This window comes from Mobula birostris, chromosome 3 (genome assembly GCF_030028105.1).
Source record: "Mobula birostris isolate sMobBir1 chromosome 3, sMobBir1.hap1, whole genome shotgun sequence".
NCBI lineage: Eukaryota > Metazoa > Chordata > Chondrichthyes > Myliobatiformes > Myliobatidae > Mobula > Mobula birostris.
In genome coordinates this window covers 105527086-105778631 of record NC_092372.1, presented here as the reverse complement: position 1 = coordinate 105778631, position 251546 = coordinate 105527086, and the positions used below count along the sequence as shown (strand labels likewise).

The 251546-nt window shown below is 41.3% G+C and overlaps 2 protein-coding genes and 1 non-coding gene across 10 annotated transcripts; all 3 read left to right on the top strand.

Annotated features, from left to right (window-relative positions):
* The first annotated feature begins 7989 nt into the window (after positions 1 to 7989).
* LOC140195213 (synaptopodin-2-like) lies at positions 7990 to 161222 on the top strand. 8 transcript variants are annotated; one of them, XM_072253166.1, is made up of 6 exons: positions 7990 to 8296; positions 116950 to 117101; positions 119699 to 120522; positions 122010 to 122948; positions 124002 to 124183; positions 157829 to 161222. In XM_072253166.1, the coding sequence occupies exons 1-6, from the start codon at positions 8192 to 8194 to the stop codon at positions 158387 to 158389; spliced, it is 2763 nt and encodes a 920-aa protein (XP_072109267.1). In that variant the 5' UTR covers positions 7990 to 8191; the 3' UTR covers positions 158390 to 161222. The 8 variants fall into 8 exon arrangements, with proteins under 8 accessions (XP_072109267.1, XP_072109265.1, XP_072109263.1 ...); XM_072253164.1 differs by having other exon boundaries at positions 122010 to 123053; XM_072253162.1 differs by having other exon boundaries at positions 122010 to 123521.
* On the top strand, positions 58956 to 59028 carry trnav-cac (transfer RNA valine (anticodon CAC)). The gene has a single exon. It is a non-coding gene; the product is annotated as a tRNA-Val (tRNA).
* Positions 161223 to 175619: 14397 nt separating the features above from the next.
* myoz2b (myozenin 2b) lies at positions 175620 to 217391 on the top strand. The gene is made up of 6 exons (XM_072251933.1): positions 175620 to 175789; positions 176434 to 176537; positions 188920 to 189086; positions 191000 to 191153; positions 192315 to 192498; positions 215189 to 217391. Exons 2-6 carry the CDS (start codon positions 176462 to 176464, stop codon positions 215421 to 215423), a joined length of 816 nt encoding a protein of 271 aa, XP_072108034.1. The 5' UTR covers positions 175620 to 175789; positions 176434 to 176461; the 3' UTR covers positions 215424 to 217391.
* Positions 217392 to 251546: the final 34155 nt, after the last annotated feature.

The window sequence follows — 251546 nt, the reverse complement described above, 5'->3', positions numbered from 1 at the left end:
CTACCCTGACAGATTATATAATATTCAGCAGTTCATTTCACTTATTAGATGACTAATGGCTTTTGGTTCATTCAATATTCCATCCTTCCTACATCAAAATTATGGCTCTAAATTAGTTGCTTTCATAACAGCTGGCTTGTACCAATTTTGCATTATTTTTATGATTATGTGTTTAGTGAATCAATAATTTTCAGAGAAGTCACAGACCTCTGAAACACTTCTCCAAGCATTAAAAGCCTGGTTCTCTTTCAAAATCTTAGATCCAGGTCAAAGTCTCCAAAAGCAATAAAAATGACTTCTGTCCATCTACTGTGACAGTTGCCTTAAAAACTTATTCAACTTCTGTCGACCTATTTAGATTCTAGGAAATATAACTATTGTTTCTATTACCATAATTTAAATTTTACTGTTCAAGAATTATCCTGCAATTCCATGCTACATAAATTTAATCTCTCCTTTCTGCACTGTGGGTTCCAGGGGTGGTCCAAACAGACTTTTTTTTTACAATGGAATTCCTGTATATACAAGGTATGAAGAGTAGTATATACCTTTGGTATGTCTCAAATGTATAGAATGCCCTTTAGATTCATTGTCATATAGCATGGAAACAAGACCTTAGATTCAACTAGTCCATGCCAACCAAGATGCATATCCAAGGTAGTCCCGCTTGTCAGCATTTAGTGATAAACTTCAAAGCCTTTCATATCCATGTACATATCCAAGTGTCTTTAAAATGTTGTTGTGTACCTACCTCAACCACTTCCTTGGCAGCTTATTCCACACACTGTATAATACATACCGCCTTCTCTATAAAAACTGTTCCTCAAGTTCCTATAAAAGCTTTTTTCTTTCACCTTAAACTAATGCCCCCGGTTCTTGATTCCCCAACTCTGGGAAAAAGATTGAGTACACTGACGTTATCTATACTCATGATTTTATATATCTCTAAAAGATCACCTCTCAGTCTCCGACGTTCAAAGGAAACAGGTCCTAGCCTATCCACCCTCTCCCTGCAATTCAGTCACTTAAATCCTGGCAACTTTCCTATAAATTTGTTTCTGCACTCTTTCCAATTTAATAGCAGCTTTCTCATAGTAAAAGGATTAAAATCAAACACAATATTCCAAAAGCATCCTCACCAGTATCCTGTACAATTGCACCATGGTCTCCCAACTTTATCCCCAATGCTTTGAATAATGAAAGCTAGCCAAAAGCCTTCTCCAACAACCTGTCTATCTGTGATTCCACTTTCTGGGAACCATATACCTGAACTTCAAGCTACCTCTGTTCTACAACACTTCCCATGACCCTACTATTCACTGTGAAAGTCCTACTTCGATTCTGCTTTCCAAAATGCAACACCTTGCACTTGCCTGAATTAAACCACATATATTCGCCATTGCTTGGCCTACTTACTCAATTGCTCATAATCCTCTGTAGTTTAATATAATTTTCACGGTCCACTATACCAACTATTGAAGTGTTATCTGCAAACTTAATAGCCGTGGCTTGTATGTATATTCTTATCCAGATCATTGATATAGATGGCAAACAACAAGGGACCCAAATTCGAAACTTGAGCCACACAATTCATCATGGGCTTTCAGTCCAAGGAATAATCTTCCATCATCACCTTCTGCCTCCTACCTTCAAGCCAACTATGTATCCAATTAGCCCCTTCTCCCTGTATCCCATGTAATCTAGCCTTTCAGACTGGACTACCATGTGGAGCCCTATCAAAAACCTTTATGAATTCCAAGACGACTATGCCTGTCCTTATTGACTTTCTTGGTCACATCAAAATTCAATCATATTCATGAGACATGATCTCCCACGCACAAAGCTGAGCTGATTACCTCTCATCAAATACCGTCTTTCCAGATGTATGTATATCAGTTGTATGGAAGCAGATTCGCAGGTTTGGGAAGTGAAACAGCAGACACTGATTGCAGGTACAGTAACTGTTTATTCACAAGCAAGCAATGAAACACTTCACTCGCATGTTTTGTCAAAAAAGCACTCATCCAAGTAACCCAAACTATAGAAACTACAACACTCTGCATTCAATACATTTGTTAAATCTGTCCAAGTTGCAAAACAAGATTAAACAAGCAATAAACAACTACTTAACTAGGTGGACACCAGAGAACCAGAAGACAATTGCAGATATCGCGGCACATGGCCTGGGACCAGAAACTGATGCTGTAGGGCACAGGAGCTAACCAATGGGAAGGTGACTACATACTGTACCTCAAGGAAGCCATCATTAACCAGCATGGCGAAGGCAACTTTTGGAACAATTTTCAATCAGTGATTAAGTTAACCTTCCATATTACAATATCTTATCCCTCAGAATCCTCTCCAGTAATTTACCTACCACAGATGTTAAACTTACTACTGACGGAGGAGGCGATAGCAGCGCGCCGTATGCGCGCAGCTCTCCGGTGAAAATGATATCATATCTGTTAAATAGGGGCCGTGGACAATGGAGACAGACGTGAAAGCACAGAGGAACATCTGGAGAAATTTCTGAAATGCCGGTTCGCTGCCGTTGTTACTGCGCGATCGAGAATCTTCTGGAGGGAAGGCCTCAAAATCCCTTGCTTTGCCTGTTGCTGGCAACCGAGACTGAGGTCAAAGCATTCGGATAGAGATGGAATACTGAATGAACCAAAAGCCATTACTCATCTAATAAGTGAGATGAACTGCTGAATATTATATTATCTGTCAGGGTAGGATCACTTGCCAGAGTTGGGCATGGCAGGAAGTGTTTTCTTCCTTCTCCTGTCTGTGTGAGATGTGGGACTTTCAAGAAACTTTGAACTCTTTTACTGTGCCATGGACTGTTCTTCATCAAGTTATGGTATTGTGGCACTGTTGTAACTATATGTTATAATTATGTGGTTTTGTTAGTTTTTTCAGTCTTGGTCTGTCCTGTGTTTTTTGTGATATCACACCAGAGGAATGTTGTATCATTTCTTAATACACGCATTACTAAATGACAATAAAAGAGGACTGTGTGTCCTCATAATCTAATCTAATCTACTACTCTATAATTCAAACAGGAATTCTGCAGATGCTGGAAATTCAAGCAACACACATCAAAGTTGCTGGTGAACGCAGCAGGCCAGGCAGCATCTGTAGGAAGAGGTGCAGTCGACGTTTCAGGCCGAGACCCTTCGTCAGGACTAACTGAAGGAAGAGTGAGTAAGGGATTTGAAAGTTGGAGGGGGAGGGGGAGATCCAAAATGATAGGAGAAGACAGGAGTGGGAGGGATAGAGCCAAGAGCTGGACAGGTGATAGGCAAAAGGGGATACGAGAGGATCATGGGACAGGAGGTCCGGGAAGAAAGACAAGGGGGGGGGACCCAGAGGATGGGCAAGAGGTATATTCAGAGGGACAGAGGGAGAAAAAGGAGAGTGAGAAAAAGAATGTGTGCATAAAAATAAGTAACAGATGGGGTACGAGGGGGAGGTGGGGCCTTAGCGGAAGTTAGAGAAGTCAATGTTCATACCATCAGGTTGGAGGCTACCCAGACGGAATATAAGGTGTTGTTCCTCCAACCTGAGTGTGGCTTCATCTTTACAGTAGAGGAGGCCGTGGACAGACATGTCAGAATGGGAATGGGATGTGGAATTAAAATGTGTGGCCACTGGGAGATCCTGCTTTCTCTGGCAGACAGAGCGTAGATATTCAGCAAAGCGGTCTCCCGGTCTGCGTCGGGTCTCGCCAATATATCAAAGGCCACATCGGGAGCACCGGACGCAGTATATCACCCCAGTCGACTCACAGGTGAAGTGTTGCCTCACCTGGAAGGACTGTTTGGGGCCCTGAATGGTGGTAAGGGAGGAAGTGTAAGGGCATGTGTAGCACTTGTTCCGCTTACACGGATAAGTGCCAGGAGGGAGATCAGTGGGGAGGGATGGGGGGGACGAATGGACAAGGGAGTTGCATAGGGAGCGATCCCTGCAGAATGCAGAGAGAGGGGGGAAGGGAAAGATGTGCTTAGTGGTGGGATCCCGTTGGAGGTGGCGGAAGTTACGGAGAATAATATGTTGGACCCGGAGGCTGGTGGGGTGGTAGGTGAGGACCAGGGGAACCCTATTCCTAGTGGGGTGGCGGGAGGATGGAGTGAGAGCAGATGTACGTGAAATGGGGGAGATGCGTTTAAGAGCAGAGTTGATAGTGGAGGAAGGGAAACCCCTTTCTTTAAAAAAGGAAGACATCTCCCTCGTCCTAGAATGAAAAGCCTCATCCTGAGAGCAGATGCGGCGGAGACGGAGGAATTGCAAGAAGGGGATGGCGTTTTTGAAAGAGACAGGGTGAGAAGAGAAATAGTCCAGATAGCTGTGAGAGTCAGTAGGCTTATAGTAGACATCAGTGGATAAGCTGTCTTCAGAGACAGAGACAGAAAGATCTAGAAAGGGGAGGGAGGTGTCGGAAATGGACCAGGTAAACTTGAGGGCAGGGTGAAAGTTGGAAGCAAAGTTAATAAAGTCAATGAGTTCTGCATGCGTGCAGGAAGCAGCGCCAATGCAGTCGTCGATGTAGCGAAGGAAAAGTGGGGGACAGATACCAGAATAGGCACGGAACATAGATTGTTCCACAAACCCAACAAAAAGGCAGGCATAGCTAAGACCCATATGGGTGCCCATAGCTACACCTTTAGTTTGGAGGAAGTGGGAGGAGCCGAAGGAGAAATTATTAAGAGTAAGGACTAATTCCGCTAGACGGAGCAGAGTGGTGGTAGAAGGGAACTGATTAGGTCTGGAATCCAAAAAGAAGCGTAGAGCTTTGAGACCTTCCTGATGGGGGATGGAAGTATATAAGGACTGGACATCCATGGTGAAAATAAAGCGGTGGGGGCCAGGGAACTTAAAATCATCGAAAAGTTTAAGAGCGTGAGAAGTGTCACGAACATAGGTAGGAAGGGATTGAACAAGGGGTGATAAAACTGTGTCGAGGTATGCAGAAACTCTATAATTCATGTTTTCCTTAGCAGCCCTTATTAAATAAAGGAAAAGCATTTGCTACCCTCCAGTCTACTGGCATCTCATTTATGCAAATATCTAAGCTATGGCTCCTGCAATTTTTTCTCTAGCCTCCCATTGTGTTTTTGGATCTATCTGTTCAGGCCCTAGAGATTTGTCTACCTTCATACATTTTAAAACATCTTACACCTTTTCTACTGTAGTGCAGGCTATCCACACGACCTTCCATTAACTTTCCCAAATTCTTAAGTCTTCACTCATGCATTCTCCTTCATTCAATTATTCATCTATGTTAAAAATAGAGTAGAAATACTCATGAAGGACTTCAACCATCGTCTGCAGCTCCAAATGTAGATGCCATCTTTGGTCTTTGAGGGACCTTATTCTCTCTCTAGTTACTATTTTGTATTTTTTATTAAGTGCAATCGTGAACAATAGCCAGATCAGAAATGCTGATCAAGTCAACTAGTTCTCAAAGAGAACTTTGATAGGCCAGTCAGATCGTTCACTGCTGCTCAGCGATAGAACATAAAAAAAATCATGTGTACAATAAAGAAATATTAAAGAATAGTGAAAATACTGGAGCCATGATAATCATGATGAGGTCTACTGGAGAGAGACATTTATACACGTGCTGTCCTCCATAATTCAAAGAGATTGAAGGATAAGGTTGCAGGGTGACAAAACGTGGCAGGAGCACTTGGAACTAAAAACTAATCCCTACCGGGAGAAAACAGCACCTGTTCTTTCCACACTGTTCTCCAGCAGTTTAAGGACTAAGTCCAGCCAGAACATAACTCACGTGCTCTTGAAAGTAAGGTGTTAACCCTACCTACCAACAACCAATCATTGCCATCCTGGTCCCCTTCATGATAGCTTATGAAGAAGCATGTGACTTCCCTCCCAGAGATGATAGGTGTTTGTGCACTCGACTCTTGAAGGCTTGGGCCCCATCATCACAGATGTTTCCAGCCACAGCATCTGGAAGGCTGTTCCAAATTCTGACAGCACAGTGAAGGAAGCTTCTATCCAGTGTGTAGGTTCTCACATCAGGCATAGAAACAGCATGAGAAGGCATAGATAAACTTGATTGTGTGATGTGCCGTCTCTCATAAGATGAAGGCAGCATAGCGCGAAGGTCTGCAGGGCTGTGGCTGGTTGTGCATTTTGTATAGCACAGTAGCTGCAGCAACCCGTCGTCTGTGGTGTAAACTACTGATGGCTAGCTTCTCATGAGCTGTGGCTTCATCTACACCTATAATCCTGAGAGCCTTTCTTTGAATGGAATCAAGCTGGCTGAGGACACTGTGAGACATTCATCCATGATAAGCAGGAATACTCCATGATACTTCGTACCTGGCCTTTGTAAACTGTGGCTCTGCCCTTTGTCTAGTTTGGATGTTACTTTCCGCAGAGCTCCAAGCCTTTGTCCAGCCTTGTTTGAATTAGTGGAAAGGTGTTTATCCCACACCAACTTCCTGACAATATTAACACTAAAGATTACTAGTTGCTTCTTTAAATCCAGCTTGCAGTTCCCAAAATACAGAACATGGTTAGTTGGATTCCTCTTCCTAGACATCACCATCACCTTCCACTTAGTAGGCTCAAAGGTGACATTCCAGTCGTCTGCCCAGGCTTTCATCCTGTCAAGATCTATATTCAGGCTTGCTGCCACTGTATTCCTCTCTCCTGCTCTAATTGGTGCAAATAGTGTGGAGTCATCAGCGTACAGGTATAACTCGTTACTGCGTGCATCAACCGAGTCATCAATGAAGATGGGAAACAGAAGTGGCCCAAGTACTGAACCCAGTGGTACAGATGCATTGATGCTTGAAGAATCAGAGGCCTGACCAGAGATAACAACTTTGATGGTCCGTCCATGAAGGTAGCTCTGCAGCCATCTAAGCAGCTTTCCAGATATTCTTTTGGATCTCAGCTTAACACAGCGTCCATTTTGCTGGACCTTATCAATGCTCCTTTGACATCCAGGGCTATGACACACACTTTTCCACCTTTGCCTAAAAAGGTGTTCCACGTTTGAGATAAGGTGGTGAGGAGATCAGCTGTACTGTGTTCTTAATATATTTATAAAATCTCCGAATTCTCCTTGATCTTCCCTATCTTATGCCCCCTTTAGCTCTTCTGATTCCCTTTTTGAGAACACTTCGGCATTCCTTATACTCTCCAAGTATCCCAGCCGTGTGTACCTCAAGGAAGCCTCCTGGCCTTGCCTTAATATCTCTTGTCAGCCAGGATTACCTAATCCTACCATCTTTGCCCTTCACTCTAACAGGAACAAGCAGACCTCAAACTCTTACTACCTATCTCACCTTGCCAGAGGTTCCTCTGTTATGACATTTATAGTATAGGTTATAAAAGATGCCGTATATATATCCTGTACAGTAGGGGATATACAGAGTACTCTGGGTGTGAAGGACAATATTCCATTAGGCTTTTTGATTACTTTCTGTAACCGTCCATGATATTTAATTTATCTGTGTACAGGAATCCCTCCCTCCCCATAATCTCTTTCGGCGTCCACTGCATCTAGCATTGGAGAAACACTGCCCTACCCTTTACATCTGAAGTATATAACCTTATTGTTTTCCAGATAAGATTTAACTTAACACATTTTTTCACTCAGTCGGGATATTATTAATGGATTTCAAATTGCCAAATATTTGATAGCAGTGCAGAAGAATACACAATTCGTGGATTTTTTGGTTGTTCTGCTGCTCTGCTAAATCTTCGAATTACTCAACTTTTTGTTGATTATGTTACTTTCTGGATATTTTCCCAAAGGGTTTGAATTGAACTACTTTGTGTGTATTTTTCATGATGTGGGAGGTGTTTCTTTTTGGGTGGGTAGGACTGTCTTATGTTTGAAAATAGCAACTTGCTCTCCCTTTTTCCCCTTACATTTCCTCCTCTTGTTTATCTTGAGCCGGTCACTGGCTGCTCCAGGCTGTCTAGTATGTGCACAGCTTTCTGCCTAACTTTCCTTGGATGGGGCTGAGCTGCAGCTTCTGACGTATGTTGAACTGTGGAGCTGTAACTGGTTGGTGACTGTGTTGAGTGACTGCCCCTCATCAGACATACTGAGCTGTGTCTCCAACCTAGAAAGCAGTTCCAGTCAGACAACGCTCCACTTTAGTAGTTTACAATTTATTGAGAGTAGATTTTACAAGAATTCACCTCCATGGGTGTAGGGGATTATGTATGCATCACAATTGATGGTGGCCCACCCTGGGGATTCAGACTGCAAGGTGGCAAAGAACACAAACAGCCTTTGCAGGTTTCAAAGGTAAGCAGAACCATTTAATCAAGATGTACAATATTCAGTAAAGGTAGGATTATTCCAGAGTAACATTCTCGAGTTAATGAAAGTTACTTTTGGATTTGTTTATAATGTTTATCCAAGTGTAGCCACAAACTATAATTCTGCACTTGGTTACGATCTGATTTTGGATAAAGCATAAATTTCTAAATCCATTTGATAAAGCAATTGATTGCACTTTAAAGCTGAACCCTGATAAAGTGAGTTTTTTCTCCAGGAAGAATTCTGTGTAACAATCAAAGAAGGTTGCTTCAAAAGGTGAAGATGAAAATAATGTTATCAGCTACAATCTTAAAATAGGTTTCCTATTGCTTTGATTTTAAAAGAGATTTGAACCCGGGGCTGTTCTTTTTTGCTGTAGGTGAATGAGTATTGAACCTTTCACTGGACAACTTCACGGATCTGCTTTTGATTAAATCTGACCAGTTAAATAGCATGAAAAGCATTACTGAACATTAATTAACAGCACATTGTTCAGCTTTAGTGGAAAGTACCAGCATTCTTTGGATCAAAGTAGAATTTACTGTATGTTCATCAGCCCATACTTACACATTTGTTTAACAACTACGTCTGTGTTCAAAAGTGATAGCAGAATTACTAATTTTAACCTAAAATGCAATGCTTAGCTGATTAAAAATGCATATTTTTTTCCTGCAGATCAGACTCAAGTTCTACTATATTACTTAATAAGTCATATTTATTGTATTGTACAGTTAACAATTTTACAAACTGCCTTGGCTTTGCTGTGCTTGCAATGATTTCAATAATGCAAATTGTATGGGTTACTGAAATATCTAATCAATTATTTGAAAGATATAATCACTGAAATGGAACTTTGCTTGATTTAAATCCGGGGCAATTATTTTCTACATGTTTCACTCTGCAGTTTTGAATTCAATTAATTATAAAATGCTTCTTTTATAATTAAATAATTAGACACTTGAATTTAATAAAGTTGATGAAGAGGTCATCAGTACTGTTTTTAGGAAATCTGGTTTGATTAGTGATAAAAAAACATTGAAGACAGTTACAAAGCTGTATGACTGAGAAAAGAACAGTTCTAGAAGCCTGACACCTAGTGGATTTGTTCCACAGGTGCAGTGTTTGAATCAATACGTATTTTCAAACAATGAACCAATTAGCAACAAGCCTGAACTTTTAATATAACAGTTAAATAACTTCATAGCAAAAAAAAAGACTATTCATAAAAGCCTTCACTGTATCAGTCTGCAAATCAGGGAAGCAAAAAAAAAAAGAAATTAAGTACCAAATTTATTAGAATATAGTCAGAGCACAGCTCTGAGGTATACTTAGATTAAAAATTACCCACCATACCATTACCTTGATGAAAGTGTCTCTTAACACCTTTGCATCCTCAAATCTAACAACTGTTTTGACAAATACTTTCTCATGAAAACATTTTGCAATCATGTTGAGCATATTCAAAAATTGATTCAGTTGCAAGGGTTAACATACGAACAGTTATTGCAGTTATTAACAAACAAGAGAAAATGTGCAGATGCTGGAAATGTGTGTGTTGCAATTATTAGCAGATTGTGCAGTTCACAATGTAAATTACGCTTTTTGGGCACATGTAAACGCGGTTATTAGAATGTAGTTAGCAAGATCCACTAGGAAATATTTCAAAATTCTCAACAGTCAAGCTGGCATCTGGTAAGAGTGCCTCTAATTCTTGTAGGCCTTATAAGGAATGAAGGAGTTGTCCACCCCATACAAGGCTGGCAGCTTAAAATTATTACCGAGAATTTGTTGACAGTTTTTGAGAAATATCTCCCATGATAATTAATGCATAAAAAAGAGAACTTCCATCATATTGATTAAAAACTAATAATTAATTAATATTGAGCTGTGCAAAGTACAGCTTAATGCATGTATTTTCATACATAGTGTAGAAAATTTGATACTTAATTTAAAAATATCTGCCTGCCTCTGTTAAGGATAGGTTTCTAATCACAGTGTTTGGTGGTGTGGCGTGGGAAGAAGAAATTTATTTTGGCTTTTTTTAGGCAAGGTGTTGCCAGAAATCAAAAGTGTGAGCCTAGACCAAAAATGGGCTTCCCCTGAGTAATTCTGATGAGTTTCAAATACCAGTCACCTATCCACAGGCAAAGCCTGTTCTCTGAGCCCAATTTGGATGCCTAATTTCTTTGTAAAAGGAGTTCAGGAAGTTGTTTGGAATATTGACGGAAGAACAAGAAGAGCAGGAGCACCTGCTCCTTCTGCTCCAGTACGGCAAGTTAAACCCGAAATCTTTCTTTTCATCAATGGCCTCCAGCAATCCCTTTATGAGCTGCTGCTCAGGTGTGTCCTTTGCTTGCTTCTAGATGGGTTCAAGGGGAGATCCACAAATACGCGTTATGTCACACGTTATCATGTCCAGCGTTTCTAGTTAAAGAGAACGTCAACGAATTGCCTGAGGCCAGTATGAAAGTATTTCAGATTTCCTTTGAACAATAATCTCACCTCAAGCAACGTTACTTTTTTTTCATGGCCAAGGAATAAAAATAAAACCAAAATATGATCAGTGTGTGCTTGATGTAATTAGAAATTTAGTAGACAATCATCTTTGAGAAGAATTATTACCTGAATAAAGAACTGAAACTACTTCTCCATGCCTATGGAAGTACTCTCTGTGATCATGTTTGCTAACTTGCCATTGTCATTTTGACAAACCATAGAGGGCTTCTGCTGATTTTCCTGAGTATCTACTGCAAAAGATTGAAAGAGCTCTGTGAAAATTCTACCATAGGAAAATTATAGAGTAATACAAATCTAACTGTTCATGAAATAAGCAAGTTATATGGAAACTATTATTACCATTTTTCTTAACAACTAATACCATTACTTAGCCTAATAGATTAGAATTACCACAGTACATAATTATCTATTTAAGTGTCTAATTTCCTTTTATATCATCTCAATGTGTACTTAAGAATGTATAAATAATTATAGTTTTATACATATAAAAAAATGGAAAAGGTTATATGTGTGAAAAAAGTACATGATATTTGTGAATTCCTTATCCAAATAAAAATAAAATTAAAAAAAAAGAAATAGGCAAGGAACTATAATTCCATGTGACATATATCATCAAGCAGTAAAGAGGGGAATGGCAATCGAGAAGAAAGGCCATCTCTTCTTGTGCCATTTGCAGGCCTACGAGGATGTCTACAGTCTTCACTTAGACAACAGACACAAATAGCTTGGCACAACTATTTATTATATAAGGGATGTTTTTGTTTGTCTTGCCTTCACAGATTATTGGATTGCCCCTTTTCTTTATATCCAGGCTTGACTTTCAGAGCATAAAACTCTACAGCACAGGAACAGGCCCCATGGCCCACAATATCTGCACTGAATACATTGCCAAATTAAACTAAATCCCTTCAGCCAGTACATGATATGCTGTATTTCCTGCCTATTCATGTCTAACTAACAACCTCCTGAATGTCATTATCATATCTGCTTCCACCACTACCCCTAGAAAGCACGAGTTGAACTACTATCACCAGCTACATGCAGAAGATCTCTTATACCCATAGAAAAATCTCAGCAAGCCAGCATAGGAAACAAAGTTTACTTGCTTCAAGGGCTTGGGGGATTCCGCTGCACATGTCCACTAATTAAACTGTTGTGATAGGAGAAAGAAAGGATGCAAAAGGTTGAGAATATTTCTGCACACCATTTTTTGAGGTTAATAAGCTGAAATTTATTACAGCTATAGGTCAAAGAGACCATTGAAAAAGCACTAGAGAATTTCAGAAGCACACCAAGGAAAGAAATATCTGATGCTCTCTTTCTCCTCCTTTTTGATAAACTTCTTAGGCAGAGTGAACAGGAAGATGGAGCTCAAAATTGCATTTTATCAGAGTAAAATTTTCAGCTATTTTTTTAATCAAGCCTGATTATCAGGGCACATATTGCTTGTACAGTATAGAGATGCAAGAAGTGTGCATTAAACGCTAATCCAATGGGGAAAAAAAGGCAGTGACAAGGATCTAAGAGGAATCAGTGCTAAAAGAAAGCAACTCTGTAAACGTAGACACTATAATCTCAGCAGACTTTCAAGAGTCATTAAATGAGTGAGCGAGTTGAGAGAGAAAGAGCTAGCAGAGAATGTATTCCAAGACAGAATAACTATTGTTTAATTTGACCAAATGGTGAAGTAATTTCTTCAACTTAATCTCTGCAGTGTTAAAACTTCCGTAGTCTTCTACAAAAAAAAACAAAGGCTCTTGCCTGGCTTTTCATTTAGTCTGACACTTAATGTCTGTGTTTTGTGTAACCATAAAGCATTAGTCCTTATTGTGATAGATAAAATGTATGTTTTATTTTATATGTATGAGGCATATGTACTAATCTGATGTAAAATGCTTTTAGTGATCTGCTTCTGTGAGCAAGCTTGCTGCTCTGTAGCTGTGATTAGCTTCATCATGTAACAGGAAGCATCACAGTTGTATTGGCTTATTCAGAGGCACATAAATGCATTTTTTTTCTTTTCTTAGTGATTTTGTTTAGAAAACACATAGTTCAACCAGTTCCCTGATGGATGCAACAATTTATTGGAGGAGGCTGTGGAATATCCTGCTTATCAGACTTGCCACCTTTGGTTCCCATCAACATTCTTTGCAGAAATGAAGAGCTGACCCTAACATTCAACAGGCACCTAGCAAGGCAGAGTGAGGTCCAGGTAGTGAGGAGGCCTCAGGATTTTTATTCTGATGCCCTGCTCCTACAATGACCTGAAATAACAAAACAAAAATATGTGTGCTTACACAATAAAATTGTGAATAATAAAAAATGTTCAAATAAAGTAAAATAGAGCAGAATCAAACAGAACAGATAGAGGAAGAAGAGATGGATGTCGGGTTAATAAACGAGAACCCTGCAAATTACAGGAAATACAGAGCTTAAGGAAAATTTAGAGAAGCCAAAGGAAGGGAGGGGCAAGCAGGGGTCGGGGCTGGTGGTGGAGGAGGGAGATTAGAAAAGGCTGTCGGCAAATAATAAGGGGAATTCAAAAATATTCCTTAACTATGTAAACAGGCAAAACATTGAAGGGCTAGAAGTAAGGCTGGAGACCAATAACAAGTTTATCCATGGAGATGGTAGGTTCTGAATGAGGAAGAAGATGCTGCTAGAGTCAAGAAAGGAAAATCTATTTGATATTCTGATTTAGTTAGCAGCTGATAGAGGAATTACTGGAAAAACTACCTGTACTTACGTTTGTAAAATGGATAAATCATTTGGTGCCAATCTAATACATCCTATGTTGTGGGGAGAAGGGAGGGAATTTTAGAGGCGCTCGAGTTATAGTCTTCCAAACATCAACAGCCGTCATTAACAAAGTTATGTTATAAACTTTCTTTTTCTAGAAAGAATAATCTGGCACAGAATTAGCAATCACATGGACAGCTGTGGATTGACAAAAAAGCCAGTATTAATTTGTTAAAGGAAAATTGTGTCTAACTCAATGTCTAACTTGTCTCTCACCAAGGGAATCTAGACAGAATGGTTAATAGGTAGCTGATGAGAATCAACACAGAGAAATGTGAAATGTTACATTGCGCTAGGTAAAACGAGAAGGGCCAATCCAGTGGTGGGGAAGATGCTGGAGTCAATTATAAAAGATGAAATTACGACACATCTGGATAGCAGTAACAGAATCAGTCCGAGTCAGCATGGATTTACGAAGGGGAAATCATGCTCGACTAATCTTCTGGAAATTTTTGAGGATGTAACTATGAAAATGGACAAGGGAGAGCCAGTGGATGTGGTGTACCTGAACTTTCAGAAAGCCTTTGATAAAATCCCACATAGGAGATAAGTGGGCAAAATTAGAGCACATGGTATTGGGGGTAGGGTATTGACATGGATAGAAAATTGGTTGGCAGACTGGAAATAAAGAGTAGGGATTAATGGGTTTCTTTCAGAACGGCAGGTGGTGACTAATGGGGTACCGCAAGGCTTGGTGCTGGGACTGCAGCTATTTACAATATAAATTAATGATTTAGATGAAGGGATTAAAAGTAACATTAGCAAATTTGCAGATGACACAAAGCTAGGTGGCAGTGTGAAATGTGCGGATGATGTTGAGATAATGCAGGATGACTTGGACAGGTTGGGTGAGTGGCCAGATGCATGGCAGATGCAGTTTAATGTGGATAAATGTGAGGTTATTCACATTGGCGGCAAGAACAGGAAGGCAGATTACTATCTGAATGGTGTCAAGTTAGATAAAGGGGAAGTACAACGAGATCTAGGTGTCCTTGTTCATCAGTCACTGAAAGTAAGCATGCAGGTACAGCAGGCAGTGAAGAAAGCTAATGGCATATTGGCCTTCATAACAAGGGGAGTTGAGTACAGGAGCAAAGAGGTCCTTCTCCAGTTGTACAGGGCCCTGGTGAGACCACACCTGGAGTATTGTGTGCAGTTTTGGTCTCCAAATTTGAGGAAGGACGTTCTTGCTATTGAGGGAGTGCAGGAGGTTCACGAGGTTAATTCCCGGGATGGTGAGACTGTCATATGTTGAAAGATTGGAGCGACTGGGCTTGTATATACTGGAATTTAGAAGGATGAGAGGGGATCTGATTAAAACTTATAAGATTGTTAAGGGATTGGACACGCTAGAGGCAGAAAACATGTTCCCGATGTTGGGGGAGTCCAGAACCAAAGGCCACAAATTGAGAATAAGGGTCAGGTCATTTAGAATGGAGAAAATCTTTTTCACCCAGAGAGTTGTGGATCTGTGGAATGCTCTGCCTCAGAAGGCAGTGGAGGCCAATTCTCTGGATGCTTTCAAGAAAGAGTTAGATAGAGCTCTTAATAATAGCGGAGTCAAGGGATACGGGGAAAAGGCAGGAACGGGGTACTGACTGTGGATGATCAGCCATGATCACAGTGAATGGCGGTGCTGGCTGGAAGGGCCGAATTGGCCTACTCCTGCACCTAATGAGATTAGAGGGAACAATTCTTCAAGGGGTACAAATACACAAAGATTACGGTGTGTCGAACTTTGAGCATGGCAGAGTAGGAACAAATAGTTTTAAAAGCACATGGATCCTGGGCTTTAGATCTAAAGTTGTATAGTCCAATAATAAACCTTTCTAAAGTATGGTTATGCCACAAATAGAGTCCAGTTCCGAGGGCCACATTTTAGAAATGATGCTAAGGCTTTGGAGTGGTTGCAAATGAACAATTAAAATAACACAGGAGTTGAGTAATTTATTCACATGGATAAACTAGGGAAGCTGAGGTTGTTCTGCTTGGACATAGGAGGTTGTAAAGAAATCCAGCAGAGATATTCTAAAACAAAAAGGCAGTGGACAGAGATAAATCCTTCATAAATGAGTTTAAGAAGGAGGGGGCACAGAATTAAAGTGATTAGCAAAGGTATAAATGACAAGGGGAATCATTTTAGGTCGTTGATGTCTGGAATGTAATGGCAAGAGTAGTAATAGAGGCCGATTCAGTTGTAATGTTCAAAGGGAAGAAGTGAAGTAAATGAGAGGTAGGAATTTGTAAAGCTATAGGGAATGGACAGGGGAATGACAGTAGCTGAATTCTTCCTTCTAATTCATATGGATTATATCAGCTGAATGGTAATTTACTATCATAACTATGAAGTGATTCTGTACTTCACTTTTCTATTGCGTTGGCAACCCCTTTTACCCACTGCTGCCTCCCTGTGGAATGTATGAGTTTCCTCTGGGTGCTCCGGTTTCCTCCCACAGTTCAAAGACATACTGTTTGGTCGGTTAATTGGTCATTGTAAAGTGTCCCGTGATTAGGCATGGATTAAATTGGGGATTGCTGGGCAGCATGGCTCAAAGGACCAGAAGGACCTATTCCGCAATGTGCCTCAATAAATAAATAAATAAACAAACAATCGAGGATGCTGTTACTTCATAAAAGGGGAGGGCTCTAGGCAGGATGCAGAATGTATCTGAACCCTTCCTTCAGCACCTTAATGTTCACTGGTGATCTCAGTGATGGAGCAGTTGGAAGTCCCAGGTGTTTTGTTTGTACAGTGTGACAGGAGGTATTATTGATATATTTAGTTTGACAGTGGTGTCACTGACACAAAGATCTCTCACAAAGCCATTAAACCAGATCCGTGGAGAAATTAATGAGTATTGTGACATTAATATTTAATTTTATAAAGCTTGAATTCCATTAGACTTTCAATTTAATCCTGCTCATGGGGTAAGGACCATATATATTTTTGCCAAGATATTTGAACTCTTTGTGAACTGCAATGTACACTGTCAATGTACAATATCACTTCTGAAGGTCTTCCAATTGACAGAGCTAGCATTTTCATCCAAATATCCTGAAACATATCAGACTAACAAAAAGGGGATTAAATTGATTTTGCCAGTAACAAATCACCAACAGTAACCCATTTTACACGCTGCCTAATTTTCGTTCATCAGCTTTAGTGGAAAGGAAAATCAGCTGCAGGATTTCAGGAGTTCGTATTTCCCAAAAAGCAAGTTTTGTTCAGGTGGAGATCCCTTAGGCTGGGATAAATTGCATCTGCATTTTTATTAATGGCCCTGTTTTGAAGTATTGTGGCATTTCATTGAACTTATGTGCCTAAGTTTTCACAAGCTGTATAGGCATAAACAAATAATTTTAACTTATTCCAGTGTTACCCTGTATACCTCGGACTTTAGATATATCATTGAGTCATGTCATCTGCAGAAATTCTCTGATGACTCAGCAATAGTTGGGTATAAAAAGGGAGGACGGGAAGATGAATACAGGGCCCTGGTGGAGGACTTCGTCAAATGGTGCAAGCCGAATCATCTGCAGCTCAACATCAGTAAGACAAAGGAGATGGTGATAGATTTTAGGAAGACAAAGCCTCCCTGTTACTACTGATGGTGAGGATGTGGACGTGGTGAGGAACTACAAGTACCCGGGGGTGCACCTAGATGATAGACTTGAGTCGAGTACCAACACAGAGGATGTGTACAAGAAGGGCCAGAGTTGCCTGTACTTCCTGAGGAGACTGAGGTCCTTTGGAGTTTGCAGGCCTCTCCTTCACATGTTCCACAAGTCTATTGTCACCAATACAATCTTGTATGCAGTGCAGTGCTGTGCTGGGCAATGGCATCAACACAGCTGATGCCAACAGGCTCAATAAACTGATTAGAAAGGCTGGCTCTGTTATAGGAGTCAAACTGGACACACTGGAGGCTGCGGTACAGCAAAAGACCCCACAGAAAATCCTGGCAATTCTGGACAATGTTTCTTACCCTTTAAGTGCCTGCTTGGCTGAACAGAGGAGCACCCGTATTAATAGACAACTGCACTGCTCCAATGAGCACTATATGAGATTATTCTTACCCTTAGCCGTTAGGCTCTACGAGTCAGCCTGTAGCCGGGGAAGTGATGACCCCCTCCTGGTAGACTGTTTGAGGTAACTTATTTTTTATTCTTTCTTACTTCTCTTCTAACATTTGTATATCTGTACACTTGTAATGCCACTGTGACACTGTAATTTCCTTTGAGATCAATAAAGTATCTATCTCACTTTCTATCCTGTGTTTTTCACTCATTTTTTGCCATTTGCACAAATTATTCTTTTTATGTGTGTTGGGGGTTTGATGTTTTCTTTTGAACGGATTCCATGGTTTTTCCTTGTTTCGAGGCTGTCTGTGAGAAGACAAATCTCAGGGTTGTATATTGCACACATACACTGATAATAAATGTACTTTGAATCTTTGAATCCTATGTCCTCTGGTGTTTGACAACTAAGAATGGGGAAAAGTTTCCTAATATTAGCCCTGTCCATGCTCTTCATAACTTTGTACACACCAATCATTACAAGGAAAACACACTGAACCTTATGAGTCTCTTTTTCATAAATGAAATGCTTCATCCTGGTGACCTTCCTAGAGTCTGTGTCCAGATCTACACACACAACTCCTGCATTGGTCTAACTTGTGTTTTTTTAAAGCACCCTGCTCCTATGTTCTTGCCCCCCACTAATGAAGGCTAATATTCCATATGCTTTCTGCACAACTTCATCTACTTTCAAAATCCAAACAACAAGCCACTTTTTCCCCTCACTTATATCATCCTCCTACAGCAGGGTGGTAGTTTCATTTTATCATGGGAGCATAAATAAGCAGTAACAGATATTAGGTGGAAAATAATGAGTGCCAGAAAGGAACAGAACATTACTTTATGAGTGTGGGAAAGAAATATAGTACCTTAATCCAGTATGCTTGGAAAAAGTAGATTAACAAAGGCAGCAAATGCTCATGGGGATATTGATGTCTAAATAAAGTAAAACATCTTGTAAAGGCTTTTCCCATTCAGTGAAATCATTATATTTCCATATTCTGCAGATAAATATCTTGGATAATACAGAATTAGAACCAAGTTAAGTTCAGGGTAGAGTAGTAAAACAGATAGCTCCATTAGGTGGGGTAGTTGATGGCTACAAATCCAATATAGGGAAAGTCAAGTCCTTGATTGATTTAGGTCTAAAATTGCTCCATGGCAGTTCATTTCTGATGTTAACATAGTATTGTGTGTCACTCTAACACACAGTGAAAGGGCAATAAAGACAATTGCAAGTTCATAGCACAGAGTCATCTAGTTTTCCTGTGTAATTTCTTGCTGAAACTGACAATGTTCCAATTGATATCTGCAAGTTGTTACAGCTGTTAGCAATTCACCAGCTGGAGTGATCTCTGTGATCAGCCTTTAGAGGGGCATTGAACAATGCAAGAAAATTCTTCCAGTAACAGGAGAGTGAGTGAATTGATTTCACAATGATGACAAAGGGGTGGGATGGTGCTTCCAAGGGGTCATAACTAAAGAACAGAAAATATATTCTTTATGCAAGGGACCTTCTTGGATTGCAGTCAGGCACTCCTGACAGAAGGTTGCCAGAGGAGGTCTTTATATTCACCTCTATATGAACTCTTATTATGATTCTAATAAATGAATATCTGCACTTGAATAAGACTGTAATTGTTGAAAATGCCTCCAGTAAGCTGAAAGAAAAGTAACATTCTTTTCTCCTTGACTGTAGAATTTGAGTAACCTCCCAATAGTGTACTGAGTGGGCACTTTTGAGAGGTGTCAAAATTCAACACTAGTGGCACCTTTAAAAGACTTTGAGAATAGGAGGCAGAGAGTGACCAGAATCCAGACCTCTATCAGTTGCTCACATGCAAAGTTGCAATTGAGCTGTTAAGTGGTTATTGATTGAAGGAAAGGCAAAAAATGCTTTTTGGAAATATTTAAATAGCATTATTTCAAGGGAAACTGGGTCTGTGAAGCCTAATTACTATATATATATATATAAATAAAAAATACATTATTTTCAGATCAATGGGCAAGAAACTCTCTACAAATTAATTTTACTATTTACATTGTTACTGCACTTTGGAGAGGTGCTAGGGAGGGCAAAAATAATGAGAATTACCTCACAGATGAAGAGACATATTTTGTGATGGGTGCTTTCATTCATGGTTAACTATTTTTCAAGTCAACCTTGTAACATTTTCTAGAATTGTGTGAACAGATCTCTAGCTCCAGCTCTTTGGAATAACTCCTGAACCTAATGTGATTAGTGGAAAGAACAGTCATCTTTGTTCACCTGCTGAAGATACAGGCAAGCTTGTACTTGGTAGTAACATTTAAAATTAAGCAAGCCAGTGCAATTATCCCTTTTTAAGTGTAGTGGCAGAACTCCTTACTTGATTGGTTCCAAATTGGATTGTGGAATTAAACCATCCTACATAGTTACGTAAATCATGTAGAGTTTAGACTTTTGTTGAAGACCTTAACAATTCATTAGATAGGAAATGTTTTAAGATACCTCAAAGATGTGATATCAGTGAAAGTTATTTTGTGCTGTCTCTGCTGTAGCAGAAAGTGAAGTGAACTGTGAAATAGGACAAGAAATAGTCCAACACAGGTACAGGCCCTTTGGCCCACAATGTTTGTGCTGACTATGATACCTATCTAAACTATTCCCATCTGTCTGCACATGGCCTATTGTCCTTTACACCTCAAACCTATGGCCCACTAATTTTGACATTTCCATTCAGGGACAATAATCCTGGCTGTCCACTCAATTGATGCCTCTTATACCTTCTATCAGATCAGCCCTTAATCTTCAAAACTTTAACAAAAGCAGTTCAGGTTTGTTTAGCCTTTCATTATTAATAATCTCAAATCCAGGCAGCTTCCTGGTGAACCTCTTCTACACCCTTTCCAAAGCTTGCACATTTTTCCTGCATTCTGGTAACTAGAATTGGTGACAATTTTCCAATTTTTTTTCTAACCAATGTGTTTTTACAGCTCAAAATGACTTACCAACATTTATACTCAATGCCTCAACTTGGGAAGGCCTTCCTTACCACCATATACTCTTGTGTTGACACTTCCAGGGAATTGTAGGCTTACATCTCAAAATTTTTCCATACATCAATGCTTTTGAAAGTTCTGTCATTTACTGCATGCTTCCCCTTGCACTTAACTTCCCAAAATGCACCATCTCATACTTGACCAAATTAAATATCATCAGTTGTTTCTCCATTTATATTTCCAGCTGCTCTATATCCTGCCGTGTCTATTGACAACATTTTTGCGGTTATTTGCAACTCTACCAATTTTTGTGGCTTCACATTAGACTTAGAATTTTTTATTTCTTACATCCATCTCACAACATGTGGGAGTAAAAACCATTATGTTGCATTCTTGTGATAAGCAACAAGGAAGGGAATTCTTGTGATAAGCAACAAGGAAGGGAAATGTGGGAGGATATTGCCCAGACACTAAGATTGTCTACGTAATTGTTTTGTATACATGTATGTACAGTCAGATTCACAATCAGACCAATGTGTATTGATAAATCTGATGGCCTGGTGAAAGAAGCTGTCCTGGAACCTGTTGGTCCGGGCCTTAATGCTGCAGTACTTTGCCAGATGGAAGCAGCTGAAACAATTTGTGGTTGGGGTGGCTGGAGTCCCTGAAGATCCTCTGGGCCCTTTTTACATGCCTGCTGCCGTAAACATCCTTGATAGCTGGAAGTTCACATCCACAAGTCCACACCACTTTCTGTAGTGCCCTGCGATTGAGGCCAGTAGAGTTGACGTACCAGCCAGTCACGATGCTCTCGACGTTGCCCCTGTAAAGAGTCCTGAGGAGTTGGGGACTCACACCAAATTTCTTCAGCCATATGAGGTAAAAGAGGTGCTGTTGTACTTTTATCACCACATTGCCGGTATGTACAGTCTAGGTGAGATCCTCGGTGATGTGTATAACGAGGAACTTGAAACTACTCACCGCCTCAACTATGTTCCCATTGATGTCAAAAGGGGCTAGCCTGTCTCCATTCCTCCTGTAATCTACGGTTAACTCCTTTGTTTTTCGACATTGAGGAAGAGATTGTTTTCTTGGCGCCATTGTGTCGGGGCATAGCCTACAGAAGAGAAGTCAGTCTCATCATTGTTGGAAAAAAGGCCCACCAATGTCATGTTATTTGCAAATTTGATCAGCAGATTGTAGCTGTGTGTGGCAACAGTTGTGGCTGTATAGGGAGTACAGGAGGGGGCTCAGGACACAGCCCTGAGCTCATTCCTACCAACTGCTGGCGACCCAACAGGAAGTCCAAGATCCAGCTGCTCAAGGCGAGTTGCAGGTCCAGGCCTCTAAGCTTCTTGTCGAGCCTGGAGCCTGGACGCATCATTGGGACTTAGCTATCAGACCCAGAGACAGTCTACTACTCTCAATGCCTAAGGTGCGCTCGTAGTATCATTAAAGACCATCCTATCCCATACAGTGTCTATTCGATTTCCTGCCATTTGGTAGGAGATACAGAAAGATCTTTGCCCAGACAGTTAGAGTGAAAAATAGCATCTTCCCGAGGGCTGTTGAGCTGCTGAGTAATGCTACCAATGGCCTTTAACTGTTATGGACCATTGAAGTCACTTGTACATGTAAATATGGGAATACCACATACGTTGTAAATATCTGTTATGCACGGACTAGAAAAGCACCACTACCCCATTGTCTCAATCAATAATAACAATTTTCTAAATATCACAAAGAACAAAGTTCCCAGTTGTTTCTTCCAAAGCAATGGAGGCTAAGGGGTAGTCTTAACTTCAAGTCAGTCTAACAACTAATATCTTAAGAAATCTTCCCCTTGTCTTCTTATGCCTGCAGAGGTCAAATTAAATAGTAATTTTCATAGATAATGAAATTTGTTGTAGGTATAGATTTATCACGTATCCTGTATATAAACAACATCATTGTCATTTGATTCAAACTTGCTGATCACATCCTTTGGTCTGGATACATTACAAATAAACCTTAATAGTATCTTAACAGTTTTTTCTGTTATATACTTTATACTCACAACTTTCCCTTACACTCAGTCAAAGGGAACTTAGCCAAGCTTGTGTTTAGCATGTGACCAAGATCCTTCAACAGCAATGTTTACATTCAAGATATTTGGCAGGTGCTGAAGGATCAAACATACATCTTTGCAGCACAAAATGACATTAAACAAGAGCTTGTTAAAGTAATAAATAAAAGAACAGAAATAAACATATATCAGGTCCAATATCAAAGGAGATTATAGCAAAAAGACACGGGCTCACATGTTAAGTGGGTAGGGAATCTCTGAGTGTGCCTCCTGTGGAGAATCCTATGCTGAGGTGATGATGATTTCTGCCCCGAGAAAATAAATTGTATGTTTTTGATTTCGTTCACTCACAGGCACGATTTTCCACACATTTTTTTTTGCCCCTGCTTCCAGTTGGCCATCTCTTTTGTTACTAACTAGGAACATAATCTAGTTGCACAATATCCATTTTCCAAGCTCTGGAGGGGGGATGGGAAAAAGAAAAAATGCAGCTGTAACAACAGTCAAATTACACTGCAACATCTTGTGGCACACTTACTTAGGAGTGCTACAATTTTTTGGTTACTATCTTTATAAAACATAAAAAAACCTACAGCAGAGTACATGATCTTCGGCCCACAAAGTTGTGTCAAATATGTCCCTACCTTAGAAATTACTAGGCTTACCCTCTATTTTACTAAGCTCCATGTACCTATGCAAAAGTCTCTTAAAAGACCCTATCGTATCTGCCTCCACACCGTTGCCAGCAGCCCATTCCACGCACTCACCACTCTCTGAGTATAAAACTTACCCCTGACATCTCCTCTGTACCTACTCCCAAGCACCTTAAACCTGTGTCCTCTTGTGGCAACCATTTCAGCTCTGGAAAAAAGCCTATGACTATCCACACGATCAATGCCTCTCATCATCTTATACACATCTATCAGGTCACCTCTCATCCTCCGTCGCTCCAAGGAGAAAAGGTCAAGTTCACGCAACCTATTCTCATAAGGCGTGCTCCCCAATCCAGGCAACATCCTTGTAAATCTCCTCTGCACCCTTTCTATGGCTTCCACATCTTTCCTGTAGTGAGGCGACCAGAACTGAGCACAGTACTCCAAGTGGGGTCTGAGCAGGGTCCTATATAGCTGCAACATTACCTCTTGGCTCCTAAATTCAATTCTACGATTGATGAAGTCACTTCACACATATCTGGGTTGAACTCCATTTGCCACTTCTCAGCCCAGTTTTGCATCCTATCAATGTCCCACTGTAACCTCTGACAGCCCTCCACACTATCCACAACACTTCCAACCTTTGTGTCATCAAACTTACTGACCTATCCCTCCACTTATTCATCCAGGTCATCTATAACAATGTGAAAGAGTAAGGGTCTCAGAACAGATCCCTGAGGCACTCCACTGGTGACCGACTTCCATGCAGAATATGACCCGTCTACAACCACTCTTTGCCTTCTGTGTGTAAGCCAGTTCTGGATCCACAAAGCAATGTCCCCTTGCATCCCATGCCTCCTTATTTTCTCAATAATCCTTGCATGGGGTACCTTATCAAATGCCTTGCTGAAATCCATACACACAACATCTACTGCTCTTCCTTCGTTAATGTGTTTAGTCACATCCTCAAAAAATTCAATCAGGCTTGTAAGGCACGACCTGCCCTTGACAAAGCCATGCTGACTATTCCTAATCATTTTCTACCTCTCCAAATATTCATAAATCCTGCCTCTCAGGATCTTCTCCATCAACTTGCCAACCACTGAGGTAAGACTCACTGGTCTATAATTTTCTGGGCTATCCCTATTCCCTTTCTTGAATAAGAGAACAACATCCGCAACCCTCCAATCCTCCAGAACCTCTCCTGTCCCCATTGTTGATGCAAAGATCATCACCAGAGGCTCAGCAATCTCCTCCCTCACCTCCCACAGTAGCCTAGGGTACATCTCATCCAGTCCCGGCAACTTATCCAACCTGATGCTTTCCAAAAGCTCCAACACATCCTCTTTCTCAATATCTACATTCTCAAACTTTTCAGTCTGCTGCAAGTCATCACTACAATCACCAAGATCCTTTTCCATAGCGAAGTCTGAAGTAAAGTATTCATTAAGTACCTCTGCTATTTCCTCTGGTTCCATACACACTTTCCCACTGTCACACTTGATAGGTCCTATTCTTTCACGTCTTATCCTCTTGCTCTTCACTTACTTGTAGAATGCTTTGGGGTTTTCCTTAATCCTGCCCACCAAGGCCTTCTCATAGCCCCTTCTAGCTCTCCTAATTTCCTTCTTAAGCTCCTTCCTATTAGCCTTATAATTTTCTAGATCTCTAACATTACCTAGCTCTCTGATCCTTTTGTAAGCTTTTCTTTCCTTCTTGAGTAGATTTATTACAGCCTTTGTACACCATGGTTCCTGTACTCTACCATAATTTCCCTGTCTCATTGGAATGTACCTATGCAGAACTCCACACAAATATCCCCTGAACATTTGCCACATTTCTTCTGTATTTTTCCCTGAGAACATCTGTTTCCAATTTAAGCCTCCAATTTCCTGCCTGATAGCCTCATAATTCCCCTTACTCCAATTAAATGCTTTTCTAACTTATTTGTTCCTATCTCTCTCCAATGCTATTGTAAAGGAGATAGAGTTATGATCACTATCTCCAAAATGCTCTCCCACGGAGAGATCTGACACCTGACCAGGTTCATTTCCCAATACCAAATCAAGTACAGCATCTCCTCTTGTAGGCTTCTCTACATATTGTGTCAAGAAACCTTCCTGAACACACCTAACAAACTCCATCCCATCTAAGCTCCTTGCTCCAGGAAGATGCCAATCGATATTTGGGAAATTAAAATCTCACATCACGACAACTCTGTTATTATTACCCCTTTCCAGGATCTGTTTCCCTACCTGCTCCTCGATATCCCTGTCACTATTGGGCGGCCTATAAAAAAGCACCCAGTAAAGTTATTGACCGCTTCCTGTTCCTAACCTCCACCCACAGAGACTCCATAGACAATCCCTCCATGGCGTCCACCTTTTCTGCAGCCGTGTCACTATCTCTGATCAACAGAGCCATGCCCCCACCTCTTTTGCCTCCCTCCCTGTCCTTTCTGAAACATCTAAAATCCGGCACTTGAAGTAACCATTCCTGTCCCTGAGCCATCCAAGTCTCTGTAATGGCCACATCATAGCTCCAAGAACTGATCCACACTCTAAGCTCATCTGCTTTGTTCACAACACTCCTTGTGTTAAAATAAACACATCTCAAACCTTCGGTCTGAGTGCGTCCCTTCTCTATCATCTGCCTATCATCCCTCTCTCACTGTCTACAAACTTTCTCTATTTGTGAGCCAACCTCCTCTTCCCCAGTCTCTTCAGTTTGGTTCCCACCCCCCAACAATCCTAGTTTAAACTCTCCCCAGTAGCCTTAGCAAGCCTCCCCGCCAGGGTATTTGTCCCCCTGGAATTCAAGTGCAACCCGTCCTTTTTGTACAGGTCACACCTGCCCCAAAAGAGGTCCCAATGATCTAGAAATCTGAATCCCTGCCCCCCACTGCTCCAATCCCTCAACCACGCATTTATCCTCCACCTCATTCTATTCCTATTCTCACTGTCGCGTGGCACAGGCAGTAATCCCGTGATGACTACCTTTGCAGTCCTGCTTCTCAACTATTGCTACCTCCCTCTGTACTGTTAGATCCCTGACTTTGTATGTAGTGTGCATGGCCTTGCACATATGGTACATACTGCAAGCATGCTATGGTGCTAAACACTACTCTTAAAAATAGCTGCTTCTTTCATTCCATCTCAAACAATGGCACAATACCCCAGCAGCTATAATCATGGTTATTTTCAGGCATTAGCCAAAAACAGCATAGGTATTTTGGCCACCATATTTTTTGGCTGCATAAAATATCTTAAAGTATTTTCAATACAACCTTGATCCCTAACCTAAATGTGTGACCATGGTAAATGGATACATTCTTTTCTCAGCACTTTTGACCCTCCTCCGCCCCCACCACCTTCTTCACTACACCTCATCAGGAGAAACTGAATAAAACTAATGTTTCCCAAACAGCAGCCATAATATCTGTGGTACTCCAATAAACTCTCCCACAACCGGCAATTCTGAAGCTAGTCAGTAACCAAATCAGAAATTGTTGTCAATATCTAGCAGATGCCTCAGTGAAGTTAAAGAGAAGTCAGGTTTATGTTCCACAGTGAGATGCTTTAACTGAAATGGGATGGTGCTCAGACCTTTTAATGGACCAGCGAAACTAAAGAGAGGAGAGAGCAACAGCAGAGAGAGGTCATAGTTTAAATATACCATAGAGGAACCTGGAGGGTTTATGGCCTGTAAGTAGATCTAGCTGTCTGCAAACTTGCATTCTGACTGTCTTGGTTAAAATTCAGCCAAACTTTAGTTGAATCATATTACTAACGGCAAGATGAGTTCAGGGAATGGTCATGATCATTTCCTTAAATTAAAAACTAATTGACCAAACACTGATTGACAAAAATCATCCTGAATATTAAAGTATGTTTGATTGACATTTATTTATCTGCTGTTTCAACAGTTTTGTTAATCTGTGGATTTAATGCTTGAGAGAAAATCAGAGAAACATTACATGAACTTTTTCTCTATTTATTCACGCCTCCAAGCAACTTATGTCAAGTCTTATTTATTTATTTATTGAGACCGACACTGCCCAGCATTCCCCTGATTTTTAATCCTATCCTAATTACGGGACATTTTACAATTAGCCTACTAACCTGTAGGTCTTTGGACTGTGGGAGGAAACCAGAGCACCAGGAAGAAATCCACACAGTCATCCGGAAAAGCATACAAACTCCTTACAAGCAGTGGTGGGAGCGTTTGTACTGTAAAGCATTGTGCTAACCACTATGCTACCATGCCACCCTTCTATCCTATTCAAATCCTCCATGTCTTAAGGGTCAGAGTCATACAGACCCTGAGACCAACCGAGTCCACACTGGCCATTAAGAACCCATTCATGCTAATGCTATATTACTTATTCTCTCCATATTCCTCTCAACATCACTCACCTAGTCCTGAATCTATTCTGGTTCTCCCCTGCTGGTAGGATATCATGTATTCTGGAGCTCCTTGACACTGTCATGAAACTTGTTGTTTTGCAGCAGCAGTCCCGAGCAAGTGGCCAAGTGGTTAAGGCATTGGACTAGCAACCTGAAGGCTGTGAGTTTGAGCCCCAGCCAAGGGAACGTGTTGTGTCCTTGAGCAAGGCACTTATTCACACATTGCTCTGCGACGACACTGGTGCCAAGCTGTATGGGTCCTAATGCCCTTCCCTTGGACACCATTGGTGTCGTGGAGAGGGGAGACTTGCAGCAGGGCAACTGCTTGTCTTCCATACAACCTTACCCAGGCCTGCGCCCTGGAGAGTGAAGACTTTCCAGGCACAGATCCATGGTCTCACAAGACTAACAGATGCCTTTATTACCGAGCAAGACACGAAAATAAGTGAATCATGCAAAAGAGGAATAATTCAATTTCAGAGAACCATTTCTCAATTTTACTTTTTGATCCAATTTTATCTGATTATGTCATTATTTAAAATGTCTTGGGATATTTATCTATTTATTCATTGTTGCCACACCTTGAATTATTTTCTCAATTTTTTTCCAAATTAACTCAGCATTTTTATTTGATTGTATTGACAATTTTTTATATACAGGAACATTTCCCATGTAAAAGCTAAAACCAGAAATAGTAGTGTAGTTCAGTTTCACAAAATGTTGGCGTAAATAATAGCTGCCCTTTGTCTTTTGCTTTTGAAATTCAGTTTATTTCAAGCCAATTGAAGCAGTTTTATATTCACTCTGTTTATATTCACTCTAGATTTATATTCACTCTATTTAAATTTTCTGAATATTCACACCATTTTCTGAGGATGTTGTGTTATCAGAGGTGGCATCTTTTATTTCAGACATTAAATGGAGAATCTCTCAGATAGACATAATGAAGGGTCTCAGCCCGAAATGTCGACTGTTTACTTTTTTCCCTAGATCCTGCCTGGCCTGCTGAGCTGTGTGTGTTGCTTGGATTTCCAGTATCTGTAGATTTTCTCATCTTAGGTAGATATAACTGGTCCCATAGTAAGATTTCAAAGATGAGAGATCTTCTTAATGCTTGAGCCAATACTTTGCTTTAAGACAACATCACTCAACATCACGATATAGATATTGCTGTTTATAGGAGCTTGTGATGCACAAATTAACTGCTACAAAGCCTGCAGCATGATTATTTTTCAAAACTGTTTTGTTGGTTGTAAAGTAGGTCTGAGCATTTTGAGGTTGTGGGAAGTAGTCTGCAGGTGTGAGCGGTTTTTACAGTGATTCCTATCATAGTAGTTATATATTGTGCATATTTTTAAAATGAAAGGTTAAATAAATTTAATCACATAGGGAAGAAACTTACTAAAAATAAAACCGAAGTCATTCTTTGGACTATGCTGCTACTATATAAATCTCAATCATTTCCTGCAAAGGGACAGCAATATCAATTTTATCTACTCCTGGCAGAAGGACTACTGTCAAATAGGAAATCTAATTTGAGATAAGAGAGAACAGTTGATTGTGATATATTGGATATACAGTTGACTGGAAAATGTACCTTTGTATTACATAATCCCATCATCTTTTAGGCTTACTATCTATATATTCCTTCTCAACAATTAACTTAAATCTAGATTAAATAAATTAAAGAACAAACGCTCCAATGCAATGGAGTCAAAACATGAAAATCTGAAATTTGTGTACTGAAAGCTGACAGAGAATACACCGAGACAGTCTGACCTTTTATGCATACTTACACTATTACTGTGACATTTTGCTTTCTGTTTAGCTCACAGGCGGAACAAACTTCTGCGGATGTATTTATTCAGTATTAAGTAATGCAGTTCAGTGGTGCTGCTTAGGTTCGTTGTGTGGTGAGTATTTATAGACTTGAGTATGAGATTAAGTTTACTTCAGCAGCAGAGAATGATTCCTTTTATGGAAGTTGCCCATAACTGCATGTTTCTCCATTGCTGGCCGCAAAATGTGTATTATTATTTTTAGGACTCACATGAAGAGGGACAAAACAATAGTGTAAAACAACATTTTACAGTGTGCTTTGTAATCCCAAAGATCAGCAATTAAAACTTTCCTTAATGCCTTGAGTGAAGTAAGTTTAGTATTAAACATCATATGCGTATTGAACAGCTTACTGCAATTACTTGGTTTACAACTGTGCACAATGGCCTGGGAAGTCGACAATGTAATGGGTGTCTTTAATCTCAGGCTTTACAAATGAATTACAGAGCAAAAGCAATGGTGTGAAGTAAATAGGACTTTGCTAGCATGTATTGATTCAGATTCAGATTCAGATTTATTTATCACATGTACATTGAAGCATAGAGTGAAATGTGTTGTTTGTGCTAACAACCAACACACCAAGGGACATGCTGGGGGCAGCCTGCAAGTATTGACACACATTCCAGCACCAATATAGCATGTCCACAATGCTCGGCAAAACAACACAGAGCACAGCAAGTATCAAAACAACTACAGCAAAATAAACCTCTTTCCTCACCCCCACCCAAACAAATGGAGAGACCTCCAACTTCAAGATGGGCCTCTAGTCTCCTATCTCCAGCCTCCAGTCTCCAGAGTTTGGCCATCAGGCTTCGACTTGCAGACTACTGATCGACCTTCTGACTTTGAACTTGGGTATCTCAGATACGTCAGGCTTGGACTCCAGGCTGACTGGTCCGTGTGCCTCCTGCTTGCATGGATATCTGATCTTGAGACCCACCAACCTAGGACAGCACGACATCGACAGAAGTCCTTCATCACTAACAGATGTCGCTGCCCATCGAGCGTAGAGCAGAGGCCGAAATTGAAGATGTCCTTTGTTTTCCATTCACGTCACTGAACTTCAAACGCAGAATGCTGAGTGGAGGCCTAACCCTATCTCCTCCTCATCCTTGTCCTTAAACCCCAATCTAACCTCTAACTCTCCCACATCCCTGTGTCTAACCTGATTCCTAACTACCCTCGCTGTTCCTAAAAACCATTCCTACAAACTTAAAAAAAACAACTCAAGTCTGAGCTACGATCTCGACGGAGACCACAGCATGGTGCCATCTGGAGCACGGATTGTGCCCTTCCATGCACTCCTTAGTGCTGGAACACAAATTACATCAGCGTGGCAACAGTAACAGCAATTTGTTTTGCAAAATAATCCAGATTTCTGATTATCTAGCACATATGGTTTGGAAGTTTGTACACAATATGTGACCACATGAAGCCACTTACATACATTGCATCAAATCCAATATCTATGAATGAAAATTTCTGCTACGTTTGTTCTAATTTGAACACCTCTATAATCTAGTATAAAAGAAAAAGTATCTGACAGTGCATAAAAATCAATATTTCAGTGGACATTTTATGCATGGAATGATAAAAGGTTTAACATGGTGCTGCTGAAGGTGAGTGACTACTATTGGCAGTTACCAAAAAAGGAATACGAAAATACTTTATTAATAACACTTTTTCTGTAAAAACTATGGTAAATGATCACTGCAAACAATGGAGAAGTAAGTGAAGGTGATGTTGAGTCCAAGGGTCAAAGTGTGCAGGTGCGAGATGAAGTCGAGGTGAGGTCTAAGCATATTCGAGGCAAAGCTGGGGCAAGGAGAGTGGAGGAGAGGCAGATTTGAGATTTGATCAGTCTAAGCACCAGGCCAGTTTGGAAAGGTTGGATATGGTCTGAAACGTGGTGGTGGGGTCCAAGCCCACAGCAAGGAATGACTTGCTGTTAGGACAAGTTAAACGCCGGGCCAGATAGATTGAAAAGGCAGAGTGTTGGGATCAGAGGCAAGGGTCATTACAGTCCTCCATGCTGCTCAGCAACATTTATTCTGCTCTTCGCTGCACTGAGGCAGAGGCTGTGGCATGCCCTGTGTTTGCAGGCTCCACAATGTTTACTCCACTATCTGCTGAGCTGAGGTTGATGCTGTAGCTTGCTCTGGCTATTCCAGGCTTCGTGCCTGAAGACTCACTTCTGCTTTTGTGACGGGGTCCTGAATTACCCCTATGAACTGTGCTTTTGAAGAGAGAGAGAGACAGAGTTATTTAACACCGATATCTTGACTTGAAAAGAGTGTGAGAGAGACAAAAACTAACTTTTGGCCTGTCACTTTAAGGCACGAGAATAACTTTTGGATTTCTGCTGAGTGGGAGAGAGAGAGAGCCGAGCAGCTTGTAAGTCACTACAGTGACCAACGGCAGCGTTATTTGATAGACAATCAATGTTATAGTTTCTCTGGAGAGTGTTTATACTTCCAAGGACATTTGCCTGCTTGTATATTTCTTACACAGTCAAAGGAAGGAGGAGTTATTTGAATGACAGTTGGTATTCAGTACAGTGAGATAAATAGGAAGTCAGATGATATAGACCTCAGACACATGTTTTTGGACACTGAATGAGCTTTATTATGCCCACAGAAAAAGTGGGTTTTGGAGGATCGATCAGTGACTCTTGCAGTGAGAAAAGGGATTGACCAGTGGGGAGTTGTTCATGTGATCACCCTTGCCTGAGTTGATAACTCCACCACAGAAAACCGGTCCTCTTTGTTGTGGTCACAGCCGGTGATTTTCAAAGGATTTCGGAGGACAACGGGAAGATTGACAGCGTCAGCTCACCTGAAGACTCAAATCTCTCCCTCTGTCTCTCTCGATCACTACTCAACTCAATACCACGAACTGAACTGAACTTTACTCATCATCGTAAGATTGTATCTATTTATCCCTAGACTTAAAGAAGCTTGGGTTTTCATATATTTCCACACTTACTGATATACTTAATTATATATAATCATTGCCAACCTGTTTGATTTATCTACATTTATTTTACTGTATTGCGTAGTTACTAAGAAATACCATTAGTTAATAGCAATACTGTACTCCAAAGTGTTTTCCATCTCTGCTGGTTCTTTAACCATCACGGGACGTGACACTCTAAATGTTATTTCCACCTTTATTGCTTGCACAATTTGTTTCTTTTTCTCCCTGGGTGTTTGTCGGTCTTTTTCTATGGGTTCTTTGGGGTTTCCTTGTTTTGTGGCTGCCTGTAAGGAGAGGAATCTCAGAGTTGTATAATGCATACATAGTTGACAACAAAAGTACTTTAAATTTTTAAATGCTTAAAATATGGCACCTGATCATTGAGATTAAATTACATTATCAATGAATTCAAACATAGATCACATACCTTACCATTTTGTTATTTCAAAAGAAATAAAAATTTAAAATTCACTTCCAATGAATTCACTCTTATGTTCAGTGCGGAGAGAAGGTAAAGTCAGTGAACTGTACCCACAGTTGATAGTTGATGGTTGATTCCACTTGCATGGGACCTTTGAGCCAAGCAATCAGTGAATTTCCACCCACTAAGAACAATGGAAGGAAAATCAGGACTGCATGTCCAGTTTCTAGCAATGTGATTCATGCAAACTAAGGCATTGGAAGTGTTGGAGGATGGCAGTAACTTTAATCGAACAAGAAGCTTGATACCATAATTCATTTGTCCATAGATCTGTGTCCTAGAGCAAGTCATACATGAAAATCTTGAGACATTTATGGGATGTGAAAACATTTCCTTTTGCCTTCTTCACAAGTTGAGAGTACCTACTTCTGTTTGTCTTGTAGCCAAACTTGAAGAAACTCGGCTAAGATATATTTAATGATTGTGCAGATACGAGGGGGAAGATCCCATAGTGTATATCTATCTAGTATTCCATAAGACCATAAGATTTAGGAGCAGAATTAGTCCATTTGGTCCATCGAGTCTGCTCTCCCATTCAATCATGGGCTGATCCAATTCTTCCAGTCATCCCCACTCTCCTGCCTTCTCCCCATACCCTCTGATGCCCTGGCTAATCAAGAACCTATCTCTGCCTTAAATGCACCCAATGACTTGGCCTCCACAGCTGCTCGTGGCAACAAATCTCACAGATTTACCACTCTCTGACTAAAACATAACTGTGCCATATCTAATCTGTTCAGGCCTTTTAACATTCGGAAGGTTTCCATGAGATGCCCCTCATTCTCCTGAACTCCAGGGAACACAGCCCAAGAGTGACCAGACTTTCCTCATACAGTAACCCTTTCATTCCTGGAATCATTCTCAAGAATCTTCTCTGAACCCTCTCTAATGTCAGTATATCCTTTCTAAAATAAGGAGCCCAGAACAGCACGCAATACTCCAAGTGTGGTCTCATGTGCCTTATAGAGCCTCAACATCAGATCCCTGCTCTTATACTCTGTACCTCTAGAAATGAATGCCAACATTGCATTTGCCTTCTGCACCACTGACTCAACCTAGAGGTTAACCTTTAGGGTATCCTGCGCAAGGACTCCCAAGTCCCTTTGTATCTCGGCATTTTGAATTCTCTCTCCATCTAAATAATAGTCTGCCCGTTTATTTCCTCCACCAAAGTGTATGATCATACACTTTCCAACATTGTGTTTCATTTGCCACTTCTTTTCCCATTCCACTAAACTATCTAAGTTCTCTCTGCAGGCTCTGTTTTCTCAACACTACCCACTCCTCCACTTATCCTTGTATCATCGGCAAACTTAGCCACAAATCCATTAATATTGTAGCCCAAATCATTGACATACATTGTAAAAAACAGCGGTCTCAACGTCGACCCCTGTGGAACTCCACTGGTAACTGGCAGCCAGCCAGAAAAGGATCCCTTTATTCTCACCTTGTTTTCTGCTGATTAGCCAATGCTCCACCCATGCTAGTAATTTCCCTGAAATTCTATGGACTCTTTTATCTTGAAAAGCAGCCTTATGTGTGGCACTTTGTCAAAGTCCTTCTGAAAATCCAAGGACACCATATCTACTACATCTTTGTCTACCCTGCTTGTAGTTTCCTCAAAGAATTGCAGTAGGTTTGTCAGGCAGGATTTTCCTTTCAGGAAACCATGCTGGCTTTGGCCCATCTTGTCATATGCCACCAGGTACTCTGTAATCTCATCTCTAACAAGCGATTCCAAGAACTTCCCAACCACTGATGTTAGGCTAACAGGTCTAGTTTCCTTTCTCTGCCTCCCACCCTTCTTAAACAGCAGAGTAACATTTGCATTTTCCCAGTCATCCGGTACAATGCCAAAATCTATCGATTCTTGAAAGATTATTGTTAAAACCTCCGCAATCTCTCCAGCTACTTCCTTCAGAACCCGAGAGTGCATTCCATCAAGTCCAGGAGATTTATCCACCCTCAGACCATTAAGCTTCCTGAGCACCTTCTCAGTTGTAATTTTCACTGTACAAACTTCACTTCCCTGACACTCCTGAATGTCTGCTATACTGCAGATGTCTTCCACCGTGAAGACTGATGCAAAATATGCATTCATTTCCTCTGCCATCTCTGCATCTCTCATTACAATATTGCCAGCATCATTTTCTATTGGTCCAATGTCTACCTCAACTCTCTTTTACCCTTTATATACTTGAAAAAGCTTTTAGTATCTTCTTTGATTTTAGTTGACAACTTCCTTTCATAATTCATCTTCTCCTTCCTAATGACCTTCTTAGTTTCCTTCTGAAAGTTTTTAAACGCTTCCCAATCCTCCATCTTCCCACTAGCTTTGGCTTCCTTGTATGCCCTCTCTTTTGCTTTTACTTTGGCTCTGACTTCACTTATCAGCCACGGCAGTATCCTTCTTCCATTCGAAAATTTCTTATTTGGAATATAACTGTCTCGCACTTCCTTCAATTTTGCAGAAACTCCAGCCATTGCCGCTCTGCTGTCCTTCCTGCTAGTGTTCCTTTCCAGTTCCCCTCTCATGCCATTGTAATTTCCTTTATTCCACTGAAATACCAACACATTGGAATTTAGCTTCTCCTTCTCAAATTTCAAAGTGAATTCAATCCTATTCTGATCACTGTTCCAGCAAGGTTCCTTAACCTTAAACTCTTATCACCTCCGGATTGTTGCACAACACCTAATCCAGCACAGCTGATCCCCTAGTGGGCTTAACAACAAGCTGTTCTAAAAAGCCATCCCTTAGACTTTCTACAAATTCCTTTGAGGTCCGGTACTGGCCTGGTTTTCCCAATCCACTTTCATGTTAAAATTCCCAAACATGATCATGACATTGCCCTTCTGACATGCCTTTTCTATCTCCTGCTGTAATTTGTAATCCACATCCCAACTGCATATTGACTGGAACTCCCATGCTGTGAAAGGGTTAGATGGCGTGGAGTTTGTCAAATGTGTTCAGGAAAGTTTTTTAAATCAATGTATAGAGGCACCAACAAGAAAGGATGCAATACTTGATCTCCTATTAGGGAACCAGACAGGTCAGGTGACAGAAGTATGTGTAGGCGAACATTTTGGGTCCAGTGACTATAATGTCATTAGTTTCAAGTTAATTATGGATAAGGATAGGTCTGGTCCTCAAGTTCTTGTTCTAAATTGGAGAAGGGCCAAATTTGATGAAATGAGAAAGGACCTAGGAAGAGTGGATAGGGATAAGTTGTTTTCTGGCAAGGATGTGTTCAGTATGTGGGAGGCATTCAAAGGTGAAATTTTGTGAGTGCAGAGTTTCCATGTTCCTGCCAGGATTAAAGGCAAAGTTAACAGGCATAGGGAACCTTGGTTTTCAAGGGAGATTGGTGATCTGGTTAATAAACAGAGAGAGGTGTATAGCAGGTATAGGCAACAAGGAACGAATGAGGTAATTTAAGAGTATAGAGATGTAAGAAAGTACTAAAGAAAGAAATCAGGAAGGCAGAAAGAAGACTGCATTGGCAGATAATGTGAAGGTAAACCGGAAGGGTTTCTACAAGTATATTAAGAATAAAAGGATAGTAAGAGACAAAACTGCTCCCCTAGGACAGCGGTCCCCAACCACCGGGCCGAGGACCGGTACCGGGCCACGAGGAAACGATATGATTTGGTGATATGAGTCAGCTACATCTTTCCTCATTCCCTGTCACGCCCACTGTTGAACTTGAACGCATGTGAGGTGGTTACACACGCGTCATCCTTGTCAGCGCGGGAAGGAGATCAACTCCTCGAGCTTGCAAATGACGGTGGGCTGAAAAGTATGTTTGACGTAACATCTCTGCCGGCATTCTGGATCAAAGTCAAGGCTAAATATCCTGAGATAGCACTGAAAACATTGCTTCCATTTCCAACATATCTCTGCAATGAATGCAACGAAAACTAAATTGCCGAATAGACTGAGGAATTGCCGAATAAGGAAACCCCTTCGAGTATCGCTGTCTCCCATCACCCCGATAGGACTGTCTTGTTGCGGGAAAACAAGCCCAGGGCTCCCACTGATTCAGTGATATTGGTGTGTTGCAATGATTTTATATGTTCATACGGGGAAAATATGTGCTATGTGTTTAATATCCAAACGTTACTTAAAATGTTATGATGCTATTGAATTATAAGTGACTTATATAACCATATAACAATTACAGCACAGAAACAGGCCATCTCGGCCCTTCTAGTCCATGCCGAACGCTACTCTCACCTAGTCCCACCGGCCTGCACTCAGCCCACAGCCCTTCATTCCCTTCCTGTCCATATACCTATCCAAATTTTCTTTAAATGATAATATCGAACCCGCCTCTACCACTTCTACTGGAAGTTTGTTCAACACTTACTTCAAGCTCCCCTGTCCTCCCCTGATAATTGACTTATCACTATATTCATGTGAGGAAAATATGCACTGTGTTTAACATCAAATTCGTTAGATAAACACTTTTAGAAATGAAATGGAGTGTATTAGCACCTTATCACCTATATTCCGGTCGTGATTAACCCCCCTCCCCAAACAGAATCGCCAAAAACGATTTTAGAAAAAAAATTGGCACATACACGCATTTGCAAGTCACGCATGCGCACTGGTGCCCGCACAAGGCTTCATGCTCATTGTAGTCTTTCTTGGGGTAAGCTCAATGTATTTGACTGCTGCTCCTGTCCATTGGCAAACCTACTCCCCCCCTCCTCCCCCACCCCCCCCCCCCCGATTGGCCGGTCCACAAGAATGTTGTCAATATTAAACTGGGCCGCAGTGCAAAAAAAGGGTTTGGGACCCCTGCCCTAGAAGATCAAAGTGGTCGTCTATGTGTGGAGCTTCATGAGATAGGGAAGATCTTAAACAATATTTTTGCATCAGTATTTACTCAGGAAACTGGCATAGCGTATATGGAAGGAAGGGAAACAAGCAGCAGTGTCATGGAGATTAAGGAGGAGGAGGTGCTTGCTGCCTTACAGCAAATAAAGGTAGATAAATCCCCTGGGCCTGACATGATACTTCCTCAGACCTTGAGGGAGACTCGTGTAGAAATTGCAGGGGCCCTGGCAGAAATATTTAAAATGTCCTTAGCTGCGGGTATGGTGCCGGAGGATTGGAGGGTAGCTCATATTGTTCCGTTGTTTAAAAAAGGCTCCAAAAGTAAACCAGGTAATTACAGGCTGGTGAGCCTGACATCAGTAGTAGGTAAATTATTGGAAGGTGTTCTGAGAGATCGGATGTACAAGTACTTGGACAGCCAAGGGCTGATTAAAGATAGTCAGCATGGCTTTATGCGTGGTAGATTGTGTTTAACTAATCTTGTAGAGTTTTTCGAGGAGGTTACCAAGAAAGTAGACGAAGGAAAGGCTGTGGATGTTGTCTACATGGACTTTAGTAAGGCCTTTGACAAGGTGCCACATAGGAGGTTAGTTCAGAAGGTTCAGACACGAACTATCCATGGAGAGGTTGTAAACTGGATTTGAAATTGGCTGTGTGGGAGAAGACAGAGGGTGGTAGTGGATGATTGCTTATCAGACTGGAGGCCTGTGACTAGTGGTGTGCCTCAAGGATCTGTGCTGGGACCATTGTTGTTTGTTGTCTATATCGATGATCTAGATATAATGTGGTAAATTGGATCAGCAAAATTGCCGATGACAGTAAGATTGGAGGTGTTGTGGACAGTGAAGAAGGCTTTCAGTTTGTGGAGGGATGTGGACCAACTGGTAAAATGGGCCAGAAAATGGCAGATGGAATTTAATCCAGACAAGTGTGAGGTGTTGCATTTTGGAAGGACAAATCAAGGTAGGACATACACAGTAAATGGTAGGGAACTGAGGAGTGTGGAGGAACAAAGATCTGGGGGTTCAGACACATAATTCCCTGAAAGTGGCGCCACAGGTAGACAGGGTTGTAAAGAAGGTTTTTGGCATCCTGGCATTCATAAATCATAGGAGTTGGGATGTTATGGGGAGGTTGTGTAAGACATTGGTGAGGCCAAAGTTGGAGTGTTGTGTACCATTCTGGTCACCTAACTATAGGAAGGATATCAGTAAGGTTGAAAGAGTGCAGAGAAGATTTAGTAGGATGTTGCCAGGTCTTCAGGAGTTGAGTTACAGGGAAAGATTGAACAGGTTAAGACTTTATTCCTTGGAGCGTAGAAGAATGAGGGGAGATTTGATAGAGGTTTACAAAATTATGAGGGGTATAGACAGAGTAAATATGAATAGGCTCTTTCCACTTAGATTTGGAGAGATAAATACGAGAGGACATGGTTTTAGGGTGAAAGGGGAAAGGCTTAGGAGGAACATTAGGGGGAACTTCTTCACTCAGAGAGTGGTGGGAGTGTGGAACGATTTGCCATCTGACATGGCAAATGCAGGCTCACTCTTAAGTTTTAAGAATAAATTGGATAGGTACATGGATGGGAGAGTTCTGGTAGCTTATGGACTGGATGCAGGTCAATGGGACTAGTGGAATAATGTTTCGGCACAGACTAGAAAGGCTGAATGGCCTGTTTTCTGCGCTGTAGTGTTCTATAGTTCTATGCTGTTTGGAGGCCTGTATACAACTGCCATTAGGGTCCTTTAACCCTTGCCATTTCTTAACTCAACCCATAGAGACCCTACAATTTCCGATCCTATGTTATCCCTTTCTAATGATTTAATAGTATTTTTTTATACACAGGGCCATACCACCCCCTCTGCCTATTAACCATCTTTCCTTTTTCTCCTCCCAATCTTTTTTATTAATTTCAGCATCATAAACATTACAGAAAATAGATACAGAGCAATTGAGATTACATTATTGATGATTAATTTATACAAGTATAAACTCGATTGACACATAATTAATGAACCTCTCAAACTCTCGAAGAGTAAAAATATAATATAGGGAAATATAAAAGAAAAAATATAAAAATATCATGAAAAAAGAAAAAATCTAAACCAACTAAAGGAAAACTAAAGAAAAAAAAGAAAAATAATGGGCTATTATGATACCTTAGATAGGAGCATTAGTGTCATTAACTCCGCTCCTCTCCTCATGTATTGAAGTAACAAAATAGAATTGGAAAGGGTCAAATTACATCATGTGAAAGTATTGAATAAATGGTCTCCAGATCTCTTCAAATTTGATAGATGGGTCATAAATGACACTTCTAATTTTTTCTAAATTTAAACAAGACAGTTTGCGAAAACCATTGAAATGTAGTAGGAGGATTAATCTCTTTCCAATTCAATAATATGGATCGTCTAGCCACTAGTGTAACAAAAGCAATCATCCGACAAGCTGAGAAGGTCAGATGATGTTGTTCTATCATTGGTAAACCAAAGATTACAGTAATAGGATGAGGTTGTAGATCAGTATTCAAAACAGTTGAAATAATATCAAAGATGTCATCCCAGTATTTCTTCAGCAAAGGGCATGACCAAAACATATGAGTTAATGAAACTATCTCAGAATTACATCTATCACATACAGGATTTATATGACAGTTATTAATAACGAGCTAATTTATCCTTGGATATATGAGCTCTGTGTACTACTTTAAACTGTATGTTTAGCGGATATAGAGGAAGAATTAACTAATTGTAAAATTTTTTGCCATTTCTCTGTAGGTAAAGTAAGCTTAAGTTCCCTTTCCCAGTCATTTTTAATTCGATACATCTGGATTTATTTTCATAATTATATTATGAATTATTGCAATTGAACCTTTCTGAAAAGGATTTAAATTCAGAATTCTTTCCATTATATCTGATGAATATGAAATCGGAAAGGTAATAAGAACAAAACTTAAGAAGTTTCCAATCTGTAAATATCTAAAGAAATCGGATCCAGGTAAATTATATTTATTTGATAATTGTTCAAAAGACATAAAACAATTATCCAAAAATAAATCAGAAAATCGTATTATACCTTTTGTTTTCCAGACTAGATAGGCTTGATCCAAAAAAGAGGGTTGAAAAAGAATTAACCATCTTTCCAATACACCATATATCCTTGGACATTCAACTCCCAATGGCAGCCATCCTTTAGCCAAGTTTTAGAGATGGCCACAACATCATACTTGCCAATCTGTTCTGAGCTAGCAATATATTCAGAGCTAGCAAATAGATCTCTACTCAGTTTTGTTTGCAATGGGCTCCAGGTCCAACATCTCAAGTTTAGACACAGAGTGATTATCAATGATCAATGGACACTCTGACTGTTCAGTGCCCGGAAAAGGTATTCAGCCCCAATCCTTTGTATACTTATATGAGTACAGAACCAGGGATTTTCATCAATTTAACTAAGAATTTTTATTTGTGAATCATATGTTCCTTCTTTTTTAAACAGTACAGCCCAAAGAACAGGGGAAATTGTAAAGCATGAAAAAACTGAAAATTCAATAACTGAAATGTTTTAGCAGTTCAAAAATGTGTATCCCTCTTTACTCGGTACCTAACTGAAATACATCTCGTAGCTATTACATCCAATAGTCTTTTTGGATAAGTCTCTATTAGCTTTGCACAACATGATAGAGCAAGATTTGCCCATTTCTCCTTGTAAAATTGCTCAAGCTGTGCCAGGTTAGTTGGGGAATGATGGCGAACAGCGATCTTGAGATCTTGCCAGAGCAGTGCTGCCAGGATAATCAAGGACACGACCCACCCAGCCAACAGACTTTTCATCCCTCTTCCCTCCGGGAGAAGGTTCAGGAGCTTGAAGACTCGTGCGGCGAGATTTGGGAACAGCTTCTTTCCAACTGTGATAAGGCTGCTGAACGGATCCTGACCTGGATCTGGGCTGTACCCTCCAAATATCCGGACCTGCCTGTCTGTTTTTTTGCACTACCTTACTTCCCATTTTTCTATTTTCTATTTATGATTTATAATTTAAATTTTTAATATTTACTAATTTTAACTATTTTTAATATCTTTAATATTTAATATTTGTAATCCAGGGAGTGTGAATCACAGAATCAAATATTGCTGTGATGATTGTATATTCTAGTACCAATTGTTTGGCGACAATAAAGTATAAAGTATAAAGATATTCTATTGAGTAAGGGTCAGGACTCTGACTGGGCCACTCAAGGACACCAATTTTCTTCATCTGAAGCCATGGTTGCTCTAGCAGTGTGCTTTGGGTCATTGCACTGCTGAAAGATGAACTTCCTCCCCTGTTTAAGCTTTCTGGCAAAGGTTAGCAAGTTGTTTTGTTTTTAAAAAATCAAAGATCTCTCTGTATTCAGCAGCATTCATCTTCCATTTACTGTAATCCTGACCAGATTTCCAGTCCCTGCTGCTGAAAAGCATTCCCATTGCATGATGCTACCTCCACTATACTTTACAGTAGGGATCATATTACCTGGCTGAAGTGCAGTATTATGCCATAGGTGTTGCTTAGTGTAGAGGCCGAAAGTTCCACTTTAGTGTCATCCAACTACAAGGCCTTCTTCTACATCTTTACAGTATCATATAAGTGACACTTTGCAAAGTCTTTATGGGTAAGGATATGTTTGTTTTAGGCAGTACTCTTTAAAGTGCTGTTGGATAGGGAGTTTCAGGATATTGGCCCAACAGTGATTAACCATCAACCATATTTTTTCAAATCAGGAATGTGTGCAACTGGGGAACCTGCAGATGATGATGTTTCTATGTGTTTGCTGCTCTTTTCTTTCTAGTAGGGTGGGTCATGGGTTTTATGGGGTTCCGATCACACAATTGCTTTGTCTGGGATAGTGCTGAGCTCCTTCAAAGTTGTTGATGCTGCATTGATCCAAGGCAATAAACAGCATGCTATCACCCTTCAGATTTGAAAGTGGCTATATGAGAGGGTTACGGTGACATCATCTTCCAGAATGGCAGCTTAAATCAATAGCTCCTCTGGAAAAAAGCATATTTTGCCCCGTTAATCCATCAAATGTGAGATCCTTCAAAAAGAGAGAGGCACAACGAGCAGCTCTCGTGCACGTGTGCGTGGTGGCGAGGCTGACACGGGGCCTCGTTCAGGCGAAGCGGCAAATATGATAAGGATTTTGGAAGAGATAAGGGATGTCCAAAAAGATATAAAACAGCAACTCAATGATATCAAGTCAGAGCTCGCCAACGTCAATCAGAAAATAGCAGTGGCAGAGACACGAATTGAGAAGGTGGAAGATCGCGTGCAAAACGTGGAACAGATACTAAGTAAGATGATAAAAATATTATATCAACAGGAAAGTAAATTGCTTGACCAGGAGGAAAGATTGCGACAAAAGAATATCAGGATTTACAATGTTCCCAAAGGAGCAGAGGGGTTGTCGATGATGGAGTTTGTAGAAAAGCTGCTGCGGAAAGCGCTGCAGATTCCCCCGACTATGGAGATTGAAATTGAGAGGGCGCATCGTGCGCTCGACCTGAGGCCTCCTGGAGACAGAGAAAGTAAGCCGCGCTCAATAGTACTTAGATTCCTTTGATTCAAGAGCAAGGTGGAGATTCTACGAAGGGCCTGGGGTAAGAAGATGGTGTTTTGGAATGGGAAGTTAATATACTTCAATCAAGATTACCCCCTGGTGGTCCTACAGAAATGGAAGGAATAAGGGGTACAGCTATATCAGACGGTGGAAGAGGCGACTACAGACATGAACAACAGCAAGCTGCCCATTAGCGTGGTCAGACCGAGGGAAAGTCTGGCTGAGCAGTTATCCCGATCTGCTTGGGAAATAGTAAGAGAAACGAGAAAGCATGGGATGGGAGGAGGATGAGAGAAGGATATTAGGAAGAGACTGAGTTCTCTGAAGACAGCCCTCACCTCCTCCAGAAGAGCCATAAGGTTGGGCTAGCTTTAAAAGTGTTGATAAAGTAAACAGAAGTAAAAATAGACGGTGATATATCTATCTCGAGAAATACATATTATAATGTGGATTTTATATTACTCAATTTTTAAAAATTCATTCATTCGCTCCTTTTCCCCCACCTAAATGAGAATATATACATGGGAGTGTTACGTACCCCGTAACTGGGTTGCCAAACCAGCAGAAATGGATCACTCAGTTGGAGTCTGGATTACTAGAACTAAGAAAGTTTTATTAAAGGAACAAGCAACACAGTGCTCTAATCAAAAGGATAATGAATGCAACAGTTCAGCAATGATAAACATACATGTACACAGAATTACGATAACAGGATCAATTGAGCTCTATCATTGTCTAGGGGTAAATGACCAGTTTCAAAGTGACGCCAAGTTCAGTTCAATTTAGTTCAGTTCAGTTCGCAGTAATCGCTGCCGTGGTGATGGACAGTGGGGGGGGGAAGGAGAGAGAGAGCAAAACGAATGAATATTCAAAACGGCTTCCACACAGACCTTCGCAGTCAGCTTTCGGGTGAGTCCTTTGTGATGTCATCTGAGGTCACCGACTGTGACCCCCTCCGTTTCCAGATACGATCGTTTCTCTGCGGTGAACCTGGCACCCAGGCAAGGGTGGACACACACCAGGTTCCCACCGATCGTGCATTTCCACCCTGTGCGTCTACGGCCTGGTCCCACAACCGGCCTTCCAAAACTTCCCACCGACTTGTGAGAGACGCATCGCTTCCAGGGTCTCATTACCTCGGGATGTTGTGTGTGTCCTGCCTTAGCGAACCTGTCCTTTTTTATCCCCCTGCTGGGGTATCGCCTGTCCATCACTTCAAACAGTTCAGGGTTCAAAGGGGGAGCCGATCTTGACAGCTCTCCTTCCGTTACTCTCTCCCGTCCCTTCATTAACATCTCCAAATGCTGCTCCATTGTTTTCCTTATCTCTCTCTCTCCTGAAGATAGGTGGCAGACCAACTGCTGATCCCACTGGTGCCAGCACAGGACAGCTAACATCTTAATCTATGTGTATTCTCGTCACAGGAGGAATACACCGGGAAATCATTTCTGTATAGTGGACATAGATTTTTCTACTTACCTTTATAGGTACTGCAGCAGGGGCCCTCAACTCACAGGAAGGAGGGCCTATCCCCCACGGCTAGATGTTTCTTCTAGCTCAACCCAGGGTCATCTAGAGACCCCAACCTTGGAATCACACCTTCATTACTTTTATTTTTATTATTTGCATTTCTTGGCTCTTATTTGTTCAGGGAGTAGATCAATTAAGTTAGATTCTGCAAATTTCAATGATATACTAACAGATAAATACACATGGCTAAGGACAAGGTAAAATTAATTTCTTTCATTGTCAATGGGCTGTTGAATCCAATCAAATGCAGTAAAATTCTATCAAAAATGAAAAAAGAACAAGCTCATGTACGAAGTAGTATATTTACAGGAAACTCACTTAAGTGATAATGAGCATGGAAATAAAGAGAATGGGCTTCACTAATTTGTTTTTCTCCTCATATAAATCAGCACATAGAAGAGGAGTTGCTATTCTCATCTCAAGCAAGCTAAATTTTGAAAAAGTATTCGACATGGGAGATAAGGAGGGCAGATATATTCTGGTAAGGGGGAATACAGACGGAAATCCAGTTATTTTGCTGAATATATATGCACCCCCAGGAAGTGATTAGTTTCTTCCAGAAAACTACTAATATTATGGTAACAGAAAAAGGTCTCTTGATATGTGGGGGAGACTTAAATTTACAATTACAACCAAAGTCAGACTCTTCCAATAGAAAAACTTATGAAACAAAGTCCTTACATAAGGAAGTTAACACTCTTTTTGAGGATGTTGGTCTAATTGATATATGGAGGGATCTTTTCCCCGACAGAAGGGACTACACTCATTATTCTGCCCCCCATTCCATATATACAAGAATAGGCTATTTCATAACATTTGGAAAAGGTAAAGACAAAATAATCACCTATGGAATTGGGACAATAGATGTAAGTGACCATGCACCTATATATTTATCTGTTGATTTTGACCTGCAACCAAAGAATACTATTTGGAAACTAAATTCAAGTCTACTCAATGATCCCTATTTTAAGGAACAAATTAAAAAAGAAATTGGTCTTTACTTAGAATTCAATGATAATGGAGAGGTTTCACCTCCCATTCTATGGGATACTCCGAAGGCTGTCTTAAGAGGGAAAATTATAGCAATATTTTCATATAAGAAAAAAAAGGAATAAAACATTAGAGGAATTACAAAATAAGCTGAAGGAACTAGAAAAAAAACCCACAAATTGAGTTTGGCACAGGATACACTGGAGGAAATTAAAAAAAATTAGGAATGAAATGAATAGACTCTCTTCAGGAACTCCTGTTGTGGGCATCTGGAGATGACCAGCCTCTAACAAACACAACCATCTTTATTTATGCAAGGTATGACTTGGATGAAATACATTTTGATTGCAATTGGCTTTAGCTTTATCATGGCACTTTAAGGATTAGCCAATCAAATACTGCCTTGCTGTCAAGGGCAGTTACTCTCACCTCACCTCCAGTATTCCACACTTTGTATGGACTCAGGTGGTCCTGGCAAAACCTAAACCTTGCATTGGTGAGTAAGTGCTGTTTAATAGAACCATCAAAGACAACTTCTATCTCATTACTAATGATTGAAAGTAGACAAACTGGATAGTAGTTATTTGGATTTGATTTATCCTGCACTTTGTGAACATGACGTAACTCGGCAATTTTCCAGATTGTTGAGTATACAGTATGTAAAAGTCCATGAGACATAGGAGCAGAATCAGGCCATTTGGCCCATCAATCATGACTGCTTTATTTATCCCCCTCAATCCCATTCTCCTGCCTTCTTCCCGTAACTTTTGATGCTTTTACTAATCAAGATCTACCATCCTCAGGTTTCTACTGTCTGGCTGTGATACCAAGACATTCTTGGCGATAAATTTTGGTCTCTTGATCCATTCCATGCCTTTGCTACTTTCTTCTAAGTTTTTTTTCAACATGCAGGAACGCCAATTCCTGCTGAAGGAGGACTGTAGGCACTAATAAGAATGAAGTCTTCTTGTTTGACCTGATAGAAACATAGAAACATAGAAAATAGGTGCAGGAGTAGGCCATTCGGCCCTTCGACCCTGCACAGCCATTTATTATGATCATGGCTGATCATCCAACTCTTCTGAGAACCCTGCACCAGCCTTCCCTCCATACCCCCTGATCCCCATAGCCACAAGGGCCATATCTAACTCCCTCTTAAATATAGCCAATGAACTGGCCCCAACTGTTTCCTGTGGCAGAGAATTCCACAGATTCACCACTCTCTGTGTGAAGAAGTTTTTCCTAATCTCGGTCCTAAAAGGCTTCCCCTTTATCCTCAAACTGTGACCCCTCATTCTGGACTTCCCCAACATCAGGAACAATCTTCCTGCACCTAGCCTATCCAATCCCTTTAGAATTTTATACGTTTCAATCAGATCCCCCGTCAATCTTCTAAATTCCAATGAGTATAAGCCTAGTTCATCCAGTCTTTCATCATATGAAAGTCCTGCCATCCCAGGAATCAATCTGGTGAACCTTCTTTGTACTCCCTGTATGGCAAGGATGTCTTTCCTCAGATTAGGGGACCAAAACTGCACACAGTACTCCAGGTGTGGTCTCACCAAGGCCTTGTACAACTGCGGTAGTACCTCCCTGCTACTGTACTAGAATCTTCTTGCTATAAATGCCAGCATACCATTTGCCTTTTTCACCGCCTGCTGTACCTGCATGCCCACTTTCAATGACTGGTGTATAATGACACCCAGGTCTTGTTGCACCTCCCCTTTTCCTAATCGGCCACTATTCAGATAATAATCCTTTTTCCTGTTTTTGCCACCAAAGTGGATAACTTCACATTTATCCACATTAAATTGCACCTGCCATGAATTTGCCCACTCACCTAACCTATCCAAGTCACCCTGCATCCTCTTAGCATCCTCCTCACAGCTAACACTGATGCCCAGCTTCGTGTCATCTGCAAACTTGGAGATGCTGCATTTAATTCCCTCATCCAAGTCATTAATATATATTGTAAACAACTGGGGTCCCAGCACTGAGCCTTGCGGTACCCCACTAGTCACTGTCTGCCATTCTGAAAAGGTCCCGTTCATTCCCACTCTTTGCTTCCTGTCTGCTAACCAATTCTCTATCCACATCAATACCTTACCCCCAATACCGTGTGCTGTAAGTTTGCACACTAATCTCCCGTGTGGGACCTTGTCAAAAGCCTTTTGAAAATCCAAATATACCACATCCACTGGTTCTCCCCTATCCACTCTACTAGTTACATCCTCAAAAAATTCTATGAGATTCGTCAGACATGATTTTCCTTTCACAAATCCATGCTGACTTTGTCCGATGATTTCACCGCTTTCCAAATGTGCTGTTATCACATCTTTGATAAATGACTCTAGCAGTTTCCCCACCACCGATGTTAGGCTAACCGGTCATTAATTCCCTAGTTTCTCTCTCCCTCCTTTTTTAAAAAGTGGAGTTACATTAGCCACCCTCCAATCCTCAGGAACTAGACCAGAATCTAACGAGTTTTGAAAAATTATCACTAATGCATCCACTATTTCTTGGGCTACTTCCTTAAGCACTCTGGGATGCAGACCATCTGGCCCTGGGGATTTATCTGCCTTTAATCCCTTCAATTTACCTAACACCACTTCCCTACTAACATGTATTTCCCTCAGTTCCTCCATCTCACTGGACCCTCTGTCCCCTCCTATTTCTGGAAGATTATTTATGTCCTCCTTAGTGAAGACAGAACAGTAATTATTCAATTGGTCTGCCATGTCCTTGCTCCCCATAATCAATTCACCTGTTTCTGATGCCATGAGACTTCTTAGAATGTAGAATTAATGTTGAGGATTGCCAGTGCAACTCTCTCCTGCCCACATACCAGTGTGTTGCAATCTCTTGTATCTGTCCTGCTGGTGGACAAGGCATCCATGATGCCCAGAAGTCCAGCTTCTTTTCTTTCAAGTGAGATTCTGTGAGTACAGCTATCTTTGGTTATTGTATGTCTTATCTGTAGGACAGCTCTCCCAATACAACACCAGACCAAAATGACTGTGAGGAGGGTTCTGCAAGATCAACTTGATGTGTCAGAAATTAATATCTGGTAAATGCTCAGTGATCCATCTGGTTTTATTCCTTTTCTTCTTAACTGTAGTTATAATTGCAGAACTGAGTAGATTGTGTGACAAGAATACACATAGATTAAGATGTAGCTGTCCTGTGCTGGCACCAGTGGAATCAGCAGTTGATCTGCCACCTGTCTTCAGGAGAGAGAGAGATAAGAAAAACAATGGAGCAGCATTTGGGGATGTTAATGAAGGGACAGGAGAGAGTAACGGAAGGAGAGCTGTCAAGATCGGCTCCCCCTTTGAACCCTGAACTGTTTGAATTGATGGACAGGCGATACCCCAGCAGGGGGATAAAATGGGACAGGTTTGCTAAGGCAGGACACACACACGACACCCGAGGTAACAAGACCCTGGAAGTGGTGCGTCTCTCACAAGTCGGTGGGAAGTACCGGGCCATAGACGCACAGGGTGGAAAGGCACGATCGGCGGGAACCTGGTGTGTGTCCACCCTTGCCTGGGTGCCAGGTTCACCGCAGGGAAACGATTCGTATCTGGAAACAGAGGGGTCACAGTCAGTGACCTCAGATGACATCACAAAGGATTCGCCTGATAGCTGACTGCGAAGGTCTGTGTGGAAGTCGTTTTGAATATTCATTCGTTTTGCTCTCTCTCTCCTTTCCCCCACTGTCCATCGCCACGGCAGCGATTACTGCAAACTGAACTGAACCAAATTGAACTGAACTTTGCGTCACTTTGAAACTGGTCATTTACCCCTAGACAACGATAGAGCTGGATTGATCCTGTTATCTTAATTCTGTGTACATGTGTGTTTATCATTGCTGAACTGTTGCATTTATTATCCTTTTGATTAGAGTACTGTGTTGCTTGTTTCTTTAATAAAACTTTCTTAGTTCTAGTAATCCAGACTCCAACTGAGTGATCCATTTCTGCTGGTTTGGCAACCAAGTTACGGGGTACGTAACATAAGTGGGATTCTCGTCCGGGATTTTGAATGCTAAATTTGGGACGGAGTAAATTGATTTGGTCAAAAATTCCCGAAAGAAAGAAAAGACAAACAGCAGAAATGGAGGCTGAGGAAATTATAAAGGTGCCGACCTTGGAGGCATTAGAGGATGCCAGGAAATCGGAATTGGTAGCTGTGGCCAAACGGTTGAATCTTGCTAAGGGGAAGTCGACAATGAGGAGTGAGGAGATACACAGAGCTATCGTAGAGCGCTATGTATCTAAAGGTGTGTTTCCCCAAGTCGAGCTGGAGGTGGTGTCTATTGAAAAACCTGCCGGAGACGCGGTACAGGTGCAGCTTGAAAAACTGAGACTCGAGCACGAGTTCCGGGTACGGCAGTTGGAGCGAGAAGAGAAAGAGAGAGAGTTAGAAAGGCAAGAGAAAGAGAGAGAGTTAGAAAGGCAGGAGAGAGAGTTAGAAAGGCAGGAGAAAGAGAGAGAGAGGCAGTTGGAGCGAGAAGAGAGGCAGTTGGAGAAACAGAGGGAAAGGGAATTCGAGCTGGAGAAGTTAAGGATAAGAGCAGAGCAGGGGCCCGTGTCGAACCAAGGTGGAGGGTTCCGGGCGACCCAAGAGGTTAGGTTGGTTCCCCCATTTGACGATACCGACGTGGATCGGTACTTTCTCCATTTCGAAAAAGTGGCTATAAGTCAGGACTGGCCGAGGGATAAGTGGGCTGTTTTGCTTCAGAGTGTACTGAAAGGGAAAGCCCAACAAGCTTACTCAGCTTTGTCCGCGGAGGATGCCCAGAGGTATGAGGTGGTGGAAGAGGCCATCCTCAGGATTTATGAGTTGGACCCGGAAGCATACCGGCAGAGGTTCCGGAATGCGAGGAAGCAGTGGGACCGCACGTATTTAGAGTTTGCCCGTGAGATGCAGACATATTGTGAGCGTGGTGCACCTCGAAGGGGGTAGAGGGGGTTTATGACAGATTGCTACAGCTGATCCTGATTGAGCAGTTTAAAGGTTGTGTCCCTGAGGGTATGAGACCCTACCCAGATGAGAAAGAGGCAGCCACGTTAGCTGCAACTGCTAAGTTAGCGGATGACTATGCGTTGACGCATAAAATGAAGTTTGCCCCGAGTAAAGGCTACCAGAAGGGTAGTCAGGACGGTGGGGAGAGTCCGCCAGAAAAGGCAGAAAGGAAGCCGGGGACTAGTGAGAAGGATAAGGTAGACCGGGAGCAGTCTGGTAGGAAGTCTGCTGGGGTCGTCTATTATAATTGTGGGAGAGTCGGACACTTTGCGTCCAGGTGCTTTGCCCCAAAGAAGGAGACGGGAAAAGGAAAAATGGCGATTTTGACTGGCTGTATCGCGCTGGTAAACGAACCGCTAGGACAGGACAGGTCTGCCAAAGTTCAGGAAGGGCGCGAGAGGTTTATCTCGGCTGGATTGGTGTCAGTGAAGGAGGGGTTAAAACCAGTTCCAGTGCGGATCTGGAGAGACACGAGAGTGTGTCAGTCACTAATACTGAAGAGTGTATTAGAGTTTAGCTCAGAGACCCAGACTGGGGAGGTCAAGGTCAAAGGTGTTGGGGAAGGGACGGAAGCCGTGCCTTTGCACCAGATACACTTACAAAGCAACATGGTCTCTGGACTAGTCACGATCGGGGTGAGGCCCGAATTACCGATGAAAGGCGTGGAAGTCTTGCTCGGTAATGACCTCGCCGGGGGAATCGTGTTCCCAGCAGTGAGATTGACAGGTCAGCCTGCCAGCATTGAGGTCCCGCCCATGGACTCACAGGTTCATCATGGGACCGCGGTAGTAAATTTAGCTGAGACGTTTCTGCCAGCCTTGTACGAGAAGGGGGTAGAAAGTGAAAAGAAGGAGTGTAGTGAAACAAGAGGTAGTGAGGGAGCTGAGACAGACTTCGCATTAGCCAGGAAGGAGTTTGTGCAGACGCAGGAGCGAGATGAGGGGCTGATGGTTTTGGTGGAGGAGGAAGTGCTAAGGAAGAAAGGGAGACCAATTACCGTGCCCACAGATGAGGAATGGGGGGTGGTGCAAAACAGTTATGGGGATGAGGTTTTTAACCTGGCCCACAAGGTACCCCCCGGTGGACATTTTGCAGTGCTGGAGGAAACAGTTGGTGGAATCATGAAAGAGGTTTACTGGCTGCCCAGGGGGAAGGATGTTATTGATTATGACCAACGCGAACTGAGACGGTCACAGGCTTTTGATATGCTAACAAACCTAGTCGGTGTTAGCGCAGAAATCAATAAAGCTAGGGTCCCCTGATAAGAGAAAAAAACCATTTTGAAAAGATGAGTATGGTATCGACCAGGTGGGAGAAGGCTATTGTTTTGGCCAGCTCTGCTGATAAGGTTTCTCCCTTGATCCCCGAACAAAGCGACTCTTTAGGAGAAGTAATTAAACGACTCGCACACGTGTGTTTGATTGTCCCGAGGTGATGCAAAGAACTGGGACGTTGGGTGGTGTCTGTTACACTAGGGTAGCCTAGCGAGCAACAACTGTATAGAATGAGTAATTCAGTGACTAAAGGGCTGACGAACACAGAGGTGTGTATTGGCGATGTAATACGGCTGTCTGAAGCCAGCTTGATAGTGAACCTTGAGAAAAATGAGTTCGGCCACACGAAGGTCACTTATCTGGGAATTGTGGTGACACAGGGGCAGCTGGCAGCGATGCAAGCTAAAGTGCGGGCTATCTCTGACATCCCAACCCTGACAGACAAGAGGGCCCTCAGAAGGCTCTTGGAGATGGTGGGATACTGTAGAAAGTTTTGCAATAACTCTGTGGTCACTACCCCTTCCCCTACTACTAAGCCCTTGCGAGAGAAAACTAAGTCGGAATGGGACGACCCTTGTTACTGTGGTCCGGGACAAAACCAAATGAAAGGTTACATTGATCGCAATTCATCAGTGTTTTTGGCCACTATGAAGTTTGCTAAATTGGAGCCTGGTCTAAGGGATTATTAATAGCACATATAAAAGGAACAGAAAATGTGATGGCTGACTGTCTGTCAGGTGTTGACAACTTCAAACTCGCTGTATTAGCCAAATAGCTGATAAAGATGTATATTTGTGTGTGTATCAAATAATGTATTCATGTTTGTAATTTTTACCCCCCGGTAAAAATCCTTAAAGGGGGGAAGTGTGACAAGAATACACATAGATTACGATGTAGCTGTCCTGTGCTGGCACCAGTGGAATCAGCAGTTGGTCTGCCACCTGTCTTCAGGATAGAGAGAGATAAGGAAAACAATGGAGCAGCATTTGGAGATGTTAATGAAGGAAGGAGAGCTGTCAAGAGCGGCTCCCCCTTTGAACCCTGAACTGTTTGAAGTGATGGACAGGCGATACCCCAGCAGGAGGATAAAAAGGGACAGGTTTACTAAGGCAGGACACACACACGACACCCGAGGTAACAAGATCCTGGAAGCGGTGCGTCTCTCACAAGTCGGTGGGAAGTACCGGGCCATGGACGCACAGGGTAGAAAGGCACGATCGGCGGGAACCTGGTGTGTGCCCACCATTGCCTGGGTGCCAGGTTCACCGCAGGGAAACGATTTGTATCTGGAAACGGAGGGGTCACAGTTGGTGACCTCAGATGACATCACAAAGGACTCGCCCAAAAACTGACTGTGAAGGTCTGTGTGGAAGTCGTTTTGAATATTCATTCGTTTTGCTCTCTCTCTCTCCTTCCCCCCACTGTCCATCGCCACGGCAGTGATTACTGCAAACTGAACTGAACTAAATTGAACTGAACTTTGCGTCATTTTGAAACTGGTCATTTACCCCTAGACAATGATAGAGCTGGATTGATCCTGTTATCTTAGTTCTGTGTACATGTATGTTTATCATTGCTGAACTGTTGCATTTATTATCCTTTTGATTAGAGTACTGTGTTGCTTGTTTCTTTAATAAAACTTTCTTAGTTCTAGTAATCCAGACTCCAACTGAGTGATCCATTTCTGCTGGTTTGGCAACCCAGTTACGGGGTACGTAACAATTGCGAGGACATTAAAGAGTTAATGATATATTGGCTGAGAACCGTGTATAGGCTTGACCAGGAAAGGATGTCAGATTGCTTCCATGGAACGTATTAGTGGACAAGATTGTATCACGGGCTCGTGAATACTATAAACAGTACATTTCTAATGAGGCTGCTAACAATCAGCAGCATTTGATTTTAATCAGTTTACTGAAGTCCCTGTTGTTCAGTTTTATTATTTCAATAATAGTGCAGGAGGATTACAAATCAAATCAATAAGAACCCAATGACAAAGGAAGAATTTTAGTAAGATAATTCCATTTAGCACACAAAAGATTGCTTTTTGTTATATCGATGTGAAATACCTGCAATCAATGAAAAAAGAGCTGAATACCACAGGCAGTACAATTGCAAAGCATTTGGCCTGGTATACATATATGTGGGTATGTTAGGGGGTATTCTAGAGTTATGTGAATATAGCAGATATTAGCTTAAGAACTAGTTTTCAATTCTTTAGTAAAGAACTTTTCATGAATTGCAATAACTGTAAAAGGTCTTTCAGTAGATTGCAAGCAGTAAATTGAAATTAAGCTGGTCCATAGGCTGAGAGATTGTATATGCATCAGCCAAACTTTAAGACAATGGAGTATGTTAATTGCCCTGCATCAATGATGGGTTTAAGGAATTTGCACCATTAGGGAAGTGCCCCAGCCAAGGTATTTGAACATTCAGAGGTATCTCCTGTTATGATTTGCAACTCCAAAACAAACAACTAACTGAAAGGAAAGCAAGGAAGTCTAAAAGATGTGTCCAAGTTTCATTTTTTTACTTTAGTGTGGTGCATACGTAAGAAATGGTGGTGTAATGACATGTGCCATTCATGTACTTTTACATACAACCTATAATGAATTATTTAAACAAAGAATGCTTAATCAAACTTATTTACAATATTACTCACATATACTGAAATATTAAATACACATCTCCCACTATAGATATGAAATTCAAAGGAAGCATTAACAACCCAAAATATCGAGGTAAACAATGTCATTGTAACTATGGAAATGGTTTTTAAGGCTATAAAAATGTGATGTACTTTTGGATTTGTGAGGCTCTACCGTGAGAATCTCTAGCAGAATGCCTGCTTGTTGTGTGAATCAAAACTTCTATATCACCAGCTTCAGAGTCTCTCTAGTAACTTAGTTATGCAGTGAGAGATTGGTTAGTTTGTGGAATCTTACATGAAAGCATTCAGAAACATCTCCTAACTGAAGCATAACTCTCATTTAAAAAAAGCAGTTGAAATTGCTGTATCAATGGAAACAGCAACAATCTATTAAAGCATACTTATGATTTTCCCTTTTTTTTACTTTAATAAGTTTGACAATTGACTACATTAATATCTCTCCACTCCTGTGTGAGTGAATAAGGTTGCACCTTGTCTGATGTCACCTTTTCAGTTACAGCCAGGAAAGCACCAAATAATTTCTTCCCACAGCCATTCCAATATTCTCAGTATTCTTCCTATGGCTACATTCAAAAACAGAAGAATTAGTTACATCTACATTTTGACCTCTCCATCATCCTAAATTATCTTTAACTAATTACACACTGAATTTTCCCCTACTCCTTATAACATATAATCCCAAACTACCAAGTCTTCCCTGTTTCTGGCAATTGATGATTGAGAACCAGAATGTTCTTGGCATTAATTTAATTTTTAACCATTGGTTGAGTTTCAGATCTCATATCCATAACTTCAACAAGACCATCTATAATTTCATCTGTATTAGCTCAAACTTCCACTCTACATTAACACATTTGCTGAGCATTTCCTACATCTCTACATTTCATAGCCTTTGTTTTTCTCGCTCATGTTCCTTTATTCTTCCTTTTATTATTGATCTTCTCATTAGCATCACTCAGCTGACTTCATCTGTGCTCATGTTCAGAACAACACTCACCACACCTTCTCAGGGTGATATTACCTTTGTCCTAACTACCTTTAATCATTCCTGAAACTAAAAACAAACTTGCTTTCTCACTTTCCAGTTTTGTCAAAGGTTCTTCAACCTGAAATGTTAACTCTGTTTCTCATTCCCCAGATATAGCTTTGTCTGCCGAGTGGTTTTAATGTTTTATATTTTCATTTCACTTTTTCAGAATCTGCAGATTTTTGTTATTTTTATGTAATTCATTTCCACAGTATTGCATGATCCTTCTCTAGGCTGAAATAATCCATGCACATGTCATCCCTACACCAGACAACTCTAACAGAGCACTACATTGTATAACTCATTGCAATTTCTGCATAGTTGAGGTCATCCAACACTGTACTGCTTACATCATAGTTAAATCTGGATTCATTCAATATATAAATATGGACTATAGTAACATATGTAACTTGAACTCTGCTTCTAGAATCCTGTTCTATCAACTTCAATGGAACTGAAGTTCAGAAGTCGAGTTTGGCATAAAACTCATGATAAGCTCAGAATATACAAGAGAATAATTTTCTGTTCAAGACCTTTCTCTGGATTTTATTCGTTCTTAAAACATATGTCTCATCCATAATATTAAAACAAATCAATCTCTGAAAGTAATTCCCTCGCCATAACAAACCATCTAAAGTATTACCATTTTTACATGGTATTTTGAATTCATTTCTTTGGAATGCGGGTTTCATTGACATTTATTACTCATCAGTCATATGATAATCAGTTTACTGAAGTTCCTGTTGTGCATTTTCTGTGATGTTTCTGGGCCTGTCTCTTGAGCCTCACAGTGGAATTGTGTTTCATACTTATAATTGAGCCAAGGCTATAATTAGTTCTGAAAACAAATGGTTTGGGTGTAACCAAACCGAACATTAAAGATCATGTTATTGGTAAGTGCAACTTGATTCCATTGTCAATGATGCCTTCCATCACTTTGTAATTAACTTGTTTCGGCATTCTGTAACAGGGTTGTATTTTTTGACTTGGAGATATTATTCTTTGTTTATTTTTCACTTTATTGGATCAGTATCAGACATATTCTTGCAGTGCTTTAGTGAAAGGTTGTCATTAGTTTTAGGGCAGAGTTCTTCAGCATTCCATTCAGGATTCCATTAGGGGCTGTCGTCTTTTCAGCCTTTTTAAGGAGTGAGTCATGAATAACTGGCTTATGGGATGATGGGATCGTTAAATGGAAACTTTTAAAAAATCCACTCAAGACTTTTGTCTTTAGAAGTTTGAAAATCCAGCAATTTTACTTTGTGCATTCACTTATTTGGCTCCAAATCCACTGAGAAAGCACCTTATCCTGTTAGTAGTATAAGTGTTTGGTGTCATTTTGAATTGGGTGTGGTCAGTTTATCGAGTAATAATCACAGCTGTTGAATGTAGAATGCCTATAAAAAGTATTCATCCTCTTCAAAGTTTTCATGTTTTATAACATTCAATCACAGTGGATTTAATTTGGCATTTTTGACACCGATTGTCATGAAAGATCTTTTTCTATTGATCAATGTAAAAAAGCCAATTTAAATCCATTGTGAAAACATATTTCTACAAAGCGATCACCCCATTTAATATGACGCACGACAAATCATCACTCCTGCAGCCAACTGGTTTTAGAAGTCACATTATTAGTTAAAAGTAGATCACCTGTGTGCAGTCAAGGTGTTTCAACTGTTTGTAGTAAAAATATCTGGAAGGTCCAATTGCTGGCGAGTCAGTATTCTAGCAAACACTACACCATAAAGACAAATGACCACTCCAAGGAACTCTGCAAAAAGGTTATTGAAAAGCACAATTCAGGAGATAGGTACAGGAAAATTTCATACACTGAATATCTCTTGGAGTACAGTTAAGTCAATCATCAAGAAATGGAAAGAATATGGAACAGTTGTAAATCTGCCTAGAGCAGGCCGTCCTCAAAAACTGAGTAACCGTGCAAGAAGGGACTAGTGAGGGAGGCCACTAAGGGACTTATGACAACAAGCTTCAGTAGCGGAGATGGGAGAGACTATGCATACAACAACTGCTGCCCGGGTGCTAAAGTCGTAGCTTTATGGGAGATTGGCAAAGGGAAAACCCCTGTTGAAAAATAACTCACATGAAATCTCAGCTAGAGTTTGCCAGAAGGGATGTGGGAAGACTCTGAAGTCAGCTAGAAGAAGTCTATGGCCTGATGAAACCAAAATTGAGCTTTTGGCCTTCAGGTTAAATGCTATGTTTGGCACCGCACATCAGAGGCCAGGCAGTATCTATGGAAGAGAGTACAGTCGACGTCTCGGACCATCCCTACCGGGAAGCATGGTGATGGCTGAATCACGCATCCCGTCGCAATTCTGACATTTCTAGTAGATGGTGGAAAGACCTTTAGGATGTCAGAAGTTGAGCGCGTAGACTTTCGCAAATAAAACAAAGCATGTTTAATGACACCCTTAACATATTTTATTGAACGCCAAACCCTACACCCAAAAGCGCGCTAAAACGCTATGTAAAACATCATCACGTCAGACCAGCCTCTTAAAGCGAAACCCCAACTCAATGTCTCCCAAACTCTCCCAATTTTGTCACCTTGCCAGTGATTGGGCATAGGTCACACAGATACTCACTTGGTTCTATGGGTCCAGTGAGTTTTGTTGTCAATGGGGAGACAAAGAAGTCTATTAGCCGGGTCACTCTGCAAGTAACCAAGTACGTAAGTCATATCTGTGATTTCAAAATATGGTGGCCAATTTAAAGTCACAATCACAAGAAAAAATGATGTATTAAACCTATCGCCTTAAATTTCAGCTTTGAATCACAGAAGCAGTGTAATTACTGTCTAAGCGAACCTTCAAAATATTGAAGTAAATTCATTTTACTCCACTCATTCTGGTGAGTGGTAGTTCTTGTGGTTTCTGTAGTGTAGTGGTTATCACGTTCGCCTCACACGCGAAAGGTCCCCAGTTCGATCCTGGGCAGGAACACAATTTTGGTTTGGCATGGTAGTTTAATGTAATTGTTGTATATCAACCTGTTGTGACATTGGGTTTCTATTCTCGCACTGTGTTTAATAAGTTTGTACATTCTCCCGTGACTGAGTGGGTTTCCTCCCACATTCCAAGTCCTACATTTACCAGCAGGCTGCTCAGCCTAATCCTCGCTGATTTAATTTGATGCAAACACATTTCACTGTGTGTTTCAATGTACGAGTAACCTAACAGTTGAACTTCGAGCAACACACATCAAAGTTGCTGGTGAACGCAGCAGGCCAGGCAGCATCTCTAGGAAGAGGTGCAGTCGACGTTTCAGGCCGAGACCCTTCGTCAGGACTAACTGAAGGAAGAGTGAGTAAGTACTCACTCTTCCTTCAGTTAGTCCTGACACGACTGCACCCCTTCCTAGTAGAAGGGTCTCGTCCTGAAACGTCGACTGCACCTCTTCTTAGAGATGCTGCCTGGCCTGCTGCGTTCACCAGCAACTTTGATGTGTGTTGCTTGAATTTCCAGCATCTGCAGAATTCCTGTTGTTTGCATTTTTAAGTTGAACTTTGAAGTAAATTTGTTAATTATTAATCGTAATTACTACTTTTCAAAACTGTTTAGTCATTTAGAGGCCTGTTATTTGGAGCTTAAGAAATGCTGCTTTGAGCCAACAAGTCCTGGTTGTAACTCAGATTTGGGGGTAATATGCATTATATGCAGAGTTAAATTTATTCTGGCTCACTGGTTAGTTGCGTTAGTTTATTAAGAATGTACAATCGGATGTTAACTCCTTTGGCTTAATTTCCAATCTCTCTTCCCCCGCCCCCCACCCCCAGACTCTGGCTATGACCCAAATTCATTGAAAGAGCATTAATGGTCAAATAACCCTGAAGCACCCTCATCCCTCTAGCTTAACAAAATGCAGAAAAAAATATAACCTTTGAGTTTCCTTTTCTGTAGCTGTCAGATCACGAAGTCTTTATTTTCTTTTCGTTGTTAATGAAGTCCCAGGCATATCAGACTCTTCAACCATTTTTTTCTATTTCTAGTAAAATATTAATTCCCTCCTTTTCTTACTGACCAGTATCAGAAACAGATGTAGTATCATTGACATTTGTCCTGAAGCTTGTTTTATGGTAGCAGTACAGTGCAAGATGTAACAAAAGAATCTGTAAATTTCAGAAAGATATGTAATTAAAGTAGGGCAAAAAGAAAAAAATAGTGAGATAGTGTTCATTGGAGAAAGAAGCTGTTCCTAAAATGTTGATCGTATGTCTTCAGGCTCCTTAAAGGGAGCAATGAGAACAGGGCATGTCCTGGGTGAGGGGGGTCCTTAATGATGGATGCTACCTCATCAATGCAGGCGACGCAAGTGCCAATGATGGAGCCTACTGACTTGCAACTTTCTGCAGCTTTTCCAATCCTGTGCAGTGGCCCCTCTTTACCAGGTAGAAACGGATTTCACTGGGAGGATTTCAGTTTCATCCCCTCAGTGCTGATTTCTCCCTACTGTTTCCTCAATGATGTTGTAGACCCTTGGTCTGAATACTTCCTAAACTTCCTCTGGGCTACCATGCAGCAACAGGATAAATGGATATTGTTTACAGGGCCTTATTATCTATGCTACATTGCATTCCTCAGATGCAAAACTATCACTGATCAATACTAAACAAATGGCGTTGAAGGAAGAAAACAAGCAAAAACTTGCTGCAAACAGACTCTTTCACAGAATCCGGTTTGTTCAGCATGTTTTAAGCTAATGAAGTCCTTTTGAACAGATGACTCTTGTGAAATGGAAAACAGCACTGAGTTTCTACACAGCAAAGATACAGTAGCGGTAAATTGAATATGACCAGCTAATATATTTAAAGGATTTTTATGTAAAGTTTAAGGTAAATTTATTATCAAAGTAGTTTTGTTACCATATTCTACTTTGAGATTCATTTTCTTGCAGGCATTTGCATGGAAAAAAGAGAATACAATAGAATTTTATGAAAACTATACATAGACAAAGAGTTGCAAACAGCCAATGTGCTAAAGGCAAACTGAAAATAATAATACGGAGAAAATAAGAAGTGGGCAGGTCCTGGATTGTGAAATCAAAACTGTTATTAGTCTGTGCCTGGTGATGGGAAAACATGAATAGCCATCAGACTAATCTCTGAGTGAGTGTGATTTTACTTGGAAGTAGCTGATGGTGTGATTTTTACCTGCTATTTGTGTAAAATTGATTTTTATTTGACATTTTCATATAATTGTCTCAAATAACTTCAGAATTATTTATTTGGCTCCATAAGCTTTCTTGAGAATGATGATGCTTGGATTTCAGCTACCAGATGGTCTTATGGGGACTTCACACATTTGGCCATTATTCAAGATTCTGGAGGCAATTATCCTGTACCTTTCAACTTGCCATCTCTTACATGAATACAAGGAAACCTCTGCTTAACATCTCAATTAGATGATAGTTTCTTCCAGCATAACATTTCTGCACAATTGTGCTTAAGGGGCAGCCGAGAATTTGTTTTCAAATTGACTTGCCAAAACAAATCTGACTTTGAAAATTAGCAGCCAGTATTGCTCAGCAGTCTCTCAGGTGAATTCTTGCTGGATACATTAAATCTGCTAATAAGGTGCAATAATGAGATATCTGTAGTTTGATAATGCAGGTTTCCCCTGCCATCCGAAGGTAGAGCGTTCCTATGAAACAGTTTGTAAGCCAAAATGTCGTAAAGCGAAGAAGCAATTACCATTTATTTATATGGGAAAATTTTGTGAGCGTTCGCAGCCCCAAAAATAACCCACCAAATCATGCCAAATAACACATAAAACCTAAAATAACAGTAACATATAGTAAAAGCAGGAATAATATGATAAATACACAGCCTATATAAAGTAGAAATACTTCTCTACAACGATTGCCTGTACAGATCTCTGTAGCGAAAATCTCACGCAAGCGCTGTTGGCAAAAACACAGCGCAAGCGCTCTCCAGTAACCTTTAAACTATGAAGCTGCCAAATCTACCAAATAACACGTAAAAATACACAGCCTATATAAAGTAGAAATAATGTATGTACAGTGTAGTATCACTTACCGGAATTGGGAAAACAGCGCCTAGCACACTGATGATGGTGTGTTAGACTGAGTCGTCGCAGGCTGGGTGGTGCGTTGGCCCCTACCCACCGGGCCGTCTACCTGATACATTGTCGTGAAGAACAGAGCGGTAACCGGGAGGCACACAGCACATCGTTAAGAAAAATGCCGAAATAAACATGCTAATTAATTAGGTGCTGCCCAGCACGTAAATGTCGGTGCAGATCAGAGACGATTGCCGATTGCATCACCTCTGATCAAGGCCGACAATTACATGCTAGGCGACATCTAATTAATTAGCATGTTTATTTGGGCTTTTTTCTTAAAGATGTGCTGTGTGCCTCCTGGCTACCGCTGCATTCTTCGCGAATTGGTACAGTATCTGTCCGGGGCCCGGGTGTTGGGGTGGTTGGGCACGGGGGTGTCATCTCATCATCGATCAGGGCAGGCAGCTCATCTTCTCCTATGACTGCCCGCCTCGATGTCAAAGGTCGAGGTTCATCGTCTGCTGTGGCTGATGTGGAAGGCTTGCTTGACTGCTGCGCCTCGTGCATTTTTCTGTCATACAGTTGTTTGTAAGCATTCAAACCATCCTGCAAATATCCCCTAAACCTACGTACCCTTTCAAAATGAAAGTCGTACTTTATCATTGCAGCGAAAATCTCACGCAGCTGCTTCACTTTTTGCATTCGGTTTCGATTGTTATCCTTTCCTCTTCCAATTGCATCAGCTCTTCATCTATCAGTTCTTCGTCATGGGATGCCAAAACCTCTTCAACATCATCTTTGTCAACTTCTACAAGCCAAACTCACTTTGTCTTTGCTTCGTTCACCACGATCGAAACGCTTAATTATGTCTAGTTTTACGCTAAGTGTAACACCCTTACTTTTTCAGGCTTTTCCGACACCTTGGAACTCATCTTGCTAATGGCTGCTCAATGCAACGTGATAAAGCAATGCCGTTCCGAATCCGGGGGAGAGCGGCTGCTCGGGGAGCATGCTGCCTTTTATTGCACGTTGATTTTTTATCGCGCGCTGCCTTTCTTCGTAACAGTGAAAACACCTTCTGAAAGCGAAAACAGGGTACTAATGTAGGTTTTTCGTAACAGTGAGGTTTCGTAAAGTGCACGTTCGAAAAGCGGGGAACACCTGTACTGATCTATAATGATTATGTAACTGAGTAGTTGGAGAAATGCTAAGGAAAGAAAATGCATATCAAATTTTGATTTCATAAAATGACAAACATAATATTATAGAAAACCTACAGCACAATACAGGCCCTTCGGTACAGAGTTGTACTGAGCATGTCTCTACCTTAGAAGTTACTAGGCTTACCTATAGCCCTCTATTTTACTAAGTTCCATGTACTTATCTAAAAGTCTCTTAAAAGACCCTATCATATCTGCCTCCGCTACCGTTGCCGGCAGCCCATTCCACGCACTCACTACTCTCAGTAAAAAAAAACTTACCTCTGACATCTCCTCTGTACCTACTCCCCAGCATCTTAAACCTGTGTCCTCTTGTGGCAACCATTTCAGCCCTGGGAAAAAGCCACACGATCAATGCCTTATACACCTCTATCAGGTCACCTCTCATCCTCCATCGCTCCAAGGAGAAAAGGCCGAGTTCACTCAACCTATTCTCATAAGGCATGTTCCCTAAACCAGGCAACATCCTTGTAAATCTCCTCTGCACCCTTTTTATGGCTTCCACATCCTTCCTGTAGTGAGGTGACCAGAACTGAGCACAGTACTCCAAGTGGGGTCTGACCAGGGTCCTATATAGCTGCAACAGTACCTCTTGGGTCCTAAATTCAATCCACGACTGATGAAGCCCAAGACACCGTACACCTTCTTAACCACAGAGTCAACCTGCGCAGCTGCTTTGAGTGTCTTATGGACTCGGACCCCAAGATCCCTCCGATCCTCCACACTGCCAAGAGTCTTACCATTAATACTATATTCTGCCGTCATATTTGACCTACCAAAATGAACCACTTCACATTTAACATAGAAACATAGAAAATAGGCGCAGGAGTAGGCCATTCGGCCCTTCGAGCCTGCACCGCCATTTATTATGATCATGGCTGATCATCCAACTCAGAACCCTGCCCCAGCCTTCCCTCCATACCCCCGATCCCCGTAGCCACAAGGGCCATATCTAACTCCCTCTTAAATATAGCCAATGAACTGGCCCCAACTGTTTCCTGTGGCAGAGAATTCCACAGATTCACCACTCTCTGTGTGAAGAAGTTTTTCCTAATCTGGGTCCTAAAAGGCTTCCCCTTTATCCTGAAACTGTGACCCCTCGTTCTGGACTTCCCCAACATCAGGAACAATCTTCCTGCATCTAGCCTGTCCAATCCCTTTAGGATTTTATACGTTTCAATCAGATCCTCCCCTCAATCTTCTAAATTCCAACGAGTACAAGCCCAGTTCATCCAGTCTTTCTTCATATGAAAGTCCTGCCATCCCAGGAATCAATCTGGTGAACCTTCTTTGTACTCCCTGTATGGCAAGGATGTCTTTCCTCAGATTACGGGACCAAAACTGCACACAGTACTCCAGGTGTGGTCTCACCAAGGCCTTGTACAACTGCAGTAGTACCTCCCTGCTCCTGTACTCGAATCCTCTCGCTATAAATGCCAGCATACCATTCGCCTTTTTCACCGCCTGCTGTACCTGTATGCCCACTTTCAATGACTGGTGTATAATGACACCCAGGTCTCGTTGCACCTCCCCTTTTCCTAATCGGCCACCATTCTTGTCAGCCACGGGTGCACTACCTTCCTTGATTTATTCTTTTGCCAAACTGGGACGAACAATTGTTGTAGTTCATCCATGCAACCTTTAAATGCTTGCCATTGCATATCCACCGTCAATCCTTTAAGTGTCATTTGCCAGTCTATCTTAGCTAATTCACATCTCATACCTTCAAAGTTACCCCTCTTTAAGTTCAGAACCTTTGTTTCTGAATTAACTATGTCACTCACCACCTTAATGAAGAATTCCACCATATTATGGTCACTCTTACCCAAGGGGCCTCTCACGACAAGATTGCTAATTAACCCTTCCTCATTGCTCAAAACCCAGTCCAGAATAGCCTGCTCTCTAGTTGGTTCCTCGACATGTTGGTTCAAAAAACCATCCCGCATACATTCCAGGAAATCCTCTTCCTCAGCACCTTTACCAATTTGGTTCACCCAATCTACATGTAGATTGAAGTCACCCATTATAACTGCTGTTCCTTTATTGCACACATTTCTAATTTCCTGTTTAATATCATCTCTGACCTCACTACTACTGTTAGGTGGCCTGTACACAACTCCCAGCAGCGTTTTCTGCCCCTTAGTGTTAAGTAGCTCTACCCATATCGATTCCACTTCTTCCCAGCTTATGTCCTTCCTTTCTATTGCGTTAATCTCCTCTTTAACCAGCAACGCCACCCCACCTCCTTTTCTTTCATGTCTATCCCTCCTGAATATTGAATATCCCTGAATGTTGAACTCCCATCCTTGGTCACCCTGGAGCCATGTCTCTGTGATCCCAACTATATCTGGGTTGAACTTCATCTGCCACTTCTCAACCCAGTTTTGCATCCTATCAATGTCCCGCTGTAACTTCTGACAGCCCTCCACACTATCCACAACACCTCCAACCTTTGTGTCATCAGCAAACTTCCAAACCCATTCCTCCACTTCCTCATCCAGATCATTTATAAAAATCACGAAGAGTAAGGGTTCCAGAACAGATCCCTGAGGCACTCCACCGGTGACTGACCTCCATGCAGAATATGACCCGTATACAATCACTCTTTGCCTTCTGTGGGCAAGCCAGTTCTGGATCCACAAGCATTGTCCCCTTGGATCCCATGCCTCCTTACTTTCTCAATAAGCCTTGCATGGGGTACCTTATCAAATGCCTTGCTGAAATCCATATACACTACATCTACTACTCTTCCTTCATCAATGTGTTTAGTCACATCCTCAAAAAATTCAATCAGGCTCGTAAGGCGTGACCTGCCCTTGACAAAGCCGTGTTGACTATTCCTAATCATATTATACCTCTTCAAATGTTCATAAATACTGCCTCCCAGGATCTTCAACAACTTATCAACCACTGAGGTAAGACTCACTGGTCTATAATTTCCTGGGCTATCTCTACTCCCTTTCTTGAACAAAGGAACAACATCTGCAACCCTCCAATCCTCAGGAACCTCTCCCATCCCCATTGATGATGCAAAGATCATCGCCAGAAGTTCAGCAATCTCCTTCCTGTCCTCCCACAGTAGCCTGGGGTACATCTCATCTGGTGCTGGCAACTTGTCCAACTTGATGATTTCCAAAAGCTCCAGCACATCCTCTTTCTCAATATCTACATGCTCACGCTTTTCAGTCTGCTGCAAGCCATCACTACAATCAGCAAATCCTTTTCCATGGTGAATACTGAAGTAAAGTATTCATTAAGTATCTCTGCTATTTCCCCTGTTGGAGGTGTTGGAAGTACACAGTGGCAAGTTAAAATTTACCAGTGAATTTGTGTGTGTGTGTGTGTGTGTGTGTTACTATGCATAAGTCGGGTGTGTGTGTGTGTGTGCGTTACTATACATAAGTCAGGTGTGTGTGTGTGTGTGTGTGTGTGTGTGTGTGTGTGTGTGTGTGTGTTAGTTTGCGGTGCTCAAGACTTGTGCACAGAACTGTAGTAATTTTATGTATTGCACAATAATGCTGCAGCAGGAAAAAAACAAATTTCATGGCATGTGTGAGTGATTCTGATATGGGTCTCTATTGTGGACTGACAGTGGAAAGGGAGCAGGGAGAGGGGAAAAGGGGAGGGAGTGGGAAGCAGCAGAGAGACATTCTGTAATGATCAATAAACTGATTGTTTTTAATCAAATCACCTTGCCTGGTGTCTCAGGACTGGGTGTTTTGGCACCCGTGCCACCTCCCCCAGTACTCCTCTGATACCTGTCCACATCCTTCCCACAGCACTCCATCCTTGCCAATCCTTTGCTCCTGCCAGATTTACAATCTTGCTCTCTGCTCCATACTAGCAAGTACAGTACTGAGCTATATGTGCCAAAGACTTTCACACAGTACTGTAAATACAGTGGATTCTGGTTAATTGAGACACATTGGGACCAGCACACTTTTGCCCAATTAAGCAGCTGCTCCAATTAGCTGATGTCTTATGGAAATAGTTAAGATATAAAAAAAAGACAAATTACTGCTAAACTGAATATAAAATTTATGTATTTGAACAAATTAGAAACTATCAATACTACTACAATACTATAAAATACTATTAGTTCCTGATAGTTATCAGCAGAGGAATTGCTGTGGTATTCTTTGACTGTAAATTAACAAAATCAGCCAGGCACCTAGTATAGATAATGGACTGCCTTAATACAGTGCTATCAATGATTGCATCCTCTAAGTCTTTGTTTTCATTGTAACATTCAAGATGTTTGCCAATGCCTTCAAATTCTTTGTAGTTAGTAATTTAAAGTAGTGAAATTTGGTTATTTTTCACTCATGGCCATTTCTGGCATCTCCAAGCTTGAATGCCTGAAACCCCAGTGAGCAAAAGTTCTGTTTTGTCTTGCTGTTTATTTCTCGCCGATTATCAGTGACTAAGCTCACTGGTTTTGAACACAAGTGCACACACAACTGATGCTATTTTAGAAACTCTTTGTTCTAAGCATGGCGTGGTGTCTAACGGCCACACTAGTGCATGTATCTGATGCTAGTTAGAATCTGTTTGGCAACAGTCTTCTGCTGCAGTCAAAGGGAATCCTGGCTATTTTCTTGAATAGTTTTTGATCTTTAAGAGTTGTCCCAAATAAACGGTTGCTCCGGTTAACTGATTGCCCACTGATTGCCCAGATAATATAAGTACAGTGGATTCAGAATCCGCTATATTTATATTATCTGTTTCTTTATTATTTTCTGAATGGGCAAGAAAATGTAGTAATCTAATAAACCATTGTATTTCATTTACTGTGAACCTTAATAAAAACATTAATTATAAATATCCCAAAAAAGTGTCCAGAATATATTTTCATGCCATATAAATTACTTTACCCTGGCAATGGCATATAATATAAGGGTCATGGGGATTTGAGAAGTCTTATAATAAAATAATATCAGAGTTAATGGAGAATTGTGAAGTTTTGATATGAACAGAAATGCAACATGCACAATAATTGCATCATGACAAGGATTTGATGTGATTTTCTGAAATAAAACACTGAAAAGAATTATAGAATCGGTAAATATTAAATAAAACAAAAAAGGATAGATTCAGTATATTGAAACTTTATTATTAGAAAATATGATCAACTTCTTGCATTAATCTTACTTTGACCATCAAACAGAAAATGCACAGTGATCAGCCTAAAACTGAACCTTATTTAACTGAAACACTAATTTTTAACTTTCTGAAATCTTGACTTTTGCTTTCTAAAATAAAGACATGGGTATAGTTCCAAAGGTGCTGGTAAAGCTCTGGTATCCCATCTATTCTTCATGGGTGGATTTAGCCTAGGAAGCTGACTTTGACCCTTGTATCTCCTAATGTCCATTCATATTAACTTTCTAGCACAAAATGGTCATATCATGACTGATAGTTGGTTTGTCTAACAAGAGTTCTTGAGCATGGACCACACTATCTAGCAGATAATGGTCATATCATGACTGATAGTTTTCCTGTCTAACAACAGTTCATGAACATGGACCAGTTCAAAGATTCAAAATGTATTTATTATCAAATATGTAATAGTAGTGGTAGTAGTAGGCAGCCATCAATCCCAGGGGATCATGGGTTTGTACCTCTGGTGGACAGTGTCCTCTACAGGGTGCAAGCCTGGGCGGGAAGATTTGAAGGACTGGCTATTGCCCATGCAGCAGGTTCTTCCTCTCCACATCACTGATGTAGTCCAAGGGATGGGCAAATGCCGATACAGCTTGGCACCAGTGTCATTGCAGAGGTTACCAGAGTGACGTTGTAAACAATATCAAACTTCCGTAGGGACCTCGGTTCCAGATTTCTTCCTCGGGGTTTACTCCCGAAGCCTCTCCCATGGGGTGGGTATGGCTGCAAGGCAGCAGAAGTTTAAAATCAGAGGTTTCCTTCTCCTTGATGGGCTGCTCTCGAGGGCTGACGGGCCCCACCTGCTCGAATCAAACTATGTATGCAGTATACAATCCTGAGATTTGTCTTTCCATAGGTAGCCTCAAAACAAAGAAAACCATGGAACCCTTTCAAAGATAAACATCAAACCCCCAACACAAAGAACAAAACGTACAAAAGAAAGCAAGAAACACAGAATATAAAACATGAAACCCGAAGTCACCGAAACAGTCCAGAAGTATTCTGTTCAGTATCCAGTGCGGTGTTGTTCATTGACTGCAGGCTGCAGAGGCAGTCTGCTGCAACCAACATCACACAAAATAGCAACTAAAAAGGAACAACCAAAAGGCACAAACATGAACTACAGAGTCCAATCCATAAGCCAAGTTGATTAAACCTTGCCCAGACCCAAAACTGCAGCACATCCTCTGGCAGCATCAAGTGAGGGGGAGGAGAGAGAGAGAGAGAGAGAGAGAGAGAGAGGGAGACCAATTGAACACAGGCACCTTTCTCTGGGAGCAGTGAGTGAGAGCAAGAGAGAGATCGGTCACTCGCAGCAGAGGGTGCTGAACACCCACTTGCCTTCTGCTCTTGTCGATTTCAATCTTCCACTAAATCGGTGGGAGCAGTAAGAAATAGAGTCGCTCGTGGGTTCACATCCCAACTCCAGGCTTCTTGGCCTCGTGGCTGCATGCTTTGCTTGAAATTTCACTGAACACCACCCCGCCCCCCCCCCCCCCCCCAGGAGTTCAGCAAAACATCAGATTGCTCAATCAACCTGAAAGCACACCATCAAAGTGTAGATACAACTGCATGGCACTCTAGGCCTGGCTGATGTAGTAATTGAAATGTAGCATACCGATCCAGAGGGGTTTTTATCTGCTGTAGGTTTTCTCATTTAGGTTATTGAGCAAGGTTCTTCAGCTTCAGACGTGTGCAGTGTACTGCAAGTTGAAGAGAGGATAACTGCTTCCTGCACAATAAGTGACAATGCACAAAACAATCCCACATTATGAATGCCAACCCTTTCTGTTGAAGTCCCTGAATCCATACAAGTGCAGTGTACAGCACCATGCACTAAAAGAAACACTGAAATTGAGAAAAAGCTAATGACACTCTTATTAATTGTCTTTTAGTCACCCAGTCGCCTGAGATTTTGTTTGGAGCTTTGCAATATTGAGGCTTCCAATTATGGCATGCAACTTAAATGAGGGTATCGGTATGAGCAGGTTTCAACCCAAAACATCCTCCCACAGATGCTGCATATCCCACTGAGTTCCTTCAGCATATTGTTTGTTGCTCCAGATTCCGGCATCTGCAATCTCATGCGAGTCTCCTTACCAGAGATTGTGGTTTAATGAAAGGGTACGACATTTATTTATTTCCATGTTTTTCTTCTGGTATGCTCATCAACATTTTATTGCAAAAACAAAATGAATAACATCACATAATGCAGGATCTTGTAATCCTGTGGGATATCAGTGCTATGTTCCACATTGTGTGATGATGAATCAGTGCCACTTTTTGTAAATCTCCCGTGGTCAATGGGAATAAAATCAGTTTATAACCCTGTATTCCATGCCAGTAGGAAGTTACACAAAATTAACAACAGAACTCCAGCTAAGCTGGCATTTTGCCTCGAGCGAGATCACTGGCGGGGGGGGGGGGAACTTCTCTGCAATATCAACTTTAGTTTTAAATCTTGTAGAAAAGAACCAGCTGGACTGTTTTGAAGTTTCCAAAATTAAACACTTGAGTTGGAGTGCTTATTGAGAAAACGTCTGAACTTATCAATTATTTGACATTAAATGACCAGGATGTCCTGCACTCCTTGCATTCCCACAGTACAGAAAAAAAGGGATGCTGTTTAATCATGGCAATCAAACCCCATCCATTAGCCCAGAATGAATGCAGACATGTTGCAAAGATGTTTGCATTCGTTACTCCTGAGATGTTAGTGGTGGCCTACTTTCTTGAACCTGGTACATTCACCATAATATATTGGAAGGGATTTAAGGACTTGTACCCAGCATTGATAATAGAATGGAAAAAATTCCAAATTAGGGTGCAGTATAACTGAGTGGTGGGTTGTGTAACTGTTGGTCCCAGAGGCATGATCTTGACACCTCAGTGGTACAGGTTGCAAATTTGAGGTGAGTGACCGCAGTGTATTTTTGCAGATAGTACACAGCACATGCACAGTGCACAGGGAGTGGAAGAAGTAAATGTTTAGCAGGGCAGTTTTGGTGTCAGTTAAGTGGAATGCTCCATTCTGGAGCTGTAAACTGTTTTGTATGTTGTTAGAGCTAAAGCCACTCAGGCAAGTGGAGAGTATTCCATCACACTCCTGACTTGTGAGTAGTGATGAACAGGCTTTGTGTGTCAGATGGTGAGTCATGTCACAGGTTATTCACTTGCACAACTCACAAAGCCACAGTACTAATCGGGCTAGTTCAGCGAAGTTTCTGTTTCAAAATGCTAGTGATGGAGTAATGTTAATGAATTGGTTAGGCTTTGTTGGAAGTGGTCAATAACTGACACGCATGTAATATTACTAATTTCAATGCTGAATATTTTCTCAGTATCCCTGAGCTGCTTCAGTTGCTGAGGTGTTGCAACTGGAGTTGTGAATTGAGCTACCACCAGTTAATATCCCAATTTCTTACCAAATGATGGGAAGGAGGTAACCGATGTAGTGGCTGAAGATGTTTAGATTTTGGAGATTTCCCTGAGAGAGTCCTTCAGTGACATCCCGGGCTAATATAATTCATCTTCAATTATGATAATATACAATTAAGTATCAGTATTAAAGCTGGGAAATATTCCTGGAAAAATGCGCATGTGCTCACTTCCCGAGGTTTGCCTATTTCCAGTTATTATTTGTAATGAGGGTGAGGGCCTCCGTCAGTCAGAGGTGACCATGGATATTGCATCCTACCTGTCTAGATACACAAGCTTGGGCAGTATAATACGGAGACCGTGCTGTTGCCCATGTAGCAAGCTCCCCCTCTCCACGCAACTGATGAACCCAGAGGAACGGCAGAGACTGATACAGTTTGGTACCAGTAATGTCACAAGAGTTGCCAGTCAGCACTGTACTCAATGTAGGACTGCCTCAGGAACTCCAGCTCCAGATTTTTCCCTCGGGGTTTACTCCCAAAGCCTTCCCCATGAGTGGTTATAGCTGCAAGGCAGTGGAGGCTTGAGATCAGAGTTTTCCTTTTAGATGAGCTGCCAACCACGGCTAACGAACCCCATCTGCATGACGTGACTAGTTTTAAGGTGCCAGTAACTTGTCTTTTCCCCTTCTCCTGTCAGCAGAAATGGTTCTACCAGGCTTAGTAGCTAAGCCTCACGTGAAGACCAGGAGCGGGATATGGTTGTCAGAGGCAGATGCCACTGGGAGCACTTAATAGGTCATGGGAGCTTGTCCCCATTGCAAGCCTGATTATAATAATCTTAAGGAACCTTAGGATTGTTTGTAAGGTGTAAGAGAAAAAAGAATTGGAGATGTAGACAAAATTAGATGCTAACAGAATTGTGGCTGGTGATCATAAAGGGCAGGGTAACAGGTAATAGGTTAGCCATAATTCTAATTTATGGGAGAGTAAACACAAAAGGATGAAGAATTGATCATTTGTAACACTTCTAATAATGGGACCTCATTGTGTGCATTTTTTAAAAAAGGCTGCTGGGTTTGTCACATTCTCGTAGTCATTTCAAGGTGACGCAATGCTTTGCTACACCCTAGGAATTGTAAATGCAATTCCCGATCTTCTTAATGTGGTTCTTCATGTGTAAAAATATTATTAGCAGTCAAACATTGAGAACAACAGCTCAGCATCAATGCTGCTTACCACTGCTGTCCCATAACCTGTACTGAAGTGAGTGTAGGTAAATATTGCACTGTTTCTCATCGACTGGGTAGTCCTGTCTGTTTACAGTACTGGTAAATCAATACCAACTTGTAGGGTAAAGTATCCCACAGCACTTCACAGAATCACAAAATAAAACTTGCACTGAATCACATAACAAGGCAATGCGGCAAAACTTGTTCAGAAGTAGAATTTGAAGAAGGGAGCAAGAACGAGAGAAGCAAGATAATTTGGAAAATTCTGGGGGCAATGCCTCAGCAAGTGAAAATAGTGCCAACGATAAGGGAGTAATTAAATTCATGACAATATCACAGGTCAGGATGGAGAAGCATGGATACCTGGAAGTTGGTAGGGTCGCAGGAGCTGCCAATTGATCAACAAGAATGAGCATTTCAAAATTAATGTATTGCCCAGCTGGGAGGTGATGTGGGCCAACAAGAACAGAGCTGATGGGAAACAACTTTGAAGGCAATAGGCAAGATTGAATGGGACTGACTGGACAATTCTACTTAAAACAATGAAAACAAGTGGGAGGCTTTTAAAAAGGTCATATCAAAAATCCAGGGTGAAGCGTAGACTTGTCAAGTTCAGTGAACCCTAACTGATGAGAGATATTGAGGGTCAGGCTAAAAGAAGACACTGTACATTGGTTTTAGGCAACCGGGTGCAAATGTATTTCTTGATAACTATAAAAAGGTTTAAGAGCAGGGTGAAGAGGGAAATCAGGAGAGCAAATTGACAGTACGAGATGGACTTGGCCACCAGGATGAAAGATGATCCCAAAAGTTTCTTCAGTTATATTAGCAATAAAGACTAGGTCCTCTTGATGTAAATTAAGATACCCTATGTGTGGAGCCACAGGAGCTGGCTGAGATGTTTAACATCTATTTCTCCTTGGTGTTCATTAAGGAGAATATCATGGAAGCCAAGGAGATGAGGGTAATATCTAGCGAGATGCATATTATGAAGAAAGAGATATTTGCAGCCTTGTAGTGCATAATGGTGAAAAAATCTCCAGACCCTGATCAAATGCACCATTGGACCTAGTAGGAGGTGATGGAAGAAATTGTGGAGACCCTTGTAGAGATATTTGCTTTGTTGTTAGCCACTAATGATTTTCCAGAAGACTCTAGGGCAGCTAATGTTGTTCCATTGTTCAAGAAGGGTAGCAGGAATAGGCCAGGGAACCATAGACTTGTGAGCCTGACTTTAATGTAGGGAGGTCAGGCTCATCAGTCTGGAGGGAACTCTGAGGGATAAGATCTATCATCGCTTGAAGGGTCAAGGAGTAGTCAGCATTGTTTTGTGTGTGGGTGGTCATGTCTGAAAAATCCTTTGGAGTTCCTCAAAGAGGTAACTAAGTGGATAGATGATGGTAGGTCAATGGATATTGTCTGTGTGGACTTTAGTAAAGCTGTTGACAAGGTCCCGCCTGGCAGGCTGATTTGGAAGATTAGGTTGCATGGGGTTCTGAGAGAGCCAGCGAGATGGATTGGGAATGGGTTCGATGATAGGATGGTTAAAAGGTGATTCTCCATCTGGGTTCCTGTGAAGGATGCAGTGCCCCAGGAGTCAGAGCTGCAAACTCTATTGTTCATTATTTTTAAAAAATGTTTTGGATGTGCTCATCTAATGTTGCTGTGAATCCTCATGGCACAATTATAAAGTTTGCTGATGATACTGAATTAGCAGGTCAGGTTGATAATGAAACTGGGTACAATGAATTGACAAGAAATTTTGATTGATTACGGTGATAGGCTGAGGAATGACAAATTTGAGAGGGAGAAGGGAAAATCAGAAGTGTCAGTATTGCAGTTGAACAAAGGGGACTATGGAGCCATGAGGGAAGAGCTGGCCAAAGTTGACTGGAAAGATACCTTAGCAGGGATGACTGTGGAACAACAATGGCAGGTATTTCTGGGAATAATACAGAAGGTGCAGGATCAGTTCATTCCAAAGAGGAAGAAAGCCTCTAAGGGGAGTAAGGGGCGACCGTGGATGACAAGGGAAGTCAAGGACAGTATAAAAATAAAAGAGAGCAAGTATAACATAGCAAGGATGAGCGGGAAGCCAGAGGATTGGGAGACTTTTAAAGAGCAACAGAGGATAACTAAAAAGGCAATACGGGGAGAAAAGATGAGATACGAAGGCAAGCTAGCCAAAAATATAAAGGAGGATAGTAAAAGCTTCTTTAGGTATGTGAAGAGGAAAAAATTAGTTAAGACCAAAGTTGGGCCCTTGAAGACAGAAACGGGTGAATTTATTATGGGGAACAAGGAAATGGCAGATGAGTTGAACAGGTACTTTAGATCTGTCTACACTAGGGAAGACATAAACAATCTCCCAGATGTAACAGTGGCCAGAGGACCTAGGGTAACGGAGGAACTGAAGGAAATTCACATTAGACAGAAAATGGTGTTGCATAGACTGATGGGACTGAAGGCTGATAAATCCCCGGGGCCTGATGGTCTGCATCCAAGGGTACTTAAGGAGGTGGCTCTAGAAATCATGGACACATTGGTAATTATTTTCCAATGTTCTATAGATTCAGGATCAGTTCCTGAGGACTGGGGGGTAGCTAATGTTATCCTACTTTTTAAGAAAGGAGGGAGACAGAAGACAGGGAATTATAGACAAGATAGCTTGACATCAGTGGTGGGGAAGATGCTGGAGTCAATTATAAAGGATGAAATAACGGCACCTTTGGATAGCAGTAACAGGATCAGTTTGAGTCAGCATGGATTTACGAAGGGGAAATCATGCTTGACTAATCTTCTGGAATTTTTTTGAGGATGTAACTATGAAAATGGACAAGGGAGAGCCAGTGGATGTAGTGTACCTGGACTTTCAGAAAGTCTTTGATAAGGTCCCACATAGGAGATTAGTGGGCAAAATTAGAGCACTTGGTATTGGGGGTAAGGTACTGACATGGATCGTAAATTGGTTGACAGACAGGAAACAAAGAGTAGGGATTAATGGGTCCCTTTCAGAATTGCAGGTGGTGACTAGTGGGGTACCGCAAGGCTCGGTGCTGGGACCACAGCTATTTACAATAAACATTAATGATTTAGATGAAGGGATTAAAAGTAATATTAGCAAATTTTCAGATGACACAACGCTGGGTGGCAGTGTGAAATATGAGGAGGATGTTGAGATAATGCAGGATGACTTGGGCAGGGTGGGTGAGTGGGCAGCTGCATGGCAGATGCAGTTTAATGTGGATAAATGTGAGGTTATCCACTTTGGTGGCAAGAACAGGAAGGCAGATTACTATTTGAATGGTGTCAGGTTGGGAAAAGGGGAAATACAATGAGATCTAGGTGTCCTTGTTTATCAGTCACTGAAAATAAGCATGCAGGTACAGCAGGCAGTGAAGAAAGCTAATGGTATGTTGGCCTTCATAACAAGGGAAATTGAGTATAGGAGCAAAGAGGTCCTTCTGCAGTTGTACAGGGCTCTGGAGAGACCACACCTGGAGTATTGTGTACAGTTTTGGTCTCCAAATTTGAGGAAGGACATTCTCGCTATTGAGGGAGTGCAGCGGAGGTTTATGAGGTTAATTCCCGGGATGGTGGGACTGTTGATATGTTGAAAGATTGGAGTGACTGAGCTTGTATACACTGGAATTTAGAAGGATGAGAGGGGATCTGATTGAAACATTAAGATTTTTAAGGGATTGGACACGCTAGAGGCAGGAAACATGTTCCTGATGTTGAGGGAGTCCAGAACCAGAGGCCACAATTTGAGAATAAGGGGTAGGCCATTTAGAATGAAGTTGAGGAAAATCTTTTTCACCCAGAGAGTTGTGGATCTGTGGAATGCTCTGCCTCAGAAGGCAGTGGAGGCCAATTCTCTGGATACTTTCAAGAAAGAGTTAGATAGAGCTCTTAATGATAGCGGCGTCAAGGGATATGGGGAGAAGGCAGGAACAGGGTACTGATTGTGGATGATCAGCCATGATCACAGTGAATGGCAGTGCTGGCTGGAAGGGCTGAATGGCCTACTCCTGCACCTATTGTCTATTGTCTATTGTCTATTGTCTAAATAGATTTCAACTTTGATAAGTGTGAGGTGATACAATTTTGGTCAGTTAAAGCAGGGAGGGACTTGTACAGTGAATGACAGGGCACTGAGGAGTGTCATGTTTAGCATCCTGGCTTTCATCAGTCAGGTCATTAAGCTTGAGAGCAGGGAGATTACATTGCAGTTACATAAATCATTGGTGAGGTCATTCTTGCAATATTGTTACCCTGTTATAGGAAAGACATTGCAAGCTGGAGAAGTTGCAGAAGAGAGTTACAAGGATGCTCCATGGATTAGAGAGTATGAGTTATAGGAAATGGTTGGCCATGCTCGAGCTTTATTTCTTGGAGGGTAGGAGAATGAGGGGTCACCTCATAGGAGTTTATAAAATCATGATCTGTATGGATAATATGAACGATCATAGTCTTTTTCCCAGGATTGGGAAGTCCAAAACAAGAGGGTACAAGGCAAGAGGAGAGAATTAAAAGACAACTGAGAGGTAAGTTGTGCTTTTTTAAACACAGAGGGTAGTGAGTACTTGGAATGAGCTGGCAAAGAAAGTGATAGAAATGCATACAATTGCAATATTTAAGAGATGTTTACAAAGGTACATGAAAGAGAAGGGCTGAGAGGATTAATGACCAAATGCAGGCACTAGAACTAACAATGAAGATGCTGTTGTTGGCATGAACCAGTTGGGTCAAAGAGCCTGTTTCTGTGCTGCATTACTCTGAGACCCTGCAATTGAATTAGGTCTGTGCTAACATCTCAGCAACTAACTGCATGGCCAAGCTGACTCAAGAGGATGACATGCCTAATGGAGCTCCTCCTTCATAAGTTCTTAATATATTTATGCATGTGAGGAAGGCATCTCAGCAGCTTTGAAGGGGATGACTGAGATTAGAAGGTGGAGGAGCAGTAAGGGATTGTAAACAAAGTTGAGATGTACTGCCAAATGGAAACCATTAGGTCAGCACACACGTTTACAGAGAATGGTAGGTGGGAAGACAGGGTAACGTTGGAAAAGACTAGTCTAAAAGTAATGAAAGTAGGGTAAGATTTCAGCAGCATACAAATTGAAACTAGCCTTGAAGGTGGTACCATTGATATTTAATATGTATTTTGGAATTAGATTTGGAGACTTGCTGTCCCTCTGGGGCATATTCCAGCATTAAGCAACACATGTATAACCCTTCTCTAGCCATGAAATGCCCCAATCAAAGTCACAAATTCTCAGAGATTTAGACAACAGTGCATATCCCTCTTGCTTCTGCCTACTTCTATTAGAACACAAAATCCCCCTCCACATCCCTCTGACCTAGGTGTTGTCTCATCTTGTATCTCCGGTTATGAAATCAATTCTACCTAAGAACTGAATTTGGAATATTTCTCCAATGTAACAGGTACTATGCAACTTAAAATTATGATTATTCCCTTATTAAAGTAAAACACCCTGGTTTCCTTGGATGTGTAGGTCTAGGGAAGACACCTCTGGCCCTGCCAAACTCATGAGATTGAGATGCGCTTAATCCCATCCCAAACCCCAGACTGTGTGGTTGCTGTGTCATTTGCTACCCTGTTACAAATTAATGCCATGAAATAACAGATAATACATTGCAGACAATAAAGGAATTAAATTTATGAATCTTAACTAAACGGTTAGTGAAGAATAACAAAAAGAAAAGGGCTCATTCTAATTAAACAGTCAAATGTGCACAAGTTGAAGCTGATCTTGAACTTCTTTGTCACTCACACACTGGGCCTTCGGTCAACGTGAAAGCACACAGCACCTTCCAAACATCGCTCACAATCCTTCTCGAACAAACGGGTCTCCCACCAGATTGTATGCTACAACCGCTTCTCCCCAGAGTCTTCTCACTTCATCTCCTCTTGAACAAAAGCCCCAAGCCCAACCTTAGTGTCCTTCACCAGGAGAAACCTCCTCTTCAATTCAACCATCTTAATTGGACCAACAATGACCTAAACATAAACTGAAATCAAGCAGCTCGTACAGAACTGCCAAATTGAAATACATACATAACAGTAAAAATATGAACCAGGGCATTACAAAAGTTATTTAGATACCATTGTATTCTTCTTTTCAGGAAGGTGCTTGTGGTCTTGATGCCACATCAGTTCTGTGTGCTCTAGGATTACTGATCCAGCCCATACACAGTTTTGTAGAGTGCAAAAGGTGTGGATGAATGGGTTGTATATAGGTCGTTTTTCTTTCTGCCATTTCTGTTTAGCCTTCCCTTGCTCCCTCCCACTGAAAAGACTTAAAATTCACATTGCCTTCACTCATGCTTCTTTGCTATTTTGAGCTGTCACATTTTCAGGGTTTTCCACAGATTAATGTTCCATTATTTTCAAGGGTGCAGAATAGTCTTGAACTGCATGCTGGAAAGCTCTTGCTATGGTAGCATTTGGTGTAGAATGCCTTTTTCAGGAATCTGTTGTTGGCCAGAAAGGTCATGTATCCTGCCCATGAAAGTCAGCCAAGTGTCATTAGACCTGCCAAAATTGGGGATGTTGACCTGTAATGGGATAGTGTCAAATACTGGCCGAATGTTGTGGAGGAACTTTCTAGAATTTTGAGATGGAAACAATAGATGGTCAAGAGCCTTTTGAATTTCACTGTAATTTCACTAAGCTGCAGGAGATGGCTGTAGATAAAAAAAAGTCAGAGGAAGGTGGGGAGGGTACTTCAGTTTCCTTCAACATTCAAAAGACCTGCTTGTTGGTAGGCTCATTGGCCTCTGCCAATTGTTCCAAGAAGAATCAGAGTGGAGATGATTGAAAGAGAATAATTTGAGGGAAATGAGGAAGGAATGGAAATCCACCGAAAGCTGGCATACTCTTGTTTGGTGGAACAGTTTCCTTGTATGTCATATGAAAATATGTAAGTAATATAGTCATAGTCATACTTTATTGATCCTGGGAGAAATTGGTTTTTGTTACAGTTGCACCATAAATTATAAATAGTAATAGAACCATAAATAGTTAAATAGTAATATGTAAATTATGCCAGTAAATTCTGAAATGTCCAGGACCAGCCTATTGGCTCAGGGTGTCTGACTCTCCAAGGAAGGAGTTGTAAAGTTTGATGGCCACAGGCAGGAATGACTTCCTATGATGCTCTGTGTTGCATCTCGGTGGAATGAGTCTCTGGCTGAATGTACTCCTGTACCCACCCAGTACATTATGTAGTGGATGGGAGACATTGACCAAGATGGCATGCAACTTAGACAGCATCCTCTTTTCAGACACCGCCGTCAGAGAGTCCAGTTCCATCCCTACAACATCACTGGCCTTACAAACGAGTTTGTTGATTCTGTTGGTGTCTGCTACCCTCAGCCTGTTTCCCCAGCACACAACAGCAAACATGATAGCACTGGTCACCACATCCTCGTAGAGCATCCTCAGCATTGTCTGGCAGATGTTAAAGGACCTCAGTCTCCTCAGGAAATAGAGACGGCTCTGACCCTTCTTGTAGACAGCCTCAGTGTTCTTTGACCAGTCCAGTTCATTGTCAATTTGTATCCCCAGGTATTTCTAATCCTCCACCATGTCCACACTGACCCCCTGGATGGAAACAGGGGTTACCGGTACCTTAGCTCTCCTCAGGTCTACCACCAGCTCCTTAGCCTTTTTCACATTAAGCTGCAGATAATTCTGCTCACACCATGTGACAAAGTTTCCTACCATAGCCCTGTACTCAGCCTCATCTCCCTTGCTGATGCATCCAACTATGGCAGAGTCATCTGAAAACTTCTGAAGATGACAAGACTCTGTGCAGTAGTTGAAGTCCGAGGTGAAGAGAAAGGGAGACAAGACAGTCCCCTGTGGAGCCCCAGTGCTGCTGATCACTCTGTCGGACACACAGTGTTGCAAGCACACGTATTGTGGTCTGCCAGTCAGGTAATCAAAAATCCATGATACCAGGGAAGCATCCACCTGCATCGCTGTCAGCTTCTTCCCCAGCAGAGCAGGGCAGATGGTGTTGAACGCACTGGAGAAGTCAAAAAGCATGACTCTCACAGTGCTCGCTGGCTTGTCCAGGTGGGCGTAGACACGGTTCAGCAGGTAGTTGATGGCATCCTCAACTCCTAGTCGGGGCTGGTAGGCGAACTGGAGGAGATCTAAGTGTAGCCTGACCATAGGCCGGAGCAGCTCCAGAACAAGTCTGTCCGGGGTCTTCATGATGTGCGAGGTCAATGCCACCGGTCTGTAGTCATTAAGGCCGCTGGGGTGCGGCGTCTTCGGCACAGGGACGAGGCAGGACGTCTTCCAGAGCACAGGAACCCTCCGGAGCCTCAGGCTCAGGTTGAATACATGGTGAAGTACTCCACATAGCTGAGGGGCACAGGCTTTGAGCACCCTTTGTGAGAGCTGGGGAAATTATGGTAGCTTGTAATATTGTGAGAGCTGGGGAAGTTATGGTACTTTGCTTCCACGTCTGGGAACTGCGATCAAAGGCTCCTCAGTGTGTTCAATGTAAAGGTCATCCATGCTGACGTGAATGAAATACAGGAATGAAACTCCTCCTGCCACTGTGTCTCCCCTCACCCAGTCAACATTTTATGGGATATACGTAACTCAGTCAAAACTAAATCATTCCCAACATCTATAGTTACTGAAGGGATGCTTCATAAAGCCCATGTGTATCTCTCAAGCAGGTGTAACAGCACTGCTTGAAATGTTGGCAGCAGGGATCATTTGAGTTGGGGCTATTTCTGGCCTATTGAGCCCTGTTGTTGGGGGGGTGGTGGGATGAGGGAAATCCATGGCCAGGCATGGTGTGACATATCAGCAGATTACACAGCTCAAACTAGGTTCTGGTGGCCATTTAAACATCTTCCAGTCAGAAAATGGAAAACATACTAACAATTCTGACAATCCAGCCCATAACTACACATCATACAAGAACACTTCAGTAACATAGCTTTCAGAGCAAACTATTTCTGACTGTCTGAAAAATTACCAAAATAGGTAATGTCTCCTGTAAGGTTTGACCTTTTTATCTTATCAGATTTATGGACTTGTCTATCAGCCAGTGTTCAACTGGTGCTTCACATATTATTTCAAATGAGAGAGGGTTTTATGACCTCGCTGTTTGTTATTAATAGAAACTGAGATACAATGCAAGAAAAATATACCTTCTAAAGTCACATAGGGAAACATGTTGAAGTAAGTGTATGTCAAATGAAACAACATCTAGTCTAAAATAAAAACGTGCAGTACTATTGGTGTTTTCTTCAAAAAGCAGCAGACAATTGGATTTAAGTTGTTAAATAGTTACTAGTGGGTTGACTTTGGATGATTCTCCAACCTAATAAGTTAACTTGAAGTTTTCACTGACTTCATCATCTGAGTATGAAAAGACATTGCATGTTGTTTAAATGGCTGTAACCATATTTGGGTTCCAGGAGCTACTTTTGGCAAATAAACGAGAAAGGATCACATTACAAAAAATCTACATTAGGTCCCAGATAGATATCATAGTACCAAATCAACAGGGCAAAAAATATCAAGCCCGTATTTCCTGGGATGGAAAATCTCGTGGTGTGCTGAATTACTTCATTTTTCTTTGTTGGCAATCTTTAGCTCAAAACGATTGTTCACTTTGTTGTTGGAAGGGCAAATCTACTTCAAACTTTGGTGAACATAAGGCCCAACAGATTATTTCTTCAAGCATTGAAATTTGAGAAATAGACAGGCAGGGGATGAGGAAGAGGGTGAGATAAAGAGGCTGAATTCAAAGCCATGAGGCAGAGAAGGAAAGCTAAACAATAGGGCAGAAGAAAATAACATTCAGAGAGGAAAAAAAAGAAGCCAAAAAAAAGTAGAAAATGAAAGCATCTTAAAATGAAACTTTTGAGATATTGAAAGTGACAATAATTTGCAGCGTGAATAGATGAGACCCTAATCATTCACTTTCTGGCCCTGATCAGTTGATTCACTTCCAGTTATAATTACCATGTTGTTAAAGTGTGTGGACACTATTAGTTACAAGACTCAAATTTCTTTGGTTTTTAATAGCAAATCACATATAAATGCAAAAGTTTCATGAAATCCTGGTAGAGATGCAAGATAAAATTACATTTCCTTGGAACTAGCCTATTTGACGGCAGTAATCATTTGGTAGTTAAACATAGAATTAGTGTTCTGCCTCGTGAGTGTTTTTATATACTTTTTATAAGATATTTGTTGAATTAATGCAAGACTAAAATCATAGTTTTACACAGTTTTTTTGGACATGATTTTACTTTTAACTATTTGTATCTTTAACAAACTCTTATTTTTCACAGAATGTGGAGCTTTGTCCCCACTTACTGGCAGAAGGCAGTATAGCATTTACATATACCTTTTCATTTGCTAAGTATCAGCACGTTACACATGTTATAGTTGTTTTAATTATATAATCTTTTGGATTGTGTGACCTAAGAAATTTTGTCATCTTATATAAAGGTGATAAATTTTTCAATGGCACCATCTTCTTCTTAACAACACACACAAAATCTGGAGGAACTCAGCAGGCCTGGCAGCTTCTATGGAAAAGAGTATAGTCAGTGTTTTGGGCCGAGACTCTTCAGCAGGACTGGAGGAAAAAAGATAGATGCTGCCTGGCCTTCTGAGTTCCTCCAGTATTTTGTGTGTGTTACTTGGATTTCCAGCATCTGTAGATTTTCTCGTTTGTGGTCTTCTTTTCACTGAATCTGTGTTTTGCTTCTCCATTCCTCAATTAGTTTCAAATGCTCTGAATCGTTGTTTAAACTTTAAAATAAATAATCATGAAGAGTCAATGAATCAAAGTTTCCTGTCATTCTTGAACTCCTAAAAGAACCCAGGGATCGAAAGTGCATGAGATTCAGCACAATCTAGACTTATTTCCCAGCACTCTTGCAATAACCCTGTAAATTCCTTCCTTCTGGGTACTTATATAGATTCCTTTTGATTGCTTCATTTGAATTTGCTTCTTTCACTGACCTTTGCCATGTAAAAAAAAGATTCTTTGGCTCTTTTCCTAATCATCTTCAATCAAAGTATGATGCTTCATTCCGTGTCCATTGGTTTTTAACCCCTTCTGCCACTATGAAAGGTTTCCTTCTATATGTATATCCTTCTTTATCTTAAATACCTCTTGATTTCAATGCAACCTAGTCTATTCCATGAGAAATAACGTCAGTTTCTCCAGCTTTTCCACATAAATAAAACTCTCATTCATGAAATTATTTTAGTAAATCTGTTCTGCACCTAGTCTGAAGCCTAACATTATTTTGAAAATATGAACTAGACATTGTATTCCAGTTGTGGCTAAACAAACCATCAAGTGAACACGTGTTACTTGGTAGCAAATAAATACTTCAGATTAGGTGTTTTGTCTTGTGACAAAATGCAGAGAAGATTTCTTGGAAGACTGTACAGATGCAGCTGATAAATTTGTTCACACTCCTATCTGGTACTGAGAGATCATTTTGTGCAAGCTCAGAATATGGCTGTAGACAGTTTGCCTAATTGTGTTATTAATAATAAAATGAAGAATCCCAAGGTACCGTATGTCAACGCTATAAGTAAATTTATTATGTATGTATAGGCATATACTGCTTTGAAATACAATAGAATCAATGAAAAGCTGCACAATGACTGACAATCAACTAATGTGCAAACAAATAAATAATAAATAGTACAGAGAGCATGAGTTATAGAGTCCTTGAAAGTGTTGCCGATTGCATTACCTCTGATCTGGGCCGACATTTACGTGCCAGGTGGCACCTAATTAATTAGCTTGTTTATTTCGGCTTTTTTCTTAAAGATGCGCTGGGTGCTTCCCGGCTACCGCTACACCACTGCATGCTTCGCAGATCGGAATTGGTCCGCGACCTGGAGGTTGGGGACCACTGAGCTAATTGACACAGATATTCTGAAACTTCTGAAGACAGAGAGCCAGAAACCCAAGTTTAGTGTCTACGCAAGCTGACTCTCTGAGTACACAATAGATCAGCTATTGATTGCAACTATACCTGTGACCATGTTTGATATGCTATCTCCCAGCTTGAATTCAAGTCACAATGGTGCAGATATCTTAGCCAAGTTGACTGGTTTGATGCAAGTCAATTAACATGACCCCATTGTCTTAACGTTTGTCTGATGGATAATCGAATGTCTCATGGTCACCATTTTGCAAACCATACCTTTTAGTCTATGGGCTAGCTTGGGTCCATCACCGAATGAGGGCTATTTCTAACTGTCCCCAAGTTTGTTTAATGGAAGGAAAATGTTTTACATTTATATTTTAAATTAAATTGTGGTCAACTGTTTTATAATTCCATGTTTACATATCTGTAGTGGTTGACATGTTTGATAAGGTTGACCATATATCTCACAATGCATTATTGCACTGTAAAAAGCTTTCTGCTGTATGCTTTGAGAATTATCAGCTTGCAGGACATTGAACTAAGGGCAATCTCAATATGCATATATCTCAAGGGACCTAATTTGATTCAGTGAACACCTCAAGCCAATGACAATGATCTAGACAAGGATGCTCAGTTCCAATGAGAGGGAAAAAATGCATTTTTCTACATGATTCAAGTTGAAGATTTCGTGTGCTTAGTATGTTTGTATTCTCTATATATCGCAAAATGGAGAATTGCATATATATTAATCTTTGAAAAAATGTAAATCTATAAAAATGATCTGAAATTATTTCTGCGTTAAAAATATGAATCTTAATGATCTGGTCCTGATGGCAATAACATGTGGATTTGTGTTGAGGGAGAGTCAAATCTGTGATTTAATGTGATAATACGCAATAAAACAGATTTTGATGTCTGATCCACTGGGTTTCCAGGTGAGTTACCAGTCCAAAGTTTAAAGCAGAGATGGAGGGGAGGGATTCTACTGTATATTGTGACTGATACATTTGCACAGGCAAAAGTAAAGATGTTACTGTACCTCATTGACTATGAGGGGGAATTGCATCATACTACAAAGTAATTGAAATGAGATCCTGCAGAATGTAATCAATGCATTACATTGTAACCCACTTGCTGAGGAAACAAGTTGACTTACTGATTCTTTACACAGAAGGAGAAGAAGGGAGAATTCTTTGCTATCCTCTTACTGGAACTAACATAGAAATAAGTTTTGCAGTTTTGAAGAAAACGCTCGTCAGAGTGATTTATTTTTGGAATCTGGGATTGCAGTCTGAGGGAATGGTTACTGCTTAAGACCAGACACAACTCTAGCAAAGTCTATACAGTCATAGAATTTTCCAAATGTAGAAATGTTGAATGACCATTAGCAGGAAATGCAATGAAGTATGACCACAATAGGCAAAACTTAAAATTACCAATAAGATCGCCCGGTTGCTTCAGATATTGTGAATAACAGCTTGAATGGGTGAAAGTGAGATCCTGTATGAATGATGGAATTTGTGAAAAATGTGGATTTTAGGATCATTTCTACAGACAGTGTACAATGAAGAAAATATCTTGACCATGAAGTAGATTTAACAAGCAGGGCTGAGACAAAGACAGAATCAGAGCGCCATTTAAATATTACACTTGGTGACAAAGTGATTCAGATCTATTGAAGAAATGCCGGCTAGATACATACAAGCTAAGATGTTTGTGAAATGACAATAAAAGAAATGCAGTTTAACGCAGAAGCAAAATGTAATGTCCGACTGATGCACGTCATTAGTTGTAGCTGATTCACTGTGGCAGTCTATAGTACTGTACAAAAGTGTTAGGAGCATGTATATAGCTAAGGTGCCTCAGTACTTTTGCCCACTACCGTAGTAATTTTTATATATTTCACTGTACTACTCCCGCAAAAATACAAATTTCATGACGTGCGAGTGATGATAAACCTGATTCTAATATGGGTCTTTACTGTGGAGTAGGAGCTGGAAGGGGGCAGGGAGAGGAGAATCACAGTTGGGAAAAGGGGAAGGGAGAGGGGAGGGAGTGGGAAGCACCAGAGAGACATTTTGTAATGATCAGTAAACCAGTTGTTTGGAATCAAATGACCTTGTCTGGTGTCTCAGGGCTGGATGTTTCTGCACCCTTGCCACCCCCCTGTCACTGACACACTTTCTCTGCCAACTGTCCCACAACCCTCCCAAGGCACTCCACCCTCGCCATTGCCAGCATCCTTTGCTCCCACCAGATTTACAAACACGCTCTCTGCTCCATGTTGACAAATACAGTACTGTGGCAGCTGGGACACTGAATGCAACGAACTTGAAGAATCAAGGAAGTTATGATGTTGCATAGATTAAAAATTTGAATAGGAGATGCTAATAACAAGGTACATCATGAAGTTGCATTAATTCAGGTACTCACCTGAGCATTGCGACTTGTACATGACTTGCAATTCTCTGTCACTGAAGAGGGAAGCTATAAGGCAGATACCATCTGGTGATGGAGAGGGGACTCAATGGCGTCTCAATGATGAACAGGCTGAATTGCAGAAACTGACTGACTGAGACATGACTACCCTTCTGAGAATCCAGTTCAGTGTGTTTTTGAGATCTGACTTGACAGAAATGATTTTATTTGACCTCTGAAGATGAGCCACTTCTCTTAGAAAAGAGGGAAAAACTCTTATTTCAAACTTGTGCAAAAATGTCCGTTGCTCTGGATGCAGTAGACAGACTCTGGAATGCACATTTTAAGCAGGTGAGCTCACAGTTTTTCATCTTATTATTCAGTAGTTTCTGCAGGTGAGGAATCTACACAATAGCCGAGAAATTTCTGTGAAGAGCAGCTGCAGCATTTGCAGCAGAAGACAATATTGGTGTATGGAGAAGGAGAAATAGTAATAGTAGGCAGAGTCAGACCACAAATGAAGAAAGAGAACAAATATTTTATAGAGAACAAGCACTTAAGCTGAAAGAAGTGTCCTTCATGGGAGGCTTGATGGAACGTTGCAGGAACTCACTCAGACTATCAATGAATGCCTCAAGGTGTGCTGACAATGCTTGTGACGGCCCATACATGCAATTTAAAGGTTTGAATCTCTCCAGTAAAGGCATGCATTGAGCCTACATTTTAAGGACATAGGAGATGCTGAGTTACTTGAATCTGAGAAAATCAACAGGATGAAAAATTTCCAATCTTTCTCATCTATGTAGAGGGTAAAGATTCCATCTGGTAAGATGATATGAGCCTCAAACAAGTAATTTGAACATGTTGAAAACTGTGTGGGATGCAATCTGTTCTCAGTTCATACTTTAAAGTGAGCTAGGAAGGAGTAACATGGCTAGGCTCAACAGTGAGATCAGAGGCCATGAATAGATATGTCAGTGTTGTGACTGTGATCAAAGTCACCAGAGAGAAACGGAAACTGGTGATATAGAAGTATTTATTCATTACAATAAGCAGTCATTCTTGTATACACCCTCGTGGTAGAGTCTCACAAACCCAAAAGTACATCATATTTTAATACTCTTAAGATCAAATGTAGCAGTAGATGATTCAATACAATTTCAATAGTTACAATGACATTTTCACTTCAATATTTTTGGTTCACGATGCCTCCTTTGAATTGTATATCTACAACAGGAAACACCTCTGAATGTTCAAACACCCCAGTTGATAGATACTCTAAAACCTTCTGAAGGCAGAGAGCCACACACCAGAATACACAATAGACCAGCTATTTATTGCAACTATACCGTGACCATGTTTGATGTGCTAAGTAACTACATCAGTCTGGTCTGCCTGCTTGAATTCAGTCACAGTGGTGCAAATAACTGGGCCATGTTGCCTGGTTTGATGCAGGCCAATTAACACAACCCCAATGGTCTTACCAATTAGCTGATGCCTATGCAAATATTTCACGGTATTTATTTTGTAAACCATATCTCTTAGTCTGCGGGCCAGCCTGTGCTCCACAGACAATGCAAAGCTGTGCTTCTAACTTCCAATTTACTGCTTGCAATTTACAATCTGCACAAGAACTGAAGACTGGTATAATCTCATAACTCCAGAAAACTCCCTAACATTCTCTTTGCCCCTAAACAGGACTCATTAAATAAGTAGGGCAACATAAATGCCCTTCACTTCGGGTCCCTTCTCCAGTTACTATGTCTACCTATATCTACACTATCTATCATCCCTATCTGGATATCTGCAAGACTAAGCACAGATGGCAATAAAACATCAAAGAAATTTGATCACCTTCTTTTCTGTTCACTCCTATTCTAGGCTGTCTGTGGAGACTGTGTTGCGATTTCTTCTCTTTCTCTGTCTGCCTTGCCATCAAGGTTGTAGAGCTTGATGCTTCTGTCTTATCTCAGATCGCTTCCCATCTATTTTCCCCAATATCTTTGTATTCTGATCTATACAATTAATAGATCTCCCAGAACCAACCTTCATTACAAAATATACAGTAGTTAGTTATACTTTAACACTTTATTTACGGTTTCTTGACACGCTGTCTGTCTTCTGCATTTGTATTCCTATTCCTTTTCATCTGCAGGTCTGCTTGCATCAGGAGTGGTTAGATGTGAAGCAGCAGGCTGCTGTTCATCACTTGGTTTCTCTGTAATTACACCATTACTGGGTAGACTTGATCCCTTGACCTGTCTGCAAGGATGACAAGATGAGTCATACAGTTTAATCTGAGTCCATTGGAGTCCTCGCTGATTCTGCACACAGACACTGATGTCATTTTTCAGGAGCACCTCCCGTGGTCCTATCCACCTGGGGGCAAGCCCTGCCTTTTCAGGCAGCTTCCATACCATGACCTGGTCTCCCAGCTGTGTGAGGACCATCTTCTCTCCGTCTGGCCCTCTTTGATCAGCAACATGTTGTGGCAGTTTTGCTCTGTCCCTCAATATATTAACCTGGTTACAGTGGCTCTTCACACTCCCATATGATCTTACTAATTTGGCTCTAGCAGTTTCTTTCTCTACACCTATAATTTCTATCATCTCATGTTCATATGTTGCCACCTTTGCCCCCTCAGCACAATCATTTCCTTTCTGCTGTGTCTTATTCTAATTACCGCAACCTCTGCAGGACGCTGCACTGCTAACAGTTCTTGTCTACATTGGGCTCCTCTCCTGGGACTTCCTGATATGATTCTTACACATCGTACCATGCCCTGTACTTGCTTGGGGCTGCTGTCTGTTTGTGGGTCATTTTAGTTGGTTTGTGGGTCACACATGTTTGCTGTTCCTGTCATTCCTCCTCTTCCTGAGTCTGTGGTAGCATGTGCCTTATTCAGTGTGTCTGTCCCCAGGACAGGACCTTCATTGTTTGGGCACACCCAAGAATCCACAGGAAGCTGCACTCCCTCAATCTCAAGTACCTGGGGCTGAATTCTCTCCACCCACATTGTTTCACCTTCTGCACTGGTAATGTAAATGGCCTCTCCAGTCATGGGCAAATATAGACCAATTATAAACACTAATGGCCCTGACCCCTCCAACATGTCACATTGCTATCCCCCTAATAACCTCTTGTGTACATCTGTGGGTAACCAATACTGGCAATAAATACTGCACTAGCTGTTTATCTGACCTGGATACTGTCCTCACTCGCTCTATGATCTGGTTGGCAGTCAGATCGGATAGGGCACAGTGGCCATTTCTGCCCTCTTTGCTGAGTCACTCTCACTTTCCTCCATCAATGGCCCGACAGGCCACAGCTGTAATATATCCTCTCCTTTACCCTTCCATGCTAGGTGCCCCAGTTGCTGGCACACAAAGCCAGTCCTCCGTGTCTTCACAACAGCTACATCCACTACAGCTACTTTGACTTCTCTTCCCCCTCCTCTGTTCTATCTCCTTGGCCCATAATACTATCGTGTAGTAGGTTGATCCCACAGTTATGACCAAATATAAAATTTCCTAGTGGGCTGAGCTCAGACATTCCTTCAGCATTTTCAGGAAGACTGGATCATCTCTCCTAGGGTGGTCCAACCCTGAATAGTCTACATATGCTGGATAGTTACATTCTGCATAATCCATAGTTGGCTATAAGCTCTATGAACCACCGACATTATCATTCCCCAGATTCTCTCCATTCCCCTCAGTTGCTGCCTCACTTCCCCCTTAAAGCAATGATATCTCTCCTCATTACTGGCAATCCCACAAGGTTCCCATGTACCATTGCTACACTTCCCGGGCCATACTGTCCAACATATTCCTCAGGGGTTTTGATGTGACCAATACCTGTATATCCTTTGGGTGCATCTGGTAAATTTCAATCATTTCCTTGAGTCTGCGGCAGAACTCTGAATTGTAACAAGCAACTTTAAGTGAGGGTAGCTCTGACAAAGGACTTTGCTTCTCCCCAGGGATGAACAGCTTGTGAATGGTAGTAAGAAAGGATGTCTTACCTGAGAAAAAATGAGCTGACATTACAGAGAGTTCAAAAGAAGTTACGAAAATGATTCTGGAAATGAAAGATTTATCACATGAGGAGCATTTGATGGCTCTGGGTCTACACTCACTGGAATTCAGAAGAATGGGGGGGGTGGGATTCTTACTGAAACTTATCAAATGTTGAAAGGTCTGGATGGAGTGGATGTGGAGAGGATCTTTCCTACAGCGGGAGAGTGGGGGAACCAGAGGGCACCACTTCAGAGATTTAGAACAGAGATGAGGCTAAAGTTCCTGAGCTATAGTGTGATGACTCTGTGGAATTCATTGCAACATGTAGCTGTGGAGGTCAGGATATCAGGTGTATTTAAGGCAGAGGTTGATAGGTTCTTGATTAGTCAGGGTGTGAAAGGTTATAGTGAAAAGGCAGGAGAATATGGTTGAGGGAGAAGTGGATCAGCCATAATGAAATGATGGAGCAGACCCGATAGGCTAAATGGCCTAATTCTGCTCCTGTGTCTTATGGTCTGTGGTCTAATCAGCATCAGGACCTGCTGTTATCTAACATCAATGGGTGCCATCCCAACTGATAGACCTGGGTATAACCCCTCCCTCAAATATTTCCACACTAATTCCCATATTAAGCAAAATATAGGGGATGGATTAAGAATTAAACAGTACATACTTAAAAGGCTGAAGGATGGTTGTAGTTGGGAGCTGAATGTCCAAGATTACACCATATATTGGGATAGGAAGTTAGGCAGAGGGGATGGTGTGGTGCTACTGGTAAAGAATGGCATCAAATCAGTAGAAAGATGTGACATAGGATCAGAAGATGTTGAATCCTCATGGGTTGAGTTAAGAAACTGCCAGGGTAAAAGGATATTGTTGGCAGTTATATACAGGCCTCCCAACAGTGGTTGGGAGGTGGACCACAGATTACAACAGGAAATAGAAAAGATGAGTCAAATGGGCAATGTCATGGTAGTCATGGGAGATTTTAACATGCAGGTCAACTGGGAAAAATCAGAATGGTAATGGATTTCAAGAAAGTGAGTTTCTTTTTAGCAACACTCACAATACGCTGGAGGAACTCAGCAGGTCAGGCAGCATCCGTGGAAAAGATCGGTCGACGTTTCGGGCCGGAACCCTTCGTCAGGTCCTGCTGCCCGACCTGCTGAGTTCCTCCAGCATGTTGTGAGTGTTGCTTTGACCCTAGTATCTGCAGATTATCTTGTGTTGAGTTTCTTTTTAGAACAGTTTGTCGTTGAGCCTACTATGGGATCAGCTATACTGGATTGGGTGTTATGTAGGGAACCGGAGGTAATTAGGGAGCTTAAGGTAAAAGAACCCTTAAGAACCAGTGATCACAATATGACTGAGTTCAACTTGAAATTTGATAGGGAGAAAGTGAAGTCTGATGTAGCAGTATTTCAGTGGAGTTAGGGAAATTACAGTGGTGTGAGAGAAGAGTTGTTGAAAGTAAATTGAAAGGAGCTGCTGGCAGGGATGTTAGCAGCATGCAATGGTGTGCATTTCTGGGAAAAATGAAGAAGGTGCAGGACATATGTATCCAAAAATGAAGAAATACTCAAATGGTAAAATAGTACAACTGTGGCTGACAAGGGAAGTCAAAGCTATCGTAAAAGTAAAAGAAAAGGCATACAACAAAGCAAAAATTAGTGGGAAGATAGAGGATTGGGAAATTATAAACACAAGAAATTCTGCAGATGCTTGATATCCAAAGCAACACTCACAAGATGCCGCGGAACCCAGCAGGTCAGTCAGGATATATGGAACTGAATAAAACTTATTCCACATATTCCACGAAGAGGACTTGCGGACTCCTTACGGAGCAGCGCTGAAATTGAACTGTGAACTCTAATGCCCTGAGCTGTAATAGTGTCGCACTGTGTTGTGCTGTTTGGCTTTGTGTATCAAACTGGCTTACAGTATAAGAGATCGTTTTTGTTTTGGTAAAGTAATGGATGTAATAGTCATAATCATTGACAATGGAACATTGGAAGGCACGCAAAGAAGATATTTCCATGCCAAACAATATACAGCGTCTGACTGATAATTCCTCACATGTCATTAATCAGCCTGGCTGCTGTTCTTTCAAGCCAACCTCTAACCGGTAATGGCACTCTTCTCTTCCACCCAAGAATGCCATGAACTGTGAACTCTGCTGTATAATTTCATTATTTTGTAGAAATCCTGGTTTATTTTGTGGAACTGGTCCACAATCTGCTTTTTTGTATGAACACTGAATCTGTTTTGCTGTGAAGTCATGAGCAAGCACAATCTGGCACAAGGCATAAAAATGAAAGCCACAAGTTATTTGAAGGGAAAAGGAGAACTTTGCAACTGCCATTGGCTGTAACATGTTGTACTCATTTAAAAAAAACTAACAAAAACTATACTTTCTGTTTTCAAGTAGAAATATTATAAACAGACATTTCAAGGGATCCTGCTCTTGGTAAAAAATTATCTGCTCTCAAATTAGTTCACTCCAGAGCCAAACTCAGAAGTAGCACATGTGGCAGGAATGATGGGTTTAGCTTCTTTTATTGGTAATTTTTGAAGATGCTGCATTGAATCTCAGTACTGGCGCGTTGCATTGTAGATCTAGTCCCAGACATAGGTGTACAAACTTGACGTGGGGCTTCATATTGCTACTTAGGTCCTTGTCTTCACATGTCTGTCAGTTCTGATGTACCTGTTGAAGTAGCATTTCAATTGGGAAAGTAAAGAGACTTGGTAATGGATAAGGTTACTTCCATTGTCTGGCCTATCACCAAGCTTCAAGATTACCAGGGCTCTGGAAAACAAAATGAAATCAAATCCCGAGGGTTAGCATTTCAGGGAGAGATCAAATAGGATGACTTCAACCCTGCCAGTGCTGAGTTCCAAAATATTTCTCTGCACCCTGAGGAGTGGAAGACACCTGCAGCATGCAAGTCAGCATACATGCAGAACAATGCAACATGGTGCAACATTTAGTCAATGGATAAAACACAACTCTGCAGAGCACTGGAAACAAATTGAAAGTTTGGTAGAAGAAATTATTATAGAAGATATGTTGGTATAAGAGAGAAATGATACATGAAGAGGATAATAACTTGAAGGAGATTCAATGGAGTTGATTGAGAATTACTTCAAAATATGCAGTAACATTTTGAGATGACATATGTCTGTGAGCATGTTGTCTAGATGGAACTTGGATGCTCAAGGTGAGAGGGGGAGCAAAATCCAAGTTGAATGAATTCAAAGAGGAATTCAAGGAACTGAAAAGTACTTGAATGTAAACTGGATCCATACAGAACAATGAAGTATTGAGAAGATGATTATGGAATGCAACCATAGAAATGGGATGATTATAGCAGCTTTGAAATGGGGAAAAATTGCTTGAGGAAAGCAAAAATTAATGAAGCTAACATTGAATGACTGGGTGTTTGGATTAGTGTCAAGAGAGCTGGTCATCTGTATCACTGAAATGCAGTTTTTTAAGATTTGCATGAATTAGTGTGTATTAACTGTATATTTTATGATTATGGTAAACAATATTATGTGTTTATATTAATGCTATTTAATGAAAAAAAAACTCCCCATGATGCTTTCAAGAGAGTGTGTAGTTAATTATCTTAACACACGTTTACCACAAATAATGGGGTAAAATTCCTGATCACATGTGGTGCATATCATATTCCAGCATTGATGCAGAATAAGGAGAGATTTTAAGTGGATTAGTAGGTGGGAGAATAAGATGAACACCAAAGCCGGGCATTGTTTTTAACATACTTGGTCGTTTAAAGAAAATTGCCACATCCATTGGATTTAAACATTCAGACATACTGTATTTATAAATTACACTATATTCAAAAATAGTTAGTTCTTTTACTTGGACTATTTTAGCTAATTTTTGGCATTTCGTTTTGAAAGTCATAATCTTCCTGCATTTCTTTCTCTTTATGTGTCTCCTCAGTTTTTAATTTAACTCCTTATAAATTCTTTACAATGAATGAAATCTCTCAAACATAAGTAATAGTAAGAATTGTCTTAAAACATTATTTTCAAAGGATTGGCATGGATACTATTAATGGAATTTTCTTGAAATAACTAAGTTCCAAATATTTGTGTAGATCAAATGTTTATTTTATTATCAAAGTATGTATGCAGAATACAACTCTGAAGTTTATCTTCTCCAGATAGCCGCAAAATACAGAAAACCAAAGAAGTAGTGGAAAGAAAAACATCAATCACCCCCCCCCACCCCAGCACAAAAGAAAAAGAAGCAAAAACTTGCAAACCCCAAATCCCCAGAAACCCTCCCTCGCACAAAAACTAACAGGGTGACTTATAGATGTTCTATAGATGTTGTTGTTAACAACAAGAATATCAAACCCCAAACCCCCAGCCTGCTGATTGACAACAAGAAAGAATGGGCAAGAACATGAAAAAAATAGAATTGAAAGAGACCAATATTTTTGTTTGAACTACAATGCAATAAATTCAGAATTTTGATAACATCTCCGAGGGCAGCGACTTGAACCAGCCCAAAGGCAGGGACTGATTGGTATTTGGAAAAGATAATTTTCATTTTCTATTTAGAAAATCAAAATTGGTGAAAATAGCAGCTTCAGATGTTAGAAGTAGAGTCTAAGAACCATATGGTGTGAATAAATAATTTGACTCATTGAGGCAACCAGTGGTGATCTGCCCCTAGTGCACTTTGTGTATATATAGCCAATTTGTTGAAGTTTAGGCAATTAGCTGAGCAATTACGACCACTGCTCAGCAGTGATGGTATAAAGCAGTATCAATGAGCGATTTCTGCATAATGCAATGGGTGATTGATAAGTTTGTGGCTTAAGGTAGAAGGAGATGTTATTAACTTCAAACTTTCTGCATAATCACTCAGAGTTGAACTGCACGTGCATGTAACGAGAACTGTATAACTCACCTCCTTCTACCTTAGGTCACAAGCTTATCAATCACCCATGCTGTGGACCACTTGCTGGAGGTCCAAGACGCCGACTTCTACAAAGAAGGGATCCGTATGCTCCACGACTACTGGACTAAGTGTGCAAATGTAGGAGTGGACTATGTTGAAAAATAAATGTGCTAGATTTTCTAAAATTGACTCCTTCTACCTTAGGCCACGAACTTATCAATCACCCCTCGTATGTACATAGTGGTTTTGAAAATGCCTCAGTTTTGAAGAGAAAGTAAGAATCATCTTTTAAGAAAACTTGACTAATTTAAAGCAGTAATTCTCACTGATCAATATCCAAGGAATAAATTGTTGAATACAATTAAGCAAGGAGGGATGGAAAAGGGGAACCTCTGACCTGGATAAGTTGTTGGATTCTGAAACGAAGGGTGTAATAGCAGAAAACCTTGAAAACAAGTTTAGAATTGAACCGATGTGGATTGATGAAAGGGAGATCATGTTTGACTAATTTGTTGGCTTTTGAGGAGATTTGGTATGCCAGCAAAAATGCTTACGAAGTTCTACAGATGTACAGTACCTTGGAGATCATTGTAACTGGCTCCATCACCGTCAGGTGGTTGGGGGGGGGGGCGGAATCTATTGCGCAGGATTGAAGTAAGCTGCAGAGAGATGTAAACTAAGTCAGATCCATCATGACCACTAGCCTCCATAGTATCCAGGACATCTTCAAGTAGCGATGCCTCAAAAAGACCGCCACCGCCCAGGACATGCCCTCATCACATTGCTACCATTAGGAAGGAATTACAGAAGCCTGAAGGCACACATTCAACAATATTCAGGAACAGCTTCTTCCCCTCTGCCATCTGATTTCTGAACCTATGAACACTACCAGACTACTTTTTTATTTCTAGTTTTTGCCCTACTTATTTAATTTTATTTATATTAGATTATGAGGACGTGCAGTCTCCTTTTATTTTCATTTAGTAATGTATGCGTTAAGGAATGATGCAATGTTTTTCCAGAATGATATCACGAAAACACATGACAAACCGACTTAAAAACTAACAAAAACCACATAATTATAACATATAGTTACAACAGTGCAAGCAATACCGTAATTTGAGAAGAACAGACCATGGCATGGTAATAGTCTCAAAGTCTCTCGAAAGTTCCATCATCTCACGCAGACGGTGAACCTCCAGCACCGCCAACTTGCCGATGCAGCATACTGGAAGCACCCGACCACAGTCTGACTCCGAGTCCGTCCAAAAACTCCGAGCCTCCGACCACCCCTCCAACACCGAGCACCGAGCACCATATCTGGCGGGTGTTCCGACTCCGGCCCCGGCAACAGGCAGTAGACAAAGCCAAGGGTTATTGGGGCCTTGGTTTCCAGAGATTCTCGATCGCGCAGTAGCAACAGCAGCGAAGCAGGCATTTCAGAAGTTACTCCAGGTGTTCCTCCGCGCTTCTCATGGCTGTCTCCATCAAATCCGGATTGTGCATGGCCCCCAGTTACATATAATCGATATTCATTCGGAACAGCCGTGCGCGCTGCATCACGCCACCATCTTCTCCTCATCCACATCAGTTTTTTCTCTCTATTATTATGTATCGCATTGTATTCCTGCTGCAAATTTAACAAATTTCAAGACATATTTTGATGATGTTAAACCTGATTCTGATTCTTTGAATCTGTAAAGATAAGAGGGAACCCATGGATGTGAATTTTCAGAAAGCTTTTGGTGAAGTCTCAGAGAAGTCAAAGTACATTCATTATCAAAGAATGTATAAATTATACTACTGTGAGGTGTGTTTGCTTACATGCAACCACAAAGTAAGAAACCCAAAAGAACCCAATTTAAAAAAAATAAAGACCAACACCTGAGAAGGAAAAAAAAACGCAAATCATCCAAATAGTAGAAGCAAGCAACAACATTCCAGACCAAAATGAGTCCTTGGATTCAAACTCCTGAGCAGCCCAGAGTAGGCCCAAAGCCTGGGTATCAGTTTATTACCGGGTATGGAGCACAGCAGCCAGGACAGTTTTCATAACTTCCGTGTCAAGGAGAGAGGAGTAAACATCGTGGGAGAGCGAGTGAAATTGGCCCTTGCATCTGATCCCTGTGGTGATATGACGTGTCAGAACGTAATTGGAGAGAGTTCTGAGCATGCGCAGAAATGATAGAATGATCGAGAACATGGTACTATAAGAGACGTGGTTTGGTTGTTGCTGTAAGTAAAAGTTTTATGTCTTCCAGAATATGATTCTTTATTAGTAACCCACAGTATGTATTAATATAAAGGACACAACAATCCCGACACCCTGTTTTTCCGGTCTATTTGGTCTGGTGTTTAAATTGTCCAAACAACATACCGTACCTCTCACTAGGACCTGGGCAGCGCTGCAGCAAAAGACTCTGGGCCAGCCAGTGACTTGTTCCGGGCCCAGATTTCACCACCCCAGCCTGAAGCTGCCCTCGATTTCTCCAAATCAGCTCAGCACCCAGACAGATCGAAGCTCGCACCCACACTAATTGTACGGGCATTGAAACTGCTCTGCCTTGACTTCTCCTCTACAAATGGCTGACTCCATCTGCATCCATTCTGCAACATAACAGCACAGTTCATCCCTTCAATTCACTTCACCTTCACTTGCCTCTTCATTGTCTGTAGTGATAATTTACTTCAGAAAAGTTGTTAGGGTTAATATCTTTAGTTGAATTTCTTGTCTTTTGAACTACCAGTGAGCTGTCGCGTGTATTCGGTAGCGCCATCCTAAACAGGAAGTTAGTCAACAAGATTAAAACACACGAAGCAGGGAGTGCTGATATGGATAACATCTAATAATTAGATAAAGATTGAGAGGCAATCAAGTAATATTTCTCAGTGTAGCAGCAATGGCTATTGGGATACTTGAGGGAGTGCTACCCAGGCCCCAGTTTTTCACAGTTTATCTGAATGATTTTCCTGAGAGGATCACATCTCCACATTTGCTGATGATACAAAACTAGGTGGGATTGTAAACAGGAAGGAGGCTGTAGTAAGGCTGAGTAGACAAAATACAGCAGATGTACAGTAATAGAACATGTAAACATCCAAAAATGTGTACTTAATTGAATTGAATTGACTTTACATACACAGGGAGTAAAAATCTTTATGTTACATCGCTGCCTAAATATGCAATGTGCAAATTATCATAATTTGCAATAAAATAGTGTGTTCAACAGGACAGTCAATATAGCATAGAAGTACAGCTGCGTTAGCATGAATTAATCAATCTGATGGCCTGGTGGAAGGAACTGTCTAGAGCCTGTTGGTCCTGGGTTTTATGCTGCAGTACCGTTTCCCCGATGGTAGCAGCTAGAACAGTTTGTGGTTGGAGTGACTCAGGTTCCCAATGATCCTTCAGGCCCTTTTTACACACCTGTCTCTATAAATGTCCTGAATAGTGGGAAGTTCACATCTACAGATGCACAAAACAGAATAATAGAGTGATTGTTAAATGGTGAGAGACTGCATGATGTTGATATTCAAAGAAATCTGGGTATTAGTAGGGCTGCAGGATCCAGTGATGCATTGTGGGAACTGGTGGACCCCGTTGTGGTTCCTGGTGACCACATCTATAGCAAGTAGTGGTTGGTCAAGGAACTCGGGCTCGAAGTTGATGACCTGAAATCTGAACTTTAAACATTGTGATACATCTGGGAAAGGGAGAGTTACCATGATACTGTTTCAGAAGGAAGTTACACTTATTAGATTAATGACTTCAAATTTGGTCTGTGGTCAGGGACTGCGAATGAAGCAGGTAGGGGGATCCAAGCGGTAGTGCTGGAGGAGCTTGTCCAACAGGTCTGAAATTATCGCTCCCTGTGGGGATGGATGTGTGGGTTGTATGGAGCATGAGCAACCAAACCGGGCACTGTGGTTCAGAAGGCTACTCGAGGGAGGAAAGAAGAGAAATGTTGTTGTAATTGGGAATTGTACAATCAGGGGAATAGATACAATTTTCTGCTACAAGGACAGAGAGCCTCCTAGACTGCATTGTCTGCCTGGGTTTGGGACATCTCAATCGACCTGCAGAGGAATTTGGAGTGAGAGGGGAAAATATCCGGTTGTCATGATGCATATGGATACTAACAATTGGGAAAGATAAGGAATAAAGTTCAGCTGAGGGAATTTGAGCAACTAGGGATAATGGTGAAACAGACAACCAAAAAAAGTAGTAGTATTACTATTTACTAATAGTAATATTACTATTACTACTTCTATTACTATTTATTATTTATGGTGCAACTGTAACAAAAACCAATTTCCCCCGGGATCAATAAAGTATGACTATGACTATAATGTCTGGGTTGTTAACTGGGCTGCCTGCCAATTGGCTCAGGGTTAGTGAAATCAGAGAGTTCAATGTGTGGCTCAAAGACTGGTGTGGGATAAGTGGGACATCGGTACCATAGTTGACGAAGTAGGGAACTGTTCCGATGCGGCTGGCTCATCTGAACTACGCTGCAACCAGGGTGCTGGTAAATCGCAAAACTAGCTCTGTGGATAAGGCTTTAAGCCTAATAGTAGAGTTGGGGGCAGGTTCAACAGCTTGGAAAAGTATGGAGAGAGTAAAGGGAAGGAGATGCAGGAAAGGTTACGTAAGTCTCCGGAATAAAGGCTAAGCAAGAACATTTAGAAAGGGATAAGTTTATGACTGCATGCAATGTGCAGACAAAATTGAGAAGAAGGTGGTGAATACAAGACTGGAGCTGTTATATTTGAATGCATGCAGTATATCAAATGAAGTAGATGATCTTGTAGTGTAGTTAGAAATTGACAGTTATGACATTGTGGGCAATACAGAGTCATAGCTGAAAGAAGATTACAGCTGGGAGATAAACTTCCAAGGATTATCATCATCATAATATGCCATGCTTATGACGTAGGTGATTATAGTCTTTCCATTACCACGAATGTTCTTGGCAAATTTTTCAACAGAGCATCCAAGGAGACACATTCTATTCAAAAGGCAGGCAGCTGGGCAAAGGGGGTGGAGCAAATCTCTTTGTAAAAATTGAAATAAAATCCTTAGAAAGAAATGACATAAGCTCAGAAGATATAGAATCCTTATGGGTAGAGGTAAGAAACTGTAAAGGTAAATGAACCTGATTGGAGTTAAAAACAGGCCTCTGATTAGTACCCAGGATGTGAAGTAAAAATTACAATGGGAGATAGAAAAGGCGTGTTAAAAAATAATGTGATTGTTGTGGGGATTTCAATATCCAGGAAGACTGGAAAGATCAGGTTGGTGCCAGATCCCAAGGGAAGGAATTTCTGGAATGTCTTTGAGATGGGCTTTTGGAGCAGCTATGGTCGAGCCCACTTGGGAAAAGGCAATTCTGGATTTGGTGCTGTGCAATGAATCAGATGTGATTACGGAGCTAAAGGTGAGGAACCCAAGGAGGTTCATACTATGAGACAATGAACTCTGCAGCTTAAGAGGGAGAATCTAATATCAAATGTGTGGATATTACAGTTGAGGAAAGGTAACTACAGAGGCATGAGAGAGCAGCTGGCCAAAATTAATTGGAAGTGGGCATTTGCAGGGATGATGGTAGAGCAGCCATGGTGGGAGTTTCTGAGGGCAATTTGGAAGATGTGGGATCAGTTTGTAACAAAGAAGAAGCATCACAAAAGGAGGATGAGACAACACACAAAAAATGCTGGAGGAACTTAGCAGGCCAGGTAGCATCTATGGAAGAAAGGTCAGTTGATGTTTTCAGGTTTGTCGACTGTACTCTTTTTCATTGATGCCGCCTGACCTGCTGAGTTCCTCCAGCATTTCGTGTGTTGCTCAGATTTCCAGCATCTGCAGATTTTCTCTTGTAGGAGACAACCATGTCTGACAAGGGAAATCAAAGACATAGAAGGCAACTAGAAACACAGTATGGATTGAAAAGATGAAATATGAAGGTAAGAAACAAATAACATAAGAGAGGACAGCAAATTTTTTTCAGATATATAAAGAGTAAAAGAATGGACATTGGGCCATTGGAAAATGATGCTGGAGAAGTAGTAATGGGGGAAAATAAATGCAGATTATCTGCATAACTATCTTGTGTCAGTCTTCACTATAGAAGATCATAAGCCATCGGAGCAGAATTAGGCCATTCAGCCCATCGAGTCTGCTTCGCCATTCCCTCATGGCTGATCCCGGATCCCATTCAACCCCATACACCTGCCTTCTCGCCATGTCCTTTGATGCCCTGACTGATCAGGAAATGATCAACTTCCACCTTAAATATACACACGGACTTGGCCTCTACTGCACTCTATGGCAGAGCATTCCATAGATTCACTACTCTCTAGCTAAAGGAAATTCCTCCTTACCTCTGTTCTAAAGGGTCACCCCTCAATTTTGAGGCTGTGCCCTCTAGTTCTGGATACCCCCACCATAGGAAACACCCTCTCCACATCCACCCTGTCTAGTCCTTTCAACATTCGGTAGGTTTCAATGAGATTCCCCTGCATTCTTCTAAATTCCATTGTGTACAGGTCCAAAACTGCCAAACGTTCCTCATATGTTAACCCCTTCATTCTTGGAATCATCCTTGTGAACCTACTCTGGACTTCTTCCAGTCACAACACATCCTTTCTGAGATATAGGGCCCAAAACTGTTGACAATACTCTTAAGTACAGCCTGACTAGTGTCTTATAAAGGCTCAGCATTATCTCCTTGCTTTTATATTCTATTCCCCTTGAAGTAAATGCCAACATTGCATTTGCCTTCTTCACCACAAACTCAACCTGTAAATTAACCTTCTGGAAGTCTTGCACAAGGATGCCTAAGTCTGTCTGCACCTCTGCTGTTTCAGCTTTCTTCCCATTTAGATAATAGTTCACACTGTTGTTCCTTTTACCAAAATGTATAATCATACATTTCCCAGCAGTATTCTATCTGACACTCTTTTCCCTATTCTTCCAATTTGTCTAAGTCCTGCTGCAATCACATTACCTAACCCTCCACCTATCTTTGTTTCATCCACAAACTTTGCCACAAAGCCTTCAATTCCAAATCATTGACAAACAATGTGAAAAGCAGCGGTCCACTGAGGAACACCATAGTCACCGGCAGCCAATCAGAAAAGACCCCTTTTATTCCCACTCGCTGTCTCCTGCCTGTCAGCCATTCTGCTATCCATGCCAATATATTTCTTGTAACACCATAGGATTTTATCTTGTTAAACAGCCTCATGTGTGGCACCTTATCAAACACCTTCTGAAAATCCAAGTAAATGACATCCACTGCCTCTCCTTTGTCCACCCTGCTTGTTACTTCCTCGAAGAACTCTAACAGATTTGTCAGGCAAGATTTCCCTTGACAGAAACCATTCTGACTTTGATTTATCATATGTCTCCAGGTACCTCAAAGCCTCATCCTTAATAATAGACTCCAACACTTTCCCAACCACTGAGGTTAGGCTAACTGTCCTACAATTTCCTTTCTTTTGCCTTCCTCCCTTCTTAAAGAGCGGAGTGACATTTGCAATCTTCCAGTCCTTTGGGACCATGCCAGAATCAAGTGATTCTTGAAAGATCATGATCAATATATGCACTATCTCTTCAGCAACCTCTCTCAGGACTCTGGGATGGAGTTCTTCTGGTTCAGGTGACTTATCCACCTTCAGACCTTTGAGTTTGCCTGGCACATTTTCCTTTGTAATAGCAATGGCACTCACTCCTGCTCCCTGACACTCATGGACCTCTGGCATACTGCTAGTGTCTTCCATAGTGAAGACAGATACAAAGCACCCATTAAGTTCATCTGTCATTTCTTTGCCCCCATTACTAACTCACCAGCATCATTTCCCAGTGGTCTAATATCAACTCTCTCATCCCTCTTACTCTCTATGTAACTGAACAAAACTTTTGGTATCCTGCTTTATCTTATTGGCTAGTTTGCCCTTATATTTCATCTTTTCCCTTCTTATAATGTTGTTAGTTGCCTTTTATTGGATTTTAAAAACTTCCCAATCATCCATCTTCCCACTCACTTTTGATACCTTAATGGCCCTTTCCTTGGCTTTTATGCAGTCCTTAACTTACCTTGTCAGCTACGGTTGCCTACCCCTATCATTTGAAAACTTCTTCCTCTGTGGGACATATCTATCCTATGCTTTGTGAACTATTCCCAAAAATTTCAGCCACCTCTGCTCTGCTGTCATACACGCCAGTATCCCCCTCCAATCCACCCAGGCAAGCTCCTCTCTCATGCCTCTGTAATTCCCTTTATTCCATTGCGATACTGATAAATGGAGGTATGCTTCTCCCTCTCAAATTGCAATATGAATTCAATCATGTTATGATCACTGTCTCCTAAGGGTTCCTTCACATTAAGCTCCCGAATAAAATCTGGGTTATTACACAACACCCAATTGAAGATGGCCTTTCTCTGAGTAGGCTCAAGCACAAGTTGCTCTAAAAAAGACATCTCGTAGGCATTCAACAAATGACCTCTCTTGTGATCTGACACCAAACTTGATTTTCACAATCCCGTTGCATATTGAAGTCCCCAATTACAATTGTGTCATTACCCTTATTACATGCCTTTTCCAGCTCCCTTTGCAATCTTAACCCCACATCTTGGCCTCTTTTTGGAGGTCTATATATGATTCTCATAATGGTTTTTTTACCCTTGCAATTTCTTAACTCTACCCACAAAAATTCAACATTCTCTGACCCTATGTCACCTCTTTCTAAAGACGTAATTCCATCTCTTACCAACAGAGCCACACGATCACCTATGCCTTCCTACCTGTCCTTTCGATACAAAGTATACCCTTTGATACTAAGCTCCTAACTGTGGCCTTCTTTCAGCCACGACTCAGTGATGCCCAAATGTCACACCGACCAATCTCTAATTGTGCCATGAATTTGCCCGCCTTATTCCGAATGCTAGGTGCATTTAAGTATAGCATCTTCAGTCATGCATTCTTCTGCCTTTTGAATTTTGCCTCTGTGATACAACTTAACTCTTTGCTCTGCCTGCATTTATACCCAGTCATTGGCTTGCATTCATGGTACATCCATCATCTACTTGTAAACCTGCCTGCTCATCCTCAGCTCTATCATACTGGTTCCCATCGCCCTGCCATACTAGTTTAAACCACTCCCAACAGCTGTAACAAACTTGCCCACAAGGATATTGGTCCCCCATAGATTGAAGTGAAACCCATCCCTTTTGTACAGATCCCACCTGCCCCAGAAGAGGTCCCAATTATCTAGTAATCAGAATCCCTGCCCCCTGCTCCGATTCTTCAGCCATGCATTTATCTGCCACCTCATTCTTTTCCTATCCTCATTGTCACAAGGCACAAGCAGCAATCTCGAGATTACTACCTTTTGAGGTCCTGCTTCGCAGCTTCCTTCCTAACTCCCTATATTCTTTTTTCAGGACCTCCTCCCTTTTCTATCTATGTTGTTGGTACCAATATGTATCACGAGTTCTGACTGCTCACTCTCCCTTTTCAAGATATTGTGGACGTATTCAGAAACATCTTAAACCCTGGCACCTGGGAAGCAAACTACCACTTGTGTTTTCTTTTTTGCATCCACAGAATAGCCTATGTTCCCCCAAACTAGAGAATCCCCTATTACTGCTACCATCCTCTTTAGTTCCCTACTCTTCTGAGCCAGACACAGTGCTAGAGGCATGGCCACTGTTGCTTCGCCCCAGGTAGGTCATCTCTACCTCCCCCCCACCCAACAGTACTCAAAATGGAGTACTTATTGTTGAGGGGTTGGCCATAGGGGATGCTCTCCATTATCTGACATTCTCCCTTCCCTCACCTGACTATCACCCATTTATCTATCTCCTGGAGCTTTGGGGTGACTACCTCCCTGTAGCTCCTGTCTATCACCTCTTCACTTTCCCTAACAAGCTGAAGGTCATCAAGCTGCAGCTCCAGTTTTCTAACAGCATCTCTACAGAGCTGCGTTGATGCACCTGGCTCAGATGTGGCCATCGAGGAGAGTGGGAGTCTCCCAAAAATCCCACATCTGACACTCAGAAAAGAACACTGGCTCTGTAGATATACCCCTGTTCTCTCAAGATTTATGCAAGAAATAAGGAATGAACTTGCCTATTTACCTTGGCCTGTTCTTGCCAAAGCCCTGTTAAGTCAAAGCCTTGCTGCTCTGCCTCAGACAGCTTCGACAGCCCCAATAGGCAGTACCTCTCTTTTATGGATACTGGGTTTCCCGTCAAAAATATTTGTCAGTCCTTTGCGTGAGTACTCCTGTTGCATCTGCGCTGTACTCCAATCAATGACCCCCATCGAGAAAGACACCAGGAAATGCCAGAAATTCAAGGAAGTTCGGAGATGGAAATGAGGGTTGTCACTACACTAAGGAGAAGATTAAAGGTCTAAAAATAGATAGGTCACCTAGACCGGATGGACTACACCCCGGGGTGCTGAAAGAGATAGTTGAACAGATTGGGGAGGTACAGTATAAATGGTCTTTCAAGAATCACTAAATTCTGGAATGGTTCTGGAGAGTCTTAAAATTGGCAATGTTACTCCACTCTTCAAGAAGGGAGGGCAGGCAAAAGATGGGAAATTATAGGATAGTCTTCGGGCCTTTGTCTCGGCCCAAAACGTTGACTGTACCTCTTCCTATAGATGCTACCTGGCCTGCTGTGTTTTACCAGCATTTTGTATGTATTAGTTGAATTTCCAACATCTGCAGATTTTCTCGTGTTTGCGAAATGATAGGATAGTTAGCCTGATTTCAATGTTAAGATGTTGGAGTCCATTACTAAGGATGAGACTTCAGGGTTCTTGGAGGCGCACGATAAAATAGGCCAAAGTCAACATGGTTTCCTTCAGGGGAAATCATGCCTGACAAATCAGTTGCAATTTTTTGAGGAAATAACAGGGAGTCATTTCAGAAATTGGAGGTGCACAAAGACTTGCGTATCCTAGTGCTGGATTCCCTAACAGTTAACTTGCAGATTGAGCCTGTGGTAAGGAAAGCAAATGCAATGTTAGCATTCATTTTGAGGGGACTGGAATATAACAGTAAGGATATAATGCTGGGGCTTTAGAAGGTGTTGGTGAAACTACTCTTGGAGTATTGTGACCAGTTCTGAGTCCCATTTCTCAAAGAGGATATGTTGACGTTGGAGAGGGTCCAAAGGAGGTTTACAGGAATGATCCTGGAATGAAAGAGTTAATGAATGAGGGGTGTTTGGTGGCTCTGGGCCTGTACTTGCTAGAGTTTAAAATAATGAGGATCTCATTGAAACCTATGAATATTAACAATGGGAAAGTCTGCTGTTGCTGGAAATCCAAAGCAACACATACAAAATGCTGGAGGAACTCAGCAAGGTCAGGTGGCATCTACGGAAATGAATTAACATTCAGTGTTTTGGGCCAATACCTTTCTTCCAGACTTAAAAGGAAAGGGGGATGATGCCAGAATAACAGGGGTGGTGGGGGCGGGGGAAGGAGGCTAGCTGGAAGATGATAGAGAAGCTGGATGGGTGGGAAAGATAAAGGGCTGGAGAAGAAGGAATCTGATAGGAAAGGGTAGTGGAAAAGGGGAAGGAGAAGAGGGTGGGGGGGGGAGAGTGATAGGCAGATGAGTAGAGGTAAATGGCTAGAGTGGGGAATAGATGAGATGGCAGGAGGAAGGAATTTTTTTTACCGGAAGGAGAAATCTATATTTATGCTACGAGGTTGGAGGCTAACTAGACGCTACACAAGGTGTTGCTCCTCCACCTGAGGGCGGCCTCATCTTAACACAAGACGAGACCATGGACCGACATGTCAAAGTGGGAATGGAAAGTGGAATTAAAATGTTTGGCTACCAGGAAGTTCCGCTTTCGGTGCAAGGAGCAGAGGTGCTCAATGAAGTGGTCCTCCAATTTACGATGGGTTTCACCAGTGTGGAGGAGGCCACATTGGGAGCACTAGACGCGATAGACATTACCAGCAAATTGGCAGGTGGAGTGTTGCCTCTTCTGGAGGGACTGCTTGAGGCCCTGATTACAGGTGAGGGAGGAGGTGTATAGGCAGGTGTAGCACTTACCCTGCTTGCAGTGATAAACGCTGGGAGGATATTAATGGGGAGGGGCAAATGGACAAGGGAATTGCAGAGGTAAAGATCCCTGTGGAAAGAGTGGGGGGGAGGTAAAGATATGTTTAGTGGTATAATCTCTTTGGAGATGGTGGAAGTTGTGGAGAATGATGTGTTGGATGCAGGGGCAGATGGGGTGGTACGTAAGGACAAGAGGAACCTATCAGTATTATGGTGCAGGAAGATGGGGTGAGCATATTCTATGAATATTAAAAGGTCTTGATGGAGTGGGCATAGAGAAGACATTTCCAGTAGTGGGAGAGTCTAAGACCAGAAGGTACAGCCTCAGAACAAAGATGAGGAGAAATTTCTTTAGCTAGAGTGTGGTGAATCTATGGTATTTATTGTCACAGATAGCTGTTGAGGTTAAGTTATTGAGTACGTTTAACATGGAGGCTGATAGGTTCTTGATTTGTAAGGATATCAAAGGTTACACCCTTAATAATCAAGAAAGTAAGAGAATGGTGTTGATTGCAAAAATAAATCAGCCATGATCCAATGGCAAAACAGACTCAATGGGCCAAATGGCTTTATTCTGCTCTTATGTCTATGTCTTATGTCCTATGATTTTTGCACGCAGTTCACTGAAAAACCCACAGAGAGGTTCAGCTAGTTATTAAGAAGGCGAGTGTTAGGTTGCTTTTATTACAATAGCAATGGTGTCTTACTGAGATTATACAGGGGCTTGATGATCTAGAGGATTGTACAGTTTCACAGGGGGTAGAGAGATCTGGCATAAAGTTGCATAAATCACTAGATTAGTGCAACTGCCTATCAGCTTGTGCTTTCATGTGTGAACCTGATCTTGTGTGCTGTCCTTGTGGAGTTTGCATATGCTCTCTATGACCCTGTGTGCTTCCCCTAGTGCCCCTTGACCTTCTGTATTCTAAAGGCGTGCTGTTAATTTAATTGGTTACTCCAGGTAAGTGGTGAAAGAATCTAAATCAAGTTGATAGGTATGCAAACAACAGGAATTCTGCAGGTGCTGGAAATTCAAGCAACACACATCAAAGTTGCTGGTGAACACAGCAGGCCAGGCAGCATCTCTAGGAAGAGGTGCAGTCGACGTTTCAGGCCGAGATCCTTCGTCAGGACTAACTGAAGGAAGAGTGAGTAAGGGATTTGAAAGTTGGAGGGGGAGGGGGAGATCCAAAATGATAGGAGAAGACAGGAGGGGGAGGGATAGAGCCAAGAGCTGGACAGGTGATAGGCAAAAGAGATACGAGAGGATCATGGGACAGGAGGGTCCGGGAAGAAAGACGGGGGGGGGAACGCAGAGGATGGGCAAGGGGTATATTCAGAGGGACAGAGGGAGAAAAAGGAGAGTGAGAGAAAGAATGTGTGTATAAAAATAAGTAACAAATGGGGTACGAGGGGGAGGTGGGGCATTAGCGGAAGTTAGAGAAGCCGATGTTCATGCCATCAGGTTGGAGGCTACCCAGATGGAATATAAGGTGTTGTTCCTCCAACCTGAGTGTGGCTTCATCTTTACAGTAGAGGAGGCCGTGGATAGACATGTCAGAATGGGAATGGGATGCAAGATGATAGGTATGCAAGATGGGAGAGGTTACAAGGAAATAAGGAACTGGACACATTGGACTTTTTTAGCTGGGAACTGGAATGATCTCTAGACTGAGTGCCTTTTCTGTTCATAATATGTAAACAGAGGTTTAGGATGATTAAGGCCATGGAAAGATGAATATAAATACAGGATTTTGATCATTTCCAAGAGGAGATGTGGATTCCTTAATATTCCTTCAAATTCCAACATCCTCTTTTCATTTATTATTTGCCCAACTCCTCCCTTATCTGCATAAATCCTACCTTACCATCTGATCACAAGTTTTGAATGTGTCCACAGCTAGCTTTCCAGTAAACACAGCCCACTAAAACTTGCATTGAGAAACTCATCATCAAAACAGCTACTGTTACCTTATTATCACACCTGCCTAACTCCCATTTGATTGCACCAGAATTTCCAAATAATTGTCAAAATATATAGTAGGAGTTTTAATGTGAAAAAAATAACAATTTGCAGATAAAATAAATCTGAGTTTTTGTTGGGAGTTAAAAAGAAGTGGTGAAATATTTGGTCATAAGATGGATTTTTAAATAGGCTTCTGTTGGCAGAGAACAGTAAGTTTATATAATAGAGGAGAACATGAAAAGGACAGTGAGAACTATATATACACACAAATAAATTAAAAACTTAAATTAACTAAGTAGTGCAAAAAAGTAGTGAGGTAGTGTTCATGGGTTGAATGTCCATTCAGAAATCTGATGACGGGGGAAAGAAGCTGTTCCTGAATCATTGAGTATCTCCCCCCTGATGGTAGCAACAAGAAGAGGGCATGTCCTGGGTGATGGGGTCCTTAATGATGGATGCTGCCTTTTGAGGCATCACTCCTTGATGTCGTAGAAGCCGGGGAGGCTAGTTGAGTTCATAACTTTCTGCAGTTTATTTCAACCCCACCCATACCATGAGTTCATAACTTTCTGCAGTTTATTTCAACCCCCCTCCCCCCATACCATGAGTTCATAATTTTCTGCAGTTTATTTCAACCCCCCTCCCCCCATACCATGAGTTCATAATTTTCTGCAGTTTATTTCAACCCCCCTCCCCCCATACCAGATGGTGATGCAAACAGTTAGGATGCTCTCCACGGTACATCTGTAGAAATTTGCAAGTGTCTTTGGTGATGTACCAAATCAACTCAAACTCCTTGTAAAATATAGCCGCTGTTGTGCCTTTTTTGTAACTGCATCGATATATAGATCCTTAGAAATGTTGATACCCAGGAACTTGAAGCTGCTCAGCCTTTCCAGTTCTGATCCCTCAATGAGGACTGGTGTGTGTTCCCTTGTCTTACCCTTTCTGAAATACACAATCAGTTCTTTGGTCTCTCTGAGGTTGACTGCAAGGTTGCTGCTGCGACGCTACTCAACTAGCTGGTATATCTCATTCCTGTGTGCCCTCTCATCACCATCAGAAACTCTGCCAACAATAGATGTGTCATTAACAAATTTATAGATGGTGTTTGAGCTGTGCCTAGCCTCAGAATTCTGGGTGTAAAGAGGTTAGAGCAGCGGGCTGAGCACACATCCTTGAGGTGTGCCAGTGTTGATTATCAGTGAGATGGAGATGTTATTTCTGATCTGCACAGACTATGGTCTTCAATGAGGAAGTTGAGGATCTAGTTGCAGAGGTCCAGGTTTTGGAGGATTTCCTGTAGGAGTGATTGTGTTGGAAACACTGAGCTCAGGCAATAAACAGCAGCCTGACATAAGTGTTAGTAGTATCGCCCAGATGATTCAAGGCCACATGAGGAGCCAGTGAGATGGCATGTAGACCTATTGTGCCACTAGGAAAATTGCAGAGGTTCAGGTCCTTGCTGAAGCAGGAGTTGATTCCAGACATAACCAACCTCTCGAAGCAGTTCATCCCTGTAGGTGTGAGTGTTACTGGATGATAGTTGTTAAGGCAGTTCACGCTGCTCTTCTTGGGCACTGGTATAATCCTTGCAAATCCTATAGAATATAAGTCCCCAGATAAAAAAGTTTGTCAAAAAGCCAAAGAAGAATGGTTAAAGCTGGAATGTGAGCAAATAGAAAGAATCCCTATTACTGATCCAAAAAGGTTACATCAACAAATCAAGAATATCACTGGTTCTTCAGCTCCTCTGTTCTTCAGGTGGATGTTTGAAAGCAAAGGACGGTACCATTATCATGGAAAAAGATGGGATTATGAACAGATGGACTGAGTATATTCAGGAATTGTTTGAAGACGATTGAGGTGAAAAACCAGAAATTAAGAAAAACATTGAAGGTATTTTAAAATCTGAAGTTCGTAATGCAATAAATAAGATGAAGAAAGGAAAGGCAGCAGGTCCTGATGAATTAGTAATAGAACAAATTATCACCCTTGAAGATTATGGAATTGAAATACTTACTGATTTAATCAATGACATTTATGAGACTGGAATAATACCAGAAGAGATGAAAAAATCAGTATTTATCACTCTTCCTAAGAAACCTGGAGCAATAGAATGTGAATTACACAGGACCATAAGTTTAATGAGTCATATCACCAAGATACTTCTAAGAATTTTGATGACAAGAGCTAAAAGTAAGATACAAGCTGAAATAGCAATGAAGATGTCTTTGGTTTGCACAGGAATGGGAATGGGAAATGATGGCAGAAGATAATGGATAGGAAAAGGTTCCAGCAAAAGTGGATGAGGTATTGCTTCGGAAGCATTTACATTTTGTGATTAAATATTTTAAATTCATTTTGCTGGGGAAAATGGGGTGGGTTTTGGTAACATGGAAATGAGAGATGGATAGGAATCTAAGCAACAGAGGATGGAGCAGTACACTACCAGGATCATATTATCACACCTGCTGTATGGAAGGTCAAAATAAGAAAAATATGAATACACTTGTGAAACAAAAATAGGCTGGATGCAATATAGAATTTCACATTGCCTTTCCTTGCCCCCTCCTTGCTTTCATATGAAGATGGCTGGTGCCAAATTAGAGCTGATGATTTTGTGATTGTTATCCTCGTTATGAATGGAGAAAACTTGTAAGACCACAAGACATAGGAACAGAATTAGGCCACTTGGCCCATTGAATCTGCTCCGCCATTCCATCACAGTGGATTTATTATCCCTGTCAGCCCATTTCCGCTGCCTTCTCCCCATAACCTTTGACGTCCTGACTAAGTGAGGACCTATCGACCACCACTTGAAATACAGGTTTCCCCCGCTATCTGAAGGTTGAGCTTTCCTATGAAACCGTTCGTAATCCGAAATGGTGTAAAGCAAAGAAGCAATTACCATTAGTTTATACGGGAAAAATTTTTGAGTGTTCCCAGACCCAAAAAATAACCTACCAAATCATACCAAATAGCACATAAAACCTAAAATAACACTAACATATAGTAAAATCCAGGGGCCGTGGCCGGGTGGTCGGTGACTTGGCCAGTTCCCCCACTGGACTTAGTCTGGTGAGGAGGGTGTGAGGACACCCAGCAGGACTGAAAAGCAAGACCAGACAAAGGGCAGATGAGCTCCTTGTGAGCCAACGGCCATCTTCCGTGGAAGAGATTAAGGCCTCACCATGTATCTACGAATCGTATGCTATGCACCTAGTTACAAGAGACATGATGAGCTTGGGTGCTGCACCGTGAACCTGGACCTGCCCAAGGCCTCTGCCTAAGGAAGGGCCGAGCTCAAAGAAGCGGCCGCGGCTGGAAGCTAACATGGCCTCGGGCTCGAGTTCGGCGGGGTGGTGCCAAGGCAGCCAGCGAGAACAAGCTGGAGGAGAGGCTGCACTCGGTGCAAGGATCGAAGAAGATGGAGGTGCATAGCCGCCAACCCCAGATTTGGGATGGCACCCACTGACTGATAGTAAAAGCAGGAATGATATGATAAATACACAACCTATATAAAGTACAAATAACGTATGTACAGTGTAGTTTCACTTAACAGAATCGGAAAGATTTAGCCAAAACCGATTTGTAGAAAAAAATTGGCACGTACACGCATGTGCACACATCCGCCCGCATGAGGCTTCACGGTCATGGTAGTCTTTCTAGGGTAAACACAAGTTTAAAGTGGGTGTCTTTTTTCGTAAAAGTGAAAATCCTCTTTCGGTTAGCAAAAGCAGGTACTAATGTAGGCCTTTCGTAAAAGCGAAGTGGCGTAAAGCGAACGTTCATAAAGTGAGGGGAACCTGTATACCCAGTGACTTGACCTCAGCAGACATCTGTGGCAATGAATTCCACAGATTCACCACCCTCTGGCTAAAGAAATTCATCCTCATCTCTGTTCTTACTGGTTGTCCCTCTATTCTGAGACGTTGCCCGCTGGTCCTAGACTCACCCACTGTAGGAAACATCTTCTCCACATCCACTCTGCCTAGGCCTTTCAATATTAGATAGGTTTCAATGAGATTCCTCACCCTCCTCATCCTTCTAACAACTCTATCAAGTGCAGGCCCATGGCCATCAAACACTCCTCATACATTAACCCTTTCATTCACAGAATCATTTTCGTGAACCTCCTCTGGATTTTCTCCAAGGACAGCACCTTTTTTTCTTTGATAAGGGGCCCAAAACTGCTCACAAGACTCCAAGTGCATTCTGACCAATGCCCTTTAAAGCCTCAGCATCACATCCTTGCTCTTGTACTCTAGTCCTCCCAAAATGAGTGCTAACATTGCACTTGCTTTCCTAACCACTGACTCAACCTGCAGTTAACCTTTAAGGAATCCTGCTCAAGGACTCTCAAGTCCCTTTGTACCTCTGATTTTTTAAAATTTTCTCCCTGTTTGGAAAATAGTCTTCACTTTTATTCCTTCTATCAAAGTGCATGACCATGCATTTCCCTGCACTATATTCCGTCTGCCACTTCTTTTTCCGTTCTTCCAATCTGCCCAAGCCCTTCTGCGGATCCTCTGCTTCCTCAACAGAATCAGAATCAGGTTTAATATTACTGGCATGTTTTGTGAAATTTGTTAACTTTGCAGTGGTACAGTGCAATACATGATGATAATATAGGGAAAAAGACTGTGAGTTCAGTAAGTATATGAAAAGGTTAAATTAAACAAGTAATGCAAAAACAGAAATAAAAAAAAGTAGTGAGGTAGTGTGCATGGTTTCAATGTCCATTCAGAAATTGGATGGCAGAGGGGAAGTTTTACTGAGTCGCTGAGTGTGCCTCCAGGCTTCAGTACCTTCTTCCTGATGGTAATAGTGAGAAAAGGGCATGTCCTGGGTGCTGGGGGTTCTTAATGATGGGCACCACCTTTTTGAGGCAACGCTCCTCAAAGATGTCTAGAATACCACGGAAGCTACTACGTATGATGGAGCTGACAAATTTTCACTTGATTTCACTTTGTAAGAGCATACAAGCCCAGACACAGTTGCATGCTTCCTTGGTTCAGGTTTAGTCTGGAATTGCCACTTTGCTTGTGTGATGCCTTTCTGGAGATCTCTCCTGGAACCCTTCTACCTTACTTGTCACCAGGCCTGAATGATTCTGATCTGGCTCTTAGCAGATTGTGGATCTCCTAGTTCATCCACGCCTTCTGGTTGGAGAAGACTCTGAATGACAATATATTAATAAAATGCGAATGCCAAGGAAAGATAAACTAATTGTGCAAAAAAAGTGGCGAATATAGCAATAGCATCATTAAAGACTTTCTAAAGTAATTAGCTATCATGTATGAGAAACCATGGTTCTTCAATAACCTTTAATACTTTGATATAATTCCTGTAATTCTGATCTCACAATAAACTCTCAGAATCAACATCTGTGATGAAGAAATGATAATTAGATCGATTTTTGGGGTTTGTCATCATCTACTAAAGTTACTATGAAGTTGAGAAGTCAGAAGAGCTCCTGTGGAAATTTCAGCTGTATGATCATAGAAACAGAGAAACATAGAAAATAGGTGCAGGAGTAGGCCATTCGGCCCTTCGAGCCTGCACCGCCATTTATTATGATCATGGCTGATCATTCAACTCAGAACCCCGACCCAGCCTTCCCTCCATACCCCCTGATCCCCGTAGCCACAAGGGCCATATCTAACTCATGTACTTTCTTTTCTGATGTCAAATTATAAGTAACAAAGTTAAGCAAATGCTGCATATTTTCCATGTGACTGATGGGAACCTAAGAAATGAGTATATTATTTAATGTGCTGTGACATTCTAAGGCCTAGAAAGTGCATTCTGACCATCTCTTAAAAATGATGGAACTAGTTTTCTTTCTTTTTCTTTCTTTCTCTTTCTTTTTCCCTCTCCCCTTTCAGTAATTCTTCTTTCTTGTTGGTCCTTGTGCTTCTGATATTGTTCATTACTATACAAAGAAGGCATTGTTTCCATATTAAGTGACTGTAGTTTCTGACTTTGGGCAAAATCAGATGATGGATGTCTGTGAAAACAGAACCTGCTTGTTATCTTGGGTGCCCTGCAGAAAAAAACTATGCTAACAGAAGACTAGAGGTGAATGGGATGAACAGATACCAGTGTTTGATGGCTGGTTTCGAGATGATAGTTGAAAGGCCTGTGTCAATGCTGTATTACTTTAGGACTCTCGTATGATTATACCTGTGATTTGAGCACAGAGTTTGGGGCAGTGCCAAATTACATGGTATCCTATAAAGTGATAATCCTTAAAATCTATGACTTACTGTGAGTCATTAAAACAAATTTATTATACAAATGACATTTAAAAAATTAATTAAGTTTGACTGCAACTGTGAAGAGTTATCTTTAATGGGTATTCAGAGCTTTGATTCCAAGATGACATTAACATGGAAGGTTTTCCAATTAGATTTAGCTTTGTGTGTATCTGTCCTGCCTCCAGGTGCGGAAAAAGAGCAAAGCCTGCAAAGCTGGATTGTGTGAAGGAGATGAACTCATTTCAATCAACAGTAGGCCTTGTTCAGAATTAACCCATTCAGAGGTCATGCAGCTGATTGATGGGTCCAGTGATACCCTGCAAATACTCATTAAAAGGTAGAGTTACTTTTTTATATAAATGAATGCATCTTGTTAGCATTTTATTATTCATATTTTGCAGTACCAGGACAAGACTTTAAATTACAGCAAACAGCAAACAGAACATGGTGTTAGTAACCTAACTGGCCCATGAGCAAAGCACTGGTTGGATTAGATTTGAATGTCATTAACATCATTATGCACTTTCCTTAAGGAAAGTATCCATGCTTTACCCTTCAATCTAACATTGAAAAGGTTATTTATAGACTCACAGAGTCATAGAACACAGAAGAGCTCTGTTGGCCCACTGATCTCACACTGGACAAACACCCATTTACACTAATCTCATATTCTCTTTTTTTTACAAACTCTTCTAAATAACAGGCAAAAGATGGAGATAAAATCTATGTTCCCAAACAGAAGCATAGGAATATAATGTATCTCAATCTATGAATCACTTTTTGCAGGATTATGTCAACTTCTCACTATATATCTAGGCCACTAGGTGGAGAACCAAGTTGATCCTAAACATTCCATTCCTGGACGGGGAAGAAATAGCATCATTCAGCTTATCTGGCTCAGATTACACTTCTTGGCAGCCTTTTATAAGGTTGCATTTACAGTGGTGAAATAATTTGTGGGGAAGATCATTCTACCTTCTTGGCTCGAGACAGCCACATGGCAGTTTGTGAGCCATGACGTACATCTAACAAGGAGGCTGAGCAAAATGGATACATCCATATTGCAATTTTGAGATGTGCTTGTAGAGATAAAAGTTGTCAATATTGGGAGAGCTCTCATTGCTGTAGAAATACTGAATTAAATATTTCAGGGTGTATTTGAAGTTCTGCTTGTGCTACCTCCATAAAATTAGTTTATTGGCATATTGGAGGCTAATGCAGAACATAGTTCCTATTTATGTGGCATGTAGAGTGTTGTGACTGATCGAAGTCACCGAAGAAACACTGAAGCTGGTGAGATAGAAGTCTTTATTCAGCACAACTAATAGGCATAATTCTGGAGACATTCTTGGTAGAGGCTCCCAAACTCAAAAATTACATCACATTCTTATACCCTTAAGATCAAAGGCAATAGCAAGTGGTTCAATACAATTTCTATAGTTGCAATGACATTCAGTATTCTGGGTTGACAAATGATTCATTGAGATATGTAGTGGAAGCGCGTTGTAACTAATAAGACACCTCTGAAGGTCCGAACACCTTTGGGAGAAACTAATTAACACAAATATTCTATAACCTCTTGATGACAGAGAGCCACAGACACCCAAAATCAATGTTGTCAGGACTGCTCTGACTACACAAAGACTGTTGATTGCCTATACCTGTGACCATGTTTGAAATGCTAAGTGACAACATCCATCTGGTCTGCTAGTTTCCACGCGATTCACAATGATGCTAATATCCAGCCATGTTGCCTGGTGTGATACAAGCCAATTAAGACAGACCCATTGTCTTAACGTTTAGGTCTTCAATATGCAAACTCTTGGTCTGTGAAGCAGCCTGTACTTTTAACTGTAAGTTGCAAGCAGCAGTTTGGAAAAAAAACTGAAGGCTAATTGCAAGCTTCCTGAACTTATTTATATTTACAATAAGAACTGAGGCCTGGTTCTTGTTTAAATTAATTCTGCTATATTCACATAACTCCATAAAGCTCCCCAACAGACAGTAAATAGAAGGCAACAGTGCCTACATGCAATCAAAATATCTACAAAAAATAAATTGCAGTTATACTACTATGTGAGCGATATAGCTTTGACCTTTTGATTTGCAATTTAACTGACTTGTTGATTGCTTTCATTTTCTTTAAAGTTTAATTAACTTCATCTGGGCTGACAAAAATGGCTCTAAATCTGAATGACAATTTCTAGAGCCTTTCATCATTTTGAATGCCTGACTCACTAGTGCTTCATTGCTGCAATTTTAACCCCTAGTTTCTATATTGTCTATGTATATTTAGGTAATTAGATTAGAGTCCTGTTACTTGATAGTTTGTACAGACATCTGCTGATTGGTGCTCTTACTTTCTGTGTCATTGGTCTAAATGCAATCCCTTATGATTACATGATACATTCTCAGCTAAAAACATTATACACGTTGACCATACATTGCTGCGAAGTGTAAAGTTCAACTATGACCTAATTGTGAATTTCCAAAGTGAAGAGAGATTCCAAAACTTTAAAAGTTCAGGTTTGATTTTGGTTTAGTCACAAAGAATTTGAGAATTCACTAATGATGAAAGCAAAGACACAGTAGCTCAAAAATCAGCATGTTTAAACATTCGTATCAAAAAATGACCAGAAATGTTGTCAATGGTCTCATGGTACAGGACATTTCAACTTGCAACTGGGCTGTAAAGATTGTAATTCCTTCTCAGTGTGCATTTTAGAAATTACCGATCGAATTCAAATTGCCACTCCACCCCAAAGTTTATTTCTGATACAATATTTGTTCCATCTATTGCATGTAAAAATAGAAGCAACAAAGGGTAATGATAAACATGAAGCTACTATAGATAATAAATCCTAGAATCTTGGTGAAAGAATAAAGACTTTTATGTTTCTAATTGTTGTGGGGTTTTTATGGAAATCCCTTTAGATCCATCAGTGAGAAAGCTGATCAACCAGAGTACACAGTTAATAAAGAAACAGGAAGTGGAGAAACAGTAGAAACTATACTACAAATCACCAGCAGCCAACCATCATGCAAGCAGGGCCTTCCTTTTGAACTCTACATCTCTGAGTCTCAGGATGAGGCTTATTATGGAGAGACAGAAAGTGACACAGACATTTCAGGGAAGAAAGAAGAAAAAGCGAAGCAGAGTAGCTCGAGATTGTTTTTGAAAGAATGTGACAACTCTGGAGAATTATTGCTGCAAGATACTGGCTATACAGAGCAGAGAGGAACTCAACCATCAGCCATGGTGGAATTCCAGTTGTCCCTTAATCAAGGTAAGCTTGGTGGCCCAGAGACAGCTGCTATCACTGTGAGTGGAGCGGAGAAAATCAAATCTACAACCGTGGATCAAACTGTGCTCCAAAAGAGTATCAAGAGCATTGAATTAGCAGCGTCAGAATCAGATGAAAATGCAGCAGTCCAGCAAGCCTCTGCTACCACAACACTCCAGAGCAAGACTGATAAAAAGGTCAAGCTGGTTGCTAGTGAGCTGCAAGGGGATTCCTATCAGTCCAGGGTGGAGCTGTTTCTGGATTCCTCTGACAGAGAGCATAGTGGAAGAGAGGCCACCACCTCTGAAGTTGGCAGTGGTTGTGCTGACTCCCAGGCTGAAGAGGCATGGTCAAAAACCCATAGCACGCCTCCCTTCATCATTGGAATTTCATCAGAGGGAACAGAGCACGGATCAGAGACGCACTCTGGAAAGGATTTGGCAAGAACCCACAAGCACCGAGCCAGGCAAGCCAGTGAGTACAATTGTCCTAGTAAATTTGTACAAAAGGGAATTTTGTTCTGATAATCATATTTCCCTAATAAGTTCTAAGAAGACGATGTACTATGTGTTCCTTGTGGCATTAAATAGCAACAGATCCAAGCTGCAGACTGATGATGCTTGCAGAACTGAGTTTGACAGACACAAGCAGTTGCAATCTAGGGAGTTATCTGATCCCTTGAAATAGCAAATCTTCGCTCAGTGAAAAGTGAACTCAGATTTTTGTCTGTCTTGTATTCAGGAGGCTAACCTTCGATGCTGTAAGGATATTAAGATTTTTTTAACTTAGTTTCATTTGGGTTAGTTTTAATGATTACTAAGTGATGCTTTCAGTATTTCTTATTGAGTACAAATATAGCCACACTAGCCATAATTTATAATTCAAGGATTCTTATCGCTGATAGGTACTACATATTCACAGTAGTTTCATTTGTAAAAGTTCCAGGACTCACTTGGTAAGTGCATGGGACAGGTTAAAAAGGTAACTGTTTTTGTTGACAGCCTATTAAGGTATTGTATGGCTCCTGTAACGGTTTGCTTAGGAATTTGGAACACTTTCAAGTCATTCTGAATAAGATTTTGTATGATGTTTAGGCTTATGATCTAGAGTTAACTGACCAGTGGTTTATTATGTTTAATTATTTTCCACTTGAGCTTTAGTGCATTAGTTAGGCATTTCTGGATTAGTCTTCTGTTGAGAAGCAAAAGATTATAGGCACTTTAAGTGAATCCACCCATGGTTTAAAGTATTAACAAGTGAAACTAAAAGTAGCCCTTTGAAGTAATTGCCAAGTTTTATAATTTTCTAATTTATTTGTGGTACAATGCGGTTTGTAACGCATTTAAAAATGGGATGATCTCAAATAGCTTCAAGGAGTAAGCAGTAAAAGTATTTTTGATGAAATTCAAACAATGTATAGTACACTTATCTATATGCATAACTATATATATATACTATAAACACAACAAATTCTTTCTTAATTTTACAGATTGACCACCCTTTAAAAGGAAATGTTTTCACGCAGCCATTTTTTATACTTAATACCTATATTTAAAGCATATTATAAATTGATGCAATGTAAGTCTTGCTATAATTTAGGTTTAATGTATATTTCCATGTATTAATATTCCATATTATGCTACCCACTAGAAACAATTAAAATTCAGATTTATATGTATAATTAACAGTATTCTCTGAGGTATTCAAGAGGTACAAACTATTTTTTAGATCTCTGCATGATTATAATTCAAAATCCTTTAAAATGATGATATATGATTTTGCTAAGAAATTAACTTGTACCAGAATATTTACTTTCCTCTTAAGATCCACAGTTACACTGTCCTCACTTTTCTGTAGCTCTAACAGACAAAAAAGAAATTTAAATGGTGGAGTAGTGTTTCTTTATTTCAGGTGTTATTCATAACATAATTTTGAAAACGTGTTTGATTTGTTTCCAACAGAAATTCGTCGAAGTGAAAGCCTGTCAGAAAAACAGGTTAAGGAAGCTAAATCAAAGTGTAAAAGCATTGCCTTGCTCTTGACAGCAACTCCAACTCCCAGCTCCAAGGGGGCGTTAATGTTTAAGAAGCGTCGCCAGAGGGCAAAAAAGTACACTTTGGTCAGCTACGGTACTGGGGAGTTTGATCCAGACGACGATCAAGAGGACTCCATAGAATTCACTTTGGTATCAACCAGTGACTCTGATCTTGATGAAGACTTTTGTGCTGATGTCAACTCAGCACAGGTTGTGACATTCGATTGGGACACAGGTCTCGTGGAAGTTGAGAAGAAGGAGAAGATTGTGGAGGAAATGCAGAGGCTGCCAGAGAGCAAGGGCAAAGGAGCCTTACTGTTTGCCAAGAGAAGGCAGAGGATTGATCAGTACACAGCTGAGCAAGAAGAAATGAGGAGAGCAGGTGCATCTGAAGTTGCCTCTGCTCAATCTGTTAAAGCAGAAAATTATTACCAGCCCACTAAAAGCAGTCTTAACTCATCAATAGCAATTCAAAATCATACCACTGAAAATTATATTGATATAAACAAGTTACATGGAATTGATAATGTTAAAGGAATCAGAGGGAGATCGGAAATGGTTGTCCAGAATTTGAAGGCCCGTGAAGATAACAGAGTCGGGGCGACAAATAGAACAGCTACTCCATTCCCTGGTGTGTCCAACCGAGCTGCAGCTCCTTTCTCTCCCACAATGAAGGTGACAAGCTCCCTGTCAGATGTACCGCCACCACTGGCATACTCTTCGGCATCAGCTGACAACATATATCGCGTGGCTTCTCCTCCTTTGGCTACCAGTGCTCAACCAGCTATATGGTCTCCAACAGGAATTGCAGGCGAGCAAATAGCCTCAAGGGATGAGAGGATCTGTGTGCCTGCCATAAGAACAGGTATTCTACAAGATGCAAGGAAGCGGAACACCACAAAACCAATGTTCACATTTATTGACCGCCCTAAGGTAGCTCCAAATCCAGAACTGGTTTCCATGGTCAAAGGTAAGACAGACAGACGTAGAGGAATAGATCAGCCTGGTGGAGGTTTTGAGTCAGGACCTGAAGAAGATTATCTCAGTTTAGGTGCAGAAGCCTCAAATTTTTTACAGACCCCTACTGTAAAGCAGAAGACACCTCCACCAGTTGCACCAAAGCCATCTGTTAAGAGCCCTCCCTCTGGGGCAACCCCAATGTTATCTCCGTTATCATCTGCAGAAGTAACCCATGTTCAAGCTCCAGTCAAACCTTCTGAAAGTACTAATCATTCGCCAGTAAAGTCACAATCATTTCAACCTGGTAATACATGGCACCAACCCCAAGGTGTTGCTAACCAGTTCACTTCTTCTGCAAGATCCCGATCAGTAACATCAGCGCATTCCCATGCTTCGAAAACACCTCCCACAACTCCCATAGCAAACTCTGCACCAGCTGGTGGTATGGGTCCAGCTTATGAAATGCCAGCTTTGAAAGGTAAAGGAGCACAATTATTTGCAAGAAGGCAGTCTCGAATGGAGAAGTTCATAGTAGATTCATCAACAGTCAAGGCCAGACAAGCACGAGCTTCATCCCCTACCCCTTCTTTGCCAGCATCTTGGAAATATTCATCTAATATAAGAGCACCTCCCCCTTTGGCTTACAATCCTATCCACACTCCATCTTATCCTCCTGGTATTTTGAAAGCACAAGCACAATCTGCATCTTCATCTAAGTTAAATAAAGGTGCTAAAGGTAAACCTGCAAAAAAACCTCTCAATTCTCTGGATGTCATGAAGCACCAGCCATATCAAATTAGTGCATCTTTGTTCACTTTTTCCTCCACTGCTGATGCTATGACACCTCTAACCACCAGCTCACCACCTTCTGTGCAGCCTTTAAAGTCTGATACTGTCCCACTTCAACCAATTAATGCTACTTATCCTGTCTCTAAGAGTGTCTCATCTGTGCCAACAGGACCATCTTTCAACCGAGCTAGTACAGCTTCTGCTGATGAAGAGCATACCCATTCTTCTGGAAGGAATGTCTTTGTGCTTCCCAGTTACACGTCATACACAAAGCAAGAATCTTCAGCTCTCTCAGTTGCTATGGCACCAAGACCCAAGTTTTCGGCAAGGAAAACTGGAGTTACAGCACAGGTGTGGAAACCCCCCACGATAGTTGAGTGATCTGATTGTTGCAAGACAACATTAGTTTTTCTTTGTGGTATTTATATTTTATTTTGCTCTAAGGTAGAACTGAAGCTATTGGCAGTTTAAAGAACTACTACATTCTTTTCTGCCACCTAATAGATAATTTACTAAAACTTGTTTTAATTCCTGCTGTTCTGGGGGCAGTCTAAGCAGTAGGATGCTTAAAATATTCCTTTTTTTTTCTTCTAAACTGAATATAAGTAATCCTAACTCCTTTTGTTGGTAACTATCTTCCTTTCAAGTGAAGAGGTAGAGAGAAAATACCTGTAATTCCAGTCCAGAAATAGAATGCCTTAAAAGCAATGGCGGCATAATGTAAAAGGAGAGATGAGTGACGAAGTGAAGTTTCCACATAATAGGTCTTGGGCAAGTCTATGTACCTAATGAAAAATCTTCAGAGTCAAGTGAAAGAATAAGAAAGGAAGAATGAAATGAAGCATGTGGATCAATTTTGATGAAGAAACTTTTAACTACATGAGTTGATTATTTCTATGGCAATCGGTAGGGAACAAAATGCATTTGGGAAAGTGGACATTTGTTGGTGATAGGATACTGGGACAGTATTGCTGGTCTCCTTTGCATATGCTGGGGTTCCCACTGCAACAACTGAAACTTTCTTGAAAATAACTAAAGAGCTGTTTCAGCCAGTTTCAGGTGTAACTTTTGACAAGGTATTTTTCTTAGTATGCACAATGTGTAAGGATTGAATGAATTCCGCTTAGTACTAATCTGATTAGATCGCTTGTCATATCATGAATGCTTTAGAACATTAGTTCAATTAATGCACCTCACTTTTCTGCTCTAAGATTTCATTTTGGTTTCAATGTGCATTTCCCTATAATCTTTTGTCTTATTTTATCTGTGTTCAGTTCTGCTGTTTTTATAAGTTACAAATTAAAAGGTTATGGTATAATCTAAGTAAATATTAGTGTAAATTGTGAAGCTCGATTAAAAGTCTTTCCTTTATCTTGGCAAAGAAAAACATCATATATTTTGGTTTTAATTCCATAGCAATTTATACATCCAATTACTTATCGAATTTTCTTATCGATGAACAGTACCTATAACCTCATGTCTTGTGACTTTAATTTCTCAGTATTATTTCCTTCTGTCATGTGCTTGTATTCTTCTCTACCTTACTATTAAAATGCCTATTTTGTGTTTATAAGTTCATTTACTTTCAATTCTTTTTTTCTCTTTGCACTCACTGGCAAGCCTTTGGCTTCACGGAAAGAAACACAAACATAAGCAACCACACAACGGGAGGAAGAGATAGCAAATTATGATGACCACTGAGCAGGACTTTATAAATAATCCCAGATGCTGGCATGGAGATTGCAATGGGAATTATAAACTGGCTGCAGCATATCCTTTCGCATTCTCCTGCTGATGAATTGTCAGCACGGCCAACTACTGATATCAGTTGACAGCTGGGTCTTGTCAAAGTCACTCAAAATGAATTCAGTATCTAGTTACAATTGATCTCTGTGTATGGAAAAACAGGAAGCCTTATTAATGCTGTCAAGAGAAATAAATCACATCTCTGTGATCAAAATCTATTCAAAAAGTGATTACAGACCATTATATCTCTCCATTAATTTGAAAAGATTTCTGTAATTAATTGTAGAAGGAACTTTTGATCTGTGATTTAATTTCTATTTACTAATTATTTGAGAGAGCTTTACTTCTAAAGCAGTCCTAGGACAGGAGGGTCCAGAACTAGGGATAGATTTAGCATGATTGGAGGAAAGATTCAAAAGAGATCTTGGGGCAATTTTTTCACGGAAGATAGTGAGTATATGGAACAACCTGCCAGAGGAAGAGTTTGAGGCAGGTATGACACTCAATTAAGAAGCTCCTGGATAAGTACATAGAAGACTGTCCGCAAAAAATTGTGAGAAGATGAGTGGTCACCATGGTTGGCATAAACTGGTTGGATTAAAGAGCCTGTATCTGTGTTGTGTTGCACTGTGACTCTCTGAGTTGTGGTTGCCATGTTGTAGAAAAGATGTGGTTGCAGTGGAGAAAGTGCAGACAGGTTTCACTAGGATGTTGTTTGGGTTGGAAGACCTTAGATATGTGGAGATATTGGATAGGCTGGGTTTGTTTCACTGGAATGACGAGCACTGATAGAGGATGCTGACGTAAAACTACAAGAAGCAAAGAGAGCATAGTTAGTCTTAATCGTTTTCTCATGGTAAGGGTATCAAAAACAAGAAGGCATAGGTTTAAGGCAAGAAGAAAGAGATTTAAAGGAAATCCAGCACAATATCAATGTCACATTTACAACAAATGCATGAAAATAGGTTGGTGTAGATGAGGGGAAAAAAGGTTGGCATGGATGTGGTGGGTTGGGCAGACCATTTCTAAGTTCTACAACTTCATGACTCTATACTGTATCTTATGCAAGTATAATTAAGCTCTATTTCTCTTAATATTATGAACTGGAAAGATTATACTAGCCCTCGGTAAAGATTAAAGATTAGCTGTATTTGTCACATGTACATCAAAACATCAAAACATACAGTGAGAGGTGTTGTTTGCATCAATGATCAACACAGTCTGAGAATTGTGCTGGGGGCAGGCTGCAAGTGTCTCCACACTTCTGGTGCTAACACATCCACAACTCTCTAACTCTAACCCTAACCACGTATCTTTGGAATATGGGAGGAAACCATGGCACCTGGAAGAAACCCACATGGTCACAACTCCTTCAAGACAGCAGCTGCAATTGAACCCTGTTTGGTGATTGCTGGTGCTGATATTCCTCATATGTATCTACAGTATATGTTAGGAACTACCGTTAGCTAACATGAATGCAGAATGTATCAAAATAGCCATTTGGGATTAAAACAGAAAAACTTTCAATCAATTTATTTTTCTTTTCAAAAAAGTAGTCACTGACTTCATTGCGGAATGATGGGGAAATAAACTGTGACTAGGAAAACATTGCTTTTGTGACAAATATTGAACAAGAAATTTTCATTCAAGTAGCTCCTACACACACATCTACAGCAGTACAGCTGTAAAGCATGAAAGTTAAATATTTCACATGTCAAGAGTTTGCATAAAACCAAAAATCTCAATATGATTAGAAAGAACAAGGAATGATATGATGAGTTACTTGAAACAAACAATTACTGCTTATACACTAACTTCCTCCTTCTGTGACTGTATTCATCTTGTATTTTTAACATATTCATTTTTACTCTCCTCATGTTGCAGTGTGACTGTGGTCCATTTTATTTGATATCTGTTTCCTTCTGTAGCACTCCCATACAATCTACCAATGGCTAAGCCAGGAAACCGGGTGCAATTAAATGCTTTTAATGGCAGTGGACTGTTCTGAAATGCAAATCCAATGATGTCATGTGAACTATTTACTGCCAGGATTATTCTAGGACCTGGGAACCCTACTGAGGTCTAAATAGCTTGAGTCACCCAAGCGTACAGAGTGACTTTAATATGGATCTGCGGTATGTTTTCAAAGAGAACTCTTGTGATTTTTTTTTAATGTTCAATTATATAGAAACCAGGAAATGACACAGGACACAAACACTTCAAAATACTGCTTCAGCATACAAGTCGTTGAAGCTCAATTTTAACTTTGTACAATTGTGTACAAAGTGATAACAATTTAAGCATCCCTTTTCATCTCACCTAATGTCAGTTCCTTTCATGTCAATGATGATGAGGAGCAATATAAATCATCCTGTTATTGTCTAATGCAGATTTCATGACCGATCCATAGTGTAAAGCTGCTGTAGAATATAATCATTATAAAACGTGCAATGACAGTCTGGTCACAGCAAACCCTTTCTTATTTTTATTCAAGTTTTATTAATTTTTACTCATTTTGCACTGGTAAATTTCATATCTTAACCTACTCCCAGGCATGTGCTGAATACTAGCGTTTTAAAAGGAGGGCGGGCAGCAGACTTGTTCACGTTCAATTGCAAATGCAGCATTTCCCTTCTCCCCTGTGTGCTTATCTGACTTCAATTTCAGATGTAGCACAAATAGCATGAAAACCGGGCAGATTTACCCCAGATCTTAACTGACCTGACATATTTCAGTCCCTCAGATCTTCCTTCCAGTATTTAACACACAAAGAAAGTAGTTCTTGTGGAAGTTTAAACTAACTCAAATTTTCTTCTATGACCATTTTGAATATATGTGTCCTTTAAATAACATTAATAAACTTTTCTTGGAATTTCCCACAGTCCACTGATATTTATGAGTATAAAAAGAATTTGACATTGATGAGAATAAAAGTCAGGAAGTGTGTAATATACAGTAGGCTGGCAACTTATTGTCATATGTTTTAACCTATAACAGGTTTAAAATTAACCTAATAATCCATTGACTCCCTTCTTAGCCAGTCAATATCTCATGATAGTCATTTGAACTGGAATACTTAGGACAAGAATGAAAGGTATAAAGAGTAAAATTTAAGGCTCCAAAAAGAGTAAAGAAATGGAGAGATTTGATCTTCAGATACACATAACTTAGGAGAGAAAATGTATATAAATAGGACTACAATTATGGAACTGGGTTTAGCATTCATAAAATGGGTACAACGTACAAAACGAAGAGGTAATAATAATAAAAAGAACATAGGTTATTTGTCTAGCAGTTACCTTTCTAACGTAATCATTTCTTTGGGCAGAATTGTTGATGTGCACAACTTCTAAATGTAGAATGGTCTGCGTCCAATTTTTGCAGGAACTGGATCTACTGTTATTTTCACCAACCCGGTTTCTCATTCTCCTAGACAGCTGAATTGAACAGGCTTCAAGCTCTTCGAAATACTAAAGAAAGGCCTGATACCTGGTAAAGGAACCTTGGGAATAATTAATACATGAACACATGAACACTGAATGGGAGGGGTACACTTGACAAGTGGACCCACAAGCAGCAGCAATACAACACTCCACATCTGGACAAGACCCCCACGTAGTAGCATCTCCATTCTATCATAGGGGAATAGTGGTGATGTTATTGGATGAGTAATCCAAAGAACTGGAACAAACACAAATCACATGTTAAGTAATGACATAAAACTGAAAAGCTAGTGCAGTAACAGAAATAGTGCTGATGAAATTATTAGATTGTAGTAAAATCCCATCTGGCTCTTAGAGAAGAAGATACCCAATGAATGGCTGTGTGGTCTGATTCCTAACATACAATATATCACAGAATGTCGCTCAAATTTTATTAAAAATATTACAGATTGTTGAATAGTGCTTTTCACCACATGGACGGCAATTGTTTAAAATAAATTACCCACCAATGAGTACAAATAAATAATGATCATGCTACTGTGGTGTAAAAAATAAAATTCCCAGCCAAATCTTAGTTTCACTGGCCACTTAAGCACCTCCTGTACATAATGAAGTGGTCACTGAGTATGTGGTTGTGGTCTTCTGCTGCTGTTACCCATCCTCTTCAAGGCTTGACATGTTGTGCAGTCAGAGATGCTCTTCTGCACACCACTGTTGTAATCTGAGTTACTGTCACCTTCCTGTCAGCTTGAACAGGTCTGTCCACTCTCCTCAGACCTCTCTCATAAACAATGCATTTTTGCCCCCCACAGAACTGACACTCACTTGATATATTTTTTGTTTATCGCACCATTCTCTGTAAACTCTAGAGCCTATTGTGCATGCGAACTCAAGGAAAAAAGTAGTTTCTGACATACTATTCAAACCATCCTGTCTGGCACCAATAATCATTCCAAAATCACTTAGATCACATCTCTTCCCCATTCTGATGTTTGGTCTGAACAACAACTGAACCTCTTGACCATGTCTGCAGATTTTTTTTATAAAATGAGTTGCTGTCACATGATTGGCTGATTAGATATTTGTATTAACAAGGAGGTGTACAGATTTGCCTAATAAAGTGATCATTGAGTGTGTATGAAAGCTTCGATAGGTGATGAGAGGAGAAAATGCGGGTGAAGAACGTAGTAGACACGGGCAGCTAGAATTGTGGCACCGTCTAATGTGACAAGCAGTAGTCATAGAAATATTCATTATCAAGGTATGTATATGTTATCATATACCACTTTGATATTCATTTTCTTACATGAAAATAAATACAATAGAATTTATGAAATACCTTAATAACCAAAGACTGACAAACAACCAATTTGTAAAAGACCAATTGTGCAATAAAAAATATTGAGAATACGAGATGTAAAAAGTCCTTGAAAATGAAACATCGACTACTTTTTTCCCTAGATGCTGCCTGGCCTGCAGAGTTCCTCCAGCATTTAATGTGTGTCGCTTGGATTTCCAGCATCTGCAGATTTTATCTTATTTGAAAATGAATTGAAATAGGTTGAATTGTGGTGAGTTAAGTTGTCCATGCCAGTTCAGGAGCCTGATAACAGTTTCTGAAGTTAGTGGTGTGGAACCTAAAGTTTCTGTACCACCTACCTCATGGTTGTAGTGAGAAGAGAGCGTAGCCTGGATGATCATTGACCATGAACGCTACTTTCTTGTGCAGTGCTCCATGCAATTGTGCTCAGTGGGGAGGGGGGCTTTGCGTGTGATGGACTGGGCTGTATCTCGGACTTTCTGTAGACATTTCTGATCCTGGGCATTGCAGTTTCCATACCAGGACACGACTCGTTCAGTTCAGATACTCTCGACTGTGCTTCTATAGATGTTTGTCAAAGCTTTTGGTGACATGCCAAATCAATGCAAACTTCTAAGAAAGGAGAGCTGCCATCTTTGTGTCCCAGGACAGATCCTCTGATATATTAGTGCCTAGGAATTTAAAACTACTGCTCCTCTCTACCTCTGACCTACTAATGAGGACCTTCTCAAGGACTTCTTGTAGTCTGCGATGTTGCTGACGTTCAGTGACAGTTGTTTTTGTGGCACCATTCAACCAGATTTTCAATCTGACTCCTAAATACCAATTTGTCACCACCTTTGATTTGGCTAATAACATTGTTGTCATCGGCAAGTTTAAATACAATGTTGGAGCTGTACAGAGAGAGAACCATACACTCAATGGCTATTTAATTAGGTACCTCTTGAACCAAATGAAGTGTCAAATGAGTGCATGCTTGTGATCTTCTGCTGCTGCAGTCCATCCACTTCAAGTTTGACTTGTTGTGTATTCACAGGTGCTCTTCTGTCCACTGCTGTTGTAATGTTTGATTATTTGAGGTACTGTCACCTTCCTTTCAGCTTGAACCAGTCTGGCCATTCTCCTCTGACCTCTCTCAATCACCAGGTGTTTTTGCCCACAGAACTGCAGTTCACTAGTTAAACACAGAATCGCTTATGTTTATCTACTACAGTATACACTACAATGCTTCTGCATGCTGAGCAATTGAACCTTACCAAAATCATTGAGTAAAACTGATTTGGACATTAGTGATGTATTTTGGAGCTTTTATACTGGCTCCTATATCTGTATGACAGACAAAGATTCTTGGACTTGAGCAGTGATATTAAATGGCATATGTAGCATGAAATGAAATTAGTTAAGTAAGATTGTTCTGTGCATAGGATAGTATGGCCTTTGAACTGAATGGTGAGGCCAGATTCAGCGTTATTTACCCTTCTGTACTTGGGAAGCTCAGCTTGCCTGATAGTCTGCTTGTTCAATTATTTTCTTCTTACTCAATCCCTGAACAGCCAAGAGGACTCCAACTTGAATTGTTAATTCTGTTTCTTTGTGAGCTCTAGAATGTGCAAACATATTTAAAAAAACTGACCATTTAAGAGTACTTAGTGCAGTCCATGAAGCTCAACACAATGGGTCAACAGCATAACATGTCTGGAATGCCTTACTGAAAATGTTTTGCACCACACTACTTTAATGTTTCTTTCTAAGGTCTACCTGTGTAAAGTAGTTGAGTAGAATTAAAATGATATTGATGTGATTAATAAGGAATTTAGAACAAAGAGTAAAATAAACTTCATTATGCAAAGGTTTAAATGGATATAGAATGGCCTACTGGAGTAAGTGATTGAAGTGAGACAAGAATGACTTGGATGTCTGAGTGGAAGGGAGTCATAACTATATAGGAGCAGAGTTTAAATTGCTACTGTAGTAAAAGATAAAAGCCCCAGGAAGTTTTGTTGGACCTATGTGATCTGCTTGTACATTGTAATCAAATTTCGACTTAAATTAGCTGAACTTAATTATTCGCAAGTATTCAATTCTTCATTTTCTTTGTATGGAATTACTAATTATTGTGAAGTTACTTTGCTCAACTCAAGTTAATTGTCAAATATACAGCTTTTTCAATTTCAATGAATGTTCTCAGAATTGAAAGATTATCTGTTTCTCTTTCCACAGATGCTGCCTGACCCATTAATATCTCCAATCATTTTCCTTTTTTACTTCAGATATATATTTTTTTTGAGTTCATTCAGCTAAATATGGGATGATTTGAGGGGTGATGATGATATTGCTCATACACAATGTTGTTAAATGTCCCTTGCCTTCTATACTGGACCTTAGCAGGTTACATACTGTCAGTTTATTCAGCAATACTTCAACATCTTTTTGCATTATTTTGACTGAGCTGAAACCCATTCTGATATGTTGATGTTCAGTATTTATCTATTTAAAGTAGACAGTTTAATACTAATTAAAATAAGGGCATAAGGAACTTTCAAACGAAAACAATAGTTGCTAATTAGCCGTCTTTCAGCTGGAAACCCTTTGTTTAAATGTAGGTGATGGTTAGGTGGCTTTTATTGTTGATGTAGGAGAAGGTTATAAATTTCCTTGCTGATGCTGTCAAAGTTTATTTTATCTTCAATGATCTCATGTTGAGTTTGTGTTAAAGTACAGTTGCTGTTTTCATTTCTCTTGCGTTAAGAATATTTAGTCCATGATAGTACTTTAACTTCATGGCATCCAGTAATAAAGGTGGCACAAATTATTTCCATACCTTTCAACACAGAAGAAATAATTTTTAAACACAGTCACACCAATGATTTTTTTAATCCCCCTGCCTTTTTAAATTACCTTCTGTAATCATAATTCAGACTTTAAAAGATCAAATAATCTGGGTGTAACAAACGAAGATAAAAGATTCTTAATGTGAACTCTGAAATAAATACTTAGTTGTAAAAGGTTAATTAAAAATATTAGTAACTTTGGCTAGAATGATAATAGAGTTTAAATAATAGCAGTTTCATAGTCCAATCAGTCTAAAATCTCAGGATCAAGTCATTTTATATCTGACATTTACTATTAATATGAATTTTGTGTTAGGAAGGAAAGCAGGATGTTTTGCAAAAGCACAACATTTCATTTCAGGGTGAGGTAAAAGCTGGCTTTACCAGTTTTATTCCATGGTAACTGCATTCTTTTGTTATTTTAAATGTCCACTGAATGCTTAAGGGTACATTTGCAAAGCATAGTTAATAGCCAGTACTGATTAGTTCATACTCATTTTAATTTGTAGCCCTCCTCATGATTTATCCTGTTAATGCAAACCAGCATGCCAATTTGCTCACAATTCACTGATGCAGCTTCCATCAATTGTCATAATTTCTGGACCAAATACAGTACCTTCGTTGTATTTCTGGTTCAGTTTTTTTTGGGGAGAAAATCACCAATCAGGTCATATGGGGAACTCTGTCAGGAATCATCAAACAATTACAATGCTCACAATTTGGTAGAAAGATTAAATTGTACTTAATGGCCTCATCCAAGAAATAACATGCAAACAAAAACACCAGATTTAAAATATCTATACATACAGGAAAGGCAACCATTATGTTAAATCAAAGATTTTTTTTGTCAAAACATGACAACCGAGTACATTTAATAAGTAATCTGCAGCACTTATCTGCATCCACAAGGTTAATACAGGCTCACCACCAACTGGTGGCAGCAGATATTCACTGAACACCTGCTTGTCTCCAGATGGCAATGGAAACAGCAGAAGATCCATTTTCTGAAAATCCATGAAAATATGTGAGTGAGTAATATCTGAATATTTAACATAATATCACAGTTTTAATGTATATTGTTTCAATTTTTCATGGAAATTTAACTGTGACAGAAAGTAATAGTTGACCATTAACAATATTATTTACACGTGTAAGAGCGGTATGGTTAGCATGGTGCTATCACAGCACCAGCGTTCCAGGTTCAGTTCCACTGCTTTGTTTAAAGAGTTTATACATTCTCCCTGAGGCCATTTCAGTTTCTTCTGGGTGCTCTAGCTTCCTCCTACATTCCAAAGGTGTATGAATGAGTATGATCACATAGGTGTAATGAAATACTCCACACATTGCAAATTAAATGACAATTCGTCATTGCAATTACAGATTTTTCTCTATCTCATATATTCTTGGTACTCCGCACATATGAACTTGACTGGCAACTTTTTGCTCAAAAGATGGTACTTATGTGCAATGAACTACTAGAGAAAGTGGATGAGGTAGGTACAGCAACCGTTAAAGATGCTTGGATTAGAAAGGCTTGGGAAGTTAAGGGCCAAGTGCTGGCAAATTGGACTAGCTTGGATGGGGCATCCTGGTTGACGTGGACTAGATTGCCTGAAGGCCTTATTTTCATGCTGGGTAGAAGTATATGATTCTAATATTTCTTCGTACTTCTGATTTGAGCCTTGTAAATGGTAGACAGGCTTTGTAGAGATAGGAGATGAATTATTCCTAATCTTTGATATGTTCTTGCAGCTATATTGTATATGGCCACTCAGTTTCTGGCCAATGGTAACCTTCCCAGGTAATGGGAAGGTGTTGTCTGAGGCAAAGCCATTGAATATCAAGAGGTTGTAGCTGGACGTTGTCTCTGACTAGCACTTGTGTGAATGTGAATTGCCTCCTATCAGCTCAAGCTTAGATATTGTCTAGGTCTTGCTGAATTTGTTTATGGACTGCATCATTATCTGCTGAACATTTTGCAATAGAGAACATCCCTGATTCTGATCTTACTTTTGTAGGTGGGTCATTGATGAAGTATCTAAAGATGGTTGGGTTTAGAACAGTACCTAAGGAATTCCTGAAGAAAAAACCAGTGCTGGGATAATTGATGTCCAACCATCTTAACTATCTACCTTTGTGCTAAGTATGATTCCATCTGGAGATTTCCCCTGATTCCCACTGACTCCAGTTTAGCCAGTGCTCCTTGGTGCCATACTTGGAGTTCAGATTGTTTTCTCCATATTTGGGCAATGGCTGTAATGAACTCAGAAGATGAATGACTTTATCAGAACCAAAACTGAGAATCTGTGAGAAGACTGTTGCTAAGTAAGTGTAGCTTGATGGCACTATCCCAATGATCCCAGGGAACTGTAACATTGACATTCCTTCCCTCCCACAGATACAGCTTGACCTACTGAGTTCCACCAGTAGATTGTTGCTCCAGATTCCAGCATCTACAGTCTCTTCTGTATCGCTACCAGAAATTTACTGGTGACTGAGAGGGACTAATGGGCTTATAATTGTCTGGGTTGGATTCAAATAGACCTGAGCAATTTTTCACTTCGTTAGGTAGATACCCATGTTATAATTAAAGTTGCCATCTGATTCAAAAAGGCATCTATTGTACCAGTGCCAAGACGAGTGTGGTGACCTGCCTCAATGACTATCATCTGATTGTGCTTACATCTACCATAATGAAGTTCTTCAAGAACTTGGTTTTTGTGCGAGTCAATTTCTTTCTCAGATGATTGCCTATCACCACAACAGGTAAACAGTGGATGCAGTTTCTCTGGCACTTCACTCTACTCTGGCATCTGGAAAATAGGAGCTTGTATGTCAGGCTGCTGTTCATTGACTACAACTCAACATTTGACATAATCGTCCTATTCAAATTTATCAGCAACCCTCAAGCCTCTGCATTTCTTGGGCAATTTGATATTTGAGATCCTCATTAGCAGACCCCAATCAGTGAGTATTGGTAGCAACATCTCCTCTCTGATCTTCAATACAGGTGCACCCTAAGTCTGCGTGCTTAGCCCCCTGCTTTACTCTCTATACACTCATAACCTTGTAGCTAAGCACAGCTCCATTGCCAGATACAAATTCACCAATGATACTACCTTTGAACGAATCACAGGTATTGATGAGGCAGTTTACTGGAACACAATTGGTGCCACAACAACAGCCTCTCATCGTGACCTAGTACAGCAATTCAAATGTGCAGTGCAGTAAGAAGCTCAGTGAGTAATGGACTCTGCCAAGTAATCCTGGGCCCATCCCTCCCCACGTTTAGATTAGATTAGATTAGATTATGAGGACACGCAGTCCTCTTTTATTGTCATTTAGTAATGCATGCATTAAGAAATGATACAATTTGTTCCTCCAGAATAATATCACTAAAAAATACTGACAAAAACCACATAATTATAACATATAGTTACAACAGTGCAAAGCAGTACCGTAATTTGATGAAGGACAGACTATGGGCACGGTAAAAACAAAGTCTCAAAGTCTCTCCAAAGTCCCATCATCTCACGCAGACGGTTGAAGGGAGAAACTCTCCCTGCCATGAGCTTCCAGCGCCGCAAACTTGCCGATGCAGCATCCTGGAAGCATCTGACCACAGTCCGACTCCGAGTCCATCCGAAAACTTCGAGCCTCCGACCAGCCCTCCGACACTGAGCACCATCTCTGCCAAATGCTTCAACCCAAGCCCCAGCAACAGGCAACAGGCAAAGCTGAGGATTTGGGGCCTTCCCCTCTGGAGATTTTCAATCACACAGTAGCAGTGGCAGCGAAGCAGGCATTTCAGAAGTTTCTACAGATGTTCCTCCGTGATTCTCATGGCTGTCTCCATCAAATCAGGATTGTGCAGAGCCCCTATTTAACAAATACGATATCATTTCAGAGCAGCCGCGTGCACTGCATTGCGCCTCCACCTTCTCCTCCCCTCCTTTTCTTTCCAAATTTTGGCACAAGCCCTCAAAAGTCAATATGTGTTGATAGATGTTGGACTTTACAGGGTTAACCAGGCTATTTTTGTCAACTTTTCCAATGCCTCAGTTAATTCTAGCTTTATTTTCTTGTGGCTTTCTAATTGATTCTTATAGCTACTTGGCCACCTCTGAAGCAGATAAGAGTCAACCACGTTCTTGTAGGTCTGGAGTCATGTGTAAGCCAGGCCGGGTAAGAATGGCAGTCTTCCTCCACAAGAACTCTGCAGTGGTCACTTTTACCAGTGGTATTGTGGATAGATGTTACAGCCACAGGTAGGCTGGTAAGGACAATATGTGTGTTCCTCATCATGTTGTTCATACTTGTTGCTGATGTGGCCAGCAACATTGTCCTTCAAGACTTGGTCACCTTGATGAGTGATGAGATTATTATGCCATTTTTAGTGATGGACACTGAAGTTCCACACCTAGCATGCATCCTGGGCCATTGCAACTTTCAGTGCTTCTTTCAAATGTTGTTGAACATGAAGGAACACTGATCACCAGCTGAAGAAGACAGTAAGTGGTAATCAGCGGAAGCTTTCCTTGCCCATATTTGACATGATGCCAGACTTTGTGGTCTGGAGTCGACATTGAGGACTCCCCAGGCTTCTCATTTCTGCCTGTATACTATTGAGCCATTTCATCTGGTAAGCCTGTCCTTCTGGTGGGACAGGATGTACTGATGCATTGTGATAGAGGAGTCGGATGCATTGACTAGGAGTACGATTCAGTGAATTCCTAACTGAGGACTTGAAAGTAATGCAAGATTTTGAGAGAATGGATACAGGAGCAAATGTTTCTACTTAGGGGGTAGAGTGTAAATAAGCCATCATGGATTTATATTTCTATCCAAAATATCTAACAGAGACTTCAGAAAAAATTTCTTCACCCAAAGAGTGGTAAGAATGTGGAATTTTCTACAACGGAGAGGGGTTAAGGTGAAATGTATTGATATCAGGAAACCAGACCAGCTCATAATAAACCTAGAGGGTTACATTGACCTATTTATCGGAGGAAACATAGGAAGAGATTTGATTGGAGCTTGAACATTGACATAGACTGGCTGGGTTAAATGGCTGTTTCTGTATTACGTATCCTCTGGAATCCCATGGAGAAGGTAATTAACATGTCTTGTGTTATAAATAGCAAAATCCATCAATCATCATTAATAATAATACCATAATCTAAGATAGTAATATCTGCTTTGATTCATTTATAGTCTCAATAAAAGTTAGGGAAGATGTTAGGGAAATTATCCAGTATTTCACTTTACTCATTAGTTTGTTGAATCCAGAAAGGCTTAAAATGTAGGCTAAACTTCCCACCGTGTGTGGCAGTAAAATGAAAGAAACATTAATCATCGCAATGAGCTGTGAATTTGCTTTTTAAAAAGTTGAATGCTTGGGATAATATGGCCAGATGTTTTCCAACAAAGTTACTGTGCAATTTTTAAAAGTGAGAAACATCTGTTCAACAAGCCAAAAACAAAATAGGCCCCTTCCAATGTGGCTGAAATCATGTGTAACTAGTTAGTTAACTGCTTATTATCACACAGCAAGGGCGCACAAAAGCAATGCAATACACGCTCCAAGGAAATTCATTTGCTGCGTCAGTGAAACACTACAGACAGCCAATGCACTTCATCATTGCACAAGTGAACCACTTTGGGATAGATTAGAGCTCATGAATCTCACAAAGCTGAAACAATGTGAATTACCTAAGGTTTGTCATCCATAGTGCCAACTCAAGGTGGCAACATTGACCTGCTCCACAACAGAAGAAGCAAATTCCTTATGCATGATTCAAACATTCTCCCTTGGTTTAATAAGCAGTGGTTTATCCTAATGTTTCAACAGTTAATTAAGGGGTGGAGAAACGTGTGGGACGAAGGCAGGCAAGAAAAGGCTACTTGCCAACAAAATAATGGAATGCAGAAAACTAAAGTTTCAGAGGTCAGACAAAACTTCTGCTTTGAAATACTGTGTAATATCTTTAAGGAAAAAGCTGGTTGGATTAAGGTGCATGTATTTGACCTAACTGAAAAGAGAAAAGAGCTGAGATTGAACAGAGTTTCTGTTTGATACAATAGAATTTAAAAGTAATGAATTAATATGGATAACAACTGATTATCTACCTCAATGCCATATCCCTGCACTTTCCCTATCATCTTTGATACATTTTGCGACTAGAAGTTTATTTATTATCTATTTAACTATATCCACCATTTGGAAGAACAGACCTAAGTGAGGAATAAATAGATATTTATTACTGCATGGTGCTCTCAATGTAGCCTCTTTTATATCAGTGAGACCAAATACAGACAAGGTGACTGCTTTGCCAGACACCTGTGCTTTTCCCATATGGTTGGCTGCAACTCTCGGTTACAAGCCATTTTAGTTCCCTCCACATTCCCACACTGACCTGTTTGTCCTTGGCCTCTTCCACCACTAGGCTGCGGCCAAGTGCAAATTGAAGGAAGAGAGCCTTGCTCTACCTGGGTGGTCTAGAACTCAATGACATGAACATTGGATTCTCCATCTACATACAGGTTGCTCCCTTCCTCTTTCCTTATAGTCTAGTCAGGACCACGTCTTGCACAATCCCCTCCCCCAAGTCTCCCTTGTTTGATTCCTTGCTTCACTTTCCTCTCTGCCTTTTGTTGCCTCCAATTGTCACCTTCCATCTTACCACTCTTCTTTCCTCCTTCACACCCTCCTCATCTGGATCCACCATTTGTGGATCCCCTTTCTCCTCACCTCTTTATACTTGCTGCCTCCCCTCTATTCTTTCCATTTAGATGAAGGATCTTTATCCGAAATGTTGGCTGTCCACTTCCCTCTACAAATGCTGTATGGCCCATTAAGCTCCCTCAGGACGTGTTCTCATAAGATACTTTTAGTCGTGGGTCAGCAGAATGTTTTGATGTGTTATGACACTACAGAACAAGTAATATTTTTATGCTTACCGTCTCTCGGTGTAAGCCTTAATTTTCTTGTTTCTGAGGCTACTTGAGAGACTTCAAACTGGCAGTGCAGCATTGCAAGAATGCTTCTTTGTCGGAGCCTTGCCTCGTAAGATGTTAAGCTGAAGCTGTGTGCTCCCTCCTGGCATGGTACTATTTCACAGAAAAGCAGGTGTGTTAGTCCTGGCTTCCCATACAACAGTTACCATTCAGTCACTATCGATTAAAATAAAACAATTATCCTGTCATTGTTTGTGGAAACGTGCGGGCAAATTGGGTACTGTGTTTTCCACATTACCACGGTAACTGTATTTCACATATTTCATTGGTAGCAAAGCATTTTAATGCATAAAATCTCAAAGGGTACTAGATAATGGTAGATGTATTTCCTTTTTTTTATATAGTCCTCTAACAGAAAGATAGCACAGATGAACGAGTGGCTGGGGAGATGGTGCAGGGGCAGGGTTTCAAGTTCCTGGATCATTGACACCTTTTCTGGGGAAGGGGTGCACCTGAACTGGAGGGGAACCAATATCCTGGGAGGGAGGTTTGCTAATGCTACTGGGGAGGGTTTGTTTGTCACATGCACAAGTACATTGAGGTACAGGTACAGTGGAAAAACTTGCAGCAGCATCACAGGCATGTAGTTTCAGTTAACACACAAAACATAACTTGTATGACAATGAAGAGAAAAAAAAGATTGTGCAAAGCAGGACAGTAGTGCCAAAAAAAAACTCCCTCGGCAACAAGTCAATAGCAGTGCAAGAGGTGGCCCATGAATTTCTGTTGCTGAGGTAAGATTAGGCTGATGCAGATTGCTTCAGAGCCTGATGGTTGTCGGAAAGTAGAGGTTCCTGAATATAGTAGTGTGGGACTTTAGTCTTCTGTATCTCCCGCTATCTACCGAGGCAAAGAAAAAAAGTGGTAACACCAACGTTGTCTCTGCAAAGTATTCTAAATCCAGCAGCAAGATTAGCAAATCAATGCCAGTGTCCTTTCCCAGGATGTCCCCAACACAGTGGGTCTAATTATCCAACTAAAATGGGCAGGCAACTTTGTTAGCACACCAGGCACTGGGCTCCTGAAACACGAACACTGCTCTTAGCTCCGTCTTCATAAGAGATTGCCAGGGAGAAATTTTAAAAAATCTTCAAGTATGTTCTCAGGGCCTCTTTGAAAGATTTGATATACAATGAAAAAAGATTTGTAACTTCTCATCTCTTTTTTTCCCAGTCCTAATGAAGGGTGTCAGCCTGAAACATCAAATGTTTACTCTTTTCCAGAGATGCTGCCGGGCCTGCTGAGTTCCTAGAGCATTTTTTGTGTATTTGATTTCCAGCATCTGCAGATTTTCTCTTTGTCAAGATTTATGAGTGTTGAGAATTATGAGTCTTTTCATCAGAAGCACATTGAAACCCAGAGTAAATGGCTGAATGAATGCATCACTTATACTGCCACAGTCTATGAATCTCACATGACATCAGTCACAATAGAACTAGAAGCAAGACATCCTCAACAAGGGACTATCTAAGATGACAGGAAGAAATCCACTGAACGAATGTAATTCCTTGCTAATTGCAACACCCTCTGAACTTCAGAAGGAGCTAAACAAGTGTGTAGTGAGCTGTGTAGTATTCAGTCAACTCTCCCTACGTTAGCAGCTTGCCCCTCTGAATGGAAATTTGATATACCTCCAGCTGATTTCTGCTTAATCAACTGAGTTTGTAGGTTGCACCAATGTCTTCAGTTTATGTCTGTAAGAGCGGAAGGATGATTAGTGATTTCATTCAGTGTGTGACTATGCTGGAAAATATCAGATATTCTGGGTGAACCACAGATGGAAATGTTCAGCCCATTTTTCCCAATGGGCACAATTTTGTCTAGAAATGAATGCTTATACAATTTACCCCTTAGAAAACAGGCACTGATTGATCCAAAGCACCACACACAAAATGCTGGAGGAACTCAGCAGGCCAGACAACATCTATGGAAAAGAGTAAACAATCAATGTTTTGGACTGAGACCCTTCATTGGACTGGAAAGGAAGAGAAGACAGAATAAGGATGTGTTGGGGGGGATGGTGGAGAAGAAGTACAAGATGGTAGGTGATAAGTGAAACCAGGAGAGAGGGGAGAGGGGTGAAGCAACAAGCTGGGAAGTTGATTGGTGAAAGTGATAAAGGGCTGGAGAAGGGATAATCTGATAGAAGAGGACAAAAGTCCATGGAAGAAAAGGAAGGGGGAGGAGCACCAGGCAACATGATAGGCAGGTAAGGAGATAAAGTAAGAGAGGGAAACAAGAATGAGGAATGGTGAGATGGGTGGAGGCATTACTGGAAGTTCAATCAAACAATGTTCATGCCATCAGATTGGAGGCTACTCAGATGGAATACAAGGTGTTGCACCTCCAATCTGAGTGTGGCTTCATCCCCGCAGTAGAGAAGGCCATGGATTGACATGTCGGAATGAGAATGGGAAGTAGAATTGAAATGTGTGGCCACTGGGAGATTCTGCTTTTAGTGGTGGATGGAGCGTAGGTGCTCGGTGAAGCAGTTTCCCAATATACGTCGGGTCTTGCTAATATACAATAGGCCTCTCCAGGAGCCTCAGATACAGTAGGTGATCCCAGTAGACTCACAGGTGAAGTGTCGTCTCACTTGGAAAGACTGTTTGTGGCCCTGAATGGTAGGGAGGGAGAAGGGTTAGGTGCTCCAATTTCTGGGCATCAGTAATTTGTAAATGTTTTAAGGCCCCAAGCAATTATCCCATTTTTTCTTTCTGCTATTGACATTATAGTTTTAACTAATCCAGTGTTGATCCTCTTTGTTCATTTTCCAATCAGCCTAGACTATTTTGCCCTGTTTTGCTGCCGATTTTTCCTTTCATTCGTTCTGTCTTTCCCCATTTGTCTTATGCCATTCCATTGTAGACATAATTTACTATCTTTAATGTAGCTTTAACTTGGCTTTTGGTTAAGATCTCTCCCTTCTTTCTGTGTAACGATTTTACAGTTATTTACCTGCCTATCTGTAGTGGCTATCTAGGCCTTCAATAATTCTTGCTGATGCCAGCTAAGACTACACTGTTCCATAGAGATAAGTTTGTAGACTGGTTCATTTTCATCTATCATCCCTATTTAGAATGCGGTCTCATAGACATGAACATAACAACTTAAGGACAGGAGCAGGAATAATCCATTTGTGCCTTTCATCAAGGTCATGGTAATCTTCTATCAGATTTTCCTGTGCTATCCCCAAATTATTTGATTCCTTAAATTTCCATGAATCTATCCATTTTCATATTCAATCTCAAAGACTGAGCTTCAATAGCCTCCTGGAATAGAGAGTGAAAAAATAAATTCTTCTCGTTTTAGTCCTAAACCACCCTTCTTTTACTTTTGACTCCTCAGCTAGAGGAAACATCTTATTTGCAATCAGCATCTCAAGCCTTGCAGAAATTGTGTGCATTTCAATGATATTTCCTCCCATTCTTCAAAATTTCATTGAGAAGTCAAGCATAGTCTACTCGATCTCTCCTCAATTGGCATACGCAATATCCCTGCAACAAGTCTAGAAAATCCTCACTGCTCTTGTTGTGTGGCACATACATTCTTTCTCAGCAAAGGAGACAAATATTGTACAGAATATTCCAGGTGTGATCTGACTCAGGCCCTATACAGTTGCACTAAGACCTCTCCAGTCCTCTACTCAAATACATTAGTAATAAGAGCTACCCTACCATTCACATTTCAAGTCACATGATTCACCTGCAAATTGGCTTTCAGTGCCATTTAAAAGAGCACCTGATCCCATTGAACATAAACCTTATGCATACTTCCCTGAAGGTGGAATCTCATGTGGATAGGGTGGTGAAGAAAGCTTTTGATATGCTGGCCTTTATAAATCAGAGCATTGAGTATAGGAGTTGGGATGTAATGTTGAAATTGTATAAGGCATTGGTAAGGCCAAACTTGGAGTATTGTGTACAGTTCTGGTCACCAAATTATAGGAAAGATGTCAATAAAATTGAGGGAGTACAGAGGAGGTTTACTAAAATGTTGCCTGGGTTTCATCTCCTAAGTTACAGAGAAAGGTTGAACAAGTTAGATCTTTATTCTTTGGAGTGTAGAAGGTTGCGAACGGACTTGATCGAGATGTTTAAAATTATGAGGGGGATTGATAGAGTTGACGTGGATAGGCTTTTTCCATTGAGAGTGGGGGAGATTCAAACAAGAGGACGTGAGTTGAGAGTTAAAGGGCAAAAGTTTAGGGGTAACATGAGGGGGAACTTCTTTACTCAGAGAGTGGTGGCTGTGTGGAATGAGCTTCCAGCAGAAGTGGTTGATGCAGGTTCAATGTTGTCGTTTAAAGTTAAATTGGATAGATATATGGACAGGAAGGGAATGGAGGGTTATGGACCGAGTGCAGATCGGTGGGACTAGGTGAGAGTAGGAGTTCGGCACAGACTAGAAGGGCTGACATGGACTGTTTCCGTACTGTTATTGTTATATATGGTTGTTATATACAAATGTTTGTGTGTGTATGCGTGTGTGTATATATATATATATATATATATATATATATATATATATATAGTTGTTACCTCTCACCATTTATAATCACCTCTGCTTTTCTGTGTTTCTCCCCCACAAATACATAGATGACCTCACATTTTTCTAAATTATGGTGCTTCTGCCACATTCTCTCCCATTCACTTAGCTTAGGCTAAAAGACCATAGATATAGGAGAAGAATTGAGCAATGTGGCTCATCGAGTCTGCTCTGCCATTCGATTGCACTGATATTTTTAAACCCACCCTCCTGCCTTCTCTCTGTAACTTAAAAACCTTACTAAACAAAAACCTATCATTCTCTTTCTTAAATACACCCGGCAACATGGTTTCCATAGCACTCTGTGGCAAAAGATTCCACAGGTTCAAGTCAAGTCGCTTTTTATTGTCATTTTCACCAGAAACTGCTGGGACAGTACACAGTAAAAATGAAACAAAATTCCTCCAGGACCATGGTGCTACATGAAACAACACAAAACTACACTAGACTAAATGAGACAACACAAGGCTACACTAGACTACGTAAGACAACACAAAAACTACACTAGACTACAGACGTACACAGGACTACATAAAGTGCACAAAACAGTGCAGGGCAGTACAATAAATAATAAACAAGACAATAGGCACAGTAGAGGAGAAATTACAATATAATAGTAAATGACATAGATGTCAGTACAGTCTGAAGAGAGTTTAGCACACTGGCTGGAAAAAAACTCCTCATTTCAGTTTTAAAGGGATGTAATTTTATTCTAAAGCTGTGCCCTTGGATCTTAGCCTTCCTACAAATGGAAACAAATGTCCTCCACTCTTATAGTATCCAGTACAGAGACCACCCCTCATCCTGCTGAACTCCAGTGAATGCAGGCCCAGAAACATCAAATGTGCCTCATATGTTAATGTGCATATCCTCTGGGAGCCCTCTCCCACTCAGCACGCTTTTCATCAGCAAACTTGCAAATATGACACCTTATCCCCTCAGCCAAATTCTTCTTGCAAATAGCTGGGATCTAATAACCAATCTCTCTGATAGCCCATTAATTGGAGCCTTCTAAACTGAGAAGAATTATTTAATATTTGCCTACTTCTAATTTGTAAGCACAATTGCCAGCAGCCAAGTCACTGCTCCGAGCCAAGTCATTAGTTCTAGTTGTAAATCCTTCCTACAAGAATTGTTCAGATATCATTTATCTCCTTTGACCTCAAAGGCAATATCTTTTCCCTCAGGAAGGGTGAAGTGGAAGTGCAATTATGATTTACATTTCCTTTTCCACCATCATTGCCAATAACTTAATCATTTCTAAACAAGAAATACTGGACTAACCACTGGAGAATGATTCCCACCCATGCCAGCATGCAAAAAAATTAGAATTAATTGGTTGCTTTGAAAATTTTAAACAGTATTACTATTGCCTTTCAGATGCCATTGTGATACTTAAACAATGTAAAACTCAGCTTGCTACAAACTGAAGCTTAACCATTGCAATGCCATGAGTCGGATGTCTCAGCATTTGGTTCTTTCCCAAAGTTGTAGGAATTAAATATTGTGCATTACTAGTAAAAAAAAAACTATTTATTAAGAATGATATATTTTGAAGTAAAATAGATGTGCAAATTAATTTATAAAAGTTAGTCTTCAGTTAATTAATGTATAATTATCAAATTTTCATATGCTTCTTTTAATGAGCTACAAAATTTAGTTGTGTGACACTGTTTTTGCTTGTTTAAATGCTTTTTGGTTAAATTATCGATATAATCTGTCCAAGTACCTTTTTAACATCAATTGAACAGGAAAAAAAAACTGACATAATGTGATCACCAATAAGATCACCCTGAGAGGGGAAGAGTGATGAAATCTGCAGAGGCATTGTCATTATCCTGTAGAAACACCTCAGCAATCCTTGTAATTTGTTGGAACATAGGTTACTGAGGAAATCTGCAGTTGCTGACTATCCAAGCAATACACAAAATGCTGGATGAAGGGTCTCGGCCCGAAACATTGACTATTTTTACTCTTTTTCCATAGATGGCCTGGCCTGCTGAGTTAACTGAGATAACTGAGACATTTTGAGACATGATGGTGCAATGCCCTCTGCAAGCTTGATTGTAGGCATCTTCATAATTCAAAACAATGTGGGCTTCTTGAATTTGTGTATGCACCAAACAATTACTTTAATTATGTCTATCACCTTTCCTCCATATGTTGCCCACTATTTATTCCTACGAATTTGAGTTTCATGCTTTCACTGTAAGTGTCTGTTGCTTAGATATAGAAACCATAGAAACCATAGAAACTACAGCACAGAAACAGGCTTTTTGGCCTTTCTTGGCTGTGCCGAACCATTTTCTACCTAGTCCCACTGACCTGCACACGTACCATATCCTTCCATACACCTCCCATCCATGTATCTGTCCAATTTATTCTTAAATGTTAATAAAGAACCTGCATTTACCACCTCGTCTGGCAGCTCATTCCATACTCCCACCACACTCTGTGTGAAGAAGCCCCCCCTAATGTTCCCTTTAAACTTTTCCCCCCTCACCCTTAACCCATGTCCTCTGGTTTTTTCCTCCCCCGCCTCAGTGGAAAAAGCCTGCTTGCATTCACTCTATCTACACCCATTATAATTTTATATACCGCTATCAAATCTCCCCTCAATCTTCTACGCGCCAGGGAATAAAGTCCTAACCTAGTCAACCTTTCTCTGTAACTGAGTTTCTCAAGTCCCAGCAACATCCTTGTAAACCTTCTCTGCACTCTTTCAAGCAACACACATCAAAGTTGCTGGTGAACGCAGCAGGCCAGGCAGCATCTCTAGGAAGAGGTGCAGTCGGCGTTTCAGGCCGAGACCCTTCGCCTGCTGCGTTCACCAGCAACTTTGATGTGTGTTGCTTGAATTTCCAGCATCTGCAGAATTCTTGTTGTCTGCACTCTTTCAACCTTATTTATATCCTTCCTGTAATTTGGTGACCAAAACTGAACACAATACTCCAGATTCAGCCTCACCAATGCCTTATACAACCTCATCATAACATTCCAGCTCTTATACTCAATACTTTGATTAATAAAGGCCAATGTACCAAAAGCTCTCTTTACGACCCTATCTACCTGTGACGCTACTTTTAGGGAATTTTGTATCTGTATTCCCAGATCCCTCTGTTCCACTGCACTCTTCAGTGCCTTACCATTAACCCTGTATGTTCTACCTTGGTTTGTCCTTCCAATGTGCAATACCTCACACTTGTCTGTATTAAACTGCATCTGCCATTTTTCAGCCCATTTTTCCAGCTGGTCCAAGTCCCTCTGCAGGCTCTGAAAACCTTCCTCACTGTCTACTACACCTCCAATCTTTGTATCATCAGCAAATTTGCTGATCCAATTTACCATTATCATCCAGACCATTGATATAGATGACAAATAACAATGGACCCAGCACTGATCCCTGTGGCACACCACTAGTCACAGGCCTCCACTCGGAGAAGCAATTCTCTACTACCACTCTTTGGCTTCTTCTATTGAGCCAATGTCTAATCCAATTTACCACCTCTCCATGTATACCTAGCGACTGAATTTTCCTAACTAACCTCTCATGCGGAACCTTGTCAAAGGCCTTACTGAAGTCCATGTAGACAATATCCACTGCCTTCCCTTCATCCACTTTCCTGGTAACCTCCTCGAAAAACTCCAATAAATTGGTCAAACATGACCTACCACACACAAAGCCGTGTTGACTCTCCCTAATAATTCCCTGTCTATCCAAATGCTTATAGATTCTGCCTCTTAGTACTGCCTCCAATAACTTACCTACTACCGACGTTAAATTTACTGGCCTATAATTTCCCGGATTACTTTTCGATCCTTTTTTAAACAACAGAACAACATGAGCCACTCTCCAATCCTCCGGCACCTCACCTGTAGACAGCGATATTTTAAATATTTCTGCCAGGGCCCCTGCAATTTCAACACTAGACTCCTTCAAGGTCCGAGGGAACACCCTGTCAGGTCCCAGGGATTTATCCACTTTAATTTTCCTCAAGACAGCAAGGACCTCCTCCTTTTCGATCTGTACAGTTTCCATGATCTCACTACTTGTTTCCCTTAATCCCATAGACTTTATGGCAGTTTCCTTAGTAAATACAGATGCAAAAAACCTATTTAAGATCTCCCCCATTTCCTTTGGTTCTGCACATAGCCGACCACTCTGATCTTCAAGAGGACCAATTTTATCCCTTACAATCCATTTGCTCTTAATATACCTGTAAAAGCTCTTTGGATTATCCTTCACTTTGACTGCCAAGGCAACCTCATGTCTTCTTTTAGCCCTCCTGATTTCTTTCTTAAGTATTTTCTTGCACTTCTTATACTCCTCAAGCACCTTATTTATTCCCTTTTTCCTGTACATGTCATACAACTCCCTCTTCTTCTTTATCAGAGTTGCAATATCCTGTGAGAACCAAGGTTCCTTATTCCTATTCACTTTGTCTTTAATCCTGACAGGAACATACAAATTCTGCACTCTCAAAATTTCTCCTTTGAAGGCTTCCCACCTACCAATCACATCCTTGCCAGAGAACAACCTGTCCCAATCCACGCTTTTTAGATCCTTTCTCATTTCTTCAAATTTGGCCTTCTTCCAGTTAAGAACCTCAACCCTAGGACCAGATCTATCCTTGTCCATGTTCAAGTTGAAACTAATGGTGTTATGATCACTGGAACCAAAGTGCTCCCCTACACAGACTTCTGTCACTTGTCCTAACTCGTTTCCTAACAGGAGATCCAATACTGCATCTCCTCTAGTTGGTCCCTCTATATATTGATATAGAAAACTTTCCTGAACACATTTTACAAACTCTAAACCATCTAGACCCCTAACAGTATGGGAGTCCCAATCAATATATGGAAAATTAAAATCCCCTACCACCACAACTTTATGTTTCCTGCAGTTGCTTGCTATCTCTCTGCAGATTTGCTCTTCCAATTCTCATTGACTACTGGGTGGTCTGTAATACAATCCCACTAATGTGGCCATAACTTTCCTGTTTCTCAGCTCCACCCATAAGGACTCAGTAGACAAGCCCTCTAATCTGTCCTGCCTGAGCACTGCTCTAATATTTTCCCTAACAAGCAATGCTACTCCCCCACCTTTCATTCCTCTGCCTTGATCACATCTGAAACATCGGAACCTTGGAATATTAAGCTGCCAGTCCTGCCCCTCCTGTAGCCAAGTTTCACTAATTGCTATAACGTCATAATTCCACGTGTCAATCCATGCCTTCAACTCGTCCGCCTTCCCCGCAATACTCCTAGCATTGAAATATATACACCTCAGAAGATTTTTACCACCACTCACAACCTTTCTATTAGCGGATTTGCTTGAACTTTTAACATCATTTATTTTCATCCCAGCCACACTGTCAGCTCTGGCACTCTGATTCCCATCCCCCTGCAAATCTAGTTTAAAGCCTCCCCAATAGCACTAACAAACCTCCCTGAAAGGATATTGGTCCCCCTGTAGTTCAAGTGTAACCCGTCTCTCTTGTACAGGTCCCACCTGCCCCAGAAGAGGTCCCAATTATCCTGAAATCTGAAACCCTGCTCCCTACACCAGTTCCTCAGCCACTTGTTCATCCTCCAGAGCATCCTATTCCTACCCTCACTGGCACCTAGCACAGGTAGCAATCCTGAGATTACCACCCTCGAGGTCCTGCTTTTCAATTTTCTACCAAGCTGTCTATACTCACTCTCCAGGACCTCCTCACTGTTCCTTGCTATGTCATTGGTACTGATGTGCACCACGACATCTGTCTGATCACACTCCCACTTCAGAATGTCATGCAATCGATCAGAGACATCCTTGACCCTGGCACCCGGGAGGCAACAAACCATCCTGGTTTCTCTGTCACGACCACAGAACCTTCTATCTGCACCTCTAACTATCGAGTCCCCTATCATTACCGCTCTCCTTTTTCTCCACCCTCCCTTCTGCACTGCAGAACCAGACTCAGTGCCAGAGATCCGGCTACTGCAGCTTGTCCCAGGTAAGTCATCCCCCCCAACAGTATCCAATGTGGTATACTTGTTGTTGAGGGGAATGGCCACAGGGGAATCCTGCTCTGCCTGCCCTTTCCTCTTCCCTCGCCTGACAGTGACCCAATTTCCTGTCCTCTGCTCCTTTGGCGTAACTACCTCCCTGTAGCTACGATCTATAATCTCCTCATTCTCCCGAATGATCTGCAGGTCATCCAGCTCCTGCTCCAGTTCCCTAACGCGGTTTGTCAGGAGCTGCAGCTGGATGCACTTCTTGCAGGTGGCGTTGCCAGGGACACCGGAGGGCTCCCTGACTTCCCACGTCCTGCAAGAGGAGCATTCCAACATCCTGCCTGGCATTCTCTCGACCCTAGACAATCTGAACAAAAAACTTACCGGAACCTACCCTGACCTCTGCCTGTTCTCGCCGAAGCCTGTTGAGCCAAAGCCGTCCCACTCTGACTCAGTCCACTCCGACGATGGCTGCTACAACAATGCCCGCTGTATATGGTGGTCTGCTTTTAAACCTTGGCGCGCTACGTCACGTGCCTGCACAGTGCAGATCCTTCTCCCCGAGCAGTGTTTTAAAAAAAAGACTTTTTCTACCCGATTTCTTCCACTCCCTTCTTCAGCTGCTTGCTTCGAATGAAAACTATTTAGCAATAAGACTTTTCATTCAGTTCACTAAGAAATGTGAATCTTCACATGTTTTCCAGAATTCACAGCACTCTCAATTTGCTTGTGTGGTGTGCACTTTGGGAGATTAAATGTTGTTGGAATGTTCAAAGTTAAATCCAGGATCCTTACCAGCATTGATCTTATACAGGGGGATCCAAGTCCATAGCTCCCTGACAATGTCTGCATCGGGTAATAAGCTGGTAAAGAAAGGGTATACCATGCTTTGTAAGATAAAGATAAGCCACATCTGGAGCATTGCATTCAGCTCTGGTTGCCCCATTATAGGAAGGATATGAATGTTACGTGGGTGCGAAGAACATAGAGTACGTGCTAAAAGGAAAGGCCGGACAAACCAGAGTTGATGTTTTTCTGGGATGACAGAGGTTTAGGTGAGACTTAACAGAAGTTTATAAGATTATGAGAGTCCTTGAGAGAGCAGACATCTTCTAATACTAGAGAGTATGCATTTAAAGTGGGAGGGGAAGGGAGTTCAAAGGAGATGAGCAGGGCAGAATTTTTTTACATGGAAGGTGGTGGGTGTCAGGATGCACAGTCAGGGGTGGTAGTGGAAGCAGATATGAAAGAGGCATTTAAGAAGCTGTTAGATAGGCACATGATTATGCAGAAAATGGAGGGCTATGGACCATGTGCAGACAGAAGGGATAGTGATACACACAAAATGCCGGAGGAACTCAGCAGGCCAGGCAGCATCTACCGAAAAAAGCACAGCCAATGTTTCAGGTTGAGACCCTTCGGCAGGACTCGGGTCTCAGCCCATAAAGTCAACTGTATATTTTTCCATAGGTGCTGCCTGGCCTGCTGAATTCCTTCAGTACTTTGTGTGTGCTGCTTTGATTTTCAGCATCTGCAGATTTTCTCTTGTTTGTGAAGAGATTAGGTGATATTAGCTTAATTAGTTCAGCATGTTCCTTTGCTGTACTGTTCTACTGGACTAAGGACCAGAGGGCAACTAGTCACAACAGGATTTATGATTTAGTGATTATTATCATTGAAGGGTGGTTAGGGAGTTGCCAAGTGGGAGATTGGGATCATGCAGGCAAGTTTTGCATTATAAATTTCACTCTGCAGTCTTACCATGGGTGGCATCCAAATGAGTTAAGTCAAGTCAAGTTTACTGTCATTTCAACTATAAACTGCTGGTACAGTACACAGTAAAAACAAAACAACATTCCTCCAGGACCCCAGTGCTACAACACTAGAAACAACACAACACTAGAAACAACACGAAACTACACTAGACTATGTGAGACAGCACAAGGCTACACTAGACTACGTAAAACAACATTAAAAACTGCACTAGACTACAAACCTGCACAAGAGTAGTAATGGAAACTTCATAAACCACATGAAAATTCCCCTGCAAGCACAATAGCTAAATTAGGAATTGTTCTATTACTAAACTCTCTGAACCTGGTATGTTTGGGATTGGTGAGAGAAGTAGGTGTAGATTGTAATTCCATGTGGCAATGATGAGTGGATAATTAAAAAGCCTAATGTGGTTTATTCTGATTTCTTAACTGTTCCTGACATTCCTGTTTTGTAATCTGTTCCTCCAAATGAGAATGCTTAAGCACCTATTCAAGATAATGAGATATTTCTTCAGATTGTGGATCAGGAGTTAATAGTCATGCTGCAATTTTAACTGAAATCTGATTGAGAAAACCTTTGCTATAATCCTGCCAGGTTACGATGAGTCAGTGACTATCAAAATAAGAGATTTTAAGAGCTAAATTTTTACTTTGTCCTTTGGAACCAGGAAGTTCAGAAGGACTCTTCCAGGGCCATCTACTTAGGCTTCTATGCCTCAAATCTCACCACTATTTTTTCTTGTGAGGCTTTGCTAGAACCCCAGTGGTGAGAACTTTCACCACATATCTGTGATGCCATGATTGATTAACATTTGCAAGACTAGCAGGCTCAGATCAGACTTAGACTTTAAATGGAGAGGTAACTCAGCAGCCATAGGTTCATACTGACAGAGACAGGATGTCACTTCATTCTTGTGGTATGTATGGTTGGCACAATGTGCTTGGAGTTTTCTGTATTTAAACCAAGTTCAAAGATGCCTAAGAAGTGACTATATTACCAGGTTTTAAATAAATCTACTCAATGGATATTTACTTACATTTTATGTTAACTAAATCCTCTCCATAGCACCTGAAACATTTTATCCCAAATTCTGACTGGCCACAAAATGACATTATACCCATTAATATAGTACCTGCAGAACAAGGGTTTCTATTTCAATGAAATTATGATAAGAAAACCAGGTTAACTGGTTATGATCATTATGTTAGTCCTGACGAAGGGTCTTGGCCTGAAACGTCGACTTCACCTCTTCCTACAGATGCTGCCTGGCCTGCTGCGTTCACCAGCAACTTTGATGTGTGTTGCTTGAATTTCCAGCATCTGCAAAATTCCTGTTGTTTGCTTATGATCATTATCATTTTAATATGCAGGGATGTTTCAGGCTTCTGCAGTATGTACCAAAGTAATGCAAAATTTTCAAATCATTAGAACTTTGAGAAATACATAGTTGCCAATGTCAATGTACAAAACTACAAGTGAAATTGGGAAATTGTACTGCATAATAATCATGCATTCTGTATGCTTAGCTTGTTTATTTCTTGTATCTCAGGGGTTCCCAACCTGGCATCCATGTACTCCTTTGCTTAATGGTATTGATCCATGGCATAACAAAGGTTGGGAATCCCAGATCTCTCTATAGTTAGTATTAATAAATTTACCAGAGGTAGGAAATATGATGGGGACTTAACATCAGTGATGTAACCTGGGGTCATTGGGTGTTTTGGCTCTTTTAACATCAGACACTTTTGCCCAGCCAGGATTGATCAGGCCCTAGCTTGCGGCCCAGCTGCATTGGTCCAGCTCTTGATCCATAGTCATCTGGAGGCTCACCCAGCAGCCCCTGTGATGGTCCTGATGGCTCTTTTCTTTGCAGTCTCCTTAATGCCAAGGAGAGACTAGGTTCTACACAGCGATCAGTCAGCAATAACTCTATTGGACTGCATCATGCCCTCCACCCCTGTTTCTGATACTGTTCTACCAGCTCCAGTTCAAACATCTCCTCAAGCCGGTCTTCCCAAGGAACTGTCAGTTCTACCACGACTACCTGCTTCAAGGTTTCTGACAGAATGACCATGTTAGGCCTCAGGGAAGAAGATGAGATATAGGAAAATGTGTGAAGGGAGTAATTGCTAATCTATCTGGACACAAACTTATAAATTTGAAACAAAAGAAATATTGGATCAATTTTCCAATACGTTCCTTTCTATATATTTAACTTCACTTTAAATAGTTTCTTTGATACAAAATAGGGTAATTATCTTAATTTTGTTTGCATTTATTGACCTAACTTTTATGACCAGCTCATGAGTACTGAATCAATAAAGACTGGTTCTAGTCTTAAAGACACACAGAAAAAGCTGAAATTACTCAGCAGGTCAGGCTGCACCTGTGGGAAGAAAAACAGTCAGTGTTTCAGGTCAGAACTGCAAAGAAGACAAAAGAAACTGGAAAAGACACAGGGTGGGGGATCCCTCTGATAGGGTGAAATAGGGGTGACCATGGGGATAAAATGTGAGAATACAGACACAAGGACGTGGGAGTTAGGAAATGCAGAGCAAGAGGACATGCCTGGCAAGTCGAGCTGGGAATTTTCTCCACTCTCGGAGAAAGGAGAAAACAAACTGAGCTGATGTTACAGATGGATTACTGATACTGACCAAGAAATGAAATTACCTGAAGCTGTAGGATTCATTGTTGAGTCTAGTAAGCTGCTGTCTGCCCCAGATGGAAGACTGGGTGCCCTTCCTCGAGATTGTGTTGGTCTCCACTGTGTCAGTGCGGGAAGCAAAAGGCCAATAGGTCAGAGGGGGAGTAGAAGGAGGAACTAAAGTGCCAGGCAAGGGGAAGCTCAGGCTCGCACTTATAGACTGAACTCAGGTACTCTGCAAAATGATCATCTAATCTGCAGAGGAGGCAACATTGTAAACAACAAATGCAGTACAGTACACTGGATTGGAAGAAGTGCAAATGAATGGTTACTTCACCTGGAAGCATTGTTTGACTCCCTGGACAGTGGAGAGGGAAGAGGTGAAAGGTCAGGTATTGCAACAGCAGCATTGCAAAGGAAGGCGGAATAAGAAACAGGGTGCTTGGTGGGAACCAGGGAATCACAGTCCAGCAGAAGTGGTAGCTGCAGGTTCAGCTGGAACATTTAAAATAAAATTGGATAGGTATGTGGATGAAAGGGATCTGGAGGGCTATGGTCCAGGTGAGGGTAGATGGGAATAAACAGAAAAAAAACAAACTGGCACTTGTAAACACAAGTTTGCAGGGTGGGTAGGGTCCTCAATGATTATTCCTGCCTGTTTCTTTGACCTGGACCCCTACAGGTCCTGCAGTGACAGTCGACTGCAGCCAATGACATATTCTGCTGACCCAACAATTTGCTGTAGATGACGTATACTGTGAGAGGATGCCGCACCACACCAGGTAGTAATGGCTGATGCGCAATGCTCTGGCAGTGTAGAATGGCACCAGTCTGCTGTGGCAAGGATTGAATTTTGCCAACTGCCACAGGATGTACATCCTCTGCTGAGCCTATTTGTTAATGAAGGAGATACAGTTCTCCCACATAAGGTCTTGCAAAATAATGGTGCCCAGGAACATGAATGTTGAAGTGGTACTAACCGTAGAGTTGTTGATGAGTGGGAGGTGAGAAGACACAGTTCTCCTGAAGACAATATGGTTTTGAGTGCATTCAACTCCAAACTGCAGTGACTGCACCAGGACACTAGTTTGTATATATGAGAATCAGGGTTAATATCACTGGAATATGTTATGAAATTTGTTGTTATGCAACATCTGTACATTACAATTATGGTAAGAAGTGTGTGTGTGTGTGTGTGCGTGCGTGCGTGCATATATTAAATTAATAAGTAGTGCAAAAAAAGGAAAAAAGTAGAGAAGTAGTGTTCATGGGTTTCAATATTCTTTCAGAAATTGGATGGCAGAGGGAAAGAAGCTGTTCCTGAATCACTGAGTGTGTACCTTCGGGCTCCTGTACCCCCTCCTGATGGTAGCAACGAGGAGAGGGCATGTCCTGGGTAAAGGACATCTTTAATGATGGATGTTGCCTTTTTGAGGCATCACTCCTTGAAGATGTCCTGAATGCTGGGGAAGGTGGTGCCCTTGATGCAGCTGACTAAGTTTACAACTTTCTGCAGCTTATTTCGATCCTGTGCAACGCCTCCCACTCCATACCAGATGGTGATGCAGCCAGTTAGAATGCTCTCCACAGTACATCTGTTGAAATTTGGGAGTGTCTTTGGTGACATATCAAATCTCCTCAAACTCCTATTGAAATATCATCACTGTCATGCCTTCTTTGCAACTACATCAATACGTTGTGCCCAGGATAGATCCTGAGAGATGCCTGCACCCAGTACTTGGTACTTGGACGTGTTGCCTCTGGTGGTTAGTGCAATGTCAGTGGTGTCATAAGAATGGTAATCTAGACATAAATTGGCCATGATTAGGGAGGGTATAGGGAAGTGAGTGCTATGGAAAACGTTGGGCATGAGGGGTTGGGAAGCGTGGGAGGACATCTAAACCAGGCAATTGCCCCAGTATAGGGCTACTCTGTGATTGACCGTGTTGTCCAGTGGGATTCCAATGGACCAACATGGTTTGAGCTCCCCATTATTTTCCGAAGGAAACATTGTATCAGGAATGACATCATGATGGCTGCCTTCGTACTGAAGCAACAAATGCATAAATGTGCCAGGATGAACAGACTTAAAATGACTCCAGAAAGATGTTCATTTTCTTTTGCCCTAGATATAAAAAGAATTATTTCAGTTGTGTAATGCAGGAAAAATCAATAAACCATTGTATTTCTGGGCATGTTACTTTGTTTACTCATATTTAGTGTACTTTAAATTTGTTCTCTTAAAAAGTAGGCAGTTCAGTTCATCACAAGGTGCATGACTTTTAGCTTGATAAGTAATTCACACTACATGCAGATAATTCATCTTGGTAAGTTATTCATAAATTACTCATTATTTATATCATACTGTTCATACTAGATACCATTTGAAGCCTGTTGGAAATGAGATAGTGGTCTGCCAAGCAATGAAAGATATGTTCTTATCTTGCATTGTCAATGGCTGGAGTACTGGCTACATTCAGCATGGGTTCTTCAATTTGAGTACATTTCAGCACAACTAGCTGGTCTATATATAGTATGCAGTCATTTGCTGTTTTTATTTATCACAGTTGCAGGGAACAAGTAGCTGATTACATTATTAAGGTTTCCCATGTGTTGTTTTCTTATCCTTGCCAATTTAATTTAGTATATATTACCTCTTATTTACAGATGCAGGCAAAAGATTTCAGACCTATAAAAGCTCCAGAAAATCTACTGTCATATGGGCTTACTGGACCACAAGCAACAAGACAGCCAGCAGAAAAATTAGCACCTCTGTCAAATAAAACCTCATGGAAAAAACTGACTCCATGGGATGCTGCATCACAGTCTGCTGTTGGTTCAGTGGAGGAAGCATTTTCCAAAAGAAATATCCAGTCATCAATAGCGAAGAGTATTGTTTCAGCAGCACGTCAGAAAACGTTACCTGAACCTCCAGAGGAATGGAAAGCCCGGGTGGCATATGTCCCCCCACTTCCAAGTAGTTACTCTTCCATGGCCACTTTCAATGTTAGAAGGCCCTCTAGCATAACATCGTCTCTTAAATCTTCTTCCTCTCCAGTACCTAGCATTCATGGCAGTTTAATGTACCAACAGCCATTAAGATACCAGCACTCCCTTACTGACTCTGAGCTGTCTACTGGGGCATACTCTGATTATGAAAGTTCAGGAAAGCCAGTAGCAGGTTCAAATTATAATCCTTATCCACGGGGCTGGAAAAAACAAAGATAAAGTAGGTGGTTTCTCATGATGAAGATTATTGCATGACAAGGAGAGCAAACTCAAGATTAAGAAGCAGAATCAGATGAGAAAAGTATCTGTGAAGTTTTGTTAGAAAAGCATTTTCTGGCAGATATTACTTTAAGTATTGGTTTCCATTGTGATCAGCAGAATGTAAGGTATTTTAGCACATTCATTTCAGCAAGTTGCCCATATGTACTGTATGTTTATGAAGAATGTTGTACAACATCCACTCAAAAATAATGTTGTACTAAACAGTGTATTTTCAGAAAAGGAGTATGTGATTGATTGATCAGTGTACTGTAACATAAATTTTGTAATTTTTCATTAAGAAAAATTACTGCCTTGATCCGACAGACAAAAATAAAGAAACTTCAAATATTAATACGATAAATTTAAACAATTCTAAATAAGTCTATTAGACAATCCTAGTTCCTAATGAAAAAATTCAGAGGATTAGGGAATTATGCAGGGAACAAGGAATTATTTGGGATGAGGGAACATTTGTGGTCATTTTCATGGCTTTGTACATGAGCTGGCAAGATATACTTTCACATGCAAATAGTTGGTCCTTTGTTTCCATCCCTTGGGTATGGACCTTTAACCATTGCAAAAATAGAAAGGAAAACAAGTGATGTTTTGTCCTCTCAGACAGGCTGCATGATGTGAGAAGAAAGCAATGCACAACAAAACATCATTTTTAGTCTTGGGAAATGCATGCATTTATGTAGACACGTTGTGGATGCAAAAATTTGTAAATCACAATTTTGTGTGAGCACTTTTCTGGAGAATGGGTATACAGAACACCATGCCAATTTATCATCATGATGTGCCATGTTGTATGATGTAGGCAATCGTGGTCTTTGGCCGTGATTGTTCTTGGCAAAATTTCTACAGAAGTGGTTTGCCATTGCCTGCTTCTGAATAGTGTCTTTACAAGACAGGTGAATCCTGCCATTATCAATAATCTTCAGAGATTGTCTGCTTGGCATCAGTCGTCACATAGACAGGACTCATGATATGCACCAGCTGCTCAAACAACCATCCGCCACCTACTCCCATGGTTTTATGTGACCCTAATTGGGGGGTCCAAGGTGACCTGCAGGCTAGTGGAGGGAAGGAGCGCCTTGTACCTCCTTTGGTACAGATGTATGTCCACCCCACCACCCTATTAATTTGTATAAATTCATGAAAGTTAATCCACTGAGCAGATAGAAATGTTCATTTTATCTGTTTTAGATATTAATTAATCATTAGAAGCAAGTTTGTTAAATAAGCTTACTATGCTGGACACAAACTACATTATCATGGTATTGGCTATGAGAATTTTAAATTACAGAATATATTTGCAATTATCTGGTATCAAACTTCTTAACTACAGTATGCAAAACAAAAGAGCATTGTAGAGTTTTTATATTAAAGTCCTATGGCAATAATCATGTTCAACTACAAGTAAACATTTCATCTTAAATCCTACAAATGCATTTTCTTTAACATTAGCTAACTCTATTTTGAAACAGATCTAAAAAGGAATATGTGTATCTGACAGGACTTTTGCAAATTATACACATAGTGTGTATTGTTAGGAAGTCTAAGAATTATGTGGCAAGCATTTTCAGCATTTAGATTCAGAACATCTTTGGAAGTGGATGATCAGTATGTGTAATGTGGTTTGAGATGGGAGGTGAGAGTTAAGTAACAATAGAGAATTACTTTGCTAGAATGTAGAAAAAAGTGATTGAGTTATGAAAATTAAATAAAACAATGCTTAAGGTTATGCAAATCAAAAATATACCATTGGTTTATAAACCTACAGTAAAAGAAAGATTCATGCATTTCTGCTTCTTGAGAAGTCAAACACATTTTAGTTCACTTTATCAACTAATGTCTCTTCTTTGAAATAATGACAAACATACTGAGTATTCAAGGTATTCACTGCTTTCATTTAACATAAATATAAATAACTGCATTCACTTAAAAGATCAATTAATGTATATTGCTTTAAACCATTAACATTCATCTTCCTTGTTTAATGTCTGAAAACATTACATTATGTTAAGCAAAATACTTCAAGATTAAGTGTTTTCAAGCATTTTTCAAAGTAACTTGAAAAAAATACAAAAATAAATTTAAATGACTGCAATGCTCTCTATTTTCCTGTCATTTAAAACAATGGGAATAATGACATGAACTTTCACAACATTCACACTGTGTTCAACATAGAAACATTGTAGTGCAAAGGCACAATCCGTCGGGTAAATAGTAAAAAAAATGAATAGTTCTGGTGTCATTATGTTGACTATAATTTGTGCACTTATTTTGTTATCCTTGAATTACCTATATATCATAGTTTAAATTCAAAATTAAAATTCCAGTTACATTATAATGCTTAACTTACTGCATAAGGGAGAACTATAGAACTCAGAACTAGTTGCACACTGAAAACTTATAATATGTCACTTTTTAAAAAGCAAGTGGGTATAATTTTCTGTCTTTTATTGTGATCTGTGTCTGTGTCTGAGGCCTCTTGTCGGTCAGAGTCGACCATGAATATTGCGTCCTAGCTGTCTAGATTTGTAAGCCTGGGCAGTAAGATATGGAGAGCAAGCAGTTGCTCGTGTAGCAATCTCTCCCTCTCCACACAACTGATGAACCCAAAGGTATGGCAGAGACTGATACAGTTTGGTACCAGCAATATTTGTCAATTATTATGCTCATTCAAAAAATGTACAATATGTTATACAACATTTATTTGATTTGTACAATTGACTTACAGAATCTTTTCTACTACAGAAGGGATTCAAAATAAAGCTGCGTGGTGTCATGTCATTGTTGAAAGAATTCTTTTTTTTACAAAAAAAAATATGCTAGTTTATCAAAGTCACAAAATTTCAAACATTGATATAAAATTCACATACATTCACTTTACAAAAGCAATTTTCTTTTCAATTAAAAGTAAGTTTAAGTCATTAAAATACTAAAAATTAAAAACTATATGTTTTTGAATCAGTACCTGATCAATTAGATATGATTTTGAGCTTTTTGTACAAAAAAAGTGCTCTTTGATACAATCCCATCGTGAAATTACTCCGCTTTGTAAAGTTCAATAATTAGTTAGGGCCTAAACTTTACTTAAAACCAACTGAGTTGTTCTGGAATATACATTAGGATAAACCACAAGATAAGCCAGAATTGTTTCCTGCCACCAAATAGTCTTTCCGCTCATATGATTAAGGCACAGACATTACGAATGAATACTTGGTATCATATGAAACAGTGGTGAACAGTGGCACTTGTTGAAAGATAACATGGCATGAGCCAATATTATAAGGGGGAAAATCTAGAAAATATATAAACAAGAGTAAAGTACACAATTCATAGATAAAGCCAACTTCTTTTCATTTTAGCCTGACTCAATTTTGAGCAAATGTGCAAGTCCACTGATACACAGCAGAGTAGTTTGCCTGGACATCGTTTTCTCTAGTAAAGCTATGTGCTGGGAAGTTAATCCCCATACTAGAGATTCAAAGGTGAGTTTGAGACATAATGCATTATACAATCACAGGGAGATAAGGAGAGATGGAAAGGGATTAATGGGACATATAGGTGGACATATAGTCTCTTTCTGTATTTTTATGAGAATAAAATAATAGGAAGTAAAGCCTAAGGTCTTGAAGATGGAAACATAAGAACAAAATATAAAGTTGTGGGACTAGGGTCTAAAAGGTAGTGTAGACTGTTGTGATGGAACTTGGTCCTGAGAAATATGATACTGGAAATGATATATTAATGTTTATAGGAACTGACATAACTGAATCTAGAGGTGACACTTTTAAGTTGAAGATGTAATCAACAGATAGGTATAGAGATGGAAACTGAGGAGATTATGAAGTGAAAGAAGATCGTAAGCTAAATGGCATACTATTTTAGAGGTAAGATTAATATGCTTGCTTACAGTCGGCAATTTTTCTCCAAAGATAATTTTGTTACTATAAACAAGTAAATAATGACGGTGTTACACATAGCGCATGGTAAGCTCATCCTTAAATAGACCTTAGATAATAAATTGACCTAATTGGCCTTGGATAATAAATCATCACAAGTATGGAGTCTATATATCATAAAGTCAATCAATTGTGACAACTCTTGTGAACTCCTTGATCATGGATTTATTCCTTTACCAGGGAGCAGGCTACTTACCTGTCCTCTTGCATAGGGAAGGTGGGGCAGGAGAGCACAGGACAGGTAGAGGAAATATAAATGAGGAGTCAGAGAGTTATTCAGCATGGGAACAGGCCCCTAATCTTCACTTGTCCATACTGACTAAACTAATCCCATATGCCTGCCTTTGGCCTAGAAACTTCTACACCTTTCCTATCACAAACACAAGAAAATCCGCAGATGCTGGAAATTCAGAGCAACACTCACAGAATGTTGGAGGAAAACAGCAGGTCAAGCAGCATCTATGGAAATGGACAAAGAATTGATGTTTCAGGCTAAGACCCTTTATCAGAACTGGAAAGGAAGGGAGAACGTGCCAGAATAAGAAGGTGGGGGGATGGGAAGGAGTACCATCTAAAAGGTGATAGGTGAAGCCAGGTGGGTGGGAGCGGGGGTAAAGGTGGGTTTGAAGTAAGAAGCTGGGAGTTGATAGTTAGAAAGGGATGGAGAAGAAGGAATCTGATAGGAGACGAGAGTGGACCCTGGGAGAAAGTAAAGGAGGAGGCAAGGTGATAGATAGGTCAGAAGAAGAGGTAAAAGGCCAGAGAGGGAATAGTAAAAGAGGGAAGGGAGCAGGGAAAAATTACCAGAAGGAGAAATTGATATTCATGCCATCAGGTTGGAGGCTACCTGGATGGGATATGAGGTGTTGCTCCTCCAACCTAGAAGAGGAGGCCATGGATGTGCATATGTCAGAACAGGAATGGGCATAAGAACTGAAATGGTTGGCCACCATGAAATTGCACTTTTTGTGGACAGAGTGGAGGTTCTCAAAAAAGCAGCCCTCTAATTTTCAACAGGTCTCACCAGTGTTGAGTATAGGCCACATTGGGGCACTGGAAACAGTAGACAATCCCAACAGACTGACAAATGATTGTTGCCTCACCTGGAACGACTGGTTGAGACCCTGAATGGAGGTGGAGGAGAAGGTGAATATGTTTCTGTTGCACACAGGGATACATGCAGGGAGGGAGATTAGTGGGAAGGTACAAATGGACAAAGGAAACGTGAAGAGAAGAGAGTGGGCAAGAGGTTGGTGGTAGGGTCCCATTGAAAATGATCGAAGTTGCAGGAGAATGATGTGTTAGATATGGAGGTTCATGGGGTCTTAGATGAGGTCAAAAGGATATCTATTCCTGTTAGACAGTGGGAAGATGGGGTGAGCGCAGATGTCCAGGAAATGGAGGAGATGCAGGTGAATGCAGCGCCAATGATGGAGAAAGGAAAATGCCATTCTTTGAAAAAGACATCTCTGATATTCTAGAAAAGAAAGCCTCATCCTGGGAACAGATGTGACAGAGATGAAAGAACTGAGAAAAGGTAATAGCATTTTTACAGGAGATCGAGGTGGAAAGAAGTATACTCAAGTTAGCCATGGGAATCAGCAGATTTGTAAAAGATATTGGTAAAACATTTGTCTCCAGAAATGGAGACAGAAAGATTGAGAAAGGGGAGGGCGATGTCAGAAATGGACCAAGTAAATTTAAGGACAGAGTGGAAGTTGGAGGCAAGGTTAGATGAAATTAACAAGAATGAATGCAGTCATCAATAAATTGCAGGAAGAGTTGGGAAGTATTACCAGGGATGGCTTGGAACAAGGACTATTCCACGTAGCCAACAAAAAGGCAGGCATAATTCATGGGGGTGCTTATGGCTACAGCTTGAGGTTGGAGAAAGTGAGAGGAGCCAAAAGAGAAATCGTTGAGCGTGAGAACCAGTTCCTCTAGACCAGGGGTGGCCAACCTTTTACATTCCATGCGTCAATTTTTTCACTCACGAGCTCAGATGCACCATACATCTCTTGTACCCCCATTCAATTCTTGTAAAAATATGTTATTATAGAACTCGTGCGTGAAAAAATTGCATCTGAACTCGTGCGTGAAAAAACCACATCTGAACTCATGCGTGAAAAAATTGATGCATGGAATGTAAAAGGTTAGCCACCCTTGCTCTAGACGGAAGATGGTGGTGGTGGAAGGGAACTCATCATGTCTGTTGTTGAGAAAGAAGAGGAGACATTTAAGGCATTCATGATGGGGCATAGAAGTGTTTAGGGGCATACCTAGATGACCGGTATATAGCTCCTCTAATACTTTAGCTCTCTGCTTAGAATGAACAACAACTCTCAATTCCCACATAAGGTAACCTCCATCAAGGGAAAGTTCATCTTGGCACTGGTAAAACTGGGGGAACTGGAATTTCTGCTGCACACTCCAGCCATTTTAGAAGCCAAGTTATGACAGCTCTAAATACTTTTCTTTTAGATGTATTGTCATCCTGAACAGTGCATGGCAAGCTGCTCGAACTTGCTGATCTATCCTAGGCCAGCAGACAGATCTTCGAGCCAACTCTTTCATTTTGACCATGCCTCATTGACTGGTATGTAGCTCTTCGAATACTTTAGCTCTCAGGTTGGATGGTACAACAACTCCCAATCCCCACATAAAGCAAACTCCACCAAGGGCAAGTTCATCCTGGCACTGGTAAAAACTGGAGTTTCTGTTGCACATTCCAGCCACTCTCCATGGCCATGTATATCTGAGACAGTATGGGGTCTATTTTGGTTTCCCCTTGGATCATCTCTACCATAATAGGGAGACTTCCAATTTGCATTAAGGAGACTTTGACAAGGGGAGTGTCCTCTTTTGTAAATGTTTCAGGTATTTCCTTTTCCAAGGGACCATCCATCAACATTTTCATGATTAGTTGTCCTATTGAATTCCATCTTGTAATTGTATCCTCCAAAGAAACAGAGCCCGTCTCTGCATTTGTACAGCTGCTGTCAGTGGAACACACTTCTGTAGCTTGAAAATGGACATTAGTGGTTGATGGCCAGTTATGAGGGTGAACTCTTTCCCATACAGGTACTGGTTGAAATGTTTTACGCCCCACACCAGACTCAAGGCCTCTCTGTCAATCTGTGCATAATTTTTCTCTGCAGCGGTCAGGGAAGATGATGCAAAGGCTGTGGGGCATTCACTTCCATCACGCACAGCATGTGACATGACTGCACATATTCCATAAGGTGACGCGTCACAGCCAAGCTTCACTGGACAATGTGGGTCATGATGTGTGAGTACAGTGTCTGACATCACCATTTCCTTTACCTTTTGAAAGCCACCTACTTTGTCCATTGCCATTTCTTCCCGATCTGCGGTAATGAGCTCAAGGGGTGCAGCGCAGTAGCCAAGGCTGGCAGGAATCTGTCATAGTAATCGACAAATCCTTAAAGGAACTGCAACCTTGACATATCCTTTGGCCTTGGAACATCAACCGCTGCTTGAATTTTCTCAGCACACTTGTGTAAATTTGCGTTTATGGTGTGACCACAGAAAGTGATGCTTGGTTTAATGTATTCACATATATTGAATCGTGCTCTGAGCACATATTCTTCTCATCTTTTTAACAGTGTCCTGAGATTTTGGAGATGTTCCTTGTTCTTACTGGTAACAATGATGTCATCCAGGTGACGCTGAGTGTCTGGGCAGCTTTGCTGGTCCACAGCTTTCAGCCAGAGTGCAGGTGCAGGTGCTACTCCAAACATAAGCTTTTTTCTCAACAATATTTTTATTTTTTTTTAAATAAAGAGAGCATATTATAAAGGAGATTTGTGCAGTGCGTAACAAATGTATCAAATGCACAATTCACATTTATGAAAGAGATGCACCCATAGTAGAATCATGCTTTGATTATCTCCTCACCCCTCCCAGTCCCCAACTCCAAGCCATCATTGCATTAGCAAATAGGGTTAAACAGAATCTTTATCCCCACAGAGCTGCATTGGTATAGAGAAGGTGTATTTTCCTAATACATAGACTGTTGTATGTTTACAAGTCTGAGTCCATAGAATTTTACCGGAAAATGCTGGAGGTCAGGGATTTATGTACTGAGGAAAGGAAGAAAAGATGGACCTTTAGTTTGGCGGGGAATTCTGAAAATATTCAAGAAAGGGTCCCCACACCTTTTGGAACATTATGTCCAAGTTGAGAATTGAATAATTGATCTTCTCAAGGTGTAGACTGGACATGATGTCCCTGAGCCACTGAGCGTGGGTGGGCGGGGCAGCATCCCTCCACCTGAACAAGACTGCACGCCTGGCCAACAGAGAGGCAAAGGACAGTGTGCGACACTTAGTCCGACTTAGGTGCATGTCCCCCTCTCCGGAGGTGCTGGAAAGAGCAACCAAATTGTAATTAAGTATTTGGGATAGAGTTTAGAAAACATCTTTCCAGTATTTTTCCAAGCTAGGGCATGTCCAGTACATATGAATAAGGGAAGCCTCGCCCCTTTTGCATTTGTCGCAACAGGGATTAACATCTGGGTAAATGTGAGATAATTTAGTTTTCGACATATGGGCCCCGTGTACGACCTTGAACTGTAACAGGCAGTGGCGGGAACATAAAGACGTTGAGTTAACTAACTTGAGAACTGCATCTGACAGTGAGGAATTTAAACCTTGCTCCCAGGCAGTTTTAATTTTCTCAAGGAGGTTCACCTCAGGACCGCTGGCTTGTCACAAATAGTAGATATTAAACCTTTGCACACTGGATTCATGCAGAGAAACATATCAACGATGTTTGCGTCGGGTGTTTCAGGGAAGTTTGATATCAGAGGGCTGATTGAATGTCTAATTTGCAAATATCTGAAGAAATGAGTGTTGGGTAGGTTAAACTTTGCAGACAGCTGTTCAAATGATACAAAGCAGTTGTCTATAAAAAGATCTTTAAAGCACCTGATGCCCTTTCTATACCAGTTTTGAAATGTTAGATCATGTGTAGAAGGCTGGAAGAGATGATTATATAGAATAGGACTTGTAAGAGAGAAGCCATAGAGACCACTATGCTTTCTGAACTGAGCCCATACTCTCAGGGTGTGCCTGATAACAGGATTAGCAATTAGTTTAGGCATAAGAAAAGGGAGTGCGGATCCAAGAAGTGCGGAGTGGAGACATTCTTAATAGAGTTCAGCTCCATTGTCACCCATATTGGGCAGTCAGATTGGTTGTAAAAATGAGACCAAAAGATGAGACAGTATATGTTAACTGCCCAGTAATATAAGCAGAAATTGGGCAGACCCATGCCTCCATCTCTTTTAGATTTTTGAAGATGGGCTTTATTCAGTCGGGGACGCTTGCTCTTCCATAAGTAGGATGATATGACTGAGTCTAGCGAGTCAAAGAAGGTTTTAGGAATGAAAATTTGTATGGATTGAAAAAGGTATAAGAAATTAGGAACGATAATCATTTTGACAACATTGATTCGGCCCATCAGGGACATGGACAGGGGTGACCACTGTGCTAGGCTCTGGTTTGTATGATTTAATAAATCAATGAAATTTTCTCCGAAAGATGCTTATATTTCCTTGTTACTATGAGGCCAAGGTAAGTAAATTGGTTATTCACTACCTTAAAAGGGGGGTTATGGAACTCTGATGCTTGTGCTTCTCTATTTATTGGAAAAAGTTTCCTATTGTGTTAAGTTAAGCTTGTATCCTGAAAACTGGCTAAATTTGTTAAAGAGTGAGAACATGGGGGGGGTAAGGAGGTGATTGGGTTTGATATAAAAAGTAAAAGATCGTCAGCATAAAGGGAGACTTTGTGCTCAACTCCCTCTCTCCAAATCCCCGTCAGAACTGCACAACTGCGGAACGCAATCGCCAGTGGCTTTATGCCCAGATCGAAAAGTAAAGGGCTTAAAGGGCACCCTTGGCGGGTTCCACGTTTGAGGTAGAAAGGTTGGGATTGCTGAGAGCTGGTCAAAACAGAAGTGACGGGACGCCAATATAACATTTCAATCCACGTGATAAAACTTGGTCTCTGCGACTAAAGAAGTGACAGATTCAGAGATTCCAACTGAAGGTGAGTATAAAATATTTAAGAGGCAACGTATGTTAAAAAAGGGGAGGCGGTTTTTGACAAAGCCGGTTTGGTCTTCAGAAATAATTGAGGGTAAGATGTTCTCCAGTCTACGGGCCAAAACTTCAGTTAAAATTTTGACATCAACATTTAGCAGAGAGATTGGCCTGTATGAGGAGCACTCTGTTGGATCTTTGCCTCCTTTTGCTAAAAGAATGATGCATGCCTCATTAAATGATGCTGGCAATTTACCTTGTTTAAACGAATCAGATAGGACCATGGTTAGTTGAGGTAAGAGCAGTGATGAAAATGATTTAAAGAATTCTACAGGGAACCTGATGGGTCCTGGAGATTTACCAGTCTGCTGTAATGAGGTGACTGAGGATATTTCCTCTAATGATATTGGCTCATTCAGTCTCATTTTGAGATCAGGAGAGAGCGTGGGGATATATAAGCTGTTTAAAAAATTCTCGACCAAAATGTTATCACTCGGGGATTCAGAAGTGTAAAGTCGGGAGTAAAAATTCCTGAATGTGTCGTTGATTTGAGAATAATTCGAGGTGAAGCTTCCGTTTTCCATTTGAATTTTTGTGGTGTGTTGTTTGGCTTTGAGGACCCTTAAATGGTTGGCTAAAAATTTGCCAGTTTTGTCACCATGGATATAGAACCGTCTCTTGCTCTTCAAAAGTTGGTGTTCAATTGGTTGAGTGGAAATAAGGTCAAATTTAGTTTGGAGTTCCACTCATTTTTTTGTACAGCTCCAGATTTTTAATTTGAGCATATTATTATCCTATTTCTTTAATTTGATTCCCCAAATCTATTCATTCTTTATGGGTCTTTCTTTTCATATTCGCAGTGTAGGAAATTATTTGACCCCTGAGGTATGATTGCATAGCGTCCAAAACAACTAGGCTTGAGGTTTCAGGTGATGTATTGGTATTAAGGAAAAAAATTATCTGGTCCTCTATAATTTTTACAAAATCATTATCTGACAGTAAGGTCGAATTAAAATGCCAATGCTTATTTATTTGAGGAAAGCCAGGAAGAATTATAGACGAGACAACTGGAGCGTGGTCTGATATCACTATGCTCTGATAAACACAGGAATCAGCTGATTATTGATTAAAAAGTAGTCAATTCTAGAAAAGGTGTGATGGATCTGTGAGAAGAAAGAATATTCTCTCTTATTTGGGTGGAGAAGACGCTATACATCGGAGATGCCATAGCTGGAGAGGAAGGACTGAATTAATGAGGCAGATTTGCTTAGTTCTCTGGGCGTAGGAGATGATCGATCCAGCACTGGAGGTAACCAACAGTTGAAGTCTCCATCTAGTATGAGAGAGTATGAACTCTAATCAGGCAGCGCAGAAAAATAACATTCGAAGAAGCCCACATCATCCGAGTTTGGAGCAAATATGTTAGCCAACACTACCAATGTATTATATAATTTCCCTAAGACAATGACAAAATGGCCGTTTGTGTCTGATATTGTGTTGTGGAGCTCAAAGTGAATGTTTTGGTTTATGAGAATTGAGGACCACCCCCCACTCCCCCCGGCTTTAGCCTGAAAAGTGGAGTGGAAATGCTGCTCCGCCCATCATGACATAAAACAGGAATTATCAGAACTGCAAATGTGTGTTTCTTGTAGAAATGCAATTGCTGTATTAAACTGTTTGAGATGTGAGAATACCTTCCTTCTTTTAACAGGATGATTCAGCTCCTTGACATTCCAGCTCACAAAATTTAATGGACTAACCATTCTCCTTTAAAAAAGTTACAGATTGGTAGGTGTAAGTGTGTCAAGGTTTCGGGTATCAGCTCTGGGGCAAAAGTGTAAAACAAAGAGAAACAGGGCAGAAATAATCCTGTATAACAAGGACTTCTAAGGATTCTTAAAACAGTACAGGCATTGAAGTACCCTCCCCCCACTCCCCCCAACCCACAACAAGACAGCTGCCAGAGAGCATAGCAGCAAGCTCTTAAGAACAATAGTCATCCAACAGTACAACTTCCTGTCACTCGTAGTGTCATCTTCAACTCCGTTATTGTTATTAAAGGAAACAGTAAGCACTTAACACTCCTAAACTGACATTGTACTTAGTGAGAGATAAACAATTCCCCCAAGGTTTGTTAAACATGGTTCTGGAAAATGAACCATAAAACAGAAATATAAACTTATATTTGAAAAAAGTAAAAAGTAAAAAATAAGCAGACTTTACCCAGTGTTCTTCCCACGAAAGGTTGTAGAGTTCATTGAATTGGAGGTAAAAGAAAATACTCCCAAGACAGAGCAGCCAGAGTGAATATTATTCCACCTATTGGAGTAGTCAGTTCCTAACCCGGTCAAGTCAGACCAGACCTCATTATTCAAGCACTGCTAACGTTACCTGCAGAGGGTATTGGGGAAAAGTATGTTATGAAGAGTTCAATGTAGTGGGGAGACTATCGATGCATGCATTTCTGTGCTTCATCTACCGAACGTAGCCACTTCTTGTCACCACTGGGAAGTGTGATATGGAGCCGTGCAGGGTGTAGTAGAGAAGACCTGAGCCCTTGGTTGTATAGCTCCATCATTACTTCTCTGTACTCAAACCTTTGGGAGAGTAGTCCTCCACAACCCGAATCTGCTGGCCACGGTATTCTAGCTTCCCTCTCCACCAAGCCTCTCTAACCAGAAGATCTTTAACCTGGTAGTGGTGCAGGTGAAGAATGACCGGTCGCGGTCTCTGCCCTGGGGCTGGTTTAGCTGCTAGTGAATAGTGGGCTCTATCAATCTCCGGCGGGGATGGAAGCATCTCCCTCCTGAAGATCTCACAAAGCAGACTGGAAAAAAATTCAGTAGGATGCCTGCCTTCAATAGATTCTGGCAGGCCCAGGATGCGTAGGTTCTGCCATCTGCTCTGGCCTTCCAGGTCAGTAATTTTAGCCATTAGCTTGATACTGTTTTCACATAAGCTGGAGCAGATACTTTCCAGTTCACTAACGCGCTGGCTCAGGTCATTCATAGCGAGCTCGAGAGAAGGTAAGCGTTGGCCATGGTCCTCCACTTTGCATTGTATTTGGTCGAGTTTCGTTTCCAGCAGACTGAAAGAGGATTTAAATTCGGTCGCTAATGCTGCACGGTGTCAGTCTAGCAGTGTGGAGATAGCTTCTACTGTCAGGCCAGCTGCTGAATCATCTTTTTTCCCGGATTTAGTACTCCTTGATTTCATTGTGAAGCGAGCATAATCGCAGGCAGGGGGAAGAGCAAAAAGTCTAACAGTTTGGTATGAGAGAAGAGGGAAGAAGGAGTGTGGAGATAGAAAATAGGACGGAGCACTCGTTCTCTGTGACTACTCCATGTGGCTGCCGACCGGAAGTTCCAAACAAACATAAGCTTTTTATAGTGACAGAGCCCTTTGTGAGTGCTTATGGTGAGGAACACTTTGCAATCTTCTTCCATCTCCATCTGCAGGTAGACCTCATCTAAGTCTACTTTACTGAAGTGTCCTCTATCCTAGGCTGAGGATATTGACCTACTCTCAGCACTGAATTAATGGTGATATTAAAATCACCACAGATCCTGACAGACCTATTCTTCTTAACTACTACGACTACTGGCATTGGCCATGAGCTCCACTCAAACTTGGAAAGAGTTCCTTCAACCTCTGTGTGATCTATTTCACTGGCTACTTCATCATGAATGGTGTAAGGAGATGGATGGGGTTTGTAAAACTTGGATGTGGCATTCTCATTTAATATTATTTTACTCTAGATGTATTTGAGTTTTCCCATGCCATCCTTGAACACTGCTGCAGCATTATCCAGTACCTTCCTTAATTCTCTTTCAGTTGATTCTATTACAGAGCATGGCATGTAAATTGGGGATGGATTTCCAATCAAGCTGTAGTTATCTCAGCCAATCACAGCTCCACAATGCTGCCACATACAAGCACAATGTAGGAAAAGAAACAGCTGAGCTCGTGTCCAATTCCATTCTAATTTATTTGCCTTTCACTTCTGGTGTAAGGCATATTGATTGCCTGTTGTCTGTTTTCACATGGTAAATCTGTAGGCTACTCAGTCCCACGTCACTCTCATCATTACCAGATTTTCATCAGCATCATGCAGATCAGAGCCTTTTATGAAACTGCAACTTTATTTTTTATCTTTTTTCTCTTCCCTGTGCAGTCTATTTATTTTTGTGTGGCCGACATGCTCTTTGTATGTGCCCTACTTTGTTGTATTTTCTAAAAGTTTCACCTTGAAACCTGCATTGGTTTGGTGTATATGAGCCCCTGCCACAATGGTACCAAAATGTGTTTGGCCAGGCAGGATTTTGTTTAGATGGTGCAATTTTGGTCGCACTTGCTTTCATTCCTGAGTGAAACTCTATTACATCTCTGGCTGATGATTCCATTGATATAATGATTTCAACTGTTCTTCTAAATGTGAGTTGTGCTTCAGTTAGGAGCCATTTTTGAATGCTTTCTTGTAAGCTTCCACAAACTAAATTATCTCTCACTGCAGTGACAATGGTCGAACAATCACTTCAATTCAGCCAAATGCTGAAATGGACTCTCCTTCCTTTTGACTATGCTCATGAAACCTAAAGCATTCTGCAGTCAACAACGGCTTCAGTTTGAATCACTATCACAATTACAGCAAAGCTCATTTCAGCCGGTTTGGCTTGGAGCAGTTAAACTACTAAGCAAACTATATGCTCTAAAACCTATTACACTCAGCAAAACTGGCACTCATTTCTCATTGGATTTTCCATTTGCTTTATAGTACTGCCTCAATTCACTCAATATTCATCAGCCAGCTACCTTTAGTGTAATCAAACACATCTATCTTTCAGATGTAGTCAGCTATTTCCACTTTTTTTAATATATGATGATTATCACCCAGTTTTCACTGTTTATGAACTCATGAATTCATTTATTTTCTGTCTTTTTAAAAACTTGATCATTTCTGTCTCTTCCTGAAGAAGTACATGCTGCACTTTGTTTTTACTCGACCATTTCTCACTGTACTTTGTTTTAATTCAAATATCTCATTGCACTTTAACAGGTAGGTAATTGTCTCAGGTTTGCTTAAAACTTCCTCATTGCCACTGTTTTGTGTTGTAACTCCAAAACATAAAACTAATTGAAAGAAAAACATGGGAGAGCCATGGAAATCTTGTGTACGTTTAGTTTTGTTTGTACTTTAGAGAGGTGCACACTTATAACTTGGCACCATAATGATGCATACCATTCATTTACTTTTATGTATAACTCATAATGAATTATGTCAACAACAAATAAGGCTTAGCCAAACAATATCTTTACAATATTCTTCAAATATTACTGAAATATTAAATACAGAAGTCTTCTGCTGCTGTAACCCATTCACATTAAGGTTTGATATGCTGTGCATTTAGAGATACTCTTCTGCACAAGGCTGTTGTAATGTGTGGCTATCTGAGTTACTTTTGTCTTCCTGTCAGATTGGATCAACCTGATCATTCTACTCTGACCTCATTCATGAACAAGGCATTTTTTCCCCACAGAACTGCTGTTCACCTTTTCTTTTTGTTTTTCACATCATTCTCTGTAAACTCTAGAGACTCTGTATGAAAATCCAGGAGAACAGCAGTTTCTGAGATACTCAAACCACCCCATCTGGCACCAAAAATCATTCTACAGTCAAAGTCACTTAGATCACATTTCTTCTCCATTCTGATGATCGATCTTATCAAGAATTGAATTTCTTGACCATGACTGCATGCTTTTATGCATTGTGTTGCTCCACATGATTGGTTGTTTAGATATATGCATTAATGAGCAGGTACACAGGTGTATCTAATAAGTAGACATTGAGTGTAAGTTTTAGCTTCCACCATTCATATAAATACAATGTTCTTGTTCAAAGGGGCCTTGATGTTGTGGCAACACAATAATTAGTCTCCCAACAGAGTCTCCAAGAAGCACAAATTGACCGTATCTATCCAGATGGCAGCCTTCCTGATTCAATCACTGTCACTCCACCAGTGTTTTTGCTGTGACCTGTTAGCTTGTTATCCCAGGCTGCTACAGCTCATGACAATCGCAGGGTCATTCAGCAAAAAAACAGGCTCTTTTGCCCATCTAGTCAGTGCCAAACAAGGTGGCCATCTAAACTAGTTCCATTTGCCCCTTTTTGGCCCACATCTGTCTAAACCTTTCTTATCCAGGTATGTGTTAATGTACCTCCCTCAAGCACTTCCTCTGGCATCTCATTCCATATATGGACAACAGTCATGCTCCGCTAATGTCTTTGATCTGCAAAGTTACATCCATTCTGTTTACTTTGGGAAGCAAGAATATGTTAAACTATTTAAGGAATATGCAGAATGCCCTCCCTCCCCAAAATCTACATTGTTATTTTTAAATGTTTTCCTTATTGTTTCTGTGTTTCTGCTGCCATCCATGAAGCACATCAGTTGATGGGCAATATTACTTTAGGAGTAGGTTAGAAATTTTAACTTTTCACTTTAAAAGTGTAAAACAAACTAAATTATTTGATCCTGGAATATAACTTCCATATGTATTTCTTTATGGATTCCAATTCTGACACATTGCTTTCAATTTAAGGAAACAGAAGACAGTGCAAGTTTTTAAAGGGTTTCAAGACAATTTAGGAATGCAGTGATAAGGTTTGGTTGGTTAAAGTTCCTTGGTATCATTATAAAGAAGCAAAATAACTGATGAGACCATGAAATCCTGCAGAGGTCTTTGACAAAAGTGCTATGGTGATTCTGGATGATGATTTGCTAAAAATCAATCAGAAGCTTAATTAAAAGGCTAAGCACAAAATAAAGTCTAAAAGAATAGTTTTTGATTTGTTGTCACAGTATACAGTATACTGTACTTTAATCTGAAGTTTCTGAATTCAAAATTTGAAGAACACTGTCTAAGTTTTAGGTATACTTCCTGTTTACATGAATTGATTAATTTAGTCATCCTGTTAATGACTGTTTTAATCTTGTTTTTATATAGTTCTTGTAAAATTTGCATTAGACATTGCTCCAAATCATTTCTGTTGTCAATGCCCTCTACCTTCAACGTTTTAATTGAAGAGAATGGAGTGGCTGAATTGCTAGCACTAAATATAGCTGTTTGATGTAAAGTTGATGCCAGTCCTTGAGACCAGTTAATCTCCACATTGGGGGCTGTGCAGACCACGGCAGATGTGATCCTGGAAATACTTGTAACTTACTGAGCAAAAAGAACACCTCCATCCATTTCACCGGAAAATTGTTAGGAGGAGACTATATTTAAGACTTCATCAAGGATCTGCGCTTTTTATCACAGGTAATATTATTTGTTCATGGAAATGTTTCGGAGGCTTATTGTTTAATGATGAAGTCCACAAGAAAGTTTTGTTATGTCCCTTGAAAAGATGCCAAAGCAAGAATTAATTTTTTTATTCAAAGTATAATTTGTAATCATATAAAATAATCAAAAATATTCAATATCAGACTTTTCTGACTATTATAAATCTATGGTTGGCTGATAACATATAAAGATTGTGATATTCATACAATTGCTTACATGTAAGAAACAACAAATCAAGAAATTCTTTAAGTTATAAATTAGATCCAAAAGAGGAAGACAAAATTCTTCAAAAGCGTTATGTTACGGGTAAAATGCATATCATTCCCTTGGATATATTTCATTGCAAAGTATTATGAATGGAATAAGTAACAGACACATTCTGGTGAAGAACTATTATCTAATATCTGGTTGCACACTGAGCTAAAATAACTTCCAGTTATCATGTGATTATATGTTAAAGCACGAATTGTATGACTTTACATTTTTAAGGTACAGATTATACAAGTTTATAATTGAGTAATTAAGAGAATATTAATTACATAAGTTGGCATTACTAGTTGAAATAATTTAGCACTTTTGACACTGAGGAATTAATAATTTGTGTATTGTATTCATTATAGCTGTCAACAGTAAAGTAAAATATACACTATGCAGTCGCACAACACCCTCACAAAAGAACTGAAGCAGCAAGCATCAGCCATTGTAAAAGAAATCCAAGGAAAAGGTAGGGTGCTATGGAAATCCTATCTTTAAAATTATACCAGTAACTGAAATGCTTTATCGCGCATTGCAGACCGATCTCAAACGTTAGCTAGAGTATACTTTAACAAAACAAATAGAATATCTTTCTGCCTATGGTAAGTAAGCTTTTGTCATTTACCACTGTCCTTCAAAAGTTATTTTTATCTTGAACAACTGTGTGGAGCTGTTGTTGAGTACTGAGATCTTTGACAGCTGATGCACATTCCTAACTCACGTCCTTCTGACCTACGTTCAGAATTAGATTAGCCACAACCTCCTTTATGAAAGTCAATTATTTTGTGGAAAGGGTGGAACTCATAATAGATGTTTATATTTATATGTGTATGTCATATAGGAATGCTTACCTCATTTCACATCAATGTACATTCATTCCAAATCGTATCATAAATATACAGTTTAATGTCACCAACACTGAACCAAAATCTGAACAATCCTCAAACAAGGTGACATAGTGAATACAAAATCTTGTTGTGTACTGAACCACCAATATTCATCAGTATTCAGGTGGTGAGTACAAAGGTTTGGTGTTCTTTTGCAATCCTTGGTCTGGACAATTATGACAGGAGCAAGTGGAAGTTAGATTTTTTTCTCTAGAGAACAGGCAAAAAAAAAGTCACATGGAACACCCAATTTAAAGCTCTGCATCAAGAGCATTGACAAGCAAAAGTCAAGAATTAGGAAAACTTTCTTTGAACTTTTGAACTTTGAACAGTTAAATTATATTGCTTTCAAATTTAGAGTAGTTCAAAAATTCCTCTACCTTTGCCTTAATCTTGAGTTTACCATAAGATACAGGGAAATTTATGGGTTAGGCAGTTTCTAGACTTTCTGCTGTACATGATGATGTTCAAACAATAATAAGAATTCTCTGTCCTCTGACAAAGAGTGATGCAATTAATCTGATTTCTCAAGTGTACAATGTTTAAATCCAAACAAAATTGTATCTTAACTTGGCCTTAACATGTTTGCAGTTTTAATTTGAATCCAGTTTGGATAGATACAGTCTTCCGATGACCTATGATAAAACAAAAAAATAGCTTAGACAATCTCAATTAGCGCTTAGCTGTTGGATGTTCACAACACAAAAGTTCCCTCTTTGGTATTGGTTTATTATTGTCACATGTACCAAGATATAACGAAAAGCTTGTCTTGCCTACCGTTTATTCACGGATTGATTAGTTATCTTTTTCACAACCATTACAGTGTATTGCATGAGAAAGCTAAGGTCAAAAAGATAATAATGCAGAATAAAGTGTAAAAACTACTAAAAATGTGCACTGCAGGTAAACAATAAAGTACAAGATCATAATGAGATAGAGTGTGAGATTGAGAATCCATCTTATCAGTTAGGAGGTTCAACAGTCTGATAGAAGTAGGATAGAGGGTGTCCTTGAGCCTGGGGCTATGTGGTTTCAAGCTTTTGTTTCTTCTGCCTAATGAGAGAGGTGAGAAGGGAGATGTCCAGGATGGCCATGGATTTTAATCATGCTGGCTGCTTTACTGGGGCAGCAAGAAGTATAGACAGAGTCCATTGAGGAGAGGCTGGTTCCTCTGACGTGTTGAGCTGCATTCACAACTCTGCAGTTTCTTGCAGTCACATAAACAACAGTTTCAATACAAAGCCATTATGCACCTAGACAGAATGGTTTCTATGATGAATAGATAAAAATTGGTAAGAGTTGATGGTGACATGCCAAATTTCTTTAGCCTCCTGAGGAAGAAGAGACATTGGTGGGCTTTCTTGGCCGTGACATAGGCATGGTTGGATCAGTTCAGTTTGTTGTTGATGTTCACTCCTAGGAACTTGAAGTGTTTAACCCTCTCAACCTCAACACCATTGACGTAGACAGGAGTATGTGCTCCAGCTCACCCCCACCCCCTTGAAGTCAATGACTAGCACTTCACTTTTGTTGACATTGAGGGAAAGGTTGTTGTCATGACACCATGTCACCAAGTTCTCTGCCTCCTTCTTGCACTGTGACTAATCGTTATTTGACATGCGGCCCACTATAGTGGTATCAGCTACAAACTTGTAGACGATTTGGAGTGGAATCTGGCCGTGTAGTCATGAGTATACAGGGAGAAGATTAGGGAGCTGAGGATGCAGTCTTGTGGAGCACCAGTGTTTAAAATATATTGGGCAATTATCGAAATAATTCTGCATCTATACAAAAAATTATAAATGTTGACAAAATATAAAAAAGAATTATAATCTTGGTAAGATACACCTCTCACCCTACCTACAACGGGATTTTCCGGAATCTATAGAGAATTTATTATTTCCTTTAATGTATAAATTCATGAAAATTCAGCACACATCACTCATTTTCCAAAGAAAAACAAGGTTTGTGTGTCTCTATACGTACACTTAGGCATGATGCCACTGTTGCAGTTGAATTAATCATTATAGAAATTACTTAATTTTCATTTATATTCATATTATTTTCTCAAAAATATTACAAATTTTGCAATAAACAAAAAAAACAATTGAAATGCTTATGAACTTGTTTTTAATTTTTTATAGGTTTCTGGTTGTCAGGATCATATAAAAATATATTTGTACAAAATATATTAAAAATAGATGGCTTCTTTAATAAAATGAAAATTCTGTTAATACATAGCATGTCAAACAGCATTTGTTGAAAGAGAAACCAAATTATTGACCCAGACTCTTTATAAATTATCTTCTTTATCTGAATTATTCTCACAATTCCTCTCATGGCCTGCTTGTATTTTCCATTTATTTCCCCTCTTGACTTGTTATAGTCAGCCTGCTCTCACTTGAGTTATTCATCAGGAAACTGTTACATACCAAGCGTTTCATCCTCATCGCTGGGTACTGTTTGGGGAGATGACCCAGCAGAGGGAAGTGACAGTGGTCAGGTCCCTAGCACTGAGTCTGGCTTTGTGACTCAGAATGGGTGGGAAGCGGGGGATGAAGTAGAGGTGAGCTGTAGTGATGGGGGATTGGGGTTAGTTAGGGAAACAGAAAAGAGCTTCTGTGGATGAGAATGAGATTCTCAAATGGTATGTTGCCTTTCAGGTGCCAGGGTCCTGGACATCCCAGATCGAGTCCTCAGCATCCTTAAGTGGGAGGGTGAATGGTCAGAGGTCATAGTCCATGTTGTCCATGACATAGGGAGGAAGAGTGACAGGGTTCTGGGAGTTAGAACATAGAATATAGAATAGTACAGCACAGTACAGGCCCTTCAGCCCACAATGTCGTGCCGACCCTTAAACCCTACCTCCCATATAACCCCTCACCTTAGATTCCTCCATATACCTGTCTAGTAGTCTCTTAAATTTCACTAGTGTATCTGCCTCCACCACTGACTCAGGTAGTGCATTCCATGCACCAACCACTCTCTGAGTGAAGAACCTTCCTCTAATATTTCCGTTAAACTTCCCACCCCTTACATCAAAGCCATGTCCTCTTGTACTGAGCAGTGGTGCCCTGGGGAAGAGGCACTGGCTGCTCACAGGAGTACAGGAGATGGCACGTTATATTGAATTTGTGTGTAAGGGGTTTCTTCTTTTATGTTACTGTGTATGGTAATTAAAATGGCTTCTTTGTTACGTTAAGTGCTGAGAAAGCCTCTAGCTAGCACTTTGCTTGGGTTATAACAGATAGCAGAGAACTATGAACCAATGGGTGTCCATGTTATTCTTTCTTGGGGTGATATGCTGTTTCATATGGCTGGGAACCAGGGGCTTTTGGCGGGGAGTCGGAGGAGAGACCATGAGGACAGCGGACGTGCGGGGAAATCTCAGGTCAATCACTCCGGGTGGTCCTGAGCCACCAGTCGACGGGGTCAGGGTGGTCCCGAAGAGGTCCCGAGCTCCAACGTGCGCACGAAGAAATTGAACTTCGATAATTCTGGCACCTTTTCCATTCCTTTTTTGTATTGAACTTCTGTTAATCTCATAGACTTAGTAATAACTATAAAGAGTAATTGGTAAAACGTACATTGTGTGCTGGCTGATGATTGATGTTTGAAGCTGAATCCGGTGGCAGTTGTACAGCAACCGACATCACCCGGAGACAAGATGGGCGGTGGATGGGGTTTCCCCTAGAGAAATAGAGAAATATAGCTGAGCGTTACATGTATAAGACATTGTTTAGGCCTAATTTGGAGTATTGTGTGCAGCTTTAGTCACCTACCTATAGGAAAGATGTAAATAAGGTTGAAAGAGTGCAGAGAAAATTTACAATGATGTTGTCAGGTCTGAAGGACCTGAGTTATAAAGAAAGATTGAATAGGTTAGGACTTTATTCCTCGGAACCTAGAAGACTGAGAGGAGATTTGATAGAGATACATGAAATTATGAAGGGTACAGATAGGGTAAATGCAAGCAAGCTTTTTCCACTGAGGTTGGGCGGGACTACAAGTAGAGATCATGTGTAAAAGGTGAAAGGTGAGAAGTTTAAGGGGAATATGAGGGGAAACTTCTTCACTCATGAATGAGCTGCCAGCACAAGTGGTGCATGCAAGCTCGATTTCAACAATAAGAGAAGCTTGGATGGTAGGAGTACAGAGAGTTATGGTCCCATTTGATGGGAGTAGACAGATGAAATGGAATGGCATGGACTAGATGGGCCGCAGAGCCTGTTTCTGTGATGTACTTCTCTGTGACTCTATGACTCTATCTCTATTTCCTTGGTTATTTCAGGCGGTTTTGCTTTGATTCCTTTGCTTTTCCTATTATGTCTATTTACTTGCATGCATCTGAGATACCTTCTCTTTTAAGGTCACCATTTATTCCACTACAGTTTTACCTAACAATATTTGGTTCCACGTTATCTTGCTCAGAACTTTTCTCAAACCACTGTCATCAGTCTTCTTTTAGTAAGTTTTTCTTTAGCTATTTCCGTACCACTATCTATTTTTTTATCTAATCTTAATGATCATTTGATCACTATTCACCAAATATTTTACATTCACAACTTCATACTTCAGAATCAGTTCTGATAATCCTTACTTAGTCATTGGGGCAAAGTGCATTGAGCAAGGAAATTTTCCTGAGCACATTTCTAAAATTCCTCCCTTTTCTTGCCAAATTTTCTGTTAAATGCATCCTCTATTTGAAATACATCAGACTTGGGGGGTAAATTTGCTGCTTGTAAAAGCAGCTATCTATTCGAAGGAAGCTGCACGCCTTTAATGTTCATGTGAATAACTAACCAATCTATCTGTAAGTCTTGGCTTTATCTGTGTTGACCACCTCATCATAACAGGTCAAGTATGGGATTTTGTTCAGACCAAGATGCTATCAACATTGCCTAGTAACTCTTAGATCAGCCTTACGTAACCATGATGTAAATAAAAGTTACAATAAACTAGAACAACACTCATCTTGCTTAACTTTCGAACCTGATTTGACTAAGAATGATCTTAGACTGCATAGTCTCTTATAAAAGAAGATTAAATGTTAGTGCCCAAAACAGCATCATCCAAAAGCTTGCAAATTCAAAAAGAGAGGCTCATCTATTCACAATTGGTACCTTCACTCTTTAGCTGTTGACTCTATTCCCAAGTATTGTAGCTGGATATGGGAACAACATTTAGTTCCTTGAAAAAGATGACCTAATAATACTGCAAACTCTTAACTGACAACCCTGAATATTGACATCATGTACATCCTTTCTGGAATAATCTGTGGACAACCAAGGACAAAGGAAGCATCAACCAGTGGATACCAGGCACTGTCTGCATCATTTTACTACATATATAAACCTAAGGTAATGCAGAAGCTTCTTGTTATATTTCGTAACTCCATAAACTAATTGAAAGAAAAACAAGAGAGCCTGGAAAACTTGTCTACTTTGTTTTACTAGAGCGAGGCGCTCACATGTGACTTGGTGTTGTAATGGCATATGCCATTCACGTACTTCAAATGTTTCAAAGGTACATTTAATATCAGAGATACATACACAATATACATCCTGAAATGCTTTTTCTTTGTAAACATCTACGAAAACAGAAGAGTGCCCCAAAGAATGAATGACAGTTAAATGTTAGAACCTCAAAGCCCCCCCCAGCTCCCCCCCTCCCATGCGTAAGCAGCAGCAAAGGAACAATCCCCCCCCACCAGCAAAAAAAAGCATTGGCACCCACCACTGAGCACTCAAGCATGCAGCAAAGCAACGGCAAAGACACAAGTTTGCAATACCCCAAAGACTACTCGTTCACCCAGTATTCAACATACCACAGGCTCTCTCTCTCTCCTTAATAAGGGAGAAAGAGGTGTTTCCATTTCACCGCGAAAGGGGAGACATAACAAACAATCACTGATTTACGATGTTAAAAGTCAGTTGCATTGCTTCTTCCGAGCTCTGTACCAAAGATCTTGGGTCTCTGGGCACACAATCAAAGATCTTCCGTCTCCCACGACACACCAGATTCCTGCTGGGACACCGACCTTCGGTCTGCCCGTCTCCAGGGCCACGAGATCCCAGACCTTTGTAGGTGAGCTAAGCTCTTAGGCCATACCCTTGGCAAATCGAATAACTGCCAGTCGTGAAACCCCGAGAGTGGGTCCCATTCCCACAAAGAACTGAAGTCAGCATGTAACTCCAGGTCTTCAAAAGAACCCTGAAAGGGAAAAAGAGAGATATTAAAGATGGAAATAGAGCTGTTTCCGAAGATGCAAGCAAAGGAGTTGCCGTTAGGCGCCATTGTCTCCTCCTCCTCCTTACATATAGTCCAAAATGAATTATGTAAATAAACAAAGAATGCTTAATCAAACAGTATCTTTACAATATCACTCAAATGTTAAATACATTGCAGTCCTCCCTTATTAACTATAAATGCCATCTCAATATTGAATGTATTTCAACTCAAATATGTAATGTATTCCTCCCTAATCATCTTACAAACACAGTACACTATATAATACAATTACTGTATAGACCTCCACACCACAGTCAATTTTACGTTGTGTCATTCAAGCCTAGAGATTTAATTGCTACGGAGGATTTTTTTACTCTTGTGGGATAACGTCTATCCTGACAAGGGGTGGGGGTGTTACTCTGCTTGTCAGGTGAGATTTGTGGCTATGAAGCTACCTCAGGTTCTGATGTCTCCTCCATGATGATTGTAGGAATTGACTCTGGGATTGCAGGAAGTGCTTCTGACAGCTCTGGAAACCCAAGTACTCACCTTTTATCATTTCTGCAGTCCCTCACCATGACTGCTTGTCCAGGAGTGAAACATTGAACCTCCTTATTTGAGGAGCCCTCAGGTTGTCTCAACTGTTTGTCCTGCATACTCCTATTGAGATTGGATTTGAGGAGATCCAAGCATAAACACTAGAGACGACCCAGGAACAGCATAGCGGGTGAGTTGTTGGTTGTGGAGTATGCCACATTGCGATTTGCAAGGAGGAAATTGGCGAGCTTCTGATTCAGTATAGTGTAGTGTGTTCTGCTGACTTTGCTCGCAGTGAATTCTTTAGACCCTGGACAAACCTTTCCACCAAGCCATTTGTAGCTGGGTGGTACAGTGCAGAGGTAATATGTCTTATTCCATTCATTTTCAGGAATGACTGAAACTGCCACAGTAAGCTGTGGCCCATTGTCACTGACTTAGCGTTCTGCAAACACCAGTCCTGGAGAATAGGCTTCATGATACATCAACAGAGTGCGAGTCTGGAGTGGATGGTATTGGGAACACCTCTGGTCACTTTGAAGGTGCACCCACTACTACCAACATACACATGAGTCTTCTGTCAGGGCAATACAGGCCATGCCCAGGATGGAAAGCCGCTGCTCCTGGCATCCTCTGGACGTGTTGGTGTTCCAAATAGTGCATGACAAGCTGCTCGATTTGCTGATCTATCCCAGGCCACCAGAAAAAACTTCAAACCCCTGGTTTAATTTTGAACACACCTGGACAATCAATATGTAGCTCCTTTGATAGCTTAGCTCTCAGCTTGGATGATATAACACCTCTCAATCCCTGCATAAGGGAGACTGGCTCTGGTAAAAATGGAGAAACTATAATCTTTGCTGCACATTCCACCATTTGGGGTAGCCATGTGCCATGTAGACCTGAGACAGTGCAGGATTTTTTTTTTTTTGATTTCCCTTTGGGTCATCTCTGCCATAGAAAGGAGAATTCCAATTTCTGTTTGGGAGAATACATAAAAAGGAGAGTCCTCTCTTGTAAATTTTTCAGGTATTTCCTTTCCCAACTGTAAACCAGACAATCCATCAGCATTTCCATGATTTTTAATTTTCTTAAGTTTGATCTTGTAATTGTGTTTGTCAAGAAACAGAGCCGATTTCTGCATTTGTGCTGCTGCTGGTACTAGTTGAAATGCTTTACATCCCAAACTACACTCAAGGCTTCCCTGCCAATCTATGCATAAATTCCTCGGCAATGGTAAGGGAACGTAATGCAAAGGCTATAGAGCATTCACTTTCATCACTCAAAGCATGTGACATAACTGCACCTATACCATAAGGCGAGGTGTCACAGGCTGATGTGGATCATAGTGTGTGAGTACAGTGTCTGATGTCACCATTTCCTTTGTCTTTTGGAAAGCCGCCTCACATTGCCTTTTCTCCTCAATCTGTAGTAATGAGTTTAAGGGGTAGAGGACAATAGCCAGGATTGGCAGAAATCTGTTACAGTAATTAACAGGTCCTAAATAGGACCAGATCTATGACACATCATTTGGACTTGGGGCATCCACCATGCTTGTATTTTCTCAGCACACTTGTGAAATACTTATGCATCAATGGTGTGATCACAGTAAGTGATTCTTGTTTTAAAGAATTCAACTTCTTGCATGGTGCTCTGAGCCCATAATCTTCTAATCTTTTTAATTCAGTCTTTTTAATACAATCCAATTGTATTTGTCTCAGCCAAACACAGCCCCACAATACTGGCCATCTTGTTCTTACCATATACTAGTCCAAAGTGCCTTGTTGGTTGTTGTACTTTACTGTTATGAATGCCATTCCCACAAAAATTTTCTTTTCCCCAGTACAGTTTCTGAGTTGGATATCTGCAGGCTTCCGTTCAGTATATTTGAAATATCATTTTTGTGGAATGCCTGTAAGAGCTGCGCCAGTGTCCAATCCCATTTTAATTGATTTGTTATTCACTTCTGGTGCAAGCCATATTGCTTGTCCCCTGTTAGTTTTCACAATGTAAATCTCAAGGCTACTCAGTCCTGTGTAACTCTCAATATTATCACACTCTTCATCAATAGCAAACAGATTAGTGCTCTTTTTGAAACTGCAATTTGACTTTTATCTTCTTCTCTTCCCTGAGCAGTCCATTTATTTTGTCTGTGTCCTACTTTGCTCCTGTATTGGTCTGGTATATGTGAACACGTGCCAAAGTGGTAATACAGTTTGTTTGGTCAGACAGGTTTCTATTTAGATGGTGCAATTTTGTTCACGCTTACTTTCATTCCTGACTTCAACTCACTTGTGTTTCTTTCTGCTGTTTCCTTTGATACAGCAATGTCAAGGGTTATTTTAAATGTGAGTTGTGCTTCAGCTAGGAAACATTTTTAAATGCTTTCTTCTAAGATTCCACAAACTACACAATCTTTCATAGAAGCATAGAAAATAGGTGCAGGAGTAGGCCATTTGGCCCTTCGAGCCTGCACTGCCATTTATTATGATCATGGCTGATCATCCAACTCGGAACCCCGCCCCAGCCTTCCCTCCATACCCCCTGACCCCCGTAGCCACAAGGGCCATATCTAACTCCCTCTTAAATATAGCCAATGAACTGGCCTCAACTGTTTCCTGTGGCAGAGAATTCCACAGATTCACCACTCTCTGTGTGAAGAAGTTTTTCCTAATCTCGGTCCTAAAAGGCTTCCCCTCTATCCTCAAACTGTGGCCCCTCATTCTGGACTTCCCCAACATCGGGAACATTGCATCATAAGGACTATCACTGAACTGACAATGTTCAGTCAATTTCTTCAGATCAGCTATGTAAGCTGAAGTGGACTCCCCTTCCTTTTGATATCCCTTATGAAACTTAAAGCATTCTGCAATCAACAATGGTTTCAGTTTTAAATGTTTCTGGATTACATTCACAATATCAGCAAAGCTCTTTTCTGCTAGTTTGGTTGGAGTAGTTAAATTTCTAAGCAAATTGTATGTTTTTCTGCTGAACGCACTCAGTGATACTGGCACTTGCATTTCACTTGCTTCGAAGTACTGCTTAAATTGTTCAACATATATCATCCAGTTATCTGTTGTGCAATTGAATGTGTCTATCTTTCTGACGCAGCCTGCAATTTCTGCTTTTTTAAAAGATATGATTATTATCACCCAGTACTTACAGTTCATGAACACGTGAACATTGTCCATTTTCTGCTATTTTTTAAATGCGACCATTACTGCCCCCTTCTGAAGAAAAAATGTTCTGCAGTTCAACTGATAGGTAGTTGTCTTGGTTTCATTTTAAAACTATCTTGTCACCACTGTTATGTTTTGTAACTCCAGAAATTAATCAAAAGAAAAACATGGAAGCCCAGGAAAACCAACCTACTTCATTTTACTTTAATGAGGTGCTCACGTATGATACAGTGATGTGATGACATATACCAATCACTTACTTCTTACATATAACCCATAATGAATTATGTAAACAAACAAAGAATGCTTCATCAAACAATATATTTACAATATTAAATACCGAAATATTAAATACACTTAGGAGAACACAAGTTGTCACTGATCTGAGGAGTTGTAGTAGATACCTCCTGTAGCCTCCACATCTGGACAAGACCCCCACACAGTAGCACCTCCATTCTATCATGCGGGAATAGTGATGATGTTATTGGACGAGTAATCCAAAGATCTGGAACAAACACAAATCACATCAGTTAATTAATGACATAAAACTGAAAAGCTAGTATCAGAAATAGCAACAACAAAATTATTAGACTGTAGTAAAATCCCATCTGGGACTTAGAGAAGAAAATCTCCAATGAATGGCTGTGTGGTCTGATTCCCGACACACAATATGTTGCAGAAATTCACTCAAGTTTTATTAAAAGTATTACAGATTGTTGAATAGTGTTTTTCACTACATGGACTGCAACTGTTTAAAATAAATCACTCACCATTGAGTACAAATAAATAATGATCATGTCACTGTGGTGTAAAAAATAAAATTCCCAGCCAAATCTTAGTTTCACTGGCCACTTAAGCACCTCCTGTACATAATGAAGTGGTCACTGAGTATGTGGTTGTGGTCTTCTGCTGCTGTTACCCATCCTCTTCAAGGCTTGACATGTTGTGCAGTCAGAGATGCTCTTCTGCACACCACTGTTGTAATCTGAGTTACTGTCACCTTCCTGTCAGCTTGAACAAGTCTGCTGGCCACTGTTGATAACAGAGTGCTTTTGCCCACTAGATGTTTTTTATTTATTTTTCACATCATTCTCTGTAAATTCTAGAGACTGCTGTGTGTTAAGATGCCAGGAGATCAGCAGTTACTGAGATACTCAAACCACTCCATCTGGCACCAACTATCATTGCACAGTTAGAGTCACTTAGATCATGTTTCTTCCCCATTCTGTGTTTGGTGTGAACAACAACTGAATCCTTTGACCATGTTTGCATGCTTTCATGTGTCATGTTGCTGCCACATGATTGACTGATGAAATATTTGCATTAACGAGCAGGTATACCTAATAAAGTAGTCAGTGAGTGTAGAAAAGACCAAGCGTACATACCTTCATTATATCTTACGTGAAAATTCTTAGATTTATTTTCATCTATTGGCAGCAGGTTACTGAAATTTCAAACTTATAGTTCATTAAAATACTTACATTAAAATCTGATTTACAAATCCTGAAACATTCATATAGCAGTTTTGTTATTGACAAATGCAAACAGCATGTTGTTTATATTATTCATTTATCTGTTATGGCATTGAGCATTCTATCAGTGACCAGGCTTGTAAGTTACATTATGGGAGCTGCTGCAACAACAAGCCTCTGTTATTATAAGTCTCATAATAAGGTAATTAGAAAACATTCTATGTGAGAATGGTTCGTAAATTTAGAACACTTCTGGTACAGTAGAGAGCTGTCAGCTTTGACTATAATAATGTGGTCTACTACTAAATGTTGTCATTGTTAATTTGTCATTGTATGGTTTTAAACCCAAATGATGATCTCCTTACCAATCCTCTAAGTGAATGAAGCATTGTGGATTCTATTACTTTACTAAGTTTTTCTTCACTGAAAGAGAAGATTGGACACAGATATGCAATAGGTATCATGAAAAAAAGAATATTAGAATGTTTGAAGGAATTAAAAATAGAAAAATTGCATTTTAGTGATTGTTTGTGGTTATCTTTCAGAGATAGAGATGGACTTTGGGAAAAAGATCAGTGTTCCTAAAGACATAATGCTGGAAGAGCTTTCCCTCCTTTCCAACAGAGGGGCCAGATTGTTTAAAAAAAGACAACGTAGATCTGAAAAATACACTTTTGAAGGATTCCAGAACTCTGCCAATTCACAGATGAATGTATGTTCTTAACCAAAGTCGATAGTTTTCTTGTTAATAATGGGTGAATGACAATCAAGCACTTGTGTTTTCACTATACTCTGCTTTGCATGATATTTTGAATTCTAGTCATTCATGAGTCAAGCGTAATTGGTGAAGGATTGTGATGTTTTATTCTGATACTGCTGGTGAAACAAGTGACAATGTTGTTTATTCTATCGTTTTTATCCCGTAGCTAATTGGACCCATCTGACAAACCTACTCACTAATTCATGCTGAATTAAATTGCTGTACCTCTAAATACATCACAACTGTATATAGCCTGTGTCAAAACAAAATTCTTTTTAGAACAAGCTTTCTGTTTAAGAGCTGGCAGATTCACTCTATACAAGATTATGAGGGGTATAGGTAGTTAAGTGTAAGTAGACTTTTTCCTACTGAGGTTGAGTGGGTTAGAATTTGAGGTCATGGGTTATGGGTGTAAGGTGAAATATTAAAGGGGAACCTGAGGGCAACTTCTTCACTCAGAAGGTATTGTGAGTCTGCAGGAGCTGCCAGCAGAAGTGGTAGATGAGAGTTTGATTTCACTGCTTGGGTATAGAGACAGATGGGAGTGGTATGGCAAGTTGTGGTCCAGGTGCGAGTTGATGGGACTAGTCATAGACTAGATGGGTCCTATTTCTGCACTGTAGAGCTCTCTGATTCTATAAATCAAAGTAATTGAAATGCCAGCTAGTGGAGCCATGAATGGGAGGCCAGGACTTCTTGTTTGGGAAATCTGGCCACTAAATCTAACCAGTTTAAATACAGTGGTCCCATTGAAATGAATGGAAAGAAATGGTTGACAAAAAGTTATGAAGCAATCATTTGTATCCGATTTAAATTTTCTGAGTACCTAATTGTTTTTGAGTATTTATGAATAATAAAAACCTTCACATACATTCAATCCTCACGCCAATTTTGATTATCAGTAAGCCTGACAGGAGGTCTCATTCTCTGTCAAAGCTGTTCATGGAGACCACCTAGCCACTTGTGATCAGACAGGCTTTGTGCTAATTTGGGACTTACCCATTAGCTTCCAAAGGAAGACCTCATCTAGAAATGAGTGAGACCCATTGCAGGTGGCTGCTGGGCTTGTAGCACTTGTTGGTTGGCAGAAGCTTCACCCCATGAATAGAAACTGGTAGCTACCTAGACTCCAGTTACAACACTTAGACTGTTGGATTTAGAAAATGTTGATAGTAGTGTAATCTCCTCCCCTCTCAAATTTCAGATAACCCACCCCGGTGTTCTCCTCCAAAGCACAGTCATATGTCCTTCTAAGTTCTTTCTCTCTTTGTTTACCTTTCTCATTCAGTCCATCTCTTCCTTCCCCATTGGTTCCATTTGCCCATCATACCACCCATCCATCATCTAGTTATACCTATCATTACGTAGCAGCCTTTGTCCCACCCCTCACTGATAATCTACCCTCTTTCCATTCGGTCCTGATGCAAGATAGTGCACTTTTGCCTGTACCCATACAGCTTGTCCTGCTGAGTTCTTCCAGCATTCCATTTTTCATTCCAAACTCCAGCATCTGCAATCTCTTTTCTCAAGTCTGTAGCGATGTCGTTCAAAAAGTAATTTAAATTTCTCTTAATTTTATTATAAATTTCAAAAGATGGATATAATTAAATCAATACATCAATTGTTAATTTTGGTAACTTTTTGAGAAGTAGTGCTAAACAGTGAAAATAAAAATATTTTACTCAAATTCTTTACATCTAAATTCGCCAAGCAAAAATTAGTTTACTAAAATTTGGCAGGAAAATCTTTGAATTTTTTGGGAAAAGAAATAACTTAAGATATTGCTTAAAATATGTGTTCAATAAAATAGCTCATACTGAATGCACGATAACAAATGTACCCTAACATTGCTGAAAAATTTCCAGAACTATATTCCATCAATAACGCAGAGTGATGATGCAGCAGAGAACAGCAAAGGAATGGGAAATGGAGTGCAGAGTGGGCAGCAAAACACCCCTCAAACACCACCAAATACTCCTGATCCAAGGACTCCACCAAACCCAGATACAATTGCTCCAGGTAAGAAACTTGCAGGGTTAAATTACTCAATGAATACTGGAGAATTGAACACTACTTCAGTGATCCCAAGAACTAAAGATTCTTTCATTTGTCATCATTAATAACTACTGAAGAAGAAAACTTAACACTGATCAATGTCTTTAACAATGAAAATCTTGTGTTTTTATTAGTCCTTATTTTGATAATAAAAATGTAGTTTTCAGTATTTTATTTGATCAGAATCCATCAGTGATCATAGTTTAATAATTATCTTACAGCATAGATTTCTGACGTAACTGGCCACCGGGCAATCCATTGAGATTAATATTTAAAAAAAGAAGTAATTAAAATATGAATCATGTCTCTGCTGCACTTTCCTTTTCATAGCAATTACTTTTAAAATGGAAGGATAAGAATCATCATGTATCTACTGTAAACAACAGCTGTTGCCAACTTTCCTTTGAGTTTTCATGCAGTACAGTACAGTATATCCAGGTTTTTCCTAATTCAAGTTAACCTTTTGATATTTCAGTTGTGTGGCCTCTCTGCCGTCTGTTTTGCCTTTAACTATTTTCCCTTTCTGATTTAATTTTTATTTTCCTGCCACTGTCATAGGTTTCCTTTCTTTGTTTGGTTTTCATCCTTGCTGCCTGTATTACATTTTCTAAAATTTCATTCAATTTGAGAGAGACAGTACAAAGTAGGCCCTTCTGGCACTTTGAGCATGGTGTTCTAGCAACACCCAATCAGCTGAATTAACCCGAAGCTAATCAGGGAACAATTTACAATGACCAATCAGCCTGCCTGCTACATCTTTGGACTGTGGGAGGAAGTTGGAGCACTTGGGGAAACCCATGCATTCCAAAGGGAGGATGTTCAGATGCTCCTTATGACACCGGAATTGAACTTTGAACTCCAGAATGTCCCCGGCTGTAAGAGCATTTTGCGAACCACTAGGCTACCGTGTGCCCATTATCAATTTATCTTCGATTTTGAACATTAATTTAATCACTTGTCCAGTTACAAACTTCTCACAGCAAAACATATTTTCAACGACTGATTCACTACCCATCCTAGTACTTCAAAAGATATTATGCTAATAACTTGCTGATCTACTCTGCATGGTTACACCAATCATGTCAAGGTTCATGAATATAGTATTTACTTTGCCCATCTATATAGGATACACAGGGCCACTGAAGGAAATTCCACCTGAAAAATTTAATGCAACATCTGTACCAAAATCATATCAAACACCATGGGAGGAAGCTATTGCTGATGATCCAGAACTTCTCTCAGCTTTACATCCCAGAATGCCAGAGCTCGAGCCAAGGGCAGAACTGACAGAATACAAGACTTTTAACAGGTAAATCACATTCATTCAAAGAGCAATCTGCTTCCACAAAGGTTACTATTTCAAATAATAATACTTAACAATCTGTTGGTTCTTGTGTTAAAAACCTGTCTGTATACATTACTATCTACTATAATTAGCTGAAAGATTCAAGACTCAAGACTGTCCATTGTCATTCTTCAGTACCCAAGTGTAAAAGAAAGCAAAATGATTGTCAGTTCAGATCCGATGCAGCATAAAAAAACCACACAAGTGGAAAGAACACAATAAAAATCACAAAAATATAAATACATAAGATTAGCTTAAATACATACACTCATTGTCTGTACATGAAGTGACATTAGGTACAAGAGTATCTGTACATAAGGTGACTCTGACAGAAAATGATAAAGTAGTGGTGGTGATCAGCCTGACAACTTGAAGGAAGTTCATTGTTTTTGAGTCTAGTGCTCCTGGCGTGAATGCTATGTAGCCACCTCCCTGATGGGAGTGGAACAAACAGCGCATGAGTAGGGTGGGTGGGATCCTTCATGATATCACTGACCTTTTAAAAGGATGTCAACAGCTTTTAAAATGAAGTGTCTGCAGAGAAGTAACGATCCATTCATTAATTCATCTGCTCTTTCAGTTATGGGTCTGTCACTTGAAAATTCAGTGGCTCCCAAAGACTAGCTGAATTCTACTGAATTCTTTATTACACTTGCTGCATCGGTAGAGAGTATTCAAAAACACCAGGCAAGTCTGGATCTGAAGGCAGCTCTGGGGGTTGTGGAGGAGGGAGGCCTGAGGAATCAGAGGATTGGGGATCAGAAGAGGGATAACACTTGACTGTTGGCAATTGTTGAGACTGTGACTTATTAAATTCAGGACAATAAGAGAGATAACACTGAGTTAGGCAGAAATTGGCTGTTCAGGAAGTGGAATAGCCAGTGAACCTAGGGGTTGTTAAGTCAGGAAACTGTTGTTAGATGAAGATCACTGAGTTAGATGACAGAACAGGTTTGACGGGTTGGGGTTCAGTACCGTGCTGGTGTACTGATCTAGGTAGCATAAAAAGAGTCTGTAAGCATTATATGGATGTGTGGAGCTGAGTGTAGCTTAGGACCCTATCCAGCTTCCTTCATTTACCACAGTTGACAAAGATGAATGTAGTGGGAATATGGAAAGGATATGGAAGTGGGGGTGAGTGGGATGGAGAAGGCAGGAGGACTGAGTTACAGGAGAAATAATGGATACCTCATTCTAAATAAGATCACACACACACACACACACACACACACACACACACACGTGCAGAACATGGAATTATTCTAAGCACAATCCCAAAGCTGCTGAAGTTCAAACTGCTTTAACCCTTCAGATGTATTGCAGGAACTGCACTCATCCAGCACCAGTGGAATTCTCTGTTAATAGCAGGTTCCACTTGCAATGGCAGTCAATATTGCAAAAGTAATTAATCATGAGATACTTTGATTTCCAACTTACATTTTTGTGATTTTGGTGCTAAAAGTAAAAATAAAATGCCAAGACTTCTAGGTATATATATAAAGTTCAGGAATATGCATTCATGTTGTGTTAGCTGATACACTTATTAATTGTCCTTGTCTCTTGAAATGTTTTTAAATTCAGTCTAAATCTGGTTAAAAGAGACAAAATAATATTGAGTTTTAAGTCTCCATTGAAATAATTGGCAAACTACAGACACCATAGGGATAAAATATTGCTTCTATGCTGTTTCTTTGGACACCATATTGGCACTAATTCCTGAAGAAAAATGAGGCTCTGTTTTTGAGCTGTCTGCAGGTGTCTCATTGAGTATCACTGTCTGGATTACTCAGCTCCTCAATTCATTTGTACTTAGTGTGTTACAACTGTAATTAGACTGTGATTTATACATTTAAGCTGCCTTTCAACTGTATGATTGTTGGATAACTATTTAAAAGACTGCTTCGAAATTGAATAACACATCAAAGTGGCAACCAAAATATTATCTTATCTTCCTCCGCTAGTTATGATTCTGCAGGAGAGAAATGGAGGAGGATGTTGAAAATTGCATGCTGCGCGGCATCATTATCCTTCTTAAGTTTCTTCTTCTTCTCTCTCTTTCCTGCATGGTCAGACCTACAGTGCTTTCACTCTTGTGATTCAGCAGACCTATTCCTTAGTGAGGTCAGTAGACTAATATATAACCAAAGGCAGAGATTTATTTGCAACATGATTTAAATCTACAGATATTAAGATAAAGAAATTGCTCTTACTCACCAATGGATTGTTTTCTTTGATGGTTAGAATAGTTACATACTTCATGGAACTTTCTGTTACTTAAACAAGAAAGAAATACAGAAAATCTGGTAATATTTTCCACTTGGGATAAAGGTACTTTCTGTCTCCAAGGCAGTCAACCGTGCTTGAGGATGACTCCAATTCTTTTGGTTCCGAGATGATTGCTGAAGCCAAACATGAGACTCTCAGATACTACAGTAGGTGCCTAATGCACCCAGTGGGTGGGTAGTTTTAGAGGTGGGACATTGGTGCACTCCGTCCACTTCTTACATTGGATTTCAGTGTATGGCTTATGAATGACCTTGAGGTTCACAATGCCATGCCAAACATCACTTTTCCATTTTGAACAATCATGTGCCAGGGATTTCTGTGAATCCGTGAAAATGTTTCATATTTCAGAGGCATCTTAAGAATATCATTGACAATCATTTGTCAATCAATGACAATCATTTGCTTCTATGACAATCATTTGCTATAAGGTAATTTGGAACAGGGTGCCTGTTTTGAGAGTTGGTTATCAGACATGTAAATTGTATGGCTGACCAATCAGAGTCAACTGAAATCAATCATGGGGTGCTGGCCTGGAAGAGAACACTGCAGTTGATTTGACTTTTTTTAGCCCTAGAAGAGGATGAGGCCAGTCATCCCATCCAGTCTGCTCTGCCATTTAATCATGGCTGATTTATTATTCCTTACATCTCCATTCTTCTACCTTCTCCCCATGACATTTTCCTGCCAGAAGACTGAAGGTTTTGAGGCAGCAGAATTGGTGGCATTTCTTTAGTGATCTGATGTTCCTGTTGTAAGTTGTCCAAGTTTCTGAAGTATTGCAGGGCACAGGGATCAAGGTGGAGGCTGTAATCTTTCAACATCCTTTTTCTCAGATGATCAAAGGCTATGCTGTAACGTTAGAGCCTATGATGGATTTCATCACCTGTGCCTGTATTCATTCACAGATGGGTCCCATAATAGGGGAAATAATTCACATTTTCTTGTGATTGGTCTCTATTCTTGTTGGTGACATTGTGAAGCAGAGATAGATTGGTACAGGATCTTTGTTTCAGGAATGCAATATGTAAGGAACTTTCTCTCCTATGCTGTTGTGAGCTCAAACTCTAAATATGCAGGATATGAATGTCATCTGTGTATTATTGTGCAGTTTGTACAATGGGATGACTTTGGTTCTGAACAAAGTCAACACAGGTTGAATTGCTTTCACTTTGCTTTGTTGATTAGTTGTATTTCAGTGAGAAGTTGGGTTGAGAAATGTGTCAGTGTGATGATGAAATGCTCCTTGAGGCTAGTTGATACTATTATTAATTCTGTTTTGGATCTGTTGAGTAAAACTGTAGTTCTTAAGGCATTGTGTTGTAAACTTAAGATGGAGACAAGGTTCTGTGAACAGACACATTTAATAGGGAAGTTCAAAAGTCAGTATTGACTGAAGATATTGAAGGCTTTTTTGAGGTCAAAACAACCCATGTATGGGTATTGGTGCTGTTGCCTTCATTTCTCTAACAGTTGGAAAACAATAAGGATCATGTCCATTGTGTCTCCAGATGGTTGGAATCCTCAGAGCAACTTGGAGAGGAACTCTTTGGCCACTACAGCAGGACACTTAAGCCAATTACTGGCCTCTACATATCCTATGCCAGACAACAAGAGATTCCTCTGTACTTACCAAAATTGGATTAGTCTCTTTTCTTAAAGATTATCAGATTGTGACACATCTGAGGGATTCCGTCATAGCTCCTTTCCCCAGACAAGGGAAATACTATTTTGAAATTGAGAAAAATTTCCAAATGTTGGAAATTTGAAATAGTTTATATTATTTTAATATGACAAAGGATCTTCAACTTGTAACAATGAAGATCCTTTGTCTTCCCTCAGATGCAGCTTGACCTGCTGAGTGTTTTCAGTGCTGAACCAGATAGTTTGGATTCAAGTGAGAAGGATAGTCTTGGCTGAGGAGCCCTTCAAAGTATTCCTTCCAGTAGCTCAAGTTCTTTTTCTGTCCTTTGGAAGCTGATGTTCATTTGTGTCTCAGCAGGGAAGACCCTTGGGTGTCTGGGCCTAAGATGATTTTGACAGAGCTGAAGAATGAAAACATGTCATGATTATTTATGAGTTATGGGACCTTCTACATATTTTCCGCTTATCATTAGTTCATTAGGTCACTGTTTCCTGTTGGACTCAATCTTCGTTAATTTCATTCCCCCTGAGGTGTATCTGAACTTTCAATCCAAGAACTTTGTGCATCTGCAATTAATCACTCCCTGCAATTCTTGTCCAAGTGTTTTCTGGTAGAGAAGAAAAGAATCTCCACCCAGGTGCAAATCATGGTGCTTGCCAGGAAACTCCAGGAATCATCTTCAGCGATTGTGGATTCTGGAAGCACTGACTTGGAAGAGTTATCTTGGTAGGGTCTTTAAGACATTCAATATTAAATTCCTTGCAGCATGTTTTCTACTTATGACATTATTTTTGTTGCCAGGTAATGGACATCACAGAATAGATTAGGCAGTGGTCAGGCCAACACCTATGATACTTATTATGGTGCCAGTGATATGAACATCCTTGTGGTTGGAAATTACATAATTTACCAGTCCCTTAATCCATGATTTTTTTTGTGGTGGTTGCTCTGATGAAACATGGTGCTGACTGTAACAGTACTGTGTTCCAAGCATTTTGTCAAGAGGAGGATGCTATTGAAGTTTAACTTTCCCTACTCCCTGTCAATAATCATACCTTGCTAGTGGTTTGAATCATCCAACTCTGATACAGATGTATCAGTTTGTCTCACTCTGGGATGTGCTCCAGGGATTTTCAAGGCCACATCCACACTTCCATGGTTGGGATATATTTGCTAAAAAGCACATTGCCAGTTCTGTGTTAGTGAGAACAGGACAGTAATGAAGCAATCACTGATCTCACTCTGTGATCCTAAATAAGGTTATGCTTGATGACAAAGCTCTGCCCATGAAAACTGTGTCCCTCTTCTGATTTACTATTCCACAAGAATGTTCCTGAACTGGCTATCTCCTGCACTCAGGATGGTGATGTCATTTTCAAACAGCCTGATCTCCTTGGATTTTATAGTGGAGTGTCATGATGTTGCTGTCCAATGAGGGTCCTAATGTTCCGCATTCTGTCTTCAGGTTAAGGATAGAACATTGTGTCTTCATGACATCTTTACTTGTGGGAAGGGTATTCTACACCAGCTGCAGCACAGCTTTGACAGTGACATGCGATTAGATGCCAAAAATGTCCAAGATGACAGGACACTAAACTCATTAGTGGACAGGCATAACCACACATACACACACACACACACACACACACAAACCACCTATTTCAGTATATTCCTCTACTCTTTGCTCCCTTCATCCCTCCTCAGAATTCCTCCCTCAAAACCTCCCACCTTCCACCTCTCCATCTCACCCTAATAATCAGTACCCTCCTTTCTTCCAGTTCTCCATGCTCCATCCTTCAGAATGTCTCTCCATTCGATTCTCCTTGCCCTCCCAAGGGCCTCAGGTTCTTGCTTGCTCTCCAACCCGAAGTAAAGTGCAATTCCCTTGACGAAATGTTGGGCTGAGTGAGGTGGATGATGTCTGCAGACATCAGCAGGTGCTGTGTTAGGGTGTCGGAACAGGGGAGTGAGCCCAAAGAGGAGGCCAGCCTGGGACTCCATTAAATCTTAGTTATTCCCCTTCATCCATCCCCTTCCTTTTAGACTGTACCTTCTTCATTTTCCTCTTAGATTTCCATGTCTCTCCTCAATTTAGACCTTTTCCACTTTCCCCCAGCCCAGTGCCTTGAAGCACGTCAGGACGTAATATGCCTTGTGCTATCTTGGTACCAAGATAGCTTCCCATAATAATTTACAGAAAATGAGAGTGTAATTTTGTTTGATGTTGTCTGAAACCAAGAAGTTTTACTTTGCCCTAACATTCAAGTATGTTGGCCAGTATGAAATAAAGTGGTTATCTTCTCAGTCATAGACATGCTATAATAATAAAGATGTATTTAAGTAATCTTGGATCTCAAAGTCCACCAGCTTTAAAGTTTATCCTTTGTTTACTACCTTAAGGATGTTGCTCTGAGCTTACCAATGCATAACACTCAAACTATTTTTGACTTCTTAAGGAATAGATTTTAGTAATTTTATTAAATAGCCTCACCCAGTATGCATACCTGCTCTTTATCAGTTAAGCTTTAAGTAGTAAAGATGTAGTATCAGCAATAAAGGTACCTCTTTCCAAAGATATATCTTTATAACAGGCTTAAAAATGTTTAGCTTTTACTTAATAGTTTAAAATATTTTTACATTTTTGCAATGATTCAGAATATACATTCCATATTAGTACAATATCACTCAAATAATTATGGCATTAACAAGATACCTTGCCTCATGTACTTCAGTATAAAATTAAAATGCTTAGATGAAACCCATTTTAAGTTATTGCTATTTTAACAACATAATCAAGCAAATATAACTTTTATCTGAGAACATTCATGTGAGCTACTTTTGCAACATCTGAAGTGTAATTACTTTTGGTTGGTTTCAAATCCAAAAGAGATAAACTTCTTGATAAACTTGGGAACTTGGCTTCCCTTGTAAAATCAGAAGTAACAAGTCTGGGTGTTGACCTTGATTTAGATTTGAATTTTACATCCCATGTAAAGAAAGTGACCAGAGCAGCATTTCTACACTTACAAAATATTGCAAAATTCTACTGGTTTCTGTTACATAATGACGCTGAAAAAACTAATTCAGGCCTTTATATCGAATAGATTAAGTTACTGCAATGGGCTTTATGCTGGTCTTCCGAAGCAATCTATTGACAAACTTCAACTCATTCAGAATGCCACTGCTAGTCTTTTAACTAAATCCAGAGCGAGGGAGCATTTTACTGCATCCTGACTACTCTGTATTAGCTTCCTGTATCTTTTAGAATTGATTTTAAAGATCTCTTAATTTCTTTTAAAGCTCTCAAAGGTCTGGGATCAGAGTACATCACAGAATCATTTTTGTTTTATAATCCTCTTAAGCAGGGTTTGCAGGCTACTACTTCCTACAAAGCAACACCTAACATCATGAGTGGCTGCGATGCTTCACTCCCTCGTGAGCTCAATGCACTTCATGCACGCTTTGAAAGGGACAATAAAACTACATTTATGTGAATCCCTGCATCATCTGGTGACGTGTGATCTCTGTCTCAAAGGCTGATGTCAGAACATCTTTCAAGGGGGTGAACCCTCATAGGGCATCAAGCTCTGATGGTGTACCTGATAGGGCTCTGAAAATCTGTGCCAACAACCTGGTGGAGTGTTCAAGGACAACATCAATCTCTCTCTCAGTGCTGTAGTTGGCGGTTCCCACCTGCTTCAAAAGTGCAACGATCGTACAAGTGTCCAAGAAGAGCAGGTGAGCTGCCTGAATGACTATCAGCCAGTGGCTTTCACATCTACCATGATGAAGTGCTTTGAGAGCTTGGTCATGGCTAGAATCAACACCTGCCTAAGCAAGGACCTGGACCCACTGCAATTCGCCTGTCGCCACAATAGATCTACAGCTGATGCAATCTCTCTGGCTCTCCACTTGCCCTTGGATCACCTGGACAATAGCAATGCGTACATCAAGCGGCTGTTTATTGACTACAGCTTAGTATTCAACGCCATCATGCCCTCAGGTCTAATCAAAAAGCTCCAAAACCTGGGCCTCTGTACCTCCATCTGCACCTGTATACGTGATTTCCTCACCAGGAGACTGCAGTCGGTGTCGATTGGAAAGAACCTCCTCCTCACTGACCATAACCACTAGCATACCTCAAGGATGTGGTTTAGCCCATTGCTCTGCTCTCTCTATAGACACACAATCTATAAACTTGACGATGGCACAACTACTGTTGGTAGAGTTTCTGATAGCGATGACCGGCCATACAGGGGTGAGATAGATCAGCTGGTTGAGTGGTGTCACAGCAACAACCTTGCACTCAACATCAGTAAGAACAAGGAACTGATTGTGGTCTTCAGGAAGGGGAATTCAAGGGAACACACACCAGTCCTGATCGAGGGATCAGAAGTGGAAAGGGTAAGCAGTTTAATGTTCCTGGGTGTCAGCAACTCTGAGGATTTATCCGGCACCCTGAGGATCCATTACAGAGAAGGCATGACAACAATCATACCGCATTAGGAGTTTGAGGAGAATAGGATATGTCACCAAGCTACTTGCAAATTTCTGCAGATGTAACATGGAGAGTATCATCATCTGGTAAGGAGCGGCCACTGCACTGGATCAGATAAAGCTGCAGAAAGTTGTAAACTCAGCCAGCTCCATCACAGACTCCCCAGCATCCAGCACATCTTCAAAGTGCAATGCCTCAAAAGGGCAGCATTCACCATTAAGGGGCCAAATCACCCAGGGTATCCCCTCTTCTCATTACTACTGTAGGTTTTAGTAAATAAAATGGCAAAAGCGTTTTACATAAGGGAAATTGTAACAATAACAATTTGTCAACTAGGCATGGAACATAAAGCACGTTAAAAAAATTCACATCAGACCAGCCTCTTAAAGTGAAACCTGACTCCATGTTCGTGGCTGTGAATTATGCATATGTTTCTACCCCTTGTATTAACGGACACAGGTCCCCCCTGGAATTTACTAAAACTGGCACTGTGAGCCTGTTCGGAGCTTGGATGGGTTGCCTAGCCCAGGTCCGATGTTGCATAGCTGAAGTAACAGCAGGTACCTCCGGCTTGTCCAGAGGTGTGCTGACACACTCGTGGTCATGTTGTGATGCCAGGGGCATGGTAGTGGAATCCTCCAACTCTTGGTGGGCTGGTTTAAGGTGACTTCTGAAATACATTCGGGTTCACCCCTCTGATCCATGGTTAAAGTCTTTTCTCTCCATTCCAAAAGGCGGATGGGCCATCAAAGGGAAGCCTAAGAGGGTGTTGGTGTGCATAATGGCCGACAAAAATGAACAAGGCGGAGTGTAGGTCAACAGGAACACAAGAATGCTGTTCGCCATGATGGGAGGTAGGAATAGATGAAAAGCAATTGAATTTACCAAGGAAGTCGGAACTAGGCGATCATGGCATTAGGAATAAAATCACCTGACACTCGTAATGGCTGCCCTTTTACCAACTCAGCTGTGGACTGCAGAGCCATTTTTGGAGCCATTTTGGAGCCCAGTAGGACCCATGAGAGACAATCATGCCAACACTCAACCATCAGAGAAGCTCTCAGAGCAGCCCTTAAAGGGTGGTAAAACACTTGCACAGACCATCGGACTATGGGTAATACATCATTGCATGATGTATCCTAACACTCACAGCCCAGGGGTCTGAAATAATTTGGGGACTGCGACCAAAGGAAATATCAGGTGGGGTGCCAAACCGAGCAACCCAGGACCTAATGAATGCTCGAGCCACATCTGTGGCCATCATCGATGCTAGAGGAACAACCTCTGGCCACCTGGTGGTATGATCCATCATGGAAAGAGGGTGCGTGAAACTGCAGGAGGGGGCAAGGGGACCAACCAGGTCCACATTGACATGGTCAAACCGTCATTCAGGGACCTCAAGAGGTGCCAATGGCACCTGGATATGTTGGTTAATTTTTGCCTGCTTGCACCCCACACAGGCTGCAGTCCAACCCCCCACGTCCTTTCTAAGGCCGTGCTCCACAAACTTCAATGCAACCAGTTTCTGTAAGGCCTTCCAGCCCAGATCTGAGAGGCCGTGAATGGAGTTAAAAGAAGAATGCCTCCACTTTGTGGGCACTACGGGGTGAGATTGACCAGTGGGACATCACACAGGAGAGAAACCTCAGCCTCCCCAAACTTAAAGACAGCCAGCTACAGCCCTGTGACTGCTGTTCGGTGAGCCTAGACCTCTTGGTCAGTAGCTTGGTTAGCTGCCATAGTCAGCCCTGACATGTGTGGCCTCAGCAGTTGGCCATGAGAGGCAATTGGCCACGGTGTTATTTTTCCCCTTGATATGTTGTATACTAGCTGTGAGCTCTGAGATATAGACCAGCTGACATCGTTGCCGTACAGACCAAGGGACTGATATTTTGGCCACTGCATGCACGAGTGGTTTGTGGTCAACGAACACTATGAAATGGAAACCCTCTAGTAGAAAATAAAAATGGCAGACAGGTGGAGACTGAGAAGCTTGCAGCAAATTCGCTGTACTTTCTTTTGGGGGTTGGAGTTGCTGGCTTAAGAAGGCAAGCAGCCGCCACACAGCTCTGATCGACTGTGCGTGCACAGCACCCACAGCATAGTCTGACGCGTCAGTAGTAACACCTGTAGGTGCCCCAGCCAGCAGGTGTGCCACTAGCATCATGTTGGGAAGAGCTCATTTGGTGTCATCAAGTGCTCTTGTCACCTCTGCTGACCAATCAAGCTTGTGAATAGGGACACTGACTTTATACTTCATACTTTATACTTTATTGTTGCCAAACAATTGATACTAGAACGTACAATCATCACAGCGATATTTGATTCTGCGCTTCCCACTCCCTGGAGTACAAATCAATAGTAAATATTAAAAATTTAAATTATAAATCATAAGTAGAAAATAGAAAATGGAAACTAAGGTAGTGCAAAAAAATTGAGAGGCAGGTCCGGATATTTGGAGCATACGGCCCAGATCCGGGTCAGGATCCGTTCAGCAGTCTTATCACAGCTGGAAAGAAGCTGTTCCCAAATCTGGACATATGAGTCTTCAAGCTCCTGAGCCTTCTCCCGGAGGGAAGAGGGATGAAAAGTGTGTTGGCTGGGTGGGTCATGTCCTTGATTATCCTGGCAGCACTGCTCCGACAGCGTGCGATGTAAAGTGAGTCCAAGGATGGAAGATTGGTTTCTGTGATGTGCTGGGCTGTGTACACGATCTTCTGCAGCTTCTTCCAGTCTTGGACAGGACAACTTCTGTACCAGGTTGTGATGCACCCTAGAAGAATGCTTTCTACGGTGCATCTATAAAAATTAGTGAGGGTTTTAGGAGACAGGCCAAATTTCTTTAGCTTTCTCAGGAAGTAAAGGCGCTGGTGGGCCTTCTCGGCAGTAGACTCTGCTTGGTTGAACCAAGTCAGATCATTTGTGATATTGACCCTGAGGAACTTAAAGCTTTTGACCTGTTTCACTTGCGCACCACCGATGCAAATTGGGCCGTGCGGTCCGCTACTCCTTCTGAAGTCAACAACCAAATCCTTCGTCTTAAGGGCACTATACAAGAGGAGCATAATTTCAGTAGCACGTGGAATGAAGAAATTCACCATACCTACAACCTCTTGTGGTTTTATTGTAGTGGGGATGGTGGGAAAACCATCATAGATCATAGTGGTGACTTTGGATGGGAGGGGTTTTGCACCTTCTGCAGATATGCCATGGCTGAGAAAGTCAATGTTGACAGCCCCAACTGGCACTTAGCAGAATTGATAATCAGCCTGCGGTGGCTTAAGTGCTCAAAAAGACAAAATAACAAGTAGGATAGACAAAGGAGAATCGGTGGATGATGTGCACTTGGATTTTCAGAAGGACTTTGACAAGGTGCCACATGAGGCTGCTTAGTAATATAAGAGCCCATGATAGTAAAGGAAAGATACTAGCAAGGACAGAGCATTGGCCGATTAGCAGGATGCAAAGAGTGAGAATAAAGGAGTCTTTACTGATTGGCTGCCAGTGACTAATTGTGTTCTGCAGGGTCGATATTGGGACTGCTTCTTTTTACATTATATCAATGATTTGGACATAAATCATTCATGTAATTAATGGCATTGTGGCCAAATTTGTGGACAATACATAGATAGTTGGTGGGCAAGTAGTGTTGAGGAAGCAGGGTGTCTGCAGAAAGACTTAGATTAGGAGAATGGGCAAAGAAGTGACAGAGGGAATACAGTATCAGGAAGTGAATGGTCATGTACATCGGCAGAAGGAATAAAGGTAGAGACTATTTTCTAAACAGGGAGAAGATTCAAAAATCCAAGGTTCAAGGGACTTGGGAGTCCTTGCGCAAGATTCTCTACAGGTTAACTTGCAGGTTGAATCTGTGGTGAGGAAGGCAAATGCAATGCCATTACTCATTTCGAAAGGACTGGAATATAAAAACAAGGATGTAATGCTGAGGCTTTACATTGGTGTAAAGACATTGGTGAGGCCTCACAGAGTATTGTGTGCAGTTTTGGGCCTCTTATCTAAGGAAGGATATGTTGACATTGGAGAGGGTTCAAAGGAGGTTTACGAATATGGTTCCAGAATAAAAGTCTAATCATATGAGGAGTGTTTGATGGTTCTGTGCCTGTTCTCACTGGAATTTAGAAGAATGGGAAAACTTCATTAAAACCTATCAAATGTTGAAAGGCCTAGATAGAGTGGATGTTTCGAATGGTAGAGAAACCTAGGACTGGAGGGCACAACCTCAGAATACAAGGACATCTCTTTAGAACAGAGTTGAGGAGGAATTTCTTTAGCCATAGGGTGGTGAATCTGTGGAATTCATTGGCACAGCTGGCTGTCATTGAGTGTTTTTAAGGCGGAGTTTGATAGATTATTGATAAATCAGGGTGTGAAATGTTATGGGGAGAACTAGGTTAAGAGGGAAAAATGGCTTAATTCTGCTCCAATGTCTTATGGTCTTAAAACGTAATTTTCATATTTTTACACATATTCTTGCTAAAATTTCCATTTTTGTCTTCTCCAGGTTTTCTGCCAGGTGTTTTAACAAATGTTTAAGAGTTAAAGAACAAAAGGAAGTGTGGGACAGTCAGTAATTATTGAGATGGGAAGGACAAGGCTTTGAAGAAGCGTGACTATAAATATGAAGATTTAGATTTCAAATCTTTTACTACCATGAGGTTATCAAAAAAGTGTTCAGAGATTTCAGAGCTTTGATGAAGGGTAGCAAACAGGATCTAATCAGTAGAGCATGGGAAAGGTCAGATCAGCATCTAGAGTGAAGGTTTTAGCAGCAGCTGGGTATGGGTAAGATCAGGGGTAACTAATGTAAACGATCACTTGTTGGCAATTGTGAAGGCACAGGCTGTGAATATTTTGTTTGTGGATGTGCCACTGGGAAACACAGGGGAGCAAAAGACACACAGAATCATGCACTGCTGAACTGGTCTTTGCCCTCAAATTTAGCAATGGTAAGGTTAAAGACATGGGATCACAGGTGAATGAATTCTGGATTGGGGTGGAGATTCAATGATACAAGAATGGTACAAGGGATAGGAGAGGTAGAATCAGAAGTCAGGAAGTATGATTGTTAGTGAGGTACTTGGTCCAGGTACTAATGGTGTTCAGCAGATGTCGGGATTGAAAAAATAAACGTGTGAGGATATTTTGATGGCCCTGGGGTTTAGAAGACTGAGGCTGTGGGGCGGGGGTTGGGTGGGTTCTCATTGAAATTTTTTGAATATTGAGTGGCCTAGATAGAGTGCACATCAAAAGGATATTTCCAATAGCGGGGAAGTCTAGGACCAGAAAGCACAGCCTCAGAATACAGGACAGAGGTGAGGAGGAATTCAGAGAGGATGAATCTGTGGAATTCATTACCACAAGCAGCTGTGGAAGTTAATCATTGGGTATAGTTAAAGTAGAGGTTGATAGATTCTTGATTAGTTAGGGTGCCAAAGGTTACAGGAAGGAAGCAGGAGAATGGGGTTGAGCGGGATAATAAGTCAGACATGATCAAATGGCAGAGCAGATTTGATGGGCTGAATGGCCTAATTCTGCCGCAATATCTTATGGTGAAAAAGTCTTGTTAACATTTAAGTGGTGTTTGGGGGAAATGGTAGTCAGGGCACCTGTTTAGTGATCGTAGATAAAACATGAGGTAAGTTTGAGTCAAGTCAGCAGATTGACAGTCATTGTGGTGTGGGATCAAGCTGACAGATCAATGTTGAATGCTAGAGAATAAATGTGAGTCAGTCAGGTAACAAACAAACAGTGGTAGGATTCACAAGACAGAGCTGGGTAAAGATTTATTTTGAAGTGGACCTACTGGTCAAAAGAGGTGGTGGGGTGGATATACACCTCTACCAGAGGAGATGTAAGGTGTTCCATCTCGCAGGTCAATCTCAGGCAAGGTGTAATACCTGCATAGTCCCCCAGTCAGGGTCACATGAAGCCATTGGACCAGGTGGTCGATGGTCGTATGAGCAGCTGTTGCAGATCACAAGTCCTGGTTATGCAACCACTGATGCCAGGCAGACAATCTCTGAAGAGTATTGATAATGGCTGGGGTCATCCATTTTGTAAAGACACTGCCCAGAAGAATGGAATGGTAAACCACTTCTGTAGAAAAATTTGCCAAGAACGATCATGATCATGGATAGAGGAAGGAATACGAAGAGCTTCAGATGGAAGACCATGATTGTCCTTGTCATGCGTCACAGCACATAATGATGACTGGTCAAAGTCATATCACTAGTTTGAACCTGATCCTTCATGAGCAGCTTGTGGATGTGCAGTGCGAACCTTTGTCATGAAGGGAACATGTGAACAGGATTTTTTCTTGAAGGCCAGATTGGATGGCAAGCTTGTGAGCAGTGTTTCAATGTGATACAATAGCTAAGGGGATGATAGGAAGAAAAACATAGAAAACTGACAGCACAATACAGGTTCTTCAGCCCACAATGCCGTGCCGAATATGTACTTACTTTAGAAATTACCCAGGGTTACCTATAGCCCTCTATTTTTCTAAGCTCTAAGCTATCCAGGAGTCTCTGAAAAGATCCCATTGCATCCACCTCCACCACCGTTGCCAGCAGCCCATTCCACGCACTCACCACTCTGCCTTTATATTAAAAAAACACAACAGCAACAACTTACCCCTGACATCTCCTCTGTACCTACTTCCAAGCACCCTGTGCCCTCTCGTGTTAGACGTTATAGCCCTGGGGGAAAAAAAACTATCCACACGATCAAGATGGAGGAAAGTGAGAGGGCATGAGGGGCAATGAAGTTGAAATTAGTGGGAAAGACACAAGCTTAATGACATGTGGCATTTCTTTTCTGAGGCCATTGTTTAGCTGCAGGGGATTTTTGTACAGGCAAGAATGGTTTTCATGGAGACTGAACAGATTCGAGATGCTGGAATTCCAGAGCTGTAAAAGAAAGCTGGAGAGATGAGGCAGCATCTGAGAAGAAAGAGGGATAGTTGGCATTTTGGGTCAGGATGCTGCATCAAGACTGAGAAGATACAGTAAAGGTAGCTGGCATAAAGAGGAGCGAAGGAGGGGTGAGGTAGGGCTGGCAGATGATAGGCAGAACCGTGTGTGGAAGGGCATGATGGGCAGGTGGGAACGTAGGGTGAGGTAGAAGGTGATGAGGAGATAAGAAAGGGGAGCAAAGCTGGAATCTGGTAAGTATGGAAGGCAAAAAGTGGAACCACCACAGGAGAGATGATGGTCAGATAGAGGAGGGCATAAAATACACCGTGGGTTAAGGGTGTAAGCTAGGAAAGGTTTGGAAGGAAGTGGGGTGATGGGCCTGGGTGGATCAGAAGGAGAAAACTCAAAGTTTATACCATTGAGTTCCAGACTACCCAGAGAGAATATGAATTAATTTTTACATTTGGTCTCACCTGGCATGAAGAATGTCAAAAACAGACATGCCAGTGTGAGAATGGGAAGAAGAGTTGAAATGGCAAGCAACCAGTAGTTCAAGATAGTCATTACGGACCAAGAGCCATAACTCGGCAGAGTATTTACCTAATCTTACTTCGGCTCTTGCCAATGTAGATGCTGCATTGCAAGAAGGTGCTTATATCCCCTTATGGTGATGAGGAAGGAGGTGTAGGGTCAGGTGTTGCATTTCCTATGGTTGTAGGAGAAAGTGCCAGAGAATGGGGAGAATATGTGTCTGAAGTCGGGATTGTGTTGCAACCTGAGAAAATGTCAAAGAATGATGTGCTGGATGTGGAGGCTGTTGGGATGAAGGTAGGACAAATGAAACTTTATCCCTGCTCTACCTGGGGGAGGTCAGATGAATGCAGAAGTGCAGGAGAAGGAACTGTATTAACCACTTTTTCAGAAAAGGGAGGACATTTCAGAAGTTTTGGAACAGGAAGCTTCATCACAAAAAGAGATGCAGCAGGGGTGGAGAAACAAAGAGAAAGAAATGGTGTCTTTGCAAGAAACAGGGTGGGAAAATAAGCATTCTAGGTAGCTGGAGGAGTCAATGGTTTTATAGTAAATGTAAGTAGATTGTCTCTTGAATGGAGACGCAGAGATCCAGAAAGGGGAGGGGCGTATCAGAATTAGACCAAGCGAATTTGAAGGCAAGGTGGTGGTTTGCAGTGGAGTTGATAAAATTGACAAGTTCTACATGAGAGCAAGAGGTAGCACCACAGCAGATGTCGATGTGGCAGAGAGAAGTTTGGACTTTTATTTTTAATCCTTCTGCTTTCTGCAAATGAAAGCTGTAGCCATGGACACTTGCATAGCTACCCCAGCCTTTTCACTGTCAACATGGAACTGTCCTTGTTCTACACCTACTCTGGCACCACTCCACCTACATTTCCCTCTACTGTTTTTGATGGAGTCTTCTCCACATCTCCTCCATTTCCTGCATTTCTGACCTTACCCTGCCTTCCCAAGAGAGAAGAAAGCTGGGTTTCTCTTCATCCTTGCATTTCAACCAACAGCCTTTGCGTCTAGCATATTATTCCTTGTCATTTCTGTCAGGTGCAACACGATCCCACTACCAGTCACACTTTCTCCTCCCCACCCCTTTCTGTTTTTCACAGGGACCACTCTATGATTCTCTGGTGTGCTTATCATCTCCACCCACTCCTCCCTGCCCTCCGTTGCAACCGTAAGAGATATAGCAACTGTCCTTACACCTCCTTGCTCAGTAGGGACTAAAGCAGTCCTTCCAGATCAGATAAGATTTACATGAAGCTTCTCCAAATATTGCATTTGGTGCTCTGACTTCCTTGGAGAGACCAAGTGCATACTGGCTAACTCCTTTACCAAGCATTTGTGCTTTGTCCACAATAGCCATCTTGAGCTCCAAGGTTGTATGCCATTTTAACTTCCTTTCATATTCAATATGGACATGTCCTTCTTCAGTCTTCTCAACTGCCAGAGTGAGGTCAAACACAAGCTAGAAGAGCAGCACCTCATATTTTGCTTGTTCATGCAATCAAACACTTAATTTTCCAATTTCATATAATCTAGGCTTTGTATGCTTCTTTCTTTCCCCTTCTGGTACACTCAGCTTCTCTCACCCCCTTCTTCCAAACCCTTCTCCCCATCCCTGCCCACCTTTGGCCAGTTTCTTTCCTATCCCCCATTTTGTGCTATTTGCACATTACCCACACAAGAAGCCATTTTGTTTCCAAATGGTTCCATCTGACAATGATCCTCCTTTCTCTGAGTCCTTCCTTACTTATGATTCCAGAACCTTCAGACATTTGTCATCTACACATATCACCTTCCAGCCTCTTGTCTCTATCTCCAACTCCCTTCCCCCATCTGCCTCCGTCTGTCCATAGTCTGCCATCTCACCTGGCTCTACCTATTGCCTGCCAGCTCCTTCCCCAACTCTCCTCTTCACTGCTTCACAATGGCTCTCTCTCCTGTTCACTTTCAGTTCTGAAACATCAACTAACTCTTTGCTTCCACCAATGTTGCTGAACAGTTCTTCCGACAGTTTGTTTTTATCCCAAGAAAACGTTTCTTATCAACCAACTGATAATATAAAAGCAAACAAGCTGTCAAATGTTTTTTTTAAATTTATGCCAAAGCGCTATATAGGTCTAGTCATTATTATTTTGGAAAAGTAACCATTGTTCCAGTTTAGTTTTTCTATCAGCCCATCTGGATTACCAACTACTTGATGTGTAATATTGAGATTAATCTTAATTTCTCATTTGTTCACGGGCAAATCTGTAACTGTCTTTATTGAAATCTGATTTAGAGGTTAACATCTCACTAGATAAAACACACTGTACAGAAAGTATGTTCGACATGGGCAGTAGTTGGGTGGCTTGTAAAAAATAAACTATACGACACACCCTAGTGACTAACAACCTAAAAATGACCCCAGTTTTTACATAGCTGTTGGCCCTGTCCATATGAGGTCAACTTCAAAATTATGCTGTTTTGTAAATTTGTTCACTGGGTTGAATAGTATTAGCTTCATGTATTAAAAGCTAAAAATTCTCTTTACCTACTTTCTCCATAAAAACATTGCAGTGAGGAGCTAAATTTAGGAAGTCTTTTGTGAAATAACTATGTTCTTCAGCAATTAAAGCACTATGCTATGTATTAACCAATGGAAATAGTTCTATCACAATGCAGTAGTTACCAATATCACCTTGCAGTTGCGTTTGCAACTTGCGGATCATTACAACATGAAATTATCAATATCTGTCAATGAATCATTAAAAATCCTTTTATATATTTGATAGAAACCAACTTCAAATGATACAGCTGAGAAAAGTATCACATATTTTCATCAACTACTCGGATCAACTTAAATGCAAATTTGGTAGTTTAAATAATCATGTGATGAGGCAGTATCTTATAAGAAATTAATTAAAGAATGATCTTGGCCAAAACGTCAACTTTAGTCTTTTCCATAGATGCTGAGTTTCTCCAATATTTTGTTTATTTTGCTTGGATTTCCAGCATCTGCAGATTTTATACTAGAAGTTTTAATAGCTGTTAGTTCCTATTAAAGCAGAGCTGAAATCTTCTCAAAGACACTGTAGAATATTAGGCTTTCCAAATAACTTCTGCTGATTCATACTTAGATCAATATTCTAGAAAGATTAGTTACTGAACAAAGAAAACACAAAACGGACATTTGGACATGACCAACAATAAGCACAACCTATCCAGACCAGATTACTTGATAAAGAGTGTCAGGGGGCTGGGGTGAGTGTAGTTGTCATTACGAATGAGAATGTGCTTGGGAGGCTGAAAGGTAGATAAGTCACCTGGAATGGATGGATATGTCTCAGGGTTCTAAAAGAGGTAGCTGAAGAGCCCTTCGTAATGAACTTTCAAGAATCACTAGATGCTGGAATGGTTCTGGAGGACTGGAAAATTGCAAATGACATTCCACCCTTTAAGAAGGGAGGGAAGCAAAAGTCAGGATATTACAGACCAATAAGCCTATCTTCAGCGGTTGGGCAGATATTGGAGTCCATTATTAAGGATGAGGATTTGGGTTAGTTAGAAGCATATGAATAAACTAGATTGAAGAAAATTAAAAACAAGTGTATTACAAGTGTAAACAAAATTACAGCCCATGATATTACAGGAATTTCTATCATGGATAGAAGATTGGCTCACTGGAAGGGGGTAAAGAGTTGGAAATAAAGGAGGCCTTTTCTGGTTGGCTACCGGTGACTGGTAGTGTTCCGCAGGGTTTTATGTTGAGACACTTCTTCTCACATTGTTTCCCAGATTTGGATGGTGGAAGTGTGTAATGCTGAGGCTTATAAGGCAAAATAGCTTGCAGTATTGTGAGCAATTTTGGGCCCCTATTTAAGAGAAATGTGCTGGCATTGGAGAGGCTCCAGAGGAGGTGCATGAGAATGATCCTGGGAATGAGTGTTGTTATATGAGGGGCGCTTGATGGCTTTGGGACTGTACTGCTGGAGCTTAGAAGAATGAAAGGGATCTTCTTAAAACCTATTGAATATTGGAAGTCCTAGATAGAGTGGACATGGAAAGGATATTTCCTACAGTGGGGGGGGGGGGGCGGGCTAGAACCAGAGGGCACAGACTCAATATAGAAGGACATTGATATAGAATAGAGATAAGAAGGAATTTCTTTAGCTAGAAGATGGTGAATCTGCAGAAATCATTACTACAGACATCTGGGGAGGCCAAGTCAGTGGGTATATTTAAAGTGGAGGTTGACCAGTACTTAATTAGTAAGGGTATCAAAGATTACAGGGAGAAGGTCAGGAGAATGGGTTTGAGAGGTATCATAAATCAGCCATGATGGAATGGCGGAGCAGACTTAATGGGTCAAATGCTCTAATGTGCCATAGGGTCTTCTATTACCTCTTCTTCATTAAATTGTTCTCTCCAGTACCTTAACTACTATATCTCCCTTTTACTATCTTCATCCCTGATAAAGACAATTACAAGCTACTTATGTGATGCATTCTGCATCTATACTTATATCCTAATACCTCATAGTACTCATATAATTTATAGACTTACAGAAGACAATTTAATTCTCTTTAGTTGCCATTTCAGTCTGTTTTCTTTCTTATTTCCCTTTTCACTTTCTCTCTTATTCTTCTACATTGGGCATATTCTCAGCTAGCACCAATTTTACATCAATGAATTAATCCCTCTTTCTGCGTCTTATTTTTCTGTTTGGTTTTGACTTTGTTTTCTCTCTCCCACTCTTGGCTATGTACACAAGCAGTTTTCTCTTGGCGTGCTACCCACTATTCAATTAGTTTTATTTACAAGTCTTTGACTGCAATTTATCTCAGATAGATCTATTTCCAACCCACCCAAATTAGCCTTCTTCACATAAATATTTTTGTACTGTGGATTTCTCCTTTTCTTTGCTAATCTAAAGCTTGGTCACCACTTTCTAAGTATTCCTATGCTGACAATTATCTGACTTCATTTCTTGGAACAAAACCCAATAATGTTCCTTTCTTACTGGACTAGAAACAAATTGATCTAGAAAGTTCTCCGTATATACTTCAGAATATGTTTCTTGAAATCTTCAAGAATTATTCCTTAGTGACATTATCTGCTTACCATGTGTACCCTGACAACGATTTTGTTACTCAACCAAGCCTGTTTCAATGTTACACACATCAAAGTTGCTGGTGAACGCAGCAGGCCAGGCAGCATCTGTAGGAAGAGGTGCAGTCGACGTTTCAGGCCGAGACCCTTCGTCAAGACTAACTGAAGGAAGAGTGAGTAAGGGATTTGAAAGTTAGAGGGGGAGGGGGAGATCCAAAATGATAGGAGAAGACAGGAGGGGGAGGGATGGAGCCAAGAGCTGGACAGGTGATAGGCAAAAGGGTATACGAGAGGATCATGGGAAAGGAGGTCCGGGAAGAAAGACAAGGGGGGGGGACCCAGAGGATGGGCAAGAGGTATATTCAGAGGGACAGAGGGAGAAAAAGGAGAGTGAGAGAAAGAATGTGTGCATAAAAATGAGTAACACCTGTCCCATGATCCTCTCGTATCCCCTTTTGCCTATCACCTGTCCAGCTCTTGGCTCCATCCCTCCCCCTCCTGTCTTCTCCTATCATTTTGGATCTCCCCCTCCCCCTCCAACTTTCAAATCCCTTACTCACTCTTCCTTCAGTTAGTCCTGACGAAGGGTCTCGGCCTGAAACGTCGACTGCACCTCTTCCTACAGATGCTGCCTGGCCTGCTGCGTTCACCAGCAACTTTGATGTGTGTTGCTTGAATTTCCAGCATCTGCAGAATTCCTGTTGTTTGCTGTTTCAATGTTAATAAGTTTCATAGCCAGTCATGATGGAGCCACAACTTCCTCATTAAACTCTGGGAAAAACAAAACCATCGTTTTTGGGCCCCAGTTAAAAATACTGTATACTTGAAACTAGACAAGGTTGAAGGCAATTGTTTGCAACCACAATGTACTAACTGACACAGAGCCAAGCTTCCATCACATATCCTTTCCATTATTAAGATGAATTACTTCCAATTCAGTAATCTTGCCTAGCAACATCACTGCTTCAGCTACAACAACACTGAAACCTTTATTCAAGCCTTTGCAACTTCCAGACTTAATAATTCTAATGTTGTTTTCACTAGTGTTCCTTTATCCATCTTCCATAAACTTTAAGTCATCTAAAGCTTTGTTGCTCATCATTTGTCCAAATATGTAATACTCATTAAAACCACAAAATACTGTAGTGCAAAGTTGGGATCAGAAAAAGTTCTCAAGTGGTACTTTAGAATCTACTGATCACTGAGTGCTTTTGGAAAACGTCAGGACTGAAAATGTGAAAGTCAGCTTTCAGACTTGGGGCAAGCTAACAGCTTTCAAATGATATTTCTCACAGGCAGCCTGTGAAAGGAAGGAAAGACTCAACAATTAAATGGCATTTTTATGATTTCGGGATGTCCTAAAGCAATTTATAAACCATGAAGTAGTTGTGAAGTGTATTTATTGTTATGACATAGTCTAGAGTCTGAAACATATATCTATAATTTTTAATAATGCAATAACAAGGCAACTGTGGAGAAAATAAGGAATAAATTTTAAATTAAAATCAATGAATCTATAAAGGTTTGTTCTGGAAAAAAGGCCCAGTTATGTATTTTTTCATCTTTAATATCACGAACCAGCATGCTCCAAAGGATCTAATTGGGGGGCAGCTAAAGTGGTTGAATGTTACCAGTTTATCAAATTCTCATTTTTCACTTCTACACCCACAGAGTTGCAACTCCTTATGGTGGTTTTGAAAGAGCTTCCAAACTTGTAGGTTTCAAGCTACCGAAGCTGGATTTTGCATTACTGGAACCAGAGCTCAGATTGCCTGTTTTCCAAGATGGGACAGCTGGTCGGCCAAGCTTCAACAGAACTGCCCAAGGATGGACATCTAATAATGTTCCCATTACATTTAAAGATCTGTCTTTGGAAGTAACCATTCCTGAAACAGATGACCTCTAGAATATTAGTGTGCATTTAATTCTATCAATAACACATTTTCCTTTATTATACATATATAGTGATGCAATCAACTTGAGTTGATATTTCCTAGCAAACAGAAAATAATCCAAATAAATATAAGTATTCACATTTAGTATACATAAAAGCCTATACCAGTGTCTAATGTTGTACAAATTTTCAACCAGACCCTGAATATTCTCAGATTGTCTGCTCCTGCACTCCCAAGACATTTTTATAGTGCAATAGAACCTTGATAAATGCATATAAATAACATTTCCATGGGCCACTTTTATGAAAATTGTCCAAATTTTGGGTCTAATTTTTATATGGCTATATAAGAATTTTTAAATGCCATTACATATTGAATGTTTCCTGTAGAAAAAGAAATCAAAACGTTAATTTTGTAGCATTAGTAAAATTTCCTCATTGCAATTACACTTCTATTGAATGTACTTGTAGGATAGCCATGAGGCTCACAGTATTTCATTCTGACCAATTGACCACTGGCCTCAGTTTTTACATTAAGCAGTGAACTTAGCTGTCAGTAATAATGAACAGATCATTTTATCAGAAGCTAGAATGTATACTTCTCCTTCAGCTTTCAGTTGTTTTCATTTTATCTTCTCTACTTCCTCTCCTTTTCCTTTCTTTCTCTTGAAGCAATGAGAAACACAGGGACCTTTCAATATTTAATAATTGGCAATCAAGCTTTGATTAATTATTAGTATTTTGAAAGGTAATAACTGGGAAACGTTAGGCTAAGTAAACTAACATTCACAGACATACATCAGAAGCCACCACCTACATATAGAGAAAATATGACCTACAGTACATCTGATTTTTCTCTTCCTCACTCCAAGCTGGCATATGGTCCCTTTCCCTACTGTTCTTCCAAATATTTTGTGTTCATTTTTAAGATTATTTTTGATTGTGTCATGCAAGACCTCATCAGACAATGGATTAACAAGTAATCCTAACTTTAATTCTTTTGGTAAATCCGTTGCATGTTAATTCATAACATACTTATGATGATGTTAATGAGCTGATTTCATGAGCAACTGCTAACAATGCCACTTGGAAATTTCCTCACTGTTATGGATCTGTGCAGATTAGAACAGTCTACTAACTGAAATTAAGGTGAGAGAAGAAACCAATTACAATTCCAAGAGAAAACATTCATCCAAATACCAGGTTTTTAACATTTTCACTCATTTAAAGTTTGCATAAATGTTATTCAATGGAGTGTTTTAAAGTGCCGGTGAATAGAAAGTCTCATGTAAAATTATATTGTAGTGTGATCAGCATGTTAGACCATAACAAATCACTTGCTGTAAACGTCTTTTAATTAGTATAATAGCAACCAAACAAGAAGCTGAATAATACGGTATAACAATATAATAACAGAACTTGTTGATTTGTAATGGCACAGAAAATATTTATTACAATAGCCGATAACTCTGAGCTTTCAATGGTAGATATTACAGATGTAGTTTCAGTTAAAGGAGACTTTGTTTTATGTTATTGAAACTGTAATATAAACTAGATTTATACTGCATCACTTTAGTAGCAATGTGAGTGAGAATTGCTTCGGTGAGCACTGAATTGAAGTTTGAACATCTTTAATGTAAATTAGTCATTTCACTCAATTTTGCCAAGAAAGATTTGAAGATTTCCCAATGAATCTTCCTAATTAATTTCAGAAAACAATTGATACACTCCTGACTGCTGGTACATTCTCCTACTTTCCATGAAAATGTTCAAATCATCCAGGTTTTACACAATAATTCCTCAGAAATTTTGAGTGGCTAAGGAAATACACCTCTGATTAATTTTAATTAGGCCCCTACCTACTACAGACAGTGTTGTGATGTGTTAACTGTTTTACTGAAATAAGACTGTATTTAGCAATTTATCACAATTCTTAAATGGTTGATGTGCTTCTTGTACAATAAATTATTCTGAGGTGCACCATCTGTTCTGTTTGAAAATATAGCAATCATTGTGTTTGCAGTATCACCACAATCAGGTTTAATGTCACTGGCATGTGTTGTTTCGCAGCAGCAGTACATTGCAACACATGAAAAAAACTATAAACTACAATAATATAAATATTAAAATAAATTACATATGTAGTGCAAAAAAGAGCAAAAAAAAAGTGAGGTAGTGTACATTCAGAAATCTGATAGTGGTGGGGAAGAAGCTGTTCGTAAAACATTGGGTGTGGGTCTTCAGGCTCCTGTATCTCCTCCTTGATGGTAGCAATGAGAAGAGGGCATGTTTTGGGTGATGGGGGTCCTTAATGATGGATACTGCCTTCTAGAGGCATCAGCTTTTGACGGTATCCTTATTGTGGTGGAGGCTAGTGCCCATGATGGAGCTGGATGAAACTGCAGCTTTCTCCAATCCTGTGCCCCTCCATACCAGATGATGATTCAACCAGTTAGAATGCTAGCCATGGTACATTTATAGAAATTGACGAGACTCTTTGGTGACATGCCAGGTCTCCTCAAGCTCCGAATATTGTGCCTTCTTTATAATTACATCAATATGTTGGATCCAGGATAGATCTCTTCAGAGATATTGACACATTGGAATTTGAAACTGCTCACCCTTTCCACTTCTGATTCCACAATGAGGACTGATGTATGTTCCCGTAAATTCCCCTTCCAGAAGTCCACAATCAACCCCTTGGCCTCAATGACATGGAGTACAATGCAATTGTTGCAACACCTCGCAACCAGCCGATCTAGCTCACTCCTCTCCGCCTTCTCGTCACCATCTGAAATTCTGCTTGCAATAGTTGTGTCATCAGCAAATTTATCGATGGTGTTTGAACTGTGCCTAGACACACAATCATTGGAGTAGGGAGAGTAGGGCAGTGGGCTAAACATGCATCTTTGATGGTGCGTCAGTGCTGATTGTCAGCGTGGAGATGTTATTTTCGATCTGCACTGACTGTGGTCTCCTGATAAGGAAGTCAAGGATCCAGCTGCAGAAAGAGGTACATAGCCCGAGTTTAGAAACATAGAAACATTGAAAACCTACAGCGCAATACAGGCCCTTCAGCCCATGAAGCTGTGCCAAACATATCCTTACCTTAGAAATTACCTAGGCTTACCCATAGCCCTCTATTTTCCTGAGCTCCCTGTACCTATCTAGGAGTCTCTTAAAAGACCCTATTGTATCAGCCTCCACCACCATCGCCGGCAGCCCATTCCACGCACTCACCACTGTCTGCTTAAAACCTTCCCCGACATCTCCTCTGTACCTACTACTAAGCACCTTAAAACTGTTCCCTCTCGTGCTAGCCATTCCAGCCCTGGGAAAAAGCCTCTCACTATCCACACGAGCAATGCCTCTCATCATCTTATACACCTCTATCAGGTCACCTCTCATCCTCTGTCGCTCCAAGGAAAAAAGGCAAAGTTTGTATCTTGTTGATTAGTACTGATGGGAAAATTGTGTTAAATGTTGAACTGTAATCAATAAGTGGTAGCCTGAAGTAGGCATTGCTATTGTCTATGTGACCCACAGCTGAGTGGAGAGTGAATGAGATTGCATCCATTGCAAACCTATTGCGGCCATAGGCAAATTGCAGCAGGTCCAGGTCCGATTGAATCTGGCTATGACAACCTCTCAAAACACTTCATCACAGTAGATGTGAGTGCAACTGGGTGATAGTCATTGAAGCAGCTCAGTCTGCTCTTCTTGGCACTGGTATGATACATAGAAACATAGAAAATAGGTGCAGGAGTAGGCCATCCGGCCCTTCGAGCCTGCACCGCCATTCAGTATGATCATGGCTGATCATCCAACTCAGAACCCTGTACCAGCCTTCCCCGCATACCCCCTGATCCCTTTAGCCACAAGGGCCATATCTAACTCCCTCTTAAATATAGCCAATGAACTGGCCTCAACTGTTTCCTGTGGCAGAGAATTCCACAGATTCACCACTCTCTGTGTGAAGAAGTTTTTCCTCATCTCGGTCCTAAAAGCCTTCCCCTTTATCCTCAAACTGTGACCCCTTGTTCTGGATTTCCCCAACATCGGGAACAATCTTCCTGCATCTAGCCTGTCCGATCCCTTTAGGATCTTATACATTTCAATAAGATCCCCCCTCAATCTTCTAAATTCCAGTGAGTATAAGCCCAGTTCATCCAGTCTTTCATCATATGAAAGCCCTGCCATCCCAGGAATCAATCTAGTGAACCTTCTTTGTACTCCCTCTATGGCAAGGATGTCTTTCCTCAGATTAGGGGACCAAAACTGCACACAATACTCCAGGTGTGGTCTCACCAAGGCCTTGTACAACTGCAGTAGTACCTCCCTGCTCCTGTACTGGAATCCTCTTGCTATAAATGCCAGCATACCATTTGCCTTTTTCACCGCCTGCTGTACGTGCATGCCCACTTTCAATGACTGGTGTATAATGACACCCAGGTCTCGTTGCACCTTCCCTTTTCCTAATCGGCCACCATTCAGATAATAATCTGTTTTCCTGTTTTTGCCTCCAAAGTGGATAACCTCACATTTATCCACATTAAATTGCATCTGTCATGAATTTGCCCACTCACCCAACCTATCCAAGTCACCCTGCATCCTCTTAGCATCCTCCTCACAGCTAACACTGCCGCCCAGCTTCGTGTCATCCGCAAACTTGGAGAGGCTGCATTTAATTCCCTCATCCAAGTCATTAATATATATTGTAAACAACTGGGGTCCCAGCACTGAGCCTTGCGGTACCCCACGAGTCACTGCCTGCCATTCTGAAAAGGTCCCGTTTATTCCCACTCTTTGCTTCCTGTCTGCCAACCAATTCTCTATCCACATCAATACCTTACCCCCAATACCGTGTGCTTTAAGTTTGCACACTAATCTCCTGTGTGGGACCTTGTCAAAAGCCTTTTGAAAATCCAAATATACCACATCCACTGGTTCTCCCCTATCCACTCTACTAGTTACATCTTCAAAAAATTCTATGAGATTCATCAGACATGCTTTTCCTTTCACAAATCCATGCTGACTTTGTTCGATGATTTCACCGCTTTCCAAATGTGCTGTTATGACATCTTTGATAACTGACTCTAGCAGTTTCCCCACCACCGATGTTAGGCTAACCGGACTATAATTTCCCGGTTTCTCTCTCCCTCCTTTTTTAAAAAGTGAGGTTACATTAGCCAACCTGCAATCCTCAGGAACTAGTCCAGAATCTAAAGAGTTTTGAAAAATTATCACTAATGCATCCACTATTTCTTGGGCTACTTCCTTAAGCACTCTGGGATGCAGACCATCTGGCCCTGGGGATTTATCTGCCCTTAATCCCTTCAATTTACCTAACACCACTTCCCTACTAACATGTATTTCGCTCAGTTCCTCCATCTCACTGGACCCTCTGCCCCTACTATTTCCGGAAGATTATTTATGTCCTCCTTAGTGAAGACAGAACCAAGGTAGTTATTCAATTGGTCTGCCATGTCCTTGCTCCCCATAATCAAATCACCTGTTTCTGTCTGTAGGGGACCTACATTTGTCTTAACCAATCTTTTTCTTTTCACATATCTATAAAAGCTTTTACAGTCAGTTTTTATGTTCCCTGCCAGTTTTTTCTCATAATCTTTTTTCCCCTTCCTAATTAAGCCCTTTGTCCTCCTCTGCTGAACTCTGAATTTCTCCCAGTCCTCAGGTGAGCTACTTTTTCTGGCTAATTTGTATGCTTCTTCTTTGGAATTGATACTATCCCTAATTTCCCTTGTCAGCCACGGGTGCACTACCTTCCTTGATTTATTCTTTTGCCAAACTGGGATGAACAATTGTTGTAGTTCATCCATGCGATCCTTAAATGCTTGCCATTGTACATCCACCGTCAACCCTTTAAGTGTCATTTGCCAGTCTATCTTAGCTAATTCACGTCTCATACCTTCAAAGTTACCCTTCTTTAAGTTCAGAACCTTTGTTTCTGAATTAACTATGTCACTCTCCATCTTAATGAAGAATTCCACCATATTATGGTCACTCTTACCCAAGGGGCCTCTCACAACAAGATTGCTAATTAACCCTTCCTCATTGCTCAATACCCAGTCTAGAATAGCCTGCTCTCTAGTTGCGTTCCTCGACATGTTGGTTCAAAAAATCATCCCGCATACATTCCAAGAAATCCTCTTTGTCAGCACCTTTACCAATTTGGTTCACCCAATCTATATGTAGATTGAAGTCACTCATTATAACTGCTGTTCCTTTATTGCACACATTTCTAATTTCCTGTTTAATACCATCTCCAACCTCACTACTACTGTTAGGTGGCCTGTACACAACTCCCACCAGCGTTTTCTGCCCCTTAGTGTTATGCAGCTCTACCCATATCGATTCCACATCCTCCCCGCTAATGTCCTTCCTTTCTATTGCATTAATCTCCTCTCTAACCAGCAATGCTACCCCACCTCTTTTTCTTTCCTGTCTATCCGTCCTGAATATTGAATATCCCTGAATGTTGAGCTCCCATCCTTGGTCACCCTGGAGCCATGCCTCTGTGATCCCAACTATATCATATTCATTAGTAACAATCTGCACTTTTAATTCATCCACCTTGTTACGAATGCTCCTTGCATTGACACACAAAGCCCTCAGGCACTCTTTTACAACTCTCTTAGCCCTTATATAATTATGCTGAAAAGTGGCCCTTTTTGATTTTTGATTGTGGATTTGCCAGCCTGCCACTTTTACTTTTCACCTTACTACTTTTTGCTTCTACCCTCATTTTACACCCCTCTGTCTCTCTGCACTGGTTCCCATCCCCCTGCTGTGAACTAACCTCCTCTGTCCTAGTCTCTTTAATTTGATTCCCACCCCCCAACCATTCCAGTTTAAAGTCACCTCAGTAGCCCTCGCAAATCTCTCTGCCAGGATATTGGTCCCCCTAGGATTCAAGTGTAACCCGTCCTTTTTGTACAGGTCACACCTGCGCCAACAGAGGTCCCAATGATCCAAAAACTTGAATCCCTGCCCCCTGCTCCAATCCCTCAGCCACGCATTTGTCCTCCACCTCATTGCATTCCTACTCTCACTGTTGCATGGCACATGATTGTTACCCTTTTGAAGCAGGTGAGAACCTTTCCATTTCCAGCCGAGACCCTTCTTCAGGACTAGAAAGGAAGGCAGAAGATGCCAGAATAAAAAGGTGGGGGGAGGGAAAAGAGGACTAGGTAAAAGGAGATAAGTAAAGCCAGGTGGGCAGGAAAGATAAAGGCTGGTGAAATGGTAGGAGGAGGGTACCGAGGGGGAGGTGATAGGCAGGTGAGAAAAGGTTAGAGGCCAGAGTGGGGTATAGAAGAGGGGAGGGGAAAGGAAACTTATACCAGAATGAGAAATCGATATTTATGCCATTAGGTTGGAGGTTATCCAGACAGAATATAAGGTGTTGCTCCTCCACTGAGGGTGGCCTCTTCTTGGCACAAGATGAGGCCATGGACTGACATATTGGAACTGGAATGGGAATTGGAATTAAGATGTTTGGCCACCGGGAAGTTCCGCTTTTAGCAGATGAAGCAGAGATGTTTGATGGCATAGCCCCCCAGTTTATGCTAGGTCTCACCAATGTGGAGTAGGGAACATTGGGAGCACTAACTCTCTTGGAAGGACTGTTTGGGGCCCTGAATAGAGGTGAGGGAGGAGGTGTATGAGCAGGGATAGCACTTAGGCTGCCTGCTGAGATATTGCCAGGAGGGAGATCAGTGGGGAGGGTGAAACGGACAAAGGAATCACGGAGGAAACAATTCCTGTAGAAAATGGGGGGAGAGGGGGAGAGGGGGAGAGGGGGAGAGGGGGAGAGGGGGAGAGGGGGAGAGGGGGAGAGGGGGAGAGGGGGAGAGGGGGAGAGGGGGAGAGGGGGAGAGGGGGAGAGGGGGAGAGAGATAAAGATAAGTTTAGTGGTAAGATCTCTTTGGAGATGACAGAAGCTGCAAAGAATTATGTGTAAGATGAGGAGGCTCATGGGTGGTAGGTAAGGTCAAGAAGAACTATCACTGTTAGGGCGGAGGGAAGATGGGTTGAGCGTAGATGTTTGGGAAATGGAGAAGATGTGAGTGAGAGCAGCCTCAATGGTGGAGGAAGCCCCATTCTTTGAAGGAGGATTTCTCTGATTCCTGGAAAGGAAAGCTGCAGGCTGGGAATAGATGTGGCAGAAATGAAGAAACTTGGAAAAGGTTATAGTGTTTTACAGGAGCCAGTGCTGGAAGAGGTATAGTCAAGATAAGAATGGGAATCAGTAGGTTTATAAAACAGGTCGGTCGACAGTTCGTCTCTAGTGATGGAGACAGAGATTGAGAAAGGGGAAGGAGGCATCAAAAATGCACCGTGAAGTGGAAATTGGAGGCAAAGTTGAAGAAATTGACGAGTTCAATGTGAGCACGTGAAGCAGCACCAACGTTGTCGTCAATGTACCAGAGGAAGAGTTAGCATTACCGGGAAGGCTTGGACCATGGACCTCTCTACCTTCCCAATGAAAAGGCAGGCATAGACTGGGGCACATGTGGGTGCCCATGGTACCTCTCGAGTCTGGAGAAAGTGGGAGGAACTGAAGGAAACATTTTTGAGGGTGAGGACCAGTTCTGCCAGATGGAGGAACGTGGTGGTGGAGGGGAACTGATTGGTTCTTTCATTGAGAAAGAAGCAGAGAGCTTTAAGGCCTTCTAGATGGAGGATAGAAGTGTATAGGGACTGGACATCCTTGGTGAAAATGAGGGGGACAGGGCCAGGGAATTGGATGTAGGTGGAAGGGACTGACCCAATGAGGATAGAATGGAATCGCAGTTGAGGACACAAGTTCAGCGGGGCAGGAGCAGGCAGAGATTATAGGCCTACCTGGACAGTCCAGTTTGGATCTTGGGTAGGAGGTAGAAGTGAGGAATGTGGGGTAAGGTAACTACGAGTTTGCTGGCAGTGGATGAGAGTTCTCCAGATTTGATAAGATCTGTGATGGTGTTGATGACATTTTTCTGATGGTCTGGAATGGGGTCCTCTTCGAGGGGTAGGTAAGAGGAGGTGTCAAATATTTGCTGGCTGGCCTCCGTAAAGTAGATGTCAGTCCGCCACAGCACAGCAGCGACCCCTTTTCTGGGGGTTTGATGGTAAGGTTGGGATTGGTGTGGAGGGCAGTGCATTCAGAGGAGTAAGATTCAAGGAGGAGAGAGGAGTGCTGAGGTCGAGGCAGTTGATGCCTCATCAGCAATTTGAAATGAAAAGATCTAGACCAGGCAGGGAACCGGAGTGGGGTGTCCAAGAAGGGGAGGAGGGTTGGAGACAGGAGGAGGGATCATTGGTGCAGGGTGTGGATGGAATTCTTGTCAATGGAGTGAGCTCAGAGATGGAGGCAATGGAGGAAGAGCTTGGCACAAGGCAGGCATGGAACTCCCTGAGGTACGGGAGAAAAGGGACAAAGGTAGGCCTTTGCTGAGGACAAAATGTTCTGCCTCAGAGAGTGGAGGGAACGGTGAAGATAGGGCAAGGATTGGAGATGGATCAGAGGGTGGAACAGAGTTGCTGGTGCCAGAGGAGAGGGAAGGGTTGGGGTGATCAGGGAAGATGGAGGCTCCTAGGACCCATCTTATATGTTCATCATCATTATCAGCAATTTGCAATTTAACATCTTACCTGAGAATTACACACAATAATACAAAATGAAGCAGCTCTGCTAGATCCTGTAGTACAGTCACATTTATCTGTTTCAAACTATCTGAAATATATTCCATTTCCAGAATTTTCCAATCACAACGAAAATTTTTACTTTTTTACTCATTGTACTCCATGTTCTAATTTATTGTCCATTCAGTGTACTTGCACACATTTTGTGTTTTCTCCATAGCTCCCTCTGCACACAAGGTTAAATTTTCAACCAACTTGGATACTTTAATTTCATCTTAGTCGTCAGCAGGGTCTGTAAAAATGAAAACTGAATAATAGTCTCTGTGGGACATAACTGTTGCATGGGGCGACTGAGGAGAACCCAAGTACAGGACACCGGCACATTGACTGAGTTGGGGATGCTGGCGTAGACGCGAACATAGAACAGCAAACTGGAGAAATCTTGACAAGGAGACGGGATCTACAGGGACTATCTTGAAACTAGAGCAGAACTTGGAACTAAACTTAGAACTAACGGTTCTAAGCGGACGAGAGAATGAAGTATCGCACAAGAATAGACCAACAAACTGGCGACCTGTGTCTGTCTGTCTGTCTGTCTGTATCTTGTTTTACAGCGGTTGGCATCCAGCTTAATGGTGCATTACCGCCACCCTCTGCTCCAGAATGTGCACTAGACATACATTCTAAATCCCTTCACCCAATCACACACACACACCTACACTTCACCCTCCCATCTTTGACCATCTTAGTATCCTATTCCTGTTTATTCGTCATATTCTATAAAAAACCCCTGTACCTCTTAAAAATGCTAAAAATACCCGGACTTGTGCTCTCTCACCCATGCCCAGCAACCCTTTTAATGTGAATTCCTGCCCAACTCCCTTAATTTATTTCTCATCATCTCTCTCTGTATCCCATACTTCCTGCAACACAAAACTACATGTTCTACTGACTCCTCTTCCTGACATTCCTCACACAATCCTGTCTGGTGTTTCCCTATCATTTTCAATGTTTTGTTTAATGCACAATGCCCCAGCCTTAACCTAGTCCACACAATTTCCTCTCTTCTGTTTCCATTACCTACCCTAGTAACCGCAACACTCTTTTGTATTTGATATAAATGCCTCCCTTTCCCCTCCCTGTCCCAACTTTCTTGCCACATTCGGTTGACTTTTTCCCAGATTACACACTTAACCTCTGCTTTACTGATACTAATGTGCATTTCCACATTTTCTTTCTTTAACACCCTCTTTGTCAACTCATCCACCCTCTCATTCCCCTTCACCCCTACATGTGCTGGAACCCATAGAAATTTTACCTGACCTCCCTGATTTGCAATCCTTGTAACTAACTGAAGGACTTCATAAAGTACATCTTGCCGACTGTTTGTGTGAAAAGACCTTAAACTTGCTAGAACGGAGGATGAATCTGAACATATCAATGCTTTGACTTGTCTGGCTTTCTGCACCCATTGCAACGCAACCAACACTGCCAGCATCTCCACTGTAAACACTCCTAACTTATTAGATGTTCTTCTGCTGATTCCAATTTCTTTTGCTGGTATGACCACCCCAAACCCTGTCACTCCTGTTGCAGGTTCCTTCGCACCATCCATATAAATGTGAGTATAATCACTATACTTTTCCATCACATGACAGTTAAATGCATTTACCAAATCTGTTTTATATCTTTCTTTCCTTTTCACCTCTAACAAATGCCAGTCTACGTCAGGCCATACAAGCTTCCATGGAGCTACAACCGGATAAACTACTGAAGGACTTATCTTCAGATCAAATACTCCACATTCTTTCCTGATATCATTCCCTACCCGACTAAAGGTATCCCTCTGAAACCTCCCATTTTCCCAGCACTCCTGCAACACTCCTTTAGTAGGGTGAGAATCATTGTGCCCCTGCAAGTTAGCCCAGTAGTTTGCCATCAGTTGCATCCTTCTTAGTTCCAAAGGCATTATTCCCATTTCTACCTGTAGGTCTGACACTGGTGATGTTTTAAAAGCCCCACTGCACACTCTCAAGGCCTGAGCCTGAATCACATCCAGTTTCCTTATAAGAGACCTAGCTGCTGATCCATATACTATATTTCCATAATCCAATACAGATCTTACTAAAGTCACATACATTCTCTTCAAAGCTGAACAACTTGCTCCCCATTCCCTACCAGTCAAACATCTCATCACATTTATTACTTTTTTACATTTCTCCTCAACTTTCCTGATATGGTCTGCCCATGTTAATCATGAATCAAATATAACTCCCAGAAATTTAAATGATGCAACCCTTTCTAATTCAACCCCATACATCCTTAACTTCTTCACTACCTCAACCCTTTTCCTGGTAAAAAATACAGTCTGAGTTTTGTCTACTGAAAATCTACATCCCCAATCATAACCCCACTCCACCACTTCATCAATTGCTTCTTGTAGTTTCCTGATTATATGGTCTATGTTCCTGCCTCTTTTCCACAAGGCCCCATCATCCGCAAACAGTGACCTACCTATATCCACTGGTACCTTTGTGAAGACATCATTGATCATAATCATGAAAAGTAATGGGCTAATCACACTACCTTGAGGTGTGCCATTTTCCACTATGTACTGTTTTGATAATTCTGATCCAATCCGAACTTGAATTTTTCTACCAAACAAAAAATCTTTAATCCAATTAAAAACTCTCCCACCAACCCCCATCTTGTGCAGTTTAATTAATAATCCTTCCTTCCACATCATATCATAGGCTTTTTCAATGTCAAAGAACACTGCCACTACTGACTCTCTATTTGCCTGGGCCTTCCTTATTTCAGTCTCTAACATAATCACTAAGTCCATGGAATTCCTTCCCTTTCTAAAACCACTCTGATAACTTGCCAGCATTCCCCTTTTCTCAAGCTCATATGATAACCTTTCTGTTATCATCCTTTCCATTATCTTACATATACTTGATGTTAATGCAATTGGTCTGTAGCTAGTGGGTTTTGACAGATCCTTGCCAGGCTTCCTTATTGGAATTACTACTGCTTCTTTCCATGCACTTGGTAATCTTTCCTCCTCCCACACTCTGTTATAAAAATGCAGCAACTTCAAGAGCGTTCCTTCTCCTAGATTTTTTAAGCATCACAGAGCATATCAGATCTTTCCCTAGGGAGGTTAGTCTCGATCTCTTTATTGCTCTCACCATTTCTGTTAATGTAAATGGATCATCAATTATATCATCTGTTCTTTCCCTCCTGCTTAACACACCTGGGTGTTGGTTCATTATTCTTTCCCTTCTTCTTCTCCCTTCTTCAGATAAATTTTCTGAACTGTGTATCAGTACGAATGACTTGGCCATGATCTCAGCCTTATCCCTACTGGAGACTGCAGTTTCCTCCTCAGATATCATTACTGGATATTCCCATTCCCTTCTATCTCCTCCCATCCTCTTAATCATTCCCCATATCTCTCCCACAGGTGTTGTTCTTCCTACCTTGTCGCAAATACTCCTCCAACTTGCCCTTTTAGCTTGACGTATAGTTCTTCTCACCACTGCCTGTGCTTTCTTATATTGAACCAAATGCTGCATATTATGGGTTCTTTTAACTAGCCTGAATGCTCTATTTCTGTTTTTTACAGCCTGACAACATTTCTCTGTCCACCATGGTACCAGTTTTCTATTCATCCTATTTTTACTCCTAGGTATAGATCCTTCTGCTGCCATGATAATTGCTGAAGTCACCTGACTGTTTAATTCATCTACATTTCCAGAAATATCAATCATTGTCAATCCTTCTTCACTCAACTTCTGGAACTTACCCCAATCAGCTTTTTCAAACACCCACTTTGGGGTTCCGCCACCTGGTCTTACTTCAACTCTTTCACCCATTGAACACAAAACTGGGTAGTGATCACTGCCTACTGTTGAAGCAGTCCAAACTCCCCAGTTACTAATGCCAGCCAAGGTATTAGACACTAACGTAATATCTAACACTGACTCAGTTCCTGTTGTTATATCTATCCTTGTGCCACTACCATCATTCATACACACCAAATCCCTTTCTTCCATCAAATCTTCAATTACCTTTCCATTTGGATCTGTAATCTGATCCCCCCATATTGTGCTATGAGCATTGAAATCTGCGCACCACACTACTTTATGTCTGTTTTGTCCTTGTATCTTTAATAGGCTGTCCAAATCCAACCTTTTACATGGATTGTAGTAGTTAATTATAACCACTCCCTCCCCTCTCTCCCACACTTCCACCACTATGTATTCCTGATCATCTCCTTTTTCTAGTACCCTGTATGGTATACCTTGCTTGATTAACATAGCACAACCCCCTCCTCCCCCTAGATTTCTATCTTTCCTTATCATTGTATACCCATATACCACAAAGTCTAAAGTTGGTTTCAACCAAATTTCCTGAATACACACTACATCCGGTTTTACAACCATTTCTTTAATAAAGTGCTTGAATTCCTGGCTATTGGCCAGTAAGCTCCTTGCATTCCATTGTAAAAGAATCACCATAATTAGTATTAACCAACACATGACACTTCCTGGCTTGACTGATTACTGAGGTTCTCCCTCACTTCCTCCCATGTCAGTCCTACTAACCCTAAATGGTTTACTGCTGCTTTTACCACCAGCTGAATTTTGTCACTTTTTGACTTTACCTCAGCAGTACTATTAATCACTCCTGCAATGAATGTTACTAGAGCCTTTTTGTCTACATAAATCCTGTCATTTGTTCTTTGTTGCATCTCTCATATTCCTATTGCTCCCTGTTCATTAGGAACATTATTCTGTTCTCTTGACATTCTTACAGCTTCTGCTTAAGTGATCTTTCTTTTCACTCTTATTTCTTGAATTTTAGTCTCCCGTCTCACAACCACACACCCACTATATGCAACATTATGAGCTCCTCCACAATTGCAGCATTTTGGTTGAACTCCTGTTCCGCACTTTCCATATTCATGATCACCCCCACATCTAGCACATCTCCTCTGTCTTTTACAGTTTTTAGCCACGTGTCCAAACCTTTGACAATTATAGCACCTCAGTGGCTTTGGCACATACACCCTTACTGGGTAACTCATGAAACCCAGGAACACCTTCCTTGGCACTCTTTCTTCTTCAAATTCAATCAATACTGATTCACTTTCCTTTTTCCCTCCTTTGTTGTTTTCAGTCTTTGAACATTCATTACTTTCCCTCCTTTGATATTCCTCTTTAACTCCTCCATATTTATGCTCATTGGTATCCCCGTGATCACCCTTTACAACCACTGTTTTGTGCTCCCACCCTCCCAGTGTATTCCACCTTGCATTTTCCTATCTCTTTTAGCTTGAGTGCTTTCTCAAGTTGTTCCTCATTCACACATCTTACCAATAAGTTGCCATCATTAAGGACTTTTGCAAATACTATTTCCCCTATCTTATTTGTCAGAGTTGTTGTTAGCACAAACAGGTTAATTTTCTCCATATGTCCCTGAGCCTTCTCATTAAACCTAATTATGACAACATCTCCTCTCTGAGCTTGTTCATCTTCCTCACTTTCAGAGCTTTCTCCACTATCATTTCTTATTCTTTTATTCCCTTTGTCTTGGTTTTTATTCATCCAACCCCTCACTACCTCCTCATTCCCTTTATTTCTCCCTTCACAATAATCCACCTCTCCCCAGCTGCCTACCTCTGGTCCCAAGTCTCTATCCCTCTCCTTCTCCACTTTCTTTCCCTCAACCCCACCTCTTATCTTGTCCACCATTACCAGACCCACACAACCCCCTCCCAGCAATTTCCATTCCTTCCCCACTCTCTTTCCCTCAACAGGTTCCAAAACACACTCACACATCAAGCAAAACACAGCCAGCTTCCAGTCCAACCACTCTAGCCCTCTCCTGGCTACCTGTGTAGTGACGCCATCGTACTTATTTCACAGTCTCTGATGCAAACCAGGTGTACTGTAATAAAGTAAACTGGCAGCAATTGGAAATCTAATGGCTGTAATTAGGGCATAACCAGGGAGAAAGGGGCGTTAAAGGGGAACAACCAAATGGAACCATGATAGTACCCCTCCCTCAACGGGAGCCTCCTGGAGATCCCCCAGGCTTGTCTGGATGGTCCTGATGGAAATCCCGGATGAGAGAAGGGTCCAGAATGTAGGAGGGGGGAATCCACGATGGTTCCTCCGGGCCTTACCCCTCCCAGTCAACCAGGTACTGGAGACCCGTGCCCCGACGGCAGACATCCAATAGCCGCCAGACAGTGTACTCCGGATGGTTGTAAGTGATCTGGGGGGGAGGGGAGGGGGGGAGGGGAGGGGGGAGGGGGTTCGGTCGGAGGGCACAAGGGACTGACAGAAACTGGTTTTAACTGGGAGATGTGAAATGTAGGATGGAACCGTATGCACGTAGGTAGTTTGAGCCGGACTGCCATGGGGTTGACAATGCTCTCAACCTCGAAAGGTCCCAGGAAGCGGGGGTGGCGAGCTTCTTGGGCTAGTTCTTCAGAGGAATATCTCTAGACGAGAGCCACACCACCTGCCCAGGTCGATACTCAGGAGCAGGGCTACGATGGTGGTTGGCATTTTTCCGGTTATGGTTGGCTGAGCGAAGCAGGGCCGTGCGTGTGTCTTCCCAGATTTTTTGGCACCTGTGTATGGACTGATGGCAACGCAATCCCTTCTTCCTGGGCGGGAAACAGCGGGGGGTCAATAACCAAGAGAGCATTCAAAAGGAGATTTTCCGGTCGCGGTGCTGACCAGAGAAATGTGGGCGTATTCTACCCATGCGAGATGGTTGCTCCAGGTAGACGGGTTGTTGGCTGTTATACAACGTAATGCCGCCTCCAACTCCTGGTTGACCCGCTTTGTTTGCCCGTTGGTCTGTGGGTGAAACCCGGACGATAGGCTAACTGAGGCACCAAGGGCTCGACAGAAAGATCTCTAATTGAGGTCCCAAGTCGGAGACAATATCCGAAGGGATTCCGTGAAGTCGGAAAACGTGGGTGACGAGAAGGTCTGCGGTCTCCTGCGCGGAAGGGAGTTTAGGGAGGGCTACAAAATGCACCGACTTGGAGAAACGGTCCACCACAGTGAGTACGGCAGTGTTTCCACGTGAAGGGGGTAGCCTGGTGACAAAATCCAGAGTGATTTGTGACCAGGGACAGGCAGGGGATGAAGTGGCCAATGGGAGGCTATTCCCCGGGCGCAGACGGAACATGCAGAGACATAGGAACGGGTGTCGGCGTCCACGGAGGGCCACCAGAAATGTCTCTCCAGAAGAGTCAGAGTCCGAACGATTCCAGGGTGGCAGGCGAAACGAGAAGTGTGCCCCCACTGGAGAACCTGCGATCAGACAGAATCAGGTACAAAGAGGCGATTGGGAGGTCCGATGCCTGGGTCAGGTTGAATCCGTTGGACCTCTTTGACTCTGGATTCGATCTCCCAGGTGAGGGCAGCCACTACACAGGATGATGGAAGGATGGTCTCGGGGTTGGAAAGGTCCTCCTCGGAAACATATTGACAGGAGAGAGCATCGGGCTTCCCGTTCTTGGACCCCGGACGATAGGTGAGGGTAAACCTGAACCGGCCAAAAAATAATGCCCAACGGGCCTGGCGAGAATTCAGGCGTTTGGCGGTCTGGATATATTCAAGGTTCTTATGGTCTGTCCAGATGATGAACGGGTGTTCTGCCACCTCCAACCAGTGTCTCCATTCTTCCAACGCCAGTTTGACCACCAGTAGCTCCCGGTTCCCCACGTCATAATTTCATTCAGTGGGAGACAGTCGGCGAGAAAAGGAGGCACAGGGATGTAGTTTCTGATCCGGGCCCGAACGTTGGGACAATACCGCTCCCACCCTGGAGTCGGAGGCGTCAACCTCCACAATGAATTGACAGGAGGGGTCCGGTTGAATCAGAACGGGAGCAGACGTGAAGCGCCTCTTTAGTTCCGCGAATGCTGAGTCCGCCTCGGAGTTCCAAAGGAAAGGTGTGGCAGGTGAGGTAAGTCGGGTCAGAGGAGCCGCCACCTGACTGTAGTTTCTGATGAACCGGCGATAGAAGTTCACAAACCCCAGGAACCATTGGAGTTGCTTGCGGTCAGTGGGTTTGGGCCACTCCGCCACAGCCTGGATCTTCTCGGGATCATCTCACCTGTCCGCTCTCGATGGTATAACCTAGGAAGCTGACCGAGGGGACATGGAATTCGCACTTCTCCGCCTTTACGAATAATTTATTCTCCCTCAGTCTCTGCAGTACTTGACGGACAAGATGAACGTGTTGCTGGGGACTGCTGGAAAAGATTAGGATGTCATCCAGATAGACAAACACAAAGCGGTTAGTCCTGATGAAGGGTCTCGGCCTGAAACGTCGACTGCACCTCTTCCTACAGATGCTGCCTGGCCTGCTGCGTTCACCAGCAACTTTGATGTGTGTTGCTTGAATTTCCAGCATCTGCAGAATTCCTGTTGTTTGCGGTTAGTAAAGTCTCTTAGTACATCGTTAATCAAGGCTTGAAAAACTGCGGGGGCATTGGTGAGGCCAAAAGGCATGACCAAGTACTCGAAGTGGCCTAAGAGGGTATTGAATGCCGTCTTCCACTCGTCCCCCTCCCTTATTCGGACCAGATGGTAGGCGCTTCGGGTCCAACTTCGAGAAGATAGTGGCTCCGTGAAGTGGTTCGAACGCAGAACTTATCAGAGACAGTGGGTACTTGTTCTTTATGGTTATATGATTTAGGCCTTGGTAGTCGATGCAGGGACGTAGGGAACCATCCTTCTTCCCCACGAAGAAGAACCATGTGCCCACCAGGGAGGATGAGGGTCGGATGATGCCCGCCATGAGAGATTCGCTGATCTAACCCTCCATTGCTCCCCTCTCTGGCCGGGACAAGTTATACAGGCGACTGGTGGACAGAGGAGCTCTGGGGAGAAGGTCAATAGCACAATCATATGGTCGGTGTGGAGGCAGGGAAAGAGCCCGTTGCTTACTAAACACTTGTCCCAGGTCGTGGTATTCCACTGGAACCCTGGGCAAGTCAGGGGGTTCAACGGCAGGTGAGGTCGATGTGGTTTTTACAGTGGAAAGGGCCGACTGCAGACAGGTGGCATGACAAAACGGACTCCAGTTGGCTATCTTCTCGGTGGACCAATCAATGCAAGGGTTATGGCGGCTTAACCAGGGGTACCCAAGAACTATTGGAGCTTGAGGAGAGGAGATCAAGTTAAATTGTACCTGTTCCCGATGGTTCCCTGAGAGAATCAAAGACAGTGGTGGGGTACGGTGAGTGATTCAGGCCAGAAGTCTTCCGTCCAGTGCCCAGGCTTCCAGAGGGGTACTGAACGGCTCCTGAGGAATTCCAGCCTGGGAAGCTATCTCTTCATCCAACAGATTCCCCTCAGCACCAGAGTCTATCAAGGCAGACAAGGACGGATTGTTGGTTGTAGCTTACAGTGGCTTGGACTTGCATCCGGGATTGGGGGACAGAAGGGAATGTGGTCTGACTCACCAGGGTCCCCCTTTCTACTGGTGAGCCCTCCCTTTTGGCCAAAAGGAACAGGTGTCGCGTAAATGGCCAGACTGACCGCAATAGAAACAATCCCTGCTCTTAATCTCCAGAGTTGCTCGGAGGGAGGAAGACGGCTCCGTTCCAGCTGCATTGGTTCCTCTCCTGGGGTGGCAGAAACAGCCGGGCCGGATGCTATTCTAGGAGTGGGAGGAGGAGCGAGGTTAGGGCTGGGAGTAGATGGTAAAGCATGCCGTGGGGTGGCCAAAGGACGACCGGTTCTCTCCCCCTGTCGTTCTCGGAGTCGGTTGTCCAGCCTAGTGGCTAGAGAGATCAATGAATCCAGGCTGTTAGTGTCATCCCTAGCTGCCAACTCGTCCTTCACCTTGTCACAGAGGCCTTGCCAGAATAACTCCTGGAGTGCCTCATCATTCCAGCCCGAGTTGGCCGCTAGTATGATAACATGATAAGTTTTAATCTACAATTTGAGAGGGAGAAGGGAAACACGGAAGTGTCAGTATTACAGTTGAACAAAGGGAACTATGGTGCTATGAGGGAGAACTGGCCAAAGTTCGATGGAACAATACCCTAGCAGGGATGACAGTGGAACAGCAATGGCAAGTGTTTCCGGGAATAATGCAGAAGGTGCAGGATCAGTTCGTTCCAAAGAGGAAGAAAGATCCTAAGGGGAGTAAGGAGAGACCGTGGCTGACAATGGAAGTAATGGACAGTATAAAAATAAAAGAGAAGTATAACATAGTAAAGACGAGTGGAAAGCCAGAGGATTGGGAAACTTTTAAAGAGCAACAGAAGGTAACTAAAAAGGCAATACGCGGAGAAAAAATGAGGTACGAAGGTAAACTAGCCAAGAATATAAAGGAGGGTAGTAAAAGCTTCTTTAGGTATTTGAAAAGGAAAAAAAATAGTTAAGACCAAAATTGGGCCCTTGAAGACAGAAACGGGTGAATTTATTATGGGGAACAAGGAAATGGCAGACGAGTTGAACAGGTACTTTGGATCTGTCTTCACTAGGGAAGACACAAACAATCTCCCAGATATAATAGTGGCCAAAGGACCTAGGGTAATGGATGAACTGAAGGAAATTTATATTAGGCAGGAAATAGTGTTGGATAGGCTGTTGGGTCTGAAGGCTGATAAATCCCTGGGACCTGATGGTCTGCATCCCAGGGTACTTAAGGAGGCGGCTTTAGAAATTATGGGCACATTGGTAATCATTTTCTAATGTTCTATAGATTCAGGATCAGTTCCTGCGGATTGGAGGGTGGCTAATGTTGTCCCCCTCTTCAAGAAGGGAAGAAAAGAGAAAACAGGGAATTATAGATCGGTTAGCCTGACGTTGGTAGTGGGAAAGATGCTGGAATCAATTGTAAAAGATGAAATTAGGACACATCTGGATGGCAGTAACAGGATCAATCCAAGTCAGCATGGATTTACGAAGAGGAAATCGTGCTTGACTAATCTTCTGGAATTTTTTGAGGATGTAACTATGAAAATGGACAAGGAAGAGCCAGTGGATGTAGTGTACCTGGACTTTCAGAAAGCCTTTGATAATAGGAGATTAGTGGGCAAAATTAGGGCACATGGTATTGGAGGCAGAGTACTGACGTGGATTGAAAATTGGCTGGTTGACAGAAAACAAAGAGTAGAGATTAATGGGTCCCTTTCAGAATAGCAGGCGGTGACCAGTGGGGTACCGCAGGGTTCAGTGCTGGGACTGCAGCTGTTTACAATATATATTAATGATTTAGATGAGGGAATTAAAAGTAACATTAACAAATTTGCCAATGACACAAAGCTGGGTGGCACTGCGAAATGTGAGGAGGATGTTATGAGAATGCAGGGTGACTTGGACAGGCTGGGTGAGTGGGCAGATGCATGGCAGATGCAGCTTAATGTGGATAAATGTGAGGTTATCCACTTTGGTGGTAAGAACAGGAAGGCAGATTATTATCTAAATGGAGTCAAGTTAGGAAAAGGGGAAGCACAACGAGAACTAGGTGTTCTTGTACATCAGTCACTGAAAGCAAGCACGCAAGTACAGCAGGCTGTGAAGAACGTTAATGGCATGCTGGCCTTCATAACAAGAGGAATTGAGTATAAGAGCAAAGTGGTCCTTCTGCAGCTGTACAGGGCCCTGGTGAGACCACAGCTGGAGTACTGTGTGCAGTTTTTGTCTCCAAATTTGAGGAAGGACATTCTTGCTATGGAGGGAGTGCAGTGTAGGTTCACAAGGTTAATTCCCGGGATGGTGGGACTGTCATATGTCGAAAGATTGGAGTGACTGGGCTTGTATGCTCTGGAATTTAGAAGGCTGAGAGAGGATCTTATTGAAGCATAAGATTATTAAGGGATTGGACATGCTGGAGGCAGGAAGCACGTTCCCGCTGATGGGTGAGTCCAGAACCAGAGGCCACAGTTTAAGAATAAGGGGTAGGCCATTTAGAATGGAGTTGAGGGAAAATCTTTTTCACCCAGAGAGTGGTGGATATATGGGATGCTCTGCCCCAGAAGGCTGTGGAGGCCAAGTCTCTGGATGCTTTCAAGAAAGAGATGGATAGAGCTCTTAAAGATAGCGGAATCAAAGGTAATAAGGATAAGGCAGGAACTGGATACTGATTGTGGATGATCAGCCATGATCGCAGTGATTGGCCGTGCTGTCTCAAAGGGCCGAATGGCCTACTCCTGCACCTACTGTCTATTGTCTATAGTGTCCGGAACTCCACGGAGTATTCTGCAACACTATGTGAGCTTTGATGGAGGGTGCATCTTTACCGCGGACAGGATGGTCAAAGATCTTCCCTGTTTCTGAGATGAAGGTGGGGAAGGAAGAGCAGGTCTCTGGCTGATTATCCCAAATCGCAGTGGCCCACGCTAGGGCATTTCCTCGTAACAACCCCATAATGTAAGCTATTTTAGATCTGTCCGTGGCGTACGTGGATGGCTGCTGCTCGAACACCAGGGAGCATTGCAGCAGAAAAGCCCGGCACTTCCCCAGATCTCCGGCGTAGGGTTCTGGTTCAGGGACGCGCGGCTCCCTTAGCAGACGTGTTGTTGACGCCTCGGGTGTCGCCACCACAGGCTGTCTGGGCTGGTCAGACGGAGTTCCCAGAGTCGACGGGGTAAGATGGGTGGATACTCGGTCGACCTGTTCACTGACCTTTCTTACATCAACTGACAGGAAACGGAGGTTTTCCATGACTTCCTGGAGCAGCCGATTGTGCAAACCTAGCAGGGAGCCCTGGCTGGCGAGGGCTTGTTGCAGAGATTTGTGTCTGCTGGGTTCATGTTGGCCAGTTTGTTCTGTTGCATGGGGCGACTGAGGAGAACCCAAGTACAGGACACCGGCACATTGACTGATTTGGGGATGCTGGCGTAGACGTGAACATAGAACAGCAAACCGGAGGAATCTTGACAAGGAGACGGGATCTACAGGGACTATCTTGAAACTAGAGCAGAACTTGGAACTAAACTTAGAACTAACGGTTCTAAGCGGACGAGAGGACGAAGTATCACACAAGAATAGACCAACAAACTGGCGACCTGTGTAGTGACGCCATCGTACTTATTTCACAGTCTCTGATGCAAACCAGGTGTACCGTAATAAAGTAAACTAGCAGCAATTGGAAATCTAATGGCTGTAATTAGGGCATAACCAGGGAGAAAGGGGCGTTAAAGAGGAACAACCAAACGGAACCATGACAGCAACTACTGTTTGCTTGTCTATTTTAAATATTCACTTATCCCCACTCTCTGTTTTCTCTCCTTTAACCAATTGTGTATGAATATTAATACATCACAATCAACCCTATGAGTCTTCACTTTGTTTAACAATCTTTACTGTGTTCGTTTATTATACACCTTTAAAATGGACTACATTCACTGATTCTCACTTATTCTCAGTTATTTACGTCATTAAGTCTAAAAGGTCTGTCACTATTTTATTTTCATAAATCACATTGACTCTTCCTAATCGAAAACTCAAAATTTTCTAGTCCTGTCCTGAAGAAGGATCTTGGTCCAAAACATTGACACCTTATTCTGTACCATACATCCAGCATTTTGTGTGTGTTGTTTTGCATTTCCAGCACCTGCAGACTTTCTCCTGTTTATATTTTCTCTTCTCATGTTCGTAACAATGGACTGTATTATTTTACTAACAACTGATGCCTGACCACATGATCTGCTGCTTCCTATTTATCTTATTTCTTCTTTCTTAACTAGTAGTGTTAAATTTTCTGCTTTCTAATCTGCTGGGACTGTTGTGGAATCTACGGCATTGTTTAAGACCATCAGTAAAACCTCCATTTCTAAAGGGGATTCATGGACCTGAAATATTAACTCTGATTCTCTCTCCACTGATGCTGCTGATTTCCTGAACATTCCCAGAATTTATCAAACTTAAAGAAAAATATAATTGCTGAAGCTGCTGATTGGAAGTTTGGGTAGAAAATTAAAAACAAATGAATGACTAAAAATTAATAAGGCAAGAAAAATGAGATATAAAAACACAAACTAAGACTTCCTGCACATACCTGAATAAAGTTAACTAAGTCACTAAAATCAAAAAGAAAAATTAGGTACTGGAAATCTGAGGGAAACATGCCAGAAACACTCAGATGGTTAGACAGCATCAGTGGAATGAGAGGCAGAGTTAATATATCCGATGAAAGACTTCGGTAAGATGGAGGCGCGTTCAGATGCAGCAGCCTTTTTGGGTTCAAACAAATGTGAGATTGTGCGTCCTTGATATCTGTTTTACAATGACAAGAAGCTGCTGGATACTAAGAATATCAGTATGGCAGGTTGACCCCATCAGCGAGTGGTGGAGCTGGACTTGTGCTCCTTGTTGCTTCAGCCACCTGGGGAAGAAGGCATAACAGGCGGTGCACTATCCAAAGGAAATAATTAGCTTGGATGTTTTTCTTGTGATCACGAGTCCCTGTTGGACATTGGTGATGTGAAATACTGTGAGTCCGATTCACTGGTTCATTGCTGGGACTGATGGATGGGGAGCTGCAGCATTTGCCTTATTTGCTGAATGGACAGGACCTCCTTGCTTTGGGGTCATCTGTTGTGGTCGTTGGTGAAGTAGATGCTGCAGCAGGCTGTGTGCCGCTGGATTCCATACTGCGTTGGGGCTGACTCTTGCCTTTCATGCTGCCCTCCAGTGTTTGCTCCCAGGGACACAAGCTGGATTGTATTCATCTGCATCAGCATTTGCACAAGATGAGGAACTGCTATGGGCTGTTCTTGCAGAAACATGGCTCCAGGAGAACATCCATTCACTATCAATCCATGGGCCATGACACTCAGAGACCTGAACTATATTACTTTGTTTTTATGTTAGTTTTTTGTTGCTGTATGTTTTCCTCCTAAAATAATTCTATGTGCTGTGTGTGTGACTGTTAGTACAATGCTTTGCACCTTGGCCCCAGAGGAACACTGCTTTGTTTCATCTCTAGGAAGAGGTACTGTCGATGTTTTGGGCCGAGTCCCTTCATCAGGACTAACTGAAAGAAGCGCTAGTAAGAGATTTGAAAGTGGGAGGGAGAGGGGGAGATCTGAAATGATAGGAGACGACAGGAGGGGAAGGGATGGAGCCAAGAGCTGGACAGTTGATTGGCAAAAGGGATATGAGAGGATCATGGGACAGGAGGCCCAGGGAGAAAGAAAAGTGGGGGAGAAGCCCAGAGGATGGGCAAGGGGTATAGTGAGAGGGACAGAGGGAGAAAAAGGAGAGAGAGAAAAAGAATGTGTATGTGTGTATATATAATAAGTAATGGATGGGGTATGTGGGGGAGTAGGGGCATTAACGGAAGTTAGAGAAGTCAATATTCACGCCATCAGGTTGGAGGCTACCCAGACGGAATATAAGTCCAACCTGAGTGTGGCTCCAGCTCTTCTTTCAGTTAGTCCTGACGAAGGGTCTCGGCCCAAAACATCGACTGTACCTCTTCCCATAGATGCTGCCTGGCCTGCTGCGTTCACCAGCAACTTTGATGTGTGTTGCTTGAAATTCCAGCATCTGCTGATTTCCTCGTGTCTGCTTCGTTTCGCTGTATTCCTGTGTATGGTTGAATGATAATTAACCTTGAACTTGAAGACCCTGTCAGCAGACCTGGGAATGTGACAATATAGTTTTAAGTTACAAAGTGTGCAGATAGGAGATAGAATAAACAGAATATCTCTGTTCTGCCATGGGCACACCAATACATTTTAGGCAAACTAAATGGCTGCCCCAGTTAGCTGAAGTTCCATGGGAATAGTTAAAAAGGTCCAAAAAAAATACAAACCATCATTTAACTGAGTAACAAATAATGTATTTAAATGAAATACAGAACAAATTGGGAACCTATCAATACTACTACAGTACAATAAAGTTGTGTATTTGTTCCTAATAGTTATTAGTGGAGGAATTCACCTGCTGCATTCTTTTGATTGACTGTAAATGAACAAAATCAGTACAGGCACCTAGAGCAGATAATGGATTGTTTTGGAGCAATACTATTCACAGTTTCGTCCTCCAAATTTTCATTTTCATTGTAACATTCAAGATTATTATTGATACCTTCAAATTTAAAGTTCAAAGTAAATTTATTATCAAAGTATATATACGTATGTCACCATATACAACCCAGTGATTCATTTTCTTGCAGGCATACTTAATAAATCTAATAACCGTAATAGAATCAATGAAAGGCCACGCTAACAGGGCAAGCAACCATTATGCAAAAGACAACAAATTGTGCAAATACAAAAAGAAAATAATAACAGTAGTAATAATAACAATAATAATAAATTTCAATAAATATGGGACATGAAATGAATAGTCCCTGAAAGTGAGTTCAGTTCAGTGGGAACCCTTCAGGGCATCATTTGCTTTGTGATCCTCTTCATTTTCTACCTTCACGAGGACCCACTGCTTTCTCAAACTTCCTTTTCTTGCAACCACGGGGAATACAACACCTGTCTTGTCAACTATGGTAGAGAGTGGCCATGGTTAACGAAAAAGGAAGATGTTTTGGAAGTGTTTGTGTGGAAGCTGAAGGTCATTTGTATGGATCTGATAGAGGTGGAGAAAATTGTATTTTTGTATGCATAAGGCAAAGTGAAAATAGTCCTTACCAAGGCTTTTGATATAAATGCTTGAAAATTTCTATTGTCATATGTACAGTACTCCCTTGTAGCAAAGGTGAAGCAGGAAAAGACGGAAGCATTTTCTGATCTGCATCAATGATTTATTTGTATGCACCAACATCTCTTGCATCTCATTGTCATTACTTAGTTTAGGCATGAAAAGACACTTTTGTCCATCGATCATCAGCTTTTGAATTGCGACTTTGTACTCCTTTTGAATAACTGACTCCAAAACCCCACTGCCATTCCTCCCAGGCCACAAGGATGAAGCAATGGGCTGGGTTGAGTTGGATCTTGTATAGTGACATATATGTACTTTGATGATAAAATCAATTTATCATCAAAGTACATATATGTCACTATACACAACTCTGAGACTTATTTTCTTGTGTGCATTCACAATAAATACAAGAATCAATGAAAGACCAAAGATCAATCAATAGGACAGGCAAAAAATCAATGTGCAAAAGACAACAAACTGTGCAAAGAATAAAAGAATAATAAATAAACAATAAATATTAAGAACATGAGATAAATCCTTGAAAGTGAGTCCATTGGTTCAGTGATGGGAGGGGGAGTGAAGATGAGATAAGTTCTACCCCTCTGGTTCAAGAGTCTGATGGCTGAGGGGTAATGACTGAATCTGGAGGTATTGGTCCTGTAGCTCCTGTACCTCCTTTCCAGCAAGAAGAGAGCATGGCCTGGATGGTGGGAGTCCCTGATGATTGATACTGCATTAGAAAAACATAGAAAACCTACAGCGCATTAAAGGCCTTTCGGAACACAATGCTATGCTGAACATGTACTTACTTTAGAAATTACCTAGCCCTCTATTTTTCTGAGCTCTATGTACCTATCCAGGAGTCTCTTAAAAAACCCCATTGTATCCATCTCCACCACCATCACTGGTAGCCCATTCCACGCACTCACCATTCTCTGCTTAAAAAACTTACCCCTGACATCTCCTCTGTACCTAATCCCAAACACCTAAAAACTATGCCCTCTCATGTTAGCTATTTCAGCCTTGGGAAAAAGCTTCTGACTACCCACACAATGAATGCCTCTCATCATCTTATACATCTGAGACAATGCTCCGTGTAGATGTGCTCAAAGGTGGAAAGGGCTTTACCCGTGATGGACTGGGCCATATCCACTATGTTTTGTAGGATTTTCAGTTCAAGGCACTGGTGTTTCCATACCAGGCTGTGATGCAATCAGTGAATATACTCTCCAGCATACATCTGTAGAAGTTTGTCATAGTGTTACATGTCATGTCAAACCTTCACCAACTCCTCAGGAAGTGGAGGCACTGCTGTGCTTTCTTCATAATGGCACTTACATGCTGGGCCCAGGACACCAAGGAATTTAAAGTTACTGATCCTCTGATGAGAACTGGCTCATGGACTTCCAGTTTCCTTCTCCTGAGGTCAATAATCAGCTCCTTAATCTTGCCTACATTGAGTAAAAGGTTGTTGTTAGAGCACAACTCAGCCAGATTTACAATTTCCCTCCTATTTTTCACCACCTTTGATTCGGCCTACAACAGTGGTGCCATCAGCAGACTTAAATATGGCATTGGAGCTTAGCCAAACAGTCATAACTATAAAGCAAATAGAACAGGGGGCTAAGTACACAGCCTTGTCATGTTTCTGTGCTGATGGAGACTGCGAAGGAGATGTTGTTACCAATCTAAACTGACTAGGGTCTGCAAGTGAGGAGATTGAGAATCTAATTGCATAAGAAGGTATTCAGGCCAAGGTTTTGAAGTTTGTTGATTAGCTCTGAAGGATGATGGCATTGAATGCCGAGCTGCAATTGATAGAAATCATACTGATGTATGCATCTTTGCTGTCCAGATGTTCCAGGGTTGAGTGAAGATGCAATGAGATGCCATCTGCTGTGGATCTGCTCTGCAAATTGGATTGGATCTAAGTCACTTCTCAGACAGGAGTTGATATGTTTCAACAGCAACATCTGAAAGCATTTTATCACAGTGGATGTAAGATGATGCACTATCAATTACTCCAAAAGACTGGAAGTAGAGTAAATACTGAAAGGCTTTTATTAGCAGTAAAATGTGACCTCCACCATGCTGAGTATCTGCCCTGGACTGAGAGGAGGAGCAGTGACACAATCGCCTTTATTCAGGCGTCTGTGGGAGGAGCCACAGGGGCAGTCAGCAGAGGGGTGTGTCCAGACAGTTAATCCAGTTACAACATATATATATGGTTTACCACATTCACCCCTGCTTTTTTTAAAAAGAGTCCCGCGGGGTGAAGTGACTGACAATATTTAAAACAAGTATATTTACAGGTTAAGTCTATCAGGCGGTCGAGTCCGTCGCTGTGATCTACGTAGCACCGATGGTGATTGCACCTGCGACGGCGGTTGTGCTGGCTCCAGCCTGACTTGAGGTGTCAGCACGTTAGGCATCAGTAATCCTTTGTGCATGTGCGTCGCGCCCGGTATGGGAGTGTCGTGTGGTGTATGTGTAGGGCTTGGAGTGCGCAGTGTTTCATGGGTATATATATCGGTGGGTACGGGGTTAATAGTCACCACAGCGTGTTCAGGGTAGGGGCTCGCTGCTCCTGCGGGGAAGGGCAAATTATGAGGCTATAAGGCTAGAACTTGTGGGTGTGAATTGGGATGATGTTTTTGCAGGGAAATGTACTATGGACATGTGGTCAATGTTTAGAGATCTCTTGCAGGATAAATTTGTCCCGGTGAGGAAGATAAAGAATGGTAGGGTGAAGGAACCATGGGTGACAAGTGAGGTGGAAAATCTAGTCAGGTGGAAGAAGGCAGCATACATGAGGTTTAGGAAGCAAAGAACAGATGGGTCTATTGAGGAATATAGGGAAGCGAGAAAGAAGCTTAAGAAGGGGCTGAGAAGAGCAAGAAGGAGGCATGAGAAGGCCTTGGCGAGTAGGGTAAAGGAAAACCCCAAGGCATTCTTCAGTTATGTGAAGAAAAAAAGGATGACAGGAGTGGAGGTAGGACTGATTAGAGATAAAGGTGGGAAGATGTGCCTGGAGGCTATGGAAGTGAGCGAGGGCCTCAGTAAATACTTCTCTTCGGTATTCACCAATGAGAGGGAACTTGATGATGGTGAGGACAATATGAGTGAGGTTGATGTTCTGGAGCATGTTGATATTAAGGGAGAGGAGGTGTTGGAGTTGTTAAAATACGTTAGGACGGCTAAGTCCCCAGGGCCTGACGGAATATTCCCCAGGCTACTCCACGAGGCAGGGGAAGAGATTGCTGAGCCTCTGGCTAGGATCTTTGTGTCCTCATTGTCCACAGGAATGGTACTAGAGGATTGGAGGGAGGCGAATGTTGTCCCCTTGTTCAAAAAAGGTAGTAGGGATAGTCCGGGTAATTATAGACCAGTGAGCTTTACGTCTGTGGTGGGAAAGCTGTTGGGAAAGATTCTTAGAGATCGGATCTCTGGGCATTTAGAGAATCATGGTCTGATCAGGAACAGTCAGCATGGCTTTGTGAAGGGCAGAATGTGTCTAACAAGCCTGATAGAGTTCTTTGAGGAGGTGACCAGGCATATAGATGAGGGTAGTGCAGTGGATGTGATCTATATGGATTTTATTAAGGCATTTGACAAGGTTCCACACGGTAGGCCTATTCAGAAAGTCAGAAGGCATGGGATCCAGGGAAGTTTGGCCAGGTGGATTCAGAATTGGCTTGCCTGCAGAAGGCAGAGTGTCATAGTGGAGGGAGTACATTCAGATTGGAGGATTGTGACTAGTGGTGTACCACAAGGATCTGTTCTGGGACCTCTACTTTTCGTGATTTTTATTAACGACCTGGATGTGGGGGTAGAAGGGTGGGTTGGCAAGTTTGCAGACGACACAAAGGTTGGTGGTGTTGTAGATAGTGTAGAGGATTGTCAAAGATTGCAAAGAGACATTGATAAGATGCAGAAGTGGGCTGAGAAGTGGCAGATGGAGTTCAATCCAGAGAAGTGTGAGGTGGTACACTTTGGAAGGACAAACTCCAAGGCAGAGTACAAAGTAAATGGCAGGATACTTGGTAGTGTGGAGGAGCAGAGGGATCTGGGGGTACATGTCCACAGATCCCTGAAAGTTGCCTCACAGGTGGATAGGGTAGTTAAGAAAGCTTATGGGGTGTTAGCTTTTATAAGTAGAGGGATAGAGTTTAAGAGTCACGATGTAATGATGCAGTTCTATAAAACTCTGGTTAGGCCACACTTGGAGTACTGTGTCCAGTTCTGGTCGCCTCACTATAGGAAGGATGTGGAAGCATTGGAAAGGGTACAGAAGAGATTTATCAGGATGCTTCCTGGTTTAGAGAGTATGCATTATGATCAGAGTTTAAGGGAGGTAGGGCTTTACTCTTTGGAGAAAAGGAGGATGAGAGGAGACATGATAGAGGTGTACAAGATTCTAAGAGGAATAGATAGGGTGGATAGCCAGCGCCTCTTCCCCAGGCCACCACTGCTCAATACAAGAGGACATGGCTTTAAGGTAAAGAGTGGGAAGTTCAAGGGGGATATTAGAGGAAGGTTTTTTACTCAGAGAGTGGTTGGTGTGTGGAATGCACTGCCTGAGTCAGTGGTGGAGGCAGATACACTAGTGAAATTTAAGAGACTACTAGACAGGTATTTGGAGGAATTTAAGGTGGGGGTTTATATGGGAGGCAGGGTTTGAGGGTCAGCAAAACATTGTGGGCCGAAGGGCCTGTACTGTGCTGTACTATTTTATGTTCTATGAGTCGCTCATGAGGGGTGGCATTGGTGGACGTGCATAACAGGGAGCGGATGGAGTGGAGTGCCTCGGGAAGGACCTCCTGCCAGCGGGAGACTGACAGTTCCTTTGACCTGAGGGCTAAGAGTGTGGCTTTCCACACTGTGCCATTCTCCTTCTCCACCTGTCCATTCCCCTGGGGATTATAGCTCGTGGTCCTACTAGTTGCAATTCCCCTAACCAGCAGGTATTGACGCAGCTCGACACTCATAAACGAGGACCCTCTGTCACTATGGATATAGCATGGGTATCCGAACAGAGTGAAGAGCTTGCGCAGGGCTTTTATAACTGATGTGGTAGTGGTGTCGGGGCAGGGGATGGCGAAGGGAAATCGCGAGTACTCGTTGATAATGTTAAGAAAGTACATATTGCGGTCTGTGGAGGGAAGGGAGCCCTTATATTTGACACTCACTTGCTCAAAGGGGCGGGTGGCCTTGATGAGTTGTGCCTTTTTGGGTCGGTAGAAGTGCGGTTTGCGCTCTGCGCAGACTTGGCAGTCCCTGGTCGTCATCCTGATCTCCTCAAGGGAGTAAGGCAGGTTCCGGATTTTCACGAAGTGGAAAAGCTGGGTGACCCCCGGGTGGCAAAGATCTACCTGTAGGGCATATAGCCGGTCAATCTGTGCACTGGCGCACATTCCCCGGGTAGGGCATCGGAGGGCTCGTTGAGCTTCCCAGGCCTGTACATGATGTCATAGTTGATGATGGAGAGTTTGATTCTCCACCTCAGAATTTTATCATTTTCGATTTTGCCCCGCTGTTGGTTACTAAACAAGAAAGCGACTAAGCGCTGGGCAGTCAGCAGGGTGAATTTTTTGCGGCGAGATAGTGCCTTCAGTGCCTAATAGCTTCCACCATGGCCACAATGCTGCACCGTGTCCGGGTGGATAAAACTCTCCGTGCTGCCGTGTCAAATAGACAGCTTGTCCTGCGCCCCTCCACCAGGATGTCCATCATTGACCTTTCCAACTGGTGGGGAGTGCTTTGGTCGAGGGTCACAGGGGCCAGAGTTGAGTCGCTGTCTTGGTCCAGCGCAATAGAATGCCTCGTGAGCACCCGTGGGTCGTAGGCGGTGCGAGGTGGCGCCGACCAAGATGGCGACCCCCATGCCTTGCACACGGCACTGCTCAATCCCACTCACGATTTGGACTTACAGGCCTTGGCGAAGTGGTCCTTCTTTCCATAGTTGGAGCAGGTAGCTTTTCGGGCCAGGCAGTGTTTCCGGGGGTGCTTTTCGAGCCCACAGAAGTAGCACTCCGTGGACTCGTGACTGGCAGCAGCCATGGTCGATTCGCCGGCGGGTTGCGGGGTCTGCGGCGTCCATGAGGCTGTTGGGAGATTGCGTGCCTGAAGAGCGTCAGAGTTGTGCAGAGTGGCCTCCAGCGTGTTGACCAGCTCAATCGCCGAACTTAAGGTAAGATCGGCGTGTTCCAGCAGCTGCTGGCGCATATTCACTGACCTGGTCCCCATGACGAAGGCACCTCTTACTAGGAGCTTCGCATGCTGTTCAGCCGTCAGTTTTCGGCAGTCGCATGTCCGCACGAGTGTCTGTAGGGCCCGGACAAACTCAGCGCTTGACTCCCTGGGCCGCTGCAGCTGCGTCGCTAAGCAATGTCGCACATTGACGGTGTTTACCAGCCACAGGTATTGTCTTTTGAGGGCGCTCATCGCACCGTCGTAGCTTGGCTGGTCTCTGATCACCGAGTAGACCAGTGGACTGACCCCGGAGAGGAGAAATCTGCGCTTTGCAGTGGGCTCGGTCACTTCAATCTCCACCAGGTATGATTCAATGCAGGCCAGCCAGAGTTCGAAAGAGTTTCCAGCTTCAGGTGTTTGCAGGTCGACGTCTACCTTGTCGGGTCTCCGGATGTGTTCTATGCTTCAGAATTACTGCTACTAAAATTGATGCGCTATCAATTACTCCAAAAGACTGGAAGTAGAGTAAATACTGAAAGGCTTTTATTAGCAGTAAAATGTGACCTCCACCATGCTGAGTATCTGTCCTGGACTGAGGGAGGAGCAATGGCACAATCGCCTTTATTCAGGGGTCTGTGGGAGGAGCCACAGGAGCAGTCAGCAGAGGAGCGTGTCCAGACAGGTAACCCAGTTACAACATATATAAATGGTTTACCACATAGGAGCTACTGCACTTTAGTCAATGAGGCCTTCTTAGGTATTGGTGTGATTGAAGCCTGCAGGTGAGTATCTCAGACTGCCATAGTTCCTAACCTTTGTTCAAAGGATGGTGAAATCAGAGTCTTTGACTATCTTAGCCATTTCTATATTAAACAGTACAGTACACTTCCAGTTTCATCTTGGGAAACCACCAGGGCTCCAATCATTTTCCTCTTCTGATAATAATCTCATGAAGTATTTTATCAAAGGCAGAAAATTTAAACAAAATGAATCAGCATAAAATAACCCCAGAGTTAGCAAAAACTATAAAAAATCAAAGCCTAGCTTTCTTTATATGAATACATGTAACATTTTAATATGGTAAATGATTTAACAGCGGAAATAGCAAGACGTGATCTCATAGTTACTAAGGAGACAGGGTTGCTGGTGAGCAGGGATGGGTGCATAATATTCCTGGTTATTCCATTTTAGAAAGATCAAATGAAAAGGAAATGTTGGCAGGGTAGCATTGCTGATCATGAAGGTTTCAGAGTGTTGAGCAATCATGATATAGAGGCAGATAAGAGTGATGTAGAATCAATTTGGGTTGAAACCATAAATGGCAGGGCAAAGAAGGGGGAGTAATCTTTTGATCTGCTAGAACGTAGATAGAGAGGCATCAAGATATTTAAAGGGAATTGCAATTGTTTTGGAAGCTTTTAAGCTACGTATTCATTGGCATGGATATCATTAAAGAAAAAATTGTGGGAAGTATCAGGCATTGCTGTTGTGTATTTAATACTTCAGTAATATTTTATTAATGTGGGAAGCAGTCCTGGTGAGGGACTACAGGGGTGATCAAAAAGGGTACTTGGAAAGATTAAGGAAAGAACTGGATCACTCTTCGACACAGTGGAGATAGCGTCTGATGTCACTTGGACACGACACATCAATCAGTTGAGGACAGCACAGTCAATTGTTGGAGAAGAATGGTGTCCAGAGCTGTCAGAACCATTCCCTGCAGTCCCAGAATACACTCCTGCCACCAACATGAAGGAGGCCCTAGACCTGAGATTGTTTCACCTGCCAAGCAGAGTCTCCGCCGCCCCCCCCCCACCACCACCCTTTCTCAGGAAAGACATTATCCTACAAGAGTAAAAAATCTTCCACAGTGATTAAATCTTTAGGCCTGAATACAACAATTTAAAATTTACTATGCTGTGGATGTCTGTGTAATTGTTCTATTATATAGTATACTGTGTCTATAGTTGAGACGCATTCTCTATTGAGTTGGAGTTTATAGCTCTGCAGGGAGGAGTGTTGTGTATTCAATATTTCAACCATATTTGAATTATATTCTATATATATTACTTGGTTCAGCATTCTTTGTTGTTTGCATAATTCATTGTGGGTTATATGCAAAAGTACATGAATGGCGTATATCAGCACGGAACTACGGTATAAATACAGGTTTCACTAAAGCAAAAACGATGCAGGCTCCCTGGCTCCCCATGTTTTTCTTTCAATTCCTTTTATGTTTTGGAGTTACAAAATATAACAGTTGCTGCTTAGAGCTGAATGTTATGGAGCCCAACTATTTTTGACTTGGCATGTATAATGAGGAGGGATTGAATGGTCCAACAAGTAATTTCAAAGGCAAACAACAATATAGCCTTCATTGCAAAGGGATTGGAGCTTAAAAATAGGGAGGCTTAGTTGCAATTATATAGGGTTTTGGTCCTTTTACCTTAAAAAAAGTATCATAGAAAGCAATACCAAAAACCTGCTTCATTAGGTTAATTTCTGGGATGCGAGGGTGACCTTGACAAGTTTGTGCCTCTATTCCCTGGAGTTTAGAAGAATCAGAGGTGACCTTATTGAAATATAAAGAACTTAAAGGGCTTCACAGGCTAGTTTTCAGTTTGAACAAGGGGACATAACTACAGCTCTTTTAACCAAAGGTATGTAGAAATGTTTACTTGTAGAGGCTGTTGAATATCTAAGACCCTCTGCCCTGGTGGGTGGTGTTAGCTGCACTATTACTTATTCAAATACTTGAAGTGGAACTGGATAAATACTAGATAGATTGAAGAATAGAACGACATGGGAAAAATGGCTCAGAAGAGGATTTGAGGCCAGCATAGATCAGCTATGATAGTATTAAATGGTGGGTAAAGCTTGAAATGACTGATATTCCACTCCTGCCCCTTTCATGTGTGTTCTTATGTTAAAGTACCCCAGGAGGTGTGGAACAACATGAGAATATTTATAATGGTTTGAAGGTCAGAGGGTGACTGAAAAAAATAAGGTAAGAAAGAGGTCCGATATTCAGACAACTGGTACATAACATTCTGCAGGAATCCATCCCATCTAGAAAGAGGGATTTAATGAGAAAGAGGTACAACCTGCAGTTAAAGAATGGAGATCAAGAACAATATTAAGTTGATTAAACGACAAAGGCTGGTGCTCAGCTAGAGGACTGGGAGAGTTTTGCTCGGCGAGAGGACTGGGAGGGTTTTGCTCGGCGAGAGGACTGGGAGGGTTTCGCTCGGCTAGAGGACTGGGGGGTTTTTGCTCGGCTAGAGGACTGGGAGGACTTTGCTCGGCTAGAGGACTGGGAGGTTTTTAGCATGCAGCAGCAAAAGTAAACGGCTCATAAGAAGGGAGAAAATTGATTTTGAAAGAAAACTTGCGTGTAATACCAAAACAAGCAGTAACTGCGTTGTTGGCAAGGTATCGGGTTCAATAATAAGATTAAATTATCAATCATTCATAAAAGCTGAATTTAATGGAAACAGGTTAATACGGTTTTATGAAAGGTAAATTAGCCTTGAAAATTTTGAACACCAGAGCAGCAATGGCTTGAGTTTCTGGGAAAAAAATGAGGAAAGTGCAGGACAGATGTATTCCAAAAACAAAGAAATACTCAAATGGTAAA

Excerpts from the sequence above, each read along its gene's own strand:
- LOC140195213 (XM_072253158.1), top strand. The coding sequence starts at position 8,192 with ATGGGTGTAGGGGATTATGTATGCATCACAATTGATGGTGGCCCACCC. Across the intron at positions 8,297-116,949 it reads AGCCTTTGCAGGTTTCAAAG|GTGCGGAAAAAGAGCAAAGC; the intron begins GTAAGCAGAACC and ends TCCTGCCTCCAG. Across the intron at positions 120,523-122,009 it reads GCACCGAGCCAGGCAAGCCA|AAATTCGTCGAAGTGAAAGC; the intron begins GTGAGTACAATT and ends TGTTTCCAACAG.
- myoz2b (XM_072251933.1), top strand. The coding sequence starts at position 176,462 with ATGCAGTCGCACAACACCCTCACAAAAGAACTGAAGCAGCAAGCATCA. Across the intron at positions 176,538-188,919 it reads AAAAGAAATCCAAGGAAAAG|AGATAGAGATGGACTTTGGG; the intron begins GTAGGGTGCTAT and ends GTTATCTTTCAG. Across the intron at positions 189,087-190,999 it reads CTGCCAATTCACAGATGAAT|AACTATATTCCATCAATAAC; the intron begins GTATGTTCTTAA and ends AAAAATTTCCAG.